Here is a 259,924-nt window from a genome sequence, read left to right on the forward strand (position 1 = left end):
TAAGTGCTGTCGCTCTTTCCATTTTACAGGGAGGAAATTGAGGCATCAGGAGGTGGAGTTATCTGCCCAAGGCATTAGAATAGATCACACCCAGGCAGGCTGACTCCAGGGTTCCCGTAAATCATTCTTTACTTTCCTCGTGCGCGCGAGAAGTCTCGAGGAAGAGAAATGGTAATTTGTGACCAAAATGGCCTGGGTGGATATAGAAGGTGGTATCAGGAAGCTTCCTGCAATGATTAAAAAAAAAAAAAAAAAGCGTTGAAGAGCCTACTGGGAGACTCCGGGCAGTTCTGGCTTAGACCTCACTGGTGATGCTCTGTCTCCTATTTTCAGAAACAATCCCATCCGAAGCTAGAATTGGTCCCTATTCTTTTCTTTTCCTCTTGAATAACAACCCATTTTTGAGTTAGATCATACCTTGATTCTTTTCATCACAGCGAAGTGGGTCAAATGGCTTCTCCTGGTTTTTATTCTTTATTAAATTCAGAGCCTATCAATATTCTGGTGTAGACATGGGACTGAACCTCAGGTCTGGTTTTGTTTGCTTGTTGATTGGAAAGGAGACAAACAACTGAGGGATTCCCTCATTGGTCTTAGAGCTAAATATAGGAAGTTGATCATGGTACTGTACCAGCAGCAGTGGGTTGCTCTAACACTTTTTATTATGCCCCTTGAGCAGAAATTGTGGGCCCACGGTGAGATCCAACTGCAACTCCCTTTGGTCTTTTTTGGTCACAAAAGGACAAATTTCTCCGTAATGTGTTTTATAGAGAGACAAATATCAAGACAAATGGGATTCCTAATCAAAAAGAGTTTCAGAGGGGGAAAAATCTTTCCAATGCCTTTAATGAAGCATATAAGTTTAATATCTACACACATAGTAATAGCATGTAGGCATATTATAAGATGCACCAAAAAAAGGGGGGGTCAGCTCTTTATTTTTCCTTGATGCAGACCTGGCAGCCTATCTTTCCCGAAAGGTCTTTGACTTGCCTTTCTTGAACTCAATGGCTCTACTCTGTTAGACTTACCTGTTACTGTGAGAACGAACTACAATTAACTCTAGCTCCCAAAGATTCTCTAAAGAACGTTCCTCCCCCTAAACCGACTAGGAGGTGATAATTTTCTATTGTAGATTGGTCCTAAGCCTTATCTTTCTGTAAACAAAGGAGACCAGCTCAAGTTTGGAGAACTATTTAGAATTGTAGTTGTTACAGTTTTTGGTCCCACAGCCTCTTTACACTCTTAAAAATTATTGAAGATCTCAAAAACCTTTGAGTAGGTTTGGATATTTATATTTACTTACATAGTAAAAATTAAAACTGATAACATTTAAAAACATTAATTCATGGGGCACCTGGGTGGCATAGTAGGTTAAGCATCTGGCTCTTGATCTCAGCTCAGGTCTCGATTGTGAGTTCAAGCCCCACATTGGGCTCCATGCTGGGCATGGAGCCTACTTTAAATAAATAAATATACTTAGAATAAATTTGTTACATGTTAATATAGTGTATTTTTATGAAAAAAATATATTCCCAAATAAAAAAAATGAGTGAGAACAGTGCCAGTATTTTTCACTTTTACAAAAGTCTTTAATGTTTGGCTTAGTAATAGAAAACTGGATTTTTATATCTGCTTCTTCTTTTGATGTAGTGATATTTTGTTTAGATTGAAATGTACAAAGGTGGGGGTGCCTGGGTGGCTAATCAGTTAAGCATCTGCCTTCAGCTCAGGTCATGATCCCAGGGTACTGGGATCAAGCCCCATGTCAGGCTCAGTAGGGAGCTTGCTTCTTCCTCTACCTCTCCCCCCTGCTAGTGCTCTCTCTCCCTCTCTCAAATAAATAAGTAAAATCTTTAAAAAAAAAAAAAAAGGAACATACAAAGGAAATCTGGTCTCACAAAGACGGAGTTGGAAAAAGAAGGAATATTTTATAGCCTTTACAGATCGCTGTGAATATTTCTCTTTGATATTACATCAAAACTCAGCAAGTAATAGCTTCTTCAAGGTTAGTTGCCATGTGGAATATAAAATCTTATCAAGGAAATGCACTAATCTATATTTCATTTTGAATGTATTTTTTAGCCACATATGATTGATTCTGTAACAGCACATATTGGTCATTTGGAAAATATCGGTTCACTAAGCTATACAGATCTTCCAAATATTGTAATGTGTCAGTATATTTAAAAAATTGTGGTTATTAATATCATCACTGATCTCATCAGAAAAGTCTTCAAGTACTGGCAAGCAGTCAAGCTCAGTGAGGTGGATATGAGTTTTCCAGAATTCTAATTTCCACTGAAAAGCTCCAATCTTATCATTGGTACAATATTGTCAATTATTTACCTTGAAGTGACAGGCTTGCTTCATTAATTTTTGAGAAAATATCCGCCAGATACCGAAATCTGAATACCATAGTCAGTCAGTCATTCATTCAAGTAAGGAAGGTGTTTCGTGACAAACATGGCGAGTTCAGTTCCTAACTCAAATCCAGTACAAGTGCTTTATCTCAAGGCAACCGCTGTACTTGGGTATACGGCAGAGTGCTTTATGGGTCCTTCCCATTTCATCACATGGACTATTAAAAAAAATATGTAGGTACTTGCTTTGGCAGTGCATATACTAAAAAGAGTTATATTCAAGGGATCAGGATGTAATAAAAGTACTGCTTTATCAGGGACATTCCTAAGTGAAACTAGCTTTTTTTTTTTTCCTGTGAGCACATGCTAGGGAGGAGTAACAGTTAACTTTGGTACCACTGACTTGATTCATGCTAAGGTATCAGTAGTATTATCCACCAGTGTTTTCACATCATCAGGGCAAATGTCAATGCAGTGAAAAACAACAGTTATTGATTAGACAACTAGTATTATTAAGAAATTAGTTTTTATTGTTATTACTAAAGTTAGAATTACTGGCATTGCCATTAGTATGAAAAGAGTATTTATTTCATAGCTTCCCTGAAAGGGTCTTCGGGGCTTTCTGGAGTTAGAGAATACACTTTGAGAACTGTGGGTTGAGAGCTATTCAAAACCCTCAGGTCGGTCTTGACCTAGAAGAATGAATAAGTACTTGCCTCCGTGGAAATTAGTGCCAGGAATCAAACCTCATCAAAGCAAAGTTATGAAAACCCTCAGGCCTCCAAGAAGCTTATTGTTTAGTTTATTCTGCTTCATACTAGATAGGATAATACCCGGAACATATTTAGCATTGCATTCCCGACATCCTTTATATGACATCTGATTTAATCCTCCTAATAACTCCATAATGGTAGTATCGAACACCAATATATACTACTACGGGATACTGTGATGCTAGTTGTTTAGGCCCTTCTGACCCTAGACTGCTTGCTCTTAATTACTGTGTCTTGCTTTACATTTTTATCATTTATATATTCCTTTAAATATATTTGCATTTGCGTTGCTTTTGGCGCCTCGATATCCTGGTTGAACGTGGGTACAACCCATCTTAACATACTGTGGATGGATTTCTGCGTAAGTGCTGCTACCTCACTAAGGGCAAACCATGAAATTGTCTTTCTTCAGAGATCCTGATATTTGCAAACATGACAACGCTCATCGAATTTCCCCCAAGTTGTTTATTTTTATTAACATCTTGATCTGCAAAAAACTGGAAAGTGTAAAAGACAAAACATGTCCCGGAAAATTTGTCTTTGAAAAGTCAAGTGTTGAAGAGGCATGAGGAACTGGCAAAAACATGTGATAAAGCAGTTCTGTGCTTGGTATTTTCATTCAGCGATTATAAGAGCGTGTGCGCTTTTTAAGTTGTATATTTTATTTATGAACTAGTCGTGGGAACATAAAAGTCTCAAAAATTCCTCAAATGTTACCCAAAAGCTTTTTATATTTTTTGGAGATGAATTGGTTCAACATTTTGCAAAAATGTGGTGTGCACACCCCTAGTGATTCTCAACTTGATTTTTAAGGGTAAAACATTAATTTCCACAGCTGGCATTCACCAGCGTCAGCCTTGCCTGGTGTCGGGCGTGTTTTCTCTGCTCCCCACTACAGTGCCCCAGCTTGCCCCGCTGGGACCCCTTCCGAGCCCCACCTAAACCCCAGCCTCCCCTCTCACCAATAGGTTCTTACCTTGACAGCCCTCTCACATCTTTCCCCTTACTCCTCCCAGGGTCCTCTCCTGGACCTGGATCCCCAGCCCACACTTCCTTTCACCTTTTTCCCAGACCAACATTCTGCCTGAATTTCCATATCCAGCCTCCCCATTTCCCCATCCTGCTGGTTTCTCTCGGTACCTGGTACTCCACTTATTTGAAGTCTCATCGTGCCCCGACTCTGACGCCCTCTCCCCTCAGGTTCTGCCCCCTCCCACCACTATTCTTGGCCACTTTTTCAGGTGAGAATTCCCCTCTCCCAAGGATTTGTTTTAACACCTTAGGTCCCCTCCCTTTTTACCTCTGCCCATTATTTCCTGGCTACAGTTGTTTTCAGCCCCAGACCCATCTCTCTCACTTCTCATCAGGCATCTCCAGTCTTTCCCCTTACTGATTAAGAGCATGGACTTCTGAACCAGACTTCCTGGGCTGGAATCCCAGTTCCGCCACTCATGAGTTGGGTGATTGATCTGGGACCTCTGTGCCTCAGTATCTTCACTTACAAAATGAAGATAATCGTTCTTACCTAGTAAGTTCTCACTCTCCCTCTGTGCTCTCTCTCTTTTATTTATTTGAGAGAGAGAGAGAGAGAGAGAGAGCGCGAGCACGAATGGTGGGGGGAGGGTAGAGGGAGAGGGACAATCAGACTCCCTGCTGAGCAGGGAGCCAGATGCGGGACGCAATCTCAGGACCCTGAGATCATGACCTGAGCCAAAGGCAGACGCTTAACTGACTGAGCCACCCAGGCACCCAAAATCTTTTTAAGAAATAAAATAAATTCATTAAGTTAAAAAAATGAGCCAACTCAAATTTTAAAAAATTATAATTTAGGTGGCAATGAGAATGGCAAAATCATAGTGGCATGTAAATGATTAAATTTGGGGTATAGCGGAATTATTGAAAATGATAATCTGGGGTTCCCGGCTGAGATCTGCCACTGACTAGCTAAGTACATTTGAGCAAGGCATTCAACATACTTGGGCTTTGGTTTCCTCATCTATGTGGTGCGAGGTTGGGCTGGATGACCATCTCTTCATCCTCTAAACCAGTGGTTCTCAACTGGGGGAGGTTTTGCCCCCTGGGGACATTAGATGCTATTTGGAGGTATTTTTGGTTGTCACAGCTGGGAACGGGGGTCACTCCTTGGCATCCAGTGGTAGAGTCCAGATATGCTGCTAAACACTCTACAATAGCCCCACAACGAGGGTTATCTGTCCCTAAATGTCAATAGTGCAGAGGTCGAGAAACTGTCCTAAAACAAGCTCGAGGGGGGCGGGGTGCCTGGGTGGCTTAGTTGGTTAAGCAGCCGACTCTTGATCTCACTCAGGTCTTGATCTCAGGGTCATGAGTTCGAGCCCTGCATTGGGCTCCACACTGGGCATGGAGCTTGCTTAAAAAAATAAATAAAATAAAACAAGCTTCTAAATTTGACCATATTGTTGCCTGAGAAAGATATAATGGACTATACACAAGAGAGGCTATGATGTGAGCCCAAGGGTCTTTGGGGCTGGTTTCAGGAATTCCCACCAGGAAACCAGCCCATCATAGAGCCATATCACTTAGATAAACAAATACATAAAGAACAACAACGAAACCTCTTCTGTGTTGGGCTGACTTGCTCCCTGTTCTCCCCTCCCTCTTCTAATGATGTGGCTGTCTTCATTGCCCAAACTCATCAGAAAATGACTGTTTTATGTGCGAGAGTTAGCTATTTTTGGTTCTTCCAAAGCCCACACCTAGAAAGATTTGTGATTTAATTTTCTTGGTGTTCACGTTTTCCTGCTTCTTTTCAGTGATCTTGGCCCTAAACATACTGCTGATGTGTTTTTGCTGCATATATATATATATACACATATATATTGTATATATATGTGTATATATATATATATATTTCATCTGAAGCTATTTTTAGACCTTTCCTACTTTTATTTCATTTCAAGAATTTGCCAAACATTTGTTATGTCTTGTTCCTTCTGCATCACGTTCTGGTTTAATCCGTTTGGCAGGCGAGTTATTTATACCTATTGATACTGCACATACTAACAATTTCTTAAGTGAATTTCCCCCATTTTCCCCCTTTATTTTTCTTTGTCCATTTAGAGGAAACTGACTACAGAAACAGTATATCATCCAGTTACCAGGCCAACTGAAAACTTCTGCTGATGGGTAGGTTAAATGACTTTCACCTATTTTTCATAGTTTGTGTTATCATCGCTACTACTGTCCTTCTTGCTTTTAGTAAAAAGCCTTTGTGGGCCTCTTGATGTCTTCCTGTTATCAGAGAAATTGTCGTTTTCTGAAGAGCCAAGGTTTCACTGCCTGTCCTACAGAATGTAGCTGTGCTTGTGTCTGGAGTGTACATGTAGCTGTGAGATTTGTAGGCATAGCAAGTGTTCTTGAAAGATAGCTGGAATAACACACCAGCTAATATAACTTAATTTATAATCGACAGCAACTGGAAGAAATAAGCTTTTATTGGTGATTAAATATTTTTATGGGTGAATTCATTTTTTTTTAATTCACAAATTATAGGGGTGCCTGGGTGGTGCAGTTGGTTAAGCGCCCGGCTCTTGGTTTTGGGTCAGGTCATGATCTCGGGATTGTGAAATTGAGCCCTGCATTGGCTCTGCGATCGACACGGAGTTTGCTTGAGATTCTCTCTCCCTCTCCCTCTACCTCTCCCACTCGTGCTCTCTGTCTCTCAAATAAAATAAACCTTTAAAAAATAATAATAAAACTCCCAAATTATAAGAAAATTCAATGGATTGTATAGTTATCCAGGCAGTTGGCCAGTAAGTATTAACTGAATAACATCAGAAGTTGTTATGGATTTGGAATTAAAATATGAGACCTTAGGATTTATGAAAACATGATCCCTATCCTCAAGGAGGATTCCATCATTGCTAGTGTAAGAGAGTGTGGTCAGGCTGGGATCCAACCACTGTGGTTTGTCTGTAGCTTACACCAGAGGAAATATATGTATATAGTGGTTAAGAACATGACTTCTAGGGGAGGGCCCAGTTTCAAATTGAGGCTCCCCCAGGTAATAGCTGAATAACCATGGGCAAATTAGTTAACCTCTGTGACTGCCAGGCATTGTGTAAATAAATAATTTTGTTCACTTATGTGTTCTTAAGACATAGCACAGTGCCTAGCATATAATAGGTACTGGATAAATTTTTATAATGAATGAACAATGCTTGTAAAGCACTAAGACTTTACCTGTACATAGTCAGAGCTCACTCAGTAAGATGTTAAATAAGATTCTTGATCTCAGAATGCCAGATTTACTACATATTAACACGGTCTGTATAGTCTGTATTAAGCTCTTCATTTACTTAGAACGTTTATTGTTCTGCGGTGTTTGGTTATTATACAGGGGAAACAGAGGCACATATGCTGTGATACTTGACTCAAAAAGTTTACAATTTAATAAAGGATAGAAACCATGAGCAGAAATAACTAAAGGGACACCTGTGTGGCTCAGTCGGTTAAGTGTCTGACTCTTGATTTCGGCTCAGGTCATGATCTCAGGATCCTGGGATCGAATCCTGCATCAGGCTCTATGTTCAGCAGGGAGTCTGCTTGAGATTCTCTCTCTCCCTCTCCCTTTGCACCTCCCCCTGCTCTCTCTCTCTCTCAAATAAATAAATCTTAAAAAAAAAGAAAAAAGAAATAACTATAATTATACAGTTGATGCGTCAACAACATGAGTTTGAATTGCGTGGGTCTACTTACATGTGGATTTTTTTGGATAACTACAGTACAGTACTATAAATGTATTTTCTTTCCCTTATGATTTCTTTAATAACACTTTTCTTCTCTGGCTTACTTTATTGTAAGAATACAGTCTAGGGGCACCCAGGTAGCTCAATCAGTTAAGCTTCCGACTCTTGGTTTCAGCTCAGGTCATGATCTCAGGGTCATGGGATCGAGCCCTCCACTCGGCTCTGTGCTCAGCATGGAGTCTACTTGGGATTCTCTCTCTCTCCCTCTCTCTGTGCCCCTCCCCCTGCTTGCACGTTCATGCTCTCTCAAAATAAATAAATAAAATCTTAAAAAAGAATACAGTTTATAGTACATATAACATACAAAATACGCGTTAATCAACTGTTTATGTTATCCGTAAGGTTTCTGCTCAGTGGTTGGCTATTAGTAGTTTAAGTTTTGGGAGAGTCAAAAACTATACACAGATTTTTTACTGCACTGGGGGTTAGCAGTCCTAACCCCTGCATTGTTCAAGGGTCAACTGTAAGTAGTGTTGAGTTATAGTAAACAGTACATGAAACACCTTATAAGTTATACTATATATTTTTTGGAATTCAGAGAAGGAAGAGACTGCTAGATAACACTGGCATAAAACTAAAAGTTTGTGTGCCTTTTGTTATTTCTATGAGCTGGCAATTCCAACAGTGTTAATGGCAGCAAGCTCTCACTTCCCCTTGGCATGCCATTGACAATATTTGACAAAACTGATCAAGGAACAGTTCATGAGATTGACCCTTAAAGAGCATAGAAGATTCCACGGACAAATATGGAAGGCAAGGCAAGTAGAGGGAATAGCTTCTCCAAAGATACGGAGGCCAGAACAGCAAAGGAGGACAAGAATAAGTTTTAAAAAGGGTAGGTTGGCACTGGCTTGAGGAAGAAGGAAAGTTGCCATTTATCGAGTGCCTACTCTGGGCAGCCAAAGAATTGGCTTACATCATCTTGCTTGAACCTTACAACAACCCTTACAGATGGGTATTTTTACCCATATACTATAGACAAGGAAGCTGAGGTTTTGAGAGGGTGAGGGTCTTACCCCAAATCTTGCAACCGGTCAAGGGCAGCGTTGGGGAGTTGCTTATAAAACCTGTGGTCCTTTCAACTATCTAGTGTTGACTGCTAGAGATTTTTTTTTTTTTTAAGATTTTATTTATTTATGTGACAGAGAGACAGCCAGCGAGAGAGGGAACACAGCAGGGGGAGTGGGAGAGGAAGAAGCAGGCTCCCAGCAGAGGAGCCCGATGCGGGACTCGGTCCCGGAACTCCAGGATCACGCCCTGAGCCGAAGGCAGACGCTTTAACGACTGCGCTACCCAGGCGCCCCACCGCTAGAGATTTTCAAACTGGGAAGTGATCTGAATAAAGCTGTAGTTCAGGAAGGTTAATGTGGCGCTGGTGTTAAGGATGAGCTCAAGGTGGAGGCTGGGCTTCTCCTGGAACAGTCTAATTGGAAGATAGGGTGGAAATGAAAGATGTCAGAGAGGTTGTAAAGAAAGAATTGCTGGGATTTAGAGACTGATTGGATGTTTGGGAGTGGGAGTAAAGAAGAAGGAGGATGCAGGGTTCCCTCTGATGTTACTAACCTGGGCAACAGAACCCTGGTGCTAATGCCAGAAAAAGACAGATAATTACAGAATTAGGTCGTTTGATTTGGCTATGACCAAGGACATCTGGCCCAGGCAGGGAAATAAGACAAGTACGTAATCAATATAAATATAGCAATTATAAGAGTGAACTGTTGATGAGATATTGGGTCAGGAATTGTTTCAGTGGGCTTGCAAATGAAGGTTTTTTTCATCTGGAAGGAAGATTCTTAAAGGAAGTTATACTGGGTGGAGAAGGACTAGAATATTTGACAGGAGGAGAAAGGTTCTTCTTTGTGTTTGGAAAACCACTGGTAGAGACCTAGTTGTGGTAAATAGAGGTAACCATGGCTTCTTGCCTTGGGAATGCAAGCTTCTGTCCTTAACGGGGCTTGTGTGACCATGGGCGGAGTGACCACCTTCCCCATCTTCTCAGAGTCCCACCGGCAGCAAAGTGCATGGGGCTTCTCTTCCCACTCCACCCACCCACCCCCAGTCTAATAAAGGAAAAGATTAGGAGGGTTTAGAAAATAATTGCATAGAAGAAAGCTATATGCATGTTCTATTATACATTTGCATTTAAAAAAAACCCAAGAGACTGAAAAAATAAAAAGAATAAAAAAAAAAATCAAGAGCCCGCAAAGGCTTATATTCAAGAAGATATATGATATTAAATTAAAAGAAAAGATGACAAGGACTTGAAAACTGGTTACAGAATTTAATTTACTTGAAGGGAAAAAAAGTAAGCAATACGTCAAAGGTATAAATCTGCATTTCCCTGGGGTCTCAACTGAGTGATTCAGCTTTTTTTAGTAAGTGGGTCAGAAAACTGCTAATCCTATAATGATTTTGTTCAACAGCACTCAGCTGGTAGGTTGTTCCTTGCAGATCTAAAAAAAAACAAGTATGTTAAGATGGCGAAAGTAGATGTCAACCCACTATCAAATTGCTTTGTTTATCAACCATGAATAATGTATTCATTTTCTTGATTGAAAGCCTATCCTTTTAATTGGCAAGTAGGGACAATATGGTATGGTTTTACCTGAAATGTTCTGTTCTGTGTTGCAGTCTGTTCTGAGTTTATATATTGGTTTTGCGGGAACAGAGCTCAGATTTAAAAACACAAGCCATGAGTCAGCATGGAAGAGGTTTTTGTTTGGTTGGGTTTTGTGTGTGTGTGTGTGTGTGTGTGTGTGTGTGTGTGTGAGTGTTCTTTTTATTTTTTTTTAAGATTTTATTTATTTATTCAACAGAGATAGACAGCCAGCGAGAGAGAACACAAGCAGGGGGAGTGGGAGAGGAAGAAGCAGTCTCACAGCGGAGGAGCCTGATGTGGGGCTCGATCCCATAATGCCGGGATCACGCCCTGAGCGGAAGGCAGACGCTTAACCGCTGTGCCACCCAGGCGCCCCGTGAGTGTTCTTTTTAAAGATTTATTTATTTATTTGAGGGTGGGGAGGGGCAGAAGGAGAGACTCTCAAGCAGACTCCCCTGCGAGCGCAGAGCCCCATGTGATGCAGGTCTCGCTCTCACAACCCTGAGATCATGACCTGAGCCGAAATCAAGAGTTGGACGCTCAACCGACTTAGGTGTCCCTGTTATGTTTTTGTTTTTGTTTCAGTTGTGGTAAAAATACATGTAACATGAAATTTACCATTTTAACCATTTTAAGGTGTTCAGTCGGTGGCATTAAGTACCTTCATGGTGTTAAGCAACCGTCACCACCATCCACCTGTAGAGCTCTTTTTGTCTTGCAAAACTAAAACTCTATTCCCATGAAACACGAACTTCCCGTTCCCTTCTCCCCCCTGCCCCTGGCCACCACCATTGTATTTTCCATCTGTACAAATCCGACTTACTCCAGGAGCTTCACATAAAGGGAATCATGCAGTATTTGTCCTTTTGTGCCTGGCTTCTTTCACTCAGCATAATGTCCACAAGACTCATCCACGTTGTAACATCTACCTGGAATCTCCTTCCCTTTTAAGACTGAATATGATTCGCTGGTATGTATAGAGCACATTTTGTTTTTCCATTCATTGGTCAATGGACCCTTGGGTTACTTCCGCCTTTTAGCTATTGTGAATAACACTGCTATGAATGTGAGCGCACAAAAATATCTCTGAGTCTTTTCAAATTGCTTTCAATCCTTTGGAGTCTTACCGAGGAGAGGAATTGCCAGATCATATGGTAATTCTATTTTTAATGTTTTGAGGAAGTACCATACTGTTTTCCATAGTGACGGGAGAGCTATTTTTAAATCATCTGACATCAAGGTGCATTTATCCTTTCCTTCCTTCCCTCTCATTCTTTCAACAAACATTACTGGAGACTCGCCTTATAGGATGACTGCGCCAGGCTCTGTGAAGTTTACAAATATGACTAGTTTGATGGTACAACAGAGATCTAGAGAGCTAAATATACAGTCACTCCTCAGCCAGAACAGGGCTTGAATTCAGGGGTTCAACACAATTTTTAAGAACATTGTCTTTCAGAAGAGAAGTTGGTTTATTTGAAGGCATAGAAAAAGGAGCACTGCAGGGGTAAATATCAGGAGTCCTATTAAAATATGGCTCAGCAATGGACTTTCTAGCATTACAGAGTCATCCCAGGAGGGGCAGAGTATGTCTAAAAAACTAACCCGAGGGATGCTTTTTTAGCTCATTTATCTAATTCTCTCTGTTCTAATGATATGTCCCTTAAGCTCAGTGTGTGTGTGTGTGTGTGTGTGTGTGTGTGTGTGTATGTGTAACTAATCTCTACACCCATTGTGGGCCTGGAACTCACAACCCTAAGATCAAGGGTCTCATGCTCTACTGACTGAGCCAACCAGGTCACCCTTAAGCTGTGTTCTGATTGTAACTTGGCTTCTCTGCCTAAAAGGGGGGGGATGCTTTAGTCAGGCCAATCTCAGCATTGTGATCTTGAAGAGTTTACATTTCTCATCATAAATGAATAATTTAGCATCCCAGTCTTGAACAGTGGACTTAGTAAGCTCTAATTAATGTGAGTTCAATTCAACAATATGGACCCGTTCTTGATGTACTGGCAAAATCAAGCCTTTTAACTTTCTAATCCTTTCAGATCGTAGACCAGAGCCAAGCCACAGATGTCTCTGAACCTCAGGTTCCTTCTCTGAGAGTGGAGATTCAAATAGTGCCTACCTTATAGAGTTGTTGTAATGATGAAATAAGTAACTTCATATACAGTGTTCAGAACAGTGCCTTGTACATAATACATACTGCGTAAGGGTTGAATCTTGTAATTAATGGGAAATGCTCCAAGATATTCTTACCTTATGAGATTTCTTGATAGATAAAGTCTGACCTCGCAGAGCACATCTTCTTTTCTGTTGGAATCTGCATAATTCTTATTCCCAACGTGCAAGCAAACCTGTGAAAGATTTATCTTTGTTGCCTATTTTTAACCTTATTATTATTATTTTTTTGGTGCCCTCTGCTCCCAAGCCCCTCGCACCTGCAGGATTTTCTGCCAAGGTAAGATAAAGCCAGCACCCCCACAGGCAGCACCCCAAGCACTGGCCTTCACCTAACCACCTTGCAAGTTCCTAGGGCCTGGCAGGGTTACTGTGACCAATGTGAGAAATTTATTAATGCCAAGGAAGTCCTGACTGATAATGATGATGCATGAGTATGTTTTAACCTTCCCAGAAATGTATTGCCAACATCCTAAATAACACTCTCAAATTGTAGAATTTAGCTGACTGAGATTGGCCTATAGGGGAAAAAGAAAATGTGAGCAAATAGAATTATTTAACCTGAGATAGGTGATAACATACCCTGTGTTATTTTACTGGAAGTGGTTGTATTCAGGTTCCCCAGAAAAACAAGACCAATAAGATACATAGGTAAGAGGATATTTATTGTAGGAATTGGCTCACGTGATTGTGGAGACAGAGAAGTCCCACGATCTGCCATCTGCAAGCTGGGAACCAGGAGAGCTGATGTAATTCAGTCCAATTCCAAAGGCCTGAGAACTGGGGGCTGCTGGTGTTAGTTCCGTTCCAAGTCCAAAGGCCTGAGAACCAGGAACGCCAATAGCTGGGGGCAGGAGAAGATGAATGTTTCGGCTCAAGCCCTCTGCTTCTCTGTTCTGTTGGGGCCGTCAACAGATTAGATGAGGCCCACCCGCATCGGTGAGGGCAATCTTACCAGTCTACCGATTCAAATGTTAATCTCTTCCAGAAAAACCCTCACAGACACTCCCAGAAAGAATGCTTCACTGGCTCTCTGGACATCCCTTAGCCCAGTCCAGCTGACAAGTAAAATTAACCTTCACAGCGATGATCAATGACTCTCCAATTGGACTGAGGATTTTCATTCAAATCAAAGAAAACTCCCTGAAATTCCTCATTGCCTGACTCTGGAATCATTCACTGAGTTCACTGACTCTGGGCTGCTTTAAAAAATTGGAGCGGGGAGGGGTACTGGGTGGCTCAGTCATCAGGCGTCTGCCTTCGGCTCAGGGCGTGATCCCAGCATCCTGGGATTGAGCCCCACATCAAGCTCCCTGCTCTGCTGGAAGCCTGCTTCTTCCTCTCCCTGCTTGAGTTCCCTCTCTCGCTGGCCATGGTGAACATTCAAATATGAACGAATGATACACAAATGGGCTTTTTCTTTAGTCTCTTCTGCCTTAGCACTCTATTATAGTTAACCTAAAAACAGAAATCAGCCTGTGTTCACCTAAGCTGATTCACTCTATTGGACATTTATGTCAACATGTAGTAATAACATTCTTAGAAAGTTTTTGCCCTTAATTTAACATTTAGGTTATTATGGTAATTGGATTCCTTCAAGATGTCAAAGATCAGATCAAAATGGTTTGTTCCAGCTGCAGCAAGTTTTGAAAGTAAAAGGTGAAGGATATGATTTTATATCAAAGACAGTTACAACTGCCATGATAAAAATTAATTTTCTTTTCACACAAAAGGTATTTGACTTTAAAGCTAAAGATTAGGTCTCCAGGACTTTAATTGGGTTGTGGAAGCTCACTAGATTTTTGTGTAACAGGTATTCCAAATAAGATATGACCTCAAACTGTTACTCTAAGAAACGAACCCTGGGGCGCCTGGGTGGCTCAGTCGGTTAAGCATTTGCCTTCGGCTCAGGTCATGATCCCGGAGTCCCAGGCTCCCTGCTCAGCGGACAGCCCGCTTCTCCCCCTGCTCCTCACCTCACTCATGCTCTCTCTCTCAAATAAATAAATAAAATATTTTTTTAAAAAAATGAACCCTAGACCATTTCCTAGGGCTGGAGAAGCCTTTCTATGTTGAAGCCACCTGGAGAAGAGTAAAAAGTTCATTGTTCACACAAGTTCAGGTCCCTAACCTCACTTACCTTTCATTACCTGTTCCCTTGAAATTCTGAGTGAGTGGAACCTTCTTCTGGGTGGGTGTAAATATAGGAGCCAGAGGAGAAAGAACAGAGAAATTAAAGAGGAAATTGTTTGAGCAAGGTGTCAGATCAGAACCAGCTGTCTCCGTAAGCTAGCAAAGCTTTTATAGAATCAGAAACTTGGAAACCTATATTTTTCAACTTGGCTTTTTCTTTTCTTGTTTTTGGTACTTCCTGTGTTTACTAGCAAAGCCTCTTTTGAAAATTATAGGTGATCTCATCTTTGCCAAAGGGAACAAATAAAAGGAGGTTTTAAATTTGTCCACGTTTCTACCAATTAATTAAGGGAGAATTATGGAGAAAGTCAGAGGTGCCCTGGGTTTTGCATGTTTTATTTTGTTTTTTTGCCATTTTTTTTCAATGAAATGAGCATCAGGCAAGTCATTAAGATAGAGAATTGTTGTACCAAACTGAAAACATGTACAGTATCACATACAACTGCTCTTATAAAAAAAGTTCCAAGGGGATAATGTTACCAACTTTAGTCTCTTATAGCCTACTAAACATTGAACCATAACAATGTAATCTTTAGGGTTGGTTCATCTTTTCAGAACACATTCTTGGGAGTGTCTAGCGTAGTCATCTAATATTATTTAAAATGATCGTTAAAATGAGTCATCTAGGGGCACCTGGGTGGCTCAGTTGGTTGACCATCGGCTTTTGATTTCATCTCAGGTCATGATGTTGGGGTCCTGGGATCAAGCTTGGCAGGGAGTCCACTCGAGGATTCTCTCTCCCTCTCCCTGCTTGTGTTCTCTCTCTCTCTCTCAAATAAATAAATAAATATTAAAAAAAAAGAATGAGTCGTCTATGGTAGAAAGTTCTCTCTGTTATTTATTTTTGAAGGCTGCTTCCCAACCACTGTGGTACAGTTCTGCTTATTTTAAGAAGCATGCTTATGATTTCGCTATTAATATATTCAGTATCAATTATCCACTTGCACACACAGCTCTGTGTGGGTGAGTTGCAAAGTTGAGAATTTCCTTAAGAAAATGAATTCTGAATTTTCAGTTTACTTTTAGCGCCTTCCCGTTTCATCTGGCTACCTGGGACGAAGGAAAGACATCTGCTGCCGCTTTTAACTTTTGGTTTGAGTCATGCTGTTTGGATTTAACTTTAACAGGAACAGAAGAAATAAACCCTGAAGTGGATGTGCTTCTTCCAAATTGATAGGTTCTAGAGGAGAAGCCTGAGTTTGTTTGTTTGTTTTTAATTCATAAGGAATGCACTTAAAAAAAAAGATTTTATTTATGTATTTGACAGAGAGGGACAGCCAGCGAGAGAGGGAACACAAGCAGGGGGAGTGGGAGAGGAAGAAGCAGGCTCCCAGCGGAGAAGCCTGATGAGGGGCTCGATCCCAGGACCCTGGGATCAGGCCCTGAGCCAGAGGCAGACGCTTAATGACTGAGCCACCCGGGCACCCCAAGGAATGCACTTTTCGTTTTTGTTGTTCGAAATCTCAGGAGCAAGTGTTCCCTGCTATCTGAAAGTTTGCTTTATGCCACTTCGCTTTTATGAAAGACTTAACACTGGTACCTATTTCAGTCGAAAGAAATAGGAAGAGGATTTCTGCCTTTATGAAATATTAATTGCATCTTTGCTTTACATCAATTTGGCTCTACTTTTGGATATGCAGGAAACCTGTATTGCTCAGCCCACTACAACCAGGCCCCCAAAATTATGTACTATCATATTCTTAGCAAAGTTTTTTTCCAATTCCACCTAACCTCCCCTCCCAGCGTCTCCCTTTCCCCTGTCATCACAAAGATACCCTCATCAGCTTCAGCATGGAAATGAGCTGGCCCCCTGACTGCTTGAATTTCTTTCATCCTAGAAACTATTTCTCCAAGTCCTGTTTGTGATTAACTAACCTTGGCAGTTAGGATAACAAAAGGTGAAGCAGTTCAAGCAGCATGTGGGAAATTTCCTTTACAGATGGTTTCTTTCCCTTTGGTAGAAAAAGCAGAAACGATTACATGGCATACAGTGGCTCATAATTAATCATGAGCCAGGTTTAATATCCATCAACTTGACCCTACCAGAGTATTCTGACTTACAAGATTTGCCTCCCTAGGAAGACAGTAGGTAGTTCATTCTTGCCTCTTTCTGAGCCTGAAAGGAACTAAGCTAATGAAAAATAAGCCTGTCTTGGACAAAAACATCTTAGATCTGGCTTTGTATCCAAAAGAATCAAAAGCAGAGTCTTAAAGAGATATTTGTATATTCATACTCATAACAGCGTGATTTACAATGGCCAAAGGGGGAAGCGACCCAAGTGTCCATTGCTGGGTGAATGAATGAACAAAATGTGGTATATTCACACAATGGAGTATTATCCAGGCTTACAAAGGAAGTGTTGACATATCCTACAAGATGGATGAACCTCGAGGATGTTATGCTAAGTGAAATAAGACAGTCTCAAAAAGAAAAATACTGTATGATGCCACTTAGCTGAGGTACCCAGAGTGGTCAAATTCCCAGAAGCAGAAAGTCAAATGGTGCTTCCCAGGGTCTGGGGAGAGGGTAAAAGGAGGAGTTGTTTAATGTGGCTGTGGAGTTTATCTTGCAAGATGAAAAAGTTCTGGAAATCTGATGCACGACACTGTGAATATACTGAACAATATTTTCTTTTTTAAAGATTTTATTCAGGGGGCCTGGGTGGCTCAGTTGGTTAAGTGTCTGCCTTCAGCTCAGGTCGTGATCTCAGGGTCCTGCAATCGAGCGTTCTGCCTCTCCCCCTGCTCACGCTTTCTCTTTCTCAAATTTATTAAATAAAATCTTTTAAAAGAGAATTTTACTCATTCACGAGAGATAGAGAGAGAGGCAGAGGGAGAAGTAGGATCCCCATGGAGCAGGGAGCTCAATGTGGGACTCGATCCCAGGACTCTGAGATCATGACCTGAGCCGAAGGCAGGCGCTTAACCGGCTGAGTCAACCAGGCACCCTGTACTGAACAATACTGAACTGTATGCTTAAAAATGGTTAAGATGGGGGATTCCTGGGTGGCTCAGTCAGTTAGATGTTCAACTCTTGGTTTAGGCTCAGGTCATGATCTCATGAGATCGAGCCTTGCCTCAAGCGCCACATCAAGCCCCGAGGCAGGCCCCACGCTCAACGGGGAGTCCGCATGAGACTCTTTCTTCTGCCCCTCTCCCCACTCATGCTGGCTCTCTCAATCTCTCCCAAAAATAAATAAATCTTTAAAAAAGTGGTTAAGATGGTTAAGTTTTCTATTATGTGTATTTTACCACAATTAAAAGAAAAATCCTGAGAAGAGGAGCCAGTGAGAAACAAGTCTAATGAGGAGTCTGAGACGGTGACAGGGAAAGACAGGCATTGGGTCCCGGACACAGACAGGACTATTGTGTTTGGCACCACCCCATCCTCCCTTCAGGACTCAAGGACACCTGCCCCAGCTGCTGTGAGTGCCACCGGTTGACACACCCCAGTTACCAGCCTTCAGGCTGTGAGCCCTTTGTGGGAATTGCCCTCTGCCAAAGAAAGCCATCTCTCCCAGTCTCACACCCACCTCCCCAGTGCAGCCAGCATCCAGTGAGATGCCCACACAAGGGCAAAAAAGGCCTGGTCTTCTCACCCCAGTGGGGGACAGCTGTGAAGGTTGAGCCCACCTTCAGAGCTCCCTATGGGATCAGCTGAAATCTTGCTGTGTGACCGTACCGTAAGGTCTCCCTCTGTCTAATCTTGCTTCCTTCATTCCCCCCACTGCCCTGCCCCCCACCGGGTGTTCATGCCACGAGCTTTCTCTAATAACCTTCCTGCAGGCTAACCTCTAGGGATGAGAGTCTGAATCCTATCACCAGGTAAGACATCAGAGCCAGGTGGTGATAGCTGAGGTAGCTGAGACGGTAGCTGAGGCCATGGTGAATCCTGAAGAGCTGGTGGAGGAGGAAGAAGTTGAGTATCAGTTGCATCCTTTAGACTGACTGCCATGGTGGGGGCTGTGGCTCATCCAACGAATCCCTTCCTCTCTGCGTTCTCCCTCAGAAAGAGAGGCCCATGGGAGCCGTGGAGGAGCTGACTCTGAGAGAACATGAAGACGGGGGTCCAAGCAGAGCTAGAGGTGGACTCTGGTAGACAAAGGAATGTGCCATGTCCTCTTCAAGGAAGGGCTTGCTGCCCAGTTATGAGGAGTGTGGTCCGTTTTCAGCTCCTGCAAAGTTGGCCTCACCTAGGACTCTTCCTAGAGTCCCTCCCAGAGCAGCCTACCTCTGGGCTAAAAAGATGAGGGCATATCAAGTGATGGCTCTTTTGTCCTAAGACCTTCCTGCTGGGTTGACCCAATGTTTGTATCCTTGCAAAATGCAGAGGCTGAAACCTAATCCCCCATGTGATAGTGTTTGGAGGTAGGGCCTTCAGGATGTGATCAGTGCCCTTACAGAAGAGATCCCAGGGAACTCCCTTCTCCCTTCCGCAATGTGGGGTTGGAGCAGGAAAATCACTGTCTATGCACCAGGGCTCTTAGCAGACCCTGAATCTACCAACGCCTTGATCTTGCACTTCCAAGCCTCCAGAACTGTCAGAGACACAGTCCTGCTATTTTGAGGTACCAAGTCTATGGCATTTTGTTACAGCAGCCCAGACGGACTAAGACATGGGTTGACCAAGGCTCTGTTAGGCTTGTATTGCAAACTGACTCCTGCATTTTCCCATTCTTTAAATATCCTGCTCACTCTGTGACTCCCCCCACCCCCTCCCAAAACTTCTCAATGTTTGCTTCCAGAAACTTTTAGCCAATATTCTTAACCTATCCCATTTGCTACCGCGCTGTAGGTCCTCATTAAATGTTTATTGAATAAATAGATCAAATGCAACAATACCTGTTAATGACTATGTAAAAGGCATTATTATGCTGGTTATAAAAAGAAAGAAATTCTATCTTCAGTATGGGCTAATTGTCTGATGCCCTCATAGCTTGTACAATGGCCCCTAAACAAAGTGACCATGGCAACAGGGATGGAGATCAAATGTGGGCCCAACAACACCACAGAACCCCCAAGGCTCTCTAGCGATGTCATTGCCGAATACCCGTTTGCTAGCAGTAGAGATCAATATGTCGCCGAGCTTCTTGGGAAATCAGCCACAGCCACCAGGTGGCAGGTCCAAGACATCAATCAGACCCTTGCACTTTGCAGAAGTTAGAAATTCACCCTTTTAAGGTATTCTGTATTCCAGATATGGGTTTCCCTCCCTTTCTAAGTGCCTCTTCTAGTATCACTATGGGGTGGCCTGCAGATGGCATGTAATGGCATAATATCCTGTGTAACCTTGGCTATCAAGGGACCCCTTTTACAGCAAAGGAAGAGGCTAATGGGCGTATGACCATGGATTTTACTGCTCTTACTAAGTACCCCCATCACCCAGAAATGGCTGGTCTGATAGAGCGATGGAATGGCCTATTGTAGTAACTATGTGTTCCTGTTGTTTTGACCTCTGGGGCCTTGCTGACCCTGGAAAGACTGCCCTTCCCAAGGGCTAGCCAATTCTCAGAGGCAGTCGTTGACTTGCCCGTGAGCATGTGTTTCATATGTAAACCAGCCAATCCAGAGCCCTTGTGCCCCCCCCCCCACCTTCTCTACTGGGCTCTTATACTCTGAGCCACTGTTTACCTGCCTTACTTCAGCGCCGGGTACCACACACCTAGAGACAGGTCCTACACCCCAGGGCCTATCGAAATTATCCAAATTAGCCAATCCTAAACCTACTTACCCTGTCTCCTATGTTCTTCCTATGAAAACCTCAATAAAGGCTCTTCTCCACCTTCCCTCCCCACCCCACCCTCTGGCTGTCCATACCTCCTGACTGACCTACCATTCGCTGTGTGGCCCTGCTTGGCACAGTGCTCCCCCTCCTCTCGGGCACCGTGGTAACAAACTCTATTTTCAATGGCAAACATCTCCTGATCTGTTGGCCTCCCTATACCTGAATAATAATAAAGTCTACATTATAAAACACCTGTGGAAGGCCTGGTTACTACACCTTGCAGGGCTGGGTGTTATCTTGAAAGATTTGATTTACACTCCAAACCAATAAGCAACATATAAGGGGTGAGGTACTATGTCTCTATGGCTAGTATCTGAGGGCTGGAGATCAAGGAGCAGCCTTTCTCACAATTACACCCAGTGATCCACTTGTGGGTTCTGTGTTTCTCATTCCCTATAAACGTGGGCTCTGTAGAGTAAGAGTTCCTAATTTCTTGAGGAGTACCTAGGCTGGGAGCACAGCGTGGACTCCGCTGCATTGCACATTGTGACTATACGTAGTCACTTTGGGCTCTTCCTGTCATTGAACCGAGAGGCAGAGAAGGGAGATACCACTCTGCCTGGGTTAATTAGTTCTGATTGTTATGGGGAATCGGGTTGCTGCTACTTAATGGGGGTGGGACAGAGAATGTCTGGAACCCAGAGGATTCCCTAGTGTGTCATTTGATACCTCTATGCTTGGGATGACCGTTCATGGACAGTTACAGTAACGGCAACCTATGAGGGGCACCTAAACATTCACACTCCTTGGGGATGAATGTCTGGGGACCCCACCAGGCAAATCACCTAGACCAACCAAAATACAGCTAAAGATGAGGGAAATCTGGATGGATAGTGGAGGAAGGAGATGATAAATGGAGGATGATTCTAGCACTAGCTACAGCGTTAGAGCCTCTGTGTTAGTTTCCTGTTGCTCCCGTAAAAAATGCCCACAAACTCTGTGGCTGGGAACAACACAAATTAATTTTCTTACAGTTCTTCAAGTCAGAAGTCCAATATGGGTCTCCCTGTGTGCAAATCAAGGTGTCATCTTTAGAATACACAATTTGCCTTATGTGTATTCTCTTATTTGGGCATATCAAATGTCACCCCTCTTACACGTTAGTTTCACCTCTGTCTTGTACCAACTCTTAAAGGTCTCCAAAGAACGAGAAAAATGCTGCTGGATGAAATTGGGTTCCTCTTTCCTGGGACCCTCCCCCTTACACAGGACACTGCAGGACTCAGCTTCTGTGGCCGTGGCTGGAGCTCACGTGACCCACACTGGGCTCTCTCCCAAGAATGTGGAATTGGAAATGGAAAGGAACAAAGTCGGAGGAGACCAGGAATAAAGTGGTGTTAATGGCAGTGCTCCAGAAAGAAAAGTTTGCGAGCTACTGCCGGATTCACAAAACTGACCCTGGTTTCTTCCTTCTCTAAATTTTAGTTATTTAACTTTGCCTTTGATGTGACAAAATACCTCTAGCATTGCTTCTTGGACTTTCTCTTCTTCCTTGCCCCTTTTTATTGTTTGGTTTATGCTAGCCATGGGACATTTCTGTTACTTGGAATCAAAACCTTACAAACAGAACATTGCATACAGCCAAGTTTAACCTTGAAAGAAGTATAAATGACAGCAAGTCTTTGGGGGAATATTTGTCATTTCTTCAGAGGCATCTACAAAAGCCATCATTTTCATCAGCAACAAGACTGAATGTGCCATCACGGTTTATATTTTATTGTTGTTGTTTTCTTAAAGAAAGTACCCAAGGCTTGTGTTATAAATAAGAAAGGTATAGATTTATGGCGATAGCTATTACTTCAATATTAGATAAAATTTGAACACATTTCCACTATTGGACTGACCAAAAAAAAAAAATGAGCAGGTGGAAATTTTATTTATTCTTCTCTCCAATCTGATGAGGAAGAAAATAAAAAAGGCAATGGGCGGCAAGAAAGAGAGGGAAAAAAAATAGTCCAGGCAATCTACAAACTGAGTAATCATCTTGGGATGCAGAAGCATCAAAAGTGAGAAAATGCTAGGGGCGCCTGGGTGGCTCAGTTGGTTAACTGACTCTGGGTTTCGGCTCAGGTCATGATCTCAGGGTGGTAGGATCCAGCCCCCCGTCAGGCTCTGCGCTGGGCGTGGAGCCTGCTTAAGATTCTCTCTCTCCTTCTGCAGCCCCCCCACCCACCACTCTTTCTCTCTTTAAAAAAAAAAAAATGTGAGAAAATGCTAAGGAGGTTATTTCCAGGTAAAATGTCCTGACATTCAGGGAACAGTCATCATGGAATGATATCAGACTTAGCGAAGAGCTTTAAAGATAAACTAATAACAGAGGTTTTGATAAGGAAGACTTAGGAAAACATTTGATACCCAAGAGGTACAATTTAGTGCAATGAGCAAACCAGAATCATCGTGGATCTTTATGTCTGGAGAGTAGAAAGAAACGGGCAAGTTGCTCTTAATCATCTGGGATGGACTAGATGAGCTCATCAGATCCTTCTGAGTCCTATGAATCATCCTTGGGGTTTCTTAAGGTGTATGCCCCTCATCAGTTAAACTACTCTTGTGATATGTGCTCCTACCAGCGCGTGCCTTCTCTCTGTGAGCTCATTCCTCGTCTGCGTCTCTCCAACTCGCTGGAAGGGGAGGGCTGCTGGAAAGCCTTCGTAAGTCAGTTCTCCAAGCACAGACTGCAAACTTCTGGCTGCCTCACGCCCTTCAGAGAAACGAATCACAACATGCTCAAAAGCGTGGCGATCCTAACAATCTGTCACCCAAAACGTGCTAATCGTGTGGAACAGGAGCAATCAGATTCATGGCTACCTCTCGTGAAATGGAAACGTGACACTTCAGTGGCGGCCAGGTGGTGCTTAAATAAACTGGGACAGTTCACCTTGAAAGCTTTTGGTGAGTGCTGGGAAGCCAGGTCCCCAAACACAGAAATGAATGTTTAAAGAAGCCTCTGCAGAGGAATGAATTTATTGGGTCCTGTGTTGTACGATGTCATAGTCTGGTGCTGTGAAGCCCTTGGATTGAGGCTGAGGGATGCAAGAACTCAAGTTGAAATTTTACTTGAATTCCATTAATTTCAATTATTTATTTAATATTTTTAAAAAAGATTTTATTTATTTATTTGACAGCGACAGAGGGAACACAAGCAGGGGGAGCAGCAGAGGGAGAGGGAGAAGCAGACTTCTCACTGAGCAGGGAGCCCAATGCAGGACTCGATTCCAGGACCCCAGGATCATGACCTGAGCTGAAGGCAGATGCTTAACCATCTGAGCCACCCAGGTGCCCTAATTTCAATTTTTTAATCATGGTGACATTCACATAAAATTAACCATTTTATTTGTATTTATTTTTAATTTTATTTTTTTAAGATTTTATTTATTTATTTGACAGAGAGGGAGAGAGGAGAGAGAGAGAGCACAAGCAGGGGTGAGGGGCAGAGGAAAAGGGAGAAGCAGACTCTCCATTGAGCAGGGAGCCCAACGCAGGGCTTGATCCCAGGACTGAGGAATGACGACCTGAGCCAAAGGCAGATGCTTAACCAACTGAGCCACCCAGGTGCCCCTGTATTTATTTTTTAAAGATTTTATTTTTAAGTAATCTCAACACCCTAACCTGGGGCTCAAATTTACAACTCTGAGGTCAAGAGTTGCATGCTCCACCGACTGACCTAGCCAGGTGCCCCCAAATTTGCCATTTTAAAATGAGCAATTCCATGGTATTTAGCACATTCACAATCGTGTGCAACCACCTCTATCTAGTTCCAAAACATTTTTGTCACCCTAGAAGTAGACCCTGAATCCATTAAGCAATTGCTATTCATTCTCCTCTCCCCACGCGTAGCCCCTTTCTGCCACGGATCTCTGGTCTGTCCGTGTGGATTTCCCTGTTCTGGACATTTCATATAAATAGAATCGTACAATCTCTGACCTCCTGCGTCGGGCTTCTTTTACTTAGCATAATGTAATTAGTTGTCATGTTAAATTTAAGAAGTGATAGTTCTGCTATTGGAAAATTTTTAAGTATGTTTGGAATTACTTGGGTACCTGAATCTACTTTTTCCACTATAAATTTTTGAAATTTAAATGCAGAGCAATTATTTCCATTCAAATTTATTATTCCCCCAGCCCAAAAATTTATCATCCTAATGGAGATGTCTGTGAGTATAAAATCACACTTACTCCAGATTTCAAAGATTTAGTATAAAAAAAGTAAAATAACTCTTTTAAAGAATATTGATTACATGTTGAAACAATAATATTTCGCAGATATTGGGCTTAATGAAATGTACTATTAAAATTAATTTGAACTGTTTTCTTTTTCCTTTTTATGTTGTAGCTACTAGAAAATTTAAAATTATGCATGTGACTCACATTATATTTCTATTGGACAGTGCTGGTCTGGTCAATGATCTAACTCAAGTTAGACACTAATAAAAAAAAATTATTTTGAGCACCTACTATAAACTTGTAGAGTTTTTTGCTACCATGTGGAACAGACTGGTTAGGAATAATATGTTTGCCAATTTTATTGACCTTTCCCTAGACTTTCCTATAGACTCTAGTCTATAAAGAAGACTTTTTAGACCTTTCCTTTAGCCTGGACCAGAAATTGTCTATGAATTAAGTTGCAAGGGTTTGACAAAGCTTTTCTCCTCTCCGGCTAGCTACTGATGCTCAAAGAGAGACAGAATCTCTAGGAATGGTCTTATAATACAATCACTAAAATTTTTTTAAAAAGATTTTATTTATTTATTTGAGAGAGAGTGATAGAGCATGAACAGGGTGGAGGGGCAGAGGGAGAGGGAGAAGCAGTCTCCCCACTGAGCGGGGAGCCTGATGCGGCTGATGTGGGACTCGATCCCAGGACCCTGGGATCATGACCTGAGCCAAAGGCACGTGCTTAACCAACTGAGCCACCCAGGCACCCCAATCATTAAAATGTTTTAAATGAGGGAAAATAAGCGATATGTACTGGCCTCCCTGCTTTTTAACCTATACTTTAACGATATACTATTGGTTTTGGATAAATCAAAAGCATATGCCTTTCTGCTCTTGAGAACAGAAAGATAAGCACTTTCTTATACACATTCATTCACCAACAACATAGTGGCTGAATATTGTCTGCTATGCTAGATGCTGGAAATTTCAGTGCAAAAATACCAAAGTCCCTGCCCTTGTGGAACTTAGATTCCAGGGAAAGGAGACAGAAAACAAGTGAATAAGATAATCATAGATTCTGGTAAGTTCTATGGAAAAAATAAATAAATAGATTTGATAAAAAGTAATTTTATCAAGTGATGGGAAGTTGAGGTGGCGTCCTCTATTTTACATAAGGTGGCTGGACAGTCTCTCCGAGAGGATGACAGTTGAAGAAAAAACCATACGGAAGAGCCATGGGAAGAACACTTCAGGCAGAAGAAGGTACAACAGAAGCAAAGACCTCAAAGTTGGAAAGAGTTTGATGTGTTTGTGGAACAAGAAAGGAAAGCCATATGGCTAGGATGTGATGAGCAAAAGGGAAAGGGAGAGCAGATGGGACTGGCAAGCAGGAGCCAGTAGGCCATATTAAGAAATCTAGATTTTATTTTAAGGGCAATGGGGAGCCATTGATCGTTTTAGAGCACAAGAGTAACCAGACGCATTTTTCATACAGATGATCCAATAGTAGCTTCAATGAATAGCTTTGTTCTTTAATGCTAGAAGAAGAACTAAGAACTGATTGATTCTGGTAGACATCTTCCAATATTCAACAGTATTTTGGGTAACAATCTCATATACCAAGAAACCTTGTACATTTTACATGGATCCTGTTTGCACAAGGGACCTAGGGACCTCCCAGGAGATAAGTCATCAAAAAGAGAAAGACAAAGTCAGTCAGACAAATTTGACTCAAAACAAGGTTTAAAATTTTTTAAAAAGGGCGCCTGGCTGGCTCAGTCAGTAGAGCGTATGACTCTTGATCTCCGGGTCATGAATTTGAGTCCCACGTTGGACGTGGAGCCTCCTTAATATTTGGTAGGAGTGTGGATTGGAGCTCGGCACCCCTAGGAGCCCTGGAGAGACCGTGGAGAACATGTCTCATGTTAAGTCAGTGGTGGGAGAGAAAGCTGGGATATTCATCTACCAGCTCCCATCCATCACTGGGCAGGGCTGTTTCTAGGAACACGAACTCTCTGTGACTTCTGGGCTCTCCCAGAAGCTAGAACAAAGCCCTTATTCAGAGAGCCACAGGTATAGCAATGAGTATGCTTTGGTGTACAGAGATGAGTGTTGAGGGGCTCTGGGCGGGGCCCCCACAGCATCTATTACACTCGTGGCCGTAAGCACAGAGGCATCTATCATGTTGATCTCTGTGTTACTCTCATTTCTGGCCCCATTCCTTCCTTCTTAGCATTATGCGATCTGGTTATGTTTTATGTATCCTTGTAAGCTGTCTTAAATCTTTTCCGGAACACGGCAGAATTTATTTATTGCGAATAAATAAATAAATACTACTGAGGTCTCACATTTTCTCCTTTATTTATTGACCCTTTTCCCCCGTCTTTGAACTTCTTGGAACAGAGGCCCTTTTCACTTGTGCTTAGCATTGAAAGCATTTCATGATTGTTCTCCAGAATGGCACAGAGCACAAAGAGACACAGGCTGTTTATAAACCAGCTCTGTGACCAGATGTCGATACAGAGGCATAAGACCCTCTAGCCTCTTTTTTTCTTGAATCTACTGATTAGAACAGTGCCTGCCACACAGTAGGTATTCGGGAAATACTGGTGAAATGAGCAAATGAGATTTATAGGACCTATATACAGTAAGGCTTCCCATACACCACCCGTTAGAAATCCACCAACATACTGGAATTGTGTGTTTCATAAGGTCAAGGTTGCCCCTGAAATTACTATCATGTGGATATTTTTATTTTCACGAGCACAAACTTGAAAGTAGGGGCTAAAGATAGATCTAGAGATGGTGTTTTAAAATGTATACCCAGCAGGTTATGTGCATCTAAAAACACCCAATGGTAATTCAAATACAGCCTGTTTATGAACCTAATCTTTGCTCGTAGGTGTCCTGGCAAACTGTTCTCAATAATACCCCTATTGCGAAAAGAATTACCAGCAGTGTTGGGAACTGGGCTCCCCAGGATTCTCAGATGCTAGAAATTGAGTGACTGCTTTACAGCCAAGGAGTCAGAAAGAAATTGTTTTAAATGGTGGGTCACAGGCATGTAGGTATCTGGAGTTTTGAGCTGTAATATTTTTCCCTTAAGAGGCAAGTGTAGTAGTTTTATTTAATAAAGCACTAACTAGAAACTATAAAGTCTAGCTTTTGAGGGGTGGCTGGGTGGCTCAGTCGGTTAAGCGTCTGACTCTTGCTTTCGGCTCAGGTCATGATCTTAGGATCCTGGGATTGAGCCCTGGGTCCTTGGGCCGCCCACTCAACTGGGGAACCTGCTTGAGGTTTCTCACCCTCTGTCCCTCCCCCTACTCGCGTGCTCTCTCTCTAAAATAAATAAATAAATCTTAAAATAAAAAAGTCTAGCCTTTGAAAGAGAAATTCTTGCCTTTCAATTATCCACAAGTAGGTTATTCTAGGAAGCTTCATTTTCACGTAGATCTTAGCAAAGGAGGAGAGAGATGGTTTGGTACTTCTGTTATTTATGGGTTTTTTAATTAAGACATAATTTACATAATATAAGATTCATCCCTTGAAAGTGAATAATCCGTGGTTTTTAGTATAATCACTATGTTATGTAACCATCAACACTATCCAATTCCAGAACGGTTCCATTTCTTCAAAAAGAAACCCTGTACCCATTAGCACTCACTTCCCTCTTCCCAGCTCCTGGAAACCACTGATCGACTTTCTGTCTCCGAAGCTATTTGCCTCTTCTGGACATTTCATATAAATGGAGCCATACCATATGTGACCTTTCATGTCTGGCTTCTTTCACTCACCATGATGATTTCGAGGTTCATCCATGCTGTAACAGGTGTCCATACTTCCTTTTCTAAGGCTGATGGATATTCCATCGGCAAATGGATATCACCACATTTTGTTCATCCCTTCATCCCTCAACAGACGCTTGCCTTGTTTCGATTCTTTGCAACATTATGAATAATGTTGGGCATACACATGTCTGTTCATCCCTGGTTTCAATTGCTCTCAGTACATACCTAGGAGTGGGATGGCAGGGTCCTATGGTGACTCTAGTTTAACTCTTTGAGGAACTGCTTAACCGTGTCCCAAAGTGGCTGCACCATTTTACATTCCCCCCCAGCAGGGAATGAGGGGTTTGGTTTCTCCATATCCTCGCCAACACTCGTCATTCTGTGTGCCTGTTTATTTTATTTATTTTATTTTATTTATTTATTCTTGTGGCTGTTTGAATTCTAGCCATTCTAATACTGTGAAGTGCTGTCTTACAGGTTACTTCTGTCACTTTTTGGAAAAGCTTTAATTTTCCTCTGTCCTGTCTGAGCCCAGGGACACCTGGGTTCTGGAGCATTCCCTCCACAGTTCTGGTTTGTTTTTTCCATCTTCCCTCTTTCCCATACTTTTAAATTTTGTTTTCTTTTGTCCTTGGCACCCTTTTATGTTTGCAGAACATTGAGCAGATAGTCCAGAGTTGACATTTGCTCCTTCTCTCTGCTCTGTTTGCCTTCTTGGAAGGTCATACATGAGTGTGACACATTTTTACAACTGATGAACTGATATCAATATATATTTCACTGAAGTTCCTAGTTGGGTTTTTTTTTTTAAGATTATTTATTTATTTGAGAGAGTAAGAGAGAGAGTGCAGAGGGAGAGGGAGAAGCAGACTCTCCACTGAGCAGGGAGCCTAATGTGGGGCTGGATCCCAGGACCCTGAAATCATAACCTGTGCCAAAGGCAGACGCTTAAGCGACTGAGCCACCCAGGTGCCCCTGAAGTCCCTAGCTTTACATTAGAGTTCATTCTCGGTGCTCTGTGGTTGTATGGGATTTTGACAAACAAGTAATGCCGAATTTCCACCATTGTAGAACCAGATGGAATCGTTTCGCTGCCCTAAAGATTGTCTGCGCTTCACTTCTTCCTCTCTCCCTCCTGTCCCCAAACCGCTGGTAAGCACTGTTCTCTTGCTATCTCTTTCTACTGTAACACTTTTTACTGTTTTCTATAGCTTTGTCTTTTCCAGAATGTCATGTACGCAGAATCACGCCATATTTAGCTTTTTCCGATTGACTTCTTTCAATTTGTTTGTCCACCTTTTGAAGGACGACTTGGTCGCCTTCAGTTTTGGGCAATTACGAATAAAGCCGCTACAGACAGTGACAGAATGGTGACACGGAGAGGCTAATGCCATTGAACGCTTTTTTCTTACTTACCTTCTGCAAAGAAAGGGGGCATACATACCTCGCAGGGCCACAGAAGAGGCGTCAGGTGTTGGTCAGGAGGCAGAAGCAGGAATGAGCGGAGAGCCTAAGCCAGAGCTTTGCTGGTTTTACAGGAAAGGTGAGGCAGGAGAAACAGTTTAGGGTTGGCTAGTTTGAATCATTCCAGTGGGCTCTGGTACCTGGTTCTGGGCTGATTCGGGGCGGGGGGCATATTGGCTTGGTGTGTGAAAGTTTGATGAGCAGGCACTTGGGGGCACGGCGCTGAATCACGTCGTCTGCACGTGACTGCGCATGCTCCAGGCAAGCCGTCCACCCGTCCCAGGAATTAGCCAGCCTTCACGGTGGCAGTCTCTCCCTGGCTCCCCTCCAATGTCAAAACATCATAAGATATAGAAAAGAGAAAACATTATGATGAATACCCTGAGTTCCTCTACAGGAATGGTTTTAGGGATAGGTTCTCTGCAAGCAGATGCTTATTTGGAGTTTGGGATAGAAAATGCTTATTGGGATAGAAAATGCTTATCTCTCCCTCTGAAAGGAGAGGAAAAGTCTAGTTGCCATACGGGCTTGACAAAGGTTTGGCCCACCCAGAGGGAAGCTCTGGAGTGAGGACTGCCCACTGAAATGCCCTGCCTCGGGTGCAAATGGCCAGCCTTTGTAGCCTTGTCTTGCTTGGTTAGCAGGTAAGGGTGTTCTGGGAAGGGCATAACCTTGAGCGAGGCAGCTCTGTACCCCTGAGGCAGACCCTGAAGGAGCTGAGAGCTGGGGGCCATCTGCTGGCTACACTCCCTGCAGCCAGTCTTCCGCCGAAGGGCGTTTTGGGTGGCGCCTCTCTGTGACGACCACAGGGGAGCATGTTCCAGTCGCCACGGCGGTATCTGGCTTGACAACATGCTCTTATTGGCTGCCTTTCTTCTCTAGTTTCACTTTCTCACTCTCCTATAGATACTTCTTTCACCTCCCCAATACACTACATACTTGCACCTAAATCCTTGTCTCGGGGTCTGCTTCTGGGGGATTGAAACCAAGGCATATCCAACTCGCCTTTAGAGGAATGTTCCTGGGGCAGGTCTGATGGTTTCCGGTTATATAAATTTACTTTTCTTAAGTTACATATACTTAAGGTGACTCAAATTCTGGTTTTCTCAACACAATTTCTGTTCATCTGTTGCCCTGATGTTCCATTTTATTGATGCCCTTTTCCTCTTAAAAGTGTCTGGGTTGGGATGATGTATTTGGTGAACATCCTACCACTGTTTGAAATGAGTGCCCCTTAATGAGAAACACGGACGGGAAAAGCAGTCAGTTTTGATCTTGAATGCCATCAATTCATTGCTTATTTAGGGTGAATCACCAAATTTTATTGCTGGAAGCAGCTTTCCGGGCCTGGCTAATCCATTGACTCTTAGCCTTTTTTCTATTACGATGCACATGGTCGGGCATTCACAGGCCCAACATCCCCATGGGAATTCCCAATATGCCAGCTGTAACTGTATTCCTTTTTCTCCCACTTGGGAGAGCATATTGAATGCTGGTGAGAATTAGGTTGTTATAGAGATAATGTATTATTTAAAAAAAGATAAATCATTCTCAAGCTTCAGTACTTTAACCATTAGCATCAAATCACTCATGACACAGTTCATGACTGATTGAATTTGAGAACTGCTGATCTCGTTCCAGATCCCTGCATTACATAAAAGAGTCATTTAGCCACATGGTGTCCCCATTTTTCTCACCTGGAAACAGGGATGGTAGACTCTCCTTCCTGTCTGGTTGAATTATGGTGGAAGGCGAATGAGGTAATGAATACAAAAGCTCTGGGAAGTATAAAACCTTTGAACAAATGGGAGGCATTGCGGAGGCCATCTGTATGTGGAAAGAGGTAGCCATATGGGCTGAGAATTTTCAAGAGCTACCACGAGATTTACAGAATAGGACTATAGGTGAATTTGCACCCTCCCCCATTCCCCCACACCCCAGTTTGCACAGAGATTCTTTCCTCAGGACATTTACAAGTCAGAATTTCGTCAGTGCTCCTGGTCATAATGTGAATTCTCTTTACATCTTCGCTAGGGTGTATTAGTCAAAACCTAAGGGTTGCAAGAGACAAAAATCCAACATGAATTAGCTTGAATACATTGGCTTACATAATAAAACCATGGGAACGTCCTGGTTGGAGTTGGCTACAGGGATGGGCAGAACCTGACATGTGAATATCACAAGGATTCTCCATGCCTCTCACCCATGCTGCTCTCTGCCTGCGGGCTTCATTTTCTCAGAACGACTTCTTTACTAGGTGAGGGAGGTACACAAGCTATTAGATGCTGGGCTCTCATCTTTATAGCCCTGTGACCAGAGAGGTAAGACACCCTCTTCCCCACCATGTCCCCCTAGAAGAACCCCAGGGAAGTAATCTGGACTGGCTCACCCTTGGACCAACCCCTGTAGTCCAGGAATAATGTGTAGATTAAGTCAGTGAAGCCGGACACCTCAGATCAATGATCCAGGGGCCTCAGGGATCATGGGGAGCTGTCAGCTACTGGATCTGTGTCTATCACTCAGGGAAAATAAAGTCTTACATATTATCAAACCTTTACTCCTCGTGAATCTATTACATTTCCAGGGCTATAAATAGTAAATCCTTTCCCTTTCCTTCCAAATGCAAATATTTTGAATATTTTAATGATTGCTTTCCAAAGCCTACTTCCAACATCACTCTTCAAAGGGTTTGTGCTAAGGTATACTCCCCCGAACAGATGGTGGTGGGCATTCTTGAATTGTAAACTGTCATTGACCTATCCTGGTGGCTCTTGATCGGCGGTGATTTTGCCTTCCCAGGGGATAATGGCAATGTCTGGAGACATTTTTGACTGTCACAAGTGGGGCGATGCTAACTGGCTTCTAGTGGGAGGAGGGCAGGATGCTGCTATAGGCATCCCAGGATGCACAGATAGCAGCTCCCACAACCAAACATTATCTTGTCCAAATCTCAGTAGTGTTGAGGTTGAGAATCCCTGATCTGTACAACAGATACGGTCTTTATTTTTGGATATAAAGCAGTTTCAGTAAGAAGACTCACCTCTACAGAGAAACTTTGGTGGCACACTCTACGGCTGGTTTTGGTGTATTGAGATACACTGGAGGTCCTGTTTCCCAATTTGGGAGGAGGCCATTGAACACAGCAGGTGAAAGTTTTCAAGGTACCCGGCTACACTGCTTAGAAAACTCAATTGTCCAAGCTCTGTTGAACTCTTTGTTTTAAGGGTGGTGTTTAAAGCAGTTTAGAAAAAGAGGGACAACTCAGATTACAAATGAATGTGAGAATTGCCAGTGTTTGGTTTATTTCTATTCGGACTTTTGGAAAATGATACCCATATACTGTATCACTAAGGGAACTTAGTGAATGACAAAATACACCCCACTAACAGATCTAGTTTCAGCAAATTATACAACAGAAAATAATTTAAGAACTATTCTTACCAATGGCTTCTCATTTTCAGGAGTAATATAATGAGGCAGAAAAAGGGCAGAAACTCTGGCATTAGCCTGCTTCCATTCAAATCCTGACCCTACTAATTACTATCAATATGATTCTGGGCAAGTGACTTAATTAACATTTATTTCCTCATCCCCAAAATGGGCATGATGATAGTACCTCCTTTTCACGTTGTTTTGAGAGTTAAATAGTTAATATATATTAATAACATAGAACGGTGCCTGGAACATAACAAGTACTATGAATAATATTTTATAAGTAGTATGAATATTTAATGAATATTTATAAGTAGTATGAATTTTTAATAAGTAGTATGAATAATATTTTTTCCAATTCTCTATTACTTTATTGAAACCTGCTGTCAGACTGATACCCAGTATGAAGGTGTAAATGAATGGCAATGGCTTAGTATGGAGTGGTGGTGAGGGTCTTTGGGTCTAGGAACATGTGATCTCAACCAGGACAGCACTCCACATACACCTCAGTCAAACACGTTTTCGGTACATACATAAAGCTCATCCAGGAATAGAAATATCTAGAGTAGGGGTTAGCAAACTATGGCCTGTGGGCCAAATCCAGCAAGCCTTTGTTTTTGTAAATAAAGCTTTATTGAAACCTAGCCATACCCATTTTTCACGTGTTCTCTAAGATTGCTTTTGCATCTTAATGGCAGAATCAAGAGCCCACAATGGTGGAGTTGAGTAGTCATACAGAGACTGTATGACTTTCAAGCCTAAAATATTTGATCCTTTTTAGAAAAGTTTGCAGACCCTTCTCCAGACCTTTGCTACCCAAAGTACACTCCTGGTCCAGCATTATCAACATCATCTGGGGGCTGGTTGGAAACAGAGTCTCAGGTCTCACTCCAGACCTACTTCATCAGAAGCTACATTTTAATACATTCCCCAGGGAGTTTGTGTAAACAGTAAGTTTGGAGAACATACTATGGAAGACACCTGCTTCAGAAGGAAGAGTTATGGGGCACCTGGGTGGCTCAGATGGTTAAGCATCTGCCTTCAGCTCAGGTCATGATCCCGGGGTCCTGGGATTGAGCCCCGCATTGGGTTCCTTGTTCAGCGGGGAGACTGCTTCTCCCTCTCCCTCTGCCTGCTGCTCCCCCAGCTTGTGCTCTCTCTCAAATACATAAATATATAAATAAATAAATAAATAAATAAATAAATAAATAAAATCTTTAAAAAAAAAGGAAGAGTTATTTCAGGGTTCCTTCTAATGTCAAGCCTCAAGTAAAGCACTAGTTGATCTCTTTTTCTCTTTTAAAAATTTACTTATTTTTATGAGATATAATTGACATATAATGTTGTGTTAGTTTTAGGTACACAACATGATGGTTTGATATATTTATATATTGCAAAATAATTACCACACATTTAGTTAAGAACCACCACCTCACATAATTACAATTTTATTCTTGTGATGAGAACTTTTAAGATCGACTCTCTTACCAACGTTCAAATATATACTACAGTATTGTTAACCAGAGTCCCCATTCTGTATGTTACATTCCCAGGACTTACTATCTTAGTTGATTCTTATTTGTCTCTCACTGATCTGAAATATTAACATTGGGGAATATTACTTGGAATCAATAAATTTAGAACTGGAAAAAACCATAGCGATGCCATTTCTTTCTTCTCTCTCTTCTTGGTCCATTTTCCTTTTATTTGTCACTTTTCAGGATCCATGCGCCTTCACTGTTGGAGATCTTGTTTGTTTGTTTTGTCTTCTACCCTGAATAAAACCAAAGAAGTAATACCCGTTTTGCTGTAGTCAGTGAAGTGGGAGTCAGAGAACCTGAGTTCTAACCTCATATAAACCCTGCTCTTGATCAGCTGCAATGCCCTATGCAAGCTGAGTCTCAGTTTACTCATCTGCAAAATGGGAATAATTTTACCTGCTCAAGGCTATGAGGATGAGTTGAAATATTGCATGTGAAAATGCTTCATCATTGGTAAAAGAACGTAACAGCATAAGGAATTAGCTCTAGATTGCCTGGCACAGAGCCTTGAACACAGTAGGCGCCGCATAACTGTTGGGTGGAATTTTTTTTTTCTTATGGGAACTGCTCCAATAAAAGCCACCAGATGGCAGCAAAGAGCAAGTTTCCGCTCAGAGGCTCCCTCTGGTCAGTCCATGAGGGCTTTAGAAGGGGATTTTTTTTTTTTTTTTAACTTTCATTTATTGTCAGAGAGAGACCGAGAGCACAAGTAGGGGGAGCTGCAGGCAGAGGGAGAAGCAGGCTCATGGCTGAGCAAGGAGCCCAATGTGGGACTCGATCCCAGGACCCTGGGAACATGACCTGAGCCAAAGGCAGACACTTCACAGACTGAGCCATCCAGGTGTTCCTTTATTTATTTATTTATTTATTTATTTATTTATTTATTTATTTATTTATTTATTTAATAGAAGGGGAACAAAGTAACTGATGGTTCTTCCTGGTCCCTAGCAAGCTGATTCCCCTACACTCACTACCCCCTCCCCAGCTCTTCCCTACTTCAAACCCACCCATATGTCCCACCAGGAGAATGCTACAAAGGAAGCAAGCAAGCATTGAGGGACAAATTGGAAGTGACAGCAATCTTTGTGTTCAGAGCCTGAAGTTAATATGACTTGGTGACGGGGATTCAACTTAGGGGATCTATGAAGTAAATTTCAGGAAAAAAATTGGTGAAAATCGATGAGGCAATGAAGTATTCAAACAGATTACGTGTTCTCTAAGTTCTATCCCAGACGGCCATCCATCCAACCATTACCCATTCAACAAACATTTGACCCCTGGCTTGGGAATACAGATGCAGTTCCAATCCTCATGGAGAAAAAGAGAGACAAATATTGGACAAGTAAGGAATTACATGTGTGATACGACCCACCTAGAGAGCCATGGAGATGTGTCATAGGGTGATTTAACCTTGGGAGGGGTCGGGATGGGCCTCCCTGGGAAAGCGATGCTTAAGCTGAAATGGTGGGGGGGTTGGTAAGAGCTCTCTCCGTAGAAGCTGTCGTGCACTGGCTGGCCCGAAGACCTCCATATAATTTTGGTGCACTCCAATGGGGAAAATGTACAGTGACCAAAGGCTACCAGGATTCAAGGACACTTAATAGATTTCTATTTTAATTACTTTGTCTATTACGGCTCATCTATACATTACCGAAAATTCCTCATTGTGTGTGTCCTCTGGAGGCAACATTTCTTCAGTCTATAGCTGGTGACGGGTCGAATCGACTTCACAACTTCACAGAATCCTCACGATAACACTACGACCCTCCATTCCTGGATAGCACAGGACACCATCCCTGTCCTCCATGGGCTGATAGTTTAGTTGGAACGATGGCTGCCTCCCCCCACGCTCCTTGTCTTCACATTTCTAGGGTAGCTCGTATGAAACATTTCCACACTTCGGTCATGATTTTCTTGGTTCTGTTCCTATTCCTCTGATCTCTCTCTGTCACCCCTTCCCCAACACTCACTAGACTAGGAGTTCCTAACCAGGACCCACAGACCGTTGGGGGGAATGTGGATAGCATTCAGGCATGGGGAAGAAATTGCTTCTTTTATTTTCACTAAGTTCTCACTGAGAACTCAGCATATCTCCTTCCATTATGAACATAAGCAAAAAACCACAGGAGTGTTTGTGGTGCCTGTGACTGTCACCAGCAGGAGCCACATGAATCTTATTATTTAGTGCATTAATAAAGACACACACACACACACACACACACACACACATTACAATGTCCCAAAGGAGCTTTTTAAAGTATTTTGATAAGTGTGTTTCAATATAACTGATTTCTTTGTAACCCTATGTGTTTTATTTTAAGCATTCTGAGAAGGGTCCCTCAGCTTCACAGGACAACCAAAGGGGGTCCCCACACAGAGAAGGCAAGAAGCCTCTGCAGAACCGAAGAGCTCCTTGAGCTTGGCCTCGGCTGTCCTCTGTCTACGTGGCCTTGGGGCCACATTATGATGTTTGTAAGCCTGAGCACTTTTGCCTCTGTGGGCCCCTCCATAAAAGATACTAAAAATACATTCTATGATTACAGAGGTATGAAGATGAATATAATCCAGGTGGAATATATTTTTATAACATTTATTTTTTCTTCAGCTTTTTAAAAGCAATTAAAACATTTTCATGGGCCCCTAACATCACACTATGCCTGATGGAGACGTCGGCCCTGAGTGAATTCATTCATTTCCATTTCTTCAATTATGGCCCGTGTCCCAAGGACACTCTGGTTTCTTTCTCCAGCCGCATCATCTTTCCTGATGACGGGCTTGACCATCCATTCACTCACCAATTATCCACACTGCTGTCCCAGAGGCATTCTAGTGCGTCAGAACCAAACGCGTTGCTCTTCTCTCCAAATTTGATTTTGCTCCTACAACCTATTTGCACGGCCGTCCAGTCAGTCACAAACAGAGGAACCTTGGGGTCCTCTGTGACTCCTTCCTCTCTTTCCTTCCGTCTCCAGTCAGTCACCAAATCCTGCTGCCATCGCCTCCCACGTCTGTCCCATGTCCAGCCTCCACTCACCATCCCCAGTGCCAACAACCTACTTCAGACCAGAATCACTTGCTTGGAATTCTCCCGGGGCTCCCTGATGACTATTCCCGACTTTCTCCTCTCCAGAATCAGCTCACTGCAATCCCAGTATGATCAAACCCCGTCACTGCTCCATCCCTGGACCATTCCCCACTGTCTAAATTAACAGTGAGTCCTGAACAGAGGAGTTTGTTAAATGTACAGATTGGACTGTAGAGACGAGCTTCCAGTGAATTTACTATTCAATGGGGATCTGGAATCTGCATTTTATTTTATTTTAAAGATTTTATTTATTTATTTGACAGAGAGAGAGACAGCCCGAGAGAGAGGGAACGCAAACAGGGGGAGTGGGAGAGGAAGAAGCAGGCTCCCAGCGGAGGAGCCTGACGTGGGGCTCGATCCCAGAACACCAGGATCAGGCCCTGAGCCAATGGCAGACGCTTAACGAATGAGCCACCCAGGCGCCCCAGGAATCTGCATTTTAAACAACAAACGTGCAGGTAATTCTTTGTGGGGCAGTTCTTAGACCACACTTTGAAGAAACACTGCGATACCAGATAAATAAAACATGGCATTCAATTTTCATCCTGACCTGGCACCAACCTATGATTTAAGCTCTTTTCTTGTCCCGTACTCTAGTGAGGTCAGCTACCCCCCCTCATCACTACAGTTCCCATTTGTGTTCCTTTGCTCATTGTCTAAAATACTTTCTTCCCCTACCTGCTGGAAACCTCTTCATCTTTTGAGATCCAGTTCAAAAGCTACTTATTTTCAAGTCTTTCTTTGACTCTTCTCGGTAGAAATTAATCACTCCCTTCTCGACACCTCCATACCTCTCTGTGCACACTTCCAGTATCACATCTTTATTGTAGAGAGGGAGTGCGTGGGATGTTGAAATATTCAACAACAGTATGGCATGTTGACCAGGTCAATCAGAACTCCGAAGACAAGATGTTCTTGTGTCTGATTTGTGGGGAGAGTCACCCCAGGAAGGACGGGGTAGTAGTGTTACTGGATCCCCAAGACCAGGTTCTTGAGTCTCATTGTCACAGAAATGAACACCGAACTTGAGAGAAAGAAAGCAGGTGGAGTTTATTAGAGATAGCTTGGTACAAGGGAGCCGACAAGAAAGAAGAACGTCTCTCCCCGAAGGGGTGGCGTGCAAGGCTTATAAAGGCACTTTTGCAAAGGGTGAGGGGCTGGGAGTGGTGAAGCGTCCTCTAGTCCCACGGTCATTATCTTGTGGTCGTTACTTTTTGCTGGACACAAGACTGTCACGGGATGCCTCTCTGTAGGGTCGACATTCTTCCAGGGCTCCTGGAAAATAGAACTATTTGTGCAAGCAGGCTCTAAACGGTTACTTCTAATTTTGCCCAGACAACCATGACTCCTGGAAGGCTGTTAGCTCTCATTTTTTTCTCTTTCCCAGAAGTAGGTATTTGTCTTTAAGCCTATGGAAACTTTTTTCTTTTTTTTTAAGATTTATTTATCCATTTGAGAGAGAGAAAGAGGGAGAGAAGGAGGGAGGGAGGGGGAGGGGCAGAGGGAGAGAAATCCTCAAGCAGACTCCCCACTGAATGTGGAGCCTAATGTGGGTCTCGATCCCAGGACCCCAAGATCACGACCTGAGCCTAAATCAAGAGTTGATGCTTAACCAACTGAGTCACCCAGGTGTCCCAGCATACGGACACTTAAGTCTTGCCTTAGACCAGTGGCTTCACAGGAGTCAAGTCTCTCTTGCTTTCCCAATGGTAGCATGGGGGTGGAAGGCAGGAGGACAGCCTTGAAGGGAGCAGCTATTTACTGGCTGGGATAGAAGTGTTTCAACATTTTAATAATCAGTGTGGACATACTGGCTGCATAGCAGGGACTTGTGTGGAAGCATGTGTACCTGTGTGTACGTGTGTGTATGTGTGTGTACATGTGTGTGTGTCCTGCCAGGTTAAGAACACAGAAAAGTGCATTGGACTGCTTATCCCAAACCTTTTTATGGTCAAGAGCTTCACCCAGCTCCCTCAATGGGCTCTGGAACAGCTGCAAAACTAATGCATTCAAATATCAACTGCTTTCCTTTTCCTTTCCTATTTCTGCTGCAAATATGACTGGGCAGGTTAAGGAAAAAAAAAAAAAAAGAGGAAGAAAGTGTCAGAATGCCTGCAGATTCCAGGGCCCCTAGTCTAAGCCCACCCAATTATAATCTCTGGGCAGGAACCAAGGTCCTGCACCCTTAGTAAGTTTCCCCCAAGAGACCCTGTTGCATGTTCAAGTTTAGGGACCACTGGTTTAGGTCAGTGGTTTTCAGACCTCGCTGCACATTAGGATTACCTGGATAGTTAAAAAAAAAAAAAAAAAATTCTCAGACCCTACCCCAGACCACCTGAGCCAAAATCCCTGCAGGTGGGACCCTGTATTTTTTTTTTTTTAACCCTCCCAAGGTGACTGGTTTGCAAGCAAGATTGAGAACTACTGGTTTAGGAAATTCTTAAATGGGTTAAACAATCCCCGAATAATGGAATGTTTTCTGCAGTTAGGAGGTGATTTTCTCTTTGGAATCTGATCTTATATGTTGCTTTTTTTATGTTGGGAAGGAGAAAAACTCATTCTTGTTTTGACTGCTGTCAGTGGGAAACTGCTTAGCGAGTCAAGTCATGCAATTCTGTTCTGTGCTGGGCGCGATGATTATTAAAGTCTTGAAATTGTCTTGAGTGTGGGCAGAGCTGGAGTCAGCTGACTTGTCATTCGGGGCCTTTGCGTTCATCATCAGGGCAGATGGCCTTTCTGCAGTACCTGGTGCCCGTGGACTGCTTTGCACAGCTCCCTTGTGAAAAAATATACCTCTTTTCCTCCCCGGTTCATGGGAGAAAATAAGGCACAGAGATTAAGGGACCTGCTCAAGGCTGGATATCTTGCAAGTGTCAAAGTCAAGTCTAGATACTTGCTACAGAAAGCAGCGAGCTAACAGTATTCTAGGTCACTGGGCATTCAGAATAAGCATCTTGGATGACATAAGCCCTCATTGGCACTTGCTGTCCTTGTTCTTTTTCAAAATTTTCATTATCCAAGCTGAACTCATAGGCCAAATCCATCACTTAATTGCTTGTTGTCTACCTTGTTAACACAGACCCGATTTAACAGGAATAAGTTAATTTCTCACTAGCAGATGTAGGGCCTGGACCTGAATTATACAATCATTTCAAACATTTGTGCAAGGCTGTAGTGGGCTGGAGATAGACCCTCCTACTAGCCACCAAGAGCCAGCTGTGTGCCTCTCTTCCTACCTCCACGTTCAATGACATCACAATCGATAACTTGAAATTGACCACAATGAGCCTATTAATACCACAGAAATTGGTCAACACGACAAACCAGGTTTTTGGGTTTTTTTTGTCTTTTTAAGTTCTCAAAGAGCCAGTTGTTAAACATTTACCAGCACACCACCACTCGTGTAGGTCAGCACAGAAATTTATCTGAACCCTTCGGGCTTTGGCAAGTGATGGAACCAACCAGGAAATATGAAAAAGATTGATCTGAATGTCATGTTTGGCATATTCTGTGCTAGGTTTTCTTTTTAATGTGGACTATGAAATGGCAACTTCTAAATGTGTTATTGTTTCTCACATATCAGATTGATTCACAATAATATTCAGAATTGGCAAAGGTGAGTGGAAGAGGACATTCTCAAGCAGCATCAATGGGAGAGTAACTAGTGCAATTTCTCAAGGGCAATTGACAAAACTGTGTCGAAAGTCTTAAGAGGGGGACGCCTGGGTGCCTCAGTCAGTTAAGCACCTGCCTTGGGCTCAGTTTGTGATCCCAGGGTCCTGGGATCAAGTCCCTCATCGGACTCCTTGCTTGGCAGGAAGCCTACTTCTCCCTCTGCCTGACACTCCCCCTGCTTGTGCACCCTCTCTCTCTCTCTCTTGTTGACAAATAAATAAATAAATAAAATCTTATTTATTTATTTTAAAGATTTATTTATTTATTTATCTGACAGAGATAGAGACAGCGAGAGAGGGAACACAAGCAGGGGGAGTGGGAGAGGAAGAAGCAGGCTCATAGCGGAGGAGCCTGATGTGGGGCTCGATCCCATAACACCGGGATCACGGCCTGAGCTGTAGGCAGAGGCTTAACAACGCTGCCACCCAGGCGCCCCAATAAAATCTTATTTAAAAAAGACTTTAGAGGTGCAAACTTCCTGAGTTGATCGTAAGGAAGTAATTAGAGATGTATGCAACATTATTTGCTTAAAAACATTCACTGCACAGCAAAGCAAACCATCAACAAAACAAAAAGGCAATGTACTGAATGGGAGATAATATTTGTAGATCATATATCCAATAAGGGATTGATATTCAAAATATATAAAGAACTCACACAACTCAACGGCAAAAAGAAAACCCAAACAATCTGATTTAAAAATGGACAGAGAACGGGGTGCCTGGGTGGCACAGCGGTTAAGCGCCTGCCTTCGGCTCAGGGCGTGATCCCAGTGTTATGGGATCGAGCCCCACATCAGGCTCCTCTGCTATGAGCCTGCTTCTTCCTCTCCCACTCCCCCTGCTTGTGTTCCCCCTCTCGCTGGCTGTCTCTATCTCTGTCAAATAAATAAATAAAATCTTAAAAAAAAAATAAAAATAAAAATTGATAGAGGATCTGAATTGACATTTTTCCAAAGAAGACAGCCAACAGGGACATGAAAAGATGCCTAACATCATGACACATCAGAGAAATGCAAATCAACACCACAATGAGATATCACCTCATGCCTGTCAGAATGGCTATTATCAAGAAGAAAAGAAATAAGGATTGCGGTGCCTGGGTGGCGCAGTCGTTAAGCGTCTGCCTTTGGCTCAGGGCGTGATCCCGGGGTCCTGGAATTGAGCCCCACATTGGGCTCCTCCGCTGGGAGCCTGCTTCTTCCTCTCCCACTCCCCGGGCTTGTGTTCCCTCTCTCGCTGGCTGTCCCTCTCTGTCAAATAAATAAAATCTTAAAAAAAAAAAAAAGAAAAAAGAAATAACAAGTATTGGTGAGGATTAGAGAAAAGGGAACCCTTGCACCCTGTTGGTGGGAATGTAAATTAGCTCAGCCACCATGGAGACTCCACAAAAAATTAAAAATAGAACAACCATATGATCCAACAATTCCACCTGGGTATTTATATGAAGAAAATGAAAACACTAACTGGAAAAGACACACACATCCCTATGTTCACTACAGCATTAGTTACAGTAGCCAAGGTATGGGAACAACCTAGATGTTTATCAATGAATGAATGGATGAAGAAAATGTGGGGGGGGGTGTATTATATGCAATATTATTCAGCCATAAAAAAGAAGGAAATCCTGCCATTTGCTACAACATGGATGGACATTGAGAGCATTGTGCTAAATGAAATAAGTCAGACAAAGAGAGACAAATAACGTGTGATCTCACTTATATGTGGGGAAAAAAAACCCTCATAGATACAGAGAACTGATTCAGAGGAGACGGCTGGAGGGTGGGCAAAATTGGTGAAGGGGGTCAGAAGGTACAAACCTTCAGTTATAAAATAAGTCGTGCGAATGTGATGCACAGCACAGTGACTATTAGTAATAACACTATGTTGCATATTTTAAAGCTACTAAGAGAGTAGATCTTAAAAGTTCTCATCACAAGAAAAAATTCTGTAACTATATATGGTGATAGACATTAACTAGATTTATTGGGTGATTATTTCACAATATGTACAAATATCTAATCCTTATATTGCATATATATTGTATGTATATCTTGAATGTATATTGTATGTATATATTGAAACTAATATAATGTTGTATGTCAATTATACCTAAACAAATCTAAAGAACTGAAGTAAAAAAAATCCACAAAACACCCCAGAAAACTAAAGTAAAAAAACCCCAAGAAACCCAAAACCATTTACTGTAGCATTATTTTCACCAGTGGTTCTCAACTCTGCCTGCATATCAGATTCACTTGGAGACCTAAAGACAGGATGTTGGTGGTTCTCAACAGGGGTGGGGGGGTAGGAAGTTAAGGGAGCATTTTATACCCAGGGGACACTTGGCCATGTCTGGAGACATTTTTTGGTTTTCACAACTGGGAAGGAAGATGCTGCTGGCATTTAATGGGTCGAGGCCAAGGGTGCTGCAAAGCATTCTACAAAGCACAGAAAATCTCCCTGCAACAAAGCTTTGTCTGGTCCAAGATGTCAGTAGTGCTGAAGTTGAGAAACCATGCCACGGGGCGCCTGGTGGCTCAGTCATTTAAGCATCTGCTTTCAGCTCAGGTCATGATCCTGGGGTCCTGGGATCAAGCCCCCTGTGTCTGGGCTCCCTGCTCAGCGGGGAGTCTGCTTCTCCCTCTCCCTCTGCTCCTCCCCACCACTCGTGCTCTCTTTCTCATATAAATAAAATCTTAACAAAAAAATACACCATACCAAATGCTATATGCGGGCACTAGTCTAAGCAATTTACAAGAGAAATAGATATCTAGGTAGATAGATTAGATAGATAGATAGATAGATATCTTACATGCACATCTATCTATGAGAGAGACAGAGATCAATAATGTTTCATTATTCAGAATGAAACACTATTCAGAGAAAGAATGTTTCACCATTGTGTGTATCGAAGAACTAAGAATTACAAAAGTGTCCAAGTGGAGACTAGTTAAAAAATTATGGCCTATTTATGCAACAGAACACCATGCAGCCATAGAAATATATCTAAAATATATTGTCACATTAAATAATAACTTGTTGAATAATAATACAGTGATTTCATTTGTGTATATACACAGAATATTCTGGGAGGTTATAGAAGAAACCCTCAGCAACAGGAGTAGCATGAAGTTTTTTTTTTCCCTTTTCTACTCTTCTCTACTACTGACTGTTTTTTTTAACCATGGGGATATATTTTTATACAATTTAAAATCATTTGAATAGATTATAATATATAAACATTTTTGTAGAAGTATATTAAATATTAATATCCTTGATATACTACTAAGGGAAAAATTTGACTCCAAGGCAATTTAGACAGTACATTTATTTATTTATTTATTTACGTTTAAGTAGGCTTCATGCCCAGTGTGGAGCCCCATGCGGGGTTTGACCTTGTGACCCTGAGGTCAAGACCTGGGCGGAGATCAAGAGTCAGGCGCTTAACAGACGGAACCATCCAGACGCCCCCGTTTAGACTTGTTTTTAAAACATTCATAGGAAAAAGACTGGGAAGTACATACATCAAAATAGTCCACTGTCTGGGAGATTGGTGTTTTCTTTGTGCTTTTCTCTATCTTCCAAATTTTCCATGACGGGCTTGCAATTCTTCTGAAATTAGAAAATTAAAAAACCTACGAGAAATGTTATGTTTCTCTACGCAAATCTATACACAATTGTTAGGACATTGTGCATAGCTCTCGCGTAGTAATGTGCAAAAATAATTTGGCTGTGAGTACGATATTTTGCCGGGCATCTGTGGGGAGGCTGGGAAGTGGATCAGCTGGGACGCTGACCCCGAGAGCCCTTTGTTAAAAATGGCACTTCCTCGACACATGGCTCCCAGATGCTCCTCATTTTTGGATCCGTCTATTTAATGTGAAAAATGTTTCTGCTGCAGAAATTCCTTGTCATCTCAAGTTTATAGAGGAGATATTCTCACAGAGCAGAGCGCCAATATCTCAAAAGGGAAGCAGAGCCCTGAATCCTCTTCAAAGTACATTTATAGGGTACTGAGTTATGTTTTGGGCATTGTTTAGGAGTTTGCTTCCAGTGGTAAAGGAAACATTCAAGGTCCCTGTTTTTGTTTTTGTTTTTTATATATTTTATTTATTTATTTGACAGAGATGGAGAGAGAACACAAGCAGGGGGAGCAGCAGGCAGAGGGAGACTCGATCCCAGGACTCCGGGATCATGGCCTGAGCTGAAGGCAGAGGCTTAACCGACTGAGCCACCCAGGCATCCCCTCAAGGTCCCTGTTCTTAAGAAAATGACATTATATAAGTGCTGAGAAAGATAAACTGGTAAACAGATGAACAAGATCGTTATAGAGTCAAATTCCAGGGTGGCGGGAAAGAACTAAATAACTAGGATGGCTAGTTTTGGATTGTGTGGCCACCCACGTAGGAGGGCACATTTTAACATTGATATATAACTGGCATATAACGTTAGATTAGTTTCAGGTATACAACATGGTGATTTGATCTTTGTATTAAGAGGGTGCATTTGCACCACTAAACAGACTACAGGACAGCTAGCCATCCGTGGGGCTGGTAGAAGAGCCCAGGCAGAGGGAATGGCAGGTACAAAAGCCCTGAGGCACAGAGAAGCTTGGCATATTTAAGAAAAAGAAGGTCAGGGGTGCCTGGGTGGCACAGCGGTTAAGCGCCTGCCTTCGGCTCAGGGCGTGATCCCGGCGTTATGGGATCGAGCCTCACATCAGGCTCCTCTGCTAGAAGCCTGCTTCTTCCTCTCCCACTCCCCCTGCTTGTGTTCCCTCTCTCGCTGGCTGTCTCTATCTCTGTCAAATAAATAAATAAAATCTTTAAAAAAAAAAAAGAAAAAGAAGGTCAGGGGCGCCTGGGTGGCTCAGTCGGTTGAGTGTCTGGCTCTTGATTTCAGCTCAGGTCATGATCTCAGGGTTGTGGGACTGAGCTCCTCCATGTTGGGCTCCGTGCTGGGTGTGAAGCCTGCTTGGGATTCCCCCTCTCTCTCTAAAAAAAAAAAAAGGCCAGCGTAGCTTTTGAGTGCTAGGTTAATGAGTGGTAGGGACATGTTCTAGCAGGGTCTGTAGGTTATTGGCAGAGGTTGGATTTTATTCTAAGTTTGAAACTAACAATACAATAGCTTACATTTATTGGATACTTAACTATGCACACACACTGTTCTAAGCATTTTACAAGTATTATTTCATTTAATATTTTCAACAAACTTGGGAAGCAAGTATTACTATTATCCTCATTGTTCAGATAAGAAAACAGAGGCATAGAAAGTTTAGATAGCTTCCTTCAGGTTACCCCGTTAATAAGTGATGAACTGGGATTTGAACTCTGGTTGGACTTCTGCACACTGTCCAATGAGCCAGTCAGATGAGCCCTACATCTAATGGAGTAGCAACAAAAATCTTGCTCCAAAAAACCCGATCTTTGCAACTGTGAGACACAATAATTTGTATAAATCATTGGGGAAATAAAATCACAAAATGTGCCTAACAAAACCGTATCAAATACCTTCTATGTGCCAAATATTGTGTGGATCGTAATTTTTACAGATATCTATCGTTTTGTCTTCTCAAAGCCGGTTTCTTAAAAAAAAAAAAAAGAAAATTCTGAACTTAACCTACAGGTTGTGACTTCCCGCTTTAAAACTCAACATTATATTTGCACTATTCTGAGCCATCCCTTAACCAAGGTGACAATGAGCAAAACAGCCAGGGAACAAACCCTTTTATACCAAGAGTAGAAATAAATAATTTCTTTTTTTTCCATGTTTTTCTTTTTTTTAAACATTTTTAAAATCTAAATTCAATTAATTAACATATAACGTATTATTGGTTTCAGAAGTACACTCCTGTGGTTCATCAGTCTTGTATAATACCCAGTGCTCATTACATCCCATGCCCTCCTCAATGTTCGTCCCCCAGGTACCCCATCCCTCCACCCCCTCCCCTCTGGCAACCTTCAGTTTGTTTCCTTCCTAAACTGGGATAGCTTTAAAAAGTTCTCAGAAGGCTTCCCTATTTGCTATTTAACTTGATTCTTTCAACAATCCTACAAAGTAGATGTGGTGCTCTTCCCCACTCTCTCGCAGTCGAATGTGCGCTTGTGACTTGCTTTGGACAATGAATTGTGAGCAGAAGTGACGTCACACCTGGGTGGGGCTTTAATGATCCAATCCATGATTCACTATACTTTCTTTTTTCCGTTTGTCATGGAAACCAACAGCTTTCAAGATGGCAGCTTGAATCCCTGAATTACTATGACGAACATTTTTCAACATGAGATGCAATGAGCAAGAGATAAACTTGTCTTAAGCCGTTGAGATTTTGACTTTGTTACCTTGATATAACCTAGCCCAGTGGTTCTTAATGGGAAATGCTGGACTGCTGCTCTACAGTTTCCGATCCAGCAGATCCAGGGCGGAGCCCAATAATTTGCATTTCTGAAAAGTTCCTGGGAGAGCCTGCTGCTCCTGGTGCCGGGGACCGCATTCCGGAAATCATTATGTAGCCTATCCTTACTAATTCAGTATTACCCCAAGGAAACCAAAGCTCAGGCACAACTGGTTCATTCCTCCGTGTACCCAGGGAATATTTACTAAAAACTTGCTCTATGCAAGGCACTAGCCGGGTGGTGCATAACAGTGACAATCAAAAGAGACATGGTCCTTGCCCTGAAGTCTTAGAGACTAGTGATTTTCCCAAGGTTACACAGCCAGTGGTGGAGCTAGCACTTAGACTCTGTCTTCTTCCTCAACATCCAGCTCTCATTTCATTATGCAATTAACATTAACAAACACCTTGGTTGCTCTTTATTATTCCCATCAATATCTTTTAAGGAGGTAGCATTACTGGCAACGTAACCGAACTCATTGGGTTTGCCACTTGGGGTGCATCATATTGAATACTATAGAAGGAAGTGTTGAAAGCAAAGGCCTTTTTATTACTTGTCACGGGTGAGGAGACAGGGAGATAGCTCTCAAAGCACGATCTCCCCGTGGGATTAGTACAGGAAGCTCTTGTTCAGTGTATGGGGCGGCAGGGGCAGGGAGTTCGCATGGCACTTTTGGTTCAACTGTGCGTGCCTAGAATGTCAACATGCTAGGGCATACTTCATACATTCAAAAAATGATGGAAAAGTCTTAGTATGATAGTAGTCATCTATAGAGATCTTAGTATTACGGTGAGCTCCGGGTAACTTCCACAGGACTCAGGGAGGCTTCTGCGTAGGGTCTCAGCTCCACTCCAGCTCACACTGGCTCAGGTAAGGGTCTATCAGGGGAGACACACCTAGCAAGGGGCCATCAGGTAAAATGCCTGGTTGGTTGTCTCCTTGGCTGGAACTGTTGATTCCGCAAAACAAAACACATTCCTTCCCTGCCTTTGTCCCTTCCGCTCCTCCCTTCTGCTGATAGCATGCAGCCCTCTTACTGCGATAACTTCCCGCTGCATCCTGGCTAACAGTAAGTCAGACAGTTTTCTTTGCGGATGCGTCTGCGTCTACATGTTTAGAGAAGCAGGCTTCCCTGGGGGTGAGGAATGCTATGTAAATGAGGTCTGTGCTCCTCTCCGGGCAGAGATTTTCATATTATAATGAGGAAAAGGTAGCTACCGGTCACTCTGTGACTCGATCCATGGTCCACCTGTGCAGGGGTGAGTCAGCGGTTAAGCTCGAACGGGTCTGGGTGGTCTGGGCCACCAGAGCTCTTTGTCCAGAGGGGTTATTATTATTATTGCTTGAGGGGTAGTTTTGGTTTTCGTTATAGATGCTCTGTCCATCAGGTCTTTTGCATGAGTTAAGAGTTAAGCTGGAAAGAAGAGCTTAAAGAAACATGTAGGACAACAGTCAATTGGGTATAAGCATGTGAGCAATAAAGTTCAGGTCTTGGGGTCTAGCTGGTGACATACTCAGGCCTTTGATGTGGCTGCATCAACCCAACCCCTGTGTCCTTCCCCTCACTTCACAAGGGTCGAGCATTCTTTCATAAACACCCTCTATCCTAATCTCCATCTTAGAGTCTGCTTCCTGGGAACCCAACCTGTGACAGAGAGATTTCAAGGTATCTGCTGTGGGGTGAGTCATCTAAACCTCCTCCTCCTCCCTTCCAAAAGCTTTGGTGAAATCGGCGTTGCTCACTCATGCTTTTGTAAGACAGCATTTGTCGTGGGTTGAATAGTGTCCCTCAACCTGCAAAGATTCATGTTTACCTAGAACCTCAGAATGTGATCTTATTTGGAAATAGGGCTTTTGCAGATGTAACTAGTTCAGGATCTCAAGACAAAATGATCCTGGATTTAGGCGGGTCCTAAATCCAATGACTGGTGTCTTTACAAAATAAGGAGACATGGACACAGAGAAGGCCACGTGAAGACAGAGGCAGACACTCTCAAGCAGTCACAAACCAAGGAACACCAGGGCCACCGGAAGCTGGGAGAGGCCAAGCAGGATTTTTCCCAAGAGCCTTTGGAGGGAGCATGGCTCTGTAGGCACCTCTATTTGGGACTATTAGCCCCCAGAACTATGAGAGGATACCATTCTTTTGTTCAAATTGCTCAGTCTGGGGTATTTTGTTTTGCAGCCTTAGGAAATGAAAACAGTATTCAACTTGGAAGAGCTTAGTTAGAAGACTGAGGGGACAGCTGAACATCATACAAATGGAAATGAAATGCCCAGTGCTGTGCATGTAGTAAGTACTCGATAAATGCTTATTGAACGAAACTGAACCAAATGCTAGTAAAGGAGAAAGCAAAATTTATTGCAAGCTATCTTAGAATAGCTTCTTGATTTGTTTTCTTTAGACCTTGGGCATGTGAGCACCTGCTAGATTGCATACTTACTCATGATATTTGATTCTACCCGTGAAATTGTGGAAGGATAAGTATTCATTTTGGACAATTCTAATAACCCTTTAAAGTCAGTCACTAATGAGGTCCCTGCACTGTGTCACTATAATGCATGTCCTGGTCATTTAAACTAGATTTATAATTTTAAAATGCCCCTGGCCTTTTTTTGGTCTTTTTTTTTTTTTTTTGGCCTGCCCCTCCTGGCTCACCAGCAGCCTCCAGTTCTATTTTTAGGTGTCTAGGCAGGTAGATAATATGTGATAGAGGTGATTTAAGAGCTCAGAACAGCAGCAAATGTGAGTACCTTTGCTAGAGCTTGTCACTCCATAGCTGAGTTTATCCCCACCAAATGCCTCAATTTGCCTTATCCACAAAATGGAGCTCACGCTTCCTTTTCATAAGTTAGCAGCAGGAAGAGATTAAAGTGAATTATCTGATCAGTTCCCACAAACTCAGCTGCTCTTCTGATCGTATTCAGAAGTCCCAAATCATCTCCAAATCCTGCCCTTGGGTCAACATCGTGCAAGTAGGGTTGTGTTTATCAATGGCCAGAGATGCAAAATAAACGAGTTTCTGAGCTTTATGTGGGTTGTAAGAGCCCAGAATGAGCCCGAAGACACTTGCTCTGTTCTTGCCTACTTCTTCACACTTAAAGATGCAAAGCATAGGAATGATTTTCAAAGACTCAAACAAAATTAAAATCTCCAATTGATCAGCAAATTTACTGAGTTCTTGCGCACGTAGGACAATCCAATTCTGTTGGAGGACTCACACATGTGGTTTCTATAACTGAAGAGGCTCCAGGAGGATCTGTCAATACCCCTTTAATTGCCAAGAGAGCCTGCAGAGCTTTTGCTCTGGGAGTCAGGTCCTTTTCAATGGCACATGGCCTGAATTTCCCCCATCTGTCACCCCCTAAAAGAGTAGTAAGTTGTCAATGAGAATGCTTTTGGCTTCAACCTAACTCCAGATGGCTTGAACAATAACAGGGAATGTGTTACCTATTTGCTCACATAACTGAAAGTCTATTTGCAGGGCTGCCTTCAGGTAAGGCTTGATTCAATGGCTTGCAAATGTCTCCAAGCACATGTTTGCTTCTCACCTCTTCTTTCTAACTCCATAGTGTTGGCATCATCTTCAGAGTTTACCGAAGGGTCTTAGGACTGCTCCAGATTCTGCTATTTTTAGCACATTTCACATCTTCATGCCACACCATCCAGGGGAAGAAAGAATGCATCTTCTGATGTCTCTTACATGAGTCCTGGAATTCACTCTCTCTCATTGACCTGAATCCAGTCTTTGCTGAGTCCTGAACCAACCATTTGGTCAGAAGACAAGAACCAGGGACTAGAAAGCTCTCAGGAGTCAAACATCTCTCAGGCTCCTTTTTTCAGATGCTATGTGGTCTCTCAACTCTCTCCTGTCAGTGTCTCTGTTCTTTCTTTCTTTCTGCACATCAACTTTCACTCTCTCTCTCTTTTTCTGCATAGAGTGGAAGGTAACCATCTTTAGTCCTTGAGTTTACATGACCTTATTCAAGGGTTAGTAGAGCCTGATGGACTCTCATGTCCTGATTTCAAGGGCTGGGAGAAATAGTCTGCTTTGGATCAGTAGGGTCACTTTCTACTCCTGGTCCTAACAAATGTGGTCAAGGAGTTGGGATCTCATTGTACAGACATAGGCAAAGGGTACCACCACTGGACTGGGGAATGGGGACAAGACATTTCTCCAGAACGTGGTATCTACCCCCCATAACCTACAGAAAAATGGACATGTGCCCTTATATGCCAATATCTGGGAAGGGTCTTCAACTCAATAGACCTGATATATGTATTACTAGTATTTGGTGGCAAGTAACAGAATCAACACTGGCCAACTCAAACCAAATACACACACACACACACACACACACACACACACACACACACACACACACATAATCTAAAGGGGTTCGAGGAGGATCTGTGTATACTCTGAAGTGCCAAGAGAGGCTGCAGAGCTTGCTCTGGAGTCCCAGGAGAGAGTAATTGGAGTGGGCTGACCACTTGCTGTGTTAGATCATCATAATAATGGCCCTCAGTGAATCACACTTTCTTCTGTCTACCCCTCTTTGTAATGTGATGTTGCTGCTCCTCCCTACAAAAGGGGGAGTCTATTTTTCCATGTCCTTGAATTGGAGTCGACCTTATGACTTCCCTCGACCAACAGAATGCAGCAGACATGATATGTGAGCTCCAGAGCTTAGGTCTTAAAAAACTGTGCAACCTCTGCTCTTATATTCCCCAAACCTTAAAACTACCATGCTACGGGGCTAGCCAACAGAAGGATGAGAGGCCACATGCAAGAGAGCTGAGGTTCTGCAGATGATAGCACCCACTGCCAGATATTGAATGAGACTATGTTGGATCATCTAGTTCAGTCCAGCCCAGCCAACTGAGGGCAACCATGTGGATGAGCCCAGATGAGACCAGAAGATCTGTCAGATGGCTAACCTGCAGAATTGTAAGAAATTATAGATTGTTGTTGTTTTAAGCTTCTAAGTTTGGGACTGTTTGTTGCACAGCAATAGCTAACTGAAACACATGCCCACTACCTAGATCTAGAGAGCAGGAATCTGCCAACAGCGGCTACAGAAACTCCTTTGGGCTTCCACCGTGCATCCTGGATTTTCTGCCCTACCCGCTGCCCACAGTCAGGGAGAAGTTCTTCAAAATGCAAGCAGAGTGCTGTGTGTTAAGAGAGAAGTATATACCTGGCAGGAAAGATTGATAAATAAATAGGAACACAAGAAACCAACAAATACCCACTTTATTTTGCATTGTGCTTCTTGTAAGCAGAGCTGTGTAAACACTCTGAGTACCTATTACATGTTGTCTTAAATTCATACTTTTGGAATAAATTCCACCAGGACAGACTCATCTGCATTAAATAGACAGAGACTACAGGCTGTGCCATCTGCAGCCCTCCACTTCTTCTCTTGGCCCAATTTGAGAACAAACACATACACACCGAACCACAAGAGAACTACTGATTTAGAACAAATTAAATAAAGCAACATGTAGGATGTCAATGCTGAGCATTCCAAGACAGGACCCACACACCTACTCTGAGTGTGGAAGCCAGAACAGGCCGTGTGCTCAGCCACTGAGTACCCCCAGGTCAGAAGCAGGATTGGAACACCTTCCATCTATTAAGTAAAGTCGAATACAGTGGTTTTTATCCAGGGGAGACTTGGCTCCCTAGGGAACCCTCAGTGATATCTGGAGGCAATTCTGGTTGTCACAAGTGGGACAGGGGTGGGGAGCGTGCTAGTGGCATCCAGTGGGTGGGGGGCAGGGATGCTTCTCGACATCCTACAGAACACTGTACATCCCCCTTTCTCCCAAAACAACAAAGAACTATCTGGCTTAAAATATCAATACTGCCAAAGTCAAGAAACCCTGATTTAATGGAAATAGTATTGCCAGATAGAACAGGAGTCATAACTGCATCCGTGGGCCTTGGAAGAGTCTTGAATGACAACAAAGCTATTTAACACAGCAATACGTCTAACATCTTACCACGGACTGAAACCTTATTCCTCACCAGCCATCCTGCTCCTCGGTATTTCCCGGAGAGAAACGAAAACATGCCTTCACACAAAGCAGCTCACGAGAATGTTCAGTAGCAGTGGTATTTGTGATAGCCACCACATGGAAGCAGCTCCAAATCGATCAACTGGGGAACAGATAAACAGAATGTGTGCTAGCCACACTACTTAGCAATAAAAAGGAAGGGAGTAATGACACACGCTACCATGCGGATGAACCCCAAAACATTATGCTCACTGAAAGAAGCCAAACACAAGAAAACCAGCAATTGCATGATCCCATTTATAGGAAATGCCCAGAAAGACCAAAATACAAAGACAGAGGGTACATGAGTGGTTGCTCAGGGCTGGGAATAGGGTGGCGGAGTGGGGATTAATTGTAAATGGGCATGAGACAGCTTATGGAGGGGGTGAAAACGTTCCCCAACTGGGTTATAGGGATGGTTGTGCATCTCAAGAAACTCACCAGAAAGTACTCAGAATGGGTGAATTTTATGATCTGTGAATCATACCTCAATAAAACCTTGCTGTTCCCAGGTCCAGGCCCTGGACCTTAATGTTCCCACTTGAGCTGTAATAGGAAACCACATTTACATCCCGTTGGAGGAACACGTCAGACACCCGGATGCCTTCCTTCCAGCTTTCTAGCCTACGGGATCAGTACTGTCTCAGGAACTTGAACCACAGGGCAAGTTTGTGCCGATGGCTCCTCTTTACACAGCTGGTTTGGGGAAGCGTATTAGTGTGTTTGAGGTTTCTGAACAGATTCGGAAAGGTTCTGTCACAAGTTTGTAATAAAAGCACAATGGCAGGAGACAAGCAGTTTTAGGGAGCTTATTTTCTATAAGAGAACACTCTTCTAAATGGACCCAACTGGTTTATAATCCATTGCAGGACTTGATTCCCCTCCCGAAGCACAAAGGTCCCTAGGCCATGTTCTGCTGAGTAAGGTAAGGAAATAACTCTCAACTCCATGGTCTGAGGTGCAGGCATCTTTAAAAAAAGTATATTTTTTTTGCTGAGAACTCAAACAATGTGTGCTCATTACTGAGAAAACCAAACATGACCAAAATACGTCTGACCCAGGTGTTGCGAGTCTCCCAGGAGAGCCACAGGTCTTAGCTTGCATCCACTCTGGGGCTGCGTTCAGCACTTGAGGGCAATCCTGGGAAACCGGGTCCAGCTGGTGACACACCACTAAGTGACAGAGCTTAGCTGAAGATGTTTTGAGAAAGTGGGGGAAGAAGGGTTACCTCGCAGTCCACATGGCAACACTGGGCAGTAATCCCTGTAAACACCTTTGTTCTGCTAAAATTTCCTCTCTAAAAGTCAGCCCCCTCTCTCCCCTCCTCTCCCTCCCCTTCTCTTTGTCTTTCTTCCCTCTCGAAACCTGAATGCCCCCTCGATTTTTAGAACGACTCACTTCTGGCTCTCAACTTGCCTATCCCACTCAAAAAGACAAAAAAGCTCAGTAGATGGCTTGTCTGACTCTGATCCTGTTTTGAAGGAAGCAGCTCAATATGCATCCATTATTTGTCAAGAATGGTTGGGAGTGGGGGCCGGAGCTGGCACTCTCCGGCTCTGGAAGAACGGATGGTGTGTTTCTCTTCTCAGTTCTGCATTCAGCGAAATCATCTTGGTAGCTTGAAATGGGCTCCAGTTGGAGTGTTTACGTCGTGGAAATTGGCAAACACTATAAATCAGGGTCCCCACCCCCAAAGAGCTGGTTCTTAAACATTTACCAGCACACAACTGGATCCACCCTGCAACACACATATAAAAGTTTTACCAAACAAAAATAGGTTTTCTTCTGCAGAAGGGAGTGCCAGGGGCTGGGGTGGGGGTGGAAGATAACTTCTGACGCCAAGAAAATAAGAGCTTTTCTCCAAATTGTTATACAATGTATATAGAAAGTGTAACTCTCATTCCTTTTTTTTTTTTTTAGGATTTATTTATTTATTTTGAGAGAGAGAGCGAGCAGGAGTGGGAGGGGCAGAGGGAGAGGGGGAAAGAATTCCAAGCAGACTCCACGATGAGCGAGGAGCCTGACATGGGAGCTCGATCTCACGACCCTGAGATCATGACCTGAGCTGAAACCAAGGGTCGGATGCTTAACTGACTCATTTCTTTATCCTCTCACATCATGCATTGTCCCCGAGATAACCACCATTTAGTTGAATATATATTTCCCTCGTTTTCTCCAAATACATGTAAATATTCATGTTATTTGTATCAGATTATACGACACACCTTATTTATATCCTACTCTTTTTTTTTAATCTAACAAGTTATCTCCGATATTTTCCTTTCTGCACACAAAGTCATTGTTAAAAAATGGATACATAGTATTTAATGCTGTAACTCTGCTGTACTGAATTCAACCAAGCCCTTACGAATGGCCGTTTGTCTTCTTCAGTTATTATTATTATTTTCTGTTAGGTGAAGTTTTTTTTGTTTTGTTTTGTTTTTTTCTGTAAATTCCCAGAGGAAGAATTGTGGAGAAAAAGGGTAGAAAACATTTTCCCTTTTTATAGATACTGCCAAATTGCCCTCTGAAAAAGGTTTGTGTTGATTCAGGTTTCCACTAACAGTGTATGATAGAATTTTTGAAAAAAAAAGATGATTTTTCAGATAAAATTTAATGCTCTGATTGTTGTTGGCAGCCACAGCTGGGACTTAGCAGTGATGATTTGATTGATTTCCTCATGAGCCTCTGTTTTCTCTTCCTGGTTCCTTTATTCATCTCATTGTACCCACTGGAAATGCCTTTCCTATATAAATGCATCCCACCCCTTCTTCCAGATTTATTACAAATCCCCTCTCTGGTTCACTGGCTCTCAACTGGGGACAGTTGGCAATATCTACAGACATTTTTGCTTGCCACAACTGGAGGTGGGGAGTGCTGCTGATATCTAGTGGGTAGAGGCCGGAGCTATTGCCAAGATTATTGTGAGAGCAATCCTCAACAATAAAGAATTATCCAGCCCCAAATGTCAAAAGTGCCATTCATGACTGTGAAACCCTCCTCTCCCCAGGCTGATTTCTCCCTTCTCCTTATGCTTACTGTCCTTTCTTGGGTTTGGGCACATAATAGATTGTTTTACTTTATCTATTACCCTCTGTATCAGTTCTTTTGTTTGGAAGTGGTAGAACTTTTGATTTGAATTAATTTAAACAGTAAAGGAAACTTATTGGCTTACATAACTGAAATGTTCTGAGGTTATGCTAATTTCAAGTGATGCTTAATCCGGTGACTCAAATGATGTCACCAAGAACCCAGTTTATTTCCACTCCTTTTCCTTAGATGTGGTCAGTGTCCCACGAGTACAGATCTAATTTTGCATCGCATGCCCTACTGCCCAGGGGGCACACATATGGCTCGTGAGAAATGTGGCTAGTCTGAATTGAGATGTGCTGTTAAGTGTAGATTTTAGCTTTGAAAGACCATAGTATGAAAAAAAGTAAAATATTTATTAACACTTTTTAGACTGATTACATATCGAAATGATAATATTTTAGGTATGTTGGTTCACACAGGATATATTATTAATATTAGTTTCACTTTTTTCTTTTTGCTTTCTCAAATGTGCTACTAGAATATTAAAAATTGCATATGAGGGTACCTGGGTGGCTCCATAGATTAAGCGTCTGCCTTTGGCTGAGGTCATGATCCTGGGGTCCTGGGATCCAGTCCTGCAACGGGCTCCCTGCTCAGTGGGGACTCTGCTTCTCCCTCTACTCCTCTCCCCCCTCCCCCCCCCCCCGCTCGTGATCTCTCTCTCTCTCTCTCAAATAAATAAATAAAATCTTTTAAAAAATTCCTGCAAAGCTCACATTATATTTCTATTGGTTATCACTGGCGCGGGGGAAGAGACTCTTTTGAAGACTTCCTCTAGAGTGAGGGAATTTTCTTTTCCAGAGGCCACAGTAAACTTCTTACCTCTCATTGGCTTTGGTGCAGTTGCTGCCTCAATTGTGAACCAATCACTCACTGTAGAGGAAAGGCATGCGGTAAACTGATTGGCTGACGCCAGGCACAGGCCAATCTCCATAGGAGGGGTGGGATTAATCCCACCCGAGGCTTCTGGTTGAGAAGATGTAGGGGAGAGGGGACTCTCGCAAAGGATATTTGGGGATTCTGTTTCCAGAAGGTAGGATAAGAAATGGCTACTCTCAACCCCTGCATGCTCGTTATTTAAAAATTCAAACAAGGTGGACAAAAGCTGTCTACTACATCCTTTAGGTTTGTGGTCCTTTTATCCTCTCTTCGGTAAGACCCTAGTGTAGTTTCCATCTGGGTTGTAAATGTCTTGAGATCATGCCTCATTATTTTGCAGTTTATGGCTAACACTGTGCTTTGCCCGGCAGAGGCACTAGTCACTGAGCCGGTGATAGTGGTGATGGTAGAGACCTCCCTGGACACATGGCAGCAGGCGTGTCCCCACTGGGGGGGTGTCCGAGCAGTGCCCTCAGGGAGATGTGCCTTGTAAAGTAACAATGTGGATTCTCAGTATCTGGAGGGGAGGTTGTCGGGAAAAGGAGAAAGAAGGAGCAGATAAGAAGATAAGGGAATCATCCAAGATTGCCTTCATTTGTGTGGTAAATGCTATTCTTGAATTAAAGGATTCATGGCAGAGGATGGTCCATCTTCAACCACAGGGATGAAGTTCATCTTCATTTAAACCAGGTCATCACCATTTATACCACAGCGATGTTGGCAGTCAGTTTAGACAACACAGAAGACAGACTCTAAGGAGACTCCCATGATCCTGGCCCCCTGATGTTCATGTCCTAGTGTGATCCCCTCCCCTTATGCGTGTGTGGGACCAGTGGCTTGCTTCTAACCAAAAGTGATGACCTCTCATGTCTGTGATTAAGTTACTTATGATGTAAAGGTCTGTCTTGCTGTAAGACCCTCCCTTGCTAGCCTTGAGGAAGCAACCTGCTGGCTTGTGAGCTTCTCTGTGGATGGGGCCACAAGACAAACTGAGGGCGACCTCCACTATAAACCAGCAAGAAACTACCGCTACCACGTTCAAGGAACTGAGCTCAAAGCAGATTCCTTCCCAGTGAAACCTTGGTATAAGACTGTTACCCTGGCCGAAACCTTGATTACATCTTTACGGAGGATCTGGCTCAGATGTGCCTGGACCCAGAGAAACTGTGAGGTAAATAAGTGTGTGTTGTTTTAAGCCACTAGTTTGTGGCAATATTTGTACGCAGCATTAGATAACTAATACAGAGCTGAGTGATGTGCTCCATTTAATTTCCAGCAGGCATTCAGAAGCACCTTATAGGGGCATTCTCGTTTTATTGAGTAGCAGTGAACAGAAAGACACTCCAATAGCTCAGAAAACAAAAGAGTATCTCCATAAGTTACCATGGCGAGATAGGTCCCAATTTCTGTCATTGGCTGGCTGCCATGAATATTTCCGATAAATTTCAAATCTTAACGATTTCTCGTTCCTTGAACAATCTTAGCTCCACAGAGTGAAAAACTGGTAGAGAATCTCAGCTGTAATGCCTTTGTGTTAGTGCTGGAAATGGTTTTTACTTGGCACAGGAAAGTGAGCTAGGAATTATGTTCCTGAAGTCACAAAGCCTTTATTTTCAGTCTGCTTTTTAGACCCCATTAATGGGGAGCAGAGAGAAAACTAGCTCAGAAGAGTGATCATCTTCAAGCCACATCACCCCTTAATAAGAAATTTCAATTCTAAAAATATACCACCAAGCACACCGATTGAAAGAGAAATGTCTTAATGGTTGTGGAAAATCTTTAGGCCCAGAAAAATCAGTCACATTAAGGCACTGTCTTGCTTTTGTCTGCAGTGAACACAAAGTGTGTGGATGCATCAGTCCGTTGTTCTTCCCTTTTCAAGCATTTCATGCTAAATAACAGCAACCCCGTGGGAATTTACAAAATCAATTTATCCCTATTCTCCTCTTTCCTGCTCCATGTGCACTGGAATCTGCTACCCAATGTTTGCATCTTTCCCCTCTTAAATCCCTAGAATTTATTTTGGTTTATAGGTGGGCCTTCTTTTTAGGCCATGAAACAGTTTATTTTTGGAGATATCTATGGTATAAGGAGCATTGTAAAGGAGCTTGAACCTCTTGATTGCCGTTGTAATTGAGTGACTCTGGAGGACGTAAGAAAGCTTCATGGACCCCAGGTTTAAAAGAGAGAAGGAAAAATTGGGGTGCCCCTCTTCTGTAAGAAGGGACAAAACTTCTTTGCTATCTGCAGCCTCGCTCACACTTCCACTCCAGGCTGTGTGGGGAGTGGAGGTAGGGAAAGGTCTGGCATTGTTCCCCGCCCTCCCCATGGGGGAGGCTTCCTTAGAGATGAAGGGATGGAGAGTCCCTGCCAATAGGGAGGAACCGGAGGCATCTCATTCCCCAGGAGGACCAGGTGGCCCTCTGTTTGGGCAGTGAACTTGTTTGTTTTTTTAATTAAGATTTTATTTATTTATTTGAGAGTGAGAGAGAAAGAGAGCATGAGCTGGGGGAGTGCAGATGGAGAGGGAGAGGCAGACTCCGTGCTGAGCAGGGAGCCCAATGTGGGGCTTGATCCCAGCACCCTGGGATCATGACCTGAGCTGAAGGCAGGACACTTAACTAGACTGAGCCACCCAGGTGCCCTGGGCAGCTAACTTGTTGATACACTTTCTGAGCTTACGCTTTTTTTTCTTGGCTGATCGCTTGCAATTCTGCTTGCCAAAGAATTTTATTTTTGTTTCTTACGTCTCTGCCACACCTCTCCTCCAAACCCTAAAGTTTTTTTTTTTTTTTTTTTTTAAAGATTTTATTTATTTATGTGACAGAGAGACAGCCAGCGAGAGAGGGAACACAGCAGGGGGAGTGGGAGAGGAAGAAGCAGGCTCATAGCAGAGGAGCCCGATGTGGGACTCGATCCCGGTACGCCGGGATCACGCCCTGAGCCGAAGGCAGACGCTTTAACGACTGCGCTACCCAGGCGCCCCCTAAAGTTGTTTTTTTTTTTTTTAATTGCATTTCTATTGAAGTTGCATTCCTTTCTTTCAACTTTATTGAGGTATAATTTACATACAACAAATGCACCATTTTAGGGATACATTTAGATGAGTTGTGACAAGTGTATACACTATGTAACCTCCAGTGCAATCAAGGTATAGAATGTTCTCATCAGCCTCTGAAAGGTCCCTCCTGTCCTTTTGCAATTAATCCTCTTCTCCACCCCCAACCCCAGCTGCTTTCATTTTTCCCCTTTCTAGAATGTTATATAAATGCAATCCTACAGCGTGTACTCTTTTGTGTCTAGCTTCTTTCACTCAGCATAATGATCTTAGATTTATCCATGTTGCTGCATGTATCAATAGTACAGGCCTTCTTACTGCGGAGTAGAATTCCCTTGTGTAGGTAGACCACCATTTATTTATCCTGCTCTTCATTTTAATGTTAATTTGGGAAGAAAAGGGACTTCTTACAATGCTGATGCTTCCTATTTAGGAACAAGCCCATGCTCTCCGTTTTCTTACTCACATCTTGTGTTTATGTCTGTAGTCAAGCTTTATAGTTTTCTTTATGTGGCCTCTGCTCTTCTGTTGAGTTTATTTCTAGGAACTTGATATTTTGCTATTACCGGAATAGAATCTTTTCTCCATCACATTATTCAATGGCTGCTGCTGGTATAATGGAAAGCTATTGATTTTTCTGTGCATTCATTTTATTTTGAACTATCTTTTGTAACTTTTGTGGGTCCTAATAATTTCCTAGTTGAGTCTCTTGGATTTTTTAAGCTTACGGTCTCACCTGATGATAACATGATCTCCTTTACTCTGAGTGATACTTACTCCCTTTCCTTATTCTTGTGCCCTTTGAGCAAAGGGAGAAAAATAGGAAGGAGATGGCTGGGGTGCACAGGCGGAGAGGCAGAAAGAAGGGGCAAAGTGAAGGAGCCTCAACTCTTGCTGTTGGGTGAGGCAGGAGTGAATGCAATGGACACCTTGGGACTTAGCTAAGGGTATGAGCTGGGCGGGGGGGGGGGGCGGTAGTTGGAAAAGTCCAGTTAGGAGTCCATTTCTTTTTTTTTTTTTTTCTTTTTTTTTTTTTGGAGTCCATTTCTGATGTCAGATAATTGCGTAGGGAAAATTTCTAGTCATGGCTCCAAACATCAGAGAAGTTTTTTTTTTTAATTTTCCTAGTATTTTATTTTTATTTATTATTTTTTTAAAAGATTTTTTATTTATTTATTCGACAGAGATAGAGACAGCCAGCGAGAGAGGGAACACAAGCAGGGGGAGTGGGAGAGGAAGAAGCAGGCTCATAGTGGAGGAGCCTGATGTGGGGCTCGATCCCAGAACGCCGGAATCACGCCCTGAGCCGAAGGCAGACGCTTAACCGCTGTGCCACCCAGGCGCCCCATTAATTTTCCTAGTATTTTAAAATAAATTTTAAAAATGGTTGACATGTAATATTAAGTTAGTTTCAGGTGTACCACATACCGGTTCAACAATTATATGCATTACGAAATGCTCACTGTGATAAGTGTATCACAACATTATTGACTATATTTCCCATCCTGTACTTGTCATCTCCATGGGTTATTTACTGTATAACTGGAAGTTTGTACCTCTTAATCCCCTTCATTCATTTTGTCCATTCAGAGGAGTTTAAAGATTTTATTTTTAAGTCATCTCTACACCCAACATAGGGCTTGTACTCACAACCTGGAGATCAAGAGTCACATGCTCTACTGACTGAGTCAGACGGGCGCCCCCAATTCAAAGGAGTTTTCAAGGAACAAGGGAGAGAGGAAAGAGCATGAATGAGAAGACCACCCGCACAGACCACCCTCCTCACTCTGGCCTGTTCTGGGGAGGGGAAGGTGAAGTATCAGGTGGTACTACAAGGAACTGTGGGAACTTGAGGAAACCTGAAACCTAGGGTTTGCTAGGTACATCTTTGAAGGGTGCAAAAGGGAAGTTTGATGGAGAATGACTGAAGGAAGAGACTGGAAGAAAATTAAATTACTTCTTTTTTGGAATGCTTGTTCAACAAACCAGTTGCATTTAAAATGTCAGCTGCATTTCTATTATTCATATTTGAGGAAGGGGTCCAATTAAGAGGACATTGGAGAACGGATTGTCATTTGGGTTGAAAGCCTAGCTATATGGTCTTTGTAAAAACGTCGCTTTCTGAATCGGATCTGGATCTCACCTTTCATGGTGCTACCAGATGGCCATCACAAGAAAAATAAAATATAATCGAGGATTCTGTATTGGCACAGGCTTGAGTAAAAAGGGGGCTGTACCTGCAGTTACCCGATTGGGCCACTAGATAGCGCCTCGGCTTCGGTGAGGCAAAATGCAAAACGAGGCGCGGTGCCTTAGGTGCTTGAAACATAAGGGAGCCACCGGCCGAAGTAATTTTGAAGGCGGGAGCCTAAAGCCAATTGGAAGTGAAGTATAGGTGTTTATTAGACAGTGTGCAATGAGTGTGATCTGGAGAACTGCCTGCATTTCATAGAAAAGATTCGTTTGCTAAGCAAGGAAAATACAAATAAATAGGCACAGTGAGATGCTGCTCGATACCCATTAGGATAGCTATTATAAAAACATAAGCACAGAAAATAACAAACATCGGTGAAGACGTGGAGAAATTGGAGCACTGATGCCTCGCTAGTGGGAACGTAAAATGGTGTAGCTGCTGTGGAAAACAGCAAGTTCAGCATGTTTGGCAGTTCTTCAAAAAGTTAAATGTAGCATTACCCTGTGATCCAGCAACTCCATTCCACTCCTAAGATGCCTCCAAGATTTGAAAGCAGGGACTCAAACAGATGCTTGGATGCCGATGTTCATGGCAGCATTATTCCATAACAGCCAAGAGGTGGAAACAACCCAGGGGTCCATCAACAGGTGCAGGGATAAACAAAATATACATAAACGGAGTATCAGTCATAAAAAGGAATGGAGTTCTGATGCATTTCACAATGTGGATGAACCCTGAAAACATGATGCTACATGAAATTAACCAGACATACAAAAATAAATATTGTACAATCCCACTTGCATGAGTTACCTAGAATAGGCAAATTCAGAGAGACAGAAAGAACAGAGGGTACCAGGGGCTTGGAGGAGTGGAGAATGAGGAGTTAGCATTTAATGGGTGCAGAATTTTGGTTTTGCAAGATGAAGAGTTCCAGAGATGGGTGGTGGTCATGGTTGCCCAACACTATGAATGTACTTAATGCCACTGAACTGTACAGTTAAAAATGGTAAAGGTGGTAAGTTTTATGTTCTATGTATTTTATCAAAATCATAAAATAAGTAAAAAAAAAAAAAAACCATGCAAGACTGGCCAGTGTCTTCCCCAATACACACAAGCCTCCAAATAGAGATCTTGGGCTTTTCTACAAAGTGATGGTAATGAGCAACAGAATACACCCTTTTCCACCCACTCCACGTTTTGTGATTCCTTTCTTCCCAAAGTTCTCTCAGCTAGGTCTGCTTTTGGGGATCAGACAGCCTCTCTCAACATCTACGTACACAGAGCTGAAATAATTCATGCTGTAGTCTCTCCAAATGTTTTAACTTTATTAGACAATGCTGAGAAAGAAAGAGAACATTACAAAGGCAGTCCAAGAGCGGAAGGAGTAGAAAAGTGCAACTTAATGTAATTTACTGTGGAAAGGGACAACCCAGTTAGTTTCAAAGGATGAAATTGCAAAGACAATCCTTTTTAATGAGTATGTTTTTAATCATTAAAAAGGAGTAACTTTGACTTTATCTCCCACTATCCTTGCCTGCATCAACTCTTCTTCAACCTAGCTGGTTGTGGTAGACCCAACAGTGCCCCCCGCCCCCCGCAAAGATGCCCACATCCTCAGCCTTCCCCGTCATCAACATCCCCTCACCAGAGTTGCACATTTGTTACAATTGATGACCCTACATGGACACGTCATCAGCATCCAAAGTTCACAGTTCACATTACTGCTCATTCTGGGGGTTGTACATTCTATGGGTTTGGACAAATGCACAATGACATGTATCCATCATTACAGTATCAAACAGAACAGTTGTGCTCACCTTAAATTCCTCCGTGCTCCACCTACTCATCCCTCCCTCCCAACCCCAGGCAACCACTGATTTTTTTTTTTTAATGTCTCCAAAGTTTTGCCTTTTCCAGAATGTCAAATGGTTGGAATCATATAGAGTGTGTAGCTTTTTCAGATTGGCTTCTTTGACTTAGTGATATGCATTTAAGTTTCCTCCACGTCTTTTCATGGCTTCATAGATCATTTCTTTCCAGCACTGAATAATATTATATTGTCTAGAATGTTTCACGGTTTGTTTATCCACTCACTTGCTGAAGGACATCTTGGTTGCTTCCAGATTTTGACAATTATGAATGAAGCTGCTATAAATATCCACGTGCAGCTTTTGTGTGGACATGCAGCTTTCAACTCCTTTGGGTAAATACCAAGGAGGGTAATTGCTGGGTTTGTGCAGTAAGAGTATTTCGTTTTACAAGCAACTGCCAAACTGTTTCCCAAAGTGGCTGTACCGTTTTGCATTTTCACCAGGAATGAACAAGAGTTCCTGTTGCTGCATATCCTCACCAGCATTTGGTGGCATCTGTGCTCTGAATTTTGGTCATTCTACTAGGTGTGTGGTGGTATCTCACTGTTGTTTTGATGTGCATTTCCCTGATGACATAGGACGTGGAGCGTCTTCTCATTTGCTTTTTTGCCATCTGCATATCTTCTTCAGTGGGGTGTCCTTTAAGGTCTTTGGCCCATTTTTACACTGGGCTGTTTTCTTATTGTTGAGTTTTAAGTGTTCTTTGTATACATTGGGTCTTTATCAGATGTGTATTTTGTAAATATTTTCTCCCAGTCTGTGGCTTCTCTTTTCATTCTCTTGAACTCTGTAGGGACTTGATGGCATTTTTTCCCCATAGTTGTTCTTAAGAAATAGTTGTAAATCAAGTGCCTGCATTTCGTGCATTAGATATGGACTGGAGATGGTAAGACCCTCCTGAAATCAGTGGGCTGAGGGATTACAGGTATGTTTAACAGTTTATCACATTGTTGAAGAAACACAATTAACTGACATGCTCAAGCATCATAGAAAAATTGTCTAGAATCAAATGGCAGGAAGTCTAATTGCCATTTAATGGAACTTTGATCTTTCCTTGTTAGAAGTTTTGTCTAAGGCCAAAGAAGGAAAACATAGAAAATCACTCATTCAAAAAAAAAAAACCAAAAAACAAAACTCATTCATTCAAACTCAGAGAAAACATTTTGAAAGCAATGGTGTCAGAATGATATTTCTAACAGTTAACATTTTTATATTTAAAATCTGGAAAACATATTTTGATATGTTTGTGAGTTCTGTTGGTGTAAATAAAGTATATTTAACGTATTCATTGGATAACTTCACATCATCCAGTTATAACAGGTGGATCTCTATCCAGGGCGGTCCCTCCCCTTATCAGGGGACATTTGGCAATGTCTGGAGACATTTTTGGTTGTCACCACTGGGAGTGTATGCTCGTGAGTGGGGCATCTAGTGTGTGGAGGCCAAGATACGCTAAACATCCTACAATACCTGGTTTGATGAACTAGTTACAATTGTTCCTAACACAGTAAAATGTATAATTTAAAAAATAAGTGACATTTGTATGTGACTTGAAAGTTGTCCCTCATACCAGTGGTGGGGACACATCTCTGGGAAACAGGTAATATCTTGGCAATGGCTTCTTAGAAAGCACTCAGTTAATGGTAGTTGTCATGATTTAGAAGTTACCTACAGCTAAAATAGCTTGAGGAACTCTTGCTTGCCAAAGGGACCAGAATAGATTTATCTCTTTATATCTAGAATGGGGTTAGCTCCTCAGATCCTTTTTCTGTCTGTTGGGGGATGGTTATGTATCATTCTTAAGGTTCCACTAAGGCTGGTTTGAGTTTTGCAGTCTTTCCTTCCAGGTGCTTTGGAGTAACTCCGCTTGTGTTATTTCCCAGTGGACCACTCTGAGGGCCATCACATTCCTTCCATTTTCAGGTTTTGGCTATTTGCTGCCACATACCACCTGCCCTCCCCCATCTGGGTTGCTCCAGCGCTCTGTACTTCCCACTGCTACAGGAACTTCTCACAGTATTTCACGATTGTTTGCTCACAGCCCCATTTCCCCACCATACTCAGCCTTTGAAAATCGGACAAGAAGGGTGTCTTTTTCATTTCGGTACCCCCAGTGCTTGGAACCATAAATGTTTTTTGTATAAATGAATGGTTGAATGCAGGAATGTCATAAGGTCCTTCATTATGGCTCAGTTATGAGGGTGTTCTTCCGGAATCCTTACTATGATAATGGTCATGGATTCATGTTCAGCATAGGACTGGTCATGGTTTCATTTTGTGCAAGAATAAACATACGGTCTTAGGTTTCCTGTCTAGTTTTTTTTTTTTTTTAACATTTATTTATTTGAGAGAGAGAGAGGGAGAGAGAGAGGAGGGGCAGAGGGAGAGGGAGAGAAAGAATCCTCAAGCAGACTTCCCGCTGAGCATGGAGTCTGATGTGAGGCTCGATCCCAGGACCTGAGATCATGACCTGAGTCAAAACCAGGTCTGCTGCTTAATGGAATGAGCCACCCAGGCGCCCCTGTCAGTCTAGTTTCAATGACAGGTCTATTTGGCAGTGTCTTATCCTTTTAGTACCTGCATATCCACTCTTGGTCCCTTATTTGCTCTCCCCATACACTTTCTGTGCAGCTACTACTCCTGAAAGAAAATTGGTGGAGTTAATGTGTTTTGTCGCTGTATGTTTCTGTATTCATTTTATTTGTTCTTTAGTTCCTGTCTTGTTTCACAAGGGGTTTGCAGAGGCCAATAATTGTTCTAACGGGAAATTAGGATATCTAGGCAGGATTCAGGGCAGTGCAAAACAGTGCTAACACTGCATTCTAATTTAGGATGAACGAGTCCCACGATTCTGGTAAAGCCTTCTATTTCTGATGCTAGGAAACTAACAGGTTTGGCTGGACTAGAAAAATCGGAAGCGTTGACTAGATCCACCTTCAGACCTTACTGAGATTCTTTATATCAAGTCAACAGCTGGCTACAACCCACTTTGCATCTCCCCTCACCTTGCCATCCCCAACATGTCATTTAAAAGCATTTCTTAGTTTTGCTTGACATCTTTCTATACTGGGTCAGCCTTTGCAACATGACAAACGCAGAGGCTGGAAGAATTTCTAACCTCTTCTGAAAAGCAGGTTTTGTGTAAGACGAAAGGAGTCAGATAGTCCCGGAGTTCCAAACCCCACTCCACCACCTAAAGCTGAATGCCCCCAAGTTAGCCACTCCACTTCTCTCGGTTTCAGTTTTTCCAGCCGTAAAATGTGGAGTATAGTTCCTCTTTCTTAGGATTGTGGTAAGGATTAAATGAGATAAAGTGCTTGGTAGGGAAGGGGCTTGATAAATAGTTGCTATCATTATGGTCCCCGGGAGGAAGAACAAATTACATTTGGGGAAAAAAGTGTATGCAGCAAGTCTGTTGCTTTGGTTTTGTACTGATGCACACACACTTGTGTGTGTGTGTGGGTGCAAGTGATAACACATCTCCAGTTCCATCTAGTGTAGGAATTAGACAAGAACAGGAAAGACTGTCTCCTCCTTTAAATTTTTTTTTTAAACATTTTATTTGACAGAGAGAGACAGCCAGCGAGAGAGGGAACACAGGCAGGGGGAGTGGGAGAGGAAGAAGCAGGCTCATAGCGGAGGAGCCTGACGTGGGACTCGATCCCAGAACGCCGGGATCACGCCCTGAGCCGAAGGCAGACGCTTAACGGCTGCGCCGCCCAGGTGCCCCCCTTTAAATTTTTTATATACATAAATAGAACATGTATATACATACATGCACACCCAACTTAATAATTCTAAAATGAACATCCATATTATTACCATCCAGGTTAAGAAACAGATCATAGCAGCACCCTGACAGATTGAATGACCTCCATTTTAACCCTAGGGAACCACTCTCCTGACTTTTGCTTTACTCATGGTTTTACCACCTGTACATACATCCCTCCCTTTACATGTTTTTGGTCTGCTTTAGAAATTTATATTAATGAAATCATACTTTATTCTATTGTCATTTCCTTCATTCAGCGTTGTTTCAAAACTGATTGTCATTATGTTTAGCTGTATTTTTTTCTTTTCGTTACTGTACGAAAACACCACAGTATAAAAAATTATACTTTGTACTGCTGATAGACATTGCCGTTGCTTCCAGGTTTTTTTTTTTTTTTTTTTTTTTGCCATTATGTCATACAATACTCTTTGTACATTCTTCTACATGTGAGCCATACAATGTGTTTATCTTCAATTTTACCAAATAGAGCCAAACTTTTTGAGACTGTACTGATTTATAGTCCCATCCGCTATGTATAAATAACTGCGCCTCCACATCTTTGAAAAACAGATCTCCCTCCCTTTTTTGGGGGGAGGGAGCGGTGAGTGTTATATCTCATTGTGGTTTTATTTTTCTTATTTCGTGATCATGTACGAGATTGAGCACCTTTTTATACGTTTGTTGGCCATTTGGATTTCCTCTTTACTGAAGTGCCTATTTAAATCTCCTGCGTTTAATCGATTTTAAAACGTCCTTTCAGATAATCTCAATACGTTCACCTATTGGTCGCTGGGTAATCAGCCCAAAGTTGCAGTAACCGAGGCAGGATGGCAGTTCAAAACATTTCCTGACCCAGCTGTAGCACAGAACAACCTGATTTCCCCAAATAACAAGTATTTCGCCTTTAGTCCGGTTTAAGGAACAAGACCAGGGTGGCCTGGTTGCCTTCCTCCTCGCAAGTGGCCATGATAGCAGAGGACAGCGCCCTGGCGACCTCCCCAGGGATCCTAGACACTAACAGACGCGTCCTTAAAAGTAGCATCCTGCTTAACCGCCAATTTCAAACTTTCAGGAGCTGCCCTGCCGGGTTCATTCTTCCCCGTTTTCCATTGGTTAGAGTCAGAGGAAGAAACAATCGGATTGGTTCTCCCTTTCACTTCTTCTATCCCTTTAAGGACTTGGGTGGGGCTTGGTTGGGACGCTGTGGGTCGTCCTAGGAGCGGGCACTCTGATTGGTCCGGACAGGCCTGAGACCCGCCCACGCCGTCCGCCAGGTTCAAACGCGGCGGCGGGAGGCGCGGGGCGGAGCGGAACGCAGACTGGCTGGGTCCACGGAGCGTGAGTCTGAACCCCCCACGCCCACTTCTCCCCCACCCCACTCTGCAAGGCTAGGGGCAGGGCAGCCTCCACCCACACCAGTCCCGTCTTTCCCTTCCGTTGTCGGGAGGGTGGTGCTGCCGCCCCCAAGGCTGCCGGGGGCCCAAGGGTCTTCCCAGGCTGGCGGTGCGCGCGCCCTCCTCCGAGAGGGCCTAAAGGTATGTAGGTGGTGTCCAGGGCAGGAGGAATTGTTCCGTTCTTAAACCTGGAGGGGGTCTCCTGTGTGTTCCGCCCTGCCTCGTTCCCTGTCAGCATTACCTGCATTATTCCGTCTAGTGGAGTGCGGCAGCTCCCTGTTATCTGTGTAGTGACTTCACACTCTCGGTACCGTCAGTCACCTCCTACTTCCCGCCTCTTTCCCTCTGCTCCAGCCCCTCTCGTCTCCCTGCTATTGTCAGACAAGGTCAGGTCCTGCCTCAGAGCTTTAGCCTTGGCTGTTTCCTCTGCGCGGCACAGTTTTCCTGCCTCCCCCGCCCATCAGCAAGGTTTACTGCTTACCCCCTTCAGATCTTGCTTCAAATGTTACCTTCGCAGTGAAGTCTACTCTGACTACACTGTTAAAAATTGCCCCCACACACCAGTTGCCCCTACCTCTCTCTTTTTTAATCCTGTAGCACATATTACTTTCCAACATACTATGTAATTCGCTTATTTCAATCATTCAATAAGTATTAGCACCTGCTATGTACTGGGCTCTGTGTCTCCGCCCTTGTGGAACTTACATTATCAGTGGAGCAGATAATAAATTTATTTGTAAGAGAATATGTCAGATAAGTGTATTATCTCTTGTTACAGTGAGTAAAAATCTATTTTTTAGTGTCCACGGCCAGACTGAACTTCTCAAGATCTGTTTTGTGGTGGCTGGTTTTCACCTTCCTGTCCCTGACATCTTGAGGAAGGTCAGGATCTTTCAAGCCCTTCCTCCTCAAATTGGCAGTACACACCTGACCTTCTCCTATATCTCCTCACCATTGGAGAGATGTTGAAGTTCAAATATGGAGCACGGAATCTGCTGGACACTGGTGCTGCTGAACCCATTGCCAGCCGAGCCTCCAGGCTGAATCATTTCTTCCAGGTAACAGGCTGCCAACTCTGTTCACCTGTGTTTGTTTCCTTGGAACCTCCTTGTCACTTTTATTCTTACAGGACTGAGGCTAATCTTCTAGGAGAAATCCCATTTGGTATTTTATACTTGCTGATAGTATTGGAAAAAGGAGCCACTGTACAGACGGAGGAGTAGAACTTGTCCTTGAAGGGAGATCTTTTTTTTTTTTTTTTTTTTATCGTTTCTCACACTTCACTCATCTGTACTGAGGTTTGTCCTTTTGTTAAAGAAAGAAAAACAAACAAAGGCATTCTTTTGGCCAAAACTGCTATAGGTGTAATCCTATTTTTCATTCAAGAGATCTTTTTTTTTTTTTTAAAGATTTTATTTATTCATTTGACAGAGAGAGAGATTGGCAGGCAGAGGAAGAGGGAGAGGCAGACTCCCAGCTGTCCAGGGAGCCTGATGCGGGGCTCAATCCCAGGACCCTGGGATCATGACCTGAGCTGAAGGCAGACGCTTAACCCATTGAACCACTCAAGCAATTCAAGAGATCTTTATTAAAAAAAAAAAGAAAAGAAAAAAGAAAGAAGCTTGATAAATACCCACACCTGTGAAACCCATGTTCTGCTCAAGCTAAAGAACCTTTCTGTCACCCCAGAAATGTTAAAGCTCAGGAAATAATTTCCAAGTAGATTTCTAATTCTTTTGTTTTTGATGTAGATGAAACATTGTTGATGTAGAAATCCTTGTTTGACTTATGTATTCACAAGTCAGGGGGACAATATAGGTAGTGGTGAAGATCTGGGTTTGAATCCTGGCCTCAGCACTTGTTAGCTGTGTTACCTTGGGTGACTCCGTTGCCTTCTCTGCATCTGTTTGCCACTCTTTCAAATAGAGGTCATAGCACCAAATTCACAGGGTTATCATGAGGATGAAATGAGATATAATTTATGTAAAGTACTTAGCTTCTTGCTTAGTTCTTGGTAAGCCAGTGGTTATAAATGGTAACTATTACTGATGCTAAGTGTCGAAATAATATTAGTTATAATAATGATAAGTTTATGTTTACTTAGTAATTATATTTAGGAAGTTTTGCAAGGATACCTCTATGATGATAAATACTGATACTTTCTTGATGACATTCTTTCTCTAAAATGTTGGTATTGAGGAGTGTTCAAACAGATCAGAATGGAGACAGATTGAAAGCTCAGGTTGTTCTGTGGGACCATTCCTGTTGTCATTTTAAGTCATGAGATATTTTTCACAAATGAATAGTCTGTCCCTAACACTAGCTGACTGGAGTGCTGCCGTGTTTTAGCCCCTTTATGTTTTACTCCAAAAGCTTTTTGGCTTATTACAAAATTGATGGAAGGCATATAATGTGCTCCTTATGTAATAATTGTGGTTTCCAAAGTGCTGGGTACAGAGCCAGCATGCTCCTGATTATCTTCAGCTTCATAACAGACATAGGACTATTCTTATTTACATTTTAAATAGGAAGAGACAGATATTGAGGGAGGCAAGGACTTGCCCAGGATCATGCTGCGTGTAAATGACAGAGCCAGGCTCCATTTTTCTTCTAACAACAGAGGCTGGGTGTGTAACCATTGGCAACACTGCCAATGTATGTCAGAATTTATTAAGTGTGTATTATATTTAAATGTCATTATAATAGCAAGGGTTGTGGGTAAATCTCCAGTTCATCTTTTTTTCATGATGAGTTCTTCCCTGTCCCCAGGAAAGCTATTATTTGTAAGTGTAGCATACACCTAACATTTGCCTAACCAGGTATACGGATACTGTTCTTTCCCCGTATAATATTATTTTAATGAGGTTTAGATAGAGTAGTGATTTTGTTTTCCATACAGGTAAATACTTTGGACTGGGTCTTTAGTTTCTTTTTTCTTTTCTTTTCTTTTCTTTTCTTTCTTTCTTTCTTTCTTTTTTTTTTTTTTTTAAGATTTTATTTATTAGTCCGAGAGAGAAAGAACACAAGCAGGGGGAGTGGCAGGTAGAGGGAGAAGCAGGCTCCCTGTGGAGTAAGGAGCCTGATGCGGTGCTTGATCTCAGGACCCTGGGATCGTGACCTGAGCCAAAGGCAGACACTTAACCCACTGAGCCACCCAGACGTCCCTGGGTCTTAGTTTCTTTTTTCTTTCTTTTTTTTTTTGAAGATTTTATTTATTTATTTGACAGAGAGAGACAGCGAGAGAGGGAACACAAGCAAGGGGAGTATGAGAGGGAGAAGCAGGCTTCCCGCCGAGCAGGGAGCCTGATGCGGGACTCGATTTCAGGACTCTGGGATCATTACCTGAGCCGAAGGCAGACGCTTAACGGCTGAGCCACCCAGGCGCCCCAGGTCTTAGTTTCTACTTAACATTGAACTTAACTTCCCAATGAGTTTTATGTCAGGTGGTCAGCAGACATTAAGATTTCTGAGCCAAAAAATTTCACAAATTTGCTAGGCCAACATAGGTTTGCCAGCTTTTTATTTTGCCAAGTAAGGGATGTAAGAAGGATGTAAAAAGACAGATAAAGAGAAAAGCCATTATCTTCTGGTCCTTTCGCTTCATAAAGAAGGGACATTTTAAGAAACACCAACATCGGGTGTCTGGGTGGCTCAGTCGTTAAGCGTCTGCCTTCGGCTCAGGGCCCGATCCCAGGGTCCTGGGATCGAGCCCCGCATGGGGCTCCCTGCTCTGCTGGAAGCCTGCTTCTTCCTGCTTCTTCCTCTCCCACTCCCCCTGCTTGTGTTCCCTCTCTCACTGGCTGTCTCTGTCAAATAAATAAATAAAATCTTTAAAAAAAATAAGAAACACCAACAGAGGAAAGACATGATTTCAGAATAAAAGATCATTTTAAAATTTGAATGTATTTAGCTTTACAGACCAGTCATCATGTGGTCATTTTTTCTCATTTTGTGGCAGACTTGAACACTTGGTCAAGCGTCAGTACCGTATTTGGGAACTGTTGCTCCAATTAGTCTAAACTCAGTAAAGAACAAAGGAACAAAGACTTACTATTTTTTGGAGTTTGTGGCAGAACTATAAAGTGACAGGTATGGCGGCTTGTGACCCAGTGCTTCACATCCCTGTCTGAGGTTTGAATCTCTTGGTGAGCTTATTAATAAAACAGATTGTAAGCTACAAACTGTAAAGTTCTAGTTCAGTAGGGATAGCACCAGATAATTTTTTTTTTTTTTAAGATTTTATTTATTCATTTGAGAGAGAGCATGAGCGGGAAGGACAACGGGAAGCAGGCTCTCTGCTGAGCAGGGAGCCAGACACGGCGCTCGATCCCATCCTGGGATCATGACCTGAGCTGAAGGCAGACGCTCAACCGACAGCCATCCAGGCTCCCCAGCACCAGATAATTTTGTTGTTGTTTTTTATCTAAGTTCTTCAGGTGGTTCAAATGTAGCCAGTCTGTTTCTAGTATCCAGTTCTGTATAAGAAACCACTCACAAAGTTTAAGGCAGCAGTGATTTATTTTTTCTTATGATTCTGTGGATTGTTTGGATTCAGCTAGGCAGTTCTTCTGTTCCGCCCTGTGATATCAGCTGGGGTCACCTAAGGGGCCATATTGTATTGGGAGCCTGGCTGGTGGTGGAACATCTCGGTGTGCCTCCAGCTGACTTCTCTATGAGGTCTTTCATTATCCAGTAGTCTAATCCAGGCCTTGTAACTTTCATCTCTAAATAATAAATATTTTAGGCTTTTGGGGTAGCTGTAGCTATTCAACTCCGCCGTTGTAGCACAAAAACAGTTGCCAAAAACAGTTGCAGACAATATGTAAATAAACGGGTGTGGCTGCATTCCAATAAAACTTTATTTATAAAAACAGACAGTGGGGCACATTGGCCTATGGGCTATAGTTTGCTGACCCCTGGTCTAGCCTAAGCTTTTTTACATGTCAACTGGCTTCCCAAAAGAGCAAAAGCAGAAGTTGCTAGGCATATTTAGAGCTCTGCCCTGAACTGGCACAGTGTCGCTTTTGTTACCTGTTGCTTAAAGCAAGGCACAGAGACAGCACAGATTCAAGGGGAGGGGAAATAGATTCCAGCTGTTGACGGGAGTGGTGGCAAGCACCTACAGAGTTAGAGGGCCTGTAGGTGGCCATCTTTGCAGAAATACCTCCACACACCCATAGCCTGGCACATGGAAATCATTGCTCTAGACCAGAGGTTACAAACTCCTGTCTTTGGGGGCCAGGCGGTGACTATGAGTGAGTCAGGAAGACTAGGAGTCTTCCATCTGCAGAACACATTCACTACCCAGAGGGGCAACATCACTCAGCCACAGCTCAGCATCACCAGACAGGAATGTGGGGCAATATGGCTCGGTCCTCCAGTGTTTCAGGAGAACCCCCAAATCCCACCCCCTCTTTTGGGTGAAATTTCCTGATTTTTCAATATTGGCAGATAATTCAAATTATTTTAAATGCTGCAGGCCCAACAAAACTTGTCTGTGGGTTAGATATAGTCTGCCAGTTTGCAACTGTTGGTCTAGATCATGAACAAATTCAGCTTTAGTATGGTCACTCTGTCCATACTACTCCAGATTGTTCGAGTGAATTAAAGAAACTGCAGTTATATTAACAAACCTCTGGGCACACTCGAAAGAAGTAGCTATCATTGTGTCCTGTTGTAGAGAGGTGGAAACATTTCAGAACAAGCAGGGTCCAGAGTAAATGTTTCCATGAGCCTCAGACTGTTAAGAAAGACGGTCCTTGGTTGCCTGGGAGGCTCAGTCGGTAAATTGTCTGCCTTTGACTCAGATCATGATCCCAGGGTCCTGGGATCCAGTCCCTCATTGGGCTCCTTGCTCAGTGGGGAGTGCTTCTCCCTCTGACCCCCCCCACCCCCGCTCATGCTCATTCTCTCTCTCTCTCTCAAAAATAAAAAAAAATAAAAAAAAGAAAGGAGAGCCTTTTCTTATTAATGGCATGCTTGTGAAGTTTTTCTTCCCGGGTGCTGGTAGAAGAAACCCACAGTAATGGAATCTTACAAGTGATAACGTAATGACTCTCAATTGATGTCGCTTTAGAGAATGAAGCCTCAGAATTGTGCTGTTAGCGTGTGTCGTGAGCAGTTAGAGTTGGTGGCTTGTAATTTACTCTGTGTGGATGTTATTGATCAAAGCTTTTCATTATTGACAGTGTCTCCATCTGCTGTTTGCTGTTTTTAGGGGAAACCACCCTTTCTGACTCAACAGCAGATGTCTCCTCTTTCCCGAGAAGGGATATTAGATGCCCTCTTCGTTCTCTTCGGAGAATGCAGTCAGCCTGCTCTGATGAAGATCAAGCACGTGAGCAACTTTGTCCGGAAGTGTAAGTTTGGAGAACTTTTTCTTGAAAACTTTTCTACTAGATAAAACTGCAAAGATGCTGGAGGCCAAATGAGCTAGTGGTTGGTAGTTGTGGGTAAGAACTCTGCCCGGAGGAAGACAGACCCAGTTTCAAGGTCAGTTTCCACCTGCTGCAGTTGGGAGACCAGGTAAGTCAGGTCTTCTGGTTGCAGGTGACAGAAACTCAACTCAAACTAGCTTAGGCCAAAATTTATGGCTCATGAAACTGAGAAATCCAGGGTTGGGTCAAACTTTCGGCATCGCTGGTCCCAGGGTCTTAAACGATGTCCTCTGGTTCCATCCTTATACCCACTCAGGGCTGATAATCTAGCAGGCATAGCAGACACAGTGCTTAGGGCCCACAGTATTTCATTTTAGTAAACTGAACTTCTTTTCATTAGTTTAATTTAATTTTGAAATAATAGGAAAAAAATGATTATAATAATGTATAATGATTTGGGGTTATATTCATCTTTATGTTAATGTCACAGTAAAATATAATTTTTGACTTTTTTTAATAGTTTCTTTTCTTTTCTTTTTTTTTTTTTAAGTAGGCTCCACACCTAGAATGGAGCCTGACATGGGGCTTGAACTCATGGCCTTGAGAAGACCTGAGCTGAGATCAAGAGTTAGATGCTTACCCAACTGAGCCACACTGGCACCCCTCGATTTTTTTTTTTTTTTTTTTTAATGGAGGAAGGGGCTGATGAAGGCAGACATGCCTAGGGCCTATGAAAGGCATAAATCGGCTCTGCCCACACCCTGTTCTTTTTTTTTTTAATGATTTTTTATTATATTATGTTAGTCACCATACAGTACATCCCCGGTTTTCGATGTAAGGCTCGATGACTCATTAGTTGCGTATAACACCCAGTGCACCATGTAATACGTGCCCTCCTTACTACCCATCACCGGTCTATCCCATTCCCCCACCCCCCTCCCCTCTGAGGCCCTCAGTTTGTTTCTCATAGTCCATAGTCTCTCATGCTTCATTCCCCCCTCTGATTACCCCCCTCCTTTATCCCTTTCTTCCCCTACCGATCATCCTAGTTCTTATATTCCATAGATGAGAGAAATCATATGATAGTTGTCTTTCTCTGCTTGACTTATTTCACTTAGCATTATCTCCTCCAGTGCCGTCCATGTTGCAGCAAATGTTGAGAATTCGTTTTTTCTGATAGCTGAGTAATATTCCATTGTATATATGGACCACAACTTCTTAATCCAGTCATCTGTTGAAGGGCGTCTCGGCTCCTTCCACGAGTTAGCTATTATGCCCACACCCTGTTCTTATCTTCCTTGAAGTGGGGTAATTGGCTGCTGGTGTCCGTGTCCCACTTTTGTATTTGATTACCTTACATCAGTGTTTTTCAACGAGTGGTAATTTTGCCCCCCTCTGGGCTCTCGGCAATGTCTGGAGATATTTTTGGTTGTCACAACCTGGGGGAGAAGGGTGCTGCTGGCATCTGATCGGTGAAGCCAGAGACAATGTTAATCTTCCTGCAGTGACGGGCCACCACATCACAGAATTATCTGGCCCAAAATTTCAGCAGTGCCAAGTGTGAGAAACCGTCCCTTATATGACCTTGCTGTGTAGCTAAGCACCCTGAACTATAGTGGCCTAAACAGTAATCCCTATATTACCTCTCATGATTCTGTGGGTTGACTGGGCTCAGCTGGGGATTTTTCCTCTCCGTGTGACTTTGGCTGAGATTGCAGGCACCCGGGACTCTCCTGGTCTAGAATGTCCAAGATGGCCTGCTCGATGTCTGGCAAGTTGCCTGGAAGGTTGGACTTAGCTGGGACTCTGGGATGACTGGGTCTTTCCCTGTCTCTGTGCTCTCCACCTGGCTTCTCCGTGTGGTCTCTCCATCAAGGGTTAGCCAACGACAGCCTGGGATACCTGTGTTGTAAACAAAGTTTTACTGGAACGTGTTAGCCATGCCCATTTGTTTATGTAAATAGGTTGCTGCTTTCTTACGAGACGAGGCATTTGAGTCATGGTGATGGAGACCGAATGGCCTATGAAGCCTAAAATATTTACTCTCTGGCCCTTTAAGCAAAACTTGCTGACCTCTGATCTACATGGTCCATTTATCAGAGACGTCGATTTCTTACTTAGCAGCTCAGGGTTTCTGAAAACACCAAACTGCCAGGACTTCTTAGGGCTTAGGTGTGGAAGGGACAGAGGATCTCTTTGGCTGCATTCTGTTGTTTGAAGTGAGTCATAGGGCCACCCAGATTCCATGTGGCAGGGAACTACACAAGGGCATGAATTCTAGGAGGCGTGTGATTCATTGGGCACCATCTTTGGAGACTGGCTGCCATACCCTGTGCAACGTTTATCTTCCACTGTCTATATTAGTACAGTCCTCAGGAAAGATTCTATTTAGCTCTGCTCTGGGTCATCTGCTTACCCCTTGAGCAGGCACTGGGCCACGATGTGCAATGTGATGGGCTAAATAGCTAAATTCAGCGTATGGCCACCACAGTGACCTTTGGAATTCACCTGTACCTTGTCTCTTCTGTTTCCTTATCTGCAAAATGGGGAAAGTGCATATCTAATAAGGTTGTGCGAGGATTGAATCAATTAGTGCACAGACCACAGACTCTTATGTTGCCAGACACGTAAGAGGTAATAAATGTTAACCCCATCAATAATGGTAGCCGTCGATCTCAACATATATTTAATATGTTGTGTGTCTTTACTTTTAAAATGTACTTGGGTGCTTTTCTTTATTCCATATTTGTTTGAATAAACTCCCACCGTATTTTCTTAAATATTTAAATTTCCAAGCGGGGAGTGGGGGGGGGGGAATTACGAGACAATTTATCAAGCCATCTACAGGTACCTTCATCAGTCTGGAGTCTGCCCTCTGGTTATTTTATTTTTTTATTTTTAATTTTTATTCTTTAAAAAGATTTATTTATTTAGAGAGTGCGTGAGCAGGGGGAGGTGCAGAGAGAATCTCAAGGAAACTCCCTGCTGAGCATGGAGCCCGACTTGGTGCTCGATGCCATGACCCCGAGATTATGACCTAAGCTAAAATCCAGAGTCCAGACGCTTAATCAACTGAGTCACCCAGGCACCCCTGCCCTCTGGTTACTTTAAAGTAGTGGATCTTCTAAATTTCTTCAGTAATCAGAGGGGTTAGGCTTAGCGAAATGTAGCTTTTTCTAATGAATTCTCTTGCAAGGAATTGTTTTGTATTTTTGAAGAGGCTTCCTGGCGAGTAAGGCCAAGGGGCTGTGATTGAAAAAGGGTGATTACATTAGTATGGCTGGTTTTTTGTTGTTGGTTTTTTTTTTTTTTTTTTCCTTCTTGAGTTTCTGTTTTGGAATGTAAACTTCATTTTCACATGGGAAAGAGAGCCCAACAGCTGCTACTGCATAAGTTTCTTGAATCTTGTTATAGAGATGGAGATTTTCTTTGGGGACTGTTGGAGGAAATGAGAAGGAAGGTAGAGTCCTGAAGAGGTGCCCCAGCCTTGAGCCAAAGGAGGGGAGGGAGCAGGGAACCTGCGTCTGGGAACCAGGGAAGAGATTTTTGTTTCTTAATTACTGTTCTATTCCCAGTGCTTAAAACAGTGTCTGGCACATGGTAGATGTTCAGTAAGTATCGGTTGAATGACTATATTGCTAAGTGAACAAAGTGGTAAATCCTTAAGCGTTGTATTATAGAATTTGTGTAAAAAGTAAACTGATATTAAAACATGCGAAGTGTTGATAATTGTTGAAATTGGACTGTTCTTGGTGATTTGACAGTAGCTGCAATCCTGTGCTCTTTCAGCTACGTTTACTGTGGGCAGAAGCTTCTGTATGTTCACAGCTGTAGTACTTATGGGTGAATTATAACTTTAAGAATTTTTTCTTACTAATTGTAAACATTATACAAAGTTAAGTATAAAAGGTCAAAATGAGGGAATATCCCTCAAAATCTCCTCTGTCGGAGATAACCACTGTTACCAGTTTGGTGCATAATACTGCAATTTTTTTTTTGTTTGTTTGGTTCTTCTAAAATATTATGGATTTTTTTTTTTTTTTAAGATTTTATTTATTTATTTGACAGAGAGAGAGACAGCCCGAGAGAGAGGGAACACAAGCAGGGGGAGTGGGAGAGAAAGAAGCAGGCTCCCAGTGGAGGAGCCTGATGCGGGGCTCGATCCCATAACGCCGGGATCACACCCTGAGCTGAAGGCAGACGCTTAATGACTGAGCCACCCAGGCGCCCCTGTTATGGAAATTTTCAAGCACGTCCAAGAGAATAGTGTAATGAACTCCTGTGTACCAGTCAACCTGCTCTAGCAATCAACCAACCCTTTCCATGTTTGTTCTAACATCACTCGTTCATTTCACACAAAATGGATCATATGTCTGTAATATTTTGCTACTAGCTGTGCTCACTTAGCAATATATTTACTCAACAAATATTTATGGAGCACTTGCCATGTGCCAGGTTCTGTGTTGGGTACTGGGTTTACAGTAGTGATCAACATGGAAAAAAATCCCTGCCTTTAAAAAGTGTATGTTCTAGTGGAGATTGAGCTACTTCATGTGCCTGATATTCTTTTATGTGGGTGGACTTTAGGTTGATTCTACTTTCCATTTCCTTTAGTCACTTCTTTCTTTCTTTCTTTCTTTCTTTCTTTCTTTCTTTCTTCTTTTAAAGATTTTAATTATTTGAGAGAGAGCATGAGTGTGGGGCGGGGGGAAAGGGGAGGAGGGAGAGGGACAGGGAGACTCCACGTTGAGCCTGATGTGGGGCTCGATCCCAGGACCCTGGGATCATGACCCAAGCTGAAGGCAGACGCTTAACCTACTGAGCCACCCAGGCGCCTCTGGACCTTTAGGTCATTTCTGGTTATTTTTCTATTACGAGCAGTGCTCATGATGAGCATCCTGCTGTGTGTCTTTTTCCAGAACATTTGCTAACATTTCTATGAAGGACAAATTCCTAGAAATCGAGATGTTGAATTGACTGAGTTTCAGAAGAGGAAGGGATACACTCAGCTGTGTTGGCTTTTGCCCCTTGGTCCAGATGTTTATCTGACAAGGCCGTGCTTTGACTGCATTTCATTACAGTGCTTTGGGTCTTTGTTTCCACCTCAATATTCAGTTCTTAAATGCTGTAACTAACTGTGTGCAGGGCTGAAGTGGAATGTGGTTTTGGAGTCACAGAAGCTGCTGGTAGGAAGAGAAATTGTGAGGGTCTTTTTTTTTTTTAATCGTCATAGACTTGAGTTTAGTATCTCACCTGTGCACCTTAATAATCCAAAGCCTTTGGGAAAAGACATAGACATTTGGAATGGTTTCTCAGAATTCTGAGTATCCTTGTGGTTTTGCCTGTAGCAGTTTTTCTACTCACGTGATTGAAATGCCTGGTGGTTACCAGCCACGGATCCAGAGTTAAGTTGGACAAATGCTATAAGCAACCTGGGGAGCCAAGGCCCAGCAGAGAATCGAGAGAGGTTGGTTTTGTGTGCAAGCAATAATAAAATCAGGTTCAATCCAGAAAGTTGCAAGCCGGCGTATTTGGGGAATTATAATTCATAACTCAAATACCTGATCTGAAAGAAACTTGGAAAAAGGGCAGGGAAGGACAGGCCTTGGCACAGGGATGTCAGGGCAAAAGGTAAATATTGTGCAGTTTTCAACCTTGCCTGGAATTCTCCATGAAGGTGCCTTAGATTTATTTTTTACAGTGGTCATGGTGAATTTATTCCAACCTACCCAGCACTCTTGCCTGATTCCCCAGGGACAGAAAGGAGGTGTTTTCAGGGTGACTGACTGAAGAGAGAGGTGTGGTCTGCGGGTGGGAAGGTACCCAGTGCAGTGGAGTTCATCATGTGTGCCTTTGATCCAAGTGAATTCAACACCACCCATGCCACAAAGAAAGGGGGTGGGTAACAATTAAAACTGCATTGGCTAATTTATCAATATGCTACTCAACAACTATAGGTATGAAATGGCTTTCCGCCTCATTGGACTCATTTCCTCTCATTGTGTGAATAACTTGCCAAGCCAAGCGTAACTCTAGAATGTAGCTCCTGGCTTTATCTCGTGCCCAACCATGGACATGGCACATGGGCATGGCAACCTGCTCTAGTGCCCGGAGGACTTTAATGTCCATGTGGGAATTCAAGAGTCTCTTAGTCTTCATCATGGCACCTTTCTGAGGGATTCTCCAGGATAATTTTGATTTTGTGTTCCTCTTGTCTTCCTTTGGAGTGTAACCCCTGTTTATATGGAGTTTCTCTGTCATGTGAAGGATTGAATTTTTCAGTCAGATATAGCTGTTCTACTCCATTCTTTCAGATCCTTAGAGTCATTGCATATCCAGTGATGTCCCAGCTTAGTGTTCTTAGAGTGTCAATAAATATATGGTAGATTCCAAATCTACCATCCATTTAATCCATACTTCATATATGGAGGATCTCTACCTGTTATGGACTGAATATCCGTGTTGCCCTGCAGAGTCAAATGTTGAGGCTCTAATTTCCAATATGGTGGTATTTGAAGGTGGAGCCTTTGGGAAGTAATTAGATTTAGATGAAGTCATGAAGGTGGGGCCTCCATGATGGAACTGTTGTCCTTAGATGAAGAAGGGAGACCAGGGTTCCCTCTCTCTCCATCTTATGAAGATAGAGTGAGAAGGCGGCTCTCTGTAAGCCGGGAAGTGGGTTCCCACCGGGAACTCAGTCTGCCAGCACCTTGACCTTGGACTTCCCAGCCTCCAGAACTAAGAAACAAATGCCTGTTGTTTAAGCCACGTCATCTATGGTATTTTGTTGTAGCAGCCTGAGCGGACTAAGATACTGAGAGACTTCACTTGAAAAAGGAACAAGACTGTATGCTAAGAAGAAGATAGTTGTAAACCCTTCCAGGTGTGTGACCTGCCAACTCTGCAGAACAAATGTCAGGGCTTCATTCTTTTGTTTGTTCGTTGGTTTTACTTTCTGTTTTTTGATAGCACTGCTATATATTAAGGGAAGAGAGGTAGCTCTGACACCATCCATCCAAGGGAGATGGGATAGTGGGATAAAACCTGGGTTACTGGGATAAAACTGCAGAACGCGGTTAGAATGGAATGATTTGGAAGTCAGCTCCAAAGTGGGTTGAGATGGGAATCGTGTTGCTTCCATCACATTGTAAGCCAGTCTATAGTGCTGATAAACATGTTTGACCGAACACTGCCCTGCAGCCTTCAGAGAGGAGGAAGAAAAGCATGATTTGTATTCTCCTATTTTCTGAGTCTACAGGATTCAAATTATAGCTACCATGGAAACTGCTTTGGAATTTCTGGAGCCCTTAATTTTAACTTAACATATAAAAACACTTTTGTGCTGATTTTATAATTATTCATGACGGATGAGAAAGTGACTAAATGTCTTTTGACAGTGAGGGAACACATAGGAACACTTTTTCCTTTCTTCTTTCTTCTTTTTTTTTTTTGCTTTCATAAAGATGCATGTATTTGAAATGCTTTCCTTACCTGGGAACAACTCTTCCATCTCTTGCAGATTCCGACACCATAGCTGAGTTACAGGAGCTCCAGCCTTCAGCCAAAGACTTTGAAGTCCGAAGTCTTGTGGGTTGTGGTCACTTTGCCGAAGTGCAGGTGGTAAGGGAGCGAGCGACTGGGGACATCTATGCCATGAAAGTCATGAAGAAGAAGACCTTGTTGGCCCAAGAGCAGGTAGGAGCATTTTAACACCACGCCCTTTCCCTTTCTGTGCCAGAATGTTCACTGCAGAGGCGATGATCTGCAGAATCGACATCTGGGATCACACAAGTTTTCCACGGTGACTCTCTGGTTCATGATGGTTGCAGAAATCTCTCTCACGTTCTCAGCTTTTCTTCTTGTACTGTTATTGACTCATTTTGAAGGCTCACAAGCTCCCTTTGATTTCTTTATAACGTTTCTCTCTTTCAGAATCAACATGGCCTTTTAACTAATAAATTTAAGATGACCTTTCATGACCGTCAGCTGGGGGTTTCGAGATATGCATATTGTGGGGTTAGGCAGCATTCGCTTTGGGGCGCATTTTCTTTATTTGTGCTGTGGGCATATGTATTTGATTTTTAAACAGGCCTTTGAAGAAATGAAATAAAATTGCTTAGTGGCTAGGGTGTTGCTTTTTTAAGAGCAGGTAAGAACTTCTCTTTTTGGTCGTGGTATTTTTCTTTCTTTAAACAAGGCTGCTGCTCCAGACATATTGATTCATTTGCCGAGTTTCTAGAGAGACAGTCATCAGCCTTGGTGTTCAGAGCAATTTATTAGTTACAGACGTCCGAGCGCACATCATGTGTCCGATAATGTACCCAACTCCGTGGGAAGCCTGCAGAAGGAATTGAAGCTCCATGGCTGTTAGTTACAGGCTTTAAAAACAACTTTGGAAAGTGGAGGAAAAATGCAAATGTATAAAGCAGGCGCTTAGCAGCTAAAGCATCGCAGAAGGGAGAGCAGTGAGCAAATTTACCAACTATGGAGTAAGGAGAGATGTGGGTGAGCCAGGGACGGTCAGGGGAGGTTCACACCGCTGAGAGGGAATGTAGATTCTGGGAAGAGAGGCGTGACGGGAGTGTGGCAGGTGGAAGTGTGTGTGTGTGATGTTCCGGAGGATTGAATACTAGAACGTTATACAGATGTGTGTGCGTGTGTGTGCATGTGGGTTTTTTTTTTCTTTTTCTTTCTTACAGGTTTAGAACAGATGGACTAGGAAATGGGGAGAAACAAGACATTTGGTTGGGGGGGGTCACTGGTGGGAAACCTGAAGAACCTTTTTTTATTGTGGCAAAATATACATAGCATAACATTTACCGTTTTAATCCTTTTTAGGGTACCATTCCCTAGTCATAAATGCATTTACAGTGTTGTGTGCAACCATAACCGCTCTCTATTTCTAGAACTTTCTCATCACCCCACATAGAAACTCTGTACCTGTTACATGGTAACTCCCCATTCCCCCAAGAACTGTTTTTCAGAATGGCAGTTTACTTTGTGAGGCAGTTGGGGATCGTTTACACTTTTTGGAAGGAGGAAGTTGGGATCGGAGTCCGAGGACTCAGTGACTGCGGCCTCCAGTCAAAGGAGCAGGGGAGGGCAGGAGGCTGCTTGTCAGGGTCCAAGAATGATGTAGCCTGGGGCGCCTGGGTGGCACAGCGGTTAAGCGTCTGCCTTCGGCTCAGGGCGTGATCCCGGCGTTATGGGATCGAGCCCCACATCAGGCTCCTCTGCTATGAGCCTGCTTCTTCCTCTCCCACTCCCCCTGCTTGTGTTCCCTCTCTCTCTGGCTGTCTCTATCTCTGTCAAATAAATAAAATCTTTAAAAAAAAAAAAAAGAATGATGTAGCCTGTGTTTAGCAGTGAAATGTGAGCAACTTCACCGAAAGGAGAAATGACAGGACGTTGCAAATCATTTGGAAGGGAGGAATAGAAGATGCTTGCTCAGCCTCCCAATACCGAAGCCAGCGTGGATCATCAGGACGCACTTACCGAGCACCTGTTCTGCGTGGTATGCTTCTAGGTCCTTGAGAAGAGGCATTAAATGTAGTTCTGATCTTGCGGTGTTTGTTTTAGATGAGAAGTGGTGCATGTAAAAAGAAAACAGTCTAATATACTCTACTGCAGGCAAGCAATAGAGATGTTCGGATAGGTGTGCCTTTCCTCAGGTGAATGACTCGCAATGACCCTATGTGAGGTGTGGGCTGGGGTTTTTTATTTTTTCATTTTATTATTTTTTAATTTTAATTTATTTTTTATTTTATTTTATAAAGTAGGCTCCATGCTGGGCATGGAGCCCAGTGTGGGGCTTGAACTCACAACCCTGAGATCAAGACCTGAGCTGAGATCGAGAGGCAGAGGCTTAACCGACTGAGCCACCCAGGTGCCCTGTGTGGGCTGGGAGGGTTTTTAAAATCAGACACACACAGGAGCTAATGAAAGCTATCCAACTGTTCCTTAAGAGAGTGAATGTGAAGGAAAGTAGAGTCTTTAACTGAGCCATGGCAACCCTTCAGAATTTAAGGGCATGAGAAGAGAAAAGCCAGCACAGGGAGTGAGTGAAAGGAAATGCCAGAGAAGGAGATGGGAGAGACAACATCCTGTAAGCAAGACCTGGAGAGGCCAGCACAGCTGCCCCGGGCCCAGTGAGAACCAGAAGAGTCCTTAGAGACCGCTTATTTCAACGGAAGCTTCAGGGCTCAGACGAAGAGTCCATGGCAAGCAAGTAAAGATGTAAGCTTTTCAGTTTGGCCAACCCCTCACTGCACACCTTTTATGTGCTGGGAAAGGAGAAGGACCACAGATCGGGAGCAGGAGATTACGAGAGTGGGGTGTTTGTTGCCCAGCAACACCTAGATTCGTGTTTGATTGAATAGCTGGGTGCTATAGCCCAGGCAAGTTGACATGGAAAACGATCACAAAGTACAAACAACTTTTTTCTTCCTGAGCCATTTGAAAATCCGTTGGCAACCCGATGCCCTATTATCTCCGAAGACTTCCGTGTGCATTTCCTACAATAAGGATGCTCTCCCATTAACCACAATACAACCGTCAAAATCAGGAGAGAAACAATGCTACATTACCACTGTCTTCAGACCCCATTCATGCTCCGCTGGTTGTTTCAGATTCTTGTAGAACAAAAGGGTCCAGCTCAAGATCCCACGTATCATTTAGTTGTCCTGTCTTTTGAGTCTTTTTCAATCTGGACCAGCTTCTGAGTTTTCCCTGGACTCTCATGACCTTGGCGATTCTGAAGATGACAGACCACTTATTTTGTAAACTATAGCTATGTCTAATGTTGCTGAGGTTCAGATGCTAGATCTCTGGCAGGAATATCACAGACGAGATGCTCTGTTCTTCTCATTGCATCCCAACGAGTGACTTTGTTTCAGTTTGTCACGTTCTCGTCGACGTTCACTTAGGTGTCTGCCATGCGTCACTGTGGGGGCACCCCTTTCTGCTTTGTCATTACGTTAGTATTGCATAGGGAGGTGCTTTCAAACTGTGGAGGCACCCGTTCTTCATAAAACTTTCAATTTATTAATTTATAGTTGTGTGGATTTGCATTTTCCTGTTTAAGTCAATGAGTTCCAAGCCATTATTGTCATTATGTCTTTTTATACTCAAACTGTCCCCTAAGTTGGGCCATGAGAGTCTCTTCAGTTTGGTTTTTGTGTCTTTTGACACATCCCCGTTTTTGAGTTGTCTCTTGCTTTCTGGTACAGCAAGATGTTCCGGCTCTTGCCTGCCCCACCCTTGCGATCAGTTATTTCTCAAAGATGAGCAGTAACTTTCAGTGTAAGAGGGTATTTACAAGCCAAGATCTGGACACTAGGTGCCCTTATTGCTGTTGGGGTATCACTGCTTCCAGACGCCTTTCAGGGAACAGAGCCAGGGAATACACGTGCAGGTATTAAATACACCTACCTCTGCACACACTCACACATTTATATCTGTACTTATATCTCTGTACATTGAAAAACCATGTGTTCACACCAATACCTCCAAATCCCATCCAACTTCACTGTGTTTTTTCTAGTGTTCATCCTTTCTGTGTTTGTAGCTCTCCTCTCTTTCCTTAATATTTTAGCTCACTTTATGCATCTGTGTGCATCAGGACTCCTGTCTTTGCTGCCGCTCTTCCCATTGGTGGGCTCAGATGCCCTGATCCAGGCTATCCCTGCATGTGGGTGCCTTCCTCACCCTATGTGGGCCCTTGATAGCCGATATTAGACTGCCCCCACACATGGTCACTGCCCTCCTCATCCTGCTTGAGCCTGGCATCCTGTTCTGGGCCACTGTGGCCCTCTCTCCCTACCACCTGTCATGGATGCTTACCTTGTTCTGCTCCACCTAATGGCTTTAAAACTGAATTGTTGAGGGAGAGGAGGTGAAGAAGAAGAGAAAGAGAAAGATATTTAGATTGAAAAGAAGTGAGTTGACTTTAAGGAGAGGAGTTAAGTCAATAATTGGACAGATAATATACAAATCTGGCAGAAATGGTGAGCAAAGTAGGCAAATGAATGAAATTTGTGGAGTGCTGGGCTAAGGGATGGTTTTTCTTTTTGTGAATCAGAGACATAAATTTTGGCTTACAGAGGGAGGGTAGGGCATTCTCCCCACCCTACCCCAATACTATTATAATTGTCTAAAGAGTTTCTTTTTCCCCTAGGTTTCATTTTTTGAGGAAGAACGGAACATATTATCTCGGAGCACAAGCCCTTGGATCCCCCAGTTACAGTATGCCTTTCAGGACAAAAATAACCTTTATCTGGTGAGTCTTTCCATCCATCTCTCTAGAATTAGTCCAGTGCTGACACTCATATATCACAGATATAGAGCTGGATATGGTTCTTGCCCATTCGGTCTGTCGAGTTGCTTTCCTGGCTTTGAGGTATCTTCCTGTTCTCCTTGTCCTAAAGATTAAAGGCTGGTCCATTTAGAGACAGCCCTATCTATTGTTAGGTATTGTAGCCGTGGATTAAAGGGCAATAATGAGAAGTCATTTATTTGGGAATAGTCTGATATGACCTTTAATAGACTAGAATCTTGCTTTAATTTTTTTTTGAGTCATAATCGACATAGAACATTGTATTAGTTTTAGGTGTACAATATGATGATTCAGTATTTGTCTATGCTACGAAATGATCTCCACTAAATCTAAAAAGTCATTAAATTTTTTAATTTTTAAAAATGGAAGATAATGCATTGTGATTTTAAGAAAATGCAAACACTGCCGAACTGTATAAAATAGAAGGGAAGGTTCTCTACCTTTCGAATCCTTTTCCCTAGGGAAGCGTATTAATGGATATGTATGTTCTTCCTGGCCCTAATGGAAAAAATATTTCTATGTCTGTATTTATAACACATGTATATAGTTTGTTTTACAAAATTGGCATAATACTCTCCACTCTGCTCTTCACCTTGCTTTTTGCCTTTCAGCAATTTACCCCCAACATCTTTCCGTGTCAGCACATACACATACAGGTCTGCCTCATTCTTTTGTTTTTGTTTTTTTTGATTCTATTAAAATTAGTCAATATTTTACTATCTCCGACATTTATTTTTCCCTTTGCCTGTGGCAGTGTGGCACATGAGGGCACGTCACGCCTTGCTTAGTTTATTCCATGCTTTGGTATCATTAAACATTTGAGTGTTAGATGTGACTCAGATGATAGTTGTAGAATTTTGTAACTAATTGTAAATGAATTTGGAAAGGGGAAGTGCCTCCCTACCACAGCTTTCTTATTTTTTTAAAATTTTTATTTAATTGAATTAATTAACATATAATGTAGTATTAGTTTCAGAGGCAGAGGTCAGTGATTCATCAGTTGCTTATAACACCCAGTGCTCATTACATCACATGCCCTCCTTAATGTCCAGCGCCCTGTTCCCCGTCCCTCCACTCACCTCCCCCAGATCTTCCTCATTCTTTTGAACAATGCCATAGTATTTCTGATATACGTGTAGCATAATGTATACAAGGCTAGAATTCATTTTGGGGGCCTTGTTTAGGTTCTTGGGGGTATAGATTCCTACAAGAAAAAAATGTATCCCAGAAGCAATTTTTGATCCTGATTCAGCCCTTAAAACAAGACTATCCTATTACCTTAAATGGAGAGAAACTTTTATAGAGGCTCACATAAGAGAGAAGGGTAAGAGAGGGATGGACTCCTATTTATCTTGAACTTCCATGGGGTAGTTTTTGGGGACTTTATTGACTTTATTTCTGACCTGTAATAAACAGTTGATTAGCGTGGTTTCATATTAGTTGAGAACCCGGTGCTAGTAGAGAAGACCCCCCCCCCCCCCAACCCCGCCGCCAGCTCTACCTAGCCTTTTGAGCGAGGATGTTTTCATACAAATGTGTTGGGAGCCTGGCCTTGCACTAACCGCATGCTTCTTTTTTGTTTTTTAAAGATTTTATTTATCCATTTGACAGAGATAGAGACAGCCAGCGAGAGAGGGAACACAAGCAGGGAGAGTGGAAGAAGCAGGCTCTAGCAGAAGAGCCTGATGTGGGGCTAACACCAGGATCACGCCCTGAGCCAAAGGCAGATGCTCAACCGCTGTGCCACCCAGGCGCCCCTAACCGCATGCTTCTTGACCAACACTATGCCCATTGTTTAGGGCCTGAAACCTCCTTTCCTTGAATATTGCCTTTGGACCTTTCCTTCCTTGAGACATGGGGTATGGATCCCTGACCTTCCTAACTGACCTGGGTGTATTTTAGTCTCACCGACATTCTAGGGTATTTCTTGCATATACTACATTTGCCTTGTGTTCCCCTTTTTATCTTCTAGAGCCCCTCATGTTTGGGTGTATTAACAGACTTCTTCATTAGTTCTCAGAAAAGAAGATCCCTTGAAACAGCAGGGATATATTTGTTCTTATTGTTTTGGATGTTTTAACTTCAGCTCTGCAAACAGTCTTTTTTGTGTTCAAGGCAGCACAGAATACGGGCAGTCCTGGAAGTAGCAAAGGCCCCGATTTTTGGCAAAAGTTGAGGGTCCACAGTTTTCTCGTTTGCCTCCCATCACTCCCTTAGCTTGTATTTCTGTTCATCTGGGTTGAAGGCCTTGTCTTTGTGATGCCCAGTCTCATGCAGTTTCCTCAAAGTAAGCATTGTTGAGATGCTTTGGGACTCTCACCTTGATAAGGTTAGTTTTGGTAGAGGTGATGACAAATTCTGAGTGTTCTATGTAACTCTGATGACAATGGCTGGTCAAGCCACTGCTCAGTGGCTTAAGGAACTCACTGCTTGTCTCCGTGGTGGCCAATGAGGATGACCGGAGGGGCCCTGGCACTGATACTGACTCATAGTTTCCTTCGTGTTGACTAGCAGATTTTGCTTCTATTCTTGTTCTTCATGGCTCAACACTTTTCAAAGTGCATCTTCAAGACGGTAATACTTGGTCATTTAAAAAAGTTTAATCTCTTCGGGGCTACCATTTTTATCCCTGCCAATGGGCTTTGTCCCAGTGGTAGAACTTCCCTTTCTTTTTAATCGTGGAATTCAGTGTTGTGGACTTCCTCTTGGATACAGCCTTGCTGGAATACGTTAGAGACTGGGAATGTCAGCTCCTCCTCTGTTAAGACATCTCCTAGGGGCAGGGGGCTTCCTTTTTTGGGCCTTTTGGCTGTGGGGCTTCCATCTGGATTTCGCCACTGGCATCAGCCTCCTGAGCTTAATGACCATCTTTTCAGGTTTTCCAGCCGCCATCTTACAAGATGGGAATGATTTTAAAACAGCTGTTTTCTAGAGTTCTAGTTGCCTCAGCACATTGATACCTGGCTGCAACGACATTTTTACACCCTTCTTTAGTAGCTCAGTTGGGTATCGCTGGTGGAGTCTTGTAATTATTTCCTTGTCTGCATTCTCTTCTCAAGTACGTTGGTAATTTGGAGTAAAATGCTTGCTAAGGGCACAGTTTTCTTACAAATATCCAAACTCAGCATAGGAACTAAGATATGATTATAGATCCACCATCCCTTATCTGCAATTCTGAAATACCCAGAGCTCTGAATAACCTCAAGTTCTTTTGTTACTAATTTGGCAGCAAAACCTGACGTGAACTCGGTAGCAAAACCTGACCCAAATCTCATCTTCATTCCCTTTAGTGTGACTTCATACATTTTGCCTCAATTGTGAATGCATTTGAGTACAGGGTGATATCACAAGCCCTACCCTAGGGTGTTACATAATATAAAGTATACACACCATTTTACCTTTCTAAAATCTCAACATTTCTAAGTCTGGAAATACATTCCACCGCAAGAGCACCATAGATCTATACTGGCATCACAAAGTTCCAGAATTCCATTGTACCTATTGACCACTTATAGATCACCAGTCTTTGAAGTTTGAGGAAGCATACAAATCATCCTAAACTCCCTGGCAGTTAACTGTTCATTTGTAATGCAAATGCAGTGTAATTGAAGATCCATTTAAAAATCAATGAATAAAAGAAATAAGATTCAGTGTCCTATATATTTCTCAAAGCTATCTCTTCTCTCCATTGCTTCTACTGGGTGAGTTCCCACCGCCATCTTCTTTTGCCTGCATTACTGCAGCAACCTCCCAAGTGTTCTCCCTGCCATCTGTCTTGCCCTTCCCCCAGGTCTTCTACACAGGGCAGCCAAGTCATCCTGCTGTTAAAACCCTTTAAGACTCCCTGCTGCCCTCTGGATGAAGTCCAGACTCTTCCATGTGGATTACAAGGTCTTTTTCACATGTATCTGTAGGCTTGTTGTTTACCTTTCCTCTCCTTTTTCTTCCATTAATTAATTAACTTTTATAGTTTAAGAGATCAAGAGCGTGGGGGCGCCTGGGTGGCACAGCGGTTAAGCATCTGCCTTCGGCTCAGGGCGTGATCCCGGCGTTCTGGGATCGAGCCCCACATCAGGCTCCTCCGCTAGGAGCCTGCTTCTTCCTCTCCCACTCCCCCTGCTTGTGTTCCCTCTCTCGCTGGCTGTCTCTATCTCTGTCGAATAAATAAATAAAATCTTAAAAAAAAAAAAGATCAAGAGCGTGAAGGGGGGAGAGGGGCAGAGGGAGAGGAAGAGAGATTTTTTTCTTTTTTTTAAGATTTTTAAAATTTATTTTGGGGGTTTGGCAGAGGGAGAAGGAGAGGAGAGAATCTCAGGCAGACTCTCTCAAGCAGATTCCCCGCTCAGCACAGAGCCCATTGTGAGGCTTGATCGCACAACCCTGAGCTCATCACCTGAGCTGAAATCAAGAGTCAGATTCCTAACTGACTGAGCCACCCAGGCACCCCAAGGAAGAAAGAATCTTAAACAGACTCCATGCTCAGCGTGCAGCCTGATGCCAGGCTTGATCCTATATCCCTGAGATCATGATATGAGCCAAAATCTAGAGCCACACACTTAAATGGCTGAGCCACATAGGCACCCCTCTCCTTTCCCTTTACAATCATCTTGAACTTCCTTTAGTTCTTTGAACTGGCCTCTGACCTTTCTCCATGCCATTCCTTGTTTCCATGTTTCCCTGGCTAACTCTTATTTCTCCTTCTGGGCTTGGACGAAATGTCACTTCTTCCAGAAACTCTTCCTGGCCCCTTTAGCTCTGGGAGGGGTGCCCTTCTGGCTGTGGACTCATAGCACCCTGTACCGCCTCTTCATGAGTGGGTGTTGGCCTTCCCCACCAGGCTACTCCATCCATGAAGGGAGGGATTATGTTTCCCTTGCTTCCAGTAGCGCTTCTCCAAGTAAATGCTTAAGAAGCGTTTATTGGAAGAACGTATGATCAATTTCATAGAAATAGATTTACATACAGATTAACTTACACACATTAGGAGTGTAAATTTTATTCTCTAAAGTATGTAATTCAAGTTAGATCCAGTGGGGTTTTCAAAATTTGGAGCACAGAGCAAGGAAATTGAACTTGGATCCTTTCGAAATGTGATGGTTAAAAATTTCCTATTTGTCATTATATACCAATGAATGTGGCTTGCCATTTTCTGGTATATAGAAAATTGTAATGAAGTCCATTGTATTGTTAATGTCTGGTTCTATATAACAAGGCTAGTTCTGTATTCTGGCAGGCAGCCCATGGAAACAGCACTTTGTTGATCTGGTTCATGATGAAATCTGTTCAGTTCTGTATAACAGATGCCTTCACCAGTGTCCTTCCAGGAAGGAGCTGATCTTTACAAAGAAAACATTGTTTTGCAACTCACTACATGTAGTATTGTTGCATCTAAATGCTTTGTAAGATTCTTAAAGGTTGTTGGTTTTGTATTGATGTTTTTCATACTGTGGGTCTTTTCGGGCCCTTCTTGCTCTGACCCTGTAACTGACCCATGAACCTTCTTTCCTTACAGTGGCCTCACATTAACCTCCCTCTGTTCATTCCAAATTTTTCTTCCCCAGTTGCAAATAGGATGTATTAGTTAAGGTATAGGTTAAGCTACTGTAACAAAAAGATAGCAAAATACAGTCCAGGCTGATGGAGAAGGTCTGTTGTATGTGATAATGCAGGGACCCAGGTTCCTTCTATCTTGTGGCTCCTCATCCTTTAGGATGTCATCCCCTTGACATGGTTGGTGTTTGGCATTGATGTTCTTGTTGCCTCTGGCTGGCAGGAGAAAGGGGTGGAGAGCGGAACAAGAAAACTTCTTTCATGTAGAATGATATGGAAGTGGGACACATCATTTCCTCTTCTGTTTTGTTGACCAGAACTTCATCACATGACCTCACATCTGTACCATCTAGCTGCATGGCCAATATCCAGCTAAGGGAAGAATGGATTTGGGGGACGAGTTATAATCTGTTATGTAGGTCATAAATGATAGATCTGGGTTTTGAAGCTGGGACCCCTTGACCCACTGTTACATCCCAAAGCACTGCCAGTCTGACCCAGGCTCTGAGGTCCTACTTGGGATTAGTTTTTTATATTTCCTGTCTTGCTTTCCACTGAAGGTCGTGCAATCGCATGGGGAGTATTTCCTTCCGGTGTAGGAACAATTTGGAGGTTAGCAGTTTCTAGACAGTGACCCCATGGCCTGTAGAAACACCACCCCATGCTGTCACTGGGAGTCTGGAGAGGGTTAACAAATAGAACTTCATTGTTTATTTTAGTGAAATGTGGCAGCTTATGATAGTTTTGACAGCGAGACATGTGCTGTTTTGATCTCTCAGATAAGATTATCCCGTTTTCAGGCATGTCTCAAAACTCACCAGCATGTTCACATGTTGCTGCTTGGGAAGCTGGCTGCCCGTCGGAAGGAAGCTGTTACTAGAATATAGGTTCTTGTTTTATTACTGTTCCTTGGTTGGTCTCTCTGGAGTCATTGGCCTTTTTGATTTCAACGTTCTCATTGGTGAAGTGAGATATTAATACATCTTATTGACCCCAATTCAGTTGCCGAGTGTGTTATTGCTCTGGGGGGTCCTTTGTGCCTTCAAAACAGTTGTTTCGTGTCCTGCTCTTTTGAGGCATATTTCAAGTGAATGCGTTTAGAGTTTTAAGAGTCACAATTTCGTTTCATTGTTCCAGTTTGCCTGGTTCCATAGTCACAGTTTCTGGTTTAGTAGGTCTGGGATAGGGCCCAAGAATTTGCAACCAGGTCCCAGATGCTGCTACTGGTCTGGGGACCCCACTTTGAAAACCTTAGTCCTGTGGCTATAGCTACAGTTCATTTCTGGGTACTGCTTCTTCCTTTTGTTCCTTCAGCAGTAGTGAAGATCCTGTGATTCTGTTCCTTGCATTCGCTCTTTCAGGTCAAGCAGTGGTATCTACTCTCCTGTTGTTAACTGGCCCTGGGATTCTTCACCAATGCAGGGTGCTTCATTAACTCATGTCCTCAGTTACTGGTTTGAGTGTGCTATCGTATCTTGCCAAGACTCTGGATGATTCGGTGCTCAATGAGGATCTTTTGAATAGATGGATGAGTCAGGCTGGGATTCGTATTTTCTGAAATAAAGGGTCTTCTCTCTTTTTTTTCTTGGTGACCTTGTCCTTCAAGAGGAATAATTTAGGGTCTCTGCCAGGGATCACTCTGCTTCGAGGATCCCTTCCTTCCTCCCTGATGCCAAAGATCAGGAACACTGCGCAGGGCAGATAACGATGCCAATACCATCGTTACATTTCCGTGGTACTTTCAGGCGTGCTGATTGTAGTGCAAGCATTTCAAGGGCGTGCTGCTAGAGGGGTGGCCAGCACAGCGTGCCTCTAATGACACCCCGTGCAAATTGGAATAGAGTACAAGACCTATTAGATACTCACCCCCTCCCCGCATATGGATATGTGTGCATGCAAGCATGCATGGATGTGCACGTGCATGTGTCCACACATCCCCCCCCCCCACACTTGTCCTTTGTTTTGAATGCAACACAACTGATGGGCACTGCCATCCCTGTTCTTGGGGTGTAGATGTGAACACCAGCAGAGAAGCTGCGGCTCCTTCCAAACTGAACACATGTAAGATTTGCCCTTTAATTAGCATCTGCAGCTGTGCCATTAGCAGGGTTTGTCTCTGTTGGCCTGAATGTCTTTGCTTTAAAAGAGCAAGTCCGTTATAGCTCCAAGCCAGGCTTGTCTGTCAGCTGCTGTGCTTTCTCTGCCATCTGCAGGGTGATCGCATTGTTTAGGACTGTTTCACTGTAGGGCTCTTTCCTCCTCCTGGCTCCCCGGCCTTTGATTACTGTGCCTTGATGATTGCCATTTGGGTGACCTGCAGCTGGTCGTTGTGGGCAGGGACCTCGCATGTCCTTCCGTGCAGGATTGTTGCCTCCGTACTGATGGACTAGTTACTTTCCGGCCCTTTGCTGCTGGTGATCCTGGTGTGGTAGGCAGATCCTGTCATGTCCAGGTAGTTACTGAAAAAAAAAATGGCAAGGAGTAGGGGTGTTAGCTGTATTCAGGGTACCTCTGCCGTAGAAACTTTTCACCTGGCCGACGCAGGGAGCCTCTTTGTCTCCGCACCTTCATCTGTGGTGGCTCTCAGGACTGTGCTGTCCGCATCAGAATCACCGGGGAGCTCCCTAAAAATACAGATTTCTGCACCTCACCCAGGGTCACTGGAAATTTTAACAAGCTCCCTGAATGGTTGGGATGTTCAGACTGCATAATGTTTACTCTTGTTCATTTCACTACAATTCCAGCCCCATGAAGGCAAGGGATTTTTTTTGTCTGTTACAGTCTCTGCTGTTTTCCTAGTATCTAGAACAATACCTGACACATAGTAGGCACTCAATTTTTTTTTTTTCTAAATGAATGTGTTTTATCTATTTTTAAAAAAGTAGCTCCTCAGGTGATTCTGATGGACAGGCAGGCTTGAGAGGCCCTGCCTTGGAGGACTTACCAGGTTCATTAGGTGAAAAGCCACTTTTTTTGGGGGATCAGTACTTCACCGGGCATCTCTGAGTAGTAAAAGTCTGGGATGGAGTCATGCTTTTGGACAAAATCAGGTGCTGTGAATGGATTGTCTGGCATAGCCTGGGTGGTGACTTTGGCCTTCAGTTGTTCATAGTGTTCTGCTGACCCTGGTGTTTAGTTCATAGCAAGTCATCTGATATGGAGACTTGAAGACTCTTAGTTTTTGACCTTTGATGATGCTTTTGGAACCTCTTGACTTGGTACTGTTTTTAAAAGTCTAGAAGTGTTTTCTGAAAGTGCCCAAGTCCTGTTCTTCATTGTACTTCTAAGCTCAACAGCAAGATGATTGATTCAGCTTGGGTTGGCCACACACGAGCCATATTCCCCATGGGCTCCATTCATAACAGAATGAGCGACTCTATCCCAGGAGGATGGTTTTGGGGTAGGGGTAACATCTTGGGACAGACAAATTTGCTCAGTAAATTTCCAAATTAAGTTCTCGAATGGCGGGCGCTTGGAATTTTTAGTATGGTAATGTGGAATCGTGTTGATGGGTCAAGTTTGATTAGTTTCTTTGATAAGGACACAGTCTATTTAAAGGTTTGTCATTTCGTGTCTATTTTGTCCCGTGTTGTGGAGCCTGGTGCCTAGCAGCTGTTGTAATTTTTGTCGCTTGTCTTCTCAATCAACCCTGGTTTTGAAGAAATGAAAAGTTGTTTGACTCAGAAAAGACTAATCTACTTTTGCCGGGGGTTTTTAGCTCAGGAAATTGGATCTTCTGAATAGGAGCAAAGGATACATATCTTTTTTGCCTTTTAAGAGATGGTTCTTCTTAACTATTTTACTGGTCATTCCAAAATAGAATCTTCAGGAATAGTTACGAAGTATTAAATAGTGGTCAGATTGTGAGCTCTTAAACGTTGCCAGCCGGTGCTGTTTGACTTTGTCATCCTCAAACTTATAAGCCATTCTATTTCACACATCTTTAATAGAGCCAGGTTAGAACATTTATAACTGCGATGTGTCATCATAAATATGCATTGTTCTTATTTTAAGATGTTTCCGTTCTAAAAGCACAAGTACTTCTGTTGTTATCGGTGAAAAAAAATTTTTTTTGATATTTAAGACCTTTTTAATGGCAATATATATTTAAAACAGACATAAAAATTGGCATTCACCCACATATCCAGGGCCTGTGGAGAACGAAGTTGGGATGAGTGGGTGAGCTTTAGGCAGCCAGGTGGCTCCCGTGGGCTCTTCTAGGGCTGGGACTGGTAGCTTTCAATCTGCTGTGAATTTGGGGAAATAAAGTCTGCATTTTAGCTGCCACCCCTTCTAAGTGTTGCTCTTCTTGTGGGTTCATCAGTCTTTTTCCAGCGATTGCAGTGCAAATGGAACCTTATTCTTCAAATTGTCCAGTATCTGGTTGACTCTCCACTCCCTACACGATGTTATGTGAATGGGGGAGACTCCCAGATGACACAGAGCCCTTGGGGAGGACATGTGGGTCTCTGGCTTCCCCAAGGGTCTCTGGCGTGGGGTTCACTTGGTGCCGGGCAGAATCTTTACTGGGCCAGCCTGCGGCCTCTGCGGATATGTGCAGATGCTCAATGTCTCACTTGACTAGAGCTTTCTTCTAATTCTGGACCAAAAGCAAACAGGAGTTTGGAGGAGGATGGAGAGAATTCACATCCCAAAATTGGCTTCTGGAATGCAGTAGTTGGAGAGATTTAGTATTTTTTTTTTTTTAAAGATGTTTATTTGGATCTTGCCTCTTTCCAGAAAGGATTTGAGACAACTTAAAACAAAAGATATTTATAGCATGGCTCACAAAATGGGAAATCGGAGCAAAGGACAGGAAGAGAACTGAGTAAGAGTTGACATGACTGCAAAGATGATCGAAATGTGTCCCAGCTTCTCCCAGCCAGAGAGGGAAGGATCATGCAGCCGGGGTGGGAAAGAAAGGCATTGACTAGCAGTGGAGGACCTCGTTGTTGCCAGGCGCCGTATAGCGAGGCAATTAGTCTCACCCCAGTTTAGAGCAGGGGAAACTGAAGGGCAGAGAGCTGAAGTCACCAGGCCGCAGTTTGAAGCCACCTGGGCAAGTCGGCCTCAAAGCTGCATGTTGACTCAGAATATCACACTCGGTTATCATCAGAAGGAGGAAGGATTTTGGTTCCTTGGAGTGGAAGAAATTTTTTGCTAATCAAACATTTTATTTGAGGCTGTACTTTATATTCTGGGTTTTTTTTTTTTTTAAGATTTTATTTATTTATTAGAGCGAGCGTTGGGTGGGAGTGGGGAGCAGAGGGAGAGGGACAAGCAGACCCCTTCACTGAGCACAGAGCCGGATGGGACCCTGGGACCTTGATCTCACGACCCTGGGATCATGACCTGAGCTGAAATCGAGAGTCAGACACTCAACTGACTGAGCCACCCGGGTGCCTCTATATTCTTTTCCGGATTTTTTTCCTATGTATATATTAACAAATGTAATAATTTTTTTTTTTAATCACAAAAAGGAGGTTGCACTTTATCCTGCATAGCATGTCACTTTGTATTATCATGGACAGCTACCCATGGCAGTGTGACTAGATTGACTCTGTTTATTTTTAGTATCTACATCTTCTCCCATTATTTAGATATATCATATTTCAGCCGTTTCTTAATGATGGATGTTTGAGTGATTTCCAGGCTTTTCCTCCCCTGTGTTACAAACAATACTACAGCAAATCTATGTATCTATTGATCTACAAACTACTCTAAGTTCCTGTAAAATAAATTGTCAGAAGTGGAATTATGAGGTCGGAGAGTGTATGTTTACATTTAAATTTTTAATAGAGATGGTCAGATGACTATTGCAGGAAAAGATTGTATCATATTTATTGCACGCCTCCTGTAGTCTGCTGGGTGCTGAGAGAAATGCAAAAAGGATGCCCGAGGGTTTGTTTCCCTCTAGCAATTTCCATCTACACTGTGTACCTAATCCTAGGGAATGTCTGGGGTGTCTACTTGGGTGGGTGGATTTAATTCAACTTTCAAGTTTGCCTTGCAAACACTGTGCATGGTGTCTGGGACTAGTCTTTCATTATATTGATTCTCTTGGGTATCAGATGTAATTTCCTTAGGTCAGGGACCTTATCCTACGTGACTTAGAATATGTCTCCCACATCTTAGTTGTTTTTTGGAGACATTGTAATTATAACGCGTCAGGCAGTATTTGGGGCTCTAATTGAGACATTCCCTTTTTTGGGGTGTATGAAGAATTAATAACTTTGGCATTCTATACAGGTCATGGAATATCAGCCTGGAGGGGACTTGCTGTCACTTTTGAATAGATACGAGGACCAATTAGATGAAAATATGATTCAGTTTTACCTAGCCGAACTGATTTTGGCTGTTCACAGCATTCATGAGATGGGATATGTGCATCGGTAAGTGAGACTCTCTGGTAGTATACTGAGAATTTGTCTGTATCACGTAAGAATTCCCACAATAGAGCGAATAGATGAATAATTTCAGCCTTAAAATGATGCTTCATCCAAATTTTAACTGGCCTTAACTGCAACTGGCTGAAAGTATATTTTCCAGAGTGGCAGACATTACAGCTTTGCCTGCTCAATGGTGAAATAGATCTAGAATTATAATGTACTCAAGTTTGCTAATAAGATCTGTGAATGTAGCTGATAAGACTGAGAACTCTTGCATGGGTTCCTTGAGTTATATGGTGGAAAAACCGAATTCGATTTGCAGAAGCAACTGGCATACCACATAGGAGCTGAAGACCATGGAGTTGTACTTCTGACCTTGCCCATTAGTAATTTACAAAGGTGTTCCATCAAATCCTCAGTCAAAAAGAGTCTCTTTACATCCTCACTCATGTGGTGTTTTATGTACATCCGAGAATGTTGTTCCCTTCCCCTTCCTCCCTCCTTTTCTTTTCCTTCTCCTTCCCTTTCTCTTCCTCCCTCTCCCCCTCCTTTTCTTTCTTCTTCTTTTTCTTACTTAAATTTGTTTTGCAGAACGTTTATTTTTCGTTATATTTATCGATAGGGAAGTCTATATAGCAGAATTTAGACACTGAGATTGTTGGCTGAATTAATATCCTAGGTTAACAATTGCTTGCTGATTGGCATGGGGAAGACAACACTAATTTGTGGCCCTGATTTTCTTAGAGACGTCAAACCTGAGAACATTCTCATTGACCGAACAGGACACATCAAGCTTGTGGATTTTGGATCAGCAGCTAAAATGAACTCAAATAAGATGGTAACAAAATGGAATAAGATAGCTTAATAGAGATTATGCTACGAAGTGTTCTGTGGTCCTCATAAGTTTGGAAAATTTTGATAACTTTGAGTGACATTTTGGAACCTTCAGCTGCCAGTGTGTGACATGATTTCTCTGGGTGTGGAGGTGGGGATGGGGACATAGAGCTATTTCCCAGACTTCCTTGACCTTGGCACCCTATCTGTTAATGCCCTACAAAACATTTTTAGGAACATCCTTATGGTTTGGTTAAAACATAAAGGGAAAATGCTCATTTTTGTTTTTCTTTTCCTTTTCCTTGTTATAGATTGTTTTCTGTAATCTTATTTACCTCACATCTCTATTTTCTATTCAACAAAATTGAAAGAAATCACTGGCACATTTGAACCAAATATCCTTAAGCATAAAGAACCAGCTGCTCAAAATGTCATTTCCAAGTCCTGGACCTCTGGTAAAAATGAAGCTGTATTCCCTGTGCTAAATAGGAAGGCAAGAGGGTACCTGCTGAGATCAAGAGCAAGAATACTTGAGGAAAAAGATGACAAAGTAAAAAAAAAATATATAGACTTAAAAACCCTAATAAAATTGGTATATACTAAAGTGAATTTTCATGTCATCTTTGCAAAAAAAGTGGTAGGTCTAAGAGAAAATCAACTTAGATTTTAAGACTTACTTTGTAACTGACCCATTTGGTGACCTGGACAAATTTTTAGGAACTTGGCCTTTCATTCTTTCTCAGTAAAATACTGATTCTCATTAAAATGCACAAGTTAAGAGGTTAGGGAGGCTACTCTGTAAAATGCCCCCCTTCCGAATCTCTGAGAGTTAAGTCCTTATAAAGGGAAATATGTAAAATTGCCTTTTTTTCTCAAGTTCTTTGGAGGAAAGGTGGGTGTTATCAGGTTGATATTAGGGAAAGGTTTGGGGTTATGTTATGTTTGCACTCCAGGCTCTGGGCTCCCTGTTCAGCAGACCTGAGGCCTACTTGAGATAATTTACTTAGTGTTAGGATTCTTGGAAAAATGGTCTCTCTAGGCACTGTTCCCCACCCCTCCACCCCAAATTATGTTCTTGTAATTGATTTCACTTGATCATTACAGTGAGAATTAGATTATAGAATCAAAGCATTTTATGTTTTAAAAACTATGTGAAATTCAGAAATAGGCATGAAAACTTAGTTGTTGAATTTAAATAAAGCATGGAAAAAAGTTAAGTAATGGAAATGTTTATCATCTAGGATTCAAAAACTTGTACATTGCGTGAGTGACCTTAATACACTCATACACCTAGAAATAAACTGAAGCATAGATACATGGTCTAATAATTGAAGCGTAGATACATAGCTCTGGAGACCATTGACATTGGCCATTGATATTTTGCCCTGGATAGTTCTTTATTGTGGGGGGCTATCCTGTGTATTATACGATATTTAGCTAGCTACATTCCTGGTCTCTACCCACTAGCTGCCAAAAACACCCTCTCCTCCAGTTGTGAAAACCAAAAATGTCTCCAGGCATTGCTGTATGTTCCATGGGGGACAAAATCACACCTGGTTGAGAACCATCTCAAGTCAATTGAGAAACAGCAGACAGCTTATTAATGAGAGCCAGCACTAGGTATTTGCAGCAAGAAAACCCACTTGGAAAACTAGATTATGATCCAGAGTCACTGCTTGGTAAATAAATGGGAATAAAGAGTAAGGCCCCATCTCTGCATCTGGAATCACTCACTTCCTTCTGAGCCCCAAGTGGAGAGACTGGACTTTCATTCATTTCAGGTTTCTGTTTTTCAGTGCTTCAAACTATCCCTTTTCAGTTCTTCTAATTGGAACAACCTTCACTTCAGGCGCAGAACCCTCCAGAGTCACTGAGGTTTATTTGCAGCTCAGTGCTCAACCCCTGATTATTCTGGTGAAGGAGATAAGGCGCTCAGTTCTGCATACTTGAGGGTAATGCACCTCCTCTTCTCTTGGAGAAAGAATTGCCTCTCCAGAACTTTGTGCTTTTAGGGCCAGAATGTGACAAGCACATAAGAAGGAATTTTTAGCATTGTTTTAAGTGAAAAGGCCTTTAATTATAGAAGCCCGATAATCTACAATCTAGATGAAGTAAACTATGGACATAGAAATACTGTTTTTTTGTATTTTTGATCAGTGGAGGTGGGTTAAATATTTTTTTTAAAAGATTTTATTTATTAGAGAGAGTATGCAGGGGGAAGAGGAGAAGGGGAGGGAAAGGGACAGGGAAAGAATCTCAAGCAGACTGAACTGAGTATGGAGCCCTTTGCCCATTGTGGGGCTCAGTATCACAACCCTGAGATCATGACCTGAGCCAAAACCAAGAGTCAGACGCTCAGCCGACTGAGCCATCCAGGTATCCCAACATGTGTTTCTTTTAAATAGAACGTTTTGTAGGCCTAAAGGAGGTTCTAAATGTTTTTTGTACTTAAAATATATGAAATATAATCTATGTTTACTGAAATTCATGTATGCTACTCACCTAAAATCAATTCTTTTCCCTGCCACTCTCAAATATTATCTATGAATGATCTATGAATATTATCTATGAATAGATATATGGATATATCTATATAGACTCATAGATATATCTATGAATAGATATTTGTGACTTTTGGATCTGTTGGGTTTTCCATCTTCCATTGTCATTATTTCAAGCTTCTTAGTATGTTGCTTTGAAGTATTCTTTCTAACAGTGGGGAACCGAACTGCCCGGAGGTTTGGGTATTGATCTGAGACATGCCGTCCACCTGCTGTGTGCCCTTAGGCTACCCATTTAACCTTATGAGAATCTCAAAGTGTGACAAATAGCAAACTCTTCCAACCTGTCTCATTCAGCTCTCACACGAACACTTGTAAGGAGATTGTAAATAAAGAGCAGTATAAGCAAGTTAAGTGTTAATCAGCCTCAGTGAACAGTTGAAAATCCATAGGAGATAGCCTTTTTTGACATTTACATAGGAGTGAGAAAATTTTATCCTTTTCCCCCAAGAGGAAACATAATGAGATACCATTCTCCCCCGACCCAGTACCCGTCCCAACCCCCCATCCCACCCCTGCTTCTGCAGGTGGATGTTTCTTCCCTGTGTAGCCACATGGGGAAATTTAGGTTGAAATAGTTTTATGTTTAAGCATTTTATGGGAAGAGGATTGGGAGGAGACAGACAGTGGTTTTCTTACTTTCTTCTCATCTGCTTGTAAAAGAATCTAAGTTAATCCTTTTTTGTTTCTTTTCTTAACCTCTTTATCTCCTGAAATATAACTCTGCCTTCTGTCTCTTGGTCATTTTCTTATTGTCTCCTGCTGAACTGGTGTATTTTCTTCCCTGTCAACACAGTGAAAATTAACTAAAATTTAGTAAAACTTTTCAGATGGTGCCCTGTACATGGCTCTGCTTTTAATATCTTACCCAGATTGGCTGGCTGTGAATTGCCACCAGAGGAGAGTGAAAGCATCCTGCAAAATCCTTATCAGGATGTGTGACATTAAGTGTTGAATGGGGTTTAATGTCCTTGGAGGTCAGTAACTAATGGAAATTTAGCAGTCATTAAATTGTCATTAAAAACCTTTGTAAATTACTATTAAGTACCTAATGTACTTTATGCAGGATATGTGCGTAAAGGAAGCTAGGGATATTTTCCCTTAAAATTTAGAAAATTACAAAGTGATTAGACATAAACGTTTATAATCACATGCCTGTTGTGGGGCAGGAATTAGGGAGTTATCTGACTCTCTTTGATAAGTCTCATCATGAGTTTGAAAATGAGGCATTGATGACTTACACCCCTTGCTGGGTCTTGCTGATAAACACAACCCAGTCAAGTTCCTTTTGGACTCTTTGTTGTTCGTGAACAAGTGACCAAGCCCTGTGCACTGCAAACCAGGAGAACTGAATATTCCCAAACAGTCTAGTGTGATGATAAAATAAAATCCAACAAGTGCAAAGATGCATATTTGAGGAATGCATAGTAATAGTCTGCAAGGTAATTAGGCATAAAAGGTAAGCATTTAATGATGACATTAGTTTTTCTTCTCTTGTTTTCATATTTAAAAAAATATCATTGTCAGTATTGAGGGTTTTTACCAAAACCCTGTAGTTTAATCCTAATCCCATGCTGAGCTCATTAACATTTACACACACATTAAAAGATAGAAGTCTTAATGCAGGCTCCCCAGCATCAAGGCTTTCCCTTGACTTAAGCTACTTTCAGTTTCTCAAGCTTAAGGTGCCCTGTTTTAGACCAGATATTGTCTCCTTTCTCCCCATTTTTGTCTATCAGCAATGGCTTATGGCTTTCTTGGGCAGTGTGGACCATCTAGCTTTCCCCAGTGGGTACTTGCAGTGAAAATTCTTTTTTTTTTAATAAAGATTTTATTTTATTTTATTTTATTTTATTTTATTTTATTTTATTTTATTTTATTTTATTAAGTAATCTCTACACCCACTATGGGGCTCGAACTTACAACCCTTGAGATCAAGCATTGCATGCTCCACTGAGCTGGCCAGGTGCCCCTCAGTGGAAATTCTGTTGCCCAAAGCAATGGATGACTGGCATCAAGAATACCAGTATCACACTGCTGTCCAGATTTAACGTTTGGAAAAACCTATGGTGGGCTTGAGAGAAGGGGTGAAAAGAGAAGGAGTAGGGAGAATGGGTCTCTTTCCTACAACCGTGGGTCTTTGGGGCAGAGGGATGGACAAGATTTAAGTTACAGGCTGGAAGAGCTTGGGTCTCCATTCCTAGGGAAGGGATATAAAGCCCAGCCTTAAAGATGCTTGGCCATACCTATAAAATCTCTAACGTCTGTCAGTGGCAGTCAGCATCCTTTAATGGGGAGAAGGTTCTTTGGTGCCCATGTAATGCTCATGTGATAGAAGCCTTCTAAAAGGCAGGATTATTGGACAACTGTAGGATTATTCGTTAACCCAGATATGACTAACATCAGGCCGTTTCTGTTTTGATGGGGAAGAAGTCAGAGAGGTGATCCTTAGCCTTTAAATTTCATGGGTAAATAAGACTTCAAAACAATTTTCAGGGCTGAAAGTATTGCCAGCTTACTCTGTTGTCTAGGAACGGGTTGGGGGAGGCAGAAAACCTTTCATCAGCATCATTTCGAGAAACAAAAACATATAAACACTAAAACAAAAGGACAAATTCTTAGAAAAAAGGACAGTTCTTCAAATGGGATATATTTAGCTTTAGAAAAAGACCTACTACATTGTCCTAGCCTTTCTTTGCCAAGGTCAGGTGCTTGAGTGCCATTGGATTGGAGGGCTCTGGATTTCTGCACAGTGGGGAGGGAACCACAGGACCAGGAGTTGGGGGTGAGGAAAATGAACTCATTAACATTGGACCTCTGGTGGAAGATATTTATCATGTCTTCCCCTGTGGGTGGCTTGAAGTAGGAATGTTGATTGCAGATATTTAAACTTGAGATACAACGCGTCTGCAATATTGTTTTGCCCCAGTTAGCTGCCGGGTTTTCAATAATGGGTAGATTGATCTTATAGATTGATCTTTAGGATTTATTATCATTTCGCTGTTTTCATATGTAAGAGAAGTTCCATGTAACGTGTATCAGGAAAGACATCTTCCGTTCTAGCTACATACCTGACTCTTATTTGTGTAACCAAAGGGTGTATATCATCAACAACTCTTGCCCTTTTGCCTTTGGAGTATATCATGTACTTTTTTTTTTTTTTTAATTAGTAAATCGTTTGCATTTCCTGACAGCATGCCACTTGACAGTAGTTTTAAGTGCCTGGGAGAATAGTAATCAGTGGCAAATCAGCTTGTGTCTGAAATGTTGCTGTTGGCAATCTATTTGAGAATAATTGAAAGTTTGCTGTGTTCATTTTATTTATGGGTCTCCAGGTGAACGCCAGACTCCCAATTGGGACTCCAGATTACATGGCCCCTGAAGTGTTGACCGTGATGAATGGGGAAGGGAAAGGCGTCTACAGTCTCGACTGTGACTGGTGGTCGGTGGGAGTGATCGCCTATGAGATGGTTTATGGAAGGTCCCCGTTCACTGAGGGGACCTCAGCCAGAACCTTCAATAACATCATGAATTTCCAGGTAAAGAGCCATGAGTAGATTCTGAAGTAATAAGGAGAGCTGTCATTTAAAAATGTGTGAGTGAACGTTTGTAATGTAAATCAGCAGTGCCAGATAATAACAATAGCAAATACTTACAAAGCACTTGGTGCTAAAAGCTGCTCTAAATGCTTAGTAATTGTGTTTCATTGACTCTCAGCCACCAGCCATTGTAAGCCTGTGCCATTATTTTAGGTACCATTAAAAAAGAAAAACTCTTGCCAATTAATCTATCATATTTCATTGATTATAAAATGCATTTTGATTTCAGTGCTGTTAAGGGAATAACTGAGTCTTTGACTTGAAATATAGTTTGCTAACTTGGCCAATCCTCAAACAATGTGAGAGGTAGATATTCTTTTCCTTTTACAGATGAGGAAACCAAAGCCCAAAATGGTTAAGTAACTTGCCTAGACTAACAGGCGGTCTGGCTTTGAGTCCATTCCTTTGATATTCTGCTGTGCTCTTTCTCAAGGCTCCTAGCTGTCAAATATGGTAGTAACATCAAATGGGGATAGGAATTAGAATTATAGGAATATATATGAAGTAGAATTAAAACCGTTTCTAATAACTGTACGTTCCAGTATCCTAAACCCATTTCTTAAGGATGTGATAAGTACGTATGCTTTAGTTTCAACCGAAAGGAAAAAAGAGAAACTTCACAGGTTCTTCTAACTCATTCAATCTCATCTTTCCGGAATACTTAATACCTATTTTCATATGCATAATACATATTTTATATGCTTAATACATACATATATTACTTGTTATTCTTGAGTCTCCTCTGGAGTGAAAGTTTTCCCTTAGATGATTCTTGGGACCAATTTATCTCCTTCATTTCAGTCTGCTCGTTCAGTAATGAGTGAATTGCGCCTGACTTGGTTAGGTACTGGGTTTACAGTGATGAGCAAGAAGGCTCTCTCTGCCTTCTTTCCCTGTTATCACACAGAAATCACAGTGCACTGTGTTTGTGCAGAAGTAGATTACAGAGGGAGCATGGGGGGGGGCAGTGATCGGGTGGAAGAGGGGTGCGGGATAGGGAGGGCGTTCTAGGCAGAGAGAACAGCATGATTTGTTCAGGCAGCTTTAAATAGCTCATCATTGTTGGACAGCAAAGAGGGAGATGGGGAGTGTAGCTACAAGAGACAGAGAGGAGCAGGGTCAAATCATGAAGGATATTGAACCCTTGTAAAGGAACGAGGCCGATTGATGTGAACAGGCCATTTATTTTTGGAACATGCCTTTGGTCCAAAGTTAAGAGGGCACAAAACTTCCTTCTTAAAAAAAAAAAGAAAAAAAAGAAGTGAAACTCGCATATATGAGAAATACTTTCTTACCTTTGGAACACGAGAAGCTAAATCTGCTAAGGAAATGCTAATTTTGTTTTTATTTTTTGGAATAGAGGTTTTTGAAGTTTCCCGATGACCCCAAAGTGAGTGGTGAATTACTTGATCTGATTCAGAGTTTGCTGTGTGGCCAGAAAGAGAGACTGAAGTTTGAAGGCCTTTGCTGCCACCCTTTCTTCTCTAAAATTGACTGGAATAACATCCGTAACTGTAAGTAGAGCCGCAGTCCTTCACTTCTGGTGTTGGAATTAAGCGTAAACACTTAAGAATGATCGGAAATCATTCTAGCCCACAGAAGGTGGTATAAATTATATAAATCAGGGCCTTAATTATCTACAGGGGATAGGAGGCTAATGACGGAGCTGTTGGTAAGTGATAATTCTTCTTTAAAATTGTTTGCACAGAACGGGGTCATCTATCAAACTCTGGGCTTATGTGGCCTTCTGAACATCATCTCTCAGTAAGTTAGAGGTACAGATTGATGGAGTTCAAGGGTTGTCGCTTGCTTTGACAGTTTCTTCTCAGAGGAAAAGCAGACCTAGCTATATCCTTCACAAATTAGGAAAAAAGGACTCAGAAATGAGGCATAGTGCCAGGTTGCTCTGCGAATGACCAAGCCTGCACTAAAACCATAAATGTCTCTCTGTGTTCGTTTGTTCTCCTCTAGAATATTTGTCTTTGCTCACAAGCTTGTAAAATGCATAACGTAGTTGCACAGTGGAGTCATTCATTCATACACATGTCACTTTGGGATCAATTAGTGCAAATGGAATTCATTAAAAACAGAGACCTGATTTATTATCAACAAAAACCAAAATGCTTGGTTTCTTACAAATTGGTGATTTTATTGTTGTTGTTGTTAAATCTTTTTATTTTTGGATGTGTTGTTGATTGAATGTGACCCAGTGATTAGCACAGATGAGAGCCAGTAGGAAAGCAGTTGGTCTGTGTGACTGTTTTATCTTGTGATGAGGGGAGGTGGGGATTGGAATCCATTTCTAAGGTGTCAGCACCAGGCTTCTAGCTGGAGCCATATTGTCATAATGTTTGAGTCGGGTGAGATCCAGCGTTGTCCAGTTGAAAGCCATTGTGATGGTTTCTCTAACCTGCCCACATATTTAAATGGGCTACATTTTTGTAAATATTTCTTAGCAATTTTTTTTTTTCTTCTGGTAGGGACATTGCTTACTTTTCCTAACCTTCAGGCATCAACCCCTAAATCTCCAAGGTTCAGGGCTTTTAATCAACAGTGTATTTTCAGGGCTGTCTTCTTTTTTTGCTTTTAGAAAGATTTGATACAGTTTCCTATAGATACTATTCATATACTCAGTCTTTTCTTGCCTTTGTATCTCTGTAGTGTCCTTGAATGAGCAGTTAATTTTTCTGTGTGTGCACTTGCCGATTATGTCTTAACAGCCTGTCTCCAGTCAAGCGAACCAGTGAGTGGTGATGAATTACCCGAGTAACTTTGAGTTTTGGTACACCTTGATGTTGTTTTTGGTATGGTGTCAGAATTCCCAGATTTTGTCCTAGTCTTTTTCTTCCAGGCTGTTTTATAGACTCTGGGCTTATTGGGCTGACATGTGTAACTCCTGTTCTGTAAATTACATGGTGCCTGTAGAGGATACATGTCGGTGTAGATTGTGGCCCATGCTGTCCATCACAAGGCCCATCTTTTAGGGGCGCCTGGCTGGTGCAGTTGGTTAAGTGTCTGGCTCTTGGTTTCGGTTCAGGTCTGATTTCAGGGTCATGAGATCGAGCCCCGCATTGGGCTCTATGCTCAGTGCAGAGTCTGCTTGGGTTTCTCTCTCCCTGTTTCTCTCTGCCCCTCCCCCTGCTATCTCTCTCTAAAATAAAATAAATAAAATCTTTAAACAAACAAAACAAGGCCCATCTTTGAGAAGGTCCTGGTTTTCTTTGGGATGAGATGACTTTGTCATCTTCACACTATGGCTGCTGCCATACTTGACTCACCCTGCCTCCTCTGCCTATCTACTTAAATTTTCCGTGTCCTAATACACACCGACTTAGTTTTTCCTTATTATTATTTTTAAGATTATATTTTTAAGCAATCTCTACACCCAGTGCAGGGCTTGAACTCACAATGCTGAGATCAAGAACTAAGAGTTACATACGCCACTGACTGAGCCAGCTAGGTGCCCAGTTTTTCCTTACTTTAAGATATGTGCATGTGTTGTCCGCACCGCCCCCCCCATCCCCATTTTGTATCAGGGAATTCTCATCCATCTGAATTCTGATTTTTTTTGAAGTTATTTTTTTAAAATAAAAATTGTAGGGTGCCTGGGTGGCTCAATTGGTGAAGCGTCTGCCTTAGGCTCAGGTCATGATCCCAGGGTTCTGGGATCGAGTCCCACATCGGGCTCCCTGCTCAGCAGGATGTCTGCTTCTCTGTCTACCCCTCCCCCTTGTGCACACGAGCGTGCACATGCTCTCTCTCTCCCTTGCAAAAATAAAATCTTAAAAAAAACTTGAGAAACAGTAAAAATTGTATATATTTAAGGTGTAGAGCACGATGATTTGATGTACATATACATGGTGAAATGATTACTGTAGTCAAGCTAATGATCATATCCATCTCCTCACATAGTTACCATTTTTTCCTTTTCTGTGTTGAGAGCACCTGTAATCTACTCTCTTAGCAAATTGCCAGTGTTCAATACAGTGTTATTAACTGTAGTCATCATGCTATGTATTAGATTTACTTATTCATCCTATGTAACTCCAACTTTGGACTCTTGGACCACTATCTCCCTATTCCCCCCGCCTCATCTGGTAGCCATCCTGCTCTCTGCTTGCATGCATTTAACTCTTAGATTTCACAGAAAAGTGAGATCATGTAGTTTTTCCTCTTTCTGTGCCTATATTATTTCCCTTAGCATAATGTCCTCCAGGTTTATCTGTGTTGTTGCAAATGGCACGATCTCCTTCCTTTTTTTTAAGGCTGAGTGATATTACCTTGTGTGTGTGTGTGTGGGTGGGTGGGTGGGTGGGTGCGTGGGTGTGTGTGTACCACAACTTCTTTATCCATTCCTCCATTGATGGGCACTTAGATTGTTTCCATATCTTGGCTGTTGTGAATAATGCTGCCATGAAATCAACATCTCTTCGAGGTGTTGATCTCATTTCCTTCAGGTGTACAGCCAGAAGAGGGATTGCTGGATCATGTAGTAGTTCTATTTTTAGTTTTTGAGCAACCTCCATACTGTTTTCTGTACTGGTTGTAACAATTAACATTTCTACCAACAGTGTACAAGGATTGCCTTTTCTCCACATCCTTGCCAACACTTGTTGTCTCTTGGCTTTTTTTTTTTTTTTTTTTCCCCAGATAGGCTCTATGCTAGGCATGGTGCCCAGTGCAGGGCCCAAACCTATGACCCCGAGATTAAGACCTGAGCTGAGATCAAGAGTCTGAAGCTCAACCAACTGAGCCAGCCACGCACTCCTCTCTTGTCTTTTGGATACTAGCCATCCTAACAGGTGTGAAGTGTTATCTTGTGGTTTTGATTCGCATTTTCCTGATGATGAGTGATGTTCAGCACCTTTTCAGACCCCGTTGACCATCTGTATGTCTTCTCTAGAAAAATGTCTTTTCATGTCCTTTGCCTTAAATTTTGATTCTTAAAAATCTTGGTGGTTTTTATGGACTTTCAACTCCCAGTACAGTGGCTCTGAAGCATTATGAAATATGTTTGCTTTAAAAAATTTCTTTTAATTTTAATAAACCTTTTACTTTGGAATAATAATAGATTTATAGAGAAGTTGCAAAGATAGTACAGAGAGTTCCCACATACCCTTCTCCCAGTTTCCCCTAATGTTCTAACATCTTACGTAACTATGCCACATTTGTCAAAACTAAGATTAATATTTGCACATTACTATTAATTAAACTTGCGACTTTATTCCGATTTCACCAGTTTCTCCACTCATGTCTCTGTTCTGTTCCCAGAATCAGTCCAGGGTGCCATATTACAATGAGAGTGCAGTTGATGGGACTATGCCTGGCTGAGATACTTGGTGTAGCTCAGCCAGTGGGTGGGATCTTCATTTCCTCTGAGGACTGGTAGCACCTTTTCCTGGAGGTTCTGTGGCATCCCTATGCAGAGAGCCACGGTATTCATTGAGTTTCTCCTAGCAGATTTCCCAGTTTTTCACCAACCTCCAATCCCTGCATATTTGCAATCAACTCAGGGTCGTGTGATTGAAAACATTGGTGGACTGCTGTTTGAGCTACTTTCTGACTACATAACTCTAACAGAAATTATGCCTTTGTCCAGTCCTATTTTTCATAAATGCACGTTGAGTGATTTTTATCAACCAAAACACTTGAAGCTGTTGGATTTCCCGAGTTTATTGTTGCTGCTCAAATGCCTTATGGCTCCAGCACATTAAATATTTCCACTTGCCACACACAAGATTGTCCCTTGATGAAAGCAACATTAGCCTCTCTGCTGCCTCACCCCTAATTCTTCTTTTTCTTGTTGTAACCAATGAAAGGAAGTACTGCTTAACACAGCAGGTAATAATCTTCTAAAACTCATTATCTCAAGAGGGGGTCTTGGCAAGATATATAAATGCAGTTTAAGAAGGGTCTGGGCAAATTTCTGAATGACAGAATTGGGAGTGGCTGCTAAGGGGAAACTGGGACATGCCTTGGCTTTGACACTGAGGTCAGATGGAACATCTGCGTCCTCCTGGGTCCAGCCTCTTAGGGTTGTTCTGGGTGACACCACACGAACCAGGAACCTGACCCAGTTCCGGAATGCTTATTCTCCCAGCAAGTCAAAAGCTTTGTGATGAGTTACTGCCCCATGAAGGTCATCAGGCACCCATTACCCTGATGTTCCATTCCCAGCTTCGCACAATCAGATGTCAGCTTGCGTTTTCGGCTGCTTATTATTATCATTATTTCAGGGCTCCTTTCCAGGTTCCAGTAGGAGGCTTCTTAAGTATCCTGGGCTCTGCAGTCCCAGTGATGTTTCCAGTGTTGGGCAAGAGTCTGGTTGTACCCAGTCTGATTTTTCTGAGCTTCTGGAGAGCTGAGGCCAGTTGGAGTGCCTCTTTCATTCATGCCCTCGTGGTTATGTCTCCATTCCCTGGCATCGCGCACCTGCTCCTGTTAGTGAGGAAGTTTTGCTGCCTGGTGCGCTTTTCTAGTCACATCTCTTAAAATATCTTCCCTGCACGGGCATAGTGATGTCAACGGAACCAGCATGCTTGTCCCAAGACCGCCATGTCCTGACAGTGAGGATTGTGGAAGTATCCTGGCATGTCTGTGGTGAATGCTCTAGAGAACTTGCATTGTCTGTTACTTATGACACAGGCTGCTTCTCCTGACTTTCACTATTCTCAGAAAGACATGGTTCTTGCAAAATTATTGTGAAATGAGTACCTTTCATTTCTGCTGGTTGTGAGTGACCTGGTGGTGCTCCCATGCTGATGAACACTGAGTATTCCCCTGCTGATAGGTCTCCTTTTTGTCATTGATGATCATTGTGCACTACCGGGCCCCGAATGGCCACAAGTGCACAGTCCTGTGATTGCTCAATAAACCTGGGGGATGATGGCCTTCTGTTGAAAGAAAGGGGATTTTGTGGCTCCCTAGCCTCAGGTGAGATCCTTACGTATTGTTGTGTGTAGAAGTAAGCACCATGTAACTCACTGGGCATTTTACTGCAGTTCTCAATATGGTAGGAAATATTGGTTGAGTGGCCCCTGTTGTGTGCCAGCCACTCGGTGTTTAAATACAGCACACCGTATTACTTCAAAACAATTCTGTCAGAGGTCAGGATTATTATACCCATTTTGCAGATGTGGACGCTATGCTCACTTGTCTCAGGTCACATAACACATAAGCAAGAGAATCCGGATTTGGGTCGAGCTCTTTGTGACTCTAGAGCCCATGCTCTTTCTACAAAACCACGTATACCTTAGCATAGATCATTGTTAGTAATAATGTTTGTGGTGATGACAAAGAATAAACCATGTCACACTAGTGAGTGGTTTAATCTCTATGTCTATTTAGCACATATGGGATTGCAGTAATTTTTGAATCCACAGGATTCCTCATGATGTTTGAGTATCTACCTTCCTCCTCATTGTGTTAAATTAGCTGTAGCTCTGTTGATGGACAAATGTGGCTATGGCCCTGCCTTCAGGGAACTTATAGTCTAAACTTCAGGTCCTCTGCATACATAGAGCTGTGTTCCTATTAAGTTGTTGTAGCTCAAAATCATAGAAAGGTTAATGCTTGGTAGGTTACTTGCTGGCTTACGGAACCACAAATGCTTGATTTTTTTTTTTAAGTGTTATTTATTTATTTGAGAGAGTGTGTACACATGAGTTGGGGGAGGGGCAGAGGGAGAGGAAGAGAGAGAATCTCAAGCAGACTCTGCACCGAGCGTGGAGCCTGTCATGGGACTCGATCTCATGACCCTGAGATCATGACATGAGCCAAAATCAAGAGTCAGACGCTTAACTGACTGAGCCACCCACACGCCCCCACATAGGCTTAATTTTAAACAAAATATGGACAATGACCTGGTGATCCCTTCCCCACATACAGCATCCAGTCCTTCCTGCTAATTTGTTACCCTCCCCAGGCCTCAGATCTAGCCTAAGAAAGGACAATGTTGGATTGAAGACCCATTTCCAAAATTGGGGTTTATATAGTCTTGGGATGAATTGACAGGACTCGAATCATATTCTCTGTTTATTAGAATAAGATGTCTCAACCATGGCACTATTGACATGTGGGACCAGATCATTCTTTGTGGTGGGAGCTGATATGTGATTGCAGGATATTTAGCAGCACCCCGACCGTTATCCATAGATGCCAGCAGCACCTTCCCCCGTGCAGTTCGTGACAACCAAATATGTCTCTGGCCATTGCCCAGTGTCTGCTGGGGGCCACATCCGCTCCCGATGGAGAACGACCGATTTAGAAGAATTGGCCTGGTTATTACCAGGAGAGAAAGTATTGCAGTCATCAGAATCACTCGAGACTGCTGTTGCTAACAAGCAATGGAACCATAGTTTGGGGTCAGTAGGACCTTGTTGCACAGAGTGTGGTCTGTGGACCAGCAGCATCGGCATCCCTGACATCACCTGGGAGCTTGTTAGAGATGCAGAGACTCAGGCCCCCCAGACCTGCTGAGTCAGAAGCTGCACTTTAATAAGATCCCCAGAAATAAGATTCCTGTGCATATTAGCATTTGCAAAGCCCTGGAAGAGGAGAAAATTCATTCTGTCAACCTTAGAATTTCTTGCTCATCTTTGTAGGGTCCTTCTTCCTCATTTTGTTCTCTGGGCTTGGGATAAGGGGTGACTGCTTTTTGGCTGAGGACTTCCATAGGTGGATGAAACTGCTTAGAAATGCTGGATTTTAGGCTCTGCTTTTGAGGAATTTAAAGCTTTTTTCTCAGATGGGCTTTACAACCTTCATATCTTTCAAGATGGTGGCTTAACTTAATCTCCACCTGCTGATAGCAAATAGGTGGTTGTAAGAAGGCATTTATATGCCTTCCACTCCTCATCCCCGCCCCCACCCCTAGTTTACTGTTGTCCCATAGTTAGGTTTAGTTAAGGATGGATCAAGTTTTCTTCATTAACTTTTTAGCTGTGTATTATATTGCTATGCCATTTATTGAGCACCTGTTATGTGCCAGGGGCTCTGCAAAGCCCATTATGTGTATTATTGTCCCATTTACTCACTACACCTCTGTGAGATGGGTGCTGTGATTAGTCCCACGGTACAGGTGAGGATATTGAGGCCTAAGGAGATGAAGCCACTTGGCAAAGGTCCCAAAGCCGGTGATTGGCAGTGGCAGAAGTCAAATTCAGGTCTCTCTGACTCCAGGTTCTCTTTGCTTTTATTTATATATAAAAGTTAGGGGCATCTGAGTGGCTTAGTCTTTAAGCCTCTGCCTTCGGCTCAGGGCGTGATCTCAGAGTCCTGGAATCGACCCCTGCATCTTCCTCTCCCACTCCCCCTGCTGTGTTCCCTCTCTCACTGGCTGTCTTTCTCTCTGTCAAATAAATAAATAAAATCTTGAAAAAAAAAAATCCAAATGGCACAGAAGGTTAAACAGTGAAAATTGTCTCCTTCTCACCTGATGCCCAGGGCCTCTCCCTAAAGTGATCCACTAGTGTCAGTTTCTTATATAACTTTCCAGAATATTCTACACCAGCATAAACGCCAGTATGGCCTATACTCTTCACAACATTGTTATACTGCCTCCCAAGAAATCAGGAATTTTTATCGTCAGGTGATTTTCCTGCATCATCGATATAAATGTAGAAATCTTTTTAAGCCCTACCATATTTATCCTTTGAATTGGCCACTCTGGCATTGATTTCTGATGAGCAGTGTTCTCTTCTTCACAAATGAAAACTCCTTATGGTTTTAACATGAACATTTTATTTATTTATTTATTTGTTTGTTTGTTTGTTTATTTATTTTAGCGTTCTGCTTTTAGAATAACATTATCTCAGTGGCTTGTGAAGTGCATGCACGTGTGTGTGTGTTGGTTTGTTTTGGACCTTTTTCAGGTCTGCTTGTTTTGGCTTCCTATCATTTGAGCACATGTCTGTCCATGCTTTGTTTTCTAAGCTAGTTCGCGGTGGTTGGTAGATTGCTTCTCTTTTTGCCTTGGTTGTCCCTGAAATGTATCTCCCTGTTTGATAACCACCAAGTGACTTCAGGGGCACGAGGAAGTGAGGAAGGGGAGCTGGGCTGTTGGGGGATCAGCATGAGAGAGAGGAGGGTAGAAAGAGGGGGGGGATGCTGTAGTAGTGATAGCGGGAATTCAGTTTACCAGCCCAGGAGCATGTGGGCACCCTCCGCTCCAACATAAACAAGGAATAATGAAGACATGTAGTCAGTAGCTCTTACAGGCTTATGGGCTATACAGGCGAGTATTTATGTATCTCTTGGGGATTGTTCTGTTTTTAGAAAGTAAGTTATTGATAGGAGAAAATAGGCTAAGAAGAGCTAAATGCTTATAAATTAGGATTATGGGATTTTCCTGCTCTAGTCTGAATTTCGAAGCTAAATCCAGAGGTGTTAAAAATATGCAGTATTTCATTTTATTCCAAGATAAATTGAGATGGCTTATTTTAGAGATAATTGCAATATCAAAAGGATAAAAATAAATAAATGTAGGAATCTGGTTGACGAGGGTATCCCAGTAAAGAAATAAAATCAGGGTTAAAGGTAAAAACAAAGAAGTTCCGGTCAAGTTGCTGGATGAGGACAGATCTGGGACTCTTAGCCTCCTAGTGGCCAAAGCAAAATGGAAAATATGAACAGTGACAATTGACCCTTGAACAACATGGGGGTTAGCGATGCTGAACCCTGCGTAATCAAAAATCTCTACATAACTTTTGACTCCCCCAAAACTTCTAACAGCCTACTGTTGACTGGAAGCCTTACTGATGTTGTAAATAGTTGATTAACACATATTGTGTATGTTATGTGTATTATATACTATAGTCTTACAATAAAGTAAGCTAGAGAAAAGAAAATGTTATTAGAACATCATTAGGGAAAGTACATTTGTCCAGTACTGTGCTGAATTATTGAAAAAAATCATGTGTAAGTAGACCCCTGCAGTTCAAACCCATGTTGTTTAAGGGTCCACTGTATGAGAGCCTCAGTCCCATGAGTGAAAAATGCTCAGAAAAGACTTGATTTTCTGGATACCGAGCCCTGAGGAATTTCATCATTGGGTTCTCCATAAATGAGATGCTCAATTGACTGAGCCACCCCCTTGCACCCCCATGACTGCTTCTTATAGTGCCTCTTAGTGCAAGCCAACAGTGCAATGCTAAATTTTAGTTTAGTAAAATTGGTTCTAAATAAGGTAAATTAATGCCTTTCCTGGGGGAGAGTGGGGAATAGGTTTTTCTAGAAAGCCCATAAATTGGGAGTCCTTGACCCTTAAATTCTCACTTACCCAAAAACCTTTTACAACCAAGCAAACATGGAAATGATTTGGCCAAAGATTAAGAATTACATTAAACATCTGAGACTATCTCAGCAGCCAACTTTCGAATCAATTCTATGAAGTGTGGCGATTGCATTTACGCTCATTTTCTGAGCGTGAAATTTGGTTAGGACTAAGGAGGTGACTGGCAGGAGTCAAAAGAGGTTAAGAAGCCAAAAGACAGGGGTGCCTGGGTGGCTCAGTCGTTAAGTGTCTGCCTTTGGCTCGGGGCGTGATCCCGGCGTTCTGGGATCTAGCCCCACATCAGGCTCCCCTGCTGGGAGCCTGCTTCTTCCTCTCCCACTCCCCCTGCTTGTGTTCCCTCTCTCACTAGCTGTCTCTATCTCTGTCAAATAAATAAATAAATAAAATCTTTAAAAAAAAAAAAAAAAGCCAGAAGACAAAGAGTAGGAGGTCCAGGTGGTTCACAACCAAAGATCTGGAAACGATTTTCAGTGTCTCACCTTAGAGAAAATGAACGTGACCAACTCTGTTGTTCCCTGGTAATGGAAAGAAAAGGATTACGTTCATTGTACAGCATTGGCAGTTTGGGTTGTAAGGCCCACCCTTCCTGTCCTTCAACCTTCTGACAAACAACAAACAAAGGACATACACAAAGAACTGATAGCCACATAGTGATGGAAATATCCACTTTATTCTCGGCAAGGCTCAATAACCCTTGATGCAGGGCTCCAAGACATTTACCCATCCTCCCAAAGAAGAATGGAGGGCCTTCCCTCATGGACAGAGAGGTCTTGTCATGGTGGGACTGAGGGAACGAAGGAGGACAAAAGAGGTCAGGTCTGAGTGCCTGCCAAGTCTGGACGCAGGCAGTGAAAGAGGAAGTGTTCAGCTTGGTTCTTTGCTTTCCAGGCGCAGTAACCCTGACTTCCAATAAAAGATAGCCTGACGATGTCCAACTCTGATGAGTCACATTAGCTCCTTCTTCTTGGGGGAGGAGTGAGCAAGGGGGTGAGGCTTGATGTGTTTGTTCAGAACTTCCACCTCATTGGGTGAAGGAGAATGACTGGAAGCTCCTCAGACCAGGAATGGATTGGGGACAAAATATTCGTACTTGCCCATGGTTGGAAAGAGTTTTATTGAGGAATAATAGACATACAATAAGCACATGTATTTGAAGTGTACAGTTTAAGTTTTGATATATGTATATACCTGCGAAGCCATCCCGACACTCAAGAGCGTGGACATGTCCATCATCCCCAGAAGTTTCTTCATGCCCCTTTGAAACTGTTTCCTGACACCCCTCCCCATTCCTTCCTTTGTCCTCGGGCAACGACTGATCTGCCTTTTGTCACTGTAGTTTAGCTTGTATTTTCTAAACTTTATATAAATTGAGTCCCGCAAGGTGTACTTACTTTGTCCAACTTCTTTCATTCAACATAATCATTCTGTGATTCTTCCCATGTTGTGGCATGTGTCATAGTCCGTTCCTTTTTACTGCTAAGTGGTAGTTCATTGTATGGATATACCACGGTTTGTTTATCCAGTCCTCTGCTGATAGACATTTGGGTTGTTTCTAGTTTTTGGCTATTTGAAGTAAAACTTATATGAACATTTGTGTACAAAGCTACAGACATACACATTCATTTCTCTTGGGTAAGTATCCAGGAGTGGAATGGCTGGATCATATATAGGAATGTGCTTCATTTTCTGAGAGATTGCCAACCTTTTTCAGAGTGGTTGTACCATTTTTTATTTTCACCAACAACGAGTGAGAGATCCAGTTCCTCCACATCTTGCCAATGCTCCCAGTAGTTGGATTCAAAGTCACTCGTATCTTGGGATATAGTCAGCTATGGAGATAGATTTAAACTTTTTAAATTAAATATATATATGTGTGTATATATACACACACAGACGTATATACGAACATATATACATGTATATTACTTTTTTCTATGCCATTGGCTTGATGAAGAAGTTAGGTCATTGGCTTACAGAATACCCCCACATTTGTCTCTTTGCTTCCTCATTAGGGGATGATGGTGGTACATGTTCTTCTGGCCCCTGTAAACTGGAAGATAGCTCCAAAAGCTAAAATAGATTCTGATTTGGCTTTTCTGGCAAGAATATCTAGTAGAGGGGCTTCTCCTTGCCTAGGATGGGGGAGTATGAGTGCCAAAAAGATTGCATTGACTTGAAACACAGCAAATATATAACAGTTTCTGAGTTCTTAATGATAATTCGAAAAGAAATCTCACTGGTCACTTCGGTGGTTGCTAAGGGCCCCCAAGTCATTACTCTGAATGTTGCTAAATATAGGGAAGAGCCAAGCATTTGTCCTGCCTTCATACTTGAACTATATTTCTGGGTAACCAAATTGATGTGCTAATAAATGTAGAAGGAATGGTGAAATGAGAAAACCGCCGTTTTGTAGCCCTTAATGAAATAAGGGCTATAGGCAATGCTCATCAATGGTTGTAAATCTTTAAGTGAAAGATTGGGGGATCTTTAGGGTGGAGGGATCAGGCTGATGTCATTGGAACACATGGATCATTCTGAATATCACAAGATGGGAGACAAGCAGACATTGTATGCCTTCTAACGTCATACATTAAGTAGATGACACATCCAGAATACTGGGAAGTATTCTTGCCAAAGAATATGAATGTAAGGAAGACCCTCAATTGAACTGCCAATTAATAGGAAACACGGGGGACAGAGAAACATGTTAAATGACATCACCAGTATACACTCACCCAAGTCCAGAATGTGGGAAATTCTACAAACATGTGATCCAGTGTCTTAGACCAGTAAATGACTTTAAAAGAAAGTCAGTGGTACAGATTAAGAGACACACCAACCAAATCAATTTGTAAACCTTGGTTGGATCCTGACTGAAATGAAATCAATTGTAAAGAGACATTTTTGGGACAACTGGAGAAATCAAACACAAATATGGTGTTAGATAATGTTATGGAGTTACTATTAATTTTGTTGGATGTGATGAAGATATTGTGGTAACAGTGTTTTGGAAGTCCTTATCTGTTAGAGCATTGGTTAGAGCATTGGTGATTTTGCCCCCCACGGGACATTTAGCAATGTCTGGAGACAGTTTTGGTTGTCATGACTTGAGGTACTGTTGGCATCTGGTGGGTAGAGGTCAGCGATACTGCTAAATGCCCTACAAGACACATGACAGCCCCCTACAGCAAAGCACTCTCCCCTCCCACATGACACTGTGCCACATTTGAGAAGTCCTGCTTAGAGATATCTACTGCACTAGTTATGGGTGAAATGATATAATGTCTGGGGTTTGCTTTTAATAATCAACAGATACGCAAACAAGACAGGGATGAAGTAGAACGGGATGAGAGTTGCTCGTTGTTGAAGCCGGGCGACGGGCTTGCGGGAGTTCATTTTACTACCTTACTACTTTTGTGTATGCGAAGATTTTTATAATATTTAAAAATAAATTTGAAAATGTTGGAGAAAAGGATACTGCAGTGTTCCTAGGGCAGCAAAGAATGAGTGTAATGTGGTGTGTTCTTGGGTTTAGGTAATTCAAGGAGGAAGGTGCTAGAGCGATACGGTCCAGGGAATGGAAGCCGAGGAACCAGCTCCTTCACTATTGTTTAAGTATGTTCTGGGGGCCTCCACCTGGGCCCCGCACTGGCTAGATCCAGACCCATCCTGGCAGGGAAATGCTGTCATGACAGTTGCGATTTGAAAGGATTCTGTCTTTGGAGCATTTCCAGCCCGTGTAAGTGTTTTGCAGGTTTGCTGAGTACCCAGAGCCAGAGCAAGGGGGCCAAAGTAAAGCTACAGTATTAGTATTATGACGCAGAATTGAGAGAAAGCATCTCTCAAAGTATAATTCTGTGGGAAAATGTCAGTCGTTTACCAAAAACTTGATGCTAAGCAGCCTGGTAGGATCATGGCTTTTGAGAATGGCAAGATTCAGACAGAGCACACCACTCCATTGAGATCTTGAATCTGCTACCAGAAAGGGAATCTGCTTAGCTGTTGGAAGCCAGACCCTAGCATCCTTGAGACTGACTGATTGAAGCATACTTGAATAATGCTAACTTCCTTATTCATCTCCTTTGAAGACACCATTGTAAAAACTGACCGCCGGGCAAATCAGCATTACCTTAAAGCCTATGACTCTTTTGGAAGCAAAGACATGGGAGAATATTTTATTTACTTAAGTCTATTGGAATCTGGATCTAGTTTGTCTTCTTTTTATATTTCTTACGCAACATGTTGTTTGGAGGAGCTATACCTCACCACTTCCTACCCAAAGGGGAGAAAGTAAGGGACTTGCCTGAGGCTCTGGGGAATAGACTCTGTTCTGATGGGCTGAATTATTTACGTGTATTTAGTAACTAGCCGTATTTGCCTATCCCCTAACTTATTCTATTGGTTCATTCCCATGATCTCTATGATCCTGGATATCTTGCTCTTACTATTGGAACCTCTTTCTCTTGGAGCTGTTCCATCCTAAGAGTTGGTCATTGATATTCCTAAAAGCTCCGCTCTTGTGTCAGTTGTCACATTTTGCCCCTTCTTTCTATAGCCTGCCTCCTGTTAATCCACATCCTCTCTGTTTCTGTTATCACCTCCTTACTGTAGAATTTGTCATGTTGACTGTTGTAGGCTTGTCCTTTAGAGGTTTCTAGCATCAACTTCTTCCAACCATTGGTCCTGCGGTGATGGTATCAGTCTCTGGTACTGACACCAACCCAGCGCTCTAAAACTCTGTCTAATAATCCCTTCTGTCAGTCTGATCCAGGATTACCCTGCTTCAAGATCCGGCCAAGATTTCACTTTCGCTTCCTTCCCAGCCTCATAACCCACGGCTCTCTCAGGCTGCTGCTCTGTGGCTTTTCTAAAGTGGTACTCTTCCCCACTCCAGCCAGCCAAGATACCTTTTAACAAACTCTTGACATTCAATCACCTCCATGACACTTTCCCGCAGGAACACACAAAACTCACTGTATCCCCTTCGGCAGAACTTACTGGTACTCCATTTATGTATCTCTGCTTTTCACACCCACACCTTGACCTCTAAACGACATAAATAGCCCCTCTTCACCTACTTTGCAGTTCTGCCTTTCTACCCTGGGTAAGTGCTATCACATTGGTTGCTTCGGAGTGTAAGGAACTGGAGGACGGCTGCTTTTCTGGTCGTCTTCCTTTTAGGGTTGAATGTGGCATCGGATTAATTAAAAACTTTTTTTTTTTTTTTAAGGTACAGGACATCATGGTAGATAGAATGAAGCTGAAAATGTTTTTGATTTAATATTGGATGCCCACTGTGTTCCAAGCATAGTCCCAATTCATTATATCATTACACAATATTTATTTATGTGCTTTTGTCCTCTGTAACACCGTGTTGGCTGTTATTCATCTTGCGCTTTTGCCACACGCAACACAGCACCAGTGTCTGTAACTCACAGTGATGATTAAAAGTCATAGGAGTTTTATGAGCTATATCTAGGCTCAGATTTTTGTTGTCGTACTTGTTTTTTTTTAATGTGCCAATTCTTCATGACTAAATCGGGTACTCTAGGTTTCCTAAAGCGGCACATTGCACGAAATAGCCCATTAGGTTTAAGAAATTATCACACATCCAAGGTTCTTGTTACTCGTTCATTCCTTTAACAGAATAGATACTAAACATTGACTAAGGACAGCCAGGTGTTAGTGGTGTAATGGTGAACACAGCATAGTCTTCCCCTCATGGAGCTCGTGTTCCAGTGGGGAAGGCAGAAAATAAACATTATACCAAAATTAGAAAATCTTTTATATTTGTAATATTAATCTTTGTGTGGTATGCTGAAAAATTAAGAGTGGGAATGGGGTAAATGGAGCTCAGTGGAACATGTTAGAGATAAGGAGGACCAAGAGGACAAATCCAGTTGGCTCTCCTTTTCTTGTTTTTTTGCCTTGTTTTTTTTTTTTTTGTTTGTTTGTTTTGTTTTGTTTCTTTAATTTGAAGGCAATACATTTTCCCCCCCAAAAGCTTCTAATGAATGCCAGGATTAAAGAAAAGAGAGAGAATTTATAGGAGAGAGATTAACTAAAGCTCTTAAAATAGCTCTTTGTTTCTGAAAACCTTGTTCTGCTATCTATCTTATAATTGGGAATGGCGGGGTGGGGTGGGCAGGAAACACTCCAGAACTTGCTTGCATAGCCCTTGCCACTATGGGGAATGTACCCTAATGTGACCTCAAGCACAGGCTGATTTATTTTAAAAAATACATAGGAAAAGATTTTCTTGTTTTTCTTAATGGTGTTTGCCAATGAACAGATCTTAATATATGACTTCTGATTTGTCATTATTGAATGTGGTGGGTATGGGGGTGAGATGATGATTTCATAATACTGTATCAGAAAATATTATGGGGCGCCTGGGTGGCACAGCGGTTAAGCGCCTGCCTTCGGCTTAGGGCGTGATCCTGGCGTTGTGGGATCGAGCCCCACATCAGGCTCTTCCGCTATGAGCCTGCTTCTTCCTCTCCCACTCCCCCTGCTTGTGTTCCCTCTCTCGCTGGCTGTCTCTATCTCTGTCGAATAAATAAATAAAATCTTAAAAAAAAAAAAAAGAAAATATTAATATAGGCACTCATTAACATATTTTTCAGACAGAACAATCTCCACTTTTAAGCCTCTTAATTTAACTCAAACACCCAGTAATTTCTTGGTGGCCTTTATTATGCTAGGTGCTCTCTTTTCAAGAGTCATTTTCTATACATCTGTTCAGCAAATATTTATTGTGCACCTACAGTGTGCCTGGCACTCTTATGTTCTCAGATATAATGTGTATCTCCATCGACATAGACTTAAATCCAACGACTTAATACCTTTTGTAAAGAAGAAAAATTAAATATTTTAAAAGATTTTATTCATTTGAGAGAGAGAAAGAGAGAATGAGCAGGAGGGAGAGAGAATCTGAAGCAGACTCTGCATGGAGTGTAGAGCCTGACATGGGGCTCGATCCACAATTATGAGGTAATGACCTGAGCCAAAACGAAGAGTTGGATGCTCAACTGACTGAGCCATCTAGGCTGCCCCAGAAAAAAATTACGTTTTATGAGGATCAAAAAGGGAATATTTTCCATAATGTACAAGAAGGAGGAGAATTAGCCCCCAAAGATAGATGTGGTCACATACTTGGTAGTCTGGGATTTGACCAAGTTTCACATAATCCTTTCAAAATGTGGCATCTAGATTTTGAGCTAGTTCACTCTCTCTTTCTGGTGCACCTGTTAAGATATGTATTGAACCTTCTCATTCTTTGTCTCCTGACCTCTCATGTCTTGTCTCTGTCTCTGTGCTGCATTCCATGTTAGTACTTCTCCAAATGCAGCTCTCGTTACAATGCAGGTTCTGATTCAGTGGATGTGGGGAAGAGCCAGAAATAAATTAATTCTTTCTTTCTTTCTTTCTTTCTTTCTTTCTTTCTTTCTTTCTTTCTTTCTTTCTTTCTTTCTTTCTTTCTTTTTTAAGGATTTTATTTATTTATTAGAGAGCATGAGCGGGGGGAGTGTCAGAGGGAGAGGGAGAAGCAGATTCCTTGCTGAGCAGGGAGCCCGACGCGGGGCTTGATCCCAGGACCCTGAGATCATGACCTGAGCCAAAGGCAGACACTTAACCAACTGAGCCACTCAGGAGCCCCAGAGATTTTGTATTTCTAACCAACTCCCAGGTGATGCTGTTGCTGCCAGTCTACTAATCACACTTTGAGAAGTATGGTTCTATATGATTTCTTCAGATCTAACTGCTACTTCACTAATTTTGTCTTTGGCTGTGTCTAATCTTCTATTTAATGCATTCAATGAGTTTTAAACTTCAAATTCAATAACAATACTTTTCATTTTTAAAGTTCTGTTTGGTTCCTTTCAACTGTGTTTGGTCCTTTTTTTCAGAGTATCCTATTCTTTAATTAGAGTTTCTCCTCATTTACCTTGATAATAAATTTATTTTATGGCCCATTTTAGATTGTTTTTTTATCTGCAGTTTTTGGAAGGCTAATTTTCCCATTTCTTTTATGTGATGATGTTCCTCCATGGTAATTTGGGTGGTTTCTTTTTCCTTGTTATGTGTAGTTGTTGGTTTCTACTTTTTTGTGCGTGAACTCCTTTCTAGTAGGGACTGTGTATGTCATTTTGTCTGTCCCGTGTGCCCTGGATTGTGAAAGTGCTTCCCCAAGATGTTCTCCTTTTGTGTCTGCCCATGCCCTAAGGGCTCAGTGATCCTGGGCCAGTATTGATGTTAATTTCTTATTTTGTAGTTCCCACCCTATACTGGATACTATAAATGCAGACACCCTAGCTGGGATTACAGTTTTATTTTTATTTTTTTTATTTTTAAAAAATATTATTTATTTATTTGACAGAGATAGTGACAGCCAGCGAGAGAGGGAACACAAGCAAGGGGAGTGGGAGAGGAAGAAGCAGGCTTCCAGTGGAGGAGCCTTATGTGGGGCTCGATCCCAGAATGCCGGGATCACGCCCTGAGCCAGAGGCAGACGCTTAACGACTGAGCCACCCAGGTGCCCCACTGGGATTACAGTTTTAATCGCCAGCCTGTCTCTTTCCCCCTAAAGCGTCCTGGCCAAGGGTGAGAATCCTTGTCACTTTCTGGTGGGTAGAGAATTTCCAGTTTGCCCATTTCTTTTTGGCTTGAGGCTGTGGCTCTTTTCCTGCCCAAATGTGGCCCTGATAAGTCCTTTTTTTTTTTTTTTTTTAAAGATTTATTTATTTTAGTGAGGGAGAGAGAGATTGTGAGCAGGGGGAGGGGCCGATGGAGAGAATCTCAAACAGAATCCCGGCTAAATGCAGAGCCCAACGTGGTGCTTCATCTCACAACCCTGAAATCAGGACCTGAGGGAAAATCAAGAGTCAGGTGCTTAACCGACTGAGCCACCCAGGTGCTCCTATAAGCCCTTATTTTCAGACTTTACTGTTGTATTCAACTGACTACCTGTCTAGAGGTTTATATCCCTGGCTTTTTATCTATCCTGTGACTATCTCACCTGTTACCAGCTGGTGTATTTCATGTTGATTTCTCCTTCCTTCTATTGAAGATTGTCTGGTCCTTTTTCTAATCTCGACCATATGGACTAGCTTTGAGCATGATGGAGTTTTCAAGAGAAATCTTATTTTATAGTACAGATTTTCTAAATCATAATTATTTCACAGAGGGTGGCTCCTACCCCTATATTAATCATACTCCTCACTCAGAAATGGGATTCTATTTTAGTCCCTCAAAGATAAATTAGTATATAGTGGAAAGGGAATTAAACTTCTGCTAGAAATAAGATGATATGATAAACACAAACATTCACATGAGTGTGTGTGTGCTTTGAGCAGGAACGAAGAATATTCAACACGGATTGGGCTGTATCTCACTAGCCTTCACTAACTGTAGGATCTGTCGTAAACATGGATCTCATGTGAGCAATAACAATAATGGGTGATTTTTATGGAGTGTTTACTGTGTGCTAATGAATATGCTAAGCACTTGGTATAGATTTTTTTTTTTCATTTAAACCTCCCAACCGCCCTTTGAGGAAGTTATCTCTATGTTGAAAATGAAGCTCAGAGAGGTTAAGTGACTTTCCCGAAGACACAGAGCTGGGTAGGTGGTAGAGCTGGGATTTGAACCCACTCAGATTCCAAAGTAATGTGCCATCAGTCATAACGCTTCCATATCCGTATCATCTGTGAATCTTCATACATTTCCTCAGTCTTTACCTGAGTTTTTTGAGATGGAAAAACTTCTCTTTCTGATTCTTATGAAATGTAATTTCCATTAATTTTTTTTTTTCTTAAAGAAAGTGTTGGGTAATTGAAATCAGATTGGATTTGAGGCTATGTTGATGGAAGTACACACGGGATGTGGGCTGAAGCATTCAATGTAATTTTTCTTTCCATCAGCTAATTTTTAAAGTATTAAGCAAGTAGATTCTGATACTAACAGGGAAGATTTATTTTTTATTTTTTATTTTTTATTTTTTTCTTTACAGAGAAATTTTTATTATAAGTGAACTAACCCGGGTTATTATGCTCCCTTGTCCCGCTTTTAACTGAAAATCAAAACGTAACATTTTGGTGAGCCTTGCCTATCTGGTTTCTTTGTTTTGTTTTGTTTTTATTTATTTATTTATTTATTTTTTTATTAATAATGATTTTTTATTATATTATGTTAGTCACCATACAGTACATCCCCGGTTTTCGATGTAAGGCTCGATGATTCATTAGTTGTGTATAACACCCAGTGCACCATGCAATATGTGCCCTCCTTACTACCCATCACCGGTCTATCCCATTCCCCCACCCCCCTCCCCTCTGTAGCCCTCAGTTTGTTTCTCATAGTTAACAGGGAAGATTTAAATTCTCTTGAGAGCTTGGGGGTGTTAAATAATTTTCTGGTAGTGCATTTTACGTTTTCAGTCTCTCACCTCATCTCCGTGTACCTGAAGCAGGTCCCAGGAGCAGCCAGACCTCCTCCATGTGGCTTCCTAACCGACCCCCCATCCCTTCACCTCTCCATTCACATCCCAGCGCTGTCGCTTCCATGTGGTTGTCATTGGGGTACTTTTGCAAACAGCAGATTCTTTTGAGTCTGTAAGCAGAAAAGAGACTGGTGCTCCTATCTGGTGCACGGTTTGGTTTAGAAAACAAGGAGTTAAAAAGGAAGCCTGGACTGTGCCGGCTGTGACAACGGTCCTAGGGGGCGCTGTAGTGAGCTCCGGCAGTGACTCATGCTGCTCTGTCGCTTGGATCAGCATTGGCCCCTGCCACGCAGGCGGCCAGGTGGGGTTACAGCCAGAGCACGCACAGAGTGGGGAGCATGAAGCCTGCACTGCGGGGGCTGTGATGCCTGGCTCGCCAACTCAGCTGGCCAGCTCGCCACAGACGCCTCAGCCTGCAGCCATGGTAACGCTTCTGGCCCGCTTCACCCCCTGGAGCCCACCACAATGGGCAGCCTCCTGGTGACTGATGGCCGAGTGTCCCCCTCCCTGACCAAGAGAGCTTAGTAGGTCTGCAGAAAGTGGAGAAGATGTAAGATGCCCCTAGCCTGGAGTCATGCCTTAACGAGGTAGGACGCAGATGTCCATCGGTGCATTTACACCATCAGCGCGCAGGGGTGCTGTAAATCATCGGGAAGAACTTTATTTGGCTGGTGTTTCATTATGCTGATTAAACTGCGGTGGATTTGGGCGGCATGATTGAGGTGGGGAGGAGGGATAATGAACTAAAAAAAAAAAAGTGTTTGATAAGAGCTCTGAGCACACTCCTCTGGCTATGAATGAGATAGACTGCAGTGCTATCCTAACATGAGTTACATACCTCCCAGGTTCTCTTTCCTGCTCCTTCCTCTCATTCCAGTTCATCCACGAAATGTAGAAATGCCATCTTATTTCAGTGGTTAACATTAAATATTAATGATTTAGGGATGTCCAGAGGAGGAAATACATAGGTGCGGGTTGGCTGGCATGCTGGCACGAGCCAGCCTGATGCTCTGTCGAAGAGTTCTGGAAATATCCGGAACGAGCAGCTGGCTCCCATGAGTTCCCCAAAGTGCTTTTGTTCCACCAAGTGACCTGTTTGAGTTTCTCCTTCAGTTTACCCCAACGGGGAAGGCAGCCTGTCTGCTGGTTGGTGGCCATGTTGGCAGAGAAGGGGTTAATCTCTTGTTGCTGTAAGAGCCAAGGCTGGGTCTGCCTGTGTGAGCTAGATTGAAAGCAGGCGCTGCAGTGCCATCGCGAACGCTGAAGGAGTAAGACGATTTTTCTCCGCAACAGTGTTGAATCCGTCTGAATTTTTCTCTCCCTCTCTTCTTGTTTTTCTTTAACCAGCTCCTCCCCCCTTCGTTCCCACCCTCAAGTCTGATGATGACACCTCCAATTTTGATGAACCAGAGAAGAATTCGTGGGTTTCATCCTCTCCGTGCCAGCTGAACCTCTCAGGTTTCTCGGGCGAAGAACTGCCGTTTGTGGGGTTTTCGTATAGCAAGGCACTGGGGATTCTTGGTAGATCTGAGTAAGTGAAAATTTGACTTTCTAAGGACCTGTACTGATGTGAGGCATACAGAGCCCAAAGGTGGTGGTGGTGGGGGGGGGGTGGGGGGAGTGCAGTGAAGGGAAGCTGTTAATCAGCCTGCATTTGGGAAGCAATTTACCTGTCTGCGCTTTGGTGGGGTAGATCGTTCATATTCTCATTTTGCTGTGTTTAAGGTTCCTCTTCCTGTCCCTAGCATCATAATCGTCCATTGGGTACTTTGGGTTAGTTTTTCAGTGTTTGGTCTTCTTTAGAGGGGAGGAAATAGTGGGGGATATCTAGCAGTGCAGATCTTTGGTGGAAGGAGAAATGTGCAGGGTTCAAATGAGCCGTCCATCTATTTACCCATCTGTGTATCCATCTCTCAGGTGGGTGGATGGAGGTCGCTCTCATGGCTGTACTGAACGAGATCTCATAAGCTAAAGGTTTTCTGATGCGCTTAGCTGAGCTGCAAGTGGCTGTACCAGAGCTCTAACAGATAGATGGTGCTCGGCTCCACTCGAAGTCTGCTGCAAGATCAGGGATCTGGCAGCTGAGCTTCTCTGAGCTGGCGGAGCGCTGGTGGCCAGAGAGAGCCCCGTTACCGTGAGCCACCGGGAGAGAGTGTGATGCAGCCGAGTCACTGATTCACAGAAACTGGGCTTCCCAAGGAAAACAAACAAACAAACCAGGAGACTAGAAAATGGAAGTATAAACATCACAGTAAACCTCTCAACATGACAGGTCTTTTCTCCGTTCTTGAAAAAGCTCACGAAAAACGCATTCACACGGCACCTGGGACTGGAGGGTCCTGGCTTCCAGCCTCCGGGTATTTCTGTAAAATGCAGTAGCTTCTGTGGATGTAGGAGCTCAGTGTCTTGTTTCGTTCTGTGATCCCATGACATTCTGTGTTCAGAGGCACGAGTTCCCTGGGAAGGTCTTGGACCAGCTGTGTTATTCTCCTGATGCCCTGGCTTTCTCACTTGCAGGCTTTTGGTGTAACGTTAGGTAATTAGTTGCTGCCCACTTAGGAGACAAGCAGAATTTGATTTTCCCCTTGGCAGCATCCATTCCTGATTTGTTGTGCTTGTAGTTCAGAGATCGATTTGAAGGCACGCGTTGGTTCTTGGATGGTGTTTCCCCATGGGTGCTATTTGACACTGATGTTCCTCAAAAGATTTCAGACCACCGTGGGGGGAACTGGGCACTTGAGGTGAAATAGGGTTGTGGGCTGTGGTTGAATGGGAGAGAGATTTTTATGTTGAAAGATGCTGAGGTGGTCCTACTTTCCTTCTTCCCTGGGGTCTGGGTTTAATATCCGGGGTTGGATTTTGGTAGCGTTGGCTGTGCCTTTCTGGCTCATTTGCTCTGCAACTCCAAAAACAATCTGGATGGTAGGTGAACAGGCAGAGAGCTATCTAGCTGTTGAATGTGCCATCAGATGGTTTTGAAATGGCCCAGCAGGGCATTTGAAGAGCAGAGCAGAAGTGGAGGCCTGACGCTAAAGGACGCGTGGTTGGTGGGCAGCTTAACATGGACACACGCAGCACACTGAAGGTCACACATCGGACTGGAAGGAGGTGTGTGGAGAGTTCCAGTTCTGGTTAGCAGTGGGCTGGCTGGCTCAGAATGAAAGCTTGCTTGGGTTGCTAGTGATCTGAAAAACTAGGGAAGACTTGAGGGAATTCAATTTTCGGGGCAAAGGCAGTATGATGTGGGGGTCTTAGGCATTGCAATTAATCTGAAGCAGTGTGTGATTAATGGCTTATCATTCTGGAAGCCTGAAATTGCATCTGCCCTTCAGAGAAAGCTCAGTTAAGGGAGCTCCCTGATGAGGGGAGACATCTCAGTCTTAAGGCCCAGGCACTCGATAAATATTCGTTGATTTAATTTGCTCATGATTCTCTCCCCCAGATTGTGTTTATACTGCTCATTGTATTTGAAGATAGGCTATTTCACCTTTGATAGTTCACAATACATCTCTAGAGCATAGCACGAGCGCCTGTTCATGCCCCAACAAAATGCTTAGTAAGATTCTCATAAAAAAACAACAACAAAAAAAGTCCATGCAAACAAAAGCATGTATTTCTTACCTGAAAGATGGGATTGGAGTATTCCTGCCTTTGGGGAACTTTAATGTCTTTGCCCTGGCAGTTTGGGATTGGAATCAGAAAGATACTCTTTCATCTCGTGTCTTTGAATGTGATCTTGCTGTCGAATTTGGCTCTTTGGCCATGGGCAGCCCTGCAGATGAAGCCTACAGCATCCTTGTAGAAATCCACTCCACCTGTTGGATGTAGGTGACCCTGGACCGATCGCATTATCATTATTTAGAAATTCAATAAAAGATGCAGTGATGAAATTAACCAGAAGCCCTTGCAGTTCTGCCGACATGTAGACAAAATTCGTTTAGCGGTGAGAGGAGGCATTTTCTGGGGGTCCCAGTGCTGCCCCCGGGAACCTGCTTTTTTCTTCCTGAGCCTCTGCTTCTCAGCATCACAGGTTTTTATTTACACATGGGGATTACCTGTGCCGTTACTCACTCTTCACACCACCTAGGAGATTGCAGATGCTGCGGTGCTGCGCTGGGGAAATTGACCCCAGATCTGTTACCATTGAATTGAATGAAATGTTCAGAGATGGAGCTGAATGAATGAGGAGTTTTCACGGAGGCTCTGGTCGTGAGAACGATTTTAATTGTTGTGATCGTTGGTTGCTTTTTAGGATCCTTTTTTTGGGACCCCAGACAGTTTTTAAGCCCGCCATGGAGCGCATCATTATTTTAGGCTTAGCAAGAATCTTGATCTCAGCATTCTGTGTCTGAAGTATCGTGGGCGTTCCTTGCAGCTTGAGTTGGAGGGAGCAGGAGGGATTCGACAGGACTGGTTTTGGTTGTCTTTGGGGTGGGATTCTGGCGAAGCTGGGGCTGGAGAGTGAGGGAGTGTCTGTCTCGTGCCTCTTTTTCTTTTTAACTGCCAATAACCCAAGCCACATCCCCAAGCTCTGGATGCTTGCATGTTTCTCTGAGCCTCTGTTTGCTTGAATTTTACAATATGTTAAAGGTTTAAAAATAAAATGGATCCCAGCTCTCTTCCCTCCCCTGTCAGCAGGGGTACATTTCTTTAGGTCCCTTCTTCCTAGATCGGAGATACTGTCTCATTTAAGCCCTGGCTGAAACGGTGCATTTCTGCAAACCTTCGGTATAAACTCTAGAAGGAAAAAACCAGTTGGTTTTATATTTTGTGCTAGTTTTGCACATGCTAGTTTGATGCTTTTGGAGAACTTGGAAATCTTGGAGGAGCAAAGAGATCTCGATGAGGCTGGAATCTGTGGGATGCCAGTGTCTGAATAGGCTGTTTTTAGAAAGGGGGGCTCTCTCTTCCTTTTGGCTCAGGGCTCTTTCCTTTCCTTCTGGATGATTGGAAGTTTCATTCTGGAGCCAGCCATCTAAACATGGTGGAGGAACGAGAAATGGCTTCCACCATTGCCTTCCCAGATTTTCAGGGAACCAGTTTTTGGTACCTCTTCCTTGCTCTGTCTGCATTTCTTTGCGTGCCCATTTCCTCAACTGCAAAGTGAGGGGGCCGATAATGATCCCTTCGTCTTAGGGCTTTTGGGAGGATTATATGAAATCCATAAAGCACCTGATCTAGTACTTGGCACATGGAAAAGTCTCAATAAATGTTCACTGTTATTATTTTTGTTATTTAGTTTGCTGGTCTGTATGTGCATAGTGTCCCTCTGTTTATACTGAGAGGATATGGAGGGAACTCAGCAATAACTAAGTAGTCCAGCCATGCCAGAACAGAAACCCCGCCTCCCAGATCCTGGGAATTTTCTGCTAGGGAAGTTTAAACACCCTGACCAACCACAAGTTAATACGCAGTTGCCAGATACCTGCAGGTAAAAGGTGGTTGTGGGGACGGAGCGGACTGGGGGACAGAACTAGAAGGCCCAGTCTCAGAACGGGTGCCTTTCCATCAAGTTGAACAAGACAAGGCATATATGTTTCAAACGGTCCAGGGGACACAGAGCAAAAACATTTCCTGCAGAACATCATGGTACAAATGGGATATCTGACTGCTCTAGGAGTCAGGAGAGGAAGGCAGCCTCCCTTGTGGGGACACTTAATGGGTAATGCCAGCCCACAGTTCTTGCCAAGTTACAGTGATGATCTACGTTGGGATGTCTTTCCATTTCCCCAAGTCGGCTGTGATCTCAAGAGCAGGGCTGGGTGTGATTTCATCCTCGTTCTCTTGGAGCGCAGGACATAGTAGACCCTCAGTAAATACCTGTGTGGGAGACCGAGTGTGTTAGCATACTAATGGGAGGTGAAATATTTGGCTTTTTAGAAGACAGTGGATTTGGATGAGGGAAGAGAAATGTAGAGAGCATCTCAGGTGGGTTCAAGTGGTAACAACAGCTCGTCCATACAGGACACCAACTCTGTACCAGGCTCTGTTCTCAGAACTTTACACGGATTAATTCATTTAAACTGCACAGTGGCTCACCAGGAAGTTAGTGTCGTTATTCCCATTTTATATATAAGAAAACCGAGGCATGGAGAGGTTAAGCAGCTTGCCCCAAGGTCACGCAGCCCTGAGTGGCTGAGCCAGAAGTTGAACCCAGACAATGTGGCAGCTCAAGAGTCTGTTAGCCACTGTGCTATGCTGCCAGGTATGAACGCTGCTGACAGGAGAAATTAGGGGATTTGTGTGGGGTCCCCAGGTTCACGTGCTTGTCAGAAGTGGAGGCCTGTTGTGGGGAATGATGAGCAGTTGGGTTGGGGCAGGGTGGGATGAGAGCTAACAGGCGGTCTAATTGCTGGGTTTTGTTTTCAATCTCTGCAAGTTTTTTGAGTAGGTAGACTATGTAGCACTTGCTTTTTTTTTTTTTTTTTTTTTTTTTAATTTCTTCCTCCTCTCATTAGGAGACTTTTGGCTGGTGTTTGTGTGTGTGTGTGTGTACACAAACACATGCATATATACTCTCTCCTGGAAAGTTCTTTGCTTGAGTGTAAGCTTGGTGAGCTGAAGGAACCGTGTTCATCTTGCTCTCCACGGTGGCTTCAGGCTGATCATATGCAAGGCGCTCAATAAGCATTGATGAACTGGTCCAAATCATTTTTATGGCTGCAGCTTTCAATTTGTTGATGACTCTATGATCTGTGTGTATGCAAATCTATGTTTCATACTTCTAGCTGCCTTCTGTCATTTATCCTGGGGATGGCTTATTCCAGAGGAAGATGGCCTGAATTCTCCAATCAGTTCTACTTCCCTTTTACTGACATACTCGGGAGGGTGGGGAGTTTTCCCTTAAAAACTGACTTCCTATCCCCCATCCAGCCCAGGGCTGTCTGTCATTGTGCATGCTACTTCCAGATCCCTATTGCAAAGAGCCTCATCTGTCTTTCGAGTTTTTAAAAAAATAGTCAGCAACAGTAACAGAATGTGCTCTGGTACACGAAGGTGTACATCTTCTGTACTTCCCAAATAAGTTAAAAAACTATAACTAGCTCCTGCCTGTGGTTCCTGCCCTCCAGGGCTCTGTGTTGCTTCCATTTCCACCATCACTAAATATCGGACCTTTGCCTCTGTTTGTTGTGTTGGGTTCTCTCCTCTCATTCAATTTCTTCTTTCCCTTAGTCAAGCACATCTTGTTCTACTTGCCTTATTCTGTTCTCTATTTAGACTGTGCGTGCTTGCCTCGCGGGCCTGGCAGGACCATTCTGCCGCCTTCTTGTTTGTCTTAAAGATACCTTTAGGAAATGTAATCCAAACGAGCCTAGCCCAATCCTGAAGATTAGGCTCCAAAAGATCTGTCAAGTGCGTTTTTTGCTGGCCTACACATGCTAATTTGCATGGTTGCCTCGGATCCCTTAAGAAGACAGTAATTGACTAAGTGGTGCTATGTGTTCCCAAGCTCTGCGCCAGTTTGGCACCTCTTCCTTCGCCTAAGTGAATTTCTCGCCATTCTCTCTGTTTCACTTGTCTTTTGTCTCCTGACCTCTGTCACCTTCCTTTCTCTGACCGGCTTTGTGAAAGAATAGCCTACACTCTGTGTCTCTCTTCCAATCTCTCTAACCATATGGAAATTGCTGTCTGAGAAGCCACCGATTCCACCCAACCACCAAAGCCAGTGATCCCCACCTCACCACGTGATACCATCACTTACCACGTGTGCCTTGAAACTTTCTGCTTGCTTCCCTTCTGTGTCGTGGAAACTCGGTTTTCCCTCCTACCTCTCTGACTGCCAGTCTCACTGTTCTTGGCTGTCGTCTTCTGTTCCAGGTCTTTGAAATGTTGCACTGTCTCCTCAGGTTCCATCAGTTGCCTTTTTAACCTGGTCTTGCTGATCTCATTCAGTTCCTTGACTTACACTCACTTCCTCATGGCTTTCCTCCCCATGTGCACTGTGTTCGTTATTGCTGGGATGTTCTATCCGTTTCTCAACGTCCCTGTCCTCTGTTCCCTCCCAACACAGACAGACTTGTTTGCTCACTCAGTGAGCCAGTAGGTGCCAGTTTGGTTTCTTTGTTTCATTTAACAAACCACCACTCTCCCTACCCTTCTAGACAAGAAAACTGAGTCATCTTAAGCTATTTTCCATCTCCCCCACCAACCCGTCATTTGCCAGGTCCTGTCTCCAAGTTGTACCTCTAGGATGACACTTGTGTCTATACCATTCTTTCTGTCCTTACCACCACCCATCATGGAGTTTTGCTTGGACTGTTGCAGTAGCCTCCTAACTGATTTCTCTGCCTCCAGTTTTCCCAGCTCTGATCCACTCTCCACAGAGGGTGGAATTCTTCCAAAGCACAAGTGGATGATGTCATTCTCCTGCTCAGACCTTCAGTAACATCACAGTGTGCACAGAATTAATGGCCGCTCCTGAACTTGGTATTCAAGCCTGGTATGCCAAGACCCCAACCTTCCTTTTCATTTGTACCTCCTCCTTCTCCCCCGTGTCTGGGCATGCTGCTCAATGCTCATTGATGACAGGGACCATCATGTCTTCCACCTCTCGCCTGAAACAGTGTGTTGCCCTTGGCAGGTCTTAAAAGAACATTTGTCAAATTGAAGTACACTGAAGTGGCCAGGGATTATGCCAATTCCTTCTGCACAAGTGCTAATGGAAGCTGTCCTCTAGTGAGCACTTCTTGTGTGCCCAGAGTTGTACCGAGTGCCTTACATGCATTATCTCACGAGGTCTTCCCAGTCTCACCATGACTTTGTGAGGTAGTAGGTATTAACCCCGTTTCCAGATGAGGACACTGAGCCTCAGCCAAGTTGAGTTCTTTTCCTGATGTCTTGCAGGTAGTAACACATTGAAGACTTAGACTGTCACTGGCTGCCTCCGGGAGCACTGTGCTATCCTGCCTCTAAGAGTTGTGACTTGGCTGGATGGTGCAGGACCTACAGGCTAGCCTAATAATAAGGGTGAAAGAGTGGCTCTTACTGAGAACTCACTACCAGGCACTATTTCAAGTGCTTGACGAATATTCTTGCTTAATCCCAGCAGACCCATTGTTTTACAGATAAGGAAACTGATCATGAAGCTTTGATTACTTTTTTTTTTTTTTAAGATTTACCTATTATTTGAAGGGGGTGGGGCACACATAGCCAGGGAGAGAGAAAATCCCAAGCAGACCCTGTGCTGAGTGCAGATCCCAATGCAGGGCTGGATCTCACCATCCTGAGATCACGACCTGAGCCAAAATCAAGAGTTGGGCACTCAACCAACTGAGCCACCCTGGCTCCCCAAAGCTTGAGTTACTTCTTAAAGTTCATGCACCTTTCATGTGGCAGAGAATGGCCAACTTTTCCAACTTTTAACTTTAGAGTTGATGTAAGTATTCTTTATTTTGGGGCACAAACTGTGGTATACTCATTAAAAACCCAGGCTTTGGAATCAGGTCGATGTGGGTTCCCATCTAGGCTCTGCTGCTCACCACTTGTGTGAATGAGGCATTTAATGTCTCCCAGCATCAATTCCCTTATATATAAAGTGGAGGTTGTTACAGTGCCTACCTGCTAGGCTTGTTAGGGGAACACACAGAGCATGTGGTGTTAGCACCTGGAGCAGAGTGAGTGTCCATTTCATATTTGTTCTTGTTATTTTGGGGTGAGAATGGACCTAGGGATGCTTTCAATTCTCCCTTCGTCCCTGCTTGAGTTTATAAAGACATCTTGCTAGTTTCTGCCCATTGAGAGAATCAGGCTCCACGTGGGGTGCCTGACAGATGTCCTAATATCTCCATCCAATTTTTTACTCTGAATGGAGTCCGTGATGTGTTAGCTAAACTGGTTCCTTCCATAAAACATGCTCGAGGCTTCTGGTGGGATCTAGTTCCAGTGGGGTCTGGAACTTGGTGCTGGGGAAATGTGCTGTGCTCAACCTTAATGTCACGCACTCCCACCCACCCCGCAGTGCTTGAGTGTCCCCTGGAGGGGACAGTGCATGTGTGTGTCATCGTGACACTGCTGTCCTAGAACCAGGGTATCCAGGCATCTCCCAGGCAAGGGCCAGAAAGCTTTATCATGCCAGCATTGATTCAACGTATTTCTTGTTTTGGATTCCTGTCCACTGTGACCTTTAAACTGAGGCTGCCTGGGGCACAGAAATATTTGGCATACCATTCATTCACCCATTCATTCACTCCACAAATACACTGCTCTAGGCCTGTGGCATAACTGAACAAGACAGACAGGGTCCCTGCCCTCAAGAAGCTAGCATTCTGTTCGGGGAGACAGAGGATAAATAAATTCATAAATAAGAGATTTTTTGTGGTGGATGTGTGGTGGATGGAAAGGCAGCAAGAACTGGACTCAACGAGGTAAGTTAGGTGACTGCGGCCCTCCAGGTAGGAGGCGGAAGTATGGCGTTAACCCACAGAGCAAGGCACTGGCTTCGATGTGGGGACTGTATGAGAAATCCCACCAGGGGTGCCTGGGTGGCACAGCGGTTAAGCATCTGCCTTCGGCTCAGGGCGTGATCCTGACGTTGTGGGATCGAGCCCCACATCAGGCTCCTCTGCTATGAGCCTGCTTCTTCCTCTCCCACTCCCCCTGCTTGTGTTCCCTCTCTCGCTGGCTGTCTCTATCCTGTCGAATAAATAAATAAAATCTTTAAAAAAAAAAAAAAAAGAAATCCCACCAGTAGTTACACTTTCATTAATAATGTGATTTTAAATTAATGATGTGTGTGGGTAGGTAAGGGTGCCCCAAAGCTAGCTAGACTCTGAAAGTTTTGTAGAGCCGTATTTTTAATATTTCCAAGTGTTCATGATGGACACCACTTGTGTATTTTTAAACGGGCTTATAAAGTTAGTTCATAAATTTCAGAATGCTCAATCTTAAAAGCCAATATATTTTTGGAACAGAATGCTGATGAGTGTTTTATTTTTTGCACCATATTACATCTTGCCGTTGCATGTATTTTTAGTGCCGTTGGCCACAATTAAGGTAGGGCCCTCAGCTGAGCTAATTTTGATTCCCTGGGTTTAGACTCAAGTATCCATTCTTGGTTATCTCGAGACTATCTGTGATTTGTGACCTGGGTTCTCTATGATCTGGTGGCATCTTCTGCCATCTTAGGATCCTCTTCCTAAGGGAATAAATGGATGGCTTGATGCTTTAGCATGATCTTAATTATTACAGCAGCGACGAGAGAGTACTCAACACAGACACTTTCTCGAGGATGGAAGCACAGATTGTATTCTCTTTTGATAGGAAAAGCATTCTCTCAGTAGCTTTATTGAGGATTTTTTTTGAGTCATGTGGATTATTATAGACGCCAGGAAAACTGCGTTTTATCATTTGTACTTAAATGCTGAAGTTACATGGAAAGCAATTTTTAGGTCACATCTAACACATTTTAAGCAAATATTCTTTCCGCTGCAGCAGAACCAACCGAGCCCAACCTTCCCTCTGGGTGTCATATACCATTACCTCTCTTAATACTCTTGGGGCCCCTATAATTATAAAGCAGATGTGTATATCAGGAAGAGATGTTGATTTCAGAGTAAATTTTTCTAGAAAATAGAACTGGAAAAAAGAGGAAAACCCAAACTTGGCTTCGTGCTTGAAGAGACAGCACTGCTGTGTGTGGGTGGCTGGCTGCATGCACCCGCTGCTCAGAAGTGCCTTTTCTCTCCATGGGTATAACTGGCTGTGTATCAGAGATGCGGCCAGGAGGAGTAGGCAAGCAATGTGTGGGCAGGCTGCATGTTCTTTTATTAGCATCCTCATTGTACTGCACCTCATCGAGCCCGGAGCATGAACCAGCCTGGGCCTCTAAAGTCGGCGCTGTTTCCTATTTAATTACCCCCTGCACCGCCAAATGAGGGAGGAAGAGTTGCTCTTGTGTGTGCATTGAGCCGTTTTGGGGGGTGGCTGTGGACTGACCTGAACGGATGTTCTGGGGCACCCAGGCTGTACTGGGCTCAGCCTTGGAACTGCCCTCCCAGCATTGCACTCAGCCAGCCATGGGTAGAAGTTACCTTCCCTTGAATGATCCATTTCCCTTTCTTCTGTGAGCTCGCTCCTCTGGGTCTCTGCAGCACTGTTCTTGGGTTGCTTCTCTTGGGTTTGTCCAAGGCTGACCAGCCAAGGAGTAGCAGAGTCGGAATTGAACCTACGGCTGTTGGGTTGCAGAGCCCAACTTTGAACCAAAACCCAGTTCTGCTGCCCCACACCTGCGCCCACATCATCATAATGGGGTAAGAGCATGTAGAGGCCATAGGGTAAGGTATTCCCTTAGCTTCAGTGCCATGGGATAACAATACCCACCTCATAGGATTGTTGAATGAGTTCAGTGATGTAACTTGTAAAGGTATCAAGTATAGTGTCTGATGGATAGTTAAGTGCTCAGTGAATGGACACTATTATTGATGACAAAGGTGGTGGCTTAATTCTCTCTCCCACATTGCTACTTGTTTGAGGACAGGAATTCTGACTTTCTTGACTAGGTGTCTACATGAAAAATAAATAGAAAACAAATATGTTGAGTCATACCTGTCTCTAGTGTGTTTCTCTTACAGAAGTAATTCATGGAAATGGTATACTGCAGTTGACTTATTAAAAATAGGAATAGTCTTAATCACTGTCTGAAATCTGCACATTGTCTTGAAATTCATAGCCCATCATGACGAACTTCAAAATTGTGTCCCCACTCAAGGAGTGACCACAAGGCACCAGTACCAAAGAGCCTGGCCAAAATACCACCTCGAGCCAAATGACGGGGACTGTCATACTATGAGTTTTAAATGCCTATACCCGAAATCACAGATGCTTTCTTTTAATTAGCATCCTGGTTCTCAATCCTCTGTACATTAGAATCACCTGAGAGCTTAAAGTGGTGCCTTCCAGGCCCCCTTCCCAGTCTGTCTCTGGTTTAATTGGTCTAGTTTGGCCCTGGATATCAGGGTTTCTTTGTTTTGTTTTGTTTTGTTTTAAAACTTCATATATTTTTATTTATTTTTTTTAAAGATTTTATTTATTTATTTGACAGAGATAGAGACAGCCAGAGAGAGAGGGAACACAAGCAGGGGGAGTGGGAGGGGAAGAAGCAGGCTCATAGCGGAGGAGCCTGATGTGGGGCTCGATCCCATAACGCCGGGATCACGCCCTGAGTCGAAGGCAGACGCTTAACCGCTGTGCCACCCAGGCGCCCCAAAACTTCATATATTTTTAAGAGCAGTTTTAGGTTTGCTGCAATATTAGCAAGAGGTGCGGAGATTTCCTCTTTACCCCCAAATGTGCACAGCCTCCCCCATCATCAACAATTTTTTTTTTAAAAGATTTTATTTATTTATTTGACAGAGAGAGAGAGAGAGAGAGCCAGCGAGAGAGGGAACACATGCAGGGGGAGTGGGAGAGGAAGAAGCAGACTCCCAGCAGAGGAGCCCAATGTGGGGCTCGATCCCAGAACGCCAGGATCACGCCCTGAGCCGAAGGCAGACGCTTAATGACTGAGCCACCCAGGCGCCCCCATCGACAATATTCTTGTTACAGTTGATGAACCTACACAGACATGTCATCATTACCCTGAGTCCATAGTTTACCACTGTGAGTGGTGTGCATTTTATGGGTTTGGACAAATGTGTAAGGACATGGATCCACCATCATAGTATCACGTGGAGTATTTTCACTGCCTTACGTCAGTGTTTTATAAAAGCTTTCCAGGTGATTCTAATGCACAGCCCAGTAGAAGACCAGGGCAGTTCCAGAAAGCTGTGAGGACCTTTACCCTGCTCCATTCCTCCAGCCTTAGGTACAAGCTGGGTTCAGTACCAGCAGTCTTACCATAGCTTTTTTTTTTTTAGGTGTAATTTTTTATTTATTCTAAAAAAGAGAGATTTCTTTAGCACCTTTATTCTGAAGAGCTCTTAATTGCTGTACTTAGAACTTCTAAACAGTGAACATTTGTCAAGCATCAAAATAGCTATCAAAATAGAAAGGGAGTTGGATCTCAGGTGACGAGGAGGGCTGTCTGATGGTCTCCCGTGAGTGCAGGTGGGTGGGGGGTGCACATCCTCTTGATTCTGGGACTCATTAACGGGTGACCTAGAAACGCTTTTCTTTCTTTGTGAATAAGCAATCAGCTTTTGTACCCACAGCAGCACCCTTTACACAGTAACACTGCTGGATCCTGTCCTCCATGTGTTATCAAGTTTTGGGGCCGCTTCCCACCCCTAACATCACACCCCCCCTGTAATTCGTTCCTCTAGAAGGGGCTGGTTCTGTGTTCAGGTGCAAAGAGCTATGGCCTCTGCTATCATCCCTGACCCGGGTCAGTGTGTATGTAACTTAGTGACATGCGGGTGCCTCCTGATTACTGAAGGACCAGGGACCCCGTCTGTGGATCATCTCTCCCTCCTTAGGGGGTTTGGGTCTCCTTCTCTAGCCTACCCACCAGAGTGAAGTCAGGAATAAAGGAAGTAGCAAAGGCAACCCAAGGTCACGCCAAGCAACCCATTTCATCTCAGATTAAAAAGAAAAAGTGTGTATGTGTGTGGGCTTTGGCTAGATTTTAGATAGAAAATAGGCTAGTAAGAGCTCTAGAACTTGATTATAATTTCTTGCCAAAAGTGATATCAAAAGATTTGTTTCTGGATTTCAATCCCTGTTGACAATTTTTGTGAATAATCAACATTCGTTTTAATGAGAATAATAGCATGGAACACTTCACCCGCCCCTCCCGGAGTTTTACTATTTCAAGCAACTGTTGTAGCCTGTGAGGCATGGACTATTTATTTACACCGTTGTATGGGTTGTGATGATAGAAATGACAACGATAATAGTAATGCTTGATGTTTATTGAACCCTTGTAATGTGCCAGGCGCTGCGCCAAGGGTGATATCTGGCTTGTCTTATTTAACCCTCACAAGAATTCTTTGAGGGAGGTTGAGGATTATCCCCATTTTACAGATGAGGAGGCCGAGGCTCTGTGAGTGGCGAGTCAGATTTCGAACAGAGCAGCATGCCTCTGGGTGTCGACTGCACGTACGTAGGGAGCCGTCACTGGGGTACGGTGAGCCAGCCATGCTGTGCCAGCCCTTGCCACTGGGCCAGGGAGAGAGGACTGAGTTGCTGCAGGAAATGGACCTCATGTAGGCCAGGAAGGAGTTTAGGGCATCAGAAAGCAGAATTTCACCTGCTGGTAAGAAGTGAGTGCTCACTGATAACCGGCTCCTGCAACCCTGTTACCAAGACAACAAAGATGGGCACGTGGGGCGGTGGTGGGCTCTGTCACATGTCCCTCCGAGCACAAGAGCCTCTGCCGGTTGTTCCTCTGGCCCTGCCCTTCCCCCACCCCAGTGTTCATGCCCAGAGTGCCAAGCACTGAGGGCAGCTGCCCTGGGTGCGAAGTGTCCTTTCCCCCATAACTCACTGCTTCTCAGGACAAGGCAGAGTGTGTAAGTGACATATACATGTGCGGTTGAGTGCCTCCTTCCTGTGGAGAGGGCCTCCTTCTAGGCCCCTCTCGGGAGGTCATGCCTCATTCTTTTCATGATACCGTCCTGGGCACTCTCTCGGGTGCATGTCAGTGCCTGAACTCCAGCTGTCTGTAGAGACCAGCAGAGATCAATTATGAATTGGCAGCTTCGTCATCTCTAAAATGAGGATAATCAATCGTATTTGCCTCATAGAATGATAGAGAATAAAGAGTTAAGACCTAGGTAGCTTCAGACCAGAGCCATGTATGTAGTCTGTGCTCAGGAGGCGTACAGTCTCCTGTTGTTGCTGTAACAAGTTGCCACAAGTAAGTGGCTTAAAACAGCGTGAATGTATCACCTTAGAGCTCTGGAGGTCAGAAATCCAAGATGGGTTTTGTCGGGCTGAAATTAGGGTGTAGACAGGGCTGTGCTCCGTGGAGCCTTTAGGAGAGAACTGGTTTCCCTGCCTTTCCCAGCTTCTAGAGGTCGCCCAGATTCTTTGGCTCGGGGCAGGTCGGCCAGAGTTCTTGCTTCTGTCTGCCTCTCGGCCTCATGGCCTTGGTGTCCTCAGAAGCTTCTTGAGCCAGCTCTGTGTACGGCCGCAGAACTCTGGCAGGTCCGTAATCTCTGCCACAGGTTCTGAAAGCAGCTCTTTAGAACCACCTGCCGGCCACCTCGACGCTGGCTTTCTTCTTCTCTAGGTCTGTCGTGTCAAGTCTGGACTCCCCTGCCAAGACTAGCTCCATGGAAAAGAAACTTCTCATCAAAAGCAAAGAGCTGCAAGACTCCCAGGACAAGTGTCACAAGGTATTTATTTCCGCAGCCGGCCTCCCTCCTTGCTCCAGGATCCTCCCGTCAATCTATGCCAAGGGATCCGCCCGGGGCCGCTGCTGGCGCTGAGCCACCTGATCCATACCGAGCGGGCGAGGCGCTCCCTCCCTCGCTGAAGTCTCGCCTCCAGCAGCTCAGAGGGAGATGAATTCAGGCCTTGACGTTGCCGTAAATCCTTTAAATCTTAACCAGAGGAGGCCCTGGATTTAAAACGGCCCGTTCCTCAGCATGACCCAGCCAGATGTCTGCTTCTTCCGGCAGGTGGCGTGGGTCCTCACCTGTGGCCGAGATGCATCCCATCTGCTTTGAGTGATGCGAAGTCTCTCTTCTTAGTCCTTTAAACCTCCTGCTTATGTAACTGCGGCCATTGTGTTGACTATGCTCAACGTCTCTTAACGCTCACTGTTCCTGCCCAGGGGCAGCTCTCTGGAAGCTCCTAAAACCCACTCCTTGCCTGGGACTCCTCTAAGAGTGCAGACGAATACATATCTCCTTGCCCTGTCCTGGATTGGTCCTCTAGATCTTTGCAAGGAGATGGGGGGGATCAAGATGGATTTGGGATAAAATTAAAGTGACGTGTGCCAAAAACCAAACTAAACCCAAAAAACATACAGGTGAAAAATGGTGATTGTGGCTTCCTTGCTCACTGGGCTAGAGAAGTGACCAAGTGTGAACCGAGTCTTGGATGAGAGGAGTGACTTAGCATTGGTGACTGTCCTTACGAAGAACTGTGCACTCCCGGGCGAAGAAGCAATGGTATTTCCTTCCCAACCTTTGGCGAATTAGTGCCAGCCCAGACCACCAGGTGGTTTCGGAGGCTGCTTGAGATTTGATTGCTCCTAACGAACCTCCACGGGCCCTTTTAACCTGTCGATGTGTCTGTTTCAGATGGAGCAGGAAATGACCCGGTTACATCGGAGAGTGTCAGAGGTGGAGGCTGTGCTTAGTCAGAAGGAGGTGGAGCTGAAGGCCTCTGAGACTCAGAGATCCCTCCTGGAGCAGGACCTTGCTACCTACATCACAGAATGCAGTGTGAGCCTTCCCCAAAGTCCCCTTCCCTTGGAGGCGGCACTTCCTGTTGTGTGTGTCTCATCCTGTTTCATGATGGCTTCATGAGGCACATCACAGCCAACGGCAGAGAGTAGAGAGAGAGAGAGGGAGTATTCAAAGGCAAGCTGTGTGATTGGCAGGGTAGCCTGAGCCAGGTGGGAGGACCCCGAACAGTGAGGACTGGGCTCCAGGAGTCCAGGTAGGCTGCGGAGCCTGGACACAGGCCTAGTCGTTGCTGCGGCAAGCAGCCGAGGGTCCGAGCGCCTCCCATCCCAGCCTCTCTGGTCTATATCCCGTCCACCACCAGCAGCCTCAAGAGCCCCGTTCCTAAATGAGCACAGGAACATGTATTTTGAATCTGCCTGAGATCTGTTTTCCATTGCTTAGAACCAGCGCAGCAACAAGAAAACTCAGCCTGTAAAAAAAACCCAGGCCCTCTGTCATTATTTACCATGTGACGTTTTTAGTTTTTTTTTTTTTTTTCCTTTCCTTCACGAGAGTAGACTGTCTTCTCCATTGTCTCGTTAAATTTTTCATTCAGGTGTTTTTTTAATGTGGCCAATTAAACAGTCTTAAGAAGTTGAATCACACATTTTTCAAGTTTTTTTTTTTTTCACAAGGGAGAGGAAATCTATAGAACGTGGCTGATTAAGAATAACTGCTATGTTTCCATTCCAGATTTGGCTGCCTTTCAGTGGTGGGTGAAGTTATTCAGATCTGTATTTCAGATCTGTATTTCAGTGCCACTAAAGCTTTGAGGGAACCTTATGGATGAAAGGTGTCCAGAAAACGTAAGCCAGGAGGTGGATTTAGACTCCTTGGGGTCTTAAATGGCACTTAGGCAAGAAGGAAGTTCATTGCTCCTCTGAGAGAGGGACCTATCCCAGAGAGCCCTCCAATAGCTGATACTCCAGAACAGACTTCGCAGCCGTCCCCGTGGTGGGTTAACGAAAGTCTAAGGGGTCTTGTTGGTTCTCAGCCCTGATCACACAAGTAAGTACCTGCCAGGACAGGTGGACGGTGGTAGGAGGCAGGTTGTGCTGCCAGTTTGCACTTTCAGGCCGGACCCGTGAGGACTCAAGGTTGAGATGATGTTTCTTGAACCGAGGGGTTTTACAGGATGAAAAAAACCGGAGCCAGCAACCAACTGGAAGTTGTCAACTTTGCTCCGTCTCCCGAAACTGTCCTGGTGTCTGCGAAGCAGCTTGCAACCTCCCTTAATGAATCTTTTCAAACAGAGCAGGAACCCCAGGGCCTCCCTATTAAAATTTTTGCTTTCCTCAGAGCTTAAAGCGCAGTTTGGAGCAAGCACGGATGGAGGTGTCCCAGGAGGATGACAAAGCACTCCAGCTGCTCCATGATATCCGGGAGCAGAGCCGGAAGCTCCAGGAAATCAAAGAGCAGGTATGAGTGTTGCTTGGGTGTGGGCCGGCACCCTGGACCTCCGAGTTCAGGGGAGGTGTGTTTTGGGAGGGGTGGGGGGGGGGCAGGGGAGAGATGTATGTAGGTCATTTGGAAACTGTAGATGGCCCATGATTTATATAAATGGTGGAGTGCTTGTTCTAGCTCCTTTTGAAGTCTGCAGCCCATTGTGGCTACTCTTTTCAACGAAAGGTGTAGGTTTAGAGCAAAAGGGGCCAAACTGGGGCCAATGGGATGAATCTAGCTCACCACCTGTTTTCCATGGCCACGAGCTAAGAATGGCTTTTGCATTTTTAATTGGTTGAGGGGCAAAAATGAAGAAGACTATTTTATGACATGTGAAAATTATATGGAATTCAAATTCCATCATCCATAAATAAAGTTTTATTGAAACACAGCCATGTCCATTCATTTATGTAGTGTCCATGGCTGCTTGTCATGCTACAGTGGCAGGGGTGGGTAGTTGTGACAAAGACCATATGGCCTACGAAGCAGAAATTACTTGCTATCTAGCTTTTTACAGAAAAAGTTTGTCAATCTCTGCTTTAGACCATCAAAAAAATTAATATTTTTATAGCTTTTCAGATGTACTTTAAGTTTTTGAGAGAAGATAGGATATTTCTTTTCCTTCTTTTTTTTTTTTTTTAGATTTTATTTATTTATTTGAGAGAGAGAGAGCACGAATGAGGGGAGAAGCAGAGGGAGAGGGAGAAGCAGACTCTCTGAGGAGTCTCGGTCCCAGGACCCTGGGATCATGACCTGAGCCTAACGGACTGAGCTGCCCAGACACCTCGAAGCCAGGATATTTCATAGTTTTACTTGTGTAAAGATAGAGAAGAAGAGTTTGAACAGCGAAGGCCGTGTCAGAATTAACCCAGGGAAATCTAAGTGCAGAAAGCCATCCCCTTAGTGTTCAGAAAAGAGAATCGAGATGTTTAAAAAGCCTACTCTCTCTCTCTTTTTTTTTGTTCCTTTCTAAAAGGGTTTTCTTTCTAGATAGTTCATTTTTATTTTGCTTCATTGTTTCCTTTTTAGCATGGATTTTTCGGTCCTTTGAAGAAACTGTAAATAGAAACTTTAATGAAGAGATGGCAACGAGCAATTGGGAGAGCTGAATTATCAGCTGCCAGGCAACTCTCATTCATTTCAGAAAATCTAATGGAAGCAGTGATGGGAATGAACATTTTTATGTCTGGGTAGCACAGACTTAGCCATCTGGGTGGTGCTAATGCAAGAGACTCCTGAAAATCATTTGATCCATTAACTTTTCTTTAAAGAAACAATGAATGTTTTGGGGTTTTTGTTGGCACAATCTGTGTATCGCCTTACTATTTTAAAGTGATTAGTGAATATCCTCTTGCTTGATCAAGATGTTATAAATAAACCTGCAAAGGTAATTTTGGCAATCTGTTCTGAACACTGATACTAATCTTAGAGATTTTGAAGGTTACACATAGAGTTTGAAAAATCTGCTCTGACAGTTGACTCATTGCGCCTTTTATCAACATCGGTTTTCATCCTAAAAGTTTCAAGAGATAGGATTCTTTTTCTCCCATTAGTTCAATGTGTTTTGGAGATTCGCTTTTGGTGACATCCTGGGGGAAATGAAAGCCGCATTCGGCCACCAGAGGGAGCAGCTGGTGGCCTTGACTTCCATAGAAACTGAATTATCAGGACATTTTGAAAAGGTACATGCTGGTGGTTGAGTTCAAAGAGATATCTTTGATGATTCATACCACAGTTGGCATACATGTGGAGTTTTAGATTTAATGACTGCTGAAAGTTCCACCAGGGGGGCAGAAAACTTTTCAGTTTCAGATTTTCTTTCTCATTGGAAGATGGATTCATTAAATGGGCTTTTGGTGAGTTTTGGGAGACCAGTCTTTTCAGCAGACTTCTAGCGTTTGGTTTGCAGCTTGTCGATTCCTCCCAGATTTGGCATTTATTCCCCCCCACTTTTTCTCTCAAAAGCTAATTTCTGTACAGCTATTCGTTTTTTGATTTTCTAATCATTTTGCTTCTGCTTAGCACCCCCTGCAGAGTGTTCGCATTTGGTTTACAATAAAAACACCTTAGAGTCCCATCTGATAGCTCGATTGGTGGACCATTACTAGAGATTGCTGATGCCCCTCGCCCCTTCCTCAGGAAGGAGAACGGAAGTTTGAGGAACACAGAAGGCATTGGTGTTTTGGGATTTCTGATTGAATAGGAGTATGTCCGCTACTTTCTTCCCACAAAACTCTGAGTCTCCATCCAGGAGACCTACTTTAGGGCAGACCTCAAAAGTTGTCCATGGTTCCCCATCTTGGTTCCACTCAACACTGACTGACAGTCCATCCCATGCGGAGATACAACCGCTGTCTCTCAGCTCTTCTTGGAAACAGACCTGATTATCTTCTCTCAGATTTTTCCTGAACCAGGGATTTGGTTAGCTGTTGGATTTATAGGATTTCCTTGAAGGAGGCAGCATAATAACAGAAGCTCAACAGATGAGGTGGAATTCCTTTTGATGCTTGTAGCAAGCTGGGTACCCCAGGAGCTCAGATTGCTGATAGAGATGTTGCCTGATTCTTGCCTTCCTCCCCCTGGGCGCCAACAGCTCAGGAAAGAGAAATGTTGAGGGGAAGGAACAACGCTCTGTCCTTGCTCTTGACAAAACACAAAAATTACTTACCCTTCTTGCTGACAGAAGTTCCAGACAGAAAAAGGAGCTCGAGGATAAAAGATGCTCAAGATTTTTCTCTCAGCTCTTTGCTTCCTCTAGAGCTTGGTGTTTGTGCCTGTGAGCAGGGCCAGCAGTACTTTTAGGGACTCATAAAATGTTTACACTCTTTTTTTGTTGTTTTTTTTCTTCACCAGAAAAAAATTGAACTTTTAGGTCAAAGATACACTTTTCATAGGTAATACTAATGTTTTTGTCTCTATATGAGTGCCATTGTAAAATATAATTTTTTAAAAAGATTTTATTTATTTGAGAGAGCACGAGCATGAGTAGGGGGAGGGGCAGAGGGAGAATCAGACTCCCCACTGAGCAGGGAGCCTACATGGGGCTTGATCCCAGGACCCAGAGACTATTACCAGAGCCAAAAGCAGATCCACCCAGGCGCCCCATAAAATATAATTTTTAATGCATATATATATATTTTTTTTAAATGGAGGAGGGAGTCCAGGGAGGCACAGTGCCCAGAGCCACAAAAGTCATAATGCAACCTTGGCCAAGGGGGCTAGAAAGTAAAGGATGCAAGTAAAGGATGTATCATTTCACATAATCTGGCTCATGTTCCACTCTCTCAGTTCAGATAATTGTAAGCAGGTTGTGAAAACCTTTGGTTCTATAACCCAGCATCAGCCACTTTGTGTGCACCTCCCAGACAGCCTGGTGCCCCATGACTTCTGGGACTGACCTTCAATAATAGTATGCTTAAGGGTGGGCAAAGTGAAATGAGACCATGCTCCACTCTGGGCCCATTATTTACCTTTCTCTATTATATGGAGAGGTGTGCTTGCATGAAAACCATCCAGTTTTCTTAAGAACATCACCTCTGCTTTAGAGTGCATCTGGGGGAATTTAGTGTGCATCTGCTACAGTGGGTTGAAAGGTTTGCTTTATACCCTGTTATTTAAAAAACCAATTATTGTTTTTACGGATTAAGAACATGTCCTTGCTTAATTGGTACCTCTTCAGTGATTTCTCGGGAGAATAGATCTTAGAGATATTCACTGTATATTGTGAATGTCAGAGACGGTCTTGATTCAATTCCTTGTTCTTTTCATTTTATATCGTTCCCCCCACCCCAAGTCACCTTGGATTGGATACATGTTCATTCATAATTCCTATATGCATATGCTTTGATTTTGCTAACAGAACATATTCATACTTTGCCCCAAAGTTTTCAAAATCGTTGCCCATTTCTCCTGGTAAATCCAATTTTGAAAAACCGATTCAAATGTTCTGTTTTGATTTTAGAAATTCATTTTGGAAAAGGTCAGGCTGTTTGGATCACTTTAAAGGTTTGCTCAAAGGAACAAGATAATTCTTTCTCCGGAGTTTTGCTCACAAGTTATTTTGACCAGAGCCAGTGTTTCTGACTCTTCCAAATTTCAGGGTGACTTGCATTTCAAGAGCAATGTTAAGTTCATCATTCAGTTTTGGGCCCAGAGAAATTAATGGTGAGAAACCGACATGATGAGTTTCACCTTCCAAGATTCTTTCCACTGAGATTTCCAGTTACCCCCTTGTGCCGTCTGAAAGGTTAATTTTAAAACTAGTACCATATCTAATTGTGTTAGGAGCACATGACTTCTAAAGGACAAATCTATATAAATGATTACCCTTGGAAGAAAGCTACACGTAAGCAGTTTATCCTGGTTGTTTAAAGAGCATCCCTTTCAGCTCTCCTGTGTTGCAGATGCCTTGAGGTTCTGTGTTACTTGTGTGGTATGATTTGCTCAAAGGATCTTATTAGGTACAGGCACACATGTTCCAAATGGTGTTGGAACCATAGACTAATGTTACATGTTCTACATTAAAACAATTTAAAGATTTTTATTTATTTGAGAGAGAGACCACGTGAGGAGAAGGGCAGAGGGGGAGGGAGAGAATCCCAAGCAGACTCCATGCTGAGTGTGGAGCCCGACTCGGGGCTTGATCTCACAACCCTGAGATCATGACCTGAGCCAAAACCAAGAGTCAGACAGTCAACCGACTGAGTCAACCAAGTGCCCCTACCTACATTAAAATAGTTTAAAGATTTAATATTCTTATCTCCTTCCTTGCCCTCCCTACAGCTCTCCTTTCTGCCCTTTTTGATCCATCTTTTCTCTAGGATTGTTCTCTGCTGATCTTCCTTCAACCTGCGTCTTCCCTCTGTGGTCCATGGTCTTCTGTCTTCACTGCCTGTCTTTTCTTTTAGGAATTCTAAAGTTCACCTTTCTTCCCTTGCCTGCTCTTTAGGAGTACCAGGCTCAAGTGGAAGAAATGAGGCTGATGATGAATCAGTTGGAAGAGGACCTTGTTTCGGCGAGGAGACGGAGTGATCTCTATGAATCGGAGTTGAGAGAGTCTCGGCTTGCTGCTGAAGAGTTCAAGCGGAAAGCAACAGAATGTCAGCATAAGCTAATGAAGGTAGCCAGCCATCTTCCAGAAGGCTGTTTTTGGGGTAGACGCCTGGATGATCTGAGCAAGAATAAAGGGAATACTAACTTAATGAGTATATGTTTAGGGGAATAATGGAAAACTGTGCAAAGCTCCTGGTCTTTTTTTAGAGAAGATAACATATTTATCATCATCATCGTCATCATCATCATTTGGCCGTAGAGATCAAGAAAGTATAGTAGGCAGTGCTGTCTCTGTAAGACTTTAAGGTTCTTGAGGTTTTCCAATATGTTTTATCTCTTAAATTACAGGCTAAGGATCAAGGGAAGCCTGAAGTGGGAGAATATTCCAAACTGGAGAAGGTATTTTCCATTATTGGTGTTGCTATTTTTGGTAGATAATCTGTATTTTTTTTTTAAGATCTTATTTATTGAGAGAGAGAGCTCACATGTGTGGGAGCAGAGGGGGGGCGGTAAAGGAGCAGAGAGAGAGGGACGGGCAGATTCATGCTGCGTGTGGAGCCCAATGCATAACCTGAGATTACAACCTGAGCTGAAATCAGGAGTCGGACACTCAATCGACTGAGCCATCCAGGTGCCCTGATAATCTTAAATGTTAGTTTCCACCGCCAGTCATTGGTTAAAATACTCTTGCAATGGATAGAGAACTCTCTTCCAGGTTTATTTTGATTGCCAATCTCTGGGCAACTATATTTAGCTTTAGCTGTGATTCTAAAAGGGATAAAAGACACCTCATTTTTAATCATGCCTGATCACGGTAACATACAAACTGAGACACCTAGTAAAACACAGGTGAAAATTTCTATAGTCTTAAGGCACTGGGCAACTTTTTTTTTCTTAAAGTTTGGTTTTTTGTTTTTTAAATTTTATTTATTTATTCGACAGAGATAGATACAGCCAGCGAGAGAGGGAACACAAGCAGGGGGAGTGGGAGAGGAAGAAGCAGGCTCATAGCAGAGGAGCCTGATGTGGGGCTCGATCCCATAACGCCGGGATCACGCCCTGAGCCGAAGACAGACGGTTAACCGCTGTGCCACCCAGGCACCCCTAGGCACTGGGCAACTTTGATTCTCTTGCCATTTGTGCGTTGCTGGTTCTAGGGAAGTAGCATTGGAGGTTTTCATTAGGACATTCAAAGACTTCTCTGATAGGCCTCTGTTCTCCCTCTCCATTAGTAGGGGCTGGAAAACAGAACAAAAAGACCCCACAGAAACCTTCAGAAAATAGCACTGCACTAAATGTAGCAAGACATTCATGCCAATTTACCTTTTGCTTTATTTCCCGGGATTTTAATTATAGATCAATGCTGAGCAACAGCTCAAAATTCAGGAGCTCCAAGAGAAGCTGGAAAAGGTAAGCCCGAGGTGATGTTTTGGGAACTTACCCCTCATTTCCAAATACTTTTCTTTGCCTTGTCTTGGAGCCTGAAAGATGAAAGAGACAGAATTAGTCAGCCAGCACCGAGGAAAATGAAGGGGGAGTGAGCTATTACCTGAAAATATCAGAGTTCTGAATATAGTTTCTCCTTTTGAGACATGTCAGCAGTGTTTATTTTTAAAAACCCAAGCTGCGTGAGACTCTCAAGTAAAAGTTCTAATTATACTATGACGGAACCCAAGAGGCCAGCAGGCCAGCTTCTCTCCCTTCAGGGGGCCAGCCTCCCCGTTTTGCACATTTGTAAGAGAAGCAGGTGTTGTTCATGACCCAGACGGCTTTCAGTGAGAAACTGTGGGCAGCCTTCCTGCCCATTGGAAGACTGGGGGAGCCAGGGAGTCATCTCTGGGTGGGGGAGGCAGTAGGTTTGGTTTACAGCATCCTGTGCAGTTGGTGCTAATGACTCTCCCATTAGCGGAATGCTGGAAATGCTAATGCACGGTGCAGAATGGATGTGGTTCTGAGACACGCCTGTCGCAGCAAGAATGTCCATGTGTTTCCTGGCCTGCTTTAATAGGGCCTTCTCTTACTTTTTTTTTGTTTGTTTTTTTAAATTTCAGTGAAAAACACATAACATTAAATTTACTGTCTTAACCATTTAAAAGATTTATTTATTTATTTGAGAGAGAAAGAGTGCGTGCATCCGTGCTGTGCCTGCAAGTTGGGGGAGGGGCGGAGGGAGAGAATCTTTAAGCAGGCTCCTGGGGAGCATGGACCCTGACTTGGGGCTTGATCTCACGACCCATGAGATGATGATCTGAGCTGAAACCAGGAGTCGGATGCTTACCTGACTGAGCCACCCAGGTGCCCCTACCATCTTAACTATTTTAAGTATAGAGTTCGGTAGTGTTGACTACATTCACATTGCTGTGCAGTGGGTCTCTGGAACTGAACCTCTTGACCTGCCCTTGGTAAACCACCTTTCTAGGTTCCTTTTCTGTGGTTTGGACTACTTTAGAGATGTCATATGAGGGACATCCTCAAGCATTTGTTCTTTCATGACTGGCTTACTTTGCTTAACATAATGTCCTTGAGCCTCATCCACGTTGTAGCGTGTGACAGGGTTTCTTTCTTTTTAAATACTGAGTGATATTCCATTGGTGGGTAGACCACATTTTGTTCATCCGTTCATCTGTCCCCTTCTCACCTATCCAGGACATCACTAATGAAAGCTTCTACCGCCCTCTTTCAGCTAGACATTTGTCGGAGGATTCATGTCTCTATCTAGAACTGTGTTCTCCACCAGAAGTATGATGCAAGCCACAAGTGTCAGCTACTGGTGTAATTTTAAATTTTGTAGCAGCCACATTAAACAGGCAAAAAGAAACAGGTGAAGTTATTTGAATGGTACAGTTTATTTAATCCGATAGAGCCAAAATATCATTGTTGCTTATATCAATTTAAAACATTGACACCGTTTCAATTTTTTAATGAATCAAATGTAAGTTATTTTAAAAATTAATTTTCCAGCCACACCAGCTACACTGCAAGTGTGTGGCCAGTGTCTCCCACGTTAGACAGTGCTAGTCTCAGAGATGAAGTTTTCTTGAAGTTTTGACTTTTTAAAAATTATAATTCAAAGCAAATAAGTGTGAGACTGTTGGTTTCTTACCCTTAGCTCTTTGTTCTGATGCTGTAAGAGCTGCAGTATAGTTAAGACCCAAATGAAAATTAACTTAAAAGGTTTAGCTGTTTTTTTTTTTTTCTTTTTAAGCACACATTTGTGAATTACCAGTGAACTCTATGGTTGTTGTAGCCTTTGATAGGTTGAAGAAGAGCTTACAGTTTTTATCCTGTTTTTTAATAAAAGTAGTACCGATTCCCTGTAGGAAAATTAGCAAATGAGATAATTAAATAAGTAGAAACTTAATGCTCTGAGGGTAAATACATTCACACCTTGGTAGATAAGTCCTCCTAGTTCTTTCTGTTTGCATTTACTACATTGCATTGAATCTAAGATAATAATGATTATCAGATACACTCTGTGCACCCCAAGAAGGAAAAATTGCTGTCCATTTTAACTGTAAGATGCATTCCAAATTCAGTGATGTTAAAAAAAAAAAAAAATATATATATATATATATATATATATATAAGTGCATTTCAGCGGAGAGGAAATACAGAATAAAGTGAATGTTAATGGGTTTTGAAAATGGATCTGGTATGTATATACTTAGTATTGCCTGACTTTTCCCACTGAGGAGATCGTCACCGTCTTTTTATATGAATGACTTTGGCCATCTGTCCCCCGTTCTTCTCGCCGGGTAGGCTGTCAAAGCCAGCACAGAGGCCACCGAACTGCTGCAGAATATCCGCCAGGCAAAGGAACGAGCCGAGCGTGAGCTGGAGAAGCTGCAGAACCGGGAGGACTCCTCTGAAGGCATAAAAAAGAAGCTGGTGGAGGCTGAGGTGAGCAGGGGTCCTCAGCCCACGGTGGACTGAGCCTGGGTCCTGGCGTGGCCGCCCGTGAACAGCTGACCAGCTTTGGGCCGTGCCGAGGAGAAGACACTGCAGAACCACTTTCCCTTCTGCCAATCCCTTTGCAACCTGAGAGGCTTGGCAACGTTCTCCCCAAAGGGGAAGGAAAGACGGGTCACAGCAGCTTCAAGTAGAAAAATGTCCTGATAAAAGTGTTGCCTTTCTGTTCCTTCTCCTCTGGCCTCACGAAACTGAAAGGATTGACGTTTCAGTAAACGAACTGTAACACTCTCCCTCAGTTTCTCTTTTCCTTCCCCTCTGTACCCCTGTTTTTTCTTGCCTCTTCCCCACAGAGTTAATAACGTTACCTTTCAAGGCTTCAGCTGTTACCTGTGTGTCGATGGCCCCCGGGGCCTATATTTTGGGCCTCTTCTCTCCCTCCAATTCTTTGTTGTTGTTGTTGTTGTTGCTGAAATATTTGATATAATTATACGGGAAACACATGAGTGTCTTCTCGCTGTAAAAAATTTGAACAGTACTGAAGAATGGAGAATAAGAAGTAACACTTCCCCCTTACTCCCCTCTGCCTGCCCCACCGCCTTGGTAATTGTCCCAGAGAACAAACAGATCGTAGTTGATTTAACCATTCTCCCCTCCCCCCTCCATTGCTGGGCCCTCTGCTTTCCCTGCCCCAGTGCCGGCTGGTGCATCAAATCTAGAATGAACTCAGTATCCTCAGTATCTTCCCCGACAAGCGGGGCTCCCTTCTTAATCTCCTCATGACAGTCAGGGCCACCGTCATTCATCTGGTCACCCCAGGCTTGAAACCTTGACATTGTCTGTTCCTCCTCGCTGCCTGCCATTGAGTGAGCCACTAAGTCCTATAAATCCAGCTGCACTCTCTCCCCCGTTCACCCCTGCTTGCCATTTCTGTGGGCCTCCTCACGGTCCAGGCCTTCTTCCCCTTAGTTGAGCATGCTTAGTCATTTCTTGGCCCTCCACTTTCCGTCTTCCCTTCCTCCCTGCTGGCTCATTTGATGTAAGACTCACAGGCCTCAACACGAGGCTCATCAGCACCCCCTGGCCCACCCCAGAGCTTTCAGAGCTTCCCTGTGTCCTCCGTGCACCCCTGAGCTTGGTACGTGAAACTCTAAGCCATTCGACCCACTAGTGTTCCTTTTTACCTTCTCTCCTACTCTGTCCCCTAAAGCATCTTATGCTGTAGCTGCTGGAGGCTTCACCTGGGGCCTCACTGGCTCCCTGCCCTGTCCCTATTTGTGTTAATGCATTTGCCTTCATCTGAAGGGCCTTCCATCCTCCCCTCCTGCCCTCCCCACTCCAGCCTGGGTATCCCAGTGCCCTCCAACGCTCACATCTCTGTGACTTCCCCCCTGAGCTCATTCAGTGAAAAGACCTCTCTCCCGCCTGCAAGCTCCCACTGCACTCTGTACCAATTTTCTGTATGGCCCTTCCCCATCTTAACCTATATTATGTTTCTTTGTGTTTGTCTTATCTTTTCCAAGGGCAGGAATTCTGTCGGCTCCCTCTCCGTATTTTCCGTGATGCCTAGTGTGATACTTTGCAGATAGTAGGTGCTTGGTAAATATTTGAATGAATGAATGCACTCTTGTAACCCAACACAACCAAGTACTTGGATTCTGGAATCTTCTTTACCTCACCGTTGCTTCGGGTGCCCGAGACTTCTCTTCCTGCCTTGCGCGTATGCTTCTCGAGGGCACTCTCCCTCGGTGCAGGCGCTGTGCCCATAGCGGTTACTCCATTAAAACTCTCTGATTGATTCATGATCTACAGGAACGCCGCCATTCTCTGGAGAACAAGGTAAAGAGGCTAGAGACCATGGAGCGTAGAGAAAACAGACTGAAGGATGACATCCAGACAAAATCCCAACAGATCCAGCAGATGGCTGATAAAATTCTGGTGAGCAGGAACAAAAGCTGAAAAGTTAAAAGACAACAGGTTAGAGGTCACAGAGGGAAGGGGGTGAAAAGAGGAACGGAACGCCATCACCCAGGGGAGGTGTCACCGAGTAGGTGAATGGAGAGAAGTGGCTTCAGTGTCTGCCCCATGCTAGGATAGCACGAATAACCAAATGTTGGACGTCTCGGCACCGGTAACAGATTCGTAAATATTATTTTTCTGCTCTGTTTGCTACCGCCTGACATTTTAAAACATGAACGTGCATCCTCTGTCATTTTCGATACATTTTTACAGGAGCATTGACGTACTTCTATCAGCGAGTTTTGTATGGCTGTTAACTTTGCAATGGCAATTTGCAAAACAGTGGGGATTTAGACCTTTAAAACCAAAACCCAGATTTTTGCTTTTGGAGAAGAAAGAAATTAGTCATGCAGGGTTGTTTTTCGCAGAGTAGTATTTGTCATAGATCCGTGTTCACCCACTCACTCTCTCTGCTACAGTTGGTTATTAGTATTATTTTCCCCCCTTAATTTCTTAGATGTAGCAGGTCTTTTTTTAGGTTTGTAAATCATCATGATTCTGTTTTCGGCTCTGGTGACCAAATTAACTTCATCAAGGAAGGCCGGCTTGGGTGCTACTTGCAGATGTGGTGAGGTTTTGTCCCAGGCAGGTGAACTTTTAAAGGAATGTCCTTGGATCTTAGTCCCAAAGCCAGGAATGTGTGCCATGTTTGGGAATCTTAGCGATGACATGGAATCTATTCATAGCCCCCTCCTCCCTGTCCCTAGGAAAGACCTTGGAGTGGTCGACCGTCCCCTTCCACCCTAAGGAAGCAAGGTGGTGAGCAGGGCAGTGCATCTCTCTCTCTGTCTCTCTGCGTCCGTTCTGGGAAGTGGGTCACCTGCAACTATATGAACTCAAGAATGGCCAATTTATAGGCCTATCCTTAATACCAAAAACAAAAAAACCCCCCCAAACCCTTCAAAACTTTACTATGTTTGCATATATTCACGAAGATATGGATGCTCTTGAGCGAACAGGTGAAAGAGAAATTGGTGGAATTGTTTTGCTTTAACACACAGTCTTCGTATATACGTCTGCACACAAAGGCGAATGTGACTGTTAGTCAACCCTTTCTGTTCTCTTGTTCCATCATCAAAGTTTCTCTTGGCAATTGTCAATGTGTGAATTTTATCGTAAAATTAGATCCTACCGAGATCCCACCACCGCTGTCCCTTGCTTGGTGCAAACGAAGTGGTTAAGTCTCTTGTGGTTGCAAAGTGTTTCTCTGTTTAATGCTGATGTGTTCATTCATTCATTCAACAAATATTTAATGAGCTTCTACTATGTGCCAAGCACTGTTCTAGGAGCTGGAAATGTAGCAGTAAACAGCAATGTTTGCATAACAGGACTGAAGAGTTTGATCTAATACATAGAGAAAAGATAACATTTTACAAAAATGACAACAACAACAAAAAATGCCAAACCACCAAGAAGTCAGATTTAGAATATCTGCTTTTCCAAAGATTCACTTGCAATTAAAATGTAGGAGTAGAGAGTTCCACGTTCTTGGATTCTGTGTCGTAAACTCCCATTCATATATAGACCAGAAAATGGGTCTTCATGTTGTCAGGTTACTGGATCCGAGTTTTGGACCTTTGTTAGACTCTGCTTTCCATTCCTGTGCTATCTCAGGAGGATTGAAACTCAGACAAGATGATTATCAAGCAATTTCTAACAAAAACTAAACAGATTTCTTTGTTCGAGGGTATCTTGCCACCTGCCCGACTACCTTTGTGGTTGTGACTTCATTTATCGGAAAGTGCCTTTTGCTCAAGAAACCTGTGCTTAGACTGTGAAGTACCCAGGACGTGGGCAGAGGGGATCCTTACTACTGCCATATAATGATGATGCTTGGAAACAGATCCCACAATGTCATTTGCTTTAAAATATTTGCTATTCTGATAAGAACTTTTCAAAACAGGTAATTGGGGCTCTCATTAGAGCAAAGTCTTTTGCTTTAATGAAAGAAGTCGTTGTAGGAGATCTTTTAGTGCACATAAAGCCCTTAAAGTATGTTTTTATTAATTAAAATCCTGTTTACATTCAACTTTTCGAGATCACATCTGTTAGACTGCAATAGAGCTTGGGCACCTGGGGTCTTAAAATTGAACACTTTACTGGCCCCCAAAGCAAAGTCAATGCTTGTCAGCTTTAGAATTTAAAAAGCTTAATCAGTAACATTTTATGTGCATGTGAATCTGAAACTATTTTTCCCCCCATTTTACGGACATATCCTGTATAATTTCCTCATTCTTCAAAATTCTCATAATCACTTCCACTTCAAGGAAAAATTTCATAACTGTGAAGAGATGAAAACTTGGGGTAATGACTTTTGATATTAGTAATTAACTAATGGGTCCAGATTCATAAGAATTAATGTGGATGCAGAGATCTGCATTTAGAGAATGTTTCAGTGGATTGAATGCTGCCTTTTATAAGATCAGTTTATAATACACTGGCAAATGAATTGGTATAATTTTCAAATGAATAATGATTTTGTTTAAAAGCAGAAATCTTAGAACGAAGGGAATGTTAAATCCGAACTATTTATATCACTGCAAATTCTCTTCCCGTCTTTAATATATATGCATACATATTTAGGTCATTATTATCAGTGTATTTTATGTTCTACTTTGTTCCCATTAGCATTGTAGCCTATAAACATGATATCATATGAACCTCTCCAGATGTTCACATTCTTCACACACCAGTCAATTAAAACAAAAATCATTCAAACCTCAGAGTGTTTGAATTGTAACATTATTTTTCTTTACATAGCTAGGGTGAGCAATCGTGTTGATAATCAGGAGAATACAAAATATTTTTTTATCATGATAACTTGAAATTTAAAAGAAATTAAAATTACTGTTTTTCATTTAAGGCTGTTATGACAGTGAAAGTGGCCTGAGGCTCAAGACAGTGGTCAGGGGCTTTGTGCTGCACTAAACTTTCAAATGTTGCCTTGTGACTGTCCTTTCTCTGTGCACAGATGAAGAGCTGCCTTTGTTTGACCTGTCACACTGACAGTGTTCTGAGCCCAGCCCACCAGCTGTGTGTGTATGTGTGTGAATACTTGGACCCGGAAACCCCAGGGCCAAGGATCGGTGGTGGTTTCCTTCCCAAGAGCCTTAGGGCTAGTCATGAAGGAACATGTGCCTGTTTCTTGTGGTGCCAGTGCCAAAGTCATGTTTCCCGTGAATGTCTAACACACCTGAACTGTGTCTTTCCTTTTGCACACCTGACCGTCTGTTCCTTTGTGTCCAGGAGCTGGAGGAGAAGCACCGCGAGGCCCAGGTCTCAGCCCAGCACCTAGAGGTGCACCTGAAACAGAAAGAACAGCACTACGAGGAAAAAATTAAAGTAAACACACTTTCTGATCTTCCCCGGCATTCTTCCTCTGGCATGACATAGCTTCTGCCTCTTTCTGAGCACTTGGGGCTACCCCTGTTTGGGGTAAATCAGGCCATGGTGGGAGGTTTTGGGGTGTTAACCCATGTGGGGGATGTTCAAAAAAAAATTTTTTTTAATTGTTAATCTCAGTTCTGTCTTTAATATATTTTTTGCCCCACTGTCATTCAGTCCATGATAATTTAGATTTAGCCACAGGCTCACCATTCTTTGCTTTAATTTCCTTTCTGCATCTCAGACCCGAACCTTTTCCTTTCGTTTAAAATATATCCCTGAGGACCTTCCTTAGTGAAGACCTGCTGGTGACAAGGTCCCGGTTCTGTGTGTCTGAAAGTGTCTTTATTTCACTCTCATTCTTAAAAGGTGTTCTGCCTGGGGATAGAATTCTGGGTTGGCAGTTATTTCTTAGGACACCCTTTGAAGGTGTCATTCCATTGTCTTTTGACTTTTATTATTGCTAATGAGAAGTTAGCTGTCAGTCTAACCATTGCTTTCTTTGGAAGTAATTGCTCTTTTTTGTTTGGCTGCTTTTAAAATTTTGCTTGGTCTTTAATTTTCTAAAGATTTATTGTGATGTATCTAAATGCAGATTGATTATTTATCTTGTTCAAGATATACAGGACTTTAAAATTTATTGGTATCTTTTATCAATTCTGGAAAATTATTGGTCACTATATCTAAAATATTGTCCCTTCTTCTTCCTTCTTCCTTTGTGAGAGTTTGAGTAGACATCACATGCAATTTTTTTTTCATATTTTCCAATTCTTTATCTCTCGGTGCACATTGGGGGTAAGTTCTGACTGATTTTCCACTTTACTAATTCTTACTTGTCAAATCTGCTGTTAAACCCATCCAGTGAGTTTTAAATTTCAGTTACTGTATTTTTGGTTTCTAGACATTTTTTTGGCTTCTTTCCAAGTTTACTAAATTATTTAAGACAATAATTTTCTATTCCCTGCATTCATTTTTAAGCTTGTCTTATTTCTGCTGTGTTTTCTGTTTCTGCTCTGTTTTCTCTTTGTTATTTTTCACAGTGCCTGTCTTCTTTTGTGCTTGGTCAGCTGCTCATTTTCCTCAGAAAATTGTTAGTGGGGATTCTTTGAGGCTTTGAATGAAAATCTGTGCCGTTCAGGGGCGAAGACAGAGGTCTTCTTACATTTTGAAGCTCTTAAAAATAAAGTTCAAGTTTATTTGGTTCAGCAAATACCTCAAGTTAAAAACAGCTTTGTGCCCATCTAAGCTCTCTACATTTCTGCTTTCACTTAGAATTTTAGTCTATAATTTTTAACTCTATTGCCAATTTTGGGGAAAATGTTTTCTATATCTTATCTAGCACTTTAAATCATTTTCCACAGAAGAGCTGGCCTAAATAATCTAGCCCAATATATAAAATATTAAATTCAGTTATTATTTCAATTATTGAACTTATTTCGATTCAGTTATTAATAAACTCAGTGATCAGAAAAAATGCCAGCTTATCTATTTCCTTTTAAAATCAGATCACATTTTCATTATGATTTTGGACCAAGGCTTTAACTCAATTCTTGTGTTCCTGAGACTCAGACATTGGTCATTATATCTTAAGTAGTATGTCTTCCCTTCCAAATCAGACAATAAAGGAGGCTTTTAATTTTTGTGATGATCCTGTTATATATTTGGTTGGTATTCTCCGTGCCTTTTTTGGAGAACCAAACATGTATATGCCCACACAGCATGGCATCATCAGCATCATCACCACCCTGGTACCTTCGTTTTTGTTGTTTTTTGTTTTGTTTTGTTTTTTTAACTCCTGGTGTTACTTTTGGCTATTTTTCATTTTAAAAAAATACAGAAAAATAACCTAGAAGCTACTTCAAAGTATTGTAGTGTGACCCCCTACTCAGCATATTTTAAACTTTATATGCCAGTTCCTTTTGATTTGAATTCTTACTGGCTTCCCAACTTTTATCTTTGGAATAAACCAACTTCCAGAATATTATGAGAATGTGTGCAGTAGTCCACTGGCACCTTTGCACGATGAAAATAGCCATTCATAAAATTCATTCTGTAATTTGGATGAGTATATTGACTTTGCTGTCTGAAAGCTGTGTTCCGCCTTAAATTGATATAAATATCTACAGTGGTTCTCTCATTTCAAATTCCTTGCTTCCCTCCCATGCATCCTTCTTCTTGTTCATCCTTCTGCCACTTTAACCCTATCAAAGCCGAGGTGTGTACGTGTTTGATAGAGGCCTGTTCCTCTCTACCTCTTATTGGTATCCATCGCAGCCCAAAGTTGAGGTTTTATTTTGAGCATGAGTCACCCTGAAAATGAGCTTCATTGCTTTAGCACCCCATAAAAAGGAGCATACCTGGTCTAGGTACTGTGTGGTCTCCGTAGCCTTCTAGATGGGGAGAACTTGTTCTGTAGATCCTAGGGAATGTTATGGGAAGACTTGTTTTCTTCTGTCTTCCCTACTGGAATCTTTATGAAACCATTTCTTTTTAGCTTGTCCTGCCTTGTGCTTCCTGTTCCAGCCTCTCTAAGGCCATTTTAGTAATTATCATGGTCATACCCTAGATTCTGTCCTTTTCTTGTTCATAATTTTAGAATCACGCCCCAACATCCTAGAGAATGGGCCACTTATCCTATTGAGCTGCTCCCCTCCTCCCCTGACCTGTCCTCCACCTTTTGTTCTTCTCCACAGACTTTCAATCTATTTTTTTCATCAGTCGGTTCTAGTTTAAAGCCCTCTTTGAAATCTGTTCTTTCCTCTCTCTATCATGTGAACCCCCTTCCTGCTGACTGGCTCCTTTTAGGAGCAGCTCATGTCCCCATGAGCCACGAAGGTCCCTTCACAATAGACATTGTGGGAAAGGCAGATTTCAATCCCCTCTGTGACCCCAATTCTTTCAGCTTCTTCCCAGTATCAGAAGCAGTTGGTGTCATTCAGAAAAGGCAGAGTGGATTCTCTGTGATGAGAAACACAGGATTGTGGTCAAAGGCTCAGGCAAGTTATGATGTTGTCTTCCTTTTTTTCCCCTTTCTTTCTTACTTGTTGTTTTGGCAACTGGTAGGCCTGTGTGTGCCTTGCAGAACATTAGATCAAGCTGGTGGATGGTGACACCATTACTGTTTTATTTTTTTCCCCTTGGGAACAGTAGGTGCTTGCTGTGGTGTTCTCAGCACTGAGAACACATGATTTCTCTTCCCCTGGGAAAAGGTTTCTCTTTCCAGTGCTTTTTTTTTTTGTTTTTTGGTTTCCCAGCCAGATCAGAGGAAAGAACGAAGGAGGAAAGAGGCACTTTTTCCCCCCCTCTCTCTTTTATGTTGTCTTTTCAAACTATTGACTCTCCACCTACTTTATTGGTGGGCAGAATCCTCTTGTCCCTGGCTGTTTTCAAATATCAGCCTTGGTCGCACAGACATCCTCGGTCTTCAGCTTTCTGTGCCTCCATATACAGCCTTGGAGATACCTAGATTAATTCTGTACAGATAAAGAGCGAACAGTGTTCTGAAAACTGGTGCATTGACTACGATAAGGTTGTCCCCAGGTAACATCTGCACATTGTAAGATCTGGGACAGATCCTTTTTCTTGCATTTTGGAGTCCTCTTCCACTGAGGATATATACCTCTTGAGGCTTTTTGGTTGCTGATTTTAAAATAAGTTCTTAGTTTAAGTCTGCTGGTTTGATGGTCATGCTTTACTTCCTACCCTCATCCTGGCTCATAAGCAGACTCCCAGTCCCTCTCTTTGCCCCAGAGTTTTCTTGGCCTTTTCACTGCTTCTCCCACTTTTCCCAAGAGCCCCCCAGTTAATCTTCCCTGCTCAGCTTTGCTACTCAGAATGCTAACTTCTTTTGTTTCTTGTAGGTGTTGGACAACCAGATAAAGAAAGACCTGGCCGATAAAGAGACTCTGGAGAATCTGATGCAGAGACACGAAGAGGAGGCCCACGAGAAGGGCAAAATTCTCAGCGAGCAGAAGGCGGTAGGTATAAGGAATCACAAAGCCAGTTTTCCAAGGAGGGTTTGTGAAACGTGCCCGGAATCACACATCCAAGGAGAGTCCATTCCAGCTGATGAATTATTCTTCCTGTTTAATCCCGTGGAGTTTGTTGCCTACAGCAAGCTCTCTGCAACTCCTTTATCTCCTAAAAGCAGCGGGGGTGGTGGCTCAGGGTGGCCAGTTTTGCCTTTCATGCTCTTCTTTAAGGACTCATGCTGGTCTGCCATCAACATTGCCCTTCACAATGCCACCTGACAAAAGGGCCTGTGGCCCTACGTCTTCCTTATGGGCTTCCTTTCTCTGCACTCACTGCTTGGCCTTTCTAACCCATGTAGGCATGGGTTTCGGAAACTTTCTGCTCATGAGGTTCACCTGTGATGCTTGTTCATCTACCCATGGTTTCAGACCCCACAGGGACTCTGCACCTCAGAATCTCTAAGGGAGGGTCCTGGGAAGTTGTATTTTTAATCAGCACCTTCCCTCTCCCCCTCCTCCCCGATTCTTATGATTTATTAGGTTGGGAAAACTTTGATGTAGAGAATTTAGGATGGTAGTGAAATGACAGCCCCATTGGTGATAAGAAACTCGAGTTTGCAGATTCAAGTTAGAGGCTCCGGGAGGCCCAGGCCACATGCAGAGGACATGGGGATTTAACGAGGCCTGCTTACTCACAGAATGTTGGGTTCCTAAGTTGGCCCTTCCGTGTGGTTTTAACGCAGGCTGCTTAGGTAGTGGGGGGACGTGTAATCTCCGAGAAAACAACTGAGTGCCATTGTCTGGGCAGTAAGACATGTGACCCTCAGGCTACAGAGCAGTTGACGCGCCTGTTACCTCTCGTCAGATAGCCTGAATTTCAAGGGGAGCCTTTGACCCTGGCCCCCTGGTCCACGTTACTCTCATTCTGGTAGAACTGTCTGTGTGTGAGGTTTCAAAGGCCCCCCTGTATTTCAGATGATCAATGCTATGGATTCCAAGATCAGGTCCCTGGAACAGAGGATTGTGGAACTCTCAGAAGCCAACAAACTTGCGGCAAACAGCAGTCTTTTTACCCAGAGGAACATGTAAGTATTCACATTCCACCTGCGTGCATGATTACACATTGGTCTTCTCTCCTGGGGCAGAAACTTCATTTTTCTGTCTGATGAAGCCAGAGCACATTTAATTACTTATGTAGTTTGTTCCAGACCCTGTTCTACCTGTGTAATTTTGCCCTCTCTTAAGTGGTCTCATTCTGCCATGCCCTTTCTTTGGAGCTGGGTTTTCTTAAATGCTTCAAATTGCCATCAGATGACAGAGTGCTTTGCTCTCTCTAATGAGGGCTATTTATAGTTAGCTTTTGGAGAGCTGCGGGCCTTGTTCCCCAGACTTGCCTCCTGTGATTAGCCAGAGGTGATCTTGTGTGTGCCTGGTGGGGCCATCCGTCCTGCTCTTGTTAAGTTAGGCCCAGGGGCATAAGGTTTGCAAAGACTCCGTGTTCTAGGAGCACTCGGATCTTAATCTTCTCCCCCAAAGAGTTATCATCTCTGGGATTCCCCCCCCTCCACCTTAGGTACCTCTCCTCAGAGATCTTCTAAAACATTCCCATTTTCACTTAAACCATCTCAGTGGGCCACATTTTGTTTTTTGAGTTGTTCCAGTTTCTCATACTTGTGAACAGTCTGGGGAGGCGAGTGAGGTCTATGGAGGAGTGGAAGGAATAGGATTCCTTCCCCTCACTGCCCTTTCTTCCCCAGGGCCCGCCTCCGTGAGTGGTTGGGACACTCTTGTACTCTGCAGAGGCCCCTTTCTGCCCCTAGACAGACTCAAAAAAAGGTCTACCTTAGGAGGGAAATGTTAGTGTCTCTTGCATTCCCCCTGACCTTCCTCAAACCCATAGACAAGGGCTTCTGAACAGTGAGGACTAAATGGGTCCCAGGTCCCCATGCTGGGATCAGGCTCACGAGGCTGGGTCAGGACAGAGCCAACCTGGGAATGACTGTGCCCACTTACAAAGACGCACCTCTTACTCTGTTTCTTTCTGGCCTGCTGAGGGAACATGCTCACCTCTAATGAGACTGTGATTTTGCTTGGCTCCTCCCACCACCCCCACCAGGAAGGCCCAGGAAGAGATGATTTCAGAACTCAGGCAACAGAAGTTCTACCTGGAGACACAGGCAGGGAAGCTAGAGGCCCAGAACCGAAAACTGGAGGAGCAGCTGGAGAAAATCAGCCACCAAGACCACAGTGACAAGAATCGGCTGCTGGAGCTGGAGACAAGGTTGAGGGAGGTGAGCGTGAGGGGCCCTCTTCCAGGAGGATTCACTGGGGGTTGGGGTCCCCGAAACCAGCCAGGTGTCAGGCATCGGTCAGCATATACCTAAGAGGCGCTATGCATGGCGGCGAAGAGTGCAGACCTGGCCGCCCTGACCTGGGATAGGATTCCACTTCCATTTCTTGCGAGTACCCTGACCTTGGGCAGCATACCTTCTCTCTGGGTTTCCATTTCCTCATTGGCCAAATGGCCATGACGAGGGATCTCCCTCCTAGGGTCACAAGGATTATGTATGTTGGTGCCTTTGTCAAACTGGGAGGCAGAGTGATTCCTCCCTTATCCTGATTTAGCGAGGGTCACATGCCTGAGTCCACACTCGGGGTTTAGCGCCTGGTCCATCGTGTGGCCTGCTGGGAGTGGCAGCGGTCTCCTAGTGTCAGTGGAAGAGGAAAAGACAAATCTCAATTTTAATGAAACGTGGTTCTCTTCAGAGACATAAGGAAGCTGGGAAGGGTAGTCAAGTTTTGGGGAGGAGAATGCAGCACATTTGGTCGCAGACACATTGAGGTTGACTGAGGCTGTGATGGCACGTGTCCTCACGCACTGTATACCGTTAAATGCCTGCTGTGTGCTGGCCAGTAGCCTGGCTCTGCAGTGGCCATAAGACAGACCCTGTCCCTGATCCTGGGGGCTGTCGCCTAGTGGGCAGGGTTAGCTGGCTGGACAGAGGAGTTCAGGAGAGTGGTCGCCAGAAGCGTGACCTCCTGGCTGGACGAGAAGATGACGTGTCCAGAGCCTAGTGGGTAGGTGCTCAGGTATTTGTGATGGAACTCTTCAAAGAGAACATGGTCTCCTTTAAAGGAAAAGACTGTGAAGCAGACAGAGGTCTGAGGACTAAACTTGGGGATACCCATGGTTCTTGTGCTGGAGTGTGAAAATGAGGCCAGTCCTCCATAGGACAGAAAAAAAAAATGCGTTGTCTCGTGTTTTTCAGGGGTGGTCCAGGTGTAGACCCTTCCGTTAGGATCATCCGGTGTGTCTGTTGAAATGCAGATTCCTGGGCCTCTTTCTCTCTTAGCATTTTTGAATGAAATAGGATGTGGGGGGAAGTGGGGAACAGGGATCTGCATTTTGGACAATCTCTGGGTGATTCTTATACTCCCACAACAGTGGTTCTGGGTTGTCCAAAAGCCTTAGGTGGTGGTTTCAGTTTTATTATCCAGGCTATATTTTTGCTGTTCAGTAAGTTTAACAACATTTCCCTGTAGTGTCAGCCTTAAGAGTGTGAGTGTAAATAACTCCGATTTCTTTGAGCGTGGGAACACTGACTGTTTTGCCTTCCCTTCCCACAAATGTCTCTCTTAGCTTGGCACCTGCCCTGCATCTGTCGCTCATCTGGGCAATTAAAATGCCCCAGGGGGGAGCGAGTTGCTTTTTTTCTTCAATCCGTACAGCTTGCCCCCCCAAGGAAGGTGGGAGAAGATTAGAATGCTGGTAAGAGGCTCAGGGCCGTCATACTCACTGGGAGTTCTGGATCTTAAGCTTTAAATATAACAAGGCAGGTCCACCTTCTCTTTGCTGCCTGCTGCTACGGAGATTGGGGGCAGAGGCCTGTCAGCCTCCGGGTTGATCCACCTGCAAGGCTTCCCGCACCCAGTGCGTGCAGTGTGAGCTCTCCCCTAGCCAAGTGTGTGGAGTTGCGAAGGTGCGGGGGTCTGGGACCCTTCTGTCATTGCACAGCATTCTACTCACCCACCTCCGCATGACTCGCTGTCACCTACCTCCTCTGGTTCTGCCAGGTGGCCCCAGGGGAGCTTTCTGGCTCGCTGGCGGAGTTGCAGCCTGCTCTGACTGCTGGCATTTTAATAAGACAAACAGCAAGTTGTGGACCCTCGAGCCGGACTTCTGGGTTCGAAGCCAGCCCTGCCATTGTGGAGCTGTGTGACGTGCTCAGTCTCATACTTTGTCCGTGCTGCTGTGTACGATGGAGGCGACAGTAGTGCCTCCCTCTCTGGGTTGTCATGAAGTTGGACGAGCTGAAAGAGTGCCTGGCGCCTTGTGAGCGAGTACTGCCTGTGCTGCTGTCGTGTCGCCGCTATCGTCACTAGGGGGAGAGCGCAGCCGTGGCTAAGGCTGCCGCTGACTGGCTAAGGGCTCCCAGACCTAGATTGCCAGCCTAGACCTTTCTCATGAGGCTCTGACCCATTGTCCCAGTAGACGTTAGACACCTCCACCTAATGTCTCCCTTGCTGCTCAAGTTCAACACATCAGCATGGAATTTCTTATCTTTCTCCTTAGAGTGGCTCTTCCTCTTGTGTTCCCTAGTGTTCCCTGGTATAGCAGAGGTCTCCCTGCGCAGTTCACCTGGCTGGAAGCTCAGGCGTCACCTTCGGTCCCTTGTCTCTTGCCCCACCTCAAATTAACCACCAAATGCTGTTGGTTCTCTAGGCTTAATCTTTTATAAGTCTTTGTTCTCTTCACCCTTATAGCTTTTGGGACTCGGGTATCACCTTTTCCAGGGGACCCTTCTCTGACCCTCCTAAGCTGGATGGAACATCTCCTTTGTGTCCCCATGGTCTTGTGAGTTTAGGTCATCACGTTGTATACCTGTTGGCAGCTCCTTTAGACAGTGAGCTTCCTGAGGGCAGCAGGAACCTCTTATTTGCTTGACATCTCCAATGACTGGCACAGAGTCTGGTCTCTAGGACAAACTTGTCAGTGTTGGTTATGTCAACAGATAGGCCATGGTCTTCCTCATCTCCATGCCTTTAGATGTCTTGGTTTCTCTGCTTGGAATTTTCTTTCCTATTTGCTGATTTGGCTCCTATAAGTTCTTCAATAAACACATGCAGTGTTGTTCCCTCCTTTACCCTCCACTGCGTTCCCACTACATCCCCACGTATTCTGACCATTACACTTGACCACATATATGGTAATGGTTGGCTTTCATTTTTCCTCCAGCTCAAGGGCAGAAACTGTCTTTCATCTTCATATTCCTTTTTATGTGGAAGTTGCTGAGTACATTTTCTTGAATGGATGAAGCATTGAGTAGATAGAATGATAGATGGGCAGGTGGAGGGAAAAATGATTTCTTCATTCCATTAATGTGGGTTACCTAATTAGAACAAATCAGAGCGGGAGTATTTATTTATTTATTTGTTTATTTATTTATAGATTTATTTGAGAGAGAGGGGAGGGGCAGAGGAAGAGAATCTTCAAGCAGACCCCCATTGAGCACAGAGCCTGACGTGGGGCAGGATCCCATGACCCATGAGATCATGACCTGAGCCGAAACCAAGAGTCAGATGCTTAACCGACTGAGCCGCCGGGGCACCCCAGAGCAGGGACACTTAAAATAAATAGAATGCAGTTCTGTTGTTCCATTTTTATCCTAATTGTAAAGAGATCCCTGTTACCAATATGATGTTATTTATAGCCATTTACTTTTAAATGCTTTTCTAATAAGAGTAATTGTCATAATTTTCAGTTGAGATTCTTGTGTGGTTTTTCTTTTGAAACCTCCCCAGTGCTTTGAATGTTTGTAAGTAAGGGCTGGTTTGTACAGACATTCTCTTACACGTTCTTGCTCCTGGTCATTTCTTAGACTCCTAAAGTCAGATCCGTGTTATAGCAGATCCATTTTCTCCTTCTCAGTTGAGCACTGGGAATTTGAATCCATGACCACATTTAAGATGCAAGTTGAACAGCAAGTTGCGTCTCAGCTAGTCAGGGTCAGCTCGTTAGACTAGCGAGTTGCATTCTCTCTAGTTCGAGTCAACTGAGCATTTGTGTGTGTCTCTCTCTGCCCTTCTCAGGTCAGTCTAGAGCACGAGGAGCAGAAACTGGAGCTAAAGCGCCAGCTCACAGAGCTGCAGCTCTCGCTACAAGAGCGCGAGTCCCAGCTGACGGCCCTGCAGGCTGCCCGGGCAGCCCTGGAGAGCCAGCTGCGCCAGGCCAAGACGGAACTGGAAGAGACCACGGCAGAGGCAGAAGAAGAGATCCAGGCACTCACGGTAGGTCTGCGGACAGGTGCCTTCAGGCTGCTTCAGGCCTCAGCCGGGATGAGTGTGCGCTGAGGAGATTTGCTCACTTGGAGAAATCCCAAGAGAGAAAAATGATCCCTAGAGATATTTAATGGCCAGAAAACTGGCTTACATGAGGATTCTCCTTCATGAGAGTTAGTGTTAACATCTGACCTTTCCTTAGTATCTTGAAAAAGTCCCTCCTTTATGTATCTTTCCTCTTTTAAAAATAGTCATCATTAAATTTACAATTTTAGTTTGAGCTGAAGGCCATTTACCTGAATCTTCTACTTCATTTTCAGTGGTCATTAAAAAAGTAATAATCTTATATCTTACAATAGTCTTCCTACCACATTTCTATTTTTGTATTGGTTAACCTCATTTGCATTACTTTTTTTTTTTTAAAACTGTAAATTCTCCTTCAGGTCTTATGTATGCATCTGCTATGTTCTGGATGGAAAAGATTATTCTGAATGAGAAATTCTTTTCTCTAAGAGGGACCTGGCTTTGCTCTTTCTGAGACAATAGTTAACTGAAGAGTGTTCTCAGAAAGTCGAACTTGGAGGGTAGGCGAGGGTGTCACTGGATTTAGACCTTGGTTCTTTCTGGAAGTCTAAAAATATGACTTTTTCAGTTTCCCATAGTTGATCCTTCTCATGGGGACTGACCCAGGCTAATAAAACTGACAAGAACCTTACAGATAAAATGCCAACTTATCAACTTACAATGGAAAATACAACCACCAAGTTGACTGGGATGCTCTGGGTGGCTCATCTTCCCATTTTTTTCTCCTTCAGAGAAGTCCCCTTAAAAACCTCATTTCTCTTGGAAGGCTGCTTGGTGGACCTGGACTTGGCACAGAAAGCCGAATGAGTTTAATGGCTAGTATCAGCCAAGCAAATGCATTGCTAATAGTAACATAGTGTACTTGCCAAGTGGACAGGCACAGTCATGCCCGCTGGTCAGGGTACCCTCTTCCGTGGGCAGGGCACAATGCAGCTGATTGGGTTTCGTGTTTTCTAAAATAAGGTGCCTAGGTGGGTACCTTACTCACTCTGATTCATCTTGGATGCGGTCCTCATTTCCATCAGTGAACATCTCTAAGCATGTAGAGTGGGGTTACTTCTACAGATGGCCATGCACATTCATTGCTTATGATTTATCCTGTTCAGAAGTAGTGTGTGTGTGTGTGTGTGTGTGTGTGTGTGTGTGTGTGTGTGTGTTTTAAATGATCTTATTCTTAGAAGTTACCTCCCATTGTTGGTTTTGGGAAGCCCATTATCTGAACCAGATTGGGAACATGATCTGACAGTGCCAAGGTCCTTATGGACTAGTGTAGGACACAGAGGCTTTCAGGATTCTAGGGATACAGAGTAACTCCTATTAGGAAGGTGCAAGTGCATCTCAGATTTTCCAGGACTTATGTCAAGGTCAGATATTGATTGCAACCTTAGTTTCTCAGTGAGAACACTCCCTGTGTGCTATGCCCCCAATACTTGGTTTGGAAAAGAAACAGTCACGATATCTCTTTATTTATCCTCTGCCTTGTATCTTTCCAAACTGCTCTGAATCCATTTTGAAACAAAACAGTATAACAAGATAAAATAAGAAAGAAAAGGCCAAGAGAAAATAAGTCTATAGAAGAAAAATATGGAGGTAGGAAAGAAATGAATATAAAAGAATGCTTGCCAAGAAGGCTTATGTGCTTTCTGGAATCGGCTGGATGGGGAGAGAGACAGGCAGATAGCATTTCTTAGCTGCTAAAGGAGGCATCGGCCACTATTATATTGAATGCATTGTATATTAATATTTTCTCCCCCTGTCCAAACCACCCACGCTCTGAGAGAAGGAGGAGATATCAGTAATCTAATCCATACTTAATGAGTCCTTGCTATGTGCCTAGTGCTGTGTCTTTAGCCTTTTCTCCCCAGGGGATTGGCCTGTAATTCCTCAAATCCTTTTACTTTGGAGCAGAGGAGAAGGACACATTTATCTCACTGCTCTGTTGGAGTTGGGAGGGAGGGTGGTGGCCATGCATCTTATCCTGCCCATTCAAAAGGAGGAGGATATAAAATAGAGCATGTGTCACTGCTGTTTATCTGTGGGGAAATTAGTCTTTAAATCCTGTCTTACTGCTGTTTGGAATGTGCTCTGTCTAATGGCTGCTGGAAGCCTTCACAGCGGCAAGTCACGACTTAATTTAGTCAGATGAGATCACTGCCTCAGAGCATCTTCTTGTGAAAAAATAAAGAAACAAACCTCCCTAAGTCTAGAAACTAGGGCTCTACCACTCTTGCAGATGAAGATGCCTTGGAAAATAGGGCTTTTTCAAAGCGATGGCAGGAAAAAACAAAAACCACCTCACAGCTGTTTGTAGTCTGCCATGCAAGAATCCAAATCCTGAATCAGCTTGCCTCGGTCCAGTTTTGAGGCCTTGGGTTTTCCTTTCCCCTTCCTCCGATTATGTCCAATAAACCTGATTATGGACTGCATGCGGCTGTTGCCTGAATGGCTTTGTTGAATTTGTGCTGAAGACCGTATTTTCTGAGAGAAAGAGGAAATGGCCACAGGTGCAGTACCCTGACTCTGTGTCATTGTTCAGGCCCCAGGGCAGGCTCCACGTAAGCATCTGCCAAATTAAATCAGCTGGATCTAAAATGGTCTCCGAGGAGATCTGCGAACTTCAGAGCAGGCTGATTTATTCATAAAAGGGAACGAATAGTCAAATGGGCTATTACTGCTTCATTTTAAGAGGCTACCATCTCCTAGCCTGGGGAGGGAGCAGTTACTCTGGTCTCTGGCCTTGGAGCAGATCAGATGGAGTACAGTTCAGCCAGCGGTCTCCATTGAAAAAGCATGGCCGGTCTCCATTGAAGTATGGCCGGGCCTGCTGGGAAGCCACTTGTTGGTCTCCTTGATGTTTTCTTGCTACCCACTCCCACCCATTGTGTTTGCATGGAGATTCATTGGCCATTAAAGTTAAGAATGAATCAAGGTGGAGGCCAACAGGAGAGTCATATTGAAGGGGAGGGTAGGCAGAAGGGGGAATGAACCACGACAGACTATGGACTCTGGGAAACAAACTGAGGGCTTTAAAGGGGAGGTGGGTAGGGGTTTGGGATAGGCCGGTGATGGGTATTAAGGAGGGCACATATTGCATGGAGCACTGGGTGTTATACACAAACAATGAATCATGGAACACTACATCAAAAACTAATGATGTATTGTACAGTGACTAACATAACATAATCAAAAATTAATAAAAAAATGAAAGAAAGAAACAAAAAGCCAGGCTTTTAAGGTGCTTCAGTGCTTCTTGGTGGAAGAAAGAATTTTCCACCCAGACTTGATATTTAAGACTCCATCCCTTTATCTAAGGAAGAGAATTTGAGTCTGCACACTCTAGAGCAGACAGATGTGTGATGTGCTGTGTCACTCCAAATGGAGGCCGCAGGCTAGAGGCCTGGCATAGGCTCTGTGTGCACCAGCATGACCCCACGACACACTCTTCGTGTCCAAGTCCCTGTTGTCCTGCTCTTTTACTGATTTGGTTAATGAGTAATGCTGAATAATCAAGAGTCTAAAGCTAGAGACCTAACAAAAGGAACCCTCCCAGCATGATGTGACCATGAGATCCCAGTGTCATCCTCTTAGATTTGTTAAGATCATGAGTCAATGCATACTCTCATTTGTTTTACATAAATATCAATCTATGTATTTAAGCAAGCCATTGGCACAATAAGCAAGATCTAAAATTAGGGCATGTGAGGTGATAGTCTTGCTTGGTGCCCACCTTCACAGGGAAAGGGATGGATGTGTGGAAGCCTGAGTGTTCTAGAGCCCTGACCATGGATCCCAGAACATGGTCAGATGTCTAAACACTGGTTTCCTTTCTCGAGTTCTGTATTCTTCTCTGTCATCAAGACTGCATTATAATTAACTTTTCTTTCTTCCTCTTGTAACTCTCTTTAACATTAATGAAGACATAAGTACTCCCCCAAAAGAATGCCTTTCCAGTCTTCAGGCTGCAGGCTGTGCATTCTCCCTGCTTGCCACCAAACACTTAGGTTAGTGGTTCTCAAAATGGGATTGGTAGGTTCTTAGGGGGTTCCCCAAATTCAGATTATTTTCATAATAATGCTTAAAGTGTCATTTGGCATTTTTCATTGTGTTAACATTTGCAGCTGATGGTGCAAAAACAGTGTTATTTTAAAAGAAATAAAGAGTAAATATTTGGGGAAAAAATCTCCATTTTAATTTCTCAAGTGGTAAATAAAGGTAACCCACATAAACAAAGCTCTTCGGTGTCCTTTGAAGAGGGTAAATATTTATTCTCTGTAGCACCTGATACCTAGTGAACATTCAAATATTTCATTGAGAGAATCTAAAGACTGTCTTATGCATTTTATTATCTTTATATACAGTATTGTGTGACCTTTAGCTTTTTTTGTGCACTTGTTTTACAACTTATTTCAAAGAAACATAAAACATGTTTCTTGGCATTTTCTTGCTTAGATCAGTTCAGTAATTGTTAAATGTTTATAGAATCTCCAGCAGTCATAACAGGATCCGTTCTATATTTTCTGTTTATAATTCACAGTCAATAATAAATCAAAAGCCATAATGATGGTACTCCATTTTACCTTCAAAGAGGATTGCCATTTGATTTCAGTGGTAGTGCGATGCTCCTTCTTGGATAAATGGTATTCATGCCCCATTAAATCAGTAAATCTCACATATTATTGTTGGGCATAAGGCAGATTGATTTGGGGGGGAAAATAAGAGTCTGATAAGTTAGTCCATAAAAATATGGGCTATTATGAGGGGAGTTGATTCTCAATGATAACTTTTATTTATGAATCTGTGAGTCTGTTTTTGCAACTTCTTTTTGTTTGTTTAAAACCATTTTCCCCAGTTCTCTTCATTCTTTTGCGTGGATTTATATTTCTGGTTGTCACTTTCCTTCTGCCTGAAGGACTTTCTTGACTATTTCTTATGGTGCAAGTGGTAAATTCTTCAGCTTTTGTATATCTGAAAAATTTCTTTTATTTCACCTTCATTTTTGAAGGATATTTTTGCTGGGTATAGAATTTAGGTTGCCAGGCTTTGGGTTTTTGTTGTTGTTGTTGTTGTTTTTCCTTTCAGTGCTTTAAAGATGTTGTTCTATTCTAACTTGCTTCATCCCCTCCCCTCCCCTCTTCCCACCCACCCTTAGGTGAGGAATCTGTCTGTCTTCTCTTTGTTTCTCTATGTGTAACTTGTCTTTTTTCTCTGACTGGTTTTAAGCTTTTTCTTTTTATTACTGGTTTTAAGCAGTTTGATAATGATGTGATTTAGCTTAATTTTCTTCATGTTTCTTGTGCTTGGGGTCCCTTCAACTTTTTGCATCTGTGGGATTATGGTTTTCATCAACTTTGGAAAATTTGTGGCCATTATTTCTTCAAATGTTTTTTCTGTCTGACCGCTACTCTCCTCCAGTGACTCCAGCTACATGCATATTAGTTAGTTCAAAGTTGTCTCACAGCACATTGATACTCTGTTCCTTTTTTTAAGTCTTTCTTTGTATGTTTTATTTTGGGTAGCTTCTATTGCTGTGTCTTCGAGCTCACTAATCTTTTTTTCTTCAGTGTCTATCTGCTGTTATAAATTTATAATACTTAGGGCAAAATAGATGTATTAGAGAATACATCGCAGCTCTAAAATTTTTGACTTAGTTGCCTTATAGACCTGACACAGACTAATTTTTTTTTTTTTTTAAAGAGAAGGACCACTTTTGCCTCTGCCTCAAATTAGTTTCTTTGGACTTTCATAGCTAAGCTCTGGTGCCACAATCTACCCTGTCTCTCAAGTCAAAGGTCTGTGAGGGCATCCTTTTCCCTTCCTTTCCCAATGTCTGTCAGCAAGTCTTATTACCTGGGCTTCCAAAAAAGCTCTCACTTCCACCCACTTCTCTCTGTCTTTTGCCACCATCCTACTCCAAGCTACCATCATCTACTCCTTGAATGACAGCAACAACTTCCTCAGTACTTTCCCTGCTCCTTTCTACCTTCATCTAATTTTGATCTGTTCTTTCTACAGCATCCGTAAAATGACAATCAGATCATTTCACTCTACTTCTTAAAATCTCCATTGGCTTCCAATTAATGGTATTTTGAATGAAACCCAAACTCCATTCTGAGCCTTTAAGATTCTTGGTCCCTCCCTGCCTCTCTACCATTATCTTGGGTGACTTTTTCCTTGTCTTGCTGTGCTTTAGCCAAAAACCGTTTGACCATTACCCACCAAAAATTCATTTACCTTACAATCTAATATGAGGGAGCATATATATACTCTACTTCATTGATTCTAAGGTATCTAAAATCAGGATGCAGCTTTTAGTCATAGCTGGTATATAACTCTCAGTCATGTGGACACATGGACATGTGGACATGTCATAGTTTAGTCAACAGCACCTTGTTTTCCTTAATGTCACATAAAATTACAATGTCTTACAATTAACAGCATCCTAAATTTGATTAATTATGGTATTTGAAATGGAAGTTGCCTATGACAGTGCTTCCCTATCCAAGGTACATCCCAGTGTTTTCTGTTCAATTCTATTTATTCCATTTCATTGAGAAAACCAAAACAAAACAAAAAAGAAAAAAACAACCCACTTGTCACGCTTGCTCTTGGGTCAGAGCTTGAAGTTTGAGAAGCTCTACTGTAGCCATTCAGGCCTTTTTTTGTTCATCAAATGCACCAAACCCTTTCTTGCTGCAAGACTTTTGCCCTCTGCCTTTTCCTGTTCTTTGCATGTCCGGTTCCTCATCATATTACAGGTGTCGGTTTAAGTGTCACCTCTTCAGAAAAGCCCTCCTTGATTACCCCATCTAAGTAAGTTGCTTTCTATCCCCCTTATCCTTTTTTCCCCTGCACCTTGTTTGTTTCTTTCATAGCATTTGTCACTGTTTGTAATCATGCACTCGTTAACTTTCTATCCTCCCCCAATGAATGACGGTAACTCCACGTATGCTGTATTGCACTCAGAAAGTCCTTGAATATCAGCTGAACAAATGCTGCTGTTTCAGAACAGCTCTGTCTTGGAGAAAGCCTTCTGCTTACTTGAAGGTCAATGTCAGGTTTCTGAATCTCAGCAGCTTTTGATTAACAACAAAAAAAAGTCTCTTGTTTGTCCTGGCTGTTGTCATGTGTGTGTGTGTGTGTGTGTGTGTGTGTGTGTGTGTCTGTCTGTCTGTCTGTCTCAGGGAGTAGGCTAGGGAGGGGTCACCTGGAAGGAAGAGGGAAATGTTAAGTATGGGGAGTAAACAAAGGAATGAGAGTAAAAACTTCCTCCTTGAATTTTTTCTCCCTTTTTTCCAATGCCCCTGGGCATTAATATGAATGTTAAAGGTATTTGTACAGGGTATGCATGTGTGGTCTAAGTAGTCAAGTGTTATTAACACAGCATTGTGTATTCCTGTAACTAATTTCTGATGTTGGACTTGATGAATTAGTTCTTTGAAAACCAGATGTTTGGGCGGCTGTAACAGCATTCTTGGCTTTCTAGGTAAATTGCTCTTTCCTTTATTTAACCCAAGCATGTAGAATTGTATCCTACACTACGAAAAGTTTATAATCAACTTCTTACCTTTTAGGCACATAGAGATGAAATCCAGCGCAAATTTGACGCCCTTCGTAACAGCTGTACTGTGAGTATTAAATCTAAAGATGATTAAGATAACATGAGACTAAAAGCCAAGAGGGAAGAGAGGGCATCTCTTATAATATCAACTAACCGATTTTTTGTTACAAACTTTCAGCTTGAAGCACTTAATGGGGCCAAACTGATTTGGAATTCCTGAGCCCCAGATAATGCCGTTTCTTGGGTTCCTGCCAGTTTAAAAAATTCTAAACCATTCTTTATGTTTGGGGAAGGGTAGTTGGAGTGGTGGAAATAGTTCTCATGGTCTAGGCTTCAGTAGGTGCAACGGAAGTCCCAAGGCAGCTTCCCGCCCGCCCCGGTGTAGAAGTTTCCGACACTAGTCCCAGCTAGATGCTGTGCCGACGCTGGGGGCTGTTGCTTCACAAGGCTTCTCTAGTGCGCTGATGCCGCAGAGAAGAAAGTCCAGCAAGTTCTGTGGACCTAGAAATTTTAACTTCCTACCAAGCAAAACAAAACTCTATGGCTCTTTGGGAGATGTCATTTATATGGAGAGAAGTAAATTCTGTGAGCGGAGAAGCATCGTGCACAGGTTATGTAGGGTCAGCAGAAGCTCGCTCTGTTTCCCATTGGAACAAAGGACTGAAATAGGCCCCTTTCAGAAGATAGGATATTATCCTTATTCATGGTTCCACCTCCTTTCTTTGGTACTTTCATGGCTTTATTACCTTCTTAGCCCTCAGTGAACTTGTCTCCATTTGTGTTATTCGTATCTGTGAATTTCTAGAAACAACCCCACCATAGTCCCCACATACACATTTTATTGTCCTGTAATGAACTCTTTCTTTCCTTTTACCTATTATAAATGGAATGTTAAGCCTTACGAGTGTGTGCTCTCCCCCCTTAATTTAGTTATAGAATGCACACGGTAAAATGCATAAAAGTACACTAATCTTATGGGTACAGTTCTATGAAATTTTTACACCGTATAGACAACTGCATAGCCACCACATAGATCAAGATCCAGAACGTTTTCAGTCTACAGTGAGCTGCCTCACGTCCCCTCCTTATCAGCATCCTTTGCCCAAAGGCACAGTTCTGACCTCTGATACTGGAGATTAGTTTGGCCTGTTCTTGAACTTCAGACAAATGGCATCATAGAGGATGTGCTGTCTTGGGCTTAGCTTTTTTTTGACTTAAATTGTCTGTGGGGTTCGTCCATGTGGTTGAATCAGTCAAGAATTTGTTCCTTTTCATTAATTATGGTGTAGCGTTGCCACTGGATGCATAGAACTGGAGTTCATTTATCCATTCTCCTGCTGATGGAATTTGAGTTGCTGCCATTAGGAACACAGCTGCCAGGAAGCACTGTTGCATGAGTCCTTTGGTGGCCATAAGCACCTGTTTCTGATGAGCATATACCCAAGCGTGGAGTAGCTAGTAGGTCACGAGATATGCTTCTGTTTGATTCTAGCAGGTACCCGGCAGATGGATTTTTGGTCTGTATTTCCCAATGCTGATGGCTGCATCTGGGGTAGGCCCTCCTTACAAGTGTCTCCCGATTTCCTCCATTTCTGCCTCTCTTCTTGAGGAACTGATGCGTTATGTTCCTGTACTCTCGTGCCCCCACCTTTTCAGTTTCTTACTGTCTTGGTTTCTTTTTTTACACACAAGTTGTTTGCTTATATTACATACATGCTCGTAAATGATCACTGAATAAAACATAGATCATTTTATGACCGTGATTTTTTTTATATTACTATTTTTTCCTAAAATAAACTTGGATATGTTTTCTATGTGTACATCGTTAATCCTTCATCTGGAGTTTTCTCTTTTTTTAGTCTTTTGGCATAGCAGTTTTTCTTTTAATTGAAGTATAGTTGACACACAATATTACATTAGTTTTTGGTCTATAGCATAGTGATTCAACAACTCTATATATTATGCTAGGCTCACCACAAGTATAGTTACCATCTGTCACCATACGATCCTATGATAATCCCATTGACTATATTCCCTGTGCTGTACTTTTCATCCCTGTGACTTAGTCATTCCAGAACTGAAGTCTGTGTCTTCCACTCCCTTTCACCTCATCCCCCCCTCCCCTTGGGCAACTATCAGTTCTCTGTATTTGTGGGTCTGCTTGTGCTTTTTGTTTGTTCGTTTGTTCATTTGTTTTGTTTTTTAGATTCCACATGTAAGTGAAATCATATAGTACTTGTCTATTTCTGTCTGACTTATTTCACTTAGTCTAATACCCTCTAGGTCCATCCATGTTGTCACAGATGGCACAATCTCATCCTTTGTACATGGCTGAGTAATATTCCACTGAGTGTGTGTTTATGTGTGTTTGTGTGTGTGTGAGTGAGAATGCCACATATTCATAAGAGCTTTTTTTTTTTAAAAAAAACATTTGTATAGCTTTATTGAGGTATACTTGAAGTACAGTAACTTCAAGAGTTTGGAAATGTGTACACAGCTGTGAAAGCAACAAGACAATTAAAATAACAAATGTATCCATTACTCTCAGATGTTTCCATGTGCCCCCGGTAATCCTCCCTCCCCCAGATTTTAAAAATTAGAGGTTTGTTTTTTAATAGAATATGCCAATATGTAGAATGAATTTGGTTACTTTCTTAACTTATGTAACTTTTATATTCTCTTGATCCCTCACATTTGCCTTGTTTTCGGGAGCAGTGACTTCTAATGCTTGCTTTACTTACTTCTGGAATTCCATGGAGATGCCTTGGGACCTCTCCCAGTAGGAGGGGGAACTGGAAAGAATGATCCCCACCCACACTTCAGCTAGAGCAGCTGGGTTGCTAGTGGTCCAGCCATGCACTCTGAAGTCAGACTGGGTTCTGATTCGAAATTGGCCTCTTTGTAACCTGTGTGATGTTGAACTCCCAAGCCTCCATCTGTTTACCTATAAAGTGGTGTTGACATTATATATTCTCCATTCCAGTATTCCATCAATTTGATAATTCATTTAAGAACTGCTCTTTGGGGGCTCGGTAAGGGCAGAGAGACAGCTGCTTCGTTCCAATATATGTTCATATTTCAGAAACAGTAAAACTTAGAAAGCACTAAGTCAGAGAGTCAGAAGTTTGATGTTAATGCGCCAAATTAGATGATGCATTCAAATGATTACACAGGGCCTGGTCCATAGAAAGTGCTAAACGGTATTGGTTACTATTAATATTTTATTATATTGGGTTTCCAGCATAATCTTTTGTTTAGAAAATGTTCTGCCCCTTTAAAAAGTTTGAAAACCACTGCTTTAGGACAACATTTGGCAGCAACAGATCTCTTTTACACTTTTCCAACTTCAAAGGCTGCTTTAAAGACACTTACAAAGGGCTCGATGTTTCTGTCTTACTGGTGCTGAGATCGTCTCTGCAAGGAGACATCATCTTTGTTACTGGTGGGAGCTCCTGTAATAACTCAACTGATAGGAGCTCCCAGTTAGAAGCTTCTAAAAAGCTCATGAGCAGTAAGATTTTCCAGCTCAGACCATTTCTATATTTTGACGAGATTTAAAAAAAGGATTTGATCCAATCTGGTACCTAAAACCCTACCTAAGTCTGTTTTGGAGGGGAGTTGGTGGGCAAACATATGACACAGTTTTAATTATGAATCAATCCGTCAGCTATAAGATTAAAAATAAATAATATGCAAATAGCTGCCTTCAAGAAGGAACCAGACATTCCAGTAGGATTTCAGCCCTGTGTCTTTTTAGCCCGATGCTCGTCATCTGACTGGTTTCTTCACCCCCAGCGTGCTATTGAACATTTACCTGGTAACCTTCTCCATCCTGGTCTTCCCATCAAGTGTGAGAGGTAAATAGTTCTTGCTCAGAACTGTCAGGTTTGCTTGAAAAGCAACAGATAATCCTAAATAGTGATCTTTCTCTCTCTTTTTTGGACACCGAGAGTAGATTATTTTTTATTACTTATTTCCTCTTGGAACTGCATCACGATCTCTTATCTGCAAAAACAGCATAGAAGAAAGCTCTATTGGCTCTTGCGCTAGGAAGCTGTCTCCCTCCTCTTCTCACTGCTAAGATGGAGTCAGCCTTTCAGTTTCTCTTTTTTATCCTGTATCCTTGGGGTTGAGGTTAACAGCCTCATAATAGGGTAAACAGATCATTTGCCCTTGGTGTGGAGAGAATACACCCACGGACACACCTAAGAATTCTCCTTGCACATTACCTGGTTCAAAATCACAGATTGCCCATCACAATACTTCAAAAATTTTTTTAAACCACAGAGACTATTAATTTTCTGCCTGTGTCCCACGTCAGTTCAATATCTGTAAACCCAATAATGTGTGTGTGGGTGTGTGTGGGGTGTCTGATACTAACACTTAATACTACAACTCCAGCACCTCAAAATAGAATCACAAGCTAAACATATTATGACTTGGGCAGAAAGAATATATAAGAAGTTGGAATGAGTTAAGATGCTTTAATGAGTGTTTGGGTGCTTCACACAAACACATAAGCCTCCTCTTGACGAACAGGCAAAATAGAGAGGGTAAAATATAGAACCAACAGCCACAAACTGTAAGTAGAAATCAGAGATGTGAGACCCCTTGAAAACTGGATGACAATAGGGAAATAGAAGGATGCCTCCCACTCCAGTGGGCCCGTCTCAACTGAAGTGAGAGTCATAATCTTGGCACTTCATTGAGCTTTTCAAGTATTTCTTCTTTAGCACTTTATAATCTATTTTGAAAGGAGAAGAGTTAGCAGAAATGGGCTAATAATAAATTGCAATTTTTTCCCCATAAATCAGAAAAGGAGTGAGCACCCAAAAGCTTTAGGTATGTCTTTGAGCAGCGAGTAAATTATTTTGGCAACGTGTATATTCTTATGTGAGCAGATTTTCTGTAGCCTCTTTTCTCCACAAGAGGCACCATGATAATCTTTAAAATGAAGCATTGTCTTGGTCATTAATTTTTATCCCTTGTATTTCACAGGCTACGTTAAGGTAGAATAGTATGCCAGAAAATTCAAAACATAAAGAAAAATGGGAACAGGGGGTAGTAAATATAGCATTTACCTCCATATTGCAGATGAAGACCCCAACCCTGCAAAGTTCAAGATGGCTTTATTTGGGGCTCCAGACTCCATCGGAGAGCATAGCTTTCAGGCCAGCTTGCCTCTGTTTTTTTGATGGGGGGCGGGGAGGGACATTAGAAGGAAGCACAACAGTTAAATGGAGACATTTACAGTCCAGGATGAAAATGGTCTCAAGGAATGGCTGTACTAAATATAAGACGGAGACCAGTTGAACTACTGGACATTGTTTATTCATTGTTTCTGGTTTTAGGAGATTTAACCATGTCACCCAAAGGGTGATCCAGGGATTCCCCTTGAGACATAACTGCCCCCTAGGAATGACAAACTTGCAGTTTTTTCCCATTTTCCCCGATAAAGAAGGAGTCCTAGCTAAGGACCCAACCAGATAATCTTTATTCCCCATCTTGTAGCCAACAGTGCACCTCAAACCAATACATTAGGAATTAGCACGGCTTTTGACATTAAAATACAAATTACTAGACCACTTACATTAAAAGCTTATCAGCTCAGTTAACAGAATGAAAAGCTCTGTTTTCTGAGCCACATTGAACAAATGTGCTTAATTGATGTTCTTTAATTCTATGTGCCTGGGAAGATTTTTTTAAATTGATAATCAAAGGGGGTTAAAATAGGGAATTAGTCATGGAAACAGTGGCAGCATTTCATAAACTAAGTCTACTCTAGGTCTGGAAATTGGAAACAATTAATAAACCCTGGGCTTCAAGGCATTTCCTTTTAATTTACTTCTTTTTGTTACATAAAATTTAATTTACTGCCTGTGTGCCTCATTCCAACTATTATTAGAAAATTGCCCTTAAACTTCGGAAGTATTATATACAAAAGCTCTCTGCAAGTGCTGATACTGAACCTCAGAAAAGAGAATAGTGAAGCTAAATGCACTGAAATCGAAGTCATTCTGCCATTGAGCAGGGAAATAATTTAGCAAAGCCAGATTAAATCTCTCTCAATAAAATGACAATTTCATCTACATGCCTTCCCATTTTTTGATAGCTAACTGTATAATGAAAACCATTAAAGTGATGCCATAGTACCATGTTTTCAGGATTTTTCTGAGCTTCCCTTAAATTTTTTCCTTTTGTTGCACAAAATTGAATTTATTGCCAAGATATTAAAATAACTCTTAGTGTCCTTCGCAGTCAGTCCTCCTTGATAAGAACTTTATTTTGCTTTCTAAGACTATCTCCGGTTCTAACGTCCTGTGGATGGTGCCTTCTGTTTAATTAGCTGATGGTGATGCCAGTCTGTTAGACGCCTTTCCTTGGCTGGCATTTTTCACATTATATTATTGTCCATGGACGTGATCTCATTTAAAGTTGCCCCTTCCATATGGCAGTCACTTTGGATTGATCTGCTTTTGCCATAGCTTCCAGCTGGATCGTGAGTGAGAAAGAATCAGAGGCTTTTCTTTTTCCACCCCATCATGGGTGTGTTAGTGCTAAGTGACTGGGCATGGGAGCTTGGCTTTGGCTGCCGGGGTTGGATAAGCAAACGTGAGTGGCACGTGGATTGCCAGTATCATGTAGGTTCTAAAATCAATGGCTCTAGAAGCAGTTTCTCATTCCAAATGGACTTGCTTGGTGCACAACCGGGTTCCTTTCCTCTTTTAGGTAATCACAGACCTGGAGGAGCAGCTGAACCAGCTGACCGAGGACAACGCTGAGCTCAACAACCAAAATTTCTACTTGTCCAAACAACTCGACGAGGCTTCCGGCGCCAGCGACGAGATAGTACAGCTACGAAGTGAAGTGGACCATCTCCGCCGTGAGATTACGGAGAGGGAGATGCAGCTCACCAGCCAGAAGCAAGTAAGGGCAGTAAGCAGTGTCAGAGATCCCTGTGTCAGAGAACACTGTGATCCTGTTAGATTTTAGAGCAGGCGCCCGTTATACCTCTTCCAAGGGACCCAAGACCGAGGCTTGTCCGTTAAATGGGCTCTTCTTCATCATCACATCTATGTTTTGAGGGCTTGGGGGTTTGGAAGAAGTAGCTTTTAAAAGTGTGGTGTTCTCTTAATTTTGATTAAAAAAAAAAAAAAAGCAAAAATAAAATGTACTGGGAGACTAGTGTGAGCCCCTTGACTTTTAAGCGTAATCTCTTCCCCCTGGCTTGCTTTGGGTTCTGACTTTAAGATGGTGGCAGGAATGGCCCTTTATCCATTCTTGTCTGGTCCCCTGGATCTGTAGAAGAAACACATATACTGTATTTCAGATTGTAGTTAGAAACTTGTGCTTTTCTGACACTGATCCAACAAAAGTAACATCCAGGAAATCCTCATTTGATACAAGGCACAACTCAGTGGTACTGATTTGCAGACGATGGAGGCTCTGAAGACCACTTGCACGATGCTGGAAGAACAGGTCATGGACCTGGAGGCCCTGAACGACGAGCTGCTGGAAAAAGAGCGGCAGTGGGAGGCGTGGAGGAGCGTCCTTGGCGACGAGAAGTCCCAGTTTGAGTGTCGGGTTCGAGAGTTACAGAGGATGTTGGACACCGAGAAGCAGAGCAGGTGGGACTTCCTGTTTGTAGAAAGCCAGTGACAAGTGTCTTCAGCGGGATCACCTGAGCATTAGGAACAGGGTGACCAACAGTCCCAGCTTGCCCAGGACTGAGAGAAGTTTCTAGCATACAAGACCTACAGTGCTAAAGCTGGGAGACTCTTGGGCAAACCAGGGTGGGTCAGTTATCCTAGTTGTAAACATGGTCAGTGTCACTTGGATTCTGTGTTGGCAGCTGGTGTCCTTTTACCCCATGCGGAGGCCTGGGAGTCAGAGGAGGGCAAATAGCTCAGTGCTTTCTTGGCAGAAACTCTTACCTTGCGTTTGTTATCACTGTGACCATGTAGCAAGACCATCACCATTTTAATCTTGGTCCTTTGTAAAGCTAGTCACCCATCTACACTAGGGTTTCTCAACCTCAGCACAATTGACAGTTTGGGCTAGATAATCCCTCGTTGTGGGGGATGTCCTGTGCATCATAGAATGTGAGCCTCAGCCCTGCTTTTACTCACTAGATGCCAGTAGCAACCCCTTCCTCACGCTGTGACACCAAAAATATCTCCAGACATTGTGCAGTGTCCCCTGAGGGGCAGCATCAGCCTTCGTTGAGAACAGCTTCTCTACAAGAATAGTTTAGTTTTTTTCTTTCGTGGTAGGAAATAGTAAGTTCAAGCAGGATCTTTCCTCTGCTTTCCCACTTTCATTTCCAAAGTCAGAATCCCTTTCCTGCTGGGGCCATGATAGTGCAGGTCGTATACTTCCCACCCTTAGGGGGCGCCATTCACACTGCAGACATGGCCGATGGGAAGGTGGGTTATGACAGTTTACAGCTTCTTGGCAGGCAAGTGTTTGATTCTAACAGAATGGGTATTTATGACAGTTTATTAGCAGATAGAAATAAATGGTCTTGAAGAATGGGTCTCGTTTTCCAGTGTGCACACTAGAGTTTGCTCATGACTTCGCGTGTACACAACTGAATCGTAGCCGTCCTTCCCAACCTCACTCATATCACCTTCCTCTGAAACTGACCTTCCTGGGACACCCTGAACTCCTTAAGCGAGATAAACTATGCCTGGAAATGCCTCTCACAAAAGATTTAGCTGGACACCATCAGACTCATTTTGATATTTCCCACGTTTACTTGACAATAGTAGACTCAGCCAGATGTGTTGGGTGTTTAATGTGTGCTAAGTCAGTTAAACTAGAAAAGATTGGAGACAAGAGATGAGACTCCTTAAATTTGAGGAGAACTGGTAGAAATATTCATTTTTTGGATATCCTCCCACTCAGGGTATTTGCTGATGTGATGGGCTGCTGGTTTAAGACCTCCTGTTCCTCTTTCCCCTGAGTCCTCACGGTATATTCTGGTTGCTTTCACGCAGACCCCCTCCCTTCTGCCCTCAAGTGCAGCTCCTATCTGAGCTGTTTCTAGAGTCCCTCAGAGACCAATTTGAGGGTCGGTAGCTGGCTTCAGCATCAAGAAACACACAACTCCACATGAAAGGTATAATCATGAGCTGTGTTTAGGAAGACATTTCATGTATACTTTCAGGGACGGTTGTGAAAGATCTTGGCTTTTCCTTCCCCCCCCTCTATTTTGGTGTTACGTGGGATACGGAGATGAGTAAAATATAATTCTTAATTCCTGTGCTCAAGAGGCAAGTCTCATGGAGAAGATGAATTATGCATTCGGATATTTACCACCTCAAATAGAGAGTGCGGTGTGCCAGGAGAGGAGTACGTTTATGCTTTGGATACAGAGCAAGGAGAGCTTCCTTGCAAGAGGAGAAATTGAGCAAGGTTTTATGGAGGACATGGCCTTTGGAGTTCATCCTTGAAGGCCGAGTAAGATTGTGTTTGCAGGGAAGGGGAGGTAGAGGAGAGCGCTGGCAGTAGAGGAGACTGTATAAGCTCACATATGGAAGTAGCAAAACACAAGACCTAAATGGGGAAGGGCAGCGATTTTTCTGGTTTGCTTCTAGTTTTTTCTATTCTCTAACCTTATTTATAGATACATTCATCAGACTCGAGTTTCAGTTTCCTAACGAGCCCCCAAACACATAACTTATTGCATAGACTTTAAGGAGAGGAAATGTTTGCTCGATGGGGTCTCCTGTGGTCCCTCAGGGGGACCTCATTCCATTTCCACTCCCAGGGGAGGCTGTGAAGGTCTTGCTTTATCCTGTTCAGTCCAGAAGCTTTTGGAAAATTGCCTTTTCCCCTTCAGCCTTTCCAAGTGAGTACTCACAGGAACTTTACCTATTAAGAGTATTTTTACCCAAGGTCTAAGTGGGTCAGATCTTCGCTCTGTAAGCAGTCAGAAAGCAAGACATAATTTGAAACTGGAAATCAGGGTTGGGCCTTTCTCCAGCCTGCAGCCTGTTTGGTTGCTTATCGGGATTAGAGATGGGCCCACTTCCTTTCTCTGGATTGGTGATGGTGGGGCTTCTGAAATGGGCCTGTGTTTTCCCGGCAGGGCGCGGGCCGACCAGCGGATCACTGAGTCACGCCAGGTTGTGGAGCTGGCGGTGAAGGAGCACAAGGCTGAGATCCTTGCTCTGCAGCAGGCCCTCAAAGAGCAGAAGCTGAAAGCTGAGAGCCTCTCTGACAAGGTCAGCACCCATCCCTTCTGCTTTTAGGAGGACATCTTCATCTCCCTCTTTTAGAAGGCACACTCGACCCATACTCAGGTGCAATCCGTGGTCAGCATATTTCACAAACACACATTTACTCAGTCCCATCAAGTCGCAGAGTTAGGCTCCACACAGACACCCTTGGTTGGCGAGAGCGTGGGAGGCATGCTGGGGACTGGTGTGTCACAGTCCGTTGGTGACTTCTTAACATCTGCCTGTCTGTGCCCCTGACGTCTGGATTCTGATCTGGCTACACAGCTCTCTCATTTTCTGGCCCCTGATTTCTAGATTTAACCTCTGGGTTAGTTGCTGGATTTAATGTCGAGCATTCTTGGAAACTACTCAGTGGCAAGGACTAATGCTCTTTCCATTGCTGCAATAGTAGGCAGCTCGGCGTCTCTCTGTTCCAAGGCCGGGGGCACAAGAGGGTCTGATGGCCACGAGAGTTCTCAGTGTTTTACATTGGAAATACGCATGTCCTGTCCATGTAGCACACCACATTATGTCTGCAGAGTGATGTCCCATTATTCTGGAGGTTTATCTAAGTCTTGAAAGAGATTTCTAATAGATGCCCCAGTGTTCCAGATAATAAGAATGAAGATCAAAGCAATTTTATGTATATATACCTAGGCTCACACACACGCACTTTTTCACGCACACACAAATACATAAAATAAAGCAAGACTCTGAATTTCATATTTTGTATAACTTTGTTATTTCATGATTATAAAAGTGATTCTTTGGGGTTATTGTGGCAGATCTAGAAACCATAGAAAAGTAAAGGAAAAGATGACTTATAATCCAGCACTGCTCCATTAGAATAAATTTAGATTCTTGCTATGTAAATAAATTTACATCTTAAAAAAAATCCCAACAGAGACCAAGGGGCTTTTCCTTAGTTACTGAATGTTTTTTGAATATGTAGGTCCAAAAAAACCCCTCAACAAAACAGAGGTACCTACTGAATCATTTAATCATTCTACTTGGTGCTGGAACTTTGAGCTTCTTTCAATTTTTACCATAATGTTATAAATCTTTAGGGACATCCATGATTATTTTCTTACAGAAATAAAATTTCATGGAAATAAAATTATTGGATTCAAGGCTGGAGCTTGCTGCTCAGGAACACTCTGGAGTTCCTTGATACTGGCTCACAATTTTTTTTTTTAACCCATGAGGAAACTAGGTATATTAATTATTTAGAGGTAAATGAATCCTTTTGTGTTGAACTTGAATATTTTTTCTATTCGATTGTTCTTTCTTAGAGTATTCTATAGCAAAGTTCTGCTCATCTTTTAAGACTTCAGACATTAGGGCTCCTGGGGGGCTCAGTTGGTTAAGTGTCCAGCTCTTGATCTCAGCTCGTCTTGATCTCAGAGTTGTGAGTTCAAGCCCCACGTTGGGCTCCAAGCTAGGTGTGGAGCTCACTTTATTTATTTATTTTCTTTTTTAAATGATTTTTTATTATATTATGTTAGTGTGGAGCTCACTTTAAAAAAACAAACAAACCAGACTCCAGACATTGATACAATCTTTTCTTGACAACTGGTAATTCAGGAAGAATTGCTCTTCTCCATACCCTCTTATCAGAAATATTATGTGACAAAGCAGTCCTTGTTTGTGTACATGTCTAGTTATGGGCTTCTCTCTGCCTTTGTGACTTTATGTAAGATTCTTAAGAGAGTTTGTCCATTCTTTCATCCCAAGAGCCTGATATAATGCTGTGCAAATAGTAAGCATTCGGCATTTGATTATTTAATTAAATTCAGCCGAAGTGATCATCCTTGTCTTAGAACTTGTCATAGCTCTTTATGTGACCCATGCCTTAGAAATAATCCTATCCCCATATAAGGCTTATCTGTGACATGGACCTTTGTGATAAAAATATTTATTTATTCATTTATTTATTTTTTGAAAGATTTTATTTATTAGAGAGTGCACATGTGTGTGAGAACGAGAATGAATGGGAGGAGAGGCAGGGGGAGAGGGAGAAGCAGACTCCTTGCTCATCGTGGGGCCCGATCCCAGGACCCTGAGATAATGACCTGAGCTGAAGGCAGGTGCTCAACAGACTGAGCCACCCAGGTGTCCCTAGAAAACAATATTTATATTCTGATCTTCAGAACTTGATTCTTTATGTGTGAAGGTTTGTGGGTATTTGCAAAAGTCATTAGCATCTAGTATTCCTAAATATGATATTATGGCCAATTTTTCCAAATGCCCAGCTCAATGACCTGGAGAAGAAACATGCCATGCTTGAAATGAACGCCCGCAGTTTACAGCAGAAACTGGAGACTGAACGGGAGCTCAAACAGAGGCTTCTGGAAGAGGTGAGTGTAAAACAGGAGAGAAATAGAGCCAGGTGGAATTCTGAAGGTGAAAATTTGTTGTGTTTAGGTGGTCAGATCCAGATCAGACGTTCAAATTTTGCAGTTCGAATTTTCAAGGAAGAGTAAGGTGGTCACGTAGTACCTTTTTTGAAGGTATTTAATACATTCAGAGAATGCGTCACGATGGCCAGGGGGTCTTTGTCACTTGTATCCCCCCACGTGGTGCTTAAAAAAATGTTGAGCTCAGATGCGTATGTGCCAAATGGAAGTTTATTAAATATACGGGTGACTGAATATTGAATTAAACTGTTCTTTTAGAGTTAATATCTAAAGTGTATCAAGTTTTCAGGCTGATAAACATCTGTGCAAATTCGCTTCATGCACAGGGCAGGAACTTGATCAGATTTATGCTGAGTACTAAATTTCTTGAAGACTTTTAATCATTCATTTAATTCAATTAAAAAAAATTACACCCTGCCTTTGAGACATAGAATGGAAAGCTCAAATTGATCTCCTGAACCCATCCCTTATATTATTTCTCGGGCCTTTTAACGGAATTCTGAAAAATCTCTCTTTAAGTTGATGACTACTTCCCACTCCCAACCAAAGCCCTCCCTGTATGTTGAGTCACTAATGACTCTGTTCTGTTCACTAGAATTGACCAACCAGGACAAATATACTTTGTAAAGATATTTAAGGAGAAATAGGACTCCAAGAGTGTTCTGTTTAACCCATAGTGAGCCTCATAGTTCAATTAACCAGACTACCTATTCTCGTTAGTAAGGTTTTATTATAGGATATCTCCCAAGGGACTCTGCTGATAGAAATAATATTGCTAAGCTATGAACTTTGAAAAGTGTGGTGAAAATTTTGCAGGTGAGTGTGAAATATTTTACAGAATGAGACTTTAAAAAAAATGGGTGGGAGTTTGTGAGAGTTCTGGAGATGGATGGCAGTGATGGTTGCATAACACTGTGCATGTCCTTGGTGCCAATGAACTGTCCACTTAAAAATGGTTAAAATGGTAAATTTTATGTATATTGTATCACAATAAAGATTTTTACAATAAAACTAATTATATACACACATGGGTGGGAAGTTCGTCAAAGGCAGTGTTAAGAACGCCGTCATAAAAATTTAAAAATCTACCTGGTGGTCAAGTAGAGAATGGTGGTCTTTTATCTGGAACGAATAGGCAATGTCCCCATTTTAGGCACATGTTGGAAACAGAACAGAAATAATCAATGATCTTGCCTGTCCTGTTTTCCTTCTGAGGAAAGAGAATTGGCTCTGACAGCTCAATACTTTGGTCCAAGGTTACATGGTGAGTCAGTGACAAGGCTTGGAATAGCATGCTGGGATCCCGATTCAGTCCCCTCTTTCTCACTTCTACACGACACGAGAACATTTCCAGCTTCCCAGTCTGTACCTCACAGAGATAGATTTTTGAGCACAGACATCTGGCTGACACTGAGTTTGAGGCATATTTCACTGACAGTTGAAACCATTATGAAACAAAGAATGATATTTATTGTCCAGGATGTGGCTAGAACCCTTGGTCGTGGTGTGCACTTTATAGGCATGTGACCAAGGGCTTAACCTGAGTGTCTTCTTTTTTTTTTTTTTTTTGAATCATTTTTTAAAATGTAAACACCTGACTAATCATCACCACAATGAAAATATAAAACATTTTCATCATCCAGAAAAGTTCCCTATGGCCCTTCTAGTCGATACCTTCTGACCCTGGCCCCGGGTACACACTGATCTGCTCTTTGTCACTACTGATAGTTTTTCTTTTCTAGAATTTCCTAGAAGTGGAGTCATACTATATATACTCTTTGTATCTGGACCTTTTTTAAAAAATTTTTTTAAAGATTATTTTATTTTAGAGAGAGTGTGTGTGAGTGTGGGGAGGGGCAAGGGGAGAGGGAGAGAGAGAATCTCAAGCCGACTTCCGTTGAGCACAGAGCCCAACTCGGGGCTCCATCTCACGACCCTGAGATCATGACCTGAGTCGAAACCAAGAGTCAGACGCGTAACTGACTGAGCCACCCAGGTGCCCCTCGATTCTTTAGTTTAGTTGAGCATGCTTTTGTGACTTACCCATGCTGATGAATGTACTAGCAGTTCATTGCTTTTTATTGCTAAGCAGTAATTCATTGTATGGGTATACCATAATTTATCCACTCACCTGTTGATGAACCTTTGAATAGTTTCCAGTTTTTAGTTATTATAAATAAATCTGCTATGAAAACTTGTGTGCAGATCTTTGTGTGGATATGTTTTCATTCCTTTAGGAGGAACATTGCTGGGTCACATGTGTATGTTGATAACAAAGTGGTTCCATTTTGCACACCCAACAGCAGTTCCAACCCCATAATGCTTAGTGTTGTTTAGCCTTTCTAGTGTGTATATTACAATATCACATTGTGGTTTTAATTTGCCTTTCTTCAATAATGAAAGATGATGAGCATCTTTTCATGTATTTGTCATTCATGTGTCTTCTTTTGGGAAGTGTAAGTTCAAATCTTTTGGATAGTTACTTCTAAGTAAAGTTGTTAAAGATTTCTTGGTACTAACTCTTTGCCAGATGTATGGATGGTGAATCTTTCCCCCATTCTGTAGCTTGCCTTGTCTTTTAAAACAGTATCTTTCAGGGGCGCCTGGGTGGCTCAGTCGTTAAGTGTCTGCCTTTGGTTCAGGTCATGATCCCAGCGTTCTGGGATCAAGCCCCTCATCGGGCTCCCTGCTCAGCGGGAAGCCTGCTTCTCCCTCTCCCACTCCCCCTCTTGTGTTCCCTCTCTCGCTGCCTCTCTCTCTGTCAAATAAATAAATAAAATCTTAAAATAAAAAAAAAAAATAAAACAGTATCTTTCAAAGAGCAAATGTTCTTTTTATGAAGTCAAATTTATCAGTTTTTAAAAACGGTTTGTGTTTTCTGTGTTCTATTTAAGAAATCTATGCTGATCCTAAAGTTGAATACTTTCTTCTCTCTGTACTACTAGAAGTTTTATAGTTTTAGCTTTCATATGTAGATCTAGGATGTATTTTGAGTTAATTTTTATGTATGATATGAGAGGAGAGGTTCACTGTTTTCTGTAGAATTGTCCTGTTACTCCAGTACCATGTGTTCAAAAGACTCTTCCTTATTAAATTTTCTTGATACCTTTGTCACAAAGCCATCTACATGTCTATCCTTATTCCATTACCAGAGCATCTGATTATAACATTTAAAATCAAGATACAGTGTGTGTGTGTGTGTTTATCGTGATAAGTGTGCTCTTTAATCCCCATCCCCTATTTCTCCCATCCCCCCACCCACATCCCCTCTGGTAATTTGTTCTCCATAGCTAAAAGAGTCTGTTTCTTGGTTTGTCTCTTTTTTTGTATTTGCTCATTTGTCTTCTTTCTAAAGTTAACCCAAGTGTCCTCTTCATTAGGTACAGGGTTGGGAAGAGTTTTTTCTGCCATGGAGTCCAAATTCCCAGCTCTTCTTCCATTGTTCCCTTCATCCCTGCCCCTGGCAGAATTTGCTAATGGCTGTCTCTCCCAAATCTTTCCTCTTGGGCCGGAAATGGCTATGGAAGCTTTTTTGACACGGCACTTGACAGCCACTATCAGTCCATTGGAAGTAATGCCAAAGATGAAAGTCCATTTGCTAATTCTGGTCAAATTAACCTCCTGTCTAAGGCAGAGAATCTCTTCCCCAACATTACTCACCAGTGGGCCTGGTTGAATGGAGGCCTGAGTGCACAGTGCCGGTGGACATTCCAACCCATTTTTTTCCAGCAACTTTCATTCTCAGAAAGTCATGTCTTATTTTGAATTAAAGCCTCTAACTTCTGACCATTGGTTCTATTTCATTGAAACATTTGAAAATAGAGCAGTCTGATTATTTCCAACCAAAAAAGGAGATTAATGCTGATCAGTGATCAAATTACTTGATTAATAATTTAAAAGCTAATGTTTCATTAGCAATTGCTATGTGCCAGGTGCCCTTCTGAGTACTTTCCAAGAATTGGCTCCTAAAACCCTCGTGACAGTTCTATGAGAAAACTACTTCTATTATCTCTATGACAGTCTATTAGGATATCTAAGTCGCTCTCCCACTCCAGACCGCCTTCTCTTTCCTAAGAGAAAGATTTCAAGTCCCTCCAAGTTTGAAATGTTCTTTTCTGGTAGATTTATCTTTCCAAAGAGAGCTTCTAGAAGTCCTCATGGTCTGAACAACATGGAGTATGGTGGGATATCTCCAGCTCCATTCTGTGAGCCTCTGCCAATTAGCTTGGGCTCTTTGGGTACATTTATCGCACCACTGACACCCACTGACCTGTTACATCGACACCAACCCTTCCATAAGGGTTTTTGTTTTGTTTTCTTTTTGATATCTTTATATTCTGTGTTTATCAGTCAGTGTTGTTGGTTTTTTTTTAAGATTATTTGAGAAAGAACACCGGCAGGGCAGGGCGGGGAGGGACAGACGCAGAGGGAGAAGCAGACTCCACGCTGAGCAGGGATCCCAGACATAGGAGGGGCTCCATCCCAGGACCCAGGGATCATGACCTGAGCCGAAGGCAGACACTTCACCGACTGAGCCACCCAGGTGCCACTATCAGTCAGTGTTTTTAAAAATACGGTCCGTTTGAACTTTCTCTGGCTGGTTTTGCTCCATCCTTTCTGCCATCAGGGTTGTTTGGTGCTCCGGCTCTGTGATCCAGCTCCTTCGTGCGCCCTGCCAGTCTCCTGTCACCCTTGTGAAACTGTTGGACAGATGAAAGCACAGAGCTAATGCTCTCCTTTCAGTCCGACACTGACCCGTGAATAGCCCCCATTTGCCTCGCTGGGAGGCAGGTAAATGGCTTTGAAAAACATTCCACCGAGCAGCAACCTGCCACTCTTACTTGTTTATTTATTGTAGTAAATAATCAGCCTGTTTCTTGGAAAGCTAACGGACAGTTGATGCATTTGTTCTAGAGAAATATTTTGGGCCCGGCTGTCACCAACCCAATTCTTGTCCCCAGCTCCTGTTTCTCTGCTTCCTGCCTAGTAATTAATGTTGTCCTAAAATAGTGGGAAGAAACTAAAGAGGGTAATTTGCGGAAATCACTTGCGCCGTAGGGGACTGATAGCTCCCTTTAAGAGGTAATCTTAGCTGTTTTTTCTGCTCCCCTTCCCCGCCATGTTTTAGGGGTTTCTGTGGTTTGATTGAGAAATTCCAGGTTGGCAGATAGGCTAGGTGATCTCTGGTAGCTGACAGTATCTCTTGCTTTATGGAGGACTGATGGGGGGAGGCTGGTGGAGGAGGTTGACATGGGGAAGACTGATGGGGTAGGGAGAGGGGAGCCTGAACTGGATAGAGGGAAGGGGGGAGAGAGAGACTGCTAAAATTCCTTGAGCAACTGTGGTACGCTGGGCACTTGGCATGGCACTCAGTATATCACCCAGTCAGGGGAGACATTATACCCACTTTCAGATGAAAACACTGAGGCTTCTAGAGGCAATATGAGCTGCCCCTATGGTCCTATACGTGTTAGAGTCCTCATTTATGCCAGGGTCTGTAGTCTTCCAAAGCCCACATTCGTTCCAGCACACCGTGATGCCTCAAGGAATCCACTTCCCCTCAAGAGGAAGGGCCGTAGAGGAGTAGAAATGGAAAGAGAAACAAAACATAGGTGGAGGGAAGCAAAATGGGATGAAGAGGGTCAGCAAGGTCTGAAGTTGTTGCTGGCTCTCGGCCTTCTGGGGCTGAGAGCGCGGAGATTTGCTGTTGCCTGTTGGAAAATGCCCATGGTGATGTTTACTGCTCTTTAGGAGCTCTGTCCTTGAATGTGCAGAGCGTCTGGGCCACCACGGGAGGGGGTATTAGGGCCACCTCGGGGGTGGTTAGATTGTCACCCAGGGGTCGGATGACATCAGGCGGTCTCATCAGGGTAGCTGCTCTCTCCTGCTTTTTTAGAAACAGAAGCATTTTAGGAAAGAAAGCCATAAAACCAGCATCTTTATAACCTGCCTTATTTTCTGGTTGACTTCCATTGTAAAAATTGGAGAGAGATTTCCAGCACAAAACTATTTCCAAAACACTAAAGTGATATTCCCCCCTGGGTTTTACTGACACTTGTGCTGAGTCCGGGCTCTTCCTCTTCCTCCCCACACTACAGAAGTATCTCCTATGATTGTGGCTATCTGTGTCCTGGTTGAGGGGTCCCTCACCCTGACAAGGCGCTCCTTAAGTTAGAGGTGACGTGATTCCCCTTTGTGCATCCACACTGCCTGAAGAAAGTGATTTCTCACAATAGCACCTGAGACCTTAAAAAGCAGAGCTCAGGACAGATTGGAGCATAGCTGTCACAGCAGTAATTCACAGCATCTTCGATGTCAACTCAGGTGGGCCAAATGTCCTTAATTGTAACTGACCGGAAAGGCAGACACACCAGCCTGGCCTTCCTCTTACAGTGGGGATCCTGTGACTTGCTGGCCAACAGAGATTTCTGGGCAGATTCTTTTTAACTGTGCCATGCATCCATCTGGGACAGAAGACAATCAGTAATTCTGAAACAAGATGATTTCAGAAGCTGAAATTTGGTGCCATGCCTGCTATTAGTTTGGTAACAAGAACAGCGGGGGGGCACGAGTTGTATTGTCCACGGTATCAAGACTCTGTCTGGCCTCTCTCCCCACCAGCAAGCCAAATTACAGCAGCAGATGGACCTACAGAAGAATCACATCTTCCGTTTGACTCAAGGGCTGCAGGAAGCTCTGGACCGGGCTGATCTGCTGAAGACCGAAAGGAGTGATCTGGAATACCAGCTAGAAAACATTCAGGTGAGAACCAGCAAAGGGAATTTACTTAAAAAATTGTCTGCAGGGGCGCCTGGGTGGCACAGCGGTTAAGCGTCTGCCTTCGGCTCAGGGCGTGATCTCAGCATTATGGGATTGAGCCCCACATCAGGCTCCTCCGCTGTGAGCCTGCTTCTTCCTCTCCCACTCCCCCTGCTTGTGTTCCCTCTCTCGCTGGCTGTCTCTATCTCTGTCAAATAAATAAATAAAAATAAAATCTTTAAAAAAAAAAAATTGTCTGCAGACGCAAAGCATCATGGCTAAAAGCCATCTAGTGAAACGGTCACTCTCTTTATATTGTGTAGTATTGTGCGTTTCCCCCAATATTTCATTGTGAAAATTTCCAAACCTTCAGAGAAGTTGGAAAATACCTGTAATGATCAGCTCTGAGATTCTAATATTAACCCCTGGCTTTTTTTTTTTTTCTTTTCCATATACTTATCCATGCATGGTCCTTTTTTAGTTTTGGTTTTGGCTATAAGAAAAGGACTAAGTAAGTAAATATTGGCCCAGTGTGGTCCGTGTTGAATTTTCATATGCTAGTATTCTCACGACTTAATCTTTTTATTTTTCTAAGTACCAAATTTAAAAGCATCCTTCTTTTGAGGGCCAAGCTTAATTTTGTTTCTATGAATTTTTAGGTTCTCTATTCTCATGAAAAGGTGAAAATGGAAGGTACTATTTCTCAACAAACCAAACTCATTGACTTTCTGCAAGCCAAAATGGACCAGCCTGCTAAGAAGAAAAAGGTGGGTCCTAGTGTTTGAAAAGTGGGGAGGTTTTGCTCAGTCATTATGATTCATTAAATACTGTTGTGATAGATAATTATAGAAACATCAAAGAAAACAAAACACGCATTTTCTCGTTTTATATTGGGTTGAAAATAGGTTTTGAGAAAGTCAGAACAGTACTTACAAAGGGATGTCATTAATCAAGTCTGTAACACACTACTTTGTGTTCATGACCTTTATAATGATAGTGCCTGTCTCTGATAAGGGAAGGATTTTTTTTTTTTTCATTTCCTAAGCAGCTGGGGTGGGGGTGACAGCAGAGAGAAAGGTTTATAGGGAGGTCATTGTACAAGACTCCAGAGGGATTAGCAGCCCATAGGCACAGGACTCTAGAAAAGACCCGAAATTACCCAGCCCAGTCCTTTGGATTGGCAGAAGCCTGTGAGGAGCCCAGGAGCCAGGGAGTTGAGGTGACTTGCCTCACGTGCCTGACTGGATAGCTAGGCCCTCCCCTGAGTGCTGCTCCATCCCTTTAAAATTATGATAGACAAACACATGACAAACTATGACCAAAAAGAAAAAAAAAACAACTGTGGACAGGTTTCTATGTAGATGCACCTGGGAAGATTTTTCCTACACCCAAAACACGCTTCCCTAAGCCACCGAGGCCCTCCTGGGAGGTTTGGCCGGGTGTTCTCAGTTCTAAGAGGTCTCTAAGGAGCTTGCAGTTTGCTTCCAAAAGCATTCCTACCCTGGAGGAGCAGCGGCAGCCCCCCTGTGATTTGGAATACGTGAGAGGGGGCTGGAGGGGGCTGCTGGTGCCGTGTTCCCAGCGCGGTTGGGACTGTAAGGGGGCGGGGGCAGCTTCAGCAGCAGCCTGCTCCTGGGACAGCTCAGGGGAGGGGTGTTGCGGCCTACTGTGTGACTCTGTGTGCTCGTGCTGCTTATGATACTGAATCTTCTTTTATTTTAGCAGCGGATTGTTTTCTGATTGTGTCATGTGCTGTAGTTAGGGTGTTTCCATTGAGTTTTGGTTGTTAATTTTTTTTTTCAGTCCCATTATTCCCTGTGTTTTCCTTTTTTTCCCCTCCGTGTCCAGTACGTGTTTCCATTTGCTTTTTTTTTTTTTTGAGTAAGCCCCTTGTTTTGATGTCATTTTAGCAGTCAAGTTTTTGGTCTCCATTTTTTTTTTAAACACTCATCTCTATGTCTTGTAACTAAGTGTCATGAGACAAACACAAAGCAAGAATGATTTCCGAACCATCTCTCCTGACTCCATCCTCCACTTCCATTTTTTGAGGGTAAAGACTCAGGAAATGGCTCTCCTTCTTGGGAATGCTAAAGGAAGAGGTGGTGGCAGTTCAAGCATCTTGAACCCTCTTGTTGAAAATTTTCGAAACCCTATTTTTTTCCAGCCGGCTGGAATGGGCTGTGGCTCAGTCTCCCCCTTTTCCCCTTCACATGCCATTTTTACTAAATCCGCTTACAGTGAGTATGCTCCTGGCTTTCGTGGTTTGCTCCTCTTGAGTCAGACTTCCTTTAGCTAGTTTCAAGTGCCAGTTTCCAGGAGTTAGGAGATATCTCTGTTTCCATTGCTAGGGTTTATTTAGTCGACGGAAAGAGGACCCTGCTTTGCCCACACAGGTTCCTCTGCAGTACAATGAGCTGAAAGTGGCTCTGGAGAAGGAGAAAGCTCGCTGTGCAGAGCTAGAGGAAGCCCTTCAGAAGACCCGCATCGAGCTCCGGTCTGCCCGGGAGGAAGGTAGGGGCACTCCCTATGCCTAGTCTGTGGAAAAAGGCAGAGGACCCATCTCAAGCAGATTGGTCGTACTAGTTCATCTTCAGTCTTTATGGCTCAGAAGCTCTCAGTCCAGACGTCCCAAGTCTGAAAAATTCACAGCATCCTTGGCATGGCCCATTCAGCACAATGCATGTTCTTTTGGTCTTGGGTCCTCAAAAGACAGCCCAGGGGCAGTCCGCTTGGTTTTGGCCTCTTGGTGACCCAGCTAACCGAAAGGCATCGGACTGGTCTCTCTCCAGCTGCCCACCGGAAGGCCACAGACCATCCGCACCCATCTACGCCAGCCACCGCGAGGCAGCAGATCGCCATGTCCGCCATCGTGCGGTCACCTGAGCACCAGCCCAGTGCCATGAGCCTGCTCGCCCCGCCATCCAGCCGCAGAAAGGAGTCATCAACTCCAGAGGGTATGTGCTCAAGGAGCCACTGGAGTTCTGTTGAAAATCATTTTTAATCGACTAAAAAAATGCAGACATATGGTAAAAGTGACAAGTAATAATACTAAGAGTAATAATGCTAAAGGGTAAGAAGTCCGTCTTCTCCCCTGTCCCAGTGCCAGTTCCCTGAGCTAGAGACAACCTTTGTATTCTTCCAGCAATAGTTCATGCATGTAAGCACATGTTGTGCTATTCATGTGTCTTGAATAATTATATTTAAAGAGTATGAGAAATAGGCATATTTTCCTCAGTCCTTTTTTTCTATTATAAATATCATAGCATACTATGCTGTACCTTGCAAAACACCTTTCTTTTACTTCAAATATTAGAGTGTTTATTAATACATATGCATCAACCTTGTCCTCTGAGAGGGCTGCGTGGTATTCACTGGTGTGGGTACAGGGTTCACCTATTAAAACCAGACCCCTGTTGATGGGCATTTAGGTTGTTTCCAGTCTCTCCTTACCAGGAGTGCCCTATAGCGAAATTCTGCACCTCTGCGGGTGCTACAGCCGTAGGATTAGTTCTCGGGAAATGACTCACTGCATTCAAGATTATTTGCATTTTGAGTGTTGGTAGTTTGGTCCAGTTTATATTCTTACCAACAGTGTAAGAAGTTTTCTTTGTGGTCTTAAAAATACTCTAGAACTTAAAAGTTCGCCTAGAGAGGAAAAGGACTTAAAAAAAAAAAAAAAAGGCTAAGTTGTGAGGGCGATCTGGCTGCGACATCTGTCACCCCGTTGATTGCCAGGGTTGATTCGACTGATCTGGCTGGCTAGGCAGGTGCCCCCTTCCTCCCTCACCGCTCCATGTGCATGCACCCTGCACCCCTGCCCCAAAGCTGCATGCTCAGTCAAAGGTGACAGCCTTCCCTGATAGAGGAGGACTGTTCTTCGGTCAAGGGTGTATGAGTAGCTGAGCTCCCCTGCTAGAACCTTCAAACAAGCTCTCAAGGTCCATTTGTAGGAGAACGTCATGTGGTCAAGCTTCCAAGAGTCCAGATGCATCCAGTGAGACGCTGCCTGTGGCAGCCTGCCTTTCTTTCTTTTTTTTTTTTTTTTAAAAGGAAGGTGGTTTGGAAGGTCTCAGGGGATCATGAGAGCAGTGGGTTAACGTCATGGTATCACAATGTAACCAATTTTAGTGGCAAATCTGGATGGCGTTTTGGTGTGGCGGTGGTTTTTCTTCAGGAATGGTTTTTCTCCAGGAATGGGTTTTTCTCCGGCGACGATGCCCTCTTGTTTCCTCTGTTTCCATAACACTTTGAATCAAAGAGCTTTACTCTTATAGTCATCACGATGGTGATGGTAACACACCAAAATCCTTTCTGACCATAGTGTCCGTTGACCGGGCTCCACAGAGCACGGCCTGTGAGGTTCCTCAGACCCCAGGCCCCTCCTTCCCATGTTCTGCGTATTCACCAGGTCAGAGTGTGCTCACATCATTTATTCCTTATGGCTTTCTGGTTAAGGGTGGGAGCCTGTGTTCTGTGGAGAACCCAGTTTGGATTCAGAAATTTGGATCCTGAGCTTTGCTGTTTAAAGCTGTCTTTAATTAGGTCACTATGGAGAGGGGGGCCTATTAAATGGAATTGGAATATAAATGTAAGGACTGGAATATAAATGTAAGAATTTGATTTTTAAGGCTTAAACATTGAGTTTTTATCCAAAAGAGGTTATTCATGAAAGAACAGGACATGAAGAGAGAATTCTTCAGTCAGTTTATATATCTAATAACTAGAAATTCTGTAATACAGAACTGGTTTTTAAACTGAATTCTGAATTCTCTTAGATACAGGCTTTCATCTGGAAAAAAAAACTTTAATGATTAAAATATTTACAGACATTTACAGCATAGGTTTCCTTAGGCCCACAATCATCTTTATTATCATATAGCCTGTCTTCTGCCGGTAACATGTTCTTTAAAAATACTCAATTCCTAATAACTGGATAATGGAGATTTGAAGTTGATTCATATAAATCTAGATGCATCTGTTAGTGTTAAAATACTTTCATACTCTGTAACTAATCTGCTCTAATGGTTTTTTAACAGCTTTATTGAGATAAATTCACATACCATACAGTTCACACGTTTGAAGTGTATGATGTTTTTTGTCAAGTGCGCAGGGTTGTACAACCATTGCATTGTAATTTTGGGACATTTTTGGTCTCAACCTTTCCTCCCCCAAAAGCACTCTACCCGTTAGCAGACACTCTCCATTCTCCCCTCTGCCCAACCTCTGGCAGCCACTAGGCCCAATAGATTTGCTACTCTGGACATTTCATGTAAGTGAAATCATACCATATTTTTTGTGTCTGGCTTCTTTCATAGAGCATAATGCTTCTGAGATTCACCCATGTTATAGCATTTATTTGTCACTTTTTCCGGTTGAGTAATATTCTGGTGTATGGATAGCACATCTTGTTTCTTAATCCACTGATAGTCATTTGGGTTGTTTCCACTTTGGGGCCATTATATAATGTTGCTGAGAATGTTGTATGTTGTGGCTACATATGTTTCCAGTTCTCTTGGGGATATACCTAGGAATGGAATCTCTGGGTCATACCATTGCTGGGTGATGCTAAATTTAACTTTTCGAGGGACTGCCAAACTGTCTTCCAGAGTGGCTGCACCGTTTGACATTCCCACCAGCAGTGTATGAGGAGGGTTCTAATTTCTCCACATCCTCAGCAACATTGTTTCCTGCATTTTTGACTCTAGACATCTGAGTGGGTGTGAAGTGGAATTTCATTGTGCTTTTGATTTGTGTTTTTCTAATGACTAATGACGTTGATCATCTTTTCATGTGCTTCTTGGTCATCTATTTAACTTCTTTGGAGAGATGTCTAGTCACATCCTTTGCCCATTTAAAGTTGGGTTGTCTTTTTATTATTGAGTTGTAAGAGCTTTTTATATATTCTAGCAACAAGTCCCTTGTCAGAGATATGATTTACAAATATTCTTTCCCATTCTGTGTTTTGTGGGTTTTTTTGTTTGTTTGGGTTTTTTTTTACTTTTACTTTCTCGGTGGGATGTTTTGTAGTACCTAATGATTGTTTTAAAATTTTTTCCTTCAGAATTCAGTCGGCGTCTTAAGGAGCGCATGCACCACAATATTCCTCACCGATTTAACGTAGGATTGAACATGCGAGCCACAAAGTGTGCTGTGTGTCTGGATACCGTGCACTTTGGGCGCCAGGCATCCAAATGTCTTGGTAAGAGCAGTGGCTGTGCATTCGTGGGGGACACCTGCATGTCTCCACCTAAACAGATCTAGCTGATGGGGGTGGGTGGTTTTTTTTTTCTTTTTTCTTCAAGATTTATTTATTTATGTTAGAGCAGAGCGGAAGGGGTAGAGGGAGAGGGAGAGACAATCTCAAGCGGACTCTGCTGAGCTTGGAGCCCGACACAGGGCTTGATCGCACATCCTAAGATGACAACCTGCGCTGAAACCAAGAGTTGGACGCTCAACCAACTGCACCACCCAGGCACCCCTGTTTTTTTTCTTTTTAAATTTCTCATCCTGTAGTACATTCATTTTCAAGCTTTTAGTTTCAGTGGGAGGACACTATTTTTCCCCTGTTAAGGCAATGAGCTTATCCGTGTTTCAGCTCACGTCTCCACCGCCCTGTGCAAAATGCCTTGTGCGTTGCTGATTTCCAGCCCCCCTGCTTTTTCCAGGCTGTTTTCTCCCCACCTTTAGGCTGTGTGCTGGCTGCAACTGAGCTGTGCAAACAGGTCCCTTACACACTTATTTGTGGCAGCCTGGGGAGAAGCCAGGAACACTGTGTCGAGAACACTTGGCTCCCTCGTTTCCTCTCTCTGTCGGGGCCTGGCTCCTGGGAAAGCTTAGACATCACCTGGGTGTTGGGGCCTGGCTGGGGTTTGGCTGGCAGAGGAAAGCCTGGGCCAGGGTCCACCAAGGTGGTTTCAGAATGTTCCTTGCTTTTCCCCAGAATGTCAGGTGATGTGTCATCCCAAGTGTTCCACATGCTTGCCCGCGACCTGCGGCCTGCCAGCCGAGTATGCCACACACTTCACTGAGGCCTTCTGCCGTGACAAAATGAACTCCCCGGGTCTCCAGAGCAAGGAGCCCAGCAGCGGCTTGCACCTGGAAGGGTGGATGAAGGTGCCCAGGTATTGTGGCGGGGTGCCTCGGGCTGGGGCCAGTGCTGGTGAAGACACCATGCCAAAATAGGCCACTTGGGAATAAGGATTATTTTGAGCCAAAGGCACTTGACAAACTGCCGGTCTCATAAGGACACTGACCTCCCCTCTCTCTTCCCGAAAGTAGGAGACACGATTCCCCTGTGAAAGCAGCCCTCCCTTTTCCAGGAGGAAAGGAATATTATTACCGGGGAATCAAGGCCTTCAGAGAGACCTCTTTGCAAAGAACCCTTGTTAAAGTAACCCCTTATTTTCCTTTCTCCTCCTGTAACATTTTAGCTGCTTTTTCATAATTACTAGTCTTTTTTCAAGCCAGTATACAAACACATAGGCCTCTCCACTTTCGGGGTCTTTATCGTCTGGGAGAGACTCCCGGGAACACGTAAAATAAAAATTGTATGCTTCTCTCCCGTTCATCTGTCTGCTGCCAGTGAAATTCCTGGGCCGGCCACAGAACCTACAAGGGTAGAAGGAAGCTTTGCTGCCCCTGACGCAATGGCTCAGGCCGCTCTGATTCCCGAGCTTTCCTCAGGAAGCGTCTTGGCTAGGATTCCCTCTCCCCGTCCCCGCAGTCCCTGCCTCCTCCCCACCATTCTTCTTCAGCCTCCACACCTTTGTTCTTGTCCATGCCTGTTTCCCCAGGAATAACAAACGAGGACAGCAAGGCTGGGACAGGAAGTACATTGTCCTGGAGGGATCCAAAGTCCTCATTTATGACAATGAAGCCAGAGAAGGTAAATTAATAATTCAGGGGGAAATTTTGTTGCACGTGGTTGACCCAGGTCTCCCAGTCTTGGCGAGAAGGCTTTGTTTTTCAGACTGCGTTGCAAGCCTTCTACGATTTTCCAATTTTGAAAATTAAAAACCAAATGACTTCGCTAAAGGTTATTGGTACGATACTCACGTCTATAGGTCTCCCCTCTGAAGAACCTGCAGGGTGCTGCCCTGAAGATTCTACCTGCTAATACACCTTCAGAGAACTTCTGCCTCAGTCAACTAACCCATAAATCCGCATCGTCATCAGAAATTTGACTGTGCTACTCATCTGACACACTTTATTTTGTTTTTATCTTCCCTCTCCGCCTTCTCTGCACACCTTTTTCCTTCCTCCTTTGTTCTCGTGCGCCTCTCTTTCCACACATACTGTCTCTCTTGCCCTGTCTCTCTCTCTCTCTCTCTCTCTTTCTTCTTTTCTCCCCTTGTTCTTGTTCCTGTTCTTTTGGTTTTCTTTCTGCCCTTCCTCTTTGCACCAAGCTGGACAGAGGCCTGTGGAAGAATTTGAGCTGTGCCTTCCCGACGGGGATGTATCTATTCATGGCGCCGTTGGTGCTTCTGAGCTTGCAAATACAGCCAAAGCAGGTGAGGGGAAGCAGGAGAGCCCACCAGGGGGCACGCTGGGCTCGATCAGTCAGCCTCAGTCAGCCGGGGTAGAAGGGGCCACGCTCCTCCAGTCGCCCATCTTAGTGGGGACTGGGACTTGCATGCTTAGGGGTGGGGGATCTCTGACACCTCAGGACCATCCTCCCCCCCCCCCCCCCCGGTTGGGAGTGAGGGAAAGCCATACCCAACCCCTGCTCTCTGTCCAATTCCCTAGATGTCCCCTACATCCTGAAGATGGAGTCTCACCCGCACACCACGTGCTGGCCCGGGAGAACGCTCTATTTGCTGGCTCCTAGCTTCCCTGACAAACAGCGCTGGGTCACCGCCTTAGAGTCTGTTGTTGCAGGTGGGAGAGTTTCTAGGGAAAAAGCAGAAGCTGATGCTGTGAGTATGAAGATGGGTGCTGGAGCTTGTCTTTGTAAGGTGGGCTGACGTGGGAACTACCTGGGTGCTGGGAGCCCTGTTGCTGCCTCCCTGAGGGGTGATGGTCCGAGACTTTCATGACCGGGACTCTTGTGTGACCAAGACACGGGCTCTGCGCTGGCCTGTCTGGTGTCACACGCCCTCCCTCTGCAGCCCTTTAGAATGGGGGTGTCAGTGCCGTTAGCCAGCTCTTGGTTGCACAACGGATCTTGGTCATGGTGGCAAACGTACTCATAAGGAGATCCTCTCCCTCGTTTACTCTGATGAGTTTATTTGAAGACTTGAGTTGCAAACACTTGGCCATGAAGCAGCACAAAAGTCGTCCAAAACCATGCCAACTCAGGGAGGGCTTTTCATAACCTTCTCCGTAGCTTCCACATGATCTGCTCTTCTGTAGGCAGGTTCGGGATCCTACTTCTCCTTACGATGGCAGAACTGTAGGTGTGCCTTGACTGGCATCACTCCTCCTGGAAAGTTCCAGGATATAAACAGGGCTCCTTGCTCACTGGTGTTTTCTTCACCAAAGACCAAACACTGGGCTCCTAGTAAACACGTTCGGTGTTTGCAGTAGTAAACTTCTTAACCATGAGCCTCCTGAGAGGAGCTTGGCTCACTGAGTGGACCTGTTTTGATGACTTGTTCTGTTGTTCCCTGTGTGAGCCTTTTATTGAAATCCACGTTAATATGTGTACAATAGGGCTGTGACCGTATTCCCTACGAGCTTCTGCCTGCGTGGGTTCAGGTAAAGAGATTCAGAAGCTTTTGCTGCTTCGCTGCTGACACTGTGCTTTGTACTTGGGCTGCAGCCTGGAGGGGAAGGAGCCTTCCGTGTGGCTTATTAACCCTCTGCAGGTGACACGTCCTCAGTGTCCGTTTATGTCCTACCGCAGAAAATCTCTCGGTGTCTACTTCACTCATTTATTTCTGTGTCCAAGCTGAGGTGTAACTCTGGAGATACCAGTAACATTCCTGTTTTGCCTTTTGAGCTCAGAACAAAATATGGGGCAAGCCAACAGCAAATGTGTGTTTCTGGCGTTTTCAGGAGTAACCTTACTTTCTTCCTGGCACCAAACTTCTCTCTGTTTTTGCTTTTGTCTGTCTGGATGGTTTGGTTATGGACGGTTTAAGCTAACTGTGTCTTTTTTTTTTTTTTTTTTCCTTTTTTCTTTTTTCTCTTTTCTTTTCGGTTCCAATATGTAAAGAAGTTGCTTGGAAACTCCCTGCTGAAACTGGAAGGTGATGACCGCCTGGACATGAACTGCACGCTGCCCTTCAGCGACCAGGTAGCGCCGTTCTTTGGGTACTGGCCGGAGGCCCCCGCAGTCACGAGAGAAAGGGCTCTTGCTCTTACTACTCTTCGGGGTTGTCGTGGGGACGTGGTTATGCTTACGCTCGCCTGTGGACTTCTGTTCTTGCAGGTGGTGTTGGTGGGCACTGAGGAAGGGCTCTACGCACTGAATGTCTTGAAAAATTCCCTCACCCACGTCCCAGGAATTGGAGCGGTCTTCCAAATTTATATCATCAAGGACCTGGAGAAGCTCCTCATGATAGCAGGTGGTAGGCCAAGGACGTGGCGCTTTCTTTTCACTGTCGAGGGAAACTATTTGAGAGCCAAGTATCATGTCTGAAACACAAAGGCAGGTCCTCCTGGTGGCAGATGGGAGCCGACGCGGCTCTTTCCTCTGGGTCCCCATCGGTGCCCGAACTGATGGCGCTCTCGGCTCAGATTCGTTCCCGTGGTCGCCGGTGCAGCATAGCCCAACACCCCCAAGTTATACCACTTCACCGTTATGCCAAGTGAAGAGTAGTGAGCCCCAAAGTCTCAGTAACAACAGACCCTTTGATGCCGACGTCATAGTGACGTCAACACCACCGTGAGCCGTGGCCTTCTGAGAGCTTGCCTGCTGTTAACGCGCAGCCTCTTATTTCTCTGTGACCCCTTGGAGACCCTTGGAGTGTTCCCCACTGTTAACATTTTGCCATATTTTTACTCTCTTCCTCTACAAACACACATGCACGCACCCTAACTTTTGAACCATCTGAGAGTCCCCTGTAGCTGTGACCCCAAAGTCTTTAGCGTATCAGCTAAGAACGAGAGTGTTCTCTTATACAACAGTGGCAAAAAAATTTTTCTCTCTTTGTTGGTGGTCTGTATTTTTTTTTTGGAGGGAAAACAGTGATTTGTTGGCTCAGTGTTCAAAAACACCTACAGCCAGGTCTTGTTTCAGGTGTGGCTGGATGGATCTGGGGGCTGAAAGAATATGGTCAGGAGCTGGCCATTCTTGGTCTCTCATCTCTTCCTCTCTTTGCCTCTTTTGTTTCTTTCTGCTTGCTTGCCTCCCTTCCTGTTCTTCCTTTCCTTCGTTCCCCTCCATCCCCACCTTCCTTCCTCCCTTCTTGACTTTATTCTTTAGAGTGGCTTTAGGCTCACAGGGAATTTGAGAAGAAAGTACAGTGAGTTCCCGGATGCCCCCTGCCCCCACCGTCACCATCCCCACCAGAGTGGCTCATTGGCCATAACTGATGAACCCGCAGTGACACATCGTCCCCCGGGTCCACAATTTCCATTAGGGTTCACTCGTGGTGTCCGTTGCGTGGGTTCAGACAAACATGGCAGGGCATGGAAGCACCACTGGAGTATCACACGGGATACTTTCCCGTGGCCCAGGTTTGGAATTCAGGAAATTTAACCCTTGCCGTATGATGCAGCTGTCTGATACACTGCCCGGGGTCAGATTTCACCTGCGGCTCCAATAATGTCCTTTCCTGCATTTTCCCCCCTGATTTGTGATCCCGTCCCAGGTCATGCATTGCATTTAGTAGTGCCCATTAGCCTCCTGTAATCGGGAATGGATTTTTGTCCTCCACGACATTGACATATCGGAATGGTCCAAGCCCATTGTTCTATAAAATGTCCCCTCAGTGTTCCTAACCCATCCTCCCCTTGGCTTTGGTGGGAGCATGTTTAAAAGTCCGCTTCATGCTCTCTGATTTTACGTCTGCAGATTTTTTTTTTCATGCCAGAATCTTGACCAAGAGACCAGATGTTTTTCACTGTAGTTCTAAAACTTGGACCCGAGCCCCGTACACAGGACTCTGTGGAAAACTGTTCGTCTGTGTGTCCCTGTGTGGCTACTTGTGAGAAGTGGAACGGCCTTCCCGCATCTTGGCTTCCCTGCCTCACACTGACCTCGAGGCTCTTCCTGTCCCCTCAGGAGAAGAGCGGGCTCTGTGCCTTGTTGACGTGAAGAAAGTGAAGCAGTCCCTCGCACAGGCTCACCTTCCCGCCCAGCCCGACATCTCCCCCAACATTTTCGAAGCTGTGAAGGGCTGCCACTTGTTCGCTGCTGGCAAGGTAAGCTCGTCTCAGGGCCTCAGTTCTTGAAATCAGCTCTGGCCTCCTTTCAACAGGACTTATTGATTTGACCTTGGAAACTGTATGTCCTCTCCCTGGGTTAAGTTTCTGTTGCTTCCTTTAGGCACATGAAACAATTTGGGTAGCCATGAAATGTGCATAGGCTTTGAGTCGAAAGGAAACATCAGAGAGAAAAATGAGGATAAAATTAACAAGACGAAAAGGATGATCCATAGTTCAAAAAAAAATTGTGTGTGTGTGCGTGAGCATGTGTGTGTGTGTGTGTGTGTGTGTGTGTGTGTGTGTGATGGAGTCTTTTTTATTTTCACTTTTTTTAAAGTAGGTTCCACACCCAGAGTGGAACCCAGCATGGGGCTTGAACTCACGGCCCAAGACCAAGACCTGAGCTGAGATCGAGAGTTGGATGCTCAATTGACCGAGCTACCCAGGCGCCCCTAGACATTTTTTTTTTTTTAATCTAACATGGAACCCCACGACCGAACTAGATGAAAAAATGTTTTACTAAAAATTTGCAAATTCTGATTTATGACATTTATATAATATAAAGTCAGTTCCTGATAACTCAAGTTAATGTTTTGGTAGCTAATAGCTATTGATTTTGGCATATAAGTACATTTGCTTGCCTGCTTCTTTAAGGAAACTTTTAAAATTAAGAGTATTTGTGGGTGCATACCTGTGAACATACATAACTTTAATGAAATCTGAATCAAGCATTTACAGACTCCCTGAGGCTACCAGAGTTCAGCTGAAAACCACCTTTCCCTTCCCAGAGGACTGCTCACTGGGTATTTGGCATTTATCACTCTCAAGTCAGCGTTTACCTATCTCATTCTGTGTACTTAACCGAGCCCTCAGGGGGTCTGTGTGAGGGATGGGGGACCAATGGGGGAGGGCTGTGGTGGGCCACAGGAACCTCCTGAGGGGGGCTTGACTTTGGCCTTGGCCTTGGCCACTGTCCTCTGGCCATGGGGCCGGTGGGATTCTTTTCTTAGTCACTTACACAAGGACTGGGATTAACTGTGGCAACAATAAAAAGAGGACAGAATATAAAGGATGGCTGCCCTAGAAAGTTGTGGATTTGCGAAGGTTTCTCAGAGGTGAATCTTGAGGGGCTGATGAAAGACATTGCTGGGTGGACCCAGGATTTCCAGATGGGGACCCGGCAAGGAATGCTATCCCTTTTCAGTTTTATCAATTCTTTTTTTAAAGAGAACATTTCTTTTTCTTTTTCTCTCCTTCTTTCTGCTTTTTGTTCTTTGTTGTATATTCTCTTATAGCTGTTGCATTTTTTTATCCCTAATATTACTTGTGCTGGATCTCTTATTCGTCTTAATTTCATCAGCATTATCTGATTTTACTAATCTTTATAAAGGAACAGCTTTACTGATTCTTGCTATGACAGCATTATCTTATTTATCATTAATTTTTGCTTTTTCCTTAATCTTTGTTTTTCCTTCCTTCAGTTTTCTCTGGCTTCCTTCCATTGTTCTCTTTCTGATCTCTTGTTTGGCTAATTAATTTTCAGGTCTTTTTTTTCTAAGATAAGCATTTTAAGGCTATACATTTTCCTTCTAACTACAATTTTAGTCACATCCTGTTTTTTTTTTTTTTTATCATTCTACATATTTTAAAATGTCTTATGATTTCTTCTGTGAATGATGAGAAATGGGCATTTTACAATGTTGGAACTCCTAAAAAATAGGTACATTATACAATTGTAACATCTAATAATATAAACATCCCCAAACTCACTACCCACCCCAAGAACTAGAACATTACTAACAGTTTCCATTTTCCTGTGTATTCCTTCCCTCTCCCATCCCATCTCATTCCACCCACCATGCCAACTGCTGACCTTCATGTCAGCACTGATTTGAGAAGCTTCTTTTCGCCCTTGGTGAAATGACAAAGACCTGGTATTGGGAGGTGAAGTAAGAGTGATTTAGCTGTTCTAGAAAAAGAGAAATCTACATACACAGATCTTAGCTAAGAACTTTTCTCTTTGAACCACAGTCCCTAAATTCTTCAGGTGACTTCTACTGCCTTCCTCCCCGCTCAGGGTAAGATTGTCAGAAGCCCCTGTCTCTAGCAGAAGGTGCACACCCCCGATGTGTGTGGTGTCGGGTGATTTCCAGGGGCCTCTTCCAGGTCTTTGTTAAATCAGTGGTTCTTATCCAGGGGCACTTCTGTCCCCTGGCGGACACTGGGCAGTGTCAGCTGGTGGTTGTGCCACTGGCATCTAGAGGGTAGAGCCCAGGCTTGCTGCTAAACATCCTGCAATGCACGGAACAGCCTCTCAACCCAGACAATCATCTGGTCTGTGTCAGTGGGTCAGTGTCACTGAGGTGGAGAAACTCTGCTCTGAACTGGTGTTAGTTCCTAGTTTTGCTATGGCGCCAGTATACGCACCAGTGACCCTCTTTTGCTTTCTTTCTGTTTCCCTGATTGCTTTTCAGATTGAGAACGGGCTCTGCATCTGTGCAGCCATGCCCAGCAAAGTTGTCATTCTCCGCTACAACGAAAACCTCAGCAAGTACTGCATTCGGAAAGTAAGTCCCGAGCCTCGCCCGTCCTGCTATCCCCACCACCCAGTGTGGAAAGGGTGCTGCCTCAGGGAACAGTGTGTGCCAGGTCCCTTCAGCCTGGGTGACCTCCAGAAAGACAGAGAGAGAGAGAGACAGACAGACACAACCTACCTGCCTGGAGGAAGCTCCAGAGCCTTGAGTGGCTACAGTTTTCCCTCTCACTTTCTTTCTCCTGTTTGTGAGCTGCCTCTCCAGCCAGCCCAGTGATTCAGCCCTTTGTTAAGGGAGAAAGGAAGCAGGCTGATGGAAGAGACACTTTTAAATTAGCATTAAAAAAGAAGATCTCTCTGAGAAGCTAGCAGTCTCTGGAGACACTTATCAGAATCTTTGTCAGATCCTAGACGTTTCTATTAATAACTTCTGGAAAAGCCAGTGCTAGCTGTGTTCCTGTGTGTAATTAGGGAGCTGACTCTCCTTAGAGCCGAGCGGTGGTGATGGTGACTGCAGTGTGGACAAGGTGCACATTCGATCATTTGCCCCGCTTCCAGAGGCCGGCCGTTGTCCCTAGACTAAGAAAGCTCCACCTGTTGTAAGGCTAACTGATTTCGGTGCCTTCACCATGAGTCTCAAGTGAAATGAGGGGTGAACAGATAAGGGTCACTATGTGTTAGGGAGACAGTTTCATCCTGGGTGGGCTCTTCGTTTATTTTCTTGGTCACCTACTGGTACCAGCGACCGAGGTATTTTACAAACACTTTTCACCACAGTCCTGAAATGCAAGGGTGGTAATCCCCGATTTTCAGGTAAGACCATTGAGGCCGGCTGAGATCCTGTTACAAAGTTGAGACCAAAACTGCAGTTTGATTTTGCCCTGCTTTCACTGTGTCATGCTTTCTAAAAGTTTCCTCAGACTCACCAGGTGCTCAGGAAATAGTGGTGATAGTGCGGATTAGATTCTGAACTGTTAGCTTTAGGAAAAGTCTCAGAAAGCATTGCTTCTTTATAATTCTTGGCCACCATTTTGAATAAGCATACCTAGGTTTTTGAAAATATTAGGATTGGCCTGAAAAGAAATGGAAGTAGTTAGAAAGCCGATCGCTAATGGAGATGAAACAATGATGATGAGATAATTATATAGGTAATATAGGTTCTTGTTAGAAACTCAGCTCACAAAAAGAAGGAAGCTAAAACCACTCCCTCTAACCAGCCCTGTGTCTTCCAGTCTTTTTCCTCAGATAAGAATTTGTATTTTTAAAGATTTGTCTTTGAATGCAACCTTTTCATTGAAATGGTGTTTCTGCCTCTTTTTTTGGCTAACATTTGATATTATTTTTTTAGTCTGGGGTTGCAAAGAACCCAGAGGTAGCAAAGGGATTATTAGTCTTCATGGGGGACATGAAAGGATTGAGTGTGTGTGTTTTGTGTGGCTGAGAACGTGAACAAGTTCAGAGGTGACTATCTCCGTCTCCAAGGCTCTGTTAGATGCCTGAGGGGGGAACGGAATAGCAGGGGAAATGGGGCTGCCCTGTGTTAACGCACATCGTTTTCTTCTACCCTCTGTCTCAGGAGATAGAGACCTCAGAGCCCTGCAGCTGCATCCACTTCACCAATTACAGTATCCTCATTGGAACCAATAAATTCTACGAAATTGACATGAAGCAGTACACGCTTGAGGGTAGGGCCCAACTCCTCCCCGCCGTCCTGCCCCCCAGCCCACACTCTGCTCTGGCCTTGCCGCCAACTCTAGCTCCTTCCTAACGCCCCACTTCTCACCTGCCTTTACAGAATTCCTGGATAAGAATGACCATTCCTTGGCACCTGCTGTGTTTGCCTCCTCTTCCAACAGTTTTCCTGTCTCGATCGTGCAGGTGAACGGCGCAGGGCAGCGGGAGGAGTACCTGCTCTGCTTCCACGGTGAGTCGGGGGTCCCTGTCGGCCACTGCCCTGAGTGCTTGCAGGCACCAGGAGTCCCAGACCCCCACCACGGCTGTCTCCCAGTCCGGCTGTCTCATACTCTTTCCTGAGAGCAGCCACTTCTTTCCTTCTCTGCCCGTTGCTGCTTTTTCTCCCTCTCCTTTCTCTCTTTTCCTTTCCTTCTTTCTTGGGGTTTCTTTTGACGTTTCTCTTCAATCTTTTGTATTCCTCCTTCCTCTCCCCGCCCCGCCATCAAATCTCTGGGTCCTCCTGTCTCTTCCTCCCTGTGTCTCGGTCTCTGTTTCTTCCCTTTCCCTTCCTCCATGTCTCCTGTCTCTTCCTCCTTCCTTCCTGTTTCTCCCACTTTCCTTTAACACATCTCTGAGAGATGTGACTCAGCAAACGTCCTCAGGTTTTAATGATCCAGTTAAATCTACCTGGTGGTGCCCTGGGCTCCATCCCTATTCTTCTGGCAAAGTGTATGGGGTCATTGATACTGCTGCCTCTGACTGTGTTGATGCCCCCGGGCTCCAACTCCTTGCAGAATTTGGGGTGTTCGTGGATTCTTACGGAAGACGTAGCCGCACAGACGATCTCAAGTGGAGTCGCTTACCTTTGGCCTTTGGTAAGTGATGCAAGGTAGAGAGGGCTGTATTCTGCCAGCAGCTGGAGTCCTAGGAAAGAATTGCAGGTGGAATCCTTTTTGGCTTAAGTGCTATGCCCGTGGATTACATTAGACACCAAGTGCCATAGGTTATAGTCCCCTGAATAGTGTTCAGGGCAGAGATTCTGATGCTTGATGAAGGACTGCATAAGCCAGATCCACCGGCCTTGTGAAACATTTGTTAGGGTCTCATGAAGAAAGGAGAGCATTCTCCGTGAATTTATTGAAATCATTTCAAAGGCTGCAGAGTACCATGGCATAGCTGAACACCTGTCCATTTAACCAGTTCTAATTCGGCAGAGCACGTAGGTCATGCTCATTCTTTCCGTAAGTGTAAACATTGCTGTGATGAACATCTTGCACTAACCTTTGCACACTTGTCAAGTAGTATCTGTTGCTCATAAGCCCTAAAAGTGAAGCTGCTGGGTCAAAGCATAAACACACACATATGTACAAATATGTACACTCATGTCGGTGTGAACGTTCTGAAACACTGTTATGGCTAAAATACCTGCTAAGACTATTTGGTTTCTCTTTTGCTGCATAACGAGTTCCAAAACTTGTTATGGACAAGACAACAGCAACTTCTTGCCTAAGATGCTGAGGCTTGACTGCACAGTTCTGCTTGATGTGGTACCAGTGGGGGCACTGGGATAACTAGAAAGTCCAAAATGGCCTCACAAAGTGGCGGCCAGTTGGTATAATTGGTGGGAAGTCAGCTGGGGCAGGTGGCTGGAGGCCTCAGTGCCTCTCCACATGGCTTCTTCCAAGAGAGCAGAAGTGGAAGCTGGCAGGCCTTCTTGCTTCCACCACATCTTACTGGTTAATGCAGCCATGGGGTCAGCCTAGGTTCAAGGCAAGGAGGCTCCACCAGGGCCTGAGTACCGGGAGGCATGACGAATAGTCCAAAACTGAAGTCCTAGTTTACCACAAGGGATAATGGTGATAATCTCCTTTTCCTTTTAAGACAGAAAAAGCTCCCATCATATCCTAGAGTTTCATTGATAACCGTGATACAGACATATAGTATTAAGATTAGGAATATTTAATTATCTTTGAACCCAGTCTTTAATTTTTTTTTGAAAATGTACAAAATTAAACAGTTTAAAAAGGTATACAATGAAAAGTCTCACCCATATAACCTGTCTCCCCAGTTCTCCATCCCTACTCCCCCATGGTGTGGGGGGTGTGTGGAACTTCTCTTTCTTATCCTTCCAGTGCTTTGTGCAAATACAGATGCATAAGAAAGTATACTCTTATCCTCCCCCCCACAACACACTTTTTTTTTTTTTTTAAATCCGTGTGATGCCACACTTTACACATTATTCCGAATCTTGCTTTACACACTAGTAAAACACACCTCCGGGTTTTTTATGCATCAGTACATGGAGAGGGTCATGCATTTTTACAGCTGTGCAGAATCCCACAGATGTACCATAATTTATTTAACTGACCCCCTATAACGTACTCTTGATTTGGTTCCCATCTTCTGCTCTGACAACACGGCAGTGAGTAAGCTTGAACATGCCTCATTATGTTGGCACATGGATGTATGTGTAGGATGAGTTATTTTCGGTGGGATTGCTGGGTCCAAGGTTGCATTGCAGCCTGGTTTTGATTTCCTCTTTTAACCCTTCCTTGCTCCACACTCTTCTTCTGTGGTGGCCATGCAGCCTACAGAGAACCCTATCTGTTTGTGACCCACTTCAACTCACTCGAAGTCATTGAGATCCAGGCACGCTCCTCTCTAGGGTAAGCATTGCCCTTTCAGGCTTTGAAAAGCTCAGCCGTTGGGGTTGGGGGTCGGGGCCAAGTGTCTGTTTCTTCCCATCCCACCTAGCAATGGAGGTAACCTGAATGTGAACTCTTCTCTGGAACTCCATAGGACTCCCGCCCGAGCGTATTTGGAAATCCCGAACCCACGCTACTTGGGCCCTGCAATTTCCTCAGGAGCGATTTACCTGGCATCCTCATACCAGGATAAATTAAGGGTCATTTGCTGCAAAGGAAACCTCGTGAAGGAGTCTGGCACTGACCACCACCGGGGCCCCTCCACCTCCCGCAGGTACCACACTTCTCCTCTTCTTCATTACAGGAGGCAGAGTGCTTTTCTGTAAGGTAGAAGGAAATTTTGCTAAACTGGTCAAAGGTTTCCCAATCTTCAAGCTCAAGCCACTCCTTTCTTTGAGATAGAGCGTGAAAGTGACTCAGTCCTTTTCAAGTATCAGGAGAATTTTCACATGCCCCCTTGGAAAAGGTGGAAGGGAATGTCTGGTCTTTCTCTGTTGGGTATTTTCAGTGGCACTAGACTGGGTCATGAATTATGCACTCATTGCTTCAGCAGATACTCTGCCATGCTAGTTGGGCTCGCCGTGGGAGGTATAGCGCCGCATCAACCAGACGCTATCCCTCCCTGATAGAGCCCAGTGGGAGAGAGACGTGAGCAATCAGGCAATTAGAGCAACCTTAGAAGGATGGCGCTCTGACTGGGCTAGTTTAAGACACCTTGGGAGCCCAGCGGAGGGTTCCCAGCCTAGACATGGGGGCCAGGGAAGATTTCCCAGAAGAAATAAGGCCTTCGGTATGGGCCAGCCTTTCCTCTTTTCTTTGCATGTCTTCCAATTTTTTGTTGGGAGACTGAACATTTCTGTGGCAATTCTGGAAATCAGATCCCCACCCCTCCCTGTGTTTGTTGCTGCAGTTTATTGAGGGACTCTCCTGGACTAATCTTTCAAGTCTGTATTCTCTGTTATGTGTGGCCAATCAGGTTTTTGCTTGGTTAAGTTAGTCATCAGCTAATATGGTTGGGCAGAGATTTCCCTTCTGTGCATTGAACCAGGAAGTCTCCCACCGTTTGCTGAGGAGGTGTGTGTGTGTGTGTGTGTGTGTGTGTGTGTGTGTGTGTTGGCCACACCTTCAATGCTCAAAGTCAGCCAGAGTTGAGAGACTGAGGCCTTCTCAGATTTTTCCTGGGCATTTGCAGTGCCTTGCCTGTGTGTGTGGCCGTCTAGATTCCTACACATATATGGGACCGTTTCAAAACGCCTTATAACATCTTATTCCCAGATTGCCTTTTGAGTGTTTTGGCCAGCCTCTTCCCCAACTGGTATCACTGCCTCGGGCATATTTGCCAGGTTAAACACTTGCTGCTGACTGTTTCTGATAAACATCTGGGAATAGGGCTTTTTTCTTGAGCAAACCCTGCATCAGGTCAGATAAAAAGCCCTGAGACTGGTAGCCAGACAGGTCAGATGGGGCTGTGGATTGGGGCTGGGGCTTTTTGGGGGAGCTTCAGTCCTGATCTCCCTCCAGTGGCTACTGTGGTTACAGGGCTGTTGGTTTTGAAACTACTGCAGATCTGGGGAGAAAAGGGTGGGAATAAGTCAACGTTAACATGACACAAAGCTTGTTTTTCTGAGATCCAGCTCTTTTTCTTACATAAATGCTTTTGGTCTTTGAGTTGTTGCAAGTCTTTGGTTAATTTCCAGAGTTCTGGAAAGTTGGTTTAGACCATTGATACCAGTGTTCTTGTTGCTTTAATGGAGGAACAGGTTTTCAGCAGTCATTACTGTCCCATTCTGGAAACGCTCTTCCCCTTTTAGATACAGGTGATAGCACCCTGTGCACATTCTTCTGTACCTTAATGTATCTTGGAGGTTGCTCCACGTCAGTATCAGAAGTATTTCTTCATTGCTTTTATTTTTTATGCCTACATAGCATTTATGCCTTCACGTGACCTTAATTTATTTAACTATTCCTTTATCAGTTGATGTCTCGGTGGTTCACAGACTGTTGCTGTAAAAAATTAAGTGACATTGTGCTTATGTCATTTTGCAGGCTTAGGAATCTATCTGTAGGAGAAATTCCTAGAAAAAGAAAATTGATGGGTGACATCAGATGTCCATTTGTAATTTTGATAGATGTTGCTGAGTATTCCTCTCTGAAGGCTATATATCCATTTGTAATCGTACCAGCAGAGCGTGGGAAGTGCGACTGACCTTGTCTTGACACAGAGGTCTATGAGCCAGATCCAGGTTGATGGGTAGGCTTCAGATGTGTAACTTGAAGTTCTTGGTCTCCAAAGAAGTCCTGAGATTATTTAACCCAGGGGAATACTTAACTGACCTAGGATTTACGTTTTCTGGACTACTCTGTCTACTCTGTGAAGAGTTATGTGGCTCACCTACTGTGTCCTAGACACAATATCTGGGGCTGGGGATACACTGATGAAGACATGTTTTTATCCTCAAGGAACTCTCAGTTTGGTGGAGGAACTACCTCTAATATTTAAAAAGTGCTTTGGTCTTGGAAAAGAACGTCATAAATCTAATATTTTGAGACTATGTCCTAATGAATGTCTTTCTTCTGTTGACATGCAAGAGGTTAGTCTAAATGTTTGGCCAGTAAGTTTAATCCCAGGCACTGGCTAGAAACCCAGAAGTGGTGAATAACCAGCAGTTCCTAACTCTTTTGGCTTGACCCTGCCTCAAGAGTAACTGCTCAAAGGACTATCGTTCTCCTGAAAATGTCCTGATTTTCTTTAAGTAGTTTCCAAGTCATGCCAAGAACAAATCAAAATACTGTAATTAGATTTTTTTTCTCCACTGCCTTACTAATTAGATGGCAGGCACCTTCCTTTTGAGACTATATAGTGTCTCTGTAAGAAGTTGCTTATTCTTGGCTTACAAGGGGCTCCAGTTCATGTGAAGGAGAAGCTGAGACAATGCTGTTGCTTTCCTGCTGTGGCCAGGCATGTCCGGAAAATCAGCAGTTAGTCTTTGCTTGTCTCTTGGCTTATAAAATGGTCTTTTTATGCAGAACTGCTTTGGAAGGTCAGAATGTAGAAGGCCAGCTTGGCTGAGTATGATTCACTGCAAGGCCTCACTGACCTGGTCTGTTTAGCAGGGCAGGAAATGCAACTCTTTGCAAACACTCCCCAACCTCCCCCCACCCCGGCCATAAATTTGGCATGGGAGATCATTGGTCATTAATGGATACAGAGATGGCAGATTGCCCACTCGGCCTAGAATGATGGGTATTTTCTTTCATCCGATTTATCTAAGCTGACATTCCAAATGGTCTTCCTGGAGCCATCCTTCTTCCCCCGGGCATTGAGTACCTTCTCATTTGCTTTAGGATGGGCCCCTGTGGACACATTTTATAATTTCCCTTCCATTACAAATAGGCTTCATGTAATTCTCCTCCTTGGAATTTATTTTTGTCTTCCATATCTTAAAGCCACATGACCAGAGAGGAAATATAAACCTTTATTTCAAGATGTTGAAATCTGACTTATCTTAAATTTTTCCACTGGGCATGTAGCACAGAGACTTTCTAGCCATGTTGTCTGGAATCTTCACAGTTAGAGTTGCACAGGGAAACCAGAGAATCACATGAAAATCTTCACAATGAACTGATCACTTCTCAAATCACCTCTACTCACCTTTGTTTCACGAATCGGCAAACTTTTTCTGTTAATGTCCAGATAGGAAATATTTTTGGCTTTGTGGGCCATATAGTCTGTCTCAATTATTCAACTATTGTTGTGTGAAAGCAGCTATAGACAGTGCATAACCAGATGGGCATGGCTGTGTTCCAATAAAACTTTATTTATAGAAACAGGTCATCTGTCTGAATTTGGCCCTCCGGCTTGCTCTAGAGCCTGCTTTTCATTTGTTTTTAAATTATGGGCATAGACAAAAGTGATTCTGGCAGTTAGACCAGTAACTGAAGGAAACAACAACAACAACAACAAATTCGGTCCCTTTCAAAGAGCAGGATTTAAGTATCAAGGATTAAGATAGGCCTCTGGGAAAATCAGTGACACTCTCAAATATTTTTGAAGAAATTACTTTGACTTTACTGAAGTCCAGCATTGACAGAAAGTATGTCATTGAGCTTATTAGCATGCAATTTTGTTGCGAAAATTAGAGCAAGATAAATCAGTATGTGATTCATACTTGGTTCATTCTTAGAAGAAGCATGTAATTCCAATTGTAATTTAGATTTTAAAAATAACGAGGATAAATTTACTTTCCTGATTTCTACTTTTATTTTCTGAGATAAAGCCCCAATCAAAATATGTTCTCCAAGTAATATTCTCTATAAAATGTGCCCATTTTAAGTAGATTCCCTTTTCCTAGCTCTAATTGTGCTGAGATGATGAGGATTGAGTACTTTTTCTGCTCATTGGAGTGGGAAGGAATTGACTCTCAGTTCTGTTTCTGGATCTCACTTCTTCAGAGAGATGGTTAGGGCTGTATCTGCTGAAATCCTCATTTGAAATATCCAGGCCGGAGCTGGGTGGAAGGTTGGATAGGCCATAAAAAGGCCCCAGTGTTTTCAGTTGTTTGGTTATTACTATCAACCTTTGGGGCCAGGGACATGTTTTGAGCCAACTATGCTGTTTTTATTTGGCCTCCTCAGTTTTCTAACCTGTCAGGCCTGATCCCTACACCTCTCACATCAGCAGTGGGTGCCAAAGAGGCTTGGAAAGCCACCTGGAAGGAGAGGCGACCAAGCATCAGGCCGAGGATCGGGGGACAGATATGGTGGCAGCTGACAGTGACGAGTACAGACTTTCTCCAAATTGTTCCCTTGTATCAAGGGCCTTGTAGCAGCTTCAGTCCCTAAATGAAGACTTCCTTCTGCGCCTTCTAGGCTCTGCAAAATACTAGGTCAGTAGGATACAGGATATAGGATTAGGACGTCAAACTGACCTGGGTCAGAGTCCCAGCTCTGCAGCTCCCTAGGCCAGGCCCCCAGCCTGTCTCCACGGTCTTGTCTGAACGGTGAGGGTCATGCTTTCTCCTAGCTTGTGGAGCTCTTCTGATGATTTAGAGTCAGAGCACATAAAGAACTTAGCATAGGGACTGGCACACAGTAGGCGCTCAGGAGAATCCTGCACTCAGACCAGGAAGCTTGGTTTTCTTTTGTTGTCATCTTTCATTCCTTGTCCTCACTACCAAAAGAAAACAAAACGCCCGAAGAACTCCAGGTGGCATCTTTTCTACTAAAGATTGGGGCATGGGGGGTTGCTCAGAGGAGGAAGATGCTCCTTTGGGGTTATGGCTTCTCGGCTTCGCACCTTCCTTTCCTGTCACCTGCAGCCCCAACAAGCGAGGCCCGCCAACGTACAACGAGCACATCACCAAGCGTGTGGCCTCTAGCCCGGCACCCCCGGAAGGCCCCAGCCACCCGCGAGAGCCAAGCACACCCCACCGCTACCGAGAGGGGCGGACAGAGCTGCGCAGGGACAAGTCTCCCGGCCGCCCCCTGGAGCGGGAGAAGTCCCCAGGCCGGATGCTCAGCACGCGGAGGGAACGCTCCCCTGGGAGGCTGTTCGAAGACAGCAGCCGGGGCCGGCTGCCTGTGGGAGCCGTGAGGACCCCACTGTCCCAGGTCAACAAGGTAAGGCACCATCCTGAGGCCAGACGAGTGACCTGCAGCGCTGAGGGCCCTTCAGGGCCACTGTTGGGGAAAAAGGGGGGGGGATTTATTATAATTCAGGTTTCTCAGGACATATAGCAAGTTCAGGAAGAAAACATATGTAAGAAGAGGCATTTCTAAGCAAATGGATGATGTGCACATGTGTACCTCAAAATGTCATAGCTACCCTAGATCATTCCCTTCCCCAGAGGCAACCAGTGTAAGCAGTTTCTAGAGAGATTCTGTGCATACAAGCAAATATGTATGCGTAGCCTCCCTTCTTTAAACAAATGGTAGCATACTACACAAAACGTTTCTGCCTAATTTTTTCAAGCACATGTACAGATACACGCGTACATCAAGAATTTTTTTGGAGGGCTACACAGAAACTGGGAACAGTGGTTGCCTTCTAGAACTTTGAGCCTTTTGAAATCTTTAAATTGTATGCATGTATTATTGATGTAATTTTTTAAGTTAGCGAATGAAGAGATGGTGGGAGATGTTGAAGACTAGGGGGCCCCCTGAGCAGGGGAAGGGTCTGGTCAGAGTGCTTGGTGCCCCTTGGCAGCCTAGCCAGTTCCAGGGGCCTCTTCTGCACAGCACAGCCACCTTGCTGTCCCAGGGCTGGTTTCTAGGTCACATTCTCCTGATGCCACGAGCAGGTCACTGTTGGGACCCCTGCCAATAAAGAGAGGAGGAAAAGCCAGTCAATTCTTCTTATCCCCTCTGATATACTGATAGAACGGGGGCCAGTGTGTGTGTATGTGTAACAGAGATCCATCCACAGCTTTGGAGAGTTTTCCATGAGTTTCATTCCCTGATGGACCCCGAGGTCAGCGGCTTGGCTATGCTCGCTCGTGCCAGCCTGGGCAGCACTGGGTGTTAACGGCTGCAGGGAGACCAAGTGTGGCACGCTTCCTGCTGCGATTATGTGGGGGCGAGCCCAGGGACTCCTGGCCCCCTCAGCTAAAACTCCTCCTTGTCTTGCTCCTAGGTCTGGGACCAGTCTTCAGTGTAAATCTCAGCCAGGAAAACCAACTCCTCATCTTAATCTGCAGGAAAACACCAAACACTCTAAGGAACTCTGCTGAAGGGGCCCCCAGCACCCATCTGCTCAGCCACCCCAAGGCACAGCTGGGCCCAGACCCACCTCCGTGTGGACACCCTGCATCCAGGGGGTGCAGGGGCCGAGGCTCTTAGGAGCTGCCAGCGCCTTCCTGCAGTCATCCTCTGTGCACTTTGTTACTCTTTCAGAGCATTCATAAACTTTTATACCTAGCTCTAGCCTGTACTGGTTCAGCAAAGGAAACCAACCTGCGCTAACTACAACGTGGTTAGAATCCTATTTAATAGCTACTTTAAGATCCTAGGGTTGGTTGGATTTCCTTTTCTTTTTTCTTTTTTTTTAAAGACAACAGAATTCTTAATAGATTTGAATAGCAATGTATTTCCTGTTGTAGTCATTTTTAGCTAGATCACACCATCAGGTCTTTGCTCCGGAAACGTATTGTGGAAGAGTCCCCGCCAGTTGGCTAACCTCCTGCACTCATGTAGGTTCATTCTTGTCCCAGTCCATCCTCGCAGATGGCCCTGTTTTACCCAGGGTGACATCCTAGCCAAATGTTTACTGTTTTCATTGCCTTTTATGGCCTTGACGACTTCCCCTCCCACCAGCTGAGAATGTACGGAGGTCATCGGGCCTCAGCTCGGAGGCAGTGACTTGGGGCCAAGGGACTTCGAGGAGTTCTCCTTCCCTGCCCCTCAGCGTCATCTCCCCAGCCTGCTTTCCACGTAGCTTTGGCCAGGAAAGCATGCAATAGACTTGCTCGGAGCCCAGCATTACTGAGTCTCTGGGTCCGGGAGGGGACTGGGGGTGCCCACCTCCTGTCCACGACAGTGCGTTGTTCCCCAGCCTGGGATGGGAAGAGACCCGTCCGGGAGTTCTGCATGGCGGTTCACTGCATGTGCTGCCCCCCGACCTGGCTGCCCCCCTTGGGTTGCTCTGCCGATGTACTAGTACCATACCATAGCTCCCGCTGCATCAAGACCCTCTGACCACTTGCCAACTCACTGGCCACAAGAAGCTGCAGTCTGTAGCACTGAACAAACAAAAAACCAAACGCTCAAGCCTTACGACCAGAGAAGGATTTCAGCAAACCGCCACCTCACACTTTCCCGCTTCCCTGCTGACTCCCTCGTGGATGACTCTGTGTTCACACAAAACCCAGCAGGGTTCTACCCCACGAAACTGTGACTTCCCACGTGAGCCTTTCCCTGGGGCTAGACGAAGACCAGGAAGTTCGAGAGAGCTGCGGCCCCTCCTCCGCCCCTGCCGGGGTTGGGAGGTCCTCTCTTAGGTGCAGCGCGGCTCCCACGGTTTCCCTCTGCCCACTACCAGAGTGCGAAATTCCTGGCAACTGGTAAAGAACCAACCTAGAGGCTTTGCAGTTGGCAAGCTAACTAGCGGCCTTATTTCTGCCTTTAATCTCCCACAAGGCATCTCCTGCTTCAGATTCTCCGTGACTCTTAGGCACGCTTCGAACGACCAAGGCACATCCTAGGTAGGCTGAAAGGTAGACCTGTTTCCACCACCACAGGGGAACATAACCATATTTCAACCCACGTTGTCCACAGTTCAGATCACTTTCCAGATTGCAACCTGGCCCAGATCCCAGCTCCTTCCTGCTCGTCTCCTAACCTAAGTGCTTTCTTGTTTGGAACGCCTGTGTCCCTCCCCTCCATGTTGTTACGCCCTTGGAAGGTGTCATGCTGTTGTTTTGTGTTGCTTGGAGTCTTTGGGGTCATACCGCATCCCCTCCCTTCCCCAGGGCAGATCAGACTGAGTGTTTGCTGAAGTTTTTGTCTCTTGGTCCACAAGTATTTGGAAAGGTCACTGAAAACTGGTCTTTCAGTCTTGGCATTTCATTTAGGATCTCCATGAGAAATGGGCTTCTTGAGCCCGGAACGTGTGTATCGTGTGTCTCATCTGTGAAATGCTTCCTGCTATAGAACTAGCTCAAAGGACTGTACATATTTACAAGAAACTTTATATTCGTAAAAAAAAAAAAAAGGAAATTGAATTGGTTTCTACTTTTTTATTGTAAAAGGTGCATTTTTCAACACTTACTTTTGGTTTCAACGGTGGTAGTTGTGGACAGCCATCTTCACGGGAGGGTGGGGAGCTCCGTGGGACCACCAAGATGCCAGCAGGAAATATCGGACCACGAAATTGCAGTCAAAAGCTTATTAGCATAGGTAAGATTCTAGGTCTCCAAAAGTACAGGCTTTTTCTTCATTATCTTTTTTATTCAGGATGAGGAAAAGAATACAAGGAACAATTCAAGATCCACCTGGAGAGGAATGAACTTTTGTTGTTAAACAATAGTGAAATAAAGCAATGATCTAAAACGTTTGCTTTTGTGCAACGACCTCTTCTTTTCTTGAGACCATAAAAATCCTAAGTATTGTGCCCGTGTCAGCATAGGCTTGTTATCAAGACATGGACCTTGCTTCCTTTTTCTCTGGGGTCCCGGAACAACACAGAGGTCTGAGCACACTGCTCTCCCGGCGTCCAGAAGCCTGGCAGCATTCTCTTCCAAGAGTGAGACCTTGTTGAAGTCTGGTCATTATTTCCAGGGAACTGTGAACTGGCAGTTAGGTCACTTTCTAGGACTGCAGACCTGGAGAGCTCCTCACGCAAACAGGCCATTTTGAAAGGCTTACTTGAGGATGGATTACCTTGTTCCCTGTGATGCAGCTAACCAAGAAAGCAGGTCACCTCAAAATCTCATCCATTCTAAGGCCATGGGGAATTTAATGATGTAGATTTCCTTGGAGGAGTTCCGATCAAGGTAATTTAAAATGTAAATACTTCTGTTTTTAACTAGATGGATTTTTAGAGTCTGTGAGGTAGATTTTTTCCCATGATTTTTTAGTTTGTTAGTATAAACTCTGCTTGATCCGGACAAACATCAGTTTTGGCAAATGGTGATTTCTTTCATGGTTCCTGTTGCTTTTACTCTTTTTCATTTTCCAATGAAGTAATCTGACCACAGTCGTGATCTCACTTGCAGGGTCATATCTGACATGGCTCGTTACAGGAACCGTAGTTGCAATTCTGTTCTACATCACTGTTGGAGATAAAAACCTGCCAAAGGTCATAACTATAAGAAGGGAAGTAATTCAGAAGATAAACAAGTAAAAATGTTGGAACCTTTCTTTCCTTACAATACTGGGGAAAGTCTGTCAAATACCAACCAACCATTTCAGTTAATGAGAATTCTCGGCAGCCAAGGAGTACTTCAAAAGCATAAACAGTTTGGTTCGAAAAGGAATGTTCCAGAAAGGTTCTCTGGACCCTAAGGATCGACCTCAAAGAAACAACCAACAAATTACTCAGCCACACCATAAAATGAGGCCCAATCTTCCATGATGCCCACTCCTTTTTTTTCTTTTAAGATTTTGAGAGAGAGCACGCACGAGAGAGGGCCAGGGGCAGAGGGAGAAGCAAACTACTCACTGAGCCACCCAGGTCCCCACCACTTCTGTTTCTTAAACACAGAATCAGAAGCCACGTGTTCTGTGGTTACAATTTAATTTTCATGAGAATAAAGACACCGAGTGCACAGCAAATTTCATAACCATGGAACTTCAGGATTTGGAGCCTTAGGCCAAAAAAAGATAATTTGCTTAATGGGACTGAAGTTCTTCTTCAGAACTGGGCCTCTTGAATCTGATTTGCTTTAGCAAATATCCATGCGGTTTGAAGTCTAAAGCATTAAGACTAGGCCTGCAGGGGTGGGAGCAGCTAAGCTTCCGCTCATAGTAACAGTTGAATAGGCCTATTCCGGTGGTGCTCAATCACTGGACTTTGCTCCCTTCCCCTAAGGACGTCTGACAATGTCTGCAGACATTTCTGATGATCACGATTGGCATCTAGTTTGTCCTAGAGTGTACAGGGCAGCCCCAGCCCCCACAAGACTCATATCAGGTCCAACCGTAACCTTGGCCTGTTCGGTCAGACTTCTCTCTGGGCAGTTTAAATAGCGCTTACGATGTCTACAGCTTGGAGACTGTGGCACTAGGCACAGTGTTTGTATGAGAAAAATGTTTTATCACTTGCCTAATCAAATACTGCTTTACTTTCCAAAGCTGGGGAGGGTGGGGCTAGTGGAAATACAGTACAGTGTTGATCGCTTGGCTTTCCCTTGAGTCTATCAATGATTAATGGAACTCTGTTTACCCTGGAAGGCTTGTTGGAGGTAGAGGAAAGAACTTGGAAAATGACTTTACTACTATATGCAACTCAGGCTGTCTTTCAGAGGACCACAAAAAGGAAAAAGTTGACTCACAGTCCTACAATTTTCCAGATGAGATGGGTGAATTCACTCCAGGGGCAGTAGAAAAGGTAGCAGTGAGGGCTGATGTCCTCATCCAGGCAAAGGCCCTTTAGTTGTACTGAAAACAAAAAAGACTAGGAGTGGGAGCTAACCAGAGACAGGGCAGGCCCCACAGACTGGGAGCTCTGGCTGCTCCAGCTTTCAGAATCTTCTCCAAGGGTCTGACTTACTGCAGTGATGGCTCTCAGGAAGGCCCTGCAGATGTTATTACAACAGGAGGGATGATTCGGGCTTTAGAAGAAATGCACATGTGCTCGTAACTTCCTTATTTTCTCCTAAAGACAATTCTCATTGGCCTTCTGGGTCAAAAGGCTCTGGCTTGTTCCTCCACTAATTTGCTGATCAAGAGAGGTGCTAAGGAGGAATTCTTCAGAAGCTGGATGGAGATGTGAGTGGTCCATGGACTTGGATGCTCATTAATTCATTCAAACTGTTCGTAAACACTGGTGGAGAATCAGGTATTGGGAAAACTGAATGCATGTTCAGAAATGAAAGTGTGCTCATCTAGAAATTATTGGAGTTTAATCAAATGACATTTTACTCTTCCCTAAAGTGGTTGTCTCTGACCTCAGTCATGGATGAGATCACTGTGATATTTGGGATTTTTAATCTTGGTTTTTGGAGTTTGGAAGTTTCCTACTTGAGTGAGTTGAGAGGCTGTCATTTCTTCCTTTCTGGCCTCCTGACTTCCTTTTCGTGGCCATGTCCCATCCATGCTGTAAAGGCTCTGTGGCTCCCAGCACGAAAGGAGTCCTAGGCCGATCTAGTGCTAGTCCAACCCGTTTTCTCAGGGGAGGAAGTCAAGCTAAGAGAGGCCGTGTGACCTGCACACAGCCAGTCAGCACCTGAACTGCTGAACATCCCTAATCTCATTCTAGCACCCACCCTGGAGGGGGTGGTGGGGGAACAGCAAGTCCGACGTGAGGTTTGGCTTTGACCTGGTGAGGTTAGCACGACTGACTTCCCTCACATTTATACCGGTAAGTGAAGCCAGAGAAAGGACTTTGCCTGGGTCCTTTGATCTTTGGTTTCAGTATTTTGACATATGGTCCTCTTGACCCAATACCGTTTTACATGGTAGTAACGTGAAGGCCTTACCTTTGGCTCCATAAATTCATTTGTATATACATTTCCGGAGGGAAGAATGTATCTTCATTCAAAAGCAATTCGGGTTAAGCTTTAACCACGGAACCAGTCCTCACCCATCGTGGGAATGCTAACAGCGAAGGCGCTGCCCGGGTCATAGGACACTTCACTTCTACATTCGGCTTTGCCCCTGTGATTTGGGTCTCCTTTCCCACAACCGTGAAATAATTTCCATTACCTTGGGTATCGAGTCTTTCACTTGGGCCTGTAAGCAATCTTCTGAGCTGCAGGAGACTTGCTTTGTATTGCCTTTTAAAGAAACCTAAGTCTTTTAGACACAGCGACAGCTGTAGAGAATGCGGAGACCATGGCTCCAGGTGGTGGCTGTGCCCGCATTTCCACCATAGTGGCACCTCCCTCAGGAGTCCTCTGCGGCCACTGGGCTGCAGAGGGCTCTTACAGGTTCTCCTGGCTCCCAATTAGTTTTTACATTGGATTTCCAATCCATGCTGTTTCCCCCACAGCCTGGGGCGGCTGGCTTCTTCTGAGCTGACTCAGGCTGGCAGTCAGCTTCTCTAATGCCCCCTCACAGAAAGGGCAGTGCTGTTCTGGACCAACTCACGCAGGGCCCCACCACTGGCCGCCCTCTGTCCCCACCACGGACCTAGAGGCTGTGCTCACAGCTCGCCAACACGGCAGTGCTCTCTGGCTTCTGGTGCTTGAGTAGGTCCCTTTCATTCTTTCGAGCTTAGGTGTGTATTTTCAATTGTATTTTTTTAAAACTCTATGCAGTTTTTGAAAGAGGATTTTTGCATGTTTCCATAGTTTACTTAAATAATCTCTATAGTCCTTAAAATCTAGGGTTCCCACATCACCTGGGTTTTCAGCAAAGTAGCCAATTACTGAGGCAGGAATGCTTTCTAGGCTACCCTCCACCTCCAGTGAACCAAATGACTGAGGTTCGTTCTCGTAAACTTAGTTCAATGCTTCCTGATGCTTGGGAAGGAAAGGCTTATTAAAAGAACATCTGTAATCTTTCATCTTTTTTGGTAGAACAAACAGAGCTCCTTTTAGCTGATGGGAACAACTCTGATTCCAGAATGTCCTGGTGTCTTCCAAAGCCGGTGTCAAGATCCCAGGCTCCCGTGGTGCTTACTGATGAGCAAGAGGTGGCAACACCTCTGACGTGGGGATGCCACCGACCTGCCCAAACTGGGAACCTTCACTGTCGCCTCTCCTTGGCTTCCCCTCATGACTCAGTAGTTCAAAGGAGCTCAGTTTTACAGGCTCCTTAACAGCCTTCCAAATTCTGCGTGCAAAATGGATGGGTCAAGGGAATGTTCCTCCGCCCTGGGGACAGCTGGAGCTGCCCTGTCACTCACCCCGGAGTACCACAAGGATGGGACCATTTTCAGTGAGTGCTGATGTGTGATAAAAGATTAAAAAAGCACTGTGCTAAGTAAACCTCTGGAAGAGTTCCAGTCTCTTCTCCAAACGACGGAATAAAATCAAAGCTTCCTCCAAGAGCACGTCCCGTTATCTTTACAAAGCTTTATTGAAACCTGTACGTCAAGGTGACAATAATTCAGTGTTTGGAAAACAGTAACAAAAAAAGGGTATCCCAGACTCAGGTTTACCAAATAAATACTGGAAACCAGGGAGCACATTCCTCCATCTCCCAGCAGGAACACAGGGCATAACAATAGCACAGGAACCCGTGCTAATGGGCACATCTGCAGCATCTCCCCGGAAACCATGCCGAGTGTAAAAAGGTTTGCTTTGGTCCAAAGGATGTCTTCCTGACACAAATTTAGACGGCTGCTGTCAAGTTCTAAGGTCCTTCCAGAATAAGCAGCAGCAACTGCTACTGCCTTCACTGCTAGGTAGACGGAGGTCCTGAGCAAGATGGCACAGGCTAGGGGAGGGTGCTTCTGCAAAGTTTTCATGGTAACACTGTCCCCTCATTACGATTAGAATAAAAAGCTGGACAACCCTCCAGCTAACAGTGGTCAGTCCTCAGGATCATCCGGCTTGATGGAGAAATCCGGCAGCAGTTTTCAAAGTATGTTCTAAAAACAGATTATTGCTGAATACAGTTCACATGATCTATATTCTAGTTGGGGTGATTTTAAAAAATGCCCTAAGGCCACAGAGTCAGCCACCTCTGGTTTAAAACAAAAGTACTTAGTGCACATAAGCATAAGAAACAACTGTAAATCTTCATCTGGAAATCAGACAGGTTCTAATTTCTATAGAAATTGTACCTCCCTGGAGCAGAGAACAGGAGACCATCTATTGCTTTGATTTCAGAGGACTGGTACTTGCTGTTAGCTCCACGGCCAGGCCTCAGCAGGGACAAGCGGATGGCCTCAAAAACACGTATGATTAGCAATTTCTGTGTGGCCTCGGTCCCTGCTTCCCGGATTTTACCAGCAAAGTGGCTAGTGTTCATTTTTGGCTTAAGAAGAATCTCCACAACCAGTTCCGAGGATGTCTGTTCAGAAGTGCACCTGTCCTCATGCCCCGTGGCGTGGGGGTACAGGCCTCCTGCCTTCCCTCCCTCCGTTCTCAGCACTGCTGAGCCCGAGGCTCACAGCCACGGGTGCTAAGAGGACTGTTACAGACCGAGGCGCTTTGGGAGCTGCCGTGCCTGGAACAAACCTTCAAGCAGGACTACGGTGGGTATGTAATGTCTTATAAAGAGTGTGAAATGAAAAATGTACAGTCCGTTCCCTCTGGTGGAAAGCATGCACGCGTGGAGCCCAGGAGTGCACACCGTTCCCTGGGGCCCACCGCTGGCTCCCAGCTCTTCATATGGGCTTGTATAACAAGGTGGTGACATACTTTTTCTTGTATCGGTGGGTCGCGCTGAGCACCATCACTCCATCCTGAGGAAGAGGGTGGAAATGATCAAAGGCAGGACTAAGTTAAGGGCTCAAACTTTAGCGCAGGCGCGCGCGCGTGTGTGCGCACGTGTGTGTTTGAATCATCAAGGGGGCTTAATAAAGAGAGTCCTGTTCTGTCTTCAGAACCGGAGCCTGTGGGTCTGCCTAAGGTCCCAGAAGCTGCCCCCCTCTGACAAGTACTCCAGGTAATTCTGTCGCTAGGGGACCTCAGAGCACGCTTAGAGAAACACAGCTCTATCAGCCCCAAACATGTCATTACCTTGATGGAGAGCGCGTAAAGGTGGTTCAACATGACGTGGTTGGGCTCAGGGAGCAAAGCTGGATCACACTGGGAGGGGAACAAAAGCAGATGGTCAGCATTTAGGATTTGGAAATGAAGAAGGTTCTTCGTTTTATTTCACAGCAGTGGGTATCAACAGAAAAGAGGCAGGCTCTCATGCCTCTTTCTGCTTAAGCTGGACAGTATAGGGCTTGTCTAAGAGGACAGGTGAGGTGAGGGGGGTCATGCCTCATACTCCAACTAAGGGGAGCTCCCTGCGTGCCTGCTGGATACATTGGTATGTGTCTCGGTCAGGCTTTACCTTGGCCTCTAAAGTGTGGGCCATTGAAAGAGAAGCAGGAAGAAAGAGCTGTCCAACGAGTGCACTCTAGAGAACGCAGCAAGATAAATCTAAACATTTCCGAGTAGTGGACTGCAAGCTCATGTCTATAAGACTCAGGGAGCATGAAGAATGAAATGGATAATGGGGGGGGGGGGGCTGCACGTCTGCATCCAGCTCTTCAGCTCAGCACGCAGACACCCACTTGTATGTGGAGTCCAGAGCAGCGGCACAGTTACTTTACCACCTTACAGACATGTGAATTTTAGGGGGCAGCTTGGACAAAGCACAAGAACACCCAGATTCCTGAGAATGAGGTTCCAAGAACACCCAGATTCCATGCTGTGCATATCTACTTAAACGGAATGGGGTGCTCTTCAGGAACCAGGAGGATATACACTTCTCCTTGCAAGTGATATCAACGTCCCAGAGAAAACGTGTGTTACCCAGATTCCCCAAATTTGGATCCAGGAGCGCTGATGTTTCTGAAAGCAATCTGGTGATTTCGATTCTAAAACATGGGGGGCCCAGAGGAGGAATTCCATTCGGTAGCTTACTGAGAAGGGGTGGCTATGTATTTCATCATGGAATGGGGAGAGGCAGGAGTGAAACACAAGAAAGACAAGTTCAGAAAGGCTTTGTGTGATGGGAAAGCAGCACCCACACTCGGGGAACATCTTGCTCTAGCCCACTCCCACAGCGGAGGGGGACCCTGGCCGTTAACACCGATGGGCAACCAGAAACCTTTTCACCAACTGCTTTCCAAGAGGTGGTCAGAAAGGGGAACAGCAGAACACGACCGTGGAGGATGGTCCTGGCAGACGCCTGTGTACTCACAGAAATCCCCGTGTCCTTGTTCAGGATGACCTGGAGCAGATGTGGAGGGAGAATGGGGGGGGCTTTAAACCGTTCTTCTGGCTTTGAGACATACGGCTCCTGATGGTAGGGTCCCGGTGGGGAGCTGGATAGCTCTGTTGGGAGATGGTGACAGGACACTGACTTTGAAAATGGTGAGTTTCAGGAGCAGTCTCGTTGAATTTGTGGCATCGTTGTCCCCTCAATAAAGATTCTTATTCCCTTGAAGAATATACAGTCCCCAAGGGTGAAGAGTAGAGGCAATGAGAAAACCCTTCTGGAACTTGGGTGACTGGCATAAAATTCAGCAGCAAGCTCAGATGCCCTGGCAGCAGACAGCGGTGGGGGCGAAGCTGGTGATTCTGGGTCAGACCAACAAGGAAGCTGCTCACAGTAACCTAACCTGACATGCCCCTGCACAGGAATGCTTCTCGCCTTGGGCCGGCCCGGCAAATACCACAAAGAAGCTCAGGGCTTCAAGTGAGGCTTAAGCAGCCAAGCCCAAGGTCTGAGCTCCACCAGCCAGAATAAAACAGAAGATAAAGCAGCCTGTGTATACAGAAACAGTGGCAAAAACAGGTTATACAAGGCCCATTTCAAACCTAAAACCAAAAATAAAAAAATTGAAAATCTGATCTCTCAGCTTCCTTTCAAACTCTTGAGTGTCTTGATTACACTGATATATTAAGAAGTTTCTAGAAGGGCAGTGTTTCATAAGGTTAGAGGCAGCTCGCTTAGCAACGTTTGGCCACCTGGAAGGGACTGAGCAGTTACTCAAGGGACGCCTGGGACGGGTTCTGGTCGCCTGGGCCTTGGGGCCGTCCAGAAGAAATCTGATGCGCTCTGGCTCTGCCAGTTCCCTTGACGTCATTTTCTAGGGTACAGGCTCCCTTCACACGACCCAACCATACGACAGCAGGAAGTTGACAAATGTATTAAGTGCAGAAAACTGAGCCATTAGGAGTAAAGATGTATTTTTAAGAAAGTGGGTATCTGAATATGAAGCCTGATGTTGGTTTACTGGCAGTGAGGGGTCAGTTTTCTTTCCCCAGGTGGTCTATGCTGCAGAAACTTGACTAAAAGCTTTGGTACGTGGCCTAAAATTACACTTATCAGTAAGTAGGGGATATTTGGGCATTTTCTCCATCCCCCAATTCCCACCTACTAAAAAGAAATAAATGACTTCTTGAAAAGATTAGTTAGCTAGCTATCCAGAGAGAACACTATTTTTGGATTTCCAATTCCTGCTCAACAAGCTGGCTTTTCAGCCAAGCAAGCCCACCATGGTCAATTTACCACTGTGGTTTCTGAACTGATAAGAGTAAGAGATCCTGGTGGCAGAAGCTCCAGGCCCAGCCAGGTACAATGAAGAACGATCCTGTAAACTGAACTGAACCCATCTTGTTCGATTAGCAGGTACAATCCTGGGCAATCTTTCCGCTGCCTCCCACAGGGGTCCAGGAATTATTTAAGCCCGTGCAAGAAGGGGCAGTGAAGCTGGCATGGACACTTTAGATTACAACACATCATTGCCCCTGAATTCCATGTATTGTTTCTTCCTGTGGATTTGGATGGAAAGCAATTTACTGAAAGCTTGACGACTGGCTGACTCTTGGAAGACGGGAAAGTTTTACTACGCTGGTTGCACAGTTAGCCTGTTTCCTGTGATGAGCCTTCGTCTCCCCCAAAGGGATTCTGAGAAGGTGCTGATATACCACATGAGGTCACGGAGGTGTCCATTTATCACCTATCAGGCTGAAACTCTTTAGGCAGGCACCTCGAGCAGGTCGGGAGTGGGCAGGGAGCTGGCAGGCTTCCCCTGAGCTGGCTCATCACCAACCGAATGCAACTTTCCAGGGCCCCTTGGGCCTTGCCCCTGGCACGAGATCAACTTCTGGTTCTGTTTCCACAGTCTACTCTCTGTGGCTAAGCAGACCTACTGAATACTGGAGATGACCAAAAAAATGACTTAGAGCTCCCTTGGGCTGGATTTCAACAACCTGACCCGACAAGAGTTAGGAATTACTTTTGTGGCTCTTTAGGGAGCTACAAACATCCACCCGACTGGGCAGCAGCTTGAGCTCAAGAGTGAGAGACAAGAGAAATAAGAGTATTTCTAGACTGCACAGCCCCCACCTACACACACGTGGTATAAAATAACTGTGTTCATACCAGACACATCGGAGCACTTTTGGGAATCCACCATTAAAGCATCAAATACTTCAAAGTCAGTTTTCTTCACTTGAATGATGTTGTTAACTGTGCCAAGCTGGCTGGTTACTACTGGCTGGGAAGAGACAGACAGGCACAAATCATAACGTGGAAGGTCTCTGGAGTTATTCTTTAGAGGATTTAGACTTCTGGGCTGGCAGGTCTCATCTCCTGGCTCATGAGCCAATCTGCTCGCCTCCGTCAAGTTTGCCCGTAAGTCTGACTATCAGCACTGCTACCTAGCTCAGCCGCACGCGGGGACTTTTACCAGTGGGACAAAGGGACCTGGCACAATCGGTAAGGGAAAGTGGTTTGTCTGGACTGTGCAGGCAGTCAGAGGACCAAGGGCAGGAGGAAGAGTACCTCGGAAGGGTCATGCGTCCACTGACCATCCACAAAGAACTTGTACTGATGCTCTCCTTCGGGCAGGTCCAGGATGGCTACAAAGTTATTGTGGCTGCAAGGAAAAAGGATGCAGAGGCTTTCAGCTGGGTGAGCTGCCCTCCTAAGCTTACTGACAAATCAGTCGTCGAACAAAACCCGACCTTTCCATGTGAAACCAAGAGTTCAGCTGCAAAATAAACATTTTTAACCACTTTAGTCAGTTCAGTAGAATGATCCCAATCTAGAAAAGCTGTAAGGAAGCAGCAATGCAAGAGGTTTCCTGGACGACTCACTTTGCTCAAATGCAGGAATAATCTGCCTTCCTACCAGCAAAAGGTCAACAAACAGGCATGTATCTTTTTCAGGCTGCACGCAAAACACCGCTCACGTGGAGGAGGACAGCAGTGCCAAGTAAACTGCGTGCTGCAGTTTTAGTCTTTGTCAGTCTGCCTTGGGCCGGAGATGGGACTGATTTCACAGGATCCACAAATAGGTCTCTAAAGAAACCTGCTTCCCTATTAAAACAAGGTTCCAGGAAGACTCTTTGTTTTGTTCCCCGGACTTAAAAGGACTTGTAACTGTGCTGAGTGTCTCCCTCCTACACCGACATCAGCCCTGGGAAAGCCTGAGGTCTGAGGCAGCAATCGGGCCTGACCCAGCAGGGCATACTCTCTGCCTGTTTCATCAAGAACACTCACTAGTGAAGACGCTTTCTCAGTAACAGTTGGAGACAGAAGGCCATGCTAGGATTCCTGATCACGTGTCTTACTACGGGTTTGCTAATGATGCCTACAGAACAGGTGCCTTCCAAACAAAAGTAATACATGGAGAGGCAAAGTGAGAAGGAACCCCGGAGATTATCTGCCCAACATTCCCTTCCTACAGATAGAAACACTGGGACTCAGGGGTCACCGAGATGTGAGCTCAGCCAATGTGGCCTCAAATCCTGGTCTTGAAGATTCCCAGCCCAGTGCTCTCTCTTCACTGCACTAGGAATAGACCTCTCTCTTTCTGCAGAAGTCCTGCCTAAACAAACACATAGCTGCATATCTGAAGTCAAAGATGTCCGTGAAATACTCATTGCTAAGAGATGTTTTCTTCTAAGTGTGCTCTAAACCTAGAGACTAACTGGGTGTGAGATGTGAACGCTGTGAATTATTAAGCAAAGTTATTTTCCATTTAGCATCCATTTTATAAACACATCCTTTTCCATTCCCCATTTAGAAACTATAGGATCCCTGGATTAAGACAAATATGTGAATACTGCCCAAGTAGTTACCTTCTCGTGAGGGGAAGTTTACTCCAGTTGTTGAAGGACCCAGATAAGTAAACTTCCTTTCCACCCCCCGTCCATCGAAACACTGTTGGCCGAGCCTGGGCAGGGGCTTTATCATTCACTTCCAGATCATGCTGCCAAGCCAGGAATTCTTCCTTCTCTGGAGCCTAGAAACGGAACAGTTTACTCAGGGACAGGAAGCCATCAGGGAGCTCCCTACAATGGACGGTTACCCTAATGTAGACAATTCATTCTAAAGAAGCAGCGATTACTACTAGGTTCATATTCAAGCTCATTAACTTAATAGCTGTGCCTTGGTTTCTCCACTTGCAAAACAGAGATAACAAAAGGAACTATTTCTTAAGGTTGCTGTGAAAGACTGACAGGGTCCACGTGAATTGCTCTGCATAAGCGACTCACACTTGGTGAGTACTTAATAATTATTAGCTATTAATATTATTATTAAAGAGATCTACACCAAAATTTTAGTAGAAACTACAGAACTCACTTGGAAGAGGGTACAATGAATTCAAGACCAGATAAGATACATGTCATCTTCTTCCCTTAATTAACAAGATTTGAAATACACAAAAATTTATTAGGGACAATTCCAGAGCTGTCAACTTGAAAACTCACAAATCCAGATTCTAAGAGAAAAAAATATTCAAAGTGCTGTCCAGGCACTGGGAAGAAAAGGATAAGGCACAGACTGACCCTCCGTATGGCAAACGTTAGCTTCTAAGAGCAGGAAGTGATGTATAACTGAGATATTCCAAAATAAGAGAGAAATAAACACACCAAACTCTGGGGGAAATATATGTGCTTTTGGATCTTAAACATATTTCCTAGTCAGAAGCCCAAGACATTAAAAGAGTGGGAGTTCCAGCTGGGAGAGACTCTTAAAGGTGTTGCTGAGTGAGCTTCTAAGACCTTCATTTCAAATACTGACTGCAGTTTATCTTTTTTTTTAAGATTTTATTTATTTCAGCGAGAGAGAGCACAAGCAAGGAAGAAGGGCAGAGGGAGAAAGAGAAGTCGGTTCCTTGCTAAGCAGGGAGGCTGACATGGGACTTGATCCCAAGACCCTGGGATCATGACCTGAGCCAAAGGCAGAGGCTTAGCTGACCAAGCCACCCAGGCGCCCTGACCGGAGCTGATCTTAAATGACGTCTGCTTTTTTTAAGATTGAACAAGATCTACAGATTAAAGAATAATAGACTGGAATCACTTGCCACTGAGAAGGTGATAACTAACCACAGCCAAAATAGTGAACTAGTGTAGCTAAAATAACCCATGACTTTTTTGGGAGTATAGGGCATTCAATCCAGTGTCTGCTACATCATTTCAGTAACTTCTGAGGAAGTGATAATGGACACTATTTTTTTTTTAAGATTTTTATTTATTTATTTGACAGAGAAAGACAGCCAGTGAGAGAGGGAACACAAGGAGGGGGAGTGGGAGAAGAAGAAGCAGGCTCCCAGTGGAGGAGCCTGATGCGGGGCTCGATCTCAGAACGCCGGGATCACGCCCCGAGCCAAAGGCAGACACTTAACGACTGAGCCACCCAGGCGCCCCGACACTATTTAAAATCATTATCCACAAGATCCTCTGTATGCTAAACGTTTCTTGTAGGAATTCTGGAGCAGCAACAGAACAACAGATACTTCTAGAAGAAAGTAGTAGGGTTCTTACGGTGTCTTAAATAGCCATCCTTGGGTCACAATTATTTCTGGGGGAAAGGATATCAAGTCACTGGAGAAACAGGATTCCAAAGTTCACTTTGCACACAGGTCCTCAGGAATGCAACAAATTGAGAAAGCAAGAGCAAATCACAGGACGGAAGGCCCAGTAAAAGGCTCTTTATTTAGACTCAAAGCCAAGATCCAAGTGAGGATTTAAGATAATGTGAACACCAAGCCCAACACCTGAGAAAAAATATGAGTACAGGTGGAATGAGTTGCCAGGCAATTAGCCTAATAGGCAATGATGATTAATATGCAACTGGATACTAACAGAGAATATGCTGGGCTGGGGAGACACCTTGATTTTTCCTGAACCTACTCTGTTGCATTGTCCTTAAGGGATCAGTTCTACCACATACTTATCAGCTGCCAGAACCAAGTGTCCGTGGTTCTGGACACCAGGCGTGGGCCCTGCAGCCGGAAACAAAAGACCCCATCAAGTAAGTCAGCATGCATGTCGCTGAAGCAGGAGTCAAGACTCATCTTCGAAGTTTTGATGAATTAAAGCAGACTATGGTAGGATGTCCAAATGTGGCCTGCAAAAATGTCTGCTTTGGTCTCTTTAAAATCTTAAGTCATATTTACACAATAGGAGAGAGAAGGTGAGTAGCAGCTGGCTGCCCCCCTTTCAGACTGACACTTCACTCACCCACTGACCTCCAAAAGTGGATTTACTTTTCTATGTCTGCTCTAAAGTAGCCTGTGTGAACTAAAGGTTTCAGTTAGAATGAAACACCTCTGGCAACTGCAGTCAGCTGTGTAACTGCTTTTGGCTTACTCATGTGCTCTGGGTTATCTCCAAAATCGACAATAAATTGCAAAACCAGCTACTACAAGAAGTGTCAGTTTTCGTAAAGGTGAGGAAAAATCTCTCAAAGCTGTGAAACTAATTATACCTAAGAGGAGAGCAGAGACTGGGGCTCACCTGCTGCTAACTCAACGATCTTAATTAATTAAGAATTTGAAACGCTGTCCCAGAGCTGCTTTCGCCTTAATGATGTTAAACGAAGTCAGCTCCTCTTCCCTCGGGGTGACTTTCTCATCGGTAATTAGACACAGGTTCCTGGACTGCTAAGAGGGCTCTTACAGGACCATCTGGCTTTTAAGAGCACGGAGTTAAGTATCACCTCCCTCCCACTTCCGATGAGTTTTAGAGGGGATGTGGCGGGGAATCTAGGAGAGGGTTCCTCCCCTCCACATTAGTCAAGGGGAGCCGGATTCCCCCACCCCCTCACCTTGATTTCCTCGGAGTGGAAGAGGTCGGCGTCCTCGGGGCTGTCCATCAGGATCTTGGGCCTGTCCCCATCCTTGGCGCCCCCCGAGCTGTCCCTTCGCGGCGTCTTGTGGCCGCCCTGCCGTTCCAGCGCGGCCCGCTCGCTGCTCGTGTTGCCCATGGCGGGGGTCTGCGGGGACACCGGGAAGCCGGACGGGGCCTCACTCCAGGGAAGGGGCAGGGGACTCCTGCAACCAGGAGGTCACAAGGACTCCGGGGAAGGAGTCCGAGCCCCGAGTACCACACCCCTCGGGGCGAGGGTTCCGGGCCGGTAGCCGGTGTGTTGCGGGTGAGGACTGCCCAGGTTACCCAACCGCGCTTAACCCAAGAAGCCCGAAAATAACCCGACACTTTCCCAACAACTCCCCCACCTCTTAGCAACTTCCGCTTCCGGCGCGTCTGCTAGTCAGTCGGGATCCGGGGTGGGGGCGGCGGCGGCGGCCGGCGAAGCGCGTTAGGCTAATTCGACTTCAGTTCCGCTTCCGGTCCGGATTGGCGCGGTCGCAGCACCCGGAGGAGGCTTTCGCCGGCCTCGGGGCGCGCAGTCGCAGTCGGCTGCTACGACGGGACCCAGGACGAGGCTGCCAAAGGCCGGCAGGGGGCGTGCCAGCGCGCCGGCGGTCTGGGCCCCTCTCCTGGCGCTGGAATGAATGATGCCATTAACTATTTTAGAGATCTTTGCCCACTTCTGTACTCGACAGCCAAAGAGCTCTTTTAAAGTGCTAATCTAATTAAGAGACTCATCCTATTAAAGCCTGTTAATGCTCTAGCTCCCACGTTTTTGAGTGCCTTAGAATCACTGCCTGCATAAAATGCAGATTCCCTGGCCCTAATCCCCAGAAATTATGATTCCGAAGCTCTGGAGTGGGGTCTGCATTTTAATAAGCACTCCAGGTAATTCTGATGCAAGTAATCTTGCAGGTGTTTGAGAAAATGACAGACCATAAGAGTTCTGGAAATTTCTCACGACTAGTATAGTCTTGGGGGTTTATAAAACGCTGGAATTATTACTGTATTTTTAAAAAATTGAGTGCACAGCCTTTTGATAGATAGTTTTGTAAGACATTTTATAATCACTTTGGACACATCACTCTGCATAAAATTAACTTATTAGCGTTTGTCACTTCTTGTGGCCAGTGCTTTAGCAAGAACTGTGTACACATTGTGCTCCTAAAATACACTAATCTCACTGTCAGTCACTGTTGTGGTTTTTTTGGTGGTGATGGGGCTTTTTTGTTCTTGTTTTTGTGTTTTGTTTCGCATGTGAGTATCTCAAAATGCTTTGTATTTGCTGGGCCAGCTCATGCATTTTGTCCACTGAGCAAACATTTATTGGATACCTACAAAATGCCAGACATTGTGCTAAGTAAGTGGGAGACAGATGACTAAGAAATGGTCCCCTGGAGGGGCTTTGGTATTATCTATCAAAGTGAAAAACTGCACCTTCGTCTTAGCACAATTTTACTTCCAGGGACTTTCTGCAGAAATACACCCATGCCAATTATATGGATGCATATTTATTTGCAGCTGGGCCTCTAATGCCATATTACATTAATTCTAAGATGCACTTTTTTAAAGATGCATATTTTATTTCACATTTTAATCTCCCTGAAACTAGGTCTGTTACCTTGGCTTCCTCTTTTGTGAAATAGGAAATAAAATAACACCGACCTTATAGGCTTGTTTTGTGAATTAATTGAGAACATGCACGGAAAGTGCTTAGCATAGCACCTGACTCAGTAAACATTCAATGAACGTTAGCACATTTATTGGCATCATTATTCTTGTGAATGGAAAGTTCTGGAAATATGTACAACACACTGTTAATAGTGGTTCCATCTGGGGAGAGGAGTGGGATTGGAAACGGGCAGATCGAAAGGGGACTTCCTCTCTTTTGTTTATTCTTTGAAATTCTTTCTACTTTGAGAATGTACTACTTTCATAATTTAAAAACAGTTTTTTAAAAGACAAAAATAAATAAGACATGATTCTGGCCCCAAAGGAATCCACAGAGTAAAGGTGGAAACAGACTCACAGAAAGGCAATAATTCAGGTAGGCAAGGGGTTCTACTGGTGCCCGGAAGGGACTGAAGCCAGGCCACTGGATAACCCAGAATACATTCTTTGAGCTGTTTTTCTTGCTTACATGAAGCAGTAAGGAAGCCATGGACATGAGGATGTGTTGAACTTTGGGTTCTCTTCCAAACAACTTGAAAGGTAAGCAAGAACACATAAGCTGTGGACCCTTTATCTGAGCTATGCAGATGCTTTCAAGCATGAAGAAAGTTTTAAGACTTCTGCCTGGCTCAGATAAGATAACCCTGGATCTCCCCACCTCCCCATCCTCTCTGTCCATGCACACTCAGAAGAAAGGCCACATGAGGACAAAGTAGCCATCTGCAAGCCAGGAAGAGAGCCCTTACCAGAGCTCCAACCTTGCCAGAACCTTGATCTTGGACTGTCTAGTCTCCAGAACTATGGAAAAGTAAATATCTTTTATTTAAGCTGTTCAATCTGTGGTGCTTTTTTTACAGCAGTCTGGGCCAACTAAGATAGGCTGCAGTGTGTGTGAGCTGTTGGGATAGAGTTGTAAGCTTGCTTTTTAGTTGGCCCACCTGGATTTCTACCAGGCCTTCTGAAATTTGCCTAGCCGATGTAAATAACATTGACAATGTTGGCAGACTTGTCCATCTTTTTTGGTAGACATCCCTGTGTTCTCTTCCCACTGAGATGCACATGTCATTGTGACAGAGAGAGAGAGTCACTGGCACAGAAGTAGAATGAGTTTATTCCATGGTATTTGGTCCACAAATATTTGTGGAGAGCTAGTGTATGCTAGGCTTTGTTTTGGGTGCTGGGGATAAAGGAATAACAGGATAGACAATGTTAATCCTTTTTGCAAAGCTGGACGGCCCTGTGTGGCAGATAGATACATAAACAAATACCCAAACATAAAGAAGCTGGATAACTTCAGAGTGATTACTACTATGAAGGAAACAAATGAAATTATGTGAGAGAGTGACTGGGGTACTACTTTAGATGAGGTGGTCATGGAGGACCTCCCTGAGGAGGTGACAGTTCAGTTGAGACTATAATAACAGGAAAGAGTCAGATGGGAGAAGAGTTTGGGAGGAGCATTTCAGGAAGAGGAGAAAATGCAAGTGCAAACGCCCTGAAGTGGGTATGAGTTTTACACGCTGGGGAAACATAGAGGTGATTTGTATGGTGGCTGGAGTGTACTAGAAAACAGGAGGAAAGGTTTGATCCTTTTGGGCCTTGGTGGTCACAGTGAACTTTCTGGATTTTACTCCCAAGTCACTGGGAATTCATTGGGAGGGTTTATGTGTGGGAGTCATGTTATCTGATTCACATGATGATTGATATACATTTTATAATATCATAGAATTTGTGGGGTAGGGCTGAATCTTACAAATGGGCTGATAATAAAAATATGGAGTTGTGAATTTTGGAAGTGTTGACTTCCAGGGAAAGGACCTTAATTGGCAAATAGCCTCATTTTGTGACTTGTTGGGTGTCTGGCAAAATTCTATTTCTTGACTTGGGTGGTGGTTAGTAAAGCATTTGCCTTGTAAGAATTCACTAAGCCATACATTAATTTTGTGTGGTTTCCTGTATCTTTATTTTCAATAAAAATATGTACTTTTTAAAGAAATAGCTTCACATACAGGGTAAACTGAGACCTAGAGGGGAGTAGTGCCCAGCTCAACGTAATACATCTGTCTTAATAAAGGTCAGCTCGAGTCTGCTCTCTTTCAAGAAGTTTTGAAGAAATGGAGGAGAAAAGGTTGTATACCTCTTCCCTTTCCCAAGAAGATGATTGAGACAAACTAAACCAGTTTTCGGGCAAAAAAAAAAAAAAAAAAAAAAGGAAAAAGAAAAGAAAAAAAAAAAAAAGAAATCTGTATTTGTCTCATTAAAGCTGAGCTCCTGAAAGAAAACAATAAAATGTGAGCTCCCAGGGATTTGAGGATCAGAGTTTGATAATCCCTCTAACATGCATTGTTGATGACCACCGCGCCTCACCTGCAAACTGCATGCATCCTTCCGTGTATGCCCGAAGTTTCTTACTGTAAGCACACATGACTCTGCCTGAAGGCCTTCTAGAGCATTCTTGGGCTGCTCAAGGGGGGGGGAGGGCAGAGGGGCCGCAGAGTGGATAGCTTGTGAGCAGTGCTCACGTGACAGACAGGAGTTAGTGGATAGATACCCCAGCTCCCTTGCCCACTGCGTGGGACAGCTCCAAGATCTGTTCCACATAGTTTCCATACAGAGGTCCCCGGTGGAACTGAACCCTGGTTGCCCAATGCAGGAAGGTGACCATAAAGGTGCCCTAAATTTGTTGGCTTCCTTCCTGTCTTTCTTTTGTCACTTCTGGGGATCATCTCCTAACTAAATACTCAGAATCACCTTCCAAATAAATTACTTGCACAGAAATCCTGGTTCAATCGCTTAGGCTACCGCTGAGGAGGTAAAATGGCTCGCTGAATTATACTAGCTAGTGGCTGTCAATCACCGCTAGGACCCTGTGCCCTGGTTTCCGGTCCACCATTCTTCATGATCTGACATGCCGCACAGGCTTAAAACAACAGGATTGGAAAACACCAGTCACAATCGCCAAAACGTGAACATAATGCAAACGGCCATCAAGGTAAGAGTGGATAAACGAACTGCGGTGTGACCCATACAGCGGACTATTACTCAGGCGTAAAAAGGAAAGAAGTACAGTCGCCCTTTAAACCCCTGGGGCTAGGAGCCCCGCCCTCTACCCCTCCCAGGTGAAGATCCGGGTATAACTTTTGACCTGCGCGTTTTAAACCCACCAACAGGCGGGCTGGGACCCAGCGGCGGCTTTGGCGGGCCTGGCCCCGGATTGGCGGTGTGTGCAGCCTGGTGGCCTTGGCTTGGGAACGACAGTCACCTGGAGGCACAGTGCAGCTGTCCCCCTCTGCTGGGAGGTGCAACACCAGCTGGAGGCCTTCAGCGGCGGCGGCGACGCGTGAGTGCTTGGCCTCCGTGAGGCCACGAGTTGGGACCACGTGTGGGAGGGGACTGGGGACCTCGCCTGGTGCAGCCCTGAGTCCTAGCGCCAGGAAGAGAAGGGGCGGCAAGGGCTGGGGTTCAGGGGCGACCTGCAGCCCTGCCCTGTCCTGGGGGCGGGCCTTCCTGGGGACTGAGAGGGCAGCAGGTGCCTTGGATTCAGTAGCTGGAGACTAAGGTAGGCGGTTGTAGAGAAGTGTCGTGTGGCGTTTGTTAACTCAAGGCTTAGCTGTGCTGACACACAGGCTACAAGGTGGATGAACCTTGAACATATTATGCTAAGTGGGGGCGCCTGGGTTTCTCAGTCGGTTAAACCTTTGCCTTGGGCTCAGGTCATGATCCTAGGGTCCTGGGATGGAGCCCCGTGTGGGTCTCCCTGCTCAGCTGGGATTCTGCTTCTCCCTCTCCCTCTGCTGCCCCCCACAGCCCCTGCGCTCCCTTTCTCCAATAGATAAAATCTTAAAAAAAAGAAAATATTATGCTAAGTGAAAGAAGGCAGCCACAAAATGCCACGTATTGTATGACTCCGTTCATATGGAATATCCAGAATAAGTAAATCCCTAGAAATAGAACGCAGACTGGTGGTTGCGTAGGGCTGAGGGAAGAGGGGATGGGGAGGTGTCTGCTTAAGGGTGATGGGGTTTTCTTTGGGGTGATGAAAGTGTTTTAGGACTTAATATACCTAGTGGTTGCAGGACACTGCACTGAACACAACTGAATTGTACACCGTCAAACGGTTAATGAGATGCTGTATGAATTTCACCTCGACTGAAAAAACTAGGGCTGGTCTTAGGACAAATGTTAGAGGTGTACAGTTTATCCTATTTCCAATTTATTTTGTGTACGCTGGCTTGTAGGATGACCCCTCTCTGGTCCAGGCCTCCTGTCCTGCCTGTCAGAACCTAACCAGTCCGTGATACCTGTTCTAGTTAACATTTAATATTTTAGAGGCCTTCAGTTTTCTAACGTCATTAATTCATTTATCAATAATTACGTATGACACAACTATCTGCCAGACACTCTGGTAGATGTTGGGGATAGAATGATGGGTAAAACCAGACCCAGGCCCTGTGCCGATAGCGCTTGTGATCCTCTTAGAGAAGATGGACGTTAATCAAACAATTATCCAATAGTCATCTGTGACAAATGCTAGGAAAGAGAAATGTGACCTCATGAGAGAAATGTGACCTAGTCAGGGAAGGCTTCCTGGAAGAAGTGTCAATTAAGTTGAAATTTGAAGTCTGTAGGTATTTCCTGTGAAAATTATTTATCAAGCCCTATCATTGTGCTTGATTATCAACTCATAATGCCCCCAAGAGCCCTTTGAGGGATCTACTATTATTATCACTCGTATTTTACAGAAGAAACTGAAGCTCAGAGAGGTGAAGTCACTTGCTCAAGGTCACAAGCTAGGAAGTCATGGAATCAGTAATCAAACCCAGGTGACCATACTTATGTAGAAGTTTAGGCATTGTGGACAGATAATTGGGTACAGGGTGGGATCATTTAGGTCAGGCCAATAGGTCTAACTAATCAAGATTATAAACATAAAGCCAGAATGATCATTCAGTGAAGGAGATCAAACAAGGTGGGTTTTTTTTTTTTAGCATCTATTGACTTTCATAAATATGGATCTGTGTTTGTTGTTGTTACAAAACTCATTATCATCTGAAAGTTGGAGGCTGCCATTGGTTGGTGTAAGATACGAAATCAAGCAGCTGGTATCGCATTAAATAGTTTAACCTGGTGACAGATTATGGCAGGCAATACCCCCAGTATCCGCCAGGTGGCAATAAAGAACATTGAGAAATAGTCCCATGGTTTCCCAGAAAATTAAATCTCTGTATTAAGTATGGATGCACATGGTAGGAACATCAAGTGGTATAGGAGATATTGAATAAAAAATAAAAGTTCCTCTCGCACCTTCTATTTACTTCCCCCCAAAATAAACTATTGAGAGTTTCTCGTATACTTTTTGGGGGGCATAATTTGTTATAATTGTGTAACATTTTCCAGAAGAAGTATTTGCTTATATCACTCTCCTTTAAAAAACTGACGCAGTGGGGACTCTTTCCCCCCTTAGTGTCTCTTTCCATGTCAGCACATACAGATCTCTCATTTTTTAAATGGCTGTGGATTCCATAACAGTAATAGTTAACATTTATAGAGTGCTTACCGTATACCTGGCTCTGTCCTAAGCACTTTCCTTGTTTGAACCCACTGAACACTCACAAAGCCCTAAGAGGTGCATTCTATCATTCCCCCCACTTAACACATGAAAAAACTGAAGCAGAGTGGATAAGTAACTTGCCCAACGTCACAAAGCTAGTAAGTGGTAGAGCCAGGATGTGAATGAAGGGAATCTGACTTTTGAGTCTACATCCTTAACTACCACACCAAACTATGGTAGCAGAGATGTACCATAATCGATACATCAATCTTTCTCAATACTCCTAAAAATTATTTATCTTTTTAAAATTGACTAAAATAGGGGCGCCTGGGTGGCTCAGTGGGTTAAGCGGCGGCCTTCTGCTCAGGTCATGATCCCAGGGTCCTGGGATCGAGCCCCATGTCGGGCTCCCTGCTCAGCGGGAAGCCTGCTTCTCCGTCTCCCACTCCCCCTGCTTGTGTTCCCTCTCTTGGGGTCTCTTTCTCTGTCAAATAAATAAACAAAATCTTTTTTAAACATTTGACTAAAACATACTGCTGTAAAATGTACCCAGGATTTTGGACTTATTCGTGTATGCTTAGGCCAACAGATCAGGAGATGATGGCCGTGGAAATATTCCTCTCAGTTCCCAAGAGGAGGGGATATGCCACGCCACTCAGGTTGGCCACAGGTAGAGAGGGTGAAGGGAAAACATGTGCAAAAAGCCCTTGTTGTGGTTTTGGTGGGCTCTGGACTATAGGGATGGTCCCCGGTTGTCTGGTCCTGGGCCCGGGGGTATTTCGGGCAGAAGAATTTTGCCTTCTGGAGCGTAAAAGTCAGATAGAGGATGTGGTTCAGGGTATGGGCTCCAGACTGGTTTGTCTGCATATTCCAGTCAAGTCATTTTCTACCAGTAGAAATTAGTTAATCTGGGGAGGTCGTTCTCTTCCCAGTCACTGAGGGCCCAAGATGTCAAAGCGTCATAAAATATAGAAAACGAAAAGCATGGGGTGCGTGGCTGGTTCAGTTGGTAGAGTATGTGACTCTTGATCTTGGGGTCGTGAGATGGAGCCCCACGTTGGGTGTGGAGATTACTAAAAAAAAAAAAAATTAATGAAAAAGAAAATAAAAACCATGATGAAACATATAAATAAAATTTGCCATCTGAGTCATCCTTTTGTTATTTTTTATTTTATTTTTATTTATTTTTAAAAAGATTTTATTTAGTTATTTGAGAGAGAATGTGTGTGAACGAGAGTGGGGGTAGGAGCAGAGGCAGAGGGACAAGCAGACTCCAAGCTGAGTGCAGAGCCCGATGCGGGGCTTGATCTCACGACCCTGAGATCATGACCTGAGTGGAAATCAAGAGTCCGAGGCTTAATTGACTGAGCCACCCAGGCACCCCCGTAATCATTTTTAAGTGTACCGTTCAGTGGCATTAAGGGCATTCACACTGTTGCAAAACTGTTGCAACCATTTATCTCCAGAGCTCTTTTCTCTTGCAAAGTGGAAACTATACCTGTTAAACCATAACTTTGTACTCCCTCTTTCCCCCCAGCCCCTGGCAACTACTATTCTATTTTCTGTCTCAATGAATTTGACTCCTTCCTACAAGTAAGTCACGTCATTTGTTCTTTTGTAACTGGCTTATTTCATTTAGCATAATGTCTTCAGGGTTCATCCAGGTTGTAAGTTATCTCAGAATTTCCATCTTGATTAAGTCTGAATAATGTCCTATGATGGGTATATACCGCATTTCTGTATCCATTGGCCGGCCGACTTGGGTGGCTTCCATCTTTTCGCTCTTATGAGTATTGCTGCTGTGAATGTGGGCGTGCCAGTTCCTCTCTGAGTTTCTGCTTCCAGTTCTTTTTGGTGTATACCCCCAACCAGAATTGCTGGATCATGTGGTAATTCTATTTTTAGTTCTTTGAGCAACTGCCATACTGTTTTCATCACGGCTGGACCAGTTTGTATGTGTACCAGCAGTGCGCAATGGTTCCACTTTCTCCACCTTCTCCTACATTTTCTCCAGAAGTGTTGTTATTTCAGATTTTGCATTTAGATCTATGATATATTTTGAGTCAGTTTATATTACCATGTGAGGCATGGGTTGAGGTTCATTTTTTTGGCACATGGGTGTCCGATTGTTCCAGCATCATCTGTTGAAAACATTTATTTTATCCTCATTGAATTGGTTTTGCACATTTGTGAAAAATCCATTGAACATATACGTGCAGGTCCATTTTTGGGACCCTCTTTTATTCCATTCATCTCTGTGTCTATCTTATCACCAATATCACACTTTCTTGATAAGTTGGCTTTCTTTTCAAAATTTTGTCAGCTATGCTGGGGCTTTTGCTGTGGCATCTAAATTTTAGACTCAGCTTATCAGTTTCTGCAAAAAGTCCTGTGGAGATTCCGATGACGATTATGGTCTTTTCTATTTACTCCTACATTTAACATTTCCAGAAATTTTCATTTTTTCCCCCCATAGATACTAATTTCCATCTGGTTTTCCTTTCCTTCATCCTAAAGGGCTTCCTTTAACATTTCTTGTGCTTCAGATCTGCTGGAAACCAACTCTCTCAGCTTTGGTTTGGCTGAAAATGTCTTCATTTCATTTTCTATGTAAAGGATATTTTCACTGGAGCTCGACAGTTGTTTATTTTATAGTTGTCATTCTACTGCATTATGTATTCCAGTGTTTCTGATGAGAAGTCAATTATTTTCACCATTGTTTCCATGTATATAATCTATTTTACCCCCCTCTGGCTGCTTTTTAGATTTTATTCTTTAACTTTGGTTTCCAGCAATTTGGTTTTCTTTGAATATTTCCATATTAGACTTTTTTAAGCTTCTTGAATATATGGGCTGATATTTTAAATAATACTTGGAAAAATTTAAGTCAGTAATTCTTTAAAAAATTTTTTACTGCTCTATTCTCTTTCTCTTATTTTGGAAACCCAATTACATATATGATAGGATGCCTGATTTGCTTTTCTTGCTCTGCTTCAGTCTGGGTAATTTTTGTGGACCTGCCCTCAAGTTCACTGATCTTTTCTTCTGTGTTGTCTCATATGTTGTTAATATCACACAAAGAATTCTTTTTTCAGGATTTGTAATTTTCTGATATAGAATTTCTAGTTTTTCTTAGTTTCCACATCTCTCCTGAAGTTCTCCATGTCTTCACTCATTAATCTTTTCTTCTAGATCCTTTATTTATCACCTTTATTTTTAATGCATTTGCCTACTTATTTCAGCATCTGCATTATCTCTGGGTCTGTTTCTAGTAACTATTTGTTCTCTTGATGATAATACTTTTCTGCTTCTTCACATGTTCAATGATTTTTAAAATTTTATCCTGGACATTGTGTATGATGTATTGCGGAGAACTTGGATTCTGTTATCTTCCTGAAGAAAGTGTTGGGTTTTGATTTATCTGGCAGTTAAATTACTGGTGACTCTTATTTATCCAGTGGAGCCATGGTTTTAAGTTTCTTTTGGGTGGGTCTGTCTTGGATTTGTGCATTCTAGACTTCAGTCCTTAGACGTGGTCTTGCTACTAATGTGTGACTCCTCTGGAGTTTCAACAGGAAGACTGAGGGGCTACCAGGCTTCTCTAATTTGGTAGAACTTAAACCCCAAACTCTGCCTCCCAGCACTGAGGATCTGCTAAAATCTCTGCTCAGTTCCTTAAGCTGTCTTTTCTTTTTTTTCTGCTGGGCTTTCACATACGCAGTTCAGGAGTCAGCCAAGGATTTGGGGGGAGTTTATATTCAGATTTTTGGGCCCCTTCTCTGTGGCTCTTTTCTGGGATTTCTTTCCTCAATTTTAAGGTATCCCAGGAGCCTCAAACACAACCTGTGATTCCTGAGACCAGCAAGACTCTTGCTTTCTGCTTGACATTTATTCCATGTGAGTTATGCAGACTTGGAGACCCCTCAAAGGAAAATCCAGGTAAATGTGGATGATTCCCTTGTTTTAAGGGTTCTGTTCCTTATAGTTTTTGCCTGCTATTGGTTGTTCTCAAGAGCCTCTCATTTAAAAAAAAATGTCCAGCATTGGTAGCTGCTATAGACAGAAAAATTAGTCCAATGTAAGTTACTCCGCCATTATAGGAAGCCAGAAGTCTAATCAGTCTTTATTGGTGGACATTTTGTTTTTCATTTTGGACTTTCACAAATAACACTGCCATCGTAAACCCATACAACCTGACCAATCTAAACATCCTAGTGTGGTTTTGTGGGTAAAATAGTGGGAATAATGCCTAATGATAGAATTACTAGATCTAAGAGTCCATGCTTTAAAACATTTGTTAGAAATCGCCAAATTTATCTCTAAAATATGGTAGCAATTATATCTGGGTTGACTGTTTATCACACCTTCAAAACTATGCATTATAACATTTAACATTTTGTTCCGCAGTCTGACTAGTAAAAATTATATCACATTGTTCTGCTGTGTATTTGTTGATTTATGACTGAGCCAGACCAACTTTTCATTATCGGTCATTCTACTTATACTTTACCTGGGTATGGAAACATCTCATTTCTTGTAATAATAAAATTAGGAAGAGCCAATATTTACTGAGTGACTCCACGGGCAGGTCGTGACTGGACAACCTTACCCTTCTTGCTACAGTAGTTGTTTCAGGAATGGGCATGTCACCCAGACCTATGCCAGTCTGGATTCAGCCATGGCCCTACAACTACAGGTGTGGGGCTTTTGTCAGATGGTTTGGGGCAGAGAGGCCTTCCATCTCCCAGAACATTGATGAGGAAGCTTTTAGCCGGAGGAGCTCCTCCTATAAGGGAAGCCAGTTTGACTCAAAGAATTATATGCAAAGGAGAATAGAACAGAGACACTCAAAGAGAAACAGAGCCATGCTCCGCGAGCTTTGTGATCTGGATGAAATCAGCCGTGAAGTTTGCCCTCTGTCTGAAAATTTTCACTGTGAGAATCAGTAACTTCTCTTCCTGTGGTAGTCCGCTGGATTTTCTGTCACTTGCAACCGGCAGCATTCCAAATCACGCATCAGCCAATCAGATGAGCTCCTGTTTGTAAGCAGTGGGCATGTAGTTGTTTTGTCTTTTACGGATGTCAGTTATCATACATAGAAAATCAGTTTTAGATCGAGAGGTGAGACCTCAGAGTTTCTTTGATATCTGATAAGATTCCAAGCAGAAAGTGTGTCGTAATGAATGCAAGTCTGTTGCAGAATTTCAGCCTGCACAAATTTATGTCAAGCTTGCAACTATTTAGGGTAAGTGGGGAATAGGCAATGAAGTCATCTCACTCTGTTACGTGTGGAAAGTAGTTTTGTTATTTTTTTCTTAGTTATGAGTGAAACCATGAGAGTTGGTTTATGATTTATGGGAGTTAGTCAGGTGTTGTGATTAAGAACATGGATTTTAGAATCAAATTGCCTGGGCTCAAATCCTCTGACTTTGCTGTTATGTGACCTTGAACAAACTCTTTAACTTCTCTGTGCCTCAGTTTCCTCAGAGGCAAAGATGAATTAATCATGGTATTTATATCTGGGGTTGTTAATAGCGATTGTGTGAAAGTACATTTAAGGGCTCAGCACAATCCTAGGTAGATAGCAAGCCGTAAAGTTTGCCTCAATATTATGATTGTAGTTACCCACTTTTTAAGAGTGGTTAAGCAATATCTTGGGGGCAGAAGAGCTAATTTTAGAACTGCAGAACGTAGAGACTGAGAAACAAGCCCTGCTGAGCCAGCCTTTGCCTTCCTTGGTCACCAGGCATTTTACCATCTTGTCTACCTTTAGTGTTTTTAAGGAACAGAGATGTCGATCTTGACATCTACATTGCTTTTGAGAATTTTGTGGCCATAACTAAATTTTGGAGTGAGCTAGCCTAAAAATGATCCTAGAAATCAGTCAAAGATCTGGTTCAAAAGCAACAGACTGTGCTTTAGTGCTTTGAACCTTTAGTGCCTTGACTACGGGCAAGGACCCTCACGGTTGGGATCCCAGGCTCTGGGGCCACCCACCCCGGTTCACACCCTGGTTCTGCCACTTTCTAGTCATGGGCCCTTGGGCAAGTCAGTTACCTAACCTTTCTATGCCTCAGTTTCCCTCTTTATCAAAGCGGACAGTAAATAGTGGCTTCCTCAGTTGGGTCTTGCAAAGATTATAAGGCACAGAGTGCTTAGCACGGTGCCTGGCCCAGTGTAAGATCTTAAATAGCGTTGGCTCCGTTTCTACTTCGTTGAACTTGTTGCTTCTTTTCTCTATCAAAATTGTATGCTTTCCCTCCAGCATATTTCTGGATCTCCTTACAGAAGCGCAGAGGGTTATGAAAGGCAGAAGGAATTTGCCATTCATCAGAGGGAACCCCTGAAGCGCCTTTGTCATTTGCTTCCACCAGGGGGCAGCCCAACCTCAAAGGGAGCCTTGGGGAAGGCACCCACACACGCTGGGGTTTTTAATTGGGGTCCGTATCTTCTTGAAATAACTTTTGGGTGGACGTGAATTTTCATAACTTCCTCTTTCCAAACCTTCATGATGAGTGGCAGAGGAATACGCGAGGATGTTTTGGGACAGGACTTTGAACCAATTCCTTGGTTAGTCACATCTTTCTTTGTAAAGGAGGGTTAAATCTGCCAGAGAATGTAAAAATAAGGCCAAGGTGATGGAGCAACTTTTGGTTCTGTTCTCTTTTTTCCATTTCTCCCTGCTCTACACCCTCATTCTCATTCATTATTTATTTATTCCTTCTTACCGAAAATCTTCTCTGTGCCAGGCACTGGGAATGCAGAGGTGAAAGGTGAACAGAGTTCCTGCTTTCATAGGGGCTGAGAGTCTGCTGGGAAAGACAGGCATTAAATGATAATCACACAACTGATGACTGTTATCTAACTCCATTGTGATAGACCTTGAAGCAAAGCTCTGGGGCTGTGTGGTCGTGCAAAAAGAAGATCATAGGGGTGCAGTAGCTGCGTTAGACAGGGCAGGTTAGGGCAGCCCTCTCCGAAAAGCTGAGACCTGGAGGAAGAGGAAGAGAGAATCTGGGACTCTGTTCTGGGCAGAGGCAACAGCATATACAAAGGCCCTGAGGCAGGAATGATCTTGGCATGTCTGGGGAGTAGCAAAAAGGCCAGGGTGGGGCTGCAGGAGAGGGAGGGAGTGGGAGTGATAGATGAGATCTGAGAGGCAGACAAAGGTCTGATTCTGGGGGGCTTTGTGGGCTGTGGTTAGAAGTTTGGGTTGTAGTTGCAAGGGAGGCCGGGGGGGGGGGGTTGGGTTTCAGCTGAGGAATGACATGGTTCATTTTAAGTTTTGAGATCATGCCAGGCTACTGTGAGTGCTGTGGGCGATCAACTGTGAAAGCAGGGTGTGGTGGGCAGGAATAATGGTCTCCCCCAAAAGGTCCCCATACTAATCTCTGGAACCTCTGGGTCTGTTAGGATACATAGCAAGGGGAAGTAAACGTACTAATCTGCTGCTTTTAAAATGAGATTAGCCTGGATGACTCGGGTGGGCCCTGTGCAACCACAAGGGTCTTTACACGGAGAAGAAGGCTGAGAGGTCAGAACCAGAAAGGTGCCAAGTGAGAAAGAATCCAGGGGCCATTGCTCACTTTGAAGATGGAAGGAGGCCGGGGCCCAAGGAACGCCCGCACCGTCTGCAAGGTGGAAAGGGCAAGGAAGCGGATTCTCCCCGAGAAGCCGTGGGAAGGATTGCAGCTTTGCCGGCATCTTGGTTTTGGCCCAGTGAGACCTGATTCAGACTTTTGACCTCCAAAAGTGTGGGGCAATAAATGTGGGTTGTTTTCAAGTCACGAAGTTTGTGGTATTTGTTATAGTGCCAATCCACAACGAATGCACACGCGAGACCTGTAAGAAGGCTACTGTAATTGTTTGGGTGAACTTTGGGAGTGGCTTAGAAATATTTACCTTCCCTACTAGGTGTTGTGATTTGTGCTAGGCCCTCCGTCATGTTGGTCATCAGGCAGGATTTGGCCTCTCCCGAGTTCCTCTCAGTATATTCACTCTGCGGTACACCCCGTCCTCATACGTGGGATTCCGTGTCACCCGGAGGAATCGACACTCGGTGGCAGTGCCAGGAGCAGACAGCTTCGGAAAATTAAAATGGCAGGGCACCTCCGTGAACCAGCGTGTGACGGCGAAATGGGCAGGGGGCACTGAGACCGGAAGAGGGATGAAAGTGGTGACTGTCCCAGGTTTGACCTGGCTGCCCAGCCAAGGTTTGGCTGCCCAACCGGGTACACAGATGAAGCGCAGCTGCTTATCCCAGGAGAACACACAAAGGCAACTCTGGACTTCCCTCTCCTGACCCCTGATAAAGAAATCTCTGTTGGAACAAGTAATACATAAATCTGTATTGGAAAGGGAATTCTCCTTCTTTCCGTGGCTTCTCCAGGAATAATGAGTGATGCCTGGGTAGTCTTTATGCCTCTTTCTTTCTTTCTTTCTTTTTTTTTTTTTAAAGATTTTATTTATTTATTCGACAGAGATAGAGACAGCCAGCGAGAGAGGGAACACAAGCAGGGGGAGTGGGAGAGAGAAGAAGCAGGCTCCCAGCGGAGGAGCCCGACGTGGGGCTCGATCCCAGAACGCTGGGATCACGCTCGGAGCTGAAGGCAGACGCTTAACGACTGAGCCACCCAGGCGCCCCTTTATGCCTCTTTCTGCCTGTGTCAAAACCGGAATTCAAAGTGTGTTGGTTCAGGGACCTGTTTTTATAGGGTAAGTCCCCAGGCTCCAATATCCAACATTCACGAGCAGTTTTTACAGATTGGTAGTAGCCCATGAATGTGGATGCTGTCTTAGAATTTTTTTTTTTTTTTTTTTGTAATCAGTGGCCCAAAACTGTCTCTTATATTTAGAAGCCTGGATCTAGGATTACATATCAAGATACATGCATAATGCTGTTTTGCTGAATGCAGCTGTCCTAGCCTAGGCCAAAGTTAATTTGCTGATCCAGGAGCTGAGGCCAGCGAATTTATGTCTGCATCTGCTTCTGCCCATAACTCTTGGGTAAAGATAGGGCAACTTCAAGGACTGTAGCCGTATCAGCCTTCGCAATGCACAGAGCAGTGGGACAGGGACAGTTACTCCCTGAGGCTCCCCGCGCCCCGCCCCTTAGGTGCAGCCCCGGCACCTCCTGCAAAGTGACTGAGAACAGCGCGCATGCCTGTCTTAGCATTCTCACGTTTTCTCCTCATTGTTGACTATGTGTCCACTCCTCACTGCGGACTCTTCCCAGGGTCTCTCTCGATCATATTGGAAGCTGCAAAGCCTAGCCCAGGGTTGAAGAGGCGCTCTGGAAATAACGATCAAGTGAGGGAGTGGGTGAGAGTGACAACAGACTGGGGAGATGGTTTGAACCGATTCTATAGTCGTCTTGCCCTGCTCGGAGCAGGCATCGTGCAGCAGCAGCTTGCCTGATGCGGAAAGCGGTGGTTTCTTCCGCTGCGCTCCTGTCTCTCCTTCTGGTAAAAGCACTTTGGTTTCCCTTTGGGAAACCATCCTTCCCACTCCCTCAATCCATAAAGTTTGGGTGGAGCCGACCTCACCCTCAGTTCCCCTGGCTGAATCGTGAGCCGGACCTGGCCAGTGAGGGTGCCACACCTGTTCACTAATGGCTGGTATCCCGACTGATGGATGGGTTCTCTGTCCGAATTAAATGCAAATCAATTTGCATTGTTTTGAATCAAACCTGCCCCT

General features: G+C 43.7%; 2 protein-coding genes across 3 annotated transcripts; one reads left to right on the forward strand and one right to left on the reverse strand.

Annotated features, from left to right (window-relative positions):
- The first annotated feature begins 70,526 nt into the window (after positions 1-70,526).
- Positions 70,527-228,681, forward strand: CIT (citron rho-interacting serine/threonine kinase). Its single transcript, XM_057305738.1, has 49 exons — positions 70,527-70,680; positions 71,340-71,597; positions 76,757-76,898; positions 84,436-84,611; positions 89,092-89,193; positions 101,050-101,192; positions 101,934-102,027; positions 107,920-108,123; positions 109,544-109,697; positions 131,325-131,508; positions 146,146-146,251; positions 147,164-147,307; positions 148,610-148,729; positions 153,702-153,872; positions 154,154-154,204; positions 155,162-155,215; positions 157,565-157,705; positions 159,527-159,652; positions 162,980-163,075; positions 166,978-167,094; positions 168,064-168,173; positions 169,205-169,379; positions 173,179-173,376; positions 181,023-181,076; positions 187,739-187,936; positions 188,444-188,637; positions 191,103-191,238; positions 193,485-193,589; positions 200,271-200,411; positions 201,068-201,175; positions 202,757-202,919; positions 203,198-203,362; positions 206,470-206,607; positions 207,349-207,529; positions 208,202-208,293; positions 208,814-208,918; positions 209,154-209,323; positions 210,060-210,104; positions 210,565-210,645; positions 210,781-210,916; positions 212,578-212,717; positions 215,195-215,287; positions 216,830-216,938; positions 217,049-217,177; positions 217,722-217,802; positions 219,515-219,593; positions 219,727-219,906; positions 224,951-225,251; positions 226,264-228,681. Exons 2-49 carry the CDS (start codon positions 71,502-71,504, stop codon positions 226,285-226,287), a joined length of 6,252 nt encoding a protein of 2,083 aa, XP_057161721.1. The 5' UTR covers positions 70,527-70,680; positions 71,340-71,501; the 3' UTR covers positions 226,288-228,681.
- A 4,612-nt stretch (positions 228,682-233,293) lies between these two features.
- On the reverse strand, positions 233,294-243,497 carry PRKAB1 (protein kinase AMP-activated non-catalytic subunit beta 1). Of its 2 annotated transcripts, XM_026514985.4 has the most exons (8): positions 243,372-243,497; positions 242,963-243,130; positions 239,989-240,152; positions 238,689-238,782; positions 238,287-238,401; positions 236,097-236,230; positions 234,920-234,988; positions 233,294-234,642 (listed from the first exon to the last, which is right to left on the reverse strand). In XM_026514985.4, the coding sequence occupies exons 2-8, from the start codon at positions 243,119-243,121 to the stop codon at positions 234,565-234,567; spliced, it is 813 nt and encodes a 270-aa protein (XP_026370770.1). In that variant the 5' UTR covers positions 243,122-243,130; positions 243,372-243,497; the 3' UTR covers positions 233,294-234,564. The 2 variants fall into 2 exon arrangements, with proteins under 2 accessions (XP_026370770.1, XP_026370769.1); XM_026514984.4 differs by having other exon boundaries at positions 242,963-243,404.
- Between the last annotated feature and the right edge of the window lie 16,427 nt (positions 243,498-259,924).

Source organism: Ursus arctos, unplaced genomic scaffold (genome assembly GCF_023065955.2).
Source record: "Ursus arctos isolate Adak ecotype North America unplaced genomic scaffold, UrsArc2.0 scaffold_34, whole genome shotgun sequence".
Taxonomy (NCBI): domain Eukaryota; kingdom Metazoa; phylum Chordata; class Mammalia; order Carnivora; family Ursidae; genus Ursus; species Ursus arctos.

Excerpts from the sequence above, each read along its gene's own strand:
- CIT (XM_057305738.1), top strand. The coding sequence starts at position 71,502 with ATGTTGAAGTTCAAATATGGAGCACGGAATCTGCTGGACACTGGTGCT. Across the intron at positions 201,176-202,756 it reads AGCCTGCTAAGAAGAAAAAG|GGTTTATTTAGTCGACGGAA; the intron begins GTGGGTCCTAGT and ends TTCCATTGCTAG. Across the intron at positions 207,530-208,201 it reads GGGTGGATGAAGGTGCCCAG|GAATAACAAACGAGGACAGC; the intron begins GTATTGTGGCGG and ends CTGTTTCCCCAG.
- PRKAB1 (XM_026514985.4), bottom strand. The coding sequence starts at position 243,121 with ATGGGCAACACGAGCAGCGAGCGGGCCGCGCTGGAACGGCAGGGCGGC. Across the intron at positions 240,153-242,962 it reads TCCACTCCGAGGAAATCAAG|GCTCCAGAGAAGGAAGAATT; the intron begins GTGAGGGGGTGG and ends TTCCGTTTCTAG. Across the intron at positions 238,783-239,988 it reads AAACTTCCCCTCACGAGAAG|CCACAATAACTTTGTAGCCA; the intron begins GTAACTACTTGG and ends TTTTCCTTGCAG.